At 35.1% G+C, this 288358-nt stretch overlaps 2 protein-coding genes across 3 annotated transcripts; one reads left to right on the forward strand and one right to left on the reverse strand.

The window, feature by feature from the left end:
* Nucleotides 1-93468: 93468 nt before the first annotated feature.
* On the reverse strand, nt 93469-219869 carry ZIP4 (Clathrin adaptor complexes medium subunit family protein). Of its 2 annotated transcripts, XM_089829630.1 has the most exons (8): nt 219460-219869; nt 185481-185580; nt 163728-163838; nt 160722-160811; nt 124408-124655; nt 95616-95825; nt 95195-95402; nt 93469-93996 (listed from the first exon to the last, which is right to left on the reverse strand). In XM_089829630.1, exons 1-8 carry the CDS (start codon nt 219492-219494, stop codon nt 93751-93753), a joined length of 1248 nt encoding a protein of 415 aa, XP_089685756.1. In that variant the 5' UTR covers nt 219495-219869; the 3' UTR covers nt 93469-93750. The 2 variants fall into 2 exon arrangements, with proteins under 2 accessions (XP_089685756.1, XP_089685759.1); XM_089829633.1 differs by lacking the exon at nt 163728-163838 and having other exon boundaries at nt 219460-219800.
* Nucleotides 207362-208815, forward strand: LOC149578525 (uncharacterized). Its single transcript, XM_089829624.1, has 3 exons — nt 207362-207623; nt 207735-208230; nt 208338-208815. The coding sequence occupies exons 2-3, from the start codon at nt 207844-207846 to the stop codon at nt 208722-208724; spliced, it is 774 nt and encodes a 257-aa protein (XP_089685750.1). The 5' UTR covers nt 207362-207623; nt 207735-207843; the 3' UTR covers nt 208725-208815.
* Nucleotides 219870-288358: the final 68489 nt, after the last annotated feature.

The following is a 288358-nucleotide window of genomic DNA, read 5'->3' on the forward strand; positions in this document are numbered from 1 at the left end:
CATAGGATGGATTTATTTCTCTTTACTTTTGCTACCAAAGTGCCACAAGAAGTGGTTTTCACTAAGGCACATTTTCATTTTTTTCATTTTTTCTATTTTTTTTCTTTTTTTTTTTGAATTTTGAATTTTTTTGAATTTTTAGAAAGAGCTCAAGCTTTTTGAATTTAGATAGTGCTCCTATAGGAAAGATAAGCCATGATAATCCAAGACCATAGAAAGGTATGCTCAAAGATGTTGATAGGGTGATGAAAGAGAAATGGTAGTAGGAAGAGTATATGGAGGATAATAGTTCATGTATAGAAAGTAAGTGTAAGCTTTAGAGGATTTCATGAGAGTAGCTGAAATATTGGACAAGATCAACATTGACACACACCTTGAAGGGTATTGGAATGATGGAGGAATCATGGATGAAGTAGCTTGAGGTTTAGATGTATGAGGTGGTAGAAGAGATTTGGAAAAAAGTGGGGTGGAAGGCTTTGGAATATTTTTAGAAAGATTTTTGGAAGAAGATGGAATGGAAGCCTTTGGAAGCTTGAATGTCAACTTTGAAGTATTTTCAATATTCAAGTCTTTTAAAAGAGACTTGGGAATCCACATAGCTTTAGATTTTCCTTGTTCTTTGGGTGCTTGAGAGTGAATTTCTTCAATGATGGATTTAGGAACCCACATTTTCTTTGATTTAGCTCTCTTAATAGTGGACCTTTGTAGTCTCTTCTGTGCATTTTCCTTCTTAGCATTCACATGCTGATTAGATGGGACATAGTGATCTTCATTTTTCAATGGATTCTTATGTTTATTCTCACTTCCAAAGGAATTGGGATTTGTGGATGAATAAGGATGATATGATAGGTTTAGATGTATCGATGGGTGAAAATTCATCAAGGATGAGTGTCTTTGTTGATCTTGAGGTAATATAGGAGAGCTAGGGAATGAGCTATGAGTGAATGTAGGAGATGGAGGAACATAAGGCCCCAATATGGATGGAAGGTTTGAATGTTTTAGCTTAGATGGATAAGGACCAATGATAGATTTAGAAGATGCAAAGGGATAGTGGGAAGGGATATCAACATCTTTAGAATGAGCAACATGGTAAAAGCCATCAACAGACTCATGAGTAGCTTTGATAGGAACAACATTTTTAATAGAAGCACTTGAAGCTTGAGCACATTTTTGAAGTGGATGTGGAGAAGTAGAACATGATGGGATGCTTTGATCTTGACAAGTAGCTTTGGATAGCATATGAAGAGAACTTTTCTCATAATTTTCAGTAAGCTCAAGGGAGATAATGGAAGTTGTGTCTTCATCATACTTAGGAGGTGGATAAGATATAGAATATGGAGGGGAAAATTCTTGAAAGAGATGAAAGGGTGCTTGATCTTGATCTTACTTGACATTTATAGATTTTTCTTTTTGAGAGTCCTCTTGACATGGAGCCACTTCTAAGGACGAGGGAGAATGAAGAGTGAATGGAGTAGTGCTTGGATTAGGCATAGTAGTGCATGAAGGTTGAGGATGTTTAGGATTAGTAGCATGGAAAAGGTTTGCAGCCAAGTGAAGGTTAGCTTGAGTTTCTTTTAAAGGTAGCCCTTGAGGGTACACGTAGTCTATGTGGAAAGCATTAGGTTCTTTATTTGATGGAGGCATGTTGGAAAACTTTGAAGTGTTGGGAGATGCACGAGTGTTGGAAGAAGTGGAGGGATCAAGGAAACCATCACTAGACATAGGTTCATTAATATGATCTTTCTCAAGAAAAGTATCCTCATCACATGAATCATTAGAGGTATCAATAATTCAATTATTAATAAGATCTTGGATTTTATGTTTTAGCTCAATGCAATCTGAAGTACTATTCTCATTATGTTGATGATAAGCACAATAGATATCCAAGAATGGGTTTCCATATGAGCTAGACTTAGGTAACATGATGATCTTATTGCCAAGAAGTTTTTGCAAAGTGTCATCATAAGAATCCTCCAAGGGAGCAAAAGTTCTATTAGAAGTATGTCTAGAGTCATTTTTTTGTTTCTCAAGTGAATGGTATGCATCCATGCCTTCATCATTATCTTGGTCAAAGATAGGTCCATCATGAAATTTTAGCATAGGCTCAAAGGAGGTATCACTTGCTTGTTCTCTAAAGAGGTATTTAGATCTAGAAGATGAAGACATTTGATGTCTTGAAGTAGAGAATGTAGACCTAGAAGAAGAGGATGACCTCAAAGAAGGTGACTCACATTCATGTAAAGATCTTAAAGAAGATTCATGTAATGATGCAATCTTCTCCTCTAACTTTTTCTCAAGTTTAGACTTCATTTCTATCATGCGCTTAGAGAGATGAAGGTAAGAAAGATCATTTGTCTCTTCTAGTTCTTTGTATTGTGCATATAGATCTTGAAACTCTTTAGTGACATGGAGGATCTCATGATCATCTAGATTCAGTTGAAGTTTGGTAGCACAAGGTTTAGATCCCATAGTTTTAGATGCAAAGCCAAGCATAAAAGAGCCTAGAAGATAACTTGATGTTGAAACTATAGGTGGTAGAGTGTTCACTTGCCAAGATGGTAGAGAGAGATTAAAGTGACTTGTCAAACAATATGTCCAAGAAACTTATGACATGAATGTCTCAAGTCAATAGCTAGGCAAGATGCCCAAATAGCCAAATAGGCAAGTAGGGTGACAAGTGAACAACTTTCCCAACCCAAGAGTGTAGTCAAGAAATCAAGGTAACCATTTTAGCAAAAGGATAACTAGCAAGCATGCATAGACCATGAAGATAGAAAGACCAAGAGCACCAAGACCGAAAATTCACTTTAAGCATGTTCAAGAACTAGAGACATAGAAAATCAAAGTCAAATGATGAGACTCCCTTAGGAAGCAACACAAGAAAAATGTTAAGACTTGATCCTTTGACTTGGTTGACAAAGTTTGACAATAGTTGATAGCATAGCAAGTTTGATGTTCAAAAACAATTTCTTTCCAAGCAAGATAGTGACACATGGAGTATTCTTCAAACAATCAAGCAAAGGACAAAGAAACCTTGCATGATACAAGAATATGTGATGTCTTAAAATAATTCCTTAGAATTATCATCATGTGTATGTTCAAAAGATTTTCACTGGTATACCACATTTGAGAACACATCAAGCAATATCTACCTAAAGGACATGGTTCATTACTCAACAACTTGGCCCATGCTTGATGCTCCTTTTCCTCACACCAAGTGGTTTCCCATAAGAGATATTGGCTTTGTCATGGAAATGCCATAAGCATAACCAAGGGAACACAGATGGTGAGTGTAAAATCTTGGGGTGATCCGGGTAGTCCACTAGGATCAATCCTTGCACCAAGAATTTGAGCAGCTAAAAAAGGTAGTTACTAACTTAGGGTGTTTAGATAGGGCTTTCGTTCATAGTGTTCCTCTTGCTTCCAATTATGGGACACCTCATCTTGTGATGAGTAACTGATCTCGCAACCACAAGAGTACCTTAAGCATTCTTGCCTAGTGATCTCCCTATGGTCAAAATCCCATAAGCAATCACACTAGGTGAAGACAAACACTATGTCTACCAAGGTTTTGTGTCCTTGATAGCCTTGATTTTATAGTGGGTTGGAAGAGCTGGGTAATTTGCTTGTCCCCACTTGGGTCGGTTCTCTCAGGTTATCCGAGAGCAGGCCCTCTAAAGGATTCTAAACTACACAAAGAGTGGATCAACTTTTGAAAGTCAAGATTTTTGATTCACCACAAGGGTGAAGAGCATACTCTCCTATTCCAATAATTTTCTCCCAAACACACCAAAGGGATTCATTTGTCTCTTACTCTTGAAATCAAATGGTAAGTCAAGATTTCTAATTCACCACAAAGGTGAAGAGCATACTCTCCTATCACCAAAAGATCCCAATTGTAAGTTTTAATGTGCCTACAAATAAACAACTAGTATATGCCACACATGTAAAAGTAAAGAACAAGAAAAATTGGATTTTTATGAGTTGGGCAGCCCTGCAAACAATCCTTAGTAGCCCTTGTGCATTTGAAGCTTTGACATGCGTTCTTTTTATGCAATGTTTCAATTTTTTTCACAAGGATGGCAACCTACAATCACAACTTGTTAGCACCACAAGTTAGTGTGAAATAACATAAAATAATGCAATAAAAAGTGGTTAGTTGCCTCAAATATCCAAGTTATCTTCCAATCAAGTGTATGCAAAGAAAGTGCAAACTAATCACAAATGCTCTCATTTTTACTCTTTGCTTTTGACCTAGTCAACAAGATTGGACTTGTTTGCTATGATTTCGGATCCAAAAATAGAAATGAAAAGAAGAGACCCCTATTAAAAATTAGAGAGATTTCCAAAAATGCAAGAAATTCAAAAAAATCTCTTCATTTGCGCCCTAGAGACCATTTTTTTCAAAATAGGCTAGATTTATCAAATTGGGTTTTTGATCCCTAATATGACCTCAAAAGTCAAAACACAAAGATAATACCCCTCTTAAAATTCAAAAATATTTCAAAAAATATAATTTTTTTTGAAAAATGCGCTGATTTGCGATAAAAAATGGCTTTTTATGAAAAACAAAAAAAAAATCATAACTCTCACAAATCACATCAAAATGCTCTAAAAATTGGACTGAGACATTATGAACACATGCTTAACCTAAAAAAACAATTTTAGAACTAAAATCCAAGCGGTTTAAAAGATATGATCAAATCTTTAAACCAACTAGATTTTTGGCCTTCAAACCAATCTACTTATGGGTTGGCCTTAAAATCAAAGTGATAATTCTACAAAAGCACTTAATTAGATCCAATATGCTGCTGTAAAAAATCAGAGATGAAAAATAAAAGCAAATGGAGCTAAAAACTTGATTCAAGCCCCACAGTGGGCGCCAAAAATGTACACTCGAAAGTGTCCCACTCTAAAACCTTCTATCCAAACGATTCCATGAGTTTGGAATGCTTGGATGCCGGCTTAGAGCTCCCTATCCACGGAGTGCAAAAGAGTGTATTTCAAGTTCAAGGGCTCTCAAATGAGCCTTAGAGATACTCTTCTTGCTAGTAAACCATGCAATGGGAGGTTCCAAAGACAAGATGCAAGAATGCAAATGTCCCAAGGAGTTCCTCAAGAATGCAATGCAAATGAAGATTAAGCTAGAATGAGAATGCAAAATGCAGCTATGCTAGAATATGAATGAGAGTGTTACAATCCAAATATTAAGCTATGTGAGATATATTATTGCAAAATAGAAGCTAAACTAACATGCAACATGAATCTAAGCTAAAATGCTATGGTATGAGAGAATGTAGACAAGAAATAGAAGTTCTCCACAAAGCTCCAAAGAAACCTGTTAGAAAACTTGCAACATAACAATATTCAAAATGAGGATTGGATTGAGGGGGAAAGCTCTCTCCCTTTTAAAGATGTATGGATGGTAGAGATCAAGATGAAGATGGTGGATGATCAACGGTGGAATTTGAAAAGAGGAGTGATCCATGTGCACACACAAGTCAACCAATAGAATATAAGTTGACTTGTCATATAAGACAAAAGTCACAAAGCCTTTTCTTTTAATTGAAAAATAGAAAAAGGACTTTATGTGTGCACTTTAAGTGGGTTAGACGAATGGGGTCTTTTATTTAATTAAAAGGGGACATGTTCTTTTAATCAAATAATGAACTTAGGATAGCATAGTCAAACTATAGGTTATAATAAAATAAATTGATTATTAGCAATTTGGTCTAGGTAAATGATTAAATTAATTTAGCCAAAATGTTGAAAAGGGGGCTAATAGTCTAGATGACCATTTTTAGGTGATTACAGTATGCAAGTCAGATAAAATGAGAGTAAGCTATAATGAGTGGAAGAATGTTCCAACAAGATGCAAAATTGCAATGAGTGTTCCAATAGATCTAGAATGAAACCTGTAGCACAACAATAGCATGAACTCCAAAGATGAAAAGAGTGAGAAAAGAGACTCCTTTAAAGAGAAAATGATGGTGTGAGATTAAAAAGAAAAATCTAAGATGGAGAATAATCATCATGTTGACTTTGGTACATAGGATTATCAAAAGGAAAAATCAAGGTATGTGGTTAAGAGGCAAATGATGTGTGGAGGAGAATAAGAGGAAAAAAGACATTCAATTACCTTGGAAAGTGTGCATTCAAAGTGTAGAAAAAAGTATTTTTCTGTTTCTTTTTAAATTAGGAAATTCCTTTTTCATGTGACCACAAAGGATAAAGGGGATTTATTTAATTAAGAGGAAGCAAGTTATTTTAATTAAATAAAGACTTAAGATAAGGTTGGCCAACCATAGGATAAAATCAAATAAATGATAAATTATTATTTGATTAAGAATAAGTGACTAAATAATTAGGAAAAATTGATTAAGCATAAGAATATAGAACCAAACAATAATAAGCTTAATTAGAATATTCTAAGTGTAAACCTATCCAATTCTTACCTCCAAACCTTAAGGACATCTCCAAATAGAGATTCCCAACTCCCCATAGAGGTTCTAAATGATGCAATATTGATTCTAGAACCATCCTTAGTAATTCCACCATATTATTTGGAGTACACCACCTAAGGTTATTGTTGGAAGGATATCCCCTATCCAAGGCCCTATCAGATATTCATATGTCAAATCATTAGAGTATTTTGGCTATTATCTCAATCTTAGTCATGTAATTTAGATGGAGACAATTCTCATATATCAACATTGTAGAGATTATATCAATCTAGGTTGTGTTAGACAAATGGGGTTTATACCCATCTTTGATACCAACACTAAAGATTCATATTCGCTATGTTAGAAAAATGGGAGTCATAGTCATCTCTAATGCTCACAATAAAGAGATTAAGATTCATCTATAACGCGTTAGCCAAATGGGAATTACTCACATCTTTGATACTAAAGATCACTCTATTTCCCTCATAAGGGACTCTATTAATCTCATTAGGGACTATAGGCATGCCTTATATCTATGTTTTGTATTCCCACACTATATTCACCTTACACATTGAAAGGAGGGAAATTTATTTAATTTTTATCTTCCTTATTTGCTAAGGAATATACTTTTTGATACCTTCCGGTCCATGTAGGTATTTTTCTCTCCCTTTTCCCTCTTGTGCATGCTTCATTTTGATGATGAAACTATATATACTATTTTTTGTTTGATATATATATATATATATATCATTTTCTATTTGATGTAGATTGATGTTGCATTTTCTTTATATTAAATCCGCTACATTAAGAGTTTGAACATAATTATATCACACCACTAATTCCTGTAAAGGTATATTGATATGGTGATTGTTCTAACTTAATAGTTCATCCTTTCTCTATTGGAGTATTATACACACTTCAAATATTAATCGTTGTCTTATTGCAATTAATTTCTTACCCAAGTGATATCATTGATAATCATATTTTATTAATGTATGCTTGGTTTGACTTTTTATATTATGTGACACTTGTGTATATAATTTATTTGAATGTCCATCATCAATTATATCCTCCTTAATGTCATTGATGATGCAACCAATTTCTTGACTTTCTCTTATTAATATTCTAATTTACACTCATAAAATGAGTCATTATAATACTATTTGGAATTTTATTAAGAATAATATTGGATATTGTAGTTTACTCATGCCAATTTATGGGACAAGTATAACATGTTGTAAATGCACATAGATATTCATTATTAGGTATTTTTTGACTTATAGGTGAAATATCCCCTTCAATACTTTGTAAATTTTTATTTTTTTAAATTATATAAAAAATATGATTAACAAATGACTCATTCATTTTAAAAAATTAAAATAATAATATCATCATTTATCCATCTTATACCTCTTCTATATCTTCAAAATTGAAAATCATATATGAAAATCAATATTCAAAAGGTAAAAGCACCAGTAAATTGACCCAACATTTAATCTTGTTGGTTTATATATGGAGAAAGCACGAGTTGAAAAATAAGATCCATAACTATAGTAAAGGGGAAATAAATAGAACAAACATACTTAGAAATAATGAATTCCTATTTGAAATTAGCCATCAAAGTGGAAAATCATTGAAAGATAATTTATGATTGGTGCTTCCATGTGGACTTTTTCAAGAGGAGGATCAGGCTGATCGTGTAGGTTAACACATAATCTAAGGGTCAGAATCTCTTAGGTTGGGGTCCCATGGGCACTCGCTTCCTTAAAAATAGAATGGGTGTCATTGAGAATTTTTAGGAATATCCAAGAGGAAGTGGTCACAAGAATCTAAGATAATGAATAGTAGGTTTTGATAAGTGGCAAATTTCTTCCCTAAGTTGGTAGGGATATTTCCAGCCCCACCCCATTTTTAGCCACTTAAATCAAGAGGGCTAAAAAGTTAGGGCTCCTATTTTACAGGAGTATATTCCAAATAAACCTATAGCCCCCCATAAAAAATTATCATGGGGCCACCCACTCAACAAAAATAGAGCCCAAACCCCTCCCATGGGACCCCTTCCTTACAATTTATATGCTTTCAAACTATGAAGAAACTTCTGACTGGCCTGACTAATGTTAATCACACGAGAATATGTGGTAGGAATACTGCCAAGTGGAAGGTTGATTATCAAGTGCACCCCAAACATATCTAAGGTGGCCATTAAACCTATAAACCATGCATGACACATATGAAACATAGTAAAAAAAAGTTGGCACCACCTTGGTGACCCATCCCACTAGCATTATACTTACAAAGGTCTTCGCTCTTTGACTTAGGAAATGATAATAATAAATAGATCAATGTTATGATCCAATCTCTAAATGTGTATGTCTTATGAATACCAAGTATATACTTACACTAATCCAATGTTACTACATACCCTCAATACTAAATTACTAGTGTATACACTTATAATCAAATTATCATTCAAACCTGATTAACTCATTATTATTAATAAATGTTGAACCCTTAGGTATTTGGTCTTTGATTATTGTCCTTGATGTCAATAATTTTTCCATGCAATTATAATGAGCATATGGTATGGTTAACATCATATAAATATCTTATTTGATGTCCTTAAATATTGTTCAAAATATATTCAAGACAAATACTTAAGTGTTACACAATTAATACTTAATGTTCACATTGGTTAAGAAAATAGTTATCAAAAACTAGTTTTGGTATATTGGAAAGTCGATAGGCTTAATTATTAGTTAGACCCCAATTATAGTACCTTTTTGGAAAGATCATTGAATTAGATAAAATGGATTTCTATTAGTTTTTGCATAACACATGTATGGAAAGAGAAAAACTTTGTTTAGTAGAAGCATTTACCAAATTGTTATGACAATTTTAGGAGTATTGGTCTAATTAAAGTTTTGGGTACGTACCTACCTCCAAATTGTCAATTTTTTTGGTCTATAAGTAGAGGATACATTCCTCTAAAATTTCCAATAGGTGTTTTTAACAAAATTTGCAGGATTTGTGTGGAATTCTTTCTAGATTGAACAGTTTGCAGGCATATTTTAAACAACAAAGAAGAGGGTAATGCTTTATGTTTCTATTTTCCTATTTGTGATTTTATTTTCACTAAAAAAAATTATTTGAAGTAGAAGAAGGGATATATATTTCTTCTTTATTCATTCATATTAGTATTTGATAAGATCTTTTAATGGAAAAAGAAAACATATTTGGATACTTGATGTTTTGAGGAGAAACAAGGGTTTGTCACTAAAAGCTAATAGTTTGAAAGAATTTAATTCAAGTCATCTTATTGTATTCATATATTTTGTTTTAGATCTAATTATTTATGTAATCATCTGATAAATTCATTGAAAGAGGCTTGTATACTATGGTGCAATTTTTGATGTAAAAGAATCAACTAGAGAAAAGAGTAGAAGTATATCTTGCATTATGTTTTCAACAAGAAGTTGAAACTAGCGCTTCATGATTTGCATTATAATAGAGATGATCCTCTAATTTTGTATCTCATTTTTTTTCATTTTGGAAGTTGGTGGTTCAAGTGTAAGGGATTGGTGTTTCTAAAGAAAGGTGTTGGTGCTTCATAGAGTTGTAGGTCAAAAAGATTTGCCCAAGACGCCAATAGAGTTTCAAATTCAAAGTGGTTTTTTACCCTAAAGGGTTTTTTGCTATAAACATCGTGTACTTTATTCTTTTGCTTCTCTTGTTCATGTTCATAATCATATGTTATAATTGTAAAAGTTTGAAAAGAACAAGTTTCAAGTAACCATTGATTCACCACCCCTCCCCCACCCCCCCCCCACCTCTTAGTGGTGTTTGTATTCCAACAATAAGAAAAATTCTATTTTTATTATTATCATGAATAAAAAATTATTCTGATTTGATTTATGATTAGAAAGTTACAATGTTACCAAGAAGGTTCTTTTCTAAGTCCAAGTAATTGGATCTTTGTCCCAAGATAGAGTAGGGGTCAGCGATCCATAATCTTTTGTGATGCCGACTTGGATCTGTAAACTTTGAGGGAATTCATTGCACATTTGACATCTACACAACCTAGTTAACATTTATACTCTTCGACTCTACTTTCAAATAATATTATCATTTGAAGCCAATTCAATATCATCTATAATAATGGACTTAGAATGGGGACATTTCATTAGGGATCATTTAGATAGGTTGCTAATTTCTATATACATTTTATTTTTACACAAGAAGTCTAGGTTTCTTGTTTGTTCTTGTATTAATATTCATGCTTCTAGGTAAGATTGTGCATAAATTTATTAGAATCAATATTTCAAATCATACTCAATGATCCATCATCAGGATGAAGAAGCTAAGAATGTAAAGAGAAAAACCAATGTTTTATTAATATATCATATATTAGAGACTTTCCACTTTCACCAAAATAAATAAATTTGGATATTTTAAATTTGATTAATAAGAATAATCATATCATAAATTATTATTATTATGTGTAGAATCATTATTATGAATTATAATAATATTAATAATAACTATTATATTGATTTGTACTACAGGTTATAGAATAGATCAACATGAATGGTTTATATAATTTATCACATTGATTAGTATGATATAATCAAAAAAAGTAATTTATGCATTGATTGTTAGATAAATATGTATACATAGTATATGCATATTGAATATATATTTGTATTATTCATACCTCAATTTGGGCTTGTAACAACTCACCCCTCCCACATTTTCTTTGTTCTCCTACATTTTGTCATCATAAAATATAGGTAATAGTACAAAAAAATTCCAATAGAGTTTCACATTTCTCTGAAATAATTCATTATTTAGTTGGCCAAGATTGATTAACCAATCATTTCTATTGATATAATAAATCCTTTTACTAAAGGATATCATTAAATCTTTTTCATTTTTTAGTTTGTTAGCCTATATTTGATTTTTGAGTCATCAAAGTCCCCTTTTGCATTTTGAGTGTTTGTTAAGATTGTTTTAATCTTTTGGTTTACTCTGATCTCTTTCTTTCTATTTTCTCTTCATTTCAAATATCTCTTGGGACTTAATCAGAGTTATCAGTCAAAAGATATCAATGTTCAATTGCCTAAAATGTGGATTCTCCAAGTCCAATTGCATATTTAAAATATTGGCTTTATATTATAATGTTGAGTAATGAAATCTATGTGAATGCATCTATGTATTATAAAGTTTTTTTATGTTATATGGTATTGGGTATGTTTTTTTTCTTTGTTTTTTTTTTCTATTTTGATTTTTGCAAGCATGATGTTCATGGGTGTGGAAGGACATCACTCACCCTAGGAAAGGAAGAAGTGGCCTTTAGGTAAAGGGGCTAGTTGGGCCTTTCCCTGAGTGCAAAGTCTCCTCCCTAGAAGGAAGAGGGACACACATGAAAGTATGGGCTTCATGCGACAATACATTGTTTTGCACCTTGGGGGAGATAAGGTGAGAATTTTAGTAAGATATGATATTTTTTTTGTATGCATTGTAAAGGAAAATTTCATTTCATTGTTTGGCTTCTCCTCACAGTTTAGGCACACCCTCACCTATCTTATTGGTTTCTATGGTAACCTATTGGGTAAGCTCAAAATGGGAGTTAAATGTTATATCCTATAATTGTTATATTATGTATTTGTGCTTATTTGTTACTCAATTTATCTTTGGTTCTCCAAGCTCGGTGGGTGGTCTCATAGAGACCTAGGTTGGAAGGTGAGTTCTCCATGGTGCCATTGTTGTTTCCATAGGTTTCAAGGTGGATTTGTGTTGAAGAAAGAAAGCTTGGATGATTGCATACTATTTTATAGTTTTCAAGATGAAATATGATGAGTCCTTGTAAAGCTATTCTATTGTAAAAGATCATATGTTGATCCTCTTTGTTGTAATTATGAGTTGATGAGATGTCTCCAAAAGAAATTGTAATATTAGGATTAAAATTCAATATTGTATATGTATTTTCCCTCTGAATGATTTCTTGAATAATGACTTTAAAGTTTTTATAAGATTCTATTCTTGTATTCAAATGATAATTGTAAATTCTTCTAAAATAGATTTGAGAATTATAGAAAAATCTAAAATTGAATTTCTATGAATTATTTTAATGTTTAAAAAAATTTAGTTAGTACATCTTGTGTGTCTTGTTCAAATTATGGGCATGAAATTTTGGTATTAGAACCAGGTTTTCAAAAATATTGGGGCAAAATGGGTTCATGTGGAATGTAGAAATATAGTAATTTTCTTATTTCAGTATTTTTATTTCCAAGTAGGGAAAAAAATGGATTTTACATTCAAATATTTAATGCCATAATAATTTTTGGATTAGATTTAAAGAGTGCAAAAGAAATATTCTTCACCAAGTTGTGAAACCCATAAATCAAAAATTAAAAAAAGTTAGTATATGGTTAGAAAAATCAACCAGAAAAAGACAAAAAAAAATCATTTGAAAACCTCAAATATCTACCTTTAGGGTTCTTTCTTTTGTATGGGCTTGTCAAAAATAGTCCACTGTCAAATTTTTTTTTACAGAAGCATTAAGTAAATTGCCTAAACAATCTCCTAGATTACGCCCATAAAAACGGCTAGTTAGCTCAAGTCAAGAAACCAAGTATTTAAACATTAGGAGTAGTTTGATAATTTGGGACTCTAGTAATTCTTGTGCATATAAAAGGTCCATTTTTAGAAATTTACAATTTTATTTTATTTATTCTCTATCTTTTTGCCTATGATTGTGACAAAACAAGACTTTATAATTAATAAAAGAAAATCTATCTTTAGTAAAAAGTTATTAGACTTGAAAAGAAAATAACCTATTTACCCTATAATCTAGGCAAAAGAGTTAGTCACATGTTAAAAATACCCTAGTCTATAGGAGGCTTAATAAAACTTCCTATAATATCTCCTATGTTTAACCTATAAATAAGCAAAGACTAAAGAGTAAATCAACCATTAGCACAAAAAATTCAAGTCATAATTAGTTAGAAGACTCAAATGTTCTTGTACACAACCTCTATGATTAGCAAATATAATTAGACAATTAGAAATAAAGAGTTCAAATACCCTAAATTCTAGGCTAAGAAGTTGGATAATCAAACCTTATTTTTTAAAACTTTCCTTGACTCCTACTTCTAAACTCTTGTTGATATAAATTTAAAATTTATATTTTACTTTTTGTGACTAGGCTAATTGCATGTTTTTGAATTAAAAAGAAACCAAAACAAAGGGGTTGGCCCATACAATAGTCAAACTATTCAACAACGAGCATAAATCCACCAGAAAAATTACCCCTAATGCTTTTAATCACAAAAACATCACCCGAAAAGATGAAAATAAGATTTTTACCAAGCATCATACTACTATTGCATGTACCATAATAATATAAATTGTAGAAGTTTATAAACCAAGCCACATCCACCTTAAAAGTAACAAAGTTCATGAACTAGCAAACAAATAACATAGAAAACAAAGGAAAATGCCCTAATTGGGCTTCTTCTCATCCTTCCCTTTAAGAAGGATGTTGGCCCAGTCCTTAGCTAGGAAGTGAAACAAAATTTTGGCATCTTCATTGGTCAAATATCCCTCCTAGTTATCCTTCAAAAGGTGCAATGTAGTAGTTGTAGCATGTGTCACCTTGATTGTGAATTTAGCCAAAAGTCCCATTCTTTCCTCCAAGGCATACACTCTATCCTACAACTCTTTGTCAATTAGTTTCTGAGCCTCCTCAATGACCTCCTACTTTCCACATTGATTACCATCCACCACATCCTTAGTGACTTCTTTCAAAACTAGGGGGTTAGAGATAACATTATCTTTGGTTATAACCCTAGCACGTTAGGATACCATCATAGGGGAGGGCACTTTTTTCCTCCATGTCATGGAATTGGTTCCATGTGAGGTCTACACACCCCAACACAATGGAAGTCAAAACATGAGTCATCTCTTTCCCACCTTTAGTCACACCTCTCAAGATAGACATTGAGGAGTTTGAGACCTCCACCACCTCCTCCTCCATATTCCCCCCACCATAACTTGAATTCTTCTATTTTAGTCTTTGTTTAGGGTGGGTTGACTGCATGTTAGTGTTGGAAATGATTGAAAAGATTAGGAATGAAGAGAAATGGAACTGGTAAAGAATGTTTCAATCATTGTTTTGTCATTGATGTCAAACTTGCTACCTGCAAGAATGACAATTGCTTTAGTGATCCAAATACTATCAATTGGTTGATTGAAAAGGAGGTGGCAATCAATAAGATGTAGCTAGAGTACCTAAAGAAAGGTTGAAGTTATAATGATCTAATGAAGTATAAGGATCAGTTAAGCCATTGATGAAATAGTGCATTGATGACATACTCTAAGACACAGAGGATGGACACACTAAGACACATCAAAGATGTAAGGATTAACTAAGTTCATTAAAGAGAGCTGAGCTAGCTAGTTAGAGCCAAACAGATTCTCAGTTGAAGCTGAGCAAGTTCAACTTTTAATGTAAGCCAAGTAATTACTCGTATGTCGAGTAACACAAAATCCTTCGGGTGCCAAGTAGAAAAAAAAGATAATGGATGTCGAGTAAGTCTTCAAGTGTCAAGATAAGCAAAAAATGCTATAGGTGTCGAGTACCAGTAAATAATAATAGAAGCTAAGTAACACAGAAGGAGCCGAGCATTAGTAAACCAATAATGCTGAGTTGTTACATTATTTGTTAAAGTCAAAGATTTGCCAGATCAGTAGCAATAAGGTTGTTACATCAAATTTTGTGAATTAGTTGGATGATATGGATGATGAGTAGATGTCATAGAATTCTATGTAATCCATGCAAACCAATCCAAGGTGAATGCTAATGGATTTATCATGAAGTTTCTAGAAGGAACAATTTGAAGGGAAAATAATACCATTTTCTCAAGAGAAAATTAAGATTTGAGGGAGAAATGAAGAACATAACTTCTTTATAAGGAATTATAGGTCAGAGATCAAGTGTGCATGCAAGAGAGGGAATTGGTCATAAGTGTGATCATGCGAAGAAGCCTAGAGGAGTAAGAATAGAGCATCAAGACTCTGAGTTGATTAAGTGACAAGAGATTGCATTGGCATAATGAGTGGAAGAACTCAAGGAGACAGATCTTGAAGGGTGAACAAGTTGTCAGCACTGCAAGGGAGAGAAGCCAAGCAAAGAAAGGGACTAAAGAGTGATTTAAAATCTGCATAGTTAGGGTTGCAATTTGTATCAGGTCAAAACCCCTCTAATACTTTCTTACCATTATATTATATATTGAAATCCTACATTGCTAGGTTAGCTTAATAGCTAGGTGGATAAGCCTCAGGGAAAGGATAGAAGATCCCCAGGAGAAGGATAAAGAGATCCTTAGGAGAAGGATAAGAGATCCTTAGGAGGAGGATAGGAGATCCTTAGAGAGGGATGAAAGATTCTTTTGAGAAGGTGACTATAAATCCCATAGACTTGGGTGAGCCTAATAGCTCTATGTAAATCCTTTAACAAGGTGACATTCTAAGTTGAATGTTCTTAAATCCTTTAACAAGGTCACATTTAACAATGTTTTGTAGCCTTTAATAGGGTAGACCATCAGAAGTGGTTGAAATTAATTGCGCAATTATTTTGTGGGTATCATCCCCACTCCAATTTTACCTTCTTATTCTTGGAGGGTTTTTGGGTTATCAAATCGTTAGTGTTATGGTGTTATGCATGTTTACTTTTCATGATTGTTTAATGTTTAATTGCATGCATGATAATTGCAGTTATGTGCCATTAAGGATTTGTAGAAAAAGTTTTATTCGACATCATTGGACCTTGGATAACTGATTCACCCACCCCCCCACCCCCCCCCCCCCCTTTCAGTTATTGTAAAGAATTCTAATAGTTATGAAGTGTTGTTTAAAATAAAAAAATATCTTTGTTGGGACTAAAGTCCCCTATCACAAGGGGGTGCACACGTGGACTACCACTATCCTGCCTTATTTAAAGGTGAGTGACAATAACATTTAGGTAAGTAGGTTTTATTTTATTTTAAAGTTTATAGTTTTGATTTAATTTTTTTTTTTTAAAAATTAATAGTAATTGATTTTTATTAATATATTAAATGTTATATAATATATAATATTTCCTAGTTCAAAACAGATAAATTATGAGGTGTATAAAATATATCGTTTAAGTATAAGCCTTATACTTAAGATATATTATATATATGTGACGATTCATTTGAAATAGGTTCCAATCTTCTAGGAGTTATGATAAAGATTCTAGGAAATTTGAGGGCTTCAGGATTTTAGACTTGGTCAAATTTTAGGGTTCAGAATTTGTCTTCTAGCACGATGTCTAGTAGATAAATGGTTGCAACATCAAGATGGTAAACTTTGTTATTAAGTGTAACAAATTAGAAACAAGATTTGTATGATTATTCAACATAGTGTTTATCTAGTACATAGCAAACTTTTATTTTCTTTGTCAACCTAGTAGTTCCCTAGACAAATATGTATGTGAACATTTAACAAAAATGGCAAAAACTTCATTAGTAAAATTTCAATCAAATTTATCATAAACTTAAATGCAACCCCTTAAACCTACAACTCCTACTTCCATCTAATACATTAAAAAATTTACAACATGAATATCAATAGAATACATTTAATTTAACAAGAGTAGCTACTCTTAACATAGTAAATGATCAATTAACCCTATATGTTTCAACTTATGAAAAATATTAACCTTTGTGTAGGATGATAGTTGTTACTTGAGTTGGTCGAGTTGGACAGGGTGGTCAAAGTGGTCGATGAGGTAGGGCTCCTAGATCTTCCCATTCAACCAATGTTTGGATAGAGCAGGAGGTTGAGGTTTGTGGAGGGGATTATGTACCCCCACCTAACCCACCTCCAAACCCCAATCAAGATATTTTGCATGCACTTCATAACTTGGCTGGAGTTATTTAACAACATTTAACACCAATACCTCCACAGTTAGAGTAGAGGTTTTCAAGAAGCCATAGGACAATTATTAGGAAGAGGGCTAGAAGTCCTCCACCTAGTTGTATCAAGGGTCATGATGATCAAAAGGTGGCATGCATAGTAGAGAGATATCCTAGAGATATAGGAGATGAGATTAGAGAGTTGATTTGACTCCAACATCCCATATTCAAGGGATATACCAATGGTGTTGGTGCAAAGGCTTGGTTATAGAAATTATGCCCTTATGGAAGCAATCTGAAGGCACAACTTAAAATACATCTCCTTTAAGATTCAACCTACATATGGTGGCAATAGGAGGAGGCTTTGGGTGAGGTTCATGTGGACATCCTCGCATGGGATACTTTTCTAAGTAAGTTCAAAGATAGGTACCTTTCAGAGCACTTTAGATAGAGGCAGCTAGAGGGTTTCCATGATCTTTGATAGAGAGGTCTTACGGTAGCACAATATGATAGGTTTCTCAAGCTCCTTACTTATGTTGAGTACATGAAGGATGAGAAACTATGTATTGATCATTTTGCTAAGGGTCTTAATGCACCACTTCAAGATTCAATCCAATTATCTTTCTCTACTACTTTTAGAGAGGTAGTTGAGATAACCCTAGTTATAGAGGATATCTATAAGAGAGGAAAAAATTAGTTCCAAAACTATAGCATCTCAGGTCAATCTTCAGGATAACATAGGCCCCCTTAGAAAGGGAATAGGAATTAGTTAGGAGGATCCTTTAAGGTTCCACAACCACAACAAGATTATAGATAGGGATCATCACATGGATATAAGGGCTCTAAGCCTAATTAGTAGTGGAAGTATCAAGGCCCTAGATAGGATCAAAAGACATAAACCCCTTACAAAATATAAGGTAGGAATCAATAGTTCAATAGGGGTGATTTCGATGGATCTAGTAGGACTAGAGGTGCTTGGTAGACTAGGTCATATGGTGTTTCGATTTAGGCCAGAGGACCATGCTATACTTGTGGGGGTATGGATCACATTTTTAGAGATATCCACATGATTCAACATTAGGTTATCAAAGAGGGGATATGTCTGAGCCCACAATAGGTGACATGGGAAGATCTCACAAAGTATTTGAGCCAGTTGATAACTATCAAAAAAACATCAGGCCATGGTCATTGAGGCTGCATGAATGATTCAAGGTAGTATATTTTCTATTCTATTTGATTTAGGAGCTACTAACTCTTTTATATCTCCATTTGTGGTGGAGCATTATGGGCTAGTGACAATTGGGAGGTAGAGTTAGCCTTAGGAGCTAGAATGTCAATTAATTCCTTGGTTTGTGGTTATGAGATTTAGATGGGAGAGATGACTATCATGGTTGATCTTTGCATTACCTCTTTCGGTATGTATGATGTAGTTCTTGGAATGGATTGGTTATATTCCCATAGTGCTAAGATGGATTTTTTACAAAAGAGGATATAATGTTTAGATAGTTGTGGCACTTCCATAGTGATTTCTAGAAAAAAGAGATATGTATCACTTCATATGATATATGTTATGCAACTAAAGATGTTCATGCAAAAAGTATGTCATATTTTTTCCATCACTATTACTGATAGAGATGAGGAGTCTAAGAAAGAGACTTCCCTTGATGATTATCCTATCTTGCAGGAGTTCATGGATGTGTTTCCTTTAGAGCTCCCTAATATGCCTCCACCTAGAGAAGTTGATTTTCACATTGATCTTGTGTAAGGAGAAAAGCCTAAATCTAGAGAACCATACATGATGACTATACAGGAGATCAACAAGAGCTCCTGGAAAAGGCAAATTTTTTTCCTGGTGTGTCACCTTGGGGCGCACCAGTCTTTTTTGTGAAGAATAATGATGGATCACTTAGGTTGTGCATTGATTATTGATAGTTGAACAAAGTAACCATTAAGAACTAATATCCAATTCCTATAATTTATGATCTATTTGATCAGCTTAAGGGTGATTGTATTTTATCAAAGATAAATATTAATTCATGTTATCATCAATTGAGGATTATGAGAGCAATATCCACAAGACTACTTTTCACACAAGGTACGATCACTACGATTTTACTGTAGTACCATTTGGCCTCACTGATGCTCCAAGAATATTAACAAGTCTCATAAATGGGGTATTATATGTATTCCTAGATAAGTTTATGGTGGTTTTCCTTGATGATATTTAGTTTTATTCTCATAATGAGAAGGAACATGAGGGGCACCTGAGACAATTATCATAGTTGTTGAGGGAGAATCAATTATATGGCAATTTGAAGAAGTGTGATTTCTATAGATCTGAGATTCATTATTTAGGTCACATTATCATAGGTGATGGGATCTCAATGGACCCATCAAAGATTAGAGCCATTATGGGTTATCCTACACTTGCTATTGTTACTAAGGTGAAGAGTTTTATGGGATTAGCAAGTTACAACAAACACTTTGTTGTAGGGTTTTCTAGATTGGCTCATCTTGTCACATCTCTTCAAAGGAAGGAAAAGAAGTTTGAGTGGAAAAAGAAGTATGAGAGAGCCTTTTAGGATCTAAAGAGAGAACTTATTAGTACACCCATTCTTGTAGTGCCTGATCCATTAGGAGATTTTGTAGTTTGCATTGATGCTTCTTTGGATGGCACAAGAACAGTTCTTCTATAGAATGGTTGAGTTATAGCATGCAAGTCTAGGAAGCTAAAGACTGAAGAGCTTAATTATCCTACTGATGACCTAGAGCTCACAACAATGGTTCATGCCTTGGTGAGATGGCAACATTTCCTCTTAGGTCACCATTTTGAGCTTCATTCAAACCATCAAAATTTACAGTATATCTTTTCATAGCTGAACCTTAATGCTAGGAAAAGGTGATGGATGGAGTTCTTATACAAGTATTATTTTGATTTTCATTACATCAAGGGGAAAGAGAATGTGGTTACATATGATCTGAGTAGGAGACCATGTGATTTCATCCATAACTACTAGAATATATTTGAGAGAGTGTATCTTGTACCATTTTCCTGAAGATAAGTTGTACACAAAATTTTGTCAAATTTCTCATTATCAGAGATCCCTAGTATGAAGGTATGCAAATTATTCCTTGGAGTTCAATGGACTTTTACGTCATAGAGGTGTAGACACTTAAAATTATCCTAAACACTATATTAATTGATTTAATATTTCCCTTGACACTATAATTGATTATTTATTAATTAATTATATTTGTCATGTTCCTCTACTTATTTAATTAAATGAATAGGTTCAGATGGTTCTGATGTTGATCAAGATCTATACATAAGATGCCTAGCTATCTCCTAAAAAACTTATCTAGATGGAGGAGTGGGTAAATTATTGCATGTAGAAAAGAAGTTGGTGGATATTGATGATGCCATAATAGGTTCACTTCCCTAATGTATTTAAATTTAATTTGAATACTTCCCATCTAATGTGTTAAATCTATTTAATGCATAGTGCTCCATAAATCCCCTTTAAATAAATTTTTATTTATTTAATTCCCTCCACTTTATTAAATTATTTAATCATGTCATGAAGTTAAATCTTATTTAATTTAATCATAATCCCATCTTAAAACCTAGTCTACATCCATCATTCTCATCCTTCTAAGCCTACCCATTAATTAATCCCACTTGATTATCCTAAACACCTTTTAGCTGCTAAGTATTTGCTCACACATGTGTGAGAAAATCAAGATCCAATAAAGCTTCCATTTCATTATTTTATTCACACCTCTTACACATTTGCCCCCCTATCCTTTCTCCAAGGTTTCTCACACATGTGAGCAAACCTTGAGCCATCACTTCCATCCAAAAGGCTTATGTTGATTGTAACACCCCACCAAGGGATTCAAAAGAATTAACCTAAAGTTTTACTAAGTTTGCTAAACATTTTTTTTTTAAACAAGAAAGATAGATCATACACATCAAACACATAGTAGTGGAAGCAATAACATGTAATCATCAACAAACATACATAACAGGTTACATCCCTTAAGAATTTTAGGACATTGAGTCACATTTAAATTTAATTAATTCTAAGTCTAACAACTACCACATCCTCATGAAAGAATATTAAGAAGGTCCAATGTCCATAATATACATTTGTTCTGAATGCCTCTTAAAAAATTAATTCGGAATGCTCAATCATCCACTGTACATGTCATAGGGTATGAAAGGCTTAAAAGAATATACATATGTAAAAATAAAGATACATCATCCTCAAATCCATGATACAAGGTACAGTAAAATAAATGAAACCATTCACCATACATGATACTTCCATACATCCATAATGATAAAACATCCATCATAAAATCTAACCATCCATCATAATAATCCATGAACAGGATGAAGGTAAATGCTAACCAAGAAAGCTCCAGCCATGGTGCCAAGGACGGATCTCGATGGTAAGAGTGAAAAAGCACCACCATCTAACGACATGGAACCTAAATGGTCCACTCCCACTGCACTAAGGAGATAGTCTCAAGTCCCAAACAGGATATCAAACCACATAATACAAGTACTCTCTAAGTCCAAGAAATCCTAAAAGTAAACTAACTCAAAGGTTCCAACATAGATAAACATCTAGACCCAGAGGCACACAAAGACACATAGGAAACCTACTATGTAAGCGGGAAAGTGTCATCACATGAATCACATTGGAAGTTACTCGAGAAATCCCTCATAAATCTTGGGTCCCCAATAATCTTACGGCCACTAGTATCCTCTCGTATTGATGAGGCATACTATGGAATGCAAGGTCGTAACCAAGCGTTCTCTAGACTCCCATCCTAGTATGTACTAGCACTCGAGGCATGGGTGAGAACATACAATTAATATTATTAGGTTCATTTAAGTCATTATTTAGTGTAATGTTATCACTTATTAAAAAAAACAACATACAATGAGTCATCCCCAGAGCCACTTCAGGTCTCCCATCCTCCATTGCAAGCCACTTTCCGACACTACATATAGATAACCTACCCTAGGCTCATGAAATCACAAATCACAAAAATCACCTTTGCCCTATATAAGCGACTAGAAAGCATTAAAAGATAAGTCACAATATTCATATCAGTTCTCCACGAGAAACTAGAAAGCATCAAATGATAATCATAAAGATCACAACAATTCTCTATTAGCAACTAAAGGCATCAATAATAAGACACAATATCCAATAGTTCTCCAACGAGAAACCAGAAAGTATCCCAATAATAAATCACAATATTGATCGAAGACTCCAAAATGGTCAAGTCAAACATGTCACAACAAGACATCATCAAGAACAAATCACTTAAAACACCTCAGCTTCTCAAAGCGACTGGAAAACAAATCAAATATAATTGATCAATGCCTCAAAAATGGTTAAGTCAGGTAACTCAAATATTTACACCTCAGCTTCACACAAGGAAACTGGAAAGCAATAAAAAACAATACATACAAACATGTCATAGAGCATACTTAATCACATTACCATGGTTGGGATGAAAAGATTGAGATCAAACCAGCATGACAACACAATCACATAACCCCCGAGCCTTTGGTAACAACCTAAGACTAGTCAACATCAAATCAACCCCAAAACCCCAAAGCATAGACATCACATAGAAAACAGGATAATCTCATAGTTTACGTTTGATTTAAAAAAAACCTACAGTTGAGTTAAACATAAGGTTACAGTTTTCATTTTAGCATATGTTTTAAGTAAAAAGATTCTTTATTTACCCTATAGTTTAACTCATTCATTTAATCAATTAAAATATAGAATTACCCCATTTATTTTTAAGTCAATTACCTAAAATATTCTAAGGATAATCATATATATTTTTTGTTATATTCTTTTCAAAGAATCATTTAAAATATTCCTTATTGAATTTCAATAATTGCAATTCAGTAAAGTCAAAATTAAATAATTTCCACCTAATTATCTAATTTTCATTATTAAATAAATTATATCATATTTAATCAAACTAATAAATATGTAATTAACATTGAATTAATTATTAAAAATTGTTAATAAATATTATTGATAAAATAATATTAATAATTAATAATTAACTATTAATTAAAACATTATATAAAATAATATTAAAATTTAATAATTTAAATATTATTAAAAACATAATATAAAAATAATATTAAAAATTTAAAAAAAACATCAAACAGCATTTTTAAGCCCACCGTCTTATAACAAAGGCTTGCGACCTGCCATAATCCTACGATCGCAGGGGCTGTGGCGGCAGGTACTTGGTACTTGACGTCGCAGTACCTACGATGTAGCTACTATCGTGCAAAGCCGCGATAGGGGTTGGGGCACGGGGTAATTCCCTCCCCCCCAATATATATATATATTTTTAAAAGAAACATTTTTTTAAAAAATAACGTTTATAAATTATAATATTTTTTTTTAACATAAATATTGTATATATATTATTAAAAACATTTTTTTTTCAATAACATTTTATATATATATATATACATTTAATTTGAATTTCTAGCACTATCAATAAATACAATATGGATTTTTTAATTTTTTTTAAAACAAAATTTCTTCATTTGAATTCAACCATCCAAATTTAGAGTTTCAGTCTTAGATTCAACCCTTCCCATTTAAATACTATGTATATAGAAGTTAATTGACAAGCATCTGATAAATTTCAATATTGAAATGTTTAAACATTCATCATAGAGAATTCAGATCTACAATCCATAGACATAAAGAAGCTAGGAAATAGGGAAATTGCATAAATAATCAGCGATCAAAACACAAGACCCTACCTGATCTTGATGCTAATACGAAATCCTTGAAAACCTATGAGAGAATTTGCTCCCCTTCAATAACTTTTCTCTGTAAATCTTTTCTAGAATTCTTCTTCAGAAATTCCCTTCCAAAATTCGTCTCCCAAAATTCATGTTTCCAAAATTCACGGTCCCTCAAAAATGAACCCCAAAGTTGTGATAAAGAGTTTTCTTCTCAAATTAGTGCACTAATTGTGTGTTCACCTGAGAGGACTCCTTGTTCACAAGTCTCAACTCGAAATTAACTTTTATTAATCTTCGCTTTATCTTGCATTCATCTTTTTATGCACATTAAATTGAATTATTAAATAACTTTATTTAATTTACCACTTGACTTCTATTTTTAATTAATTTATTACTTTTAATCCCATGTGCACTTTATGAAATTAACATAACATTATTATTTTCACTTATTTTATCTTTTTAATTAATTTCTTTTATTTAATCTCATGCACGCATCATGTGATCTTACAACTTTTTAATAATTAATATCTTTTCACTTTTTAATTTATTTTAGAAACTTAATTGATAGAATATTTAATTAACTTAAATAACAATAATATTTATCATTTATTTAAAAATAAACTCTAAATATATTATTATTAAATTAAATAAATATTATCATGCTCTAAATTTATCCTTAAACTTTTATCTCCAAATTTAATTCTTTTTATTTAATTAATTTCTCAATTAATTAAATATAATTAAATATTAAAGATATCATATTAATTTTCTATTAGATTAAATCATTAATTTAATCTTTTTAATTAGACTTAATTAATAGAAAATACACCAAGGACTCATAAAGCAACATATGAAAACCCATCATAGAAGAACACATACAAAATCAACTAAAGGGTTATAATCACGAATTAATATCATTCAACGCATTCAAAGGGTACTCAACTTGAATACTTGTCCTAATTATCAATTAGGACAAATGGCTAAAGGGTTTAGGGTTTGGACTTAAGATTTATCTCCCCTCTCTTACCATTGAGATAATGTGATAGGGTACGCTCATCTTAGAAATTCAGGAAAGTCAATACTCGATACCTACAACTTACATAAAATCCACACATGTACAAACACAATATTCTAAGCTAAACAAGCAATGGCAGGAAGTGGTGCATTGTGTAGATCTTGACTAGCAGGTGACTATGACTCCCTTCCTTAACCACATCAAAAACACCATACATAAAGAAAACAAACACGCACACCATACACATGTAGTATGGGGTAAGTCTTCAAAAGAAAACACATGTGATAATAGACCATCTAACTAATCATCATTAATAACTGAAAATACTGAATAATCATCATACATACATAAAATATAGAGTACCAAGTAATCTCTTCATATAATAAACTTGTAACACAGCATCTAATAATCTCCAAAATAATAGTACTAATCATCAAACATAAAGCTGGCCTAAAAGAGTTTGGCAATGATAACTAAAATGCGACTTAGGGGCAAGCACTACATTGACCTTTGTATGGCTTGTCCCCTTAGCCCATGTGTCTCCCTTGTGGCACTTATGTGGATGCCACATAGATGACACCTCCCCAAGGCCTCTCTCAAGCCTATAAATAGAGCCTCTGTCTTAAGTATTTGACATCTCCCTCATTTGCATTGTTATCATGCTAGTATAGTTTTAGAACTTTTAGAGATTTTTATGCATTGTTACTAACCTTTTGGTAGATGTTAGGTTTTATTCTTGCATTGATAGTTTAGTTTGATATCTTACATTCACCTCCACTTCTTAGGATGTTTTCAGAATGGCTTCTTCCATAGCCTCCTCTTGAAGCATTCATCACTCATCTAGCTTAGATTCATCTCATTTTCATACATTAATCATTGAAGGGATTCATTCAATAGTTGTGTTTAGGAGAGCACATCTACATCCCTCCAACTAAAGCATACCAAAAAAGCCTCTTATGGGTGCCCTTATTGAGTTTCTTTGAGGTTGTGTTGGTACTCTTTCTTTTTAGTTGCATAGTTTTAAAACTCAAGTCTAACATTTAGTTGTATTTTTGTTTTTTTGTATAACTAGTGTTCGCTTGTTTATGCATGCTCTCAACAAGTTAAGTTTTTATGTATACATTTTGGCACACCCGATGGGACCCACATCGATTTTCTATTATCAAATTCACTCAAAAACTTGGCTTTTCTCTGTCAAAACTATGCATTGTCATCTTTTTTAGGATGCAGTGTCATCTATGAAGATGCATTGTTGTCTCTGTATATCATCGTCTCTATAGTTTAGCATCTCTATCTGAGACAAACTTCATAACCAATTCAAATTTGTAAATATCTTTGTTTGTCATATGTGCTTCTTTGATGTCTTTGCTGGCTTGACCGTCATCTCCACATTTTTCATTCTGTCATTTGCACTATGAGCGGCCAAAAACCTATGATATTTGTAAACTGTCATCTTTACAGTTTACCCAATCTATCATCTTTGTTGCAAGCATAAAAGAATCTGTAATATTTGTTAATTGTCATCTTCGAAGTTTAGCAGTAGACTATCATCTTCATTGTGGGCAGACTTTAGTCTATCATTTCATTAAACTGTCATCTCAGATTTTAGTGTTTTGTCATCCTTGCTATAGGTAGTGAAAAAGTTAGTGTTGTTAGTATTTTGTCATTTGCGATAATCTTTCATCATTGAATGCTTTTCGTCTATGATATTTTGTCATCTCTAAGATTTTGTTGCCTGTGCCTGCATTTTGAGGTCAAAGTATAAGACAAAATTTGACTTTTAGGGGTTCCATAGGATATGGGATATTTTAAGTTCATTTACGTATACAATTTTTATTTTTTTTAAGTTAAAATAAATTTTACCATAGTAAAGTATTTATTTTATATATTTTTTGTGAGGTTAATCAAGTTATTCATTGCAACTTTTGTAGATTGGAGCATCCTAGAAACAACTAATCATGTTTCTTGTAGGTTTTCCTTAATGTTTTATTGCTCTTGGGAATAAACTTATATGAATTAATCACTTGTCCTTGGTATGCATGTTGCAACTAATACCAAAAAATCAAACAAACTCTTCAATGCATTAAGGTAACATTGCACATACACTCTTGAATGTTTTAAGGTAATTTATACACATTTCATTGGAATGAATCATGTTCAAACATACTCTTGAGTGCCTTAATAAATGAACAAGATTTTTATTGGAATGCATGTGTAGAGTAACCAAATACACTCTTGAATGCCTAAGGTCAAATAAGAATGCGATCAAACATTTCAATTTTGGGTTTAAAACAATTGTCTTATGTTGAAGATGATCAATTTACATTTTCTTGACAAATCCTCAATTTTTATTATGCTGACGATGTTGTCAAGTTGGAAGAACAATGCATGCTTAAACATGAGTGTCTTCAAAAGTAGATAGAAAACTTGAAGCTTCATTGGAAAAAAACAAGTATCTTTTAAACCCAAGACCACTTACGTATTCACTCCTCTTATGCATTTAGGTGATCTTGAGTGCACAAGAAATAAGTGGCCTTGTTTTACACTCTTTAGGATACCTAGTTGGAGATTTCATCCCCCCTTGGGATGACCTTAACTCTAGCATTTTGGCATAGCATAAATATTAGGAGGTGAATCAAAAGACACCTCTCTTGGAAGCAAACTCTTGTCACTCTTGGTTAGGCTCCAAAGAATTTTATACCTTTGGAAAGTGAACATGGAGATTTGGGTTACCATCTCCTCCCAGTTGTGTGGCATTATTTTCTTTCATCTATAGATTTGGGCCTCACATACCTTGCATATATTGAGGACACCCCTTGTTAGAGTAAATAATTAATTTACTAATTATTTATTCTATTTACTTAAGCTTACTTAGGTAAATGTATTTATTTATTAGTTGTAGTCTAGGAGTTTGTTATAAGTTGTTGACAATACAGGAGGTTGTTCTCTCTAAGTCATACTTATCCTCTCACATTGTTCGAGGACTTTCCACCTTATGTGGATGTATGCTTAGTTATCACACTTATCTCCTAACATCTTCTAGCTTGTTCTAAAAGATTCCTGGAGCTCTTTATATTCAGGCTCCCTCATTGTATTTTCACAACACATCATCACTTCTTGCATATTGTAAATACATTGTTTTTTGTGTTTACATATCTTGTTCTCTCTCATGTTCATTTAGAGTTTTTTCCTTGCTCCACGCTCTTCCTTCCTTGGCTTCTCTTTGATAGGTTTTCACATGCAGGTGATCTTGGGCATCTTCAAAATTAGATTTCATCAACTCCAACATGGTATCAGAGCCTCCCTACTACTACTTTGTTGAAGGATTTTTGAAACCATGATTTGGAGTCACAAACTCTAGTTTGTTTGTGCATTTTTCTTCAAATCAGGGGGACAGCAAATTTTTGGAGCACTTTCAGCCCAAATGGATGCTGCCATTGGATCCAAAAGGCACTTTTTAGCTAGGATCCATATAAAATTTATCAATTTTGGAGATAGAGCTCCAGGAGACAAAAAAAATTTGGTTGTAGGAGGTTCCATACGACTATATGGACGATTTCGGGCTTAAATTTTTTTTTAAAAATTAAAATAGATAGTCGCCACCACACCACTCACGCGCAGCCCACAGCGGCCACAGTAGGTAGCACTACCCCAGGCACCACCTCCTCCTTTCTACAGCTCTACCACCTCTGACAGCAGAACAGTCAGTAGCCGTGGTGGATTTTCTGCACAACCAAGCACCAGTTGGCATCACATGGGGGTGACAATGGCACGTGCGCCATGTGGCACTTTTTTTGCACTGACGATCTCCTGGTTGTCAAATTTAGGACAGTGAAATGCTGACATTAGCATGACATCAACACTACATCATCAAGCCTTCCTCTTGCTCATCTCCTAGGTCCTTTTTGACCTACCTTCAATTTTTTGGCCATAACTTGAGCATACGGAGGTATTTTTCCAATCTGAAAGAAGAGCCAGAAAGCTAGTTCTAACACAGAGATATTGGTGTAGGTAATTTTAGGTTTTGATGTTTTTTTTTGCCCATTTTTTTAGTTGAAATCTAAAATTCTATTTTTGACTCTGACAAGCATATCTTTTGCGTCCCATGTCAGTTTTTTCAAAACTTTATATTTCTAGAAAGTTGGTTTTGTCAATTTTTCATAAATGTTGTCTTTTTTCTTAGTTTTTGGTCCATTCTCTTTCTATCATATTTTTGGCATTTTTGCTATATGGTGGATATCTTGAGTGTTTTATAGGCCCAAGGATCATTTTCCTGGCATGGTTTCTTTTGTTTTGAGCTGTACTTTATTTTATTGCAACTTGTTTTTAGTTTTGATCATTGTAGCTATCATTTTGAAGCATTTTTATGTATCGCACTGAGATAAAGTGCCACTCTTGCATTCTGGGGGTCATGAACGTTATTTTGAGTCAGTTGTACATGCACTATTTTTATAAAGCACCATGGGGGGGATAGTTGTTTGTTGTTTTAAGAATTCTCCCTTTGTCAAGTGAGTGTCCTTTCCATGAAATTAGCCCCATTTAGAGTCAATTTGACCATGTCTTTATAGGTGTTAGTGCCTCTTCCTCTCTCGTCGTTCTTGGTTCGTCTGTAGGAGATTTTGGCCCACCTTCTCAGTTGCTTGTCATCTCACCCTGTCTGCATTAAGGGGGGGTTATGTTGTTGTTCTAATGCATCCTTGGTTCAATGGTTCATTAGTGTGAACTATGTATTCAGTGGTTGATCCTATATACAAGGAAATTGTAGTGGATGGCTACCTATGCATTTTGGTGAGATGGATCATCTACCATATAGACACACTTGGTTTGTGCCTTCTTGTTCCATGGAGGTTCTTTAGATCAGCAATTTTCTTCTTGATGGAAGATTTGCGACTTATTCATGCTTTAGTGATGCTCTTCATGATCACTCTTTGTTCTTGTTTTAGGAGACATTCCCCTAGTTGGAGGCTTCTTTAGTTCTTCACTAGGTTCTTACCTCTTTTTGGGGAAGGGTTTTTCCCGTGTGGTTTTCTCTCTTTCCCTATTTACAGAGGTTGCATCTCTTTGCTTTGTACATGGGTACCTAACATGGCCTCATTGCTAGGACCCATTTTACATTTCATCTTAGTTTTTTGAGCTTAAGACATTTCCCTAAGTTTCACTTAAGTGGGGGTGTTAGAGTAAATAATTAATTTACTAATTATTTATTCTATTTACTTAAGCTTACTTAGGTAAATGCATTTATTTATTAGTTTTAGTCTAAGAGTTTGTTATAAGTTGTTGACAATATGAGAGTTTGTTCTCTCTAAGTCATACTTATCATCTCACATTGTTTGAGGACTTTCCACCTTATGTGGATGTATGCTTAGTTGTCACACTTATCTCCTAGCATCTTCTAACTTGTTCTGGAAGATTCCTAGAGCTCTTTATATTCGGGCTCCCTCATTGTATTTTCACAACACATCATCACTTCTTGCATATTGTAAATACTTATTTTCTTGTGTTTACATATCTTGTTCTCTCTCATGTTCATTTAGAGTTTTTCCCTTGCTCCACGCTCTTCCTTCCTTTGCTTCTCTTTGATAAGTTTTCGCATGCAGGTGATCTTGGGCATCTTCAGAGTTGGATTTTGTCAACTCCAACACCCCTAATTGAACTTGTATATCCTAGTCAAAACCTTATAGGATTGTTGGTGTTTTTGATGTGCTAAGTTTTCAAGAACCTCCCCATTTGAAGGGGACACACCATCTAAGATTTTTCTTGCATGTTATGTTTCAAAAAAATCCAAAAATAAAAAAACTCTCAAAATCCAAAAAAGCATAAAATTTCAAAACTTGAAAACATTGAAAATGTTTGAAAACTCAAAAACATCATAAAAGTTCAAAAAATTCAAAAAAAAAAACATTTCAAAAATCACAAAAATGAGTTTTTGTTTTCTACATCTTTCCCAGATCACTTCTTCTATCCATTTGTTTCATCATCATCATGCATCTCTTGTCTTAATCACCTTCTTAATCATTAAAATTATTCCTCAAAATCTTAGTCATCTCTAATCATTACCTTATTTTCTTAATCATTCAATCAAATCCATAATCTTCACCCTAGTCATGGCTCATAATCCACATCAAGAGCCAATTTCCTTATCCAATCTCATAATTCATCCTTAATAAAATCTTTCAAAACATCATCATTCTAATATAGTCCCTTTCAAATTCATTCTTTTCAAATTGATTCTTAAGTCAATCCATTTACATCTTCAATCCAAAATCAATCAATCTTTCTTCATCTATTCAACTATTCTTCTAATTCAATTTTCATAAAATCTTCTACTTTGGACATAGGAGCACCATCATAAACCTTGGACTTTAATTCAAATCCAACATCCAATTGTTTTCAATATCATAAGGTCTTTATCTACACCAAGGTTATCTCAAACCTTCAAATCAAATCAAATCCAATCCAATTCAAATCAAAACAAGTTCAAAATCACTCCTAGTCCTAAGTTCATATTTCATCCATCATCAAATCTTTCATCACCCCTCATCTAAATTTAATGGATAAGAATTGGCTTAACCAAATGGTTGGGGACCTTCAAAGGCAATATGGAGTCACACCTCTAGCACAAACCCTGTATCAAATCAATCCTCAAAACTTCATATCTAATTCTAATCCATCTCATGCTCATTATTCTTCTACCTTTGACAAGGGAAATCCACCTCATTATCCTTCAACCACATATGATTATGTTCATAGCCCACACAATTCCTCAAATATAAATGTGATTGCCAAAGAAATTGAGGAACTCAATAATTCTATATTGAGCCTAGCAAATCAAAAGAAAAAATCTACCTTCCATGACATATGTCCTCTTCCCCCATGTTTCAAAGACCATAATCCTCATATCCCATCCAACCCAAATCCACCATGTAATTCCCCATACTTTGAGGTTAATGTCCAAAAACATCATCAAGATTCCCTACTCATGCCTTCATGTAATCTTAATCCTCCAAAATCAACATCATCTCCCACGTGCCACCCCCCCCCCCCTCCAACCTATAGTAGGTTTATCTCACTAGAGACCTTATCTAAGTAAAAAATAAAAAATAAAGTGATCCAATCACCCAAAGTCATACACTCAATTCTATCTCCAGACCTTCCTCCAAAGCATGCCATTATGGATTCCTTTTCTCCTCTAGATCTAAACATTTCTCCATCCCATTATTCCCTTATCCCTCAAGATACATTTATCCCTCTTATTCCATCTCATGATCCCCTTCCTAATCATGATAAAGAAATTTTATGTACCTCACACATTACTGATTCCATTCTATCTTAAGAGTTAGCATTCATAGATTTTCCACCTCATGAAGATGTTCCTTCTACAAAATCCACTAGCTCTCTCCCCTGTCAAGATCAAAATGTCCCATCTCATACTTCTATTCCATCCACTCCATTATATGATCAAATAATTCCTTCAATTCCACTACATGACCCTCTTTTAAATCAAAATTAAAGTACCCCTTCATGTGCATTTCATGACCCCAATCCATATCAAGATCCTGTTATCCCTCATAATCCCCCTGGTAATCCTAATCCTCCACATGATCCTATCACACCTATCTAATCCACTCATGAACCCCATATACATGGACTCACATCTTTTATTGAAAATGATAAGTATCCATTTGAAGAAATAATATCTCAAGATGTTGGTACACCTTCCACTCCTTCCAAATCCAAAATTCCTCCATCCAAACCTAAATGTTCCCATCATCCATATTCCAAATCCATTTTAGGCCCTTATATCCAAATTTCCATTCCTTCCTCTTTTCCATCCATTTTGAGTCCTTATGTTCCAAAGCCAAACCCTCCACCCCTTCCATCCATTTTGGGTCCTTACATACATCCATCTACCATATCCAACTCTCCCACTTTATCCCCTCATGCTCCTAGTAAAGATCAACAAAGGTACACATCCTCAAATTCATTCCAATGTTCACCCTCCATAATTTCATCCATAAGCTCTCCATACCATTTATCCTCATACACCCATACCATGGCCAATGGAAGAAAATTGGATGCTAAAGATAAAGTGAATCAAGCTAAAAATCTGCAAAAATTGAAGGATCAACATCAACCCTCTAACAAACATGTTCAAGAAAAGAAAAATACAATCCAGAAGAAAGAAAAAATCAAAAGGCCACAAAGGCTCAAAATAAAAAGTGCAAAAATTATGTGGATTACAAAGCTACTTAATGAAGCAATGATTCTCAAAGAAAGATTCAAAATGGAATCCAATTTCGCTAATCCAAAGGCTTGCCTCTTTCATAAATCCTCAAAGTTTCCATTTTCCAAATCTTTTTGGGTCCTTATATAGCCAAATCCACCATCCTGCATCCATTATCTCCTTCATCCATTTTGGGTCCCTATATCCCAAAATTCAAACTTTCTCCTACATATCCTCTAAAATTTCCTCCTTTCCATTACCCTTCAAGGTGTGTGTTAATGATAATATTTACACCTCCTTCATCCACTCATTCACAAGTCTTCCAATCAACTATTCCTTCCTCCCAACCACTCCACCCCCTTAATCCAAACTTTTTTCATAAGTCATTTTCCTCCAATCCCCAACCCATTTCATCCTTCTTTTCACTATCCTGCCAACATCTATGAGAAAATAGTAATAATTCCTTTCAAATAAAAAAGAAAGAGAAATAAATATCAAGGGATATCATCCATGTATCTAGATGCTTGAGTCCTCCCTTTGTATCTAGTGTCTTCCAATTCAACTTATCCATCCATTCACTTTTCTTCTTCCACTTGTATGCTACACTAGGGGCAAGCTCAATCCATACCACATTTCCTTATATGTCTTCCATACTTCCATCTATCTTTCATAATCCTTTTCCATCTTTGATCTTTACTATCCTATTCCTTTCATCCATTCATGCTCATTTTTCATATCCATCCATTATGCTACGTATTTCCATCCTTTCACATATTTGATCTTGACATCCTATCTATATCTTGTATCCCTCATCCTTCTTAGATTCATTTCCTCCATCCTCCATCAATAGTCCTACATACTTCCATCCTTCTTTCATATGTCCTTAGTCTTAGTTATCCCATCCATTTCAAGTCCCACATTTCATCCATACTCTTCATATCATTATCCCTATTTCATACCCTCCCTCCCATATCCCTTATTCATTCCACTTTTAGGCCTATGATTGTGATCAATACTAGAGGCACAATAAAAAATTGCTCATACATTCTTTGGACATCCACATTCCTTCACTTCCTCCATACAATAACTTTTGCACCATCTTTCCATGTTCATGCATCCTTTCCCACCATATTTCCTTCCATTTTCCTCTCCTTGGTATGGGGAATTTTTGGTCACTCCTTTGAAACATGGTCCTTGGCTCCCCATTGTCCTATATTGGATCCTATGGTCCCCCATATTGTTCCACCATTAGATATCTATACCCTTCTCATCTTTTTACCATTCCTTGGATCTCCCTTGTCAGTGGTCCCAATCTAGTCATTTTCATCAATTCAATCAATTCATTTATCCTCTACTCTAATCAAATTCCCTTCCTCTAATCCTTTCATACAAGTCATTTTCCATAATCAATTGCTTCATTTTTCCATCTATTTTCATATACCTTGAGCAAATTTCTAGTCTTCCATTAAACAAACTTTCCTCTAGAGAACATTTATCACTTACTCTCTTACATTCCTCTTCCATTCCAATTTAATTTCTCCATCATCTTATCATATCTTATCCAAATTCTTCTATTCATCATCTCTTCTCATGAAACTGAGCTTCACCTCATCAAACTAAGCTTATCAAAATAGTGATTGCAAACAAACTTACACAAATTCACAGTGAGACTAAATGGTTTGAGAACCTTGTTCCTTTCACACAATTTCCAGCGAACAATCACAAACATTTCAATACAATTCCAATCAAACAATCAATTTCCACCTTATAGGATGCATCCTTCCTATACAGGCTTAGCAAATTCACCATCAGAATAAAGTTCATGGCAAGAAATGTGGACTGAATGACTACTTGTTCATAAGGACTTTTGTTAATTTTATCTTTGTGTGTCAGTGATAGCCTTCCCAAGTGTGCCTCAATCTTCAATATCTTGGTATCATTTGAATAGCTTAACCTGATTACATGGTTTATTTTCTAATATGATCTATTTTCATGATTCTTTAGCACATCTATGTCATTTTTGTGTTATGGTTATGGATTACTTAATGGAGGAAATAGGTTAGCACACTTTCCACCAAGAACCCTAACAAGATTTTGGGTGTGCCCAAACCTCTCCGGTGTGTATATGTCATTTGTTCCATCATGACTATGAAACTTACATCTATGTTCCTAAAGTCTCTATTGTGTTTGAGTCTAGTTCACACAAAGGAATCGTGTCATCTATGCTACTATAGCATTTGGTGCATAATTCCTTTTGCAAAATCAAACTAAGGTGTCATCTTCCATAAGAACACAACTGAATCCCATGCATTCATGTAGTTAGGATGCATTTAGATTAATCATTATCCAATTCACCCTGCTTCATTCTAATATTACCAACAAGTCATGCAAGGCCTTCTTTTAAGCCTTTTTTTGTCCTTCCCTTTTCCTTCTAGTGTCTATTTTTGAGAAAATGGGGCAAAATATATTCCTCTTTCACCTCATTTCCTCGAGGGGGCACCCTCCTCCCTTGTAGTCACTATGACATGACTTCTAGGATTCATATTCTCTCTAGGATAACCTATATTTTCTTTTCTTTGATATGATGTCATCCTGAGACTTCATCAAAGAGGGGCAAAATGTAGACACTTAAAATTTTTCTAAACACTGTATTAATTGATTTAATATTTCCCTTGACACTATAATTGATTATTTATTAATTAATTATATTTGTCATGTTCCTCTACTTATTTAATTAAATAGGTTCACATCCCTAATGTATTTAAATTTAATTTGAATACTTCCCCCCTAATGTGTTAAATCTATTTAATGTTTATTTAATTCCTTCCACTTTATTAAATTCTTTAATCCTATGATTAAGTTAAAATCCTATTTGATTTAATCCTAATCCCACCTAAAATCAAGTCTACACCCATCACTCTCATTCTTCTAAGCTTACCCATTAATTAACCCCACTTAATTATCCTAAAAACCTTTCTAAACACCTTTTAGCTCCTAAGTATTTTCTCACACATGTATGAGAAACTCAAGATCCAAGAAAACCCCCTTTTATTATTTTATTCAAAAATCCTTACACCTCTTACACATTTGTGCCGCTTTCCTTTCTCAAAGGTTTCTCACACATGTGTGAGCAAACCTTGAGCCATTGCTTCCACTAAAAATGCTTATGTTGACCTTTGCATAGCTTGTCGCCTTAGTCCATGTGTCTCCCTTGTGGCACTTATTTGAATGCCACATAGATGCCAACTCCCCAAGGCTTCTCTCAAACATATAAAAAGAGCCCTTGTCTCAAGAATTTTTCATCTCACTCATTTGCATTGTTATCATGCTAGTATAGTTTTAGAGCTTTTAGAGATTTTTATACATTGTTACTAACCTTTTGGTAGATGTTAGATTTCATTCTTACATTGATATTTTAGTTTTATTTCTTTCATTCACCTCCACTTCTTAGGATTTTTTGAGAATGGCTTCTTTCATAGCCTCCTCTTGAAGCATTCATCACTCATCTAGCTTAGATTTGTCTCATTTTCATACATTAATCATTGAAGGGATTCATTCAATAGTTCCTTTTGGGAGAGCACATCTACATCCCTCCAACTAAAGCACACCATCAAGGCCTCTTATGGGTACCCTTTTTGAGCTACTTTGAGGTTACATGGGGACTCTTTCTTTTTGGTTGCATAATTTCAAAACTCAATTCTAACATTTATTTGTATTTTTGTTTTGTTGTACAACTAACATTTTCTTGTTTACGAGTTCTCTTGACAGGATAGGTTTTAACAAATACATTTTTAATATGTGGGACCAAAGGATCTAGTATAGGACAATGGGGATCCAAGGACCATGTTTCAAAGGAGTGACCAACAATGCCCCATACCAAGGATATGAAAATGGAAGGAAATATGGTGGGAAATAATGCATGAAAATGGAAAGATGGTGTGAAGGATATTGTATGGAGGAAGTGAATGCATGTGTTCTTCCAAAGAATGTATGATAAATTTTTTTTTGGGCTTCTAGTACTAATCGTGAGCATAGGCTTGAAAGTGGAATGAATAAGGAATATGGGAGGGATGGTATGAAATAGGGATAATGATATGAAGAGTATGGATGAAATGTGGGACCTAAAATGGATGGAATAACCAAGACCAAGGACATATGAAATAAAGATGGAGGTATGTTGAAGTATGGATGGAAGATAGAGGAAATTAATCTAATAGGCATGAGGGATACAAGATATGGATAGGATGTCAAGATCAAAGATGTGAAAGCAAATGGAAGTACGTAGGATAATGGATGGATAATGAGAAAGGGATATGGAAAGTGAGCATGTGGATGGAAGGAAATGGCTGGTCAAGATCAAAGATGGACAAGGATGATGAATGGTAGATAGGAATATGGAAGATATATAAGATAATGTGATATGAATGGAGCTTTACCCCAGTGTAGAGTGCAATTGGAAGAGGAAAAGCGAATGGATGGATAAGTGGAATTAGAAGACACTGGATACAAAGGGAGGACTCAAGCATCTAGATACATAGACGGTATCCCTTGTTACTTATTTCTCTTTCTTTTTTATTTTTAAGGAAGTTTTACTATTTTCTCATAGATGCTGGTAGGATAGGGAAACAAAGGATGAAATGGGTTGGGAAATGGAGGATGGTGACCTATGAAAAATTTTGGATTAAGGGGGTGGAATGATTTGGAGGAAGACATGGTTGATGGATGCTAGGTTGGAAGACTTGTGAATGAGTGGATGAAGGAGGTGGAAATACCATCATTGACACACACCTTTAAGGGTGATGGATAGGAGGAGATTTCCAAAATATATGCGTGAAAACGTAACCTATCAGGAGCATATGTAAACAAGAAAATGTTAGTTGTAAAACAAAACAAAAATACAACTAAATGTCATACCTGAGTTTTAAAACTATGCAAACAAAAAAAAAGAGTCCCCATGCAACCTAAAAGTAGCCAAACAAGGGCATCCATAAGAGGCCTTGTTGGTGTGCTTTTGTTGGAGGGATGTAGATGTGCTCTCCCAAAGACAACTATTGAATGAATCCCTTCAATGATTAACGTATGAAAATGAGATGAATCTAAGCTAGATGAGTGATGAATGCTTCAAGAGGAGACTACAGAAGAAGCCATTCTCAAAACATCCTAAGAAGTGGAGGTGAATTTAAGAAATCAAACTAAACTATCAATGCAAGAGTGAAATATAACATCTACCAAAGGCTTACTAACAATGCATAAAAATCTCTAAAAGCTCTAAAACTATACTAGTATGATAACAATGAAAATGAGGGAGATGGAAAATGTTTGAGACAAGGGCTATATTTATAGGTTTGAGAGAGGCCTTGGTTAGGTGGCATCTATGTGGCATCTACATAGGAGCCACAAGGGAGACACATGGGCTAAGGAGACAAGCCATGGAGAGGTCAACATAAGCCTTTTTAGTGAAAGTGATGGCTCAAAGTTTGCTCACACATGTGTGAGAAACCTTTGAGAAAGGAAATGGGAACAAATGTGTAAGAAGTGTAAGGCTTTTTGAATAAAATAATAAAAAGGGGCTTTATTGGATCTTGAGTTTTGCACACATGTGTGAGTAAATATTTAGGACCTAAAAGATGTTTAGAAAGGTGTTTAGGATAATCAAGTGGGGTTAATTAATGGGTAGGCTTAGAAGGATGAGAGTGATGGGTGTAGACTAGGTTTTAGGTGGGATTAGGATTAAATTAAAAATGATTTTAACTTAATCATAGGATTAAATAATTTAATAAAGTGGAGGGAATTAAATAAATAGAAATTTATTTAAAAGGGATTTATGGAGCACTATGCATTAAATAGATTTAACACATTAGAGGGGAGTGTTCAAATTAAATTTAAATACATTAGGGAAGTGAACCTATTTAATTAAATAAGTAAAGTAACATGAAAAATATGATAAATTAATAAATAATCAGTTATAGTGTCAATGGAAATATTAAATCAATTAATATAGTGTTTAGAACAATTTTAAGTGTCTACAAGAGGACACATTTATGAACCTTCTACAAGTGGTCTATGTGAGTTTATTATAGTAGAGACTCATTGATAGCCATATGCAATACATCCTAGTATTTCTGGTTAGGCATGAGAGTACAAATTCCCAATGTTATAGCTAGATGTCTTGAGTGCCAAAGAGTGAAAGTAGAGCATAGTCACTCGAGGTGGAATTTTGTAGTCACATCATATACCTGAGTGGAAGTGGGATATGATTTATATGGACTTTATTGTTGGTCTTCCTATGTATTTTTGTTGTCATGATTCTATTTTGGTAATAGTTGATATGATAACCAAAGTGACCAACTTTTCACATGTTTGCACTACCTCTACAACACTAGCAGTTGCACATGTGTTCTTGTGGGATTTTTTCAAGCTCCATGGAATTCCTTGTAAGATTAATTTTGATAGAGACACCTTTTTCACAACATCTTTTTTTATTGAGCTTCAAACAACTTTGGACACTAGTCTTAATTTTGGTACAACATACACCCTCAAAAAGATGGGCAGACTGAGAGAGGTTTTGGATGATATGTTGCAAATGTATGTTATGGATCACCGGGTTCAATGGGAAGAGCACCTTCATCTTGTATATTTTTCCTATAATAATGGGCATCATTTTTTTATAGGTATGCCACCTTATCAAGCCCTTTATGGTAGACCTTTTAGGACTCCATTGAGTTGGGATAAAATGGAGGACAAAGTGTCTAGTGGACCACAATTGGCCAAGGATATGGAGCAATAGGTAGACTTAATTACATAGCATCTTAGAAAGGCTCAAGAAGAGGGTTGACGAAGATTACATGGTTGGAAACAAACTTTTATTGAGAGTTCATCTGCACAAGAGTTTGATCCATTTTGGAAAGGGTTCTAAGTTGGCACCTCAATTTGCTGGACCATTTGAGATATTGGAGAGGATAGGACCAATTGCATACCATTTATCTTTGCCACCTAGCTTGTCACACATCCACAATGTCTTTCATGTTTCGATATTGAGAAAGTATGTTTATGACAAGTCTCACATTATAGATTGGGATGCCTTGAAGGTGGAGTAGGTAAGGAAACTAGCACTAGAGCCTATTCACATTTTGGGTGGACAAAACCTAGAACTTTCAGATAGAGAGTTGTACCAGGTTAGAGTCCAATAATATTGTTATGATGAAGTCATAAATTCATGGGAGGACACAAAATAGATGATATCATAGTACCCATACCTCTTTGATGAACTCCAAGAGGATGCTCATGCTTGGGGGAGGATGTGAGGCCTCACCCTAGCCCATCATATCATAATATAACAATTTATATGTATATCAGATACTTTATATTTTGAGACCTTTTTATACTTTAGACTTAGTTGGGAAATTTATTCAAACTATTGGATACCATATGATGATCACTATATGATGCTTATTTATGATGATTAGTACTTATTATGATTTTTAACTCCAAAATTTGCACCCTAATGCTAAATTATTGATATTGTAGTGATTTTGGAGTAACATGGGATCAATCAAAAGTCATGGTTATCCTATGTCCTAATTGAACCTCCGAGTTCTAGGATGACTCCTATATGATTAACTTGATCATTTCACCCATCCTAATGAAAAATATAAACTTTGGATGGAAAATGGATGAAGAAAGAACTTATAATGAAAAGCTTTTAAGTGAAGAATCATAAGGTGATACACCAATTAATATGATTGTAACAAATATCTTTCCAAGCATGATATGATAGAATTTTATTTAGATACAATTCTTGATAACGTACTTTGCACATAAATATTTTAGAGGAAAATTTAGAAAACCTAAATATTAAAAGGAATGAATCAAAATTAATATCTCCAAAAGCACTTGATATAACCCTTGACCTCTACAAAGAACTTCAACACATAAAAGATACAAAATGAGACATAATTTTAAGTTTTCTAACAAGAAACACAAGAAAACTACATCAATCACTATCAAGGAATACAAGTTTAACCCCTGAAATAGATCCAAAATAAGTTGTATAAATTGTCAATCTTTGAAAATACATGCTACAAATATGATTTAGTAGGATGATAAACACAATGCCTTAAATGAAAAAGGCCCTTCTTCAAAAAACTAAAAAAATCCCCTCTCTAAATGAAAGATAAGTATAGTAACCTCAAGACTCAAATGTCTCCCCTCAAAAATAGGGATGGAGGATCAGATATCAAAAAATATGTCTCCAAATAGGACTCTAGGAACTAGAGAAACATGCACAATGGCCTCCAAACTATGCCTTTACCAAGTCTCCATGATGATCACTCAATGACAACACAAAAATCTCTAGAAATCTCTCCAAAAATAACTCAAAATTTATCCCTAAGGCTAAAAATCTCAAAATGATAACTACAACACTTGGCAATCACAAAGAGCGAACACTGCCCCATTTCACAAGAAGACTTCAACTCCAAAATTCCAATTGAAATTCAAAATACACAAACTTAGGCAATAATCACTAATCAAACTTCTATAATGACTTGAGTTACCTTCTATTCACTATTTTCTTGATTAAAGAACTTTATTATTAGATCATTAGTTTATGAAAACACCAATGAATATAATAATAATCACATAATCATATACTTTCAACAAAATAATAATATCTTTGTTCACAAAATATATAACTTTAAACAAACATAGTCATACATTATGTAAAATAAATAAAATAAACCCCTTCAAAAGTCTCTGAGTAGACTCGAAACCATATGAAAAGTAATTGAGGAAACAATAAAAACTCAAAAACAAAAGTCATTTAGGTCATTCAAATAGTGTGGACTTAGAGAGAAATTTTTTTAGAAAGGGATGAAAGCCTAGTCACCATGATAAATAATTCTAGAGTTTTTCTAAAGCACGACTTGGTTTTCCATTGCAATTGTAAGCTATTTTTTGGTGTGAAAGTTTTATTGAGGCAATTCAGCCTTTCTTGGAGGGTAGAGCCTAATCTTGTGGCATTTTGATGCCAATATTGAGTTTTTCTTCGCATTTTCTGATGATGAACATTGCCTAGAGATTTCAATGCCATGTTTTGAGTTTGTTTTCTCTCTCCGCATTTGTAATATAGATATTGAGATTACTTATGTAATGGATGATTTATTTTTCTCCATCAACCATTAATACAATTTGAATCTATAGCCATGACTAGAGTTTGTGCTTTTCCAAGGTGAATTTGAAGTTTGTTTTACCTATAGCAGTAACTTGATGCTTTGAATCTAATACAATGATAGTTCTCCTATTTTAGATGCCATTTTGGAGTTGTGACTATATTTTCTTTAAAAGTTAAACATGTTGGCTATATTGCATCTTCTTCTCCATTGGATGGAAACAATAAATCTCTGATGTTATCCATTTAAGGTGTGTGCATACTTTAAACACATGAGTTTTTAAACTTGCCAAATTGATCTTGTGGAGAAATCATTCAGTTTCTTATGAGTCCTACTACTAACAATTCCTTTGTAAAATGTGATCTATGAAGAGTTAGTATTCTAGTTGTACACTAAAAAGAGTGCACTTCCCTAAACCCTTCTATCCAAGGTTTTCCATGGATTGGAAAGCTTCAATGTTGGCTTAGGGCTCCCTAGTCATGGAGTGAAAAAGCATACAAATAAGAATAAAATGGCTCTCAGCTGAGCCTTAGAAATGTAATCCTTGCTAGTAAACCATGAAATGGGAGATTCTTTGAGCAAGAGCAAGAATGCTAGTGTCAAAGAACTCTTGATGCATGCAATGCAAGAATGAAACTATGCTAAAATGAGATGCACAATGCAACTAAACTACACAAATGAAAGTATTACAGCCATCCTAATTAGACTATGTGATCTAAGATACTTGAAAAAAGAACTACACTATATGAAAACTAAGCTAAGATGCCATGAAAACAAAATCCTATGAATGCAAGGAATGTAGACAAGAAGATGGTATTCTCCAAAAAAATTTCTCAAGCATTCCAATGAAAATCTTGCAGCATAAGAATACTCAAGAGTGTAGATCCTTTGAGGAGAGGAGCTCTTTTCCTTTTAAGGTTTTACGAACGGTAGGGATCAAGATTGAGAGGGTGGATGATCAACAGTTGAATTTGAAAATGGGAAGGATCCATGTGCACACACAAGTCAGCCAATAGAAAATGAGTTGACTTGTCATATAAGAAAAAAAGTCTCTCAAACCTTTTCTTTTAATTATAAAATAGAAAAATAACTTTATATGTGCACTTTAAGTAAGTTAGAAGAATGGGGTATTTTTATTTAATTAAAATGGGACATGTTCTTTTAATCAAATAATGAACTTAGGATAGCATAGTCAAACTATAGGTTATAATCAAATTAATTGATTATTAGAAATTTGGTCTAGGTAAGTGATTAATTAAATTAACCAAAATGCTAAGAAGGGGGCTGATAGTCTAGATGACCATTTTTAGGTGATTTCATTTTTCCCTTTTTGACTAATGTGTGATTGATCTGAGAACACATTACATCAAAGAAAATAAAAGCCAAGTAGGTAGTAATAGATATCTAATTTTGAAGAACGAAATGCAAAAAGAGATAGAAAATCCTAAATTTATAGCTTGATAGAAATAGTATTAAACACTAGGAAAAGAAATATGATGTCAGAATCCAAGAAGGATGCAAACACCTAGCAAAGTGGATAGATCAAGAGGAAGTGAAAAGATCAATCATATTCTCCTAAGAAATAAACAGTTGTAGCAAGTGATGGTAGAGTATGTCTACCCCCTTGGGATAAAAATCAAAATGAGGTAAGGGAGATGCAAAAAAAAGCTAGATGTGAATAAATCAAGATATAGCAATGTCCAAGATGACTGATGAAGGATTAGAACCAAAGAGTGACTATGAAGAAGTGATAGAATGCCCCAATTTAAATAGAGTTGACTACAAAGGATAAAGCATAAAAATTAGGTCGAATCGAGTAGAAAAGTGATTTTAAGCATGAAAAGGTGAATAGAAGGAGAGATGAAGCATAAAAATGGTGAAGACATGAAAAAATGAAGATGCCCCAATGATGATTCGAAGATCAGACCTCAGAAGGTCAGCCAACTACTCAAAAGAAGGTAGAATTTTAAAATGTGATTTTGACCATTGAGATGAACTCAAATTTTGATTTTGATCTTGAAAATGGATCCAGGACATCAAAATTAGCCAGGCACGCAATTTTTGCACAGTTCTGAGGGGTTTGAAAATTAGGTCAAAATGAGGTTAGAAGCTATAAAAGGGGCCCAAGTGTCATTTTCAAATTCATTTTTTCTTTTGTGAGTTGTTGAGAGATTGTGAGTGGTTGAGAGGCTATGATGGCTTTGGCAAAAATTCTGCTTCACCGACACCATTTCAAGTGTAGCCGGTTGCACAACCAACCAAAGTAGTATGGGGCTCTTGTAAGTAACAACTTTTTATCACTTTTTTGAGCTTTTTGTGGTGTTTTTTTGCATGTTTTTAGGGTTTTACGCAAAATATTACATGATACTTTAAAAGTATCGCACATGTACTTTGGTAAGTATTGCATGATATTTTTTTGCCCAAAGTGTATCGCATGAATTCTATGTAGTGTATCATATGGGACATACCCATATGTCGCATGGACTAGTGCAAAATGTTGCATGATAGAATTGTGTCACACAATTTTAGAAAAAGTATCACACAATACTATGTCAGCAAATTATGTCACCTGCAGTATGAAAAGTATCACCTGGCTATTTTTTTGCATTTTTTATGGATTTTTTGCATTATGATCATGTTTGTGACACATTACTGATGTGTACATGTTGTGTTTTGATAGGAGGTATTTCTAGCACTACTGATCAGAGCCCCGAAAGTGGTGGGGTTGTGTGTTGTGCAATATCTAAGTGATGATGAGCATGCAGCCATATCTATTATGGGTTTGCAATGGGTTATACAGATGCTCCATATATGAGAGAACCATGGATTACTGACTATGTTGGCTAAGCGGTGGCACAGTGACCATAAAACCTTTCATCTACCGACTAGAGAAACCTCGATCACACTGGAGGATGTGTATCACATTCTTTGAGTACCATGCCATGGTGAGCCAATAAGTTGTTTGATTGATTTTCTTGTCATGTTTTGCAAATATCGATGCAAGGGATACTGATGTTAACCTTGGTTATGTCATAGGTGTACTATGATAAGACCCCAACAAAGGGGTGAGCGGTGATGGAGTAGTTGTTTCATGATGTCACCATCTTAGACCAGCATCTAGGTTGTGAGTGGTTGATTGTTGAGTATGGAGCAGATTTCCCTCTTCCTAGCTTATTATGTTCATTGGTGGCTCAGGCTTTAGTGACAGATAGGGGCCATAAGGGCTTCCCACTAAGATGGGGTTGACTGGTATTTGACCTAATTGCATGACCACACAGGATGGCATGGGGACCTGGGATACTGGTAGAGATGTACCATGAGCTACATGAGATAGTGTATCACGAGGGCCACTCATGGGCATGCAGTGCGGTGGTGGCACAGATCTAGGCTTGGGAGCACATTGCGATGATCTGACCATGAGTGCAACCATGAGAGTGGAGCCAGCCATACATTTTTTGGTTATAGAGGATTTATCTGCCAAACACATAGTGGGGATGTAACCTATTAACAGCACATTTTTTTTGAGCTGGTAGTATTCAAATGGTGGCCTTACTGAGAGTTTCATAGATGGTTGGATGCATGGGAGTTAGACTACATGAGGTATAGTAGACCACTAGTGGGGAGGATGGCAGATGTAGTGGAGAGATTTGTGATTACCTGAGTATGGTGGTAGTTTGTAGAGCACCAGGTGATATTGGTGGAGACTACCACCTATGCTCAGATGTGGTTAGATGAGGCATGAGGATGGTTATTGATGCTAGATTAGCATACAACAATACATGATATAGTGTCTCTAGTGGCAACTCCCTGGGATTATCACCCACATGTAACATATGCAAGGGTAGATCTGGCTTACTTATATGAGAGGCAAAGGCACCCATTCCCATGATTCATAGAGCCTGATGTGCTACCCATAGGGGGTGGACATGGAGGTGGTGGAGGCAGAGGTGGAGGTGGAGGTAGAGGTAGGGGTGTGAGGCAAATGGAGGTTGGAGAGGGATCTTGATTATGGCAGAGGAGGATGCAAGCACAATCCGTAAGGGAGATGGAGGAGGAGGAGTAGGTGCCACTAAGGAAATGGAGAGTGAGGAGAGTGGAGTTAGAGCCAAAGTAGCTAGCTAGGGGGGTGATGACGAGTGTGATGCTAGGATCCACACTTTAGAGGAAGAGTTACAGGTAGCTCAGGTTACTATTGCAGTGTGGGATTAGTAGCTTAGGGATGAGCGAGCACAAGGAGACAAGCTCTACAGGGAGTGAGATGCTACATGGAAAGAGGCAGCTCATCATGGTGTTTGTGTCACATATTACTATGTCACCTATAGGGGTGTGGTGCCACTAGGGTAGGGACTACCTGATTACTTAGAGCAGGCAGGTAGATTAGAGGGTGTGGTACAGTTGCCAAATAGGAGACAGGCTCCACCACCAGGCCATCACCTCCTCCTGTTATAGAGGGTGGGAGTCATTCATAGGCTGACATCGATTTTTTGACATTTTGATTGTACATCATGTATTTTTGAGATAGATATTTATATTTTGGATCTCATAATTGTATATGTATTGTGACATATTGAGATATATATGAGATATTGGATTTGAGTGGTAGTCTTGTGTACTTGTCTCAAATAGATGTTTCAACATTTTAATTTCCATGTGATGTTTTTGTTTCTATTTCATGCTCATGTATGAGTTTGGTTGGATAGTTGTGCTCATGTATCTCTCTCGTGTGTGATTTTTTTTATCTCTCATGTGTATGATATAGACTTTATGTATCTGAAAATATGTGTCACTTGGATAGATTGAATTTGGATAGATTGAATGTGATGTTTAGATTAACCCCTTGTGATGATAGGATAGCAAGATAGATATGAAATGAAAGATCGAGAAGGTGAAAAACATGATAAAGAAATCAAAGAAGGATGTGAAAGTAGCTAGGTGATAGGTCCATAAAAGGATAAAGAGAGGGCTCTCCCCATATGTAGGAATGCAACACTAGACTAGAAAAAAAGATCCTAAAATGCAAGCTAGTGTGTAAAGTTGTTTACCGGCAAGGGACACATAACATTTGAACTCTTATTTCATCATTGAGAATTTATTAAGGACATCATGAGATTATACAACCATCACTAGTATAACTATGAGGATATGAATATGATCAATATCAAATAGGTATCTAGAAATCCAATCTAAGCATCAAAGACATAGAAGTCAAGATAACTACTCGATTAGATTCCCTAAGTTTAATATATCAAGATTACACCTGTACCAAGGTATAAGTGCCTAGATAACCCCCAAGTGTGATCTTGTGGAAAAATAGTCAAGGATGATATGTTTATAAGTCCAAGTGTCAAATAAGACAAGCATCAAATGCTTAAAACACTATAGACAAATAAAGTATAACCACAAGCAGAAATCAAAGAAAATGTGTCCCATGCCCCCAGTATTCTAGTCCATAACATCCTCAAGAGACTATTAGGGAGGGAACACATAGTATAGAAATCATCATAGATAGCACACAAAGTAAATAAAGATCAGCATAGCTCAATTTTTTAAGTGTTTTAAGTGTGTGTGTGTAAGTCACTTGGTTGTTTCTTCAAGACTTGATCCTAATAGTGAGAAATATTGCGACATCAAAGACTATAGGTAAACTATCTAAAAAAGTGTTGATAAACACTTGATGTCAAGTTGGGGGTAGTGTTGAGAAACACTATTTTGTGAGTTGCCTAAGAAACCCTAGTGCACAAGGAAACCTCAAGTAGGGTAAATAGCAATGCCCCCGAGATGAGGACACGAAACAATCCCAAGCTAGTAAATGTGTAGTGAACTAAGTGATTGAGACTAATAGACATAGGTGCAAGGGTCTCAAGCAACACCTATTTCTAGGTTTTCACCACTTGGCAGGTTTTTTCAGGACTTTTTCAAATTTTTTGTATTTTTGTATTTTATTTTTTTTTGGGTGATACGTCAAAGCACCTATTGCTAGGTTTTCATTAAGATGATCATTTTTTTAGGACTTTTTTCTAATTTTTAAGATTTTTTAGCATCATAAATATGTACAAGAGAGTTGATCAATAGGCCTTTAAGCATAGAACTTTTTTAAGTGTAGGACATTAATAGGCTCTACAAGCTCTTCACCTTCAGGAGTAGACAACTAATAAGCACCAGACCCAAATGCTACCATGATAATGTATTGGCCTAACCAATTAGATTCAAACTTTCCCTTCTACTCTCTATGTTGTTGATTTTTTGGATTTTCCCTAAGAACGAGGTCACCAATTTGAAATTCACATGGATGAACCTTTTTGTTATACTAAGTAGTTATGTGCTTTTGATAAGCCCTCATGTGATCAAAAGTTTCTTTACAGTGCTCATCAAGGTTCTCTAATTCTTGTATTCGCATAGCTCTATGGTCTTCATTAGTTATCAACCCATGCAAAGAGACTCGCAAGGAGGGGATCTCTACTTCTAATGGGAGAATAGCCTCAAAACCATAGACTCAAGAAAAGGGTGTGACCCTTGTAGGAGTACAAATAGTAGTTATGTATGCCCAAAGTGCTAGATTTATCTATAGGTTCCAATCTCTCCCAAACTTGTGAACTGTGCGATGCAAGATTTTTAGCAATGTTTTGTTGGAGGCCTCTGCTTGACCATTCCCTTGGGGGTAATAAATAGAAGACCAATGTTGTTTGATCCAAAACTTCTTGCATAGCTATCTTAGGTCCTTTTTTTTGAATTTTCCTCCCTTATTAGTGACAATAGAGGAAGGAATACCATATCGACAAATGATGTGATTTAGTATGAATAGGGCAACATGTTTGCCTGTAGTAGCAGATAATGGCATAGCTTCGACCCATTTAGTGAAATACTCAGTTCCTATCATGATGAACTTGGGTTAATTTTTTCATCCAAGTTAAAGGCCCATTGTTGAAATGGCCAATATGTCACAGAAGGAATCAACTCATGTCCAGAAGCATGAATTAAATTACCATGGAGTTGACATTTTTTACAAGACTTGGCATAATGAACGACATCATCTTGCATAGTTGGCCAGTAATAACCTACTCTAAGCAGCTTTAGAGAAAGTGCAAGGTCATTAGAATGTGCCCCCCAAATCTCATCGTTAACTTCAACAAGTGTCTTTTCAGACTCTTTTAGCTCTAAACACCTAAGAAATGTTTCGTCTAGACCCCTTCTATACAAGTCACCAGAGACCAAAATGTAATGTGAGGTGTTATGAAGCAATTGGCATTTTTTGGTTGCATCTGAGGTTCTCAGGAATAATTTGATCACATAGGTAAGAGAAGATGTTAGCATAGTAGGAGGGATCATGACTTACAATGGTGCAGATCACTTGGTTATTGAGAGAATCATAGGCAGGATGATGTAGTTCTTCCACCAGGAACTCAAATCAAGATTCATGTTCTTGTAGTTGGAGAATAGATGCTAGAGTGGCCATAGCATCAATAGCTTTGTTTTCTGCTCTAGGAATTTGCTGAAATGTCACAAAAGTATCAACTTGTCATCTTTCATTTGATAGTTATTGTTCACCTGGTTAATAACAAGTTGGGAATCCCCATAGATATGCAATTTAGTTATTCTCCATTCAAGAGCCATCTTGATCCCATTTGTTAAAGCCTCATATTCCACCATCTTGTTTGTACAAGGCAACAAGAGTTTGTAAGTTTTGGGGATTGTATACCCATGAGGGGAAACAAACAATAGCATCTCCAGCTCCATTTTGTGTGTGAGAACCATCAAAGACCATTTTCCAAGTTCTCTCAGTGATGTACATAATTGAGGCATTTGGAAATTTAGTTTGTATAGGTGTTGTATCCTCAAGAGGAAAATTAACTAGTTGATCAACTATAGCTTGTCCTTTGATGGCTTTACATTCGACATACTGAATGTCACATTTTGAAAGAATCATCATCCATTTAGCTAGATGACTAGTAAGTAAAACTTTTCTCAAAAAATATTTCAAAGGATTAATTTTAGCAACTAGGTGGATTGTATGTGCCAACATGTAATGTCAAAGCTTTTGAGAAGTAAAGACCACTACAAGACAAGCTTTTCCAATGTTGATATAATTCATCTCATAAGAAACCAAAGTTTGACTAATATAATATATGGCCCATTCTTTACCAGTCACATCACTTTGGGCTAATAGCACTCCTAGAGAAGAAGTTGTAGCTATGATATACAACATCAAAGGTTTTCCTAGAATGGGTGGTGTCAAAACTGAAGGTTTTTCCAAGTACCCTTTGATTTGATCTAGACTTTGTTGACATTCATCATTCTAGATATGAGTAGAACCTTTGTGAAATTTCTTGTTGAAAGGTTGAGCTTTATCAACAAATTGAGAAATAAACCTTCTTATGGATTGGAGACATCCTCATAGACTTCTAAGTTGACTGATATTTTTTGGAGGAGGCATATCCATGAAAGCCTAGACTTTTTCAGGATCAACCTCCATACCTTTTGTTAAGATAATGTAGCCTAGTATTTTTTCCAAAGTGACACCAAAGGCACACTTTTTTGGATTTAGCCTAAGCTGGAATTGTTCCATACAGTCTAATATCAAACTAAGGTCTTGAAGGTGTGTATCTCTTGTTCTAGATTTTGCCAATGTGTCATCAACATAGTCTTCCATATTTTTATGTATCATATCATGGAATATGGTGGTCATTGCTCTTTGGTAGGTAGTACCAGAATTCTTGAGCCCAAAAGGCATGATGTTCCAATAGAAGGTACCCCATGCACATGTGAAGGTTGTCTTCTCTTGATCAGCTGGAGCTATCTTAATTTGATTATACCCAGAAAACCCATCCATAAGGGAGTGCATTGCATATCCTACATTCATGTCTACGATCATATCAATGTTTGGTAGTAGGAAATCATCCTTGGGGCATCCTTTGTTAAGATCTTTGAAATCAAAAAAAAACTCAGATGGTTTTATCACGTTTGGATATAGATACAATGGTGGGGATCCATTCTGCATGGTCAATTGCTCTAATAAAGTTTGCACTCAAAAGTTTTTCCAACTCTTCTTTCACCAACAAAGCTACATGTGGATGCATCTTCCTCATTTTTTGTTTAACAGGCTTGATATCAAGAGAAATAGAAAAATGATGCATGATAAGATCTGTGCCAAGCCCAGGCATGTCTAAGTATGTCCATGTGAAATTGATCTTCTTATCTTGATAAAATTGGGAAAATTGCTCCTTTTCTTCAGCTGATAATGATTAAGCTACATGAATAATTTTAGGAGATTCCTATGTCCCCAAGTTGATTGGTTGCATGGGTTGAATGAGAACCGATGATCTATCTTGAAAATAGCTTCGCAGACTACCAAGTACCTCATCTGCAGGTGCCTCAAAGAGGTTTTCACTGTTAGATATGTCTTTATTTTTACTATTTTTAGGTTTAGACACCACCACAATGTGGTTTTTGCCATCTGACCATTTGCTTTTTCTTTTCATTTTATGACTAAGGTACTTGATATCTAATTATGTCATGTGAATCATGGGTTCACTAGTGGAAGAAGTGATGGGTTCAATGACATTTAAGTAATAGGTGATCTCATAGTCATTTCAGAAAGACTATATCTCTAGTGTTTGATGTTGAATGGACCAATCTATGAGATCAAGATGAATTAGTGAGAGTGAGGTAGAAGCTTCAAGGTGATTGATGATAAAAGAGTCACCTCTAGTGACATGCAAAGTTGAGCCTATTTGAATGTTGCAAAGGTATCCAGATCAAGAATAGTCCTAAAGGGACCATTGTGATCCATTAAAGCATATTGTGAGCCAAACTCATCTAACCCTACATTATACTCATCGACTACATTTGGTTGGGTTACATAGGTGTGAATAACATCCACTCCTATTTCACAAGACACGTCTGATAAACTTTCCCATTCATACTCTTGAGAGTCTATACTCTAATCTCTAGCAATTAAATGAGCAACATTTTTTCTAATCCAACCTCTATTTATGTCCTCATGGTCAGATTCATGTTGTTCTAGTTGTTGAGAAGTGGAAGCTTCAGCACCATTAGTAGTATTTGGAGTATCTTCCCCATAAAGAAGAGAAGTTGTAGGCACAAAGTCTTCATCTTGTGAAGTGGTAGAAATAAAGGGAGAATCATCGTTCTCTAATTCACTAGATATGGGTGCATTTGGAGTAGACTCTAGCATGTTATTCTCTAGCCCAAATCCTAAGCCAACAGTGTCTCGAGCATCACGACCTTCAGTATGACTTAAAGGTTTAGCTAGAGATTTTTTGTTACCATTTAAAGACCCATGACCTTGATAGCCCATGTTTGTAAGAATCTTATATCCTTTTCCATATCATTTGGGAGAAATGGGACTGGTGACTGTAATTCCCTCTTCATCATCTTGTCCCCTATATATCTAGTCTTTAATAGCTTTTTCTTCTTTTTCTACTTCCAAGGGAACTGAGGACTGGACAAAAGTGCCAAAAAGAGTCATGATAGATGTAGAAGGTTTCTTTTTGGTGGATGGTTTCCCATAAGACTGAGGGGAAATAGGTAGAGCAATAATAGAGTCTAAAGTGTATTCGCCCATAACAAGACTCATCATTTTCATTTTTTGTTCACACTCTATAAGAGATGGTGTTGGCTCATGAGAAGAATGATTGTTGGGAACTAGTGTTTCAGCAATAGACAATGTGTTGATGGACATTGAGTTTTCACCAAGGACAACTACTTTAGTGCCATTGAAAGGGAACTTGATGTACTGATGATATGTAGAAGGCACCGCTTGCATATCATGCATCCATGGTTGTCCCAACAGAAAATTATATGCAAGGGGTATATCTAGGACTTGGAAAACAACATCCTTTTCCACTAGACCAACTATAATTGGTAGCACAATTAGACCCTTATAAGGTCTTTCAACCTCATCATAAGCTTTTATGGTGATCTTGCACTTAGGATCAATAGAAAATTCTAACATGCCCAACTGTTGGATGACATTAAAGGAAATAATGTTTAACCCTACACCATTGTCTACCAAGGCTCGGTGAATGTGAGTATGAAAGATTTGGACTTTGACATGGAGAGAAATTTTGTGGGGATGACTAGGAGCTCAATCATTTTCTTCAGAAAAGGTGAGGTGATAAGGTGAAGAGATATGATTCACCATAGCTTGGAACTGTTCCACATCGATATCTATGGGAACATTGGCAAAGCGTAAAGCTTTTTCAAGGATATCTTTGTGCAAGGGAGATAACTCTAACAACTCAATAATGGAAATTTGAGCTAGGATATGTTGTAATTGATTGACAAGGTCATAGTTTGAGATCTTGGAAGTGGTTGGTTGTTTAGAAGATGAAGCATTCTTGGAATCTTGGGCAACTTTTAGAACAACCTTAGATTTCCCCCTAGTAGCAACATTAAGTGGTTCACTTTGTGATGAAAAAGAATCGATCACTCGGAGCACCACCTTAGGTCTAGGGTCATTATAGTATTGAGGAACATCACACATTTTTAAGACAACTTTAGGTCATTCATCTACATACTCAATGGGATCAAGCATACCTATAACATTGTTAGTGTCAGCATAAGCATAACTGATCTTGGCATCATGATTCTTTTTAAAAGCTTTAGAGGTTTCACCTTCTCATATTCTGGTAAGGGTTGCTTAAAAGCTTTGTGATCAACTTTTTTGGTGAGACCATTTGTGACAACTTTTCCTTCCTCAATAAGATCTTGAATCACATCTTTGAGCTTGAAACCATTTTCAGTGTTGTGACCCTTGCTTCGATGATAACTATAGATATGATCCTCTCTCCACCATAGGGGTTTGATGGGTGGGTCATAGGGTCAAGAATTATCTAGAAAAGTAATCAAGTTGTTTTCAATTAGAGTTTTTAAGACCATTTCATAGGACTCAACCATTGGTGTGTAAACATGTCGTTTCTTGGTAAACCTAGAGCTTTTGTCAAGTGTTTGTGGTTTCACATTTTCTTGTTGCTTTGTGGCGTAGATGGCAGTGGAAAGATTGAACATGGGTTCCTTGGTCTTAGGAGTATCCACCACTCCATCATTGACAACATACTTGTTTTTATTCCAAGGTTTACCTTTGTCTTTACCATTTCCATTGTTGTTCTTGTCTTTGTTTATGACAATATCGCCCCTTTTGATAGCAACATCTTCAATACGATATGCACTCTCAACCATGGCATTGAAAGATGTCAACAGTTGTTTCCTTAGATCAAAGTATAATTCTGGTATGAGAGTATTGACAAAGATATCAATTTTTTCAGCCTCAGGAACTTGCCATGGATATCGAGAGTATAATGACCTCCATCATTGAAGATATGTTGCAAAAGGCTCTCCTGATTTTTTTTTGATGTTGCATAAGTCCAACATTGTTATATGATGTTGAATATTATAGGAGTATTTTTGGATAAAATATTGTGCAAGCTCGTCAAATTTATTAATGGGAGGACTCAATTTGGTGAACCATTCCATAGCTTGGCCTCTTAGACTCCTAGGGAATAACCTCATAAGAAAGGTGTCTTCATGCATAAAATCCATGTTAAGAGCATAAAAATGCCTCACATGATCGTGATGATCACCATTTCCATTGTATTTTTCACACTTAGGAACCTCTATATCCTTAGGAAATGGTAGCATGTAGAGACTCCTATCAAATGGAAGTGCATATATTGATTCAACAAATGAAGTTTTAGGTGGTTCTTTTGAAACTTGCAGTTGTGTAACTTGCTTCCTCAGTTCTTGTATTTCTTCCCTTAATATCTCAACATCAGTGGGTTCCTATTTTGGAATGATGTGCTCTATATCAAAATCTTGGGGAAGTTTCCATCCTCTTGCTGCCACGTATCGGAAGTATTGGTCTCTATTTTTCTCTAAAGCTCTAAGCATCAGTTTTTGAGCGAAGCTGTCTTGTTGGAACTTTATGACATCTTCACTAGTTACTTCTTCATCACTCTAATGATGAGAAGGGCATGCGCCCATGGTGACTCTAGGAGTTTTTGGAGGTGTGTATTTTCCATCATTTCCATCAAAAGGATCTCAAGAGCAAGTCCCCTTGTTCCCTTCATGGTGAGCATAGTTATTATTTTTAGCTTGTTGACATTCTTTTTCTCTAGCATACATGGCTTCAAAGATCCTTTGATTTTCATTTGCTTGTTCCTCTAAGTGATGTTGGACTTCATTGGGGTGTACTGTGGTGACCAAACTATTCTCACCCATAGGTGTCTCACAAGGTGTGCCAAATGGGTTTTCAAAATTGTAAAGTAGATTATGCCTAACATTAGTTGTTTGTGTTTCAATTAGCTTAGGGTCTTCCACACAAGGTTGTCCACAAAAATGTCTAGGTGGGGTTTTTTATTGTTTGAAAACAAAAGGGGTATGGTTACCACTCCCAACTTGAAATCTAGTTGTAACCAGCATTTAAAGACTTGTTTTTTTTTAATAGGACAAGATAAGTAAGTCAAACTTGAAGCTTTTACAATCAAGATTAGTCACTTGTAAAATTGTGATAGATGGCTTGTCAAACAATGCTCAAGAACTTATAGCACTGGTGACTCAAGCCGAGCAAGTGAGCAAGAAGCTCAATAGCAAGTAGCTAAAAAGAATGGTAACCAGAGTTTAAAAAGTGATTTATTAGTGATGTTTCAAGACTTACATCTGATGAACTAAACCCATCTTTTCAACCTTAGATAGTTTCCAAACATACAAATATGTAACCAGAATCCAGGAAATAGGAATGACACACCCTAGACCAGAAAGACTAGAGTGTAGACACTATTTTGGCAAGAAATAACCCCAAGCGATACTTTCTCAGTTACCAAGTGATAGTAAGATAGCATAAAATTTCATACGATACTCTTCAGAATAGGAGGGTGATACTTTTCTGGTAGATGACAACTCACACAAAACGATGCGATAGAACTCAATATCTAGGGCAATATAACTCACAACAAGTAGGCGATACAATTTTGAGAAATTACAGTCACGCGATATTTCTTCAGAGACTAGGCGATAAAGTGCCAGTTTATGTGTACAAAAGACCATTTTTTACTTCAAAATTTGTGTTTCAATCTTGACAATCAGGTGATTTTTTGAATCATACAGTGTATGTTTCTAGTTCGTGTCTGTTACCAACAAGATTTGTGAATAGTACGTGTTTTAACATGTCTTCAAATAGTTGAACAAGGGTAAAAACAACCTTTCCAACACACACCTGGGATGTGATAACATCCTTTCTACTATTATTACTGTGATTGTTTGATGTGCAAGAACATTAACACTAGTCAACACATTCAAAAATAGTAGCCAAGCAATCTACCTTAAGGTCATGGTTCATTACTCAACAACTTGGCCCACGCTTGATGCCCCTTCACCTCACACCAAGTGGTTACCCACAAGAGATATTGGCTTTTTCATAGAAGTTCCATAAGAAAAACTAAGGGAACACATATGGTGACTATAAATCTTGGGGTGATCCAGGTAGTCCACTAGGATCGATCCTAGCACTAAGAAGTTTAGCGAAAAAATAATGTGGATACTAACCTAGGGTGTCTAGAAAGGTCTTCCATTCATATTGTTCCTCTTGCTCCAAATTATGGGACACCCCACCTTGCAGTGGGTAACTAACCTCACGAGCACAAGAGCACCTTAATCATTCTTGCTTAGTGATTTCCCTATGGTCAAAATCCCATAAGAAATCACAATAAGTGAAGAAAAACACTATGTCTACCAAGGTTTTGTGTCCTTGGTAGCCTTTAGTTTATAGTGGGTTGGAAGAGCTGGGTAATTTGCTTGTCCCCACTAAGGTTGTTCCTCTCAAGTTTTCTGAGAGCAGGCCTGCTAAAGGATCCTAACTAACCATTGAATGGATCAACTCTTGGAGGTCAAAATTTCTAGTTCACCTCAAAGGTAAAGAGCATACTCTCATATTCCAATCGTTTCACCCAAACACACCAAGAAGATTAAATTATCCGCTTACTTTCAAAATCCAAAGGTGGGTCAAGATTTCTGATTCACTACAAGGGTGGAAATCATACTCTCATATCACCAAGGAATCCCAATTAAAATTTTAATGTTCCCATAAAAAAAAAATGAACAACTAGTATATGTCGCACATGAAAAAAAAGAACAAGCAAGTGTTTGGTTTTTATGCATTGGGCAGCCCTGCAAACAACTATTAGTAGCCCTTTTGCATTTGGAGCTTTGACATGCATTCTTTTAGAAAATGTTTCAAATTTTCAAAATGGCAACCTGCAACCACAACCGTTAGCACCATGGTTAGCTTCCAAAAACAAAAATAAATCTATAAATGGACTTCAGTAAAACCATATAAAGACCTATAAAAAACTAGCAACCAGCCAACAACAATTGAAAACTGACCAAAAAACCTCAAACAACAAGCCAATCTCTATTAGGTGATAGTTTTCATTGGAAGACTATCGTACAATACTTCACAGTATATCCGTGTGACAGAACTTCTTTGTGCGATATATTTTCTTTAGCCAGGCGATAGAAGTTTGCATACAGAGGTGATATAATTTTGAATGGTCATGCGACACTATTTCCAAAAAAAATATCGCACATAGTAATGTGAATTATCGTACGAAACTGAAAAAATGTCACCTAGAACTACGACTATTAAAAAAATAAAATGCAGGATAGTAAATGAAAATGATGATGAAAACAACAAAACTAAGGACAAAACCATTGTTTTTCCCTATGGTGGGCGCCAAAAATGTACAATAAAAAGAGTGCACTTCCCTAAACCCTTCTATCCAAGGTTTTCCATGGATTGGAAAGCTTGAATTTTGGCTTAGGGCTCCCTAGTCATGGAGTGCAAAAGCATAAAATGGCTCTCAATTGAGCCTTGGAACTGCAACCCTTGCTAGTAAACCATGAAATGGGAGATTCTTTGAACAAGAGCAAGAATGCTAGTGTCAAAGAACTCTTGATGCATGCAATGCAAGAATGCAACTATGCTAAAATGAGATGCACAATGCAACTAAGCTACACAAATGAAAGTATTACAGCCATCCTAATTAGACTATGTGATCTAAGCTACTTGCAAAAAGAACTACACTATATGAAAACTAAGCTAAGATGCCATGACAACAAAATGATATGAATGCAAGGAATGTAGACAAGAAGATGGTATTCTCCACAAAAGCTCTCAAACATTCCAATGGAAATCGTGCAGCATAAGAATACTCAAGAGTGTAGATCCTTTGAGGAGAGGAGCTCTTTTCCTTTTAAAGTCGTATGGACGATAGAGATCAAGATTGAGAAGGTGGATGATCAATTGTTGAATTTGAAAATGGGAGGGATCCGTGTGCACACACAAGTCAGCCAATAGAAAATGAGTTGACTTATCATATAAGACAAAAGTCTCTCAAGCTTTTTCTTTTAATTATAAAATAGAAATATAATTTTATGTATGCACTTTAAGTGGGTTAGAAGAATGGGTTTTTTTATTTAATTAAAAAGGGACATGTTCTTTTAATCAAATAATGAACTTAGGATAGCATAGTCAAACTATAGGTTATAATCAAATTAATTGATTATTAGCAATTTGGTCTAGGTAAGTGATTAATTAAATTAACCAAAATGCTGAGAAGGGGTCTAATAGTCTAGATGACCATTTTTAGGTGATTACCCTAGTGTCCTATAGAACTTAAACTTGAAGCACGAGTTTCAAGTTCAAGTTCAAGTTTATTTGATTTGGGAGTTTAGGTTCAAGGTTTAGAATCAAAGGCTCAATTTATGACTCAATGTTCAAAGTTCAATTTAGTAGAGTCAAAGTTCAAGCTTCATTTCAAAGGTCCACCATTATCAAGCTTGAAATAAGGGTTTGAGACATAGGTTCGTTGATTCAAAAGTATGCAAATCTAGATTTTTAGATAACAACAAAGTTAGAAGACACCATTCAAGTTCAAGTTCCATCAATTTCCTAAGTTTGCAAATTCAATAATAGGTTCAAAGGGTTGATTTTAATAATTCAACAATGCACATTCTTTAGAACCAAGTGCATATTAGACATGCTACTTAATTCACAGTCATCATCCAAATTCAACAAAAATGTGCCAATTATTATGGTCCTATTCCAAAAATTTATGAAGATATTTCAATTGAAATCTTGAAGATCTTAGCAATACTCTTCTATGAGAGAATGTATAAATTTATGAAGAAACAAACTACATCCCATGAAATCTAAGAATACTTTATGTTCTCCTCACTCTAACCCAATATGGTTCTAAAGAAGTAGAAACAAATATGCACCATGACACGAAGCCCACGTGTAGAAACCAAACTCATAACCATTGTGCCACAAAATTTATTCCCTACTCGATGCCCAATAGAGATAAATGATGACATCCTTTGGATAGTAAGAGTATGCACAGATGCTTGAGGTTCTATTGAAGAATGAATAATTCAAACCAACATTTGACTTTGGGAAAGCACAAGTTCTTGTCATGCATATGCAAAATAGAACTCAGTCGATGTATTTGATATGTTTAACATAATGTCAACCTAGAATTAACTAGTCATTGAAAGGGAGAAAAAATTGAGTTTTGCACTTATATCATGCAACTCCATTAAGAAGCAAGGCAAGACCGAGTTCACTAGACCTATTTTATAAAAACACAAAGCTTCACGATCTCAAATACCAAAGAGATGTGTCATGGAAAGATGAGGGAAATGAATGGAATCACATTTGTGTTCCTATTTTCAAAACTCGAGCACTCTAAACCTATAGATAAGAAGTGAGCCTTGGTGTGTAGAGAGTACTGGTCAAAATGTTCAACAAAATTACCCAGGTGGCCTCTCATCATTGAAAAGTATAAATATGGATAATTATGCAAATGGTTTGATGAATTGTTAATAAAATTTAGACATTGCAATAGAGAGAACGCTTCAATCATTGACAAGGATGTCGATTGTCATAACCAATACCCCTTGACAAATGATACATCATAAGGCATATATATATATATTGTAACTAGTCTTCATGATGGATGAGAAAGGCATTGGAAACCTAAAAAGGGGTTCATGATCTACATGACATTATATGCCATGCACGTGATCAATACAATAAAATGTTGTGCCACTCAAATACAGTGATATGATTGACTCACATAGGGAGAAATGACTTTAAGGAAGGTAATAAACCTAATTGGCAAGGAAGATGTGCTCACAATTGGATCTCGAATTACATATGTGTGATTTCTTGGATCAAATCTTTCTAGGTGTTCGATAATGTCACTTGAGTGAGGTGAAATGCATGGAGGACCTGAGATGACATAATCTAGTCATAGCATCAAGCGTCTAATCAAAACATGAGGGCACAAATAGTGCATATGAACTATTTGATAGAAATACCAATTCAGAATAACATCATCCCTCATGGTGTCTCGCCACAAATGAAGCGTTCACAGATGCATGCAAAAAAATGCCTTTTTCATATTTCAGAGGTCATAGAGACATAACCCGTAGATTATTTGATAGAATGCCAATTCAATTCAACAATAACCAAATGGAATTTGGATGTATTTATCAAACATTATGGTCATGCACTTTGCAATATCCACCAACCATTAAGCTAGAACACCAAGTATTATAAAGGGAAAAATGTGAATGGGAAGTTGTGGATTTTAGAATAAATTGATTCACTACCCCTAGAGCCACGAAGCTAGATATGGAGGTCATCTTTCATATAGATAATTGGTGAATATGAGAAAACTATTCACACTCATTCCTATCAATTACATGGTATAATGATGGGAGTGGGGTCATTATGCAAAATATCCCATGGGAACCATTGAAGGCAATGTCTTAATGATTATCGTACCTTTGTGTATACAATAGAAGATGTGTAGATTATAGTAGTCCCCTTAAAATGACACTAAGAGTATTATCAGGCCACTTGTCATGAGATGAATAAAAAAGAAACAAGATAAAAAAAATAGAAAGACTTGATAGGATTATCAATCCAAAACCATTTTCCTTTCAAGAATCAGTTATGTAACCAAAAGGTTATGGGAATAATAAAATATTAAATAGGTTATAGAATAATAGGAATGGGTTTTTGTTTTCCTCTCTGGATAGTCCTGAGACTGCGAAAGGAGGAGAATACTTTTCTGATTGTAACAAGGTAATTAAGTTTATTTTATGTAGTTCATTTGTAATCACAAGGACATAGAAACCTTTTGGTTTTTCTTGTTATGTGTTTAGAATGAATAGAAATTTATATTTATCAAATCCTATGGTCTGAATTTCCATTTCTTGGACTGAAGTCAATCATATAGTTACTTCTTTCATGTTTTGAATGCAATCCTATGGTCATTCATAATTGCAGAATAAAATAATATTTTTCTCTATTTTCTCTATGACATAAGGGGGATTGAATAAATGTTCATATGGATATTAGTTGTTCCTTCTCTCTTTATTCTATTTTTAATCTTCATAATCACATTTGTCCCATAGTTATGAGTGAATGTTAGAAAATAGTTGTGTCTTCAGGTCAAAGACATATCCAACTAAGAGGGAGTTGTACCTCTCAATTCAAAGGAGAGTTATCAATCAATGATAACTCATCCAACTATTAGTAGCTTTTGTTCTTCCACTTGGGCTTTTGAGTCATTATTTTCATTTCTCTTCGAAGGAAAAATTTGTTTACTAATATATTCTTGGCGACTCCGCTAGGGACTTGAAAGCAAAGATCAATGTCTGACGTTTGGCTCCCTAGTTTTTAATTTATCTCTATGTGCAAGAGATTGACAACTTTTTGAAAAATTACCATGTTGGAAAAATGGTCTCAAGGAAGGAAAGACCCAACCCCACCATCTTAGAGACTGTACAGACAAAAGATAAAGTATTGCAAGACTTCTAGGAGCACTATAAAGAAAGTATTTTGTGGGTTGTGAAAAAAAACCTCAGCCTCAAAGATGATCATACTTGTACCCTATTATGGAGGAGTATGTGTTACTATTACAGGTTTCACAAGTTGAAATATTTGGAAGAATGCAAGAAAAGAGTGCAACAACCTAAGAAGGAGCTCGAGATGGATGATGTTGATGCTCTAGTTATTTCATCTTCATCCCTTTCCTATGGCTACCTTGTTATGAATAAGAAAGAGATGCAACAACAAGCATCTTAGCCTTGTGAAGGGAAAATAACCTCTGATGGAAATGAGTTAGAATTATCCCCTAGGAGGTATCCCTATGGTTTTGAAACTTTTCTCAGAATAGAGATTCCTGAAGCAAATGGAGATTGTGATGATGGTGTTGAGAAGACTCAACCTCAAGGATCACCCAATAGCCCATTAGGTATCCCTTGGGAATATGAAGCCAGAGGAGGCCACCCTTGTCTATTGAAAAAGAAACAATACATCCTTATGGAAGTCAAAAATCAACAAGAAAGTAATACAGGCATGGTTCTCTAAGTCAGCCTATCAAAGAGTCTTTTCCCTCATGCGAATCTTCTTGTATTGAGAATAAAATTAATTCAAGCTTGGATGCAAGCTTTCTAAATTCCCACAACTTAGCAGAGGAAGAGAAATCTAAAAGGGGTATAGTGCTTAGAAATAATGAGGGTGTTGAAAGGATACAACATAGACCGACACCTACTCTTTTGGGTGGTGTTTTATTGAATGAAGAAGAATTTATCAAAAGGTTCTTGTCAATAATCAAGCAAGAAGATCCTGAAGGTAAATGCTCTAATATTAATGGTGCAGTCAACTTTGATAGGAAGTTTCCAAATCCAGATGCAGCAAGCAAGACAAAGGAAGAATTCATAGTACTAGAAGGTAAAGTTAATTGGAGAATTCCTAACTCCTTATACCTACCAACAAGGATTTATGAACATGTAGACAACCCTCTTTTCCAGATGTCACCTTCGAGTGAGAAAGAATGTTTCTTTCCTCTTGGGATAGAAAGTGTGAAAAAGGAGTAATACAACCCAAATGCCATTGAATATCTTAGCAAACATGTTGCCTCATAATGAAGAAGGTTTTCTCCAATCCTTCCCAACTAACAAAGAAGGGAGTACCTCTATGAAAGATTCAGATATAAGTCCCCAGTTCTCTTCTTTTTATCAATGATTTTCAGACATAGTAACTGCAAATGATGATAAATTTATCACTGTCAAGGATAATCCCATGTTTGAAGAAGCTAACTTTTAGTTTAAGGAGGTTTTCAATCATGAAGACCCTCTTACTTCTACTGATCCCAAGTGTGTATTTATTGAAAATGATGTAATCTCTTCCATAGAAGTGTTTGAGAATGATTTGTTACAATTGGATATTGGAAAAGGTCTTGAAATATCTATGCAAAAGGCCCAAGAAACTCATAATTTTATGATGAGATGTGGTTTTTTGGGCATGGTGATTGTTTGATAAGATTCCCAAAAAATTATCAGTTTGAATTACCAAGATGGAGAGTCTGCCAAATGGAGGTGGTCTTGGGTTGCACCATATCAATGTGATTCATTGTTCCAAAAAGGATCTTTCTTCTCACAACTGGTGAATGACTTCATGTAAATCATCCTCAATCCTACTTCTATTGTGATTTTTTCTCACTTGTATATACTTGTATATAACTTGTCACTCTCTAAGATTTTGGTGGTGTTTAGTTTAGATGGTTAGTTTCTTTTGGCTTGTCAGTAGCTTAGGTATTTTTGAGTGTTCCCTTGCTCTTCCCCTCTCTACAAGTAGTCCCTAAAATCTTGGTTATATGCTAGCTCTATTTCCCAATAGCTAATCGCTGTCCTTCTACTAGAAGCTTTTAGATTTTTCATGTCCCTTCCGGCCCACATCCCTAGTTAGAGCCAATTGTAAGCATGCTTTCAACACTAGAGTTTTTAAACTTTACAAATTGATCTTGTGGAGAAATCATTCCGTTTCTTGTGAGTCCTACTACTAACAATTCCTTTGTAAAATGTGATCTATGAAGAGTTCACATTCTAGGGTCATGTTGAACTTGAACTTAAACTACGAGTTTCAAGTTTAGGTACATTTTCATTTGGTTCAGGAGTTAAGGTTCAAGGTTCAGAATCAAAGGTTTAATTTATGACTGAATGTTCAAAGTTCAAGTTCACAAAGTCAAATTTTAGGCTTCATTTCAAAGGTCCACCATTGTTAGGCTTGAAATACGGGTTCAAGATGTAGGTTTGTTGATTCAAAAGTATGCAGATTTAGAGTTTTAGATAATAGAAAAGTTCGAAGGTGCCATTCAAGTTCATGTTCAATCAAATTCCTAAGATTACAAATTGAATAATAGGTTCAAAGGGTTGATTTTAATAAATTGGCAATTCATATTCTTTAGAACCAAGGGCAGATTATCCATGCTACTTAATTCATAGCCATCATCCAAATTCAGTGAAAATGTGCCAATTATTATGATCCTATTCCAAAAATTTATGAAGATATTTCATTTGAAATCTTGAAGATTTGATCAATTCTCTTCTATGAGAGAATGTATAAACTTGTGAAGAAACAATCTACATCCCATGAAATCTAAGAAGACTCTATGTGCTCCTCACTCTAACCTAATATGGTTCCAAAGAAGTAGCAACAAATCCGCACCATGACATGAAGCCCAAGTGGAACTCATAACCATTGTGGCACAAAATTTATTCTCTAATCAATGCCTAAAAGAGATCAATATTGACATCCTTTGGCTAGAAAGAGCACGCACAAGTGCTTGAGGTGCTATTGAAGAATGAAGAATTCAAACCAATAGTTGACTTTGGGAAAGCATAGGTTCTTGTGGTGCATATGCAGAAATAGAACTAATTTGATGCATGTGATCTATTTGGCATAATGTCAACCTAGAATTAACTAGTTATTAAAAGGGAGAACCAATTTAGTTTGGCACTTATATCATGAAACTTCATTAAGAAGACAAGAAAGCCTAAGTTTTTTGGACCTATTTTATAAAAGCACAAAGCTTCACGATCTCAAATACCAAAGAGATGTGTCATGGAAAGATGAGGGAAATGGATGGAATCGAATTTGTGTCCCTATTCTCAAAACTTGAGCACTCCAAACATATAGACAAGAAGTGGGTCTTGGTGTGTGGAGAGCACCGGTCAAAATGTTCAACAAAATACCTAGGTGACCTCTTATAATTGAAAATTTTAAATATGAATAATTCTACAAATGGTTTGACAAATTGTCAATACAATTCAGACATTGCATTAGAGAGAACACTTCAATCATCGACAGGGATGTCGATTGCCATAACCAATACCCCTTGACAAATGATATGTCATAAGGCTTATATATTGTAACTAGTGTCCATGATGGATGAGCAAGGTATTGGAAACCTAAAAGGGGTTCGTGATCTACATGAAAGTATACACCATGCATGTGATCAGTTCAACAAAATGACATGTTGCTTAAATGCAGTGATATGACTAACTCACATAGAGGAGAACAACTTTGCGGAAGGTATTGAACCTAATTGGTGAGGAAGACATGCTCGAAATTGGATCCCAAATTGCATATGTGTGATTGCTTGGACATAATGTCTCTAGGTGTTTGACAATGTCACTTGCATGAGGTGATCTGCGTGGAGGGACCGAAATGACAATCTAGTCATAGCACCAAGTGTCTAATCAAAACGTAGGGGAACATATAGTGCATGCGAACTATTTGACAGAATGACCAATTCAGAAGAACACCATCCCTCATGGACTCCTACCCAATGGTGTCAAGGATTGTTGTTTTGAAGAAATAAATGGAACATTCATAGATGCATTCAAACAAGTGTCTTTTGCATATTTCGGAGTTCACAGAGACATAACCCACGGACTGTTTGACATCTAATGCCAATCCAGTTCAACAGTAACCAAATGGAATTTGGATGTATTGCTTAAGCATTATGGTCATGCACTTTGAAGTATCCACCAACCATTAAGTTGGAACACTAGGTATTGTAGAGGGACAAATGTGAATGGAAGTTGTGGGTTTTAGAATAAATTGATTCGTCATCCCTGGAGCCACGAGGTTAGATATGGAGGTCATCTTTCTTAGATTATGGGTGACTATGAGAGAACTATTCACAGTCCTTCCTATCGATTACATGGTGTAATGATGGGAGTGGGTTCATCATGAAAAACATCCCATGGGAACCATCGAAGACAATGTCTTAATTACGCCGAGAGGCGTTCTATACAATCACAGCACGAGAATATGCCAAGATTCTTTGTCAATAAAAAAGAATTGGGAGCGGTTACAAACTTCCAAATTAAATATTTTAAAAAAAAAATTGAAATAATAGCTGGCCGAAATAATAGGAAGCCAAATGGAGGCCGAAATAATAGGCCCGAAATAATAGGGCCCGAAAAAGTAGGGCCCGAAAAAGTAGGACCCGAAAAAATAGGGCCCGAAAAAATAGGGGCGAAATAATTTCAATATGATTTTTTTTTTGTTAAATATAATTTTGCATGCACATTCATGCTTATTTTTTGTGGGGAGTGGGGGAATTTGAAACAAATTCGTGGAATGTGAAGAGACGGGGGGATATGAGAAGCCTCTTAGAAGTTATAAAACCAAGGCTTCTCATTTCATTTTCATTTTATGTTTTCACAAGAAGGAAGAGGTGGAGGTTATTGGAGGATTAGATTGGAGTTTTTGAATAGGAGTAGATTGAAGTTTTGGAGTAACATTTTTGCAGGTGAGATTTCTATTTTTTATTTACATTTTCATTTAGATTTAGATGTAGATGTAAATTGAAATTCAAAAGTAGTTATAATATTCTACTTTGATTTAGATTTCAATTTTAATTAATTTCATTTAGATTTAGAATTATGTTCATAACTATTTAGGCTTGCATTTAATAGTTTAGTCTTGCATGTTTAATTTAGATTTAGATTTGTATTCAAAATCTATTTGATTTATATATTTTATAATACTTTTTATTGTTAATGGTGCTTGATCGGAGTGTTTTAGGGGTGTCTTCTTTTCTATTTCTAAAATATTTTGGTCCAATATGTACTTTCCTAACCAGATCTATCCATCTTCTTTTGATTCATGCATGGAGCTTCCTGATGCTATTAGCACGTTGCTAGGACTGAATGGGAATGGATTAAAGGTAAACGACTGACTCTGGATCTAGATATGCATTTGGAACTGGCTCTGTTGCGGCTCCAATTTATAGGTTCCTTCCTGCTACCTATTTTTTCGGTGGTTTAATCTGGTTAAGTGTTGATTGAGAGGTTCTGGCTCATTCCCACCGGTTTGTAATTTTGTCACAATGTCTAGCGTGTGGCATTCTGATGGGATTATTCATTGGAAAATGGTGTGGATAATTATGTCAATGCTAAACGACTTGTCCAATGTGATAATTGCTCTGGATATAGAGTGCGGTCATGGTGATTTTCTTAGCAATACAATTGAAAAAAAAAAAGGGAAATCTGGTATTAACACAATGTTATAGGAAATCTCTGAGCAGAAATGCTTATAAATACATTCAAATTTCTTTTGTAACTCATAATATCAATCTCACTTTTTCTTGTGCTCCTTTAGTCTAAGAAAGATAACAGATTGGAGGAACAAAATTGCTTCTGTAACGGTAGTTGCAGGTGCAATTATTTTAGCAATTTTGGGCATTCTAACTGTTCCTGTGATGGGTACTTATGTTTTAGTTCTTAGATTATGTGATTTGGTTGTATTTAGAGTATTTTTAATAATTTTTGAAAGTACTATTAAATATAATAATAAAGATTAATTTAATGTTAAATATAACATGCTACAGCACTTATCAAAAATATCAAAAACACAATTGCTACAACAAAACGAGAATGGAGAAAAAAATTTAATTTTTGTATTAATTCGTCTGCTTAAAATAGATTACAATTGCCATATTTTATATTGAGAAATGCCTCATATGGACTTTCACATGCTTATTTAACTACACTACAATCAAGACTAACTTTGTACTTAATCTAATTTTATCGAATGAGACTGGCCCAAGATTCCTATGTAACTGCTATTATAACAAACATAGACAGCTGTAGAACTTGTGATTAATAATTAATAACTACTTGATTCTTCCTATTTCATGCGTAAATTCATGATTCTAAAAACTCAAAGTTCAAACTGCATGTTACATTCTCTTCCTTATTCGGTGAATTGGTGCATGACTATTAGATTAAACGGTGCATGGAAGAGACAAAACACTGAAAGAAATTACTCTTTTCTTATTATTATTTTTTCTGCTATTTTTAATTTTTTTATAATTATTGTTAGTCTTGATGTTGTTTTTAATTTTATTATTACAAATGTTGATTATTAATATCTCTGAGTTCATCCAGAGAATAGTACTAAATCTAGAAAAACTTAGTAATAACAGTTTGAGATAATTGCAGAAAGTTTTTATTTTCACAAATATTCTCTTTCTTTTGAAAATCTGCTATTATTTTGGTAAGGAATTGTAAAGTAGAAAGGAAAAAATTTATGTAAATCTTTTTTGGTTACTGTTTCGCTTGCAATTTTCATTTTATATGAAAGTTTATTATTTTTTCAAATCTTAAAAATAAATATTTTTATATATGTAATTTTATTTTATTATTAGAATAATAAGATTTTGGAGGTTGTAAAATATTGAATTTTAGAAATTATTTTAGATTTTACAAATGAATTTTAACATAATATTTATAGATTAAAGAAAGAAAAGATAATAAAATTGTTACTTAAATCAAATATAAAAATTATAAAATTTTACCTAAATTTATTAATTGTATAAAAAACTATTAAACATAATTAAGTTCTATTAAATGTACTTGATTTTATATTATAGAAATACAAACAAAAATTATAAATTGGGACAAACTTTAGAAATGAAGTCAAATTTAAAGAGAGACAAATAACATGAGGTGATGTGTGTGTGTGTGTGTGTGTGTGTGTGTGTGTGTGTGTGTGTGTGTGTGTGTGTGTGTGTGTGTGTGTGAGAGAGAGAGAGAGAGAGAGAGAGAGAATTAACATGAGGCAACATGATACAGAGAAAGAGTGAGATAAATAACATGATGCAATGTGTGTGTGTGTGTGTGTGTGTGAGAGAGAGAGAGAGAGAGAGGATAACCTTAGAGGGGGTAGAAGGAAAAGCGAAGAGGGGGAGAGATGAGCCATGGAGAGAAAAAGCATAAGAAGGGTCCAAAATAGATGGAGATGGATATGGTGGAGAGAGAGAGGCCATGAGAGAGAGAGAGAAGGGGAAGAGGGTGAGAGAAATGAGGTAGACATACATAGAGCATTTTAGAGATATATAAACATGAAGATGGTGTGTGTGTGTGTGTGTGTGTGTGTGTGTGTGTGTGTGTGTGTGTGTGTGAGAGAGAGAGAGAGAGAGAGAGAGAGAGAGAGAGAGAGATCACATGAGGTGATTTGGTAGAGAGAAAGAGTGAGACAAGGGGGAGAGAGTGAGAGACATGAGGTAGACATAGATAGATGTAGTGAAAAATAAGGAGGGAGAAAGAGTGGGGCGGGGGTGGGGGGGAGAGAGAGAGATGATTAGAGGGGTCAGGAGATGTAGATATATAGAAGGGGAATAGGGAGAGATGAGATAAATAAGAAAAAGAATATATAAGGCCCAAAAGAGATGTAGACAATGATGGGGAGAGGAAGAGTATGACAGATAGTGGTAGACAATGACAATAATTATGGAGGGAGAGATGTATATATGTAGAGAAAGAGATGGACAAAGAGAACAATGTAGGGGGAGTGGGGAGGGTATACATTATTGGGGGGGGAGGGGGGGGGGGGGGGGGGGGTGGGGGGGGGGGGGTAATTATAGAATGGGACATGTGAGAGAGTGTGTGATTACAATTAACCCTAACTCTAAATTATAATTATAATTTAGAGTAATAATATTTATTAATTATAATTTTATCAGCTATAATATGATTAGTAACCCAAAAATTATCTTAACAGCAATAATAACACAAACCCTAACTCTAACTCTAACTCTAACTAGATAATTCTAATTTTAACCCTAACCCTAACCCTAACTCTAACTCTAACTCTATCTCTAACTTTAATTCTCCCCCTAACCCTAACCTTAACCCTTTATAATCCTAAATCTAATGCTAATTCTAACCCTAACCCTAATTCTAATCCTAATCCTAGCCCTAACTCTTAACCTAACCCTAAATCTAATCAAGTAACTTTAATCTTAACCCTAATCTAACCCTGATCACAACTCTATCTCTAACTTTAACTCTAACTTTAACTCTAACTCTAACTTGAACCCTAACTCTAACTCTAATTCTAACTCTAACTCTTATATGAACACTAACACTAACACTACCTCTAATTTTAACTCTAACTCTAATTGTAATCCTAACCCTAATGCTAATCCTAACCATAACCCTAACACTAACCCTAACCCTAACCCTAATGCTAACCCTAACCATAACCCTAACACTAACTGTAACCCTAACTCTAACACTAATTCTAATCCTAACCTTAATTCTAACCCTAAATATAACCCTAACTCTAACTCTAACTCTAACTCGAACCCTTATTCGAACTCTAATTCTAACTCTATCTCTAACCCTAACCCTAACTCTTATTCTAACCCTAACACTAACCCTAACTATATTTGTAACCTTAATTCTAACCCTCACCTTAATTCTTACCCTTACCTTAACCCTAATTCTATCTCTAATCCTAACTATATTTCTAACCTTAATTCTAACCCTAACCCTAATCCCAACTCTAACTCTAATTTTAAACCTAACCCTAACCCTAACTCTAACTCTAACCCTAACAAGAACCCTAATTCTAATCCAAACCCTATCCCTTACCCTAATTTTCATCCTAATGCTAACCCTAACTTTAACTCTAACCCTAAACCTAACCTTAACACTAACCCTAACCTTAATTCTAACCTTAATCCTAACCTTAACTCTAACACTAACCCTAACCCTAACTGTAACACTAACCTTAACCATAAACATTAATTTGTTTCTAACTCTAACCCTAAATCTAACTCTACCATAATTGGACTCTAACCATAACCCTAACCCTAACTTTAATCTTGGCTCAAAACTTTTCCCTAACCATAACTCTAGAACCTTAACCCTTACTCAAGCCCTAACCCTAACCCTAACCCTAACCTTGGACCTACTATAACCCTAACCATAACCATAAGTCTAACCCTAACCTTAACCATGAGCATAACTCTAACCCTAAACTTAACCATAAACATAACTCTATCCCTAACTCTAACCCTAAATCTAACTCTACCATAACTAGACTCTAACCCTAACCCTAACCCTAACCCTAACTTTAATCCTAACTAAAACCCTAACCCTAATCCTAAACCTAACCTTAACCCTAACTCAAACCCTAACCCTATCCCTACAATAACTCTAACTCGAGTCCTATAATAACCCTAACCCTAACCCTAACCTTAACCATGAGCATAACTATAACCCTAAATCTAACACGACCATAATCGAACTCTAACCCTAACCCTAACCCTTACTTTAATCTTGACTCAAACCCTAACCTTCACTCTAACCTTAACCTTGACTCAAACCTTAACCCTACCCTTACTATAACACTAACCCTAACCATAACCATAACTCTAACCTTAACCTTAACTATGACCATAACTCTAACCCTAACCTTAACCATAAACATAACTCTAATCTAAACCTTAACCATAACCATAACTCTAACCCTAACCTTAACCATAAACATAACTCTAACCCAAACCTTAACCATAACTCTAACAATAACCATAACCGTAACTCTAATCCTAACCTTAACCATAACTCAAACCCTAACCCTAACTCTAGCCCTAACCCTAATGCTAACCCTAACCCTTATTCTATCCCTAAGGTTAACATTAATTGTAATTGTAACTTTGTCCCTAACCATATATCTATGTTTGACTATAACATTTTACATTACAATATGCCAAAAAGAAAATTACTTTTTTTAAACCATAATCCTACCTCTAACTCTAACCCTAAATATAACCCTAACTGTAAATCTAACTCTACCATAATTAGACTCTAATCCTAACCCTAATCCTTAGTTTAACCTTCACTAAAATCGTATCCTAACCCTAACTCTAACCTTAACCCTGACTCAAAACTCTAACTCTTACCTTAACCCTTACTTTAATCTACATGAAAACCATAGCCCTAACCCTAACCTAAACCCCAACTTAAACCCTTACCCTAACCTTAACCCTGATGTAACTCTATATACAACCCTAACTCTAAATATAAACCTAACCTTAACCATCACCCTAAAACTAACCCTTTCTCTACCCCTTTCTCTAACTCTAACCGTGAATCTAATTTTAACCCTAACCCTAAGCCTAATTTTAACCCTAATTATAACCCTAATTTAAACTCTAACTCTAGCCCTTATTCGAGCTCCAATTCTAACTCTACCTCTAACTCAAACCCTAACTCTAATTCTAATCCTAACCCTAAGTATATGTTTAACCTAAACCCTTATTCTTACCCTCGCCCTTTCCTTAACCCTAACCCTAACTCTAATTCTAACCCTAACTATATTTGTAACCCAAATTCTAACCCTAATCCTAACATTAACTCTAACTCTAATTCTAAACCTAACCTTAACTATAACCCTAACAAGATTCATAATCCTAAAAATAACCCTAGCCCTAACCCTAATGCTAATCCTGACTCTAATTGTAACTCTATTCCTAACCATAACTCTAACCCTATCCATAACTCAAACCCTAACAATAGCCCCAACCCTAACACTAACCCTAACCCTAACTATAACTCTACTCTTCAATATAACATTTTATGTAACAATATGCTTAAAATAAAACTGAATTAAAGTGATGCAAATAAACACCATATATAGAATTAAAAAATAAAATATTCAAGAATAATTTTATAGTAAGTTTACACTATTACATTTTTATAGTAAGTTTATACAATTGTATTTAAAAAGAAAGAAATAATTCAGCACTTACCTTAAAAAAAAAAGAAAAAAATTTAAAAATGCATTTCCTATTGCGTCGCGATTGCCACTAGCTTATAAATACCTCTATATATTATACGCCGAGAGTAATCGTTCTCGAGGCACCTATTTTCATTTTCATAAATCCCAACTATGATTAAAATGACATTGGGATTAAATGAAAATAGGCGCCTCGAGAACGATTACTCTCGGCGTAATATATATAGAGGTATATATATAAGCTAGTGAGTATCGTGCCCTTTTATATACAATAGAAGTTGTGTGGATTAGAGTAGTCCCGTTAAAATGACATGGAGAGTATTATTAGGCCACTTGTCATGAGATGAATGCGAAAGAAACGAGATCGAAAAATAGAAAGACTTGATAGGATTATCAGTCCAAAACCATTTTCCATTCAAAATAGGTTATAGAACAATAGGAAATGTTCTTTTTTTCTAGACAGACCTGAGGCTGCAAAAGGAGGAGAATACTTTTTTGATTGTAACAAGGGAATTAAGTTTATTTTCTATAGTTCATTGTAATTGTAGGGAAAAGAAATCTTTTGGTTTTTCTTTTTATGTGTTCAGAATGAATAGAGATTTATATTTATCAGATCTTATGGTCTAAATATACATTTCTTGGATTGAAGTCAATCATATAGTTACTTCCTTGATGTTTTGAATGCAGTCCTATAGTCATTCATAATTGCATGATAAAAAATTAAAAAAATCTCTATTTTCTTTGTGACATAAGGGGGATTGAATAAATGGTCTTATGGTTATTAGTTGTTCCTTCTCTTTTTATTCTAGTTTTAATCTTCATAATCGCATTTGTCCAATACTAATGAGTGAATGTTAGAAAACCTTTACATCTTCAGGTCAAAGTCATATCCAATTATTTGATTCATTGAATATCTTCTAAGAGGGAGTTGTACCTCTCAATTCAGAGGAGAGTTATCAATCAATGATAACTCATCCAATTGTTAGTAGCTTTTGTTCTTCCACTTGGGTGTTTTGAGTCATTATTTGGATTTCTCTTCAAAGGACAATTTTTTTTAGAAGGTAAGCTTTCTTTTGATAAAACATTCATCCTATTGTATTCTTTGTTGAAGATTTCAAATGGATGACATCTTCTATCTTTTCATTTACTGGGTTTCTATTTTTCATAGTTGTTATTATGGCATTTTTAGCATGTGTTCCTCTGCTAGCCATGACTCTTGAGCCATCTTTTTCTAATCTAAGATTTACTCTTGCATTTTTTTCATAGTTCTTCCTTCATTCTTCTATGAGGCTTTAGATTCCAATGGATTTACATAAATGATAGCAAAAAACTCTTTGGTTTCTTACCATGATTGAGGTTTTTTATGGAATTTTTTTGGAAGTTTCTTTTAAACACCTTTATCATCTTCTTTAGATATTGTATTATTCTTTTGAAAATGATTAGTTTCTTTAGGAGGTTTTTGTAAATTTAATATTTGAGGTAAGCTCCTCTATTATGCATATTTATGAATTATTTCTGGAATACACCAGATGGATTATTTCCATAAGAGAAACACCACCTCCCTTTGATACTTCCTTCTTTATTTTTGAGCTGACATTATGCTTGTCAATCTTATCTATGATGGGTGTTATATCATTTCTTTTATAGATTTATTTTATAGTCTTCTTCCATTAATCTTAATTTTCTTGTTGTTCCTCCCTTGGATATTCTATATATATATTGCAACTTTATAGAATATAAAAAATTATCCTTGAATAAGATGTCACTTCTTTCCCCTAACCATTTTGAAGATGTTTTGTACTTTATCACTTGCTCAATATCTTTATAATTCTGTAACTCCTAATGATTGTGACTTTCTTGCAGTATTCAGCTACAAGTTATATATTATCATACATGCTGATATTGGGAACCTCTTAAGACTTAACTCTTTTTCATGACCACTCGTAAAGAAATTTGGGCCTTGCATTCATAAGTTTATTAACTTCACTTTTTACTCTTTTTGGCTGCAACATACCTTCTTTAGCAACTTATGTCCATTATTCTTTTCATTCTTGAGAGTCTAAGATCATATAGACCCAGTAAATATTTAACTCTTATTTCTTGATGAAAACTACAAAAACCTTTTGTCCACCCTTTGTTGAATGTCATAAGTAGATACCTTGAATGTGATCACTCATTTATTATATATTGCAATTGATTCTCTTATTCATATTCAAAGATATTGTGCAATTTGTGACATTCTAATTGTAACATCTTTTCCTATAGCATTACTGGAAATTTTGTAACTGTCTTGCTATCCATTGTCAACAATAGTATTCATGTTACCTTTTCATTTGAAAGATCTGAAAGCAAAAGATTTCAAGCTAAATAACTTGTCCCCTTTTCATTCTTGGTACTAAGCTTACTGTAGAATATCTGATATGAAAGAAAAAGGTTTCATATATTAATAGGTCCCTTGATACTTTGTTACTTTCTCCAATCAACTTGATAGGTCTTGTCTCTAATGGGTACGTCGAGACTAATAACTCTTGTGGGAGCCTATGGTTATATCCATGTACCTATTAGAGATAGGACACTACACAAGAAACAAACATGTTAGTAATAAAACATTTTGTTGTGATTGCTTGCCTCTCTTTCTGTTGGTAGATGTTCTTATTTTAGGAAGATGCATAGCATGAAAGTAGCATAGATGGTTACATGTGAGGTGAGACAATTTGTTATTTCTTAGCTCTATTGGATCTAGCATTTTTTTATGAATGCGAGATTTGGAGGCTTCAAGGGAACATGGTTCAAGGCAGTGAACAAGTGGGAGTGGAAGAATGCAACACAACGTCATTACAGGTAATGACGGGTGCTCTACGACCCTCTCTTACTCTGTTTACTTCTTTTATGTGATGCATTTTCATAGAATAGAGACATGTATCAGTAGAGTAGGGCTACTCTTATAGTCAATTGTGTGAGAGGATTTACTTTCAACATTAATTTCATTTCAATTTTTTTAAATATCAATTGTATTTATCATGATGAATAATACAAGGACTTTTTTTCTATATTCTTTCACTCTGAACGAAACATGATTTAGCAATTATAACATGAGCTAAAAGCAATAAAAATGTGTATTTTTACTTTCACTTGATCTTTTTTTTAGAATTAAAATTTAACATGTGTTAAAATTAAGTAACAATGATGATTGATGATTGTTTATATTGATGCACATGGTTGCTTATTTTATTTATAGACACAAAATCATGTTTATAATACTAATGTTAGATAAAAATTATATCTTGTTTAGTTGATAATGCACATTGGATTAGAAATGGAAAATGTTATTGGAATTTGATTTAGAATAGGTTTATGTGATTATTCAAGTTATGAATATAGAATTGTTTTAGGATGTATTCATGTATGTGATTTATTTATCTTGGACTACTGATATGTGGTTTAAGTGTGTAGGGAATAACCATGGTAAAATCAGAGAACCAAGGCTATACCTTTGTATTAACTAAGAATTCCAAGGTTATATCTAATGAACAGATCTTAAGCTCGTTGTTAAGTGTTTTACTTTGTGAATGAGTGTTTTAGATTAGATTTATTTTGTGAAAATTGATTTTCCACTCATAATGTAAAGTGTATATTTCATACTGTCACTTGACACTTGTGATGTTATGTGTATAAGTAGCAAGTCAAATTTTAACCAATTAGAAATGTTTAAGTTATATCTTGTTCCATAATATTGTAATGATAAGACTTCAATTAGGTGAAATTAGATTTTTAAGTTATGGGTGAGTTTAGAGGGCCTTATTAGAGTCCTATGGTGATCTTCTAGTGAAATTGAGTTACCTACATGTTAGTACTATGAGTTAGGGCTCTAATTTTGACCTTATTAATGTAAAATTCACTTTTATGACCCTTTTAAAATTTTATTTAGCAAGTGTTGCAAAAATTAGAATTATCTCAACCAACTTCCCACCTCTTCCACACTTAGTTGGAGTCTCATTCAAAGGATTCATGAGTGGAGTAAATGTTAGAGTTTAAATGCCTATTAGAGTGGAATTTGAAATCAAAGTGGTTGTTCACTAACTCTCTAGTTTTAGAGGTCTTGTGGAATTGGGAGTTTTTCATGCAAGGAAAAGCGATAGCTCTTCTCAAGTTATTCATTTGCCATATCTTTGGATCAAGGTTGGTGGATTTTTCCATGGAATAAATCTCATGTATATGATTTTTTTCATTCTGTGATTGTAGTAATAAAATCTATGTGAATGCATCTATGTATTGTAAAGTTTGTTCATGTTCTGTAATATTGCTTATGCTTTTTTTTCTTTGTTTATTTTCTATTTTGATTTTTGCAAGCATGATGTTCATGACTGTGGAAGGACATCACTCACCCTAGGAAGGGAAGAAGTGACCTTTGGGTGAAGGGGTTAGCTGGGCCTTTCCCTAAGTGTAGAGTCTCTTCCCTAGAAGGAAGAGGGACAAGCATGAAAGTATGAGCTTAATGTGCTAATACATTGTTTTGCACTTTGGGGGAGATAAGGGGAGAATTTCAGTGAGATATGGATTTTTTTTTGTATGCCTTGTGAATGAAATTTTAATTTTTGTATTTGGATTCTCCTCATAGTTTAGGCACACCTTCACCCATCTTATTGGTTGTTATGGTAACCTATTGCGTAAGATCAAAATTGGAGTTAAATGTTGTATCCTGTAATTATTGTATTGTGTATTTGTGCTTGTTTTTTACTCGGTTGGTGATGGTTTATCCAAGCTTGGTGGGTAGTGTCATAGAGACCTATGTTGGGAGGTGAGTTCTCCATAGTGCCATTTTTGTTTCTACATGGTTCAAGGTGGATTTGTGGTGAAGAAAGAAATCTTGGATGATTGCATACTATTTTAGAGTTTTCAAGATGAAATATGATGAGTCCTTGTAGAGCTATTGTATTGTAAAAGATCATATGTTGATCCTCTTTGTTGTAATTCTGATTTGATGAAATGTCTCCAAAAGAAATTGTAATTTTAGAATTAAAATTCAATCTTGTATAGGCATTTTCCCTTTGAATGATTTTTTGGATAGCTACTTGAAATTTTTTATAAGATTCTTTTCTTGTATTCAATTGATAGTTGTAAATGCCTCTAAAATGGATTTGAGAATTATAGAAAAAATCTAAATTTGAATTTATATGAATTCTTTTAATATTTAAAAAAATATAGTTAGTATGAATTGTCTATGTCTTGTTCAAATTTTGGGCATGAAAAATTTAGGGGCCATCCATGATTGCATCATCAAGTACAAAGCCTTTGCTGATAATCTATAAGATTGATTCAACTTTTTCTTTAAGAGCATTTTCAGATTTTTAGATTGTAGAAGATAGATTACCTGTAATCCAATTGCATGTAATTTGATTACACAAACTTTGAGTGCATGTAATCCAATAAATCAACTTTGCTAGTTTGATTGAGTCAATGAGGTTGAATTCCCACACCCCTCCCCACCCCCCCCCCCCCACCTTTTTCTTCTTATTTTTCTCACTCCTTTTTCCTATATACAGGAGTGCCCCTTATTGTAAAAGTCATCTTTTATTTTGTGCAAGAGAGCTCTACCAAACTTGTGCAATCATAAGTTTGATTGTGTGGTACAAATTTGGAAGAAAAGTGAATACAAAGAAGAAATTAGATTTAAAGCTTTGATTGGAAGCAATTGTGATAGAGAAAATTGGAAACTTTGACTGTGATTTGTGTCTATCGTCTTTGATTCATGTTACTATTGTATGTTTATTAGAGAAAGTGAGTAAAATAAATAATTGGAGTGGAAGCTTTGAATAGGACCAATTGTTGTAATATAAGTCTAGAAACATTAACTATAGATTATATTACTTTCTAATATTCACACACTTTTTAGAGTTTTAATCACTTTCATTCCTTTGAATTGAAATAAGTTATAGGATTATAGCATGGAAATCATTTACTTATGGAAGTCTTTGTAGCCCAATAGTAGTTATTACTTTTATAGTGTAGAACTATTGGTTATTTTTGGCCCTATTCAGCCCATCACAGATAACTGATATGAGAGATCTTCAATGGGCTAGATTCTTCATAGGTGGTTTAACACAAAATAATTTGTAGTTAATATTACTTGTTGTCTGCACCTTGCTATTGTGTAGGGGACCCTTTCCATCCTCTTTCATTGGTGATTCGATTTTCTATCTTGGTGTTCATTCACTAAATGATTCGGTAATGACAGAAGATTAACTTTCGTGTAAACTCATTTCACTATTTCATAGGAGTCATTTTTGGCAACCTACAAAATAATGAATTTTTTTTGTTTCTTCCACTATTCATTGGGAAATGTGCCAACTATTAGACTTTAAATTTTCTTCATCAAAGGTTGTGTTTTAATCATTCATTGGGAGATTATCTTAAGGATCTAAGTCGTCCATTTTTAATGGAAGGATCTAAATTGACGATTCACCTCTTTTTTGGGCAAATATGATAATTTTCCATGTGAGTCAACTCTATAGGTGTACACATGTGGGTTAACACTTCATGTTATCCCTTCCCACATTTTTTGATAGCGATGCAATTTGATTGCTTACATCCACAACATACTTCCAAGGCCAATTCTTTATTCTTGAAGTAATTTTGGGGCCTTGTTCAATGATGCCAATGTATCTCCATGCCTATTTATTGCTTGCAAGGATCAAATATGTCATATTTATTCTTTCATTTGTTGGATGCACTCGTTTTTCCTTTTCATGTCACTTCAATTGGCAAGTTGCATTTCAAGATCATATTTATCTTTTATATTCATTTATTGCTTCTTTGTAACTCAACTCCACTATGGTTGGAGTTTGAAGTTCAAGTTTCATTTGAGTCATGCTTGAACTCTTTAAAAAGAAAAGTTGTAAATATTTTATGGTTTCTTCTCTATTTTCATTTTGCAGTAGTAGTTTTCTTTGCAACTATATTCATTTGCCTACCATTAATGCAATATCTTATTTCTTACATCTTCTTTCCATTCATTAGTATAGGCATTTATCTTGCCTCGATTTGAATGTTTCTTTTCTATTTTTCTTGATTTGTATGTTGTGTTTAATTTGCTAGAAATTGATGTATAGTGAAAATTCATTTCCTTTTAGCATCTGATAAGTTTTGACCTGCATGCAAGATATTGGAAGGTAGATTAGAGTTAAGATTAGTGTATTTGGGTGTTTCATTGATGTTAAGTGCAACTATAGGTAGAGGTAGTAACCAATGTTTCAATATGGTGCATCACCCCCTTTCCTTTTTATCATTTAATTTTTTGTAATCCTTCCCCCTTTTCCCTCAAAGCTTTAGTTTAGGTGCATTCTGATTGTAAGAAAGTTGGCCTTCTCCAAAGATTCAACCTTAGAGCACAAGTCTCATACTTGGAGGTTGTTTCCACATTACACGAGGTCGCCCGGGGATAACACATTGAGTCATGGGTGCATAATTTTGTGTCAATAACTTTTGGCATGCGTGGTAGGACACATAGATTCAGCTACATAAGTTTGTTGGTAGCTAGTTCAATCTCTATCCATTGAGAATTCACATGTTTTCTCAATGAAATCATTCTTTGAAGGTATTCAATCAAACACCACGATGACTCTAAGTGCAAATATTTTGGTTTCAAGAAGACCAAGTGCTGGTATGTAAAGGTCATTCTTGAACTTTTGTGATTTTCAATAATATCTATGAATCTATAGCTTTTATGAAGTTCTAATCATGAACCCATTTCATATAAATGAATACTATTCTCCTACATATCATAAAAATTTTATTCCTCATCCCTCCTACTATCAATATCAAGCTCAACCACAACCTAGTTATGGCTAGCATATCCAATATGCTCAATATTTTGGTCCTCCTCTTTCCCTGATTCATTAGTTCCAACATCCACATACAATCAAATTAAAGAAATAATTGTAGAAATGCAACCCATGATGGATGTGTGAGGACAATTTAGAGGCAATAAGAGTTTGATATGTAGCAAAAAAATGAGGTCCAATAGGGGCAATATGAACAAGAGTACTCTTGTTAGGCTTCTCCTCAAAAATAAGAGCCAAATTATTAGGCTCTCATTCACTCCCCAAAATGGGAGGTGAGAAAGGCATACCAAAATGCACCCTCATTTACCAAAGGCATAAGATGGAAGTACAAATTTCTATCTTTTTAGACAAAAAATTGCACATCTCATGCATTAAATGCATGTATTTGCAAAAATGTGGCTCTAAAAATGGTCAAATGTGGTTCTAAAATACAATTTTCTAGGCAATTTTAACAAAAATGTGGCCCTAAAAAGCATATATTGGTCATTTTTTACTTAAGAGTGCAAAAATGTCTTCCCCATATGCTAAAACATGGATCCAAATGGAAAAATGTGGCTCTCTAATGCAAAAGCGTAGATGCAAATCTAATTTTTTGGGCAGTTTTTACCAAAAATGTGGTAAATAAAAATGGAGGTGTTTGAATTGTGTTTGACTTACAAAAGCAAAAATGAGTTTCTCAAATGCATTTACATGAGTTGGAATGATGAAATCAGACCCAATAGATGATTTTACATGTAAATAATGCATTCATATGATGGTTGGAAGTGCAAATCACACTCTAGAGGAGGCATTGCATATGTTGTTTTATTTAAAATACATGTAATGATGCAAATCATACTTTAGAAGAGGCATTATAGATCACATATTTGGATTTTTTGGCTTGGGAGTGCAAAAATGGGGTCTTGGAGGGTTATTGCATGAGTTTTGAATGCAAAATTGGATACTCCAAGACACTTTACATTAAAAAAATCACTAGTTGGAAGTGCATTTACATGTATTAAAGTAAAAAATCACACTCTCCATAGAGCATTACACGTAACATGTTTTTCTGGAAGTGCATTTACATGCAAATCATGGAGACTCATTATATATTTAAAAATACACTTTTTTATTTGTCCAAGTCCACAACATGGCTTTCTAGAGAAAATCACACTCCCCAAGTGTTATTACATGTGACATATTTTGCATGTAGAGGGAAGTTTTCATGTAAATCAAACTCTTGGAAATCCATTACATATTTATAATTTCTCGCCTTAGCATTCTTTTCCATTCAAGTGCAAAATCACACTCTATAGATGCAACTGTATGAAAAGTGACTTACATGTAACTGGGAGTTTTCATGTAAAGTGGACTCTAGGAAGTCCATTGCATGCATTTCTAAACCAAAATCGGGCTCTAGGAATGCATTTGCATATAAACATGTAAAAGACATGTAGGTTAAGTTTGCACAACATAAATGACCAATTAAGCACATGTTTAATTGATTTGTTTAGCTAATATGTAAGACCCCTCCTCATATGTACCTATTTAAATATGAATTTCTCTATTAAATCCTTTATGGGAGATTTGAATGGATATATGAGCACAACAAGGCAATGGTAAGGGAAAATGTTATTATTCTTGCTAGAAACCATGTAGGGAACATTATGATAAATTATGGCTATCTAATGTATAATAAATATGATGATGGATATGAAGTAGCATTTTATGATTTAGGTGTCCTAATGGAAATTGAGATCAGTTGATACGTTCATGTTTTAATACTCTATGATTCGAGATTCACTACATTGTTCAATTGTTTAAACATTGATTTGTACTAATAATAATATGAGGTGTTTCACCTTATAATGATGATGTTGATTATGGTACCTTGATGATTAGGATGTATGCATTCAGATAGTTAAGTATGCTTTATTGATGATGTTTATGATGTTTTGGGTATACGACGATTATTTCAGTATTTTAATTCAAACTTATGAATATGTTATGATGATTCAATTATGAGATTCGTGATGATTAAATATGTGTGTAGAAATGAGAAAGGTTATTTAAATGAAAGTTTAAATGTTTTGATCAATGTGATTATGAAAATTTGGTTTAAATATATAAATTTGATATTATCAAACAACCAATCTTTAAATTGAGTTTGTAGGATAATTAACTATGGAATTAATCAGAGAATTGGTAATTGACCCTATGTGCATACTGTAAGACTAAGATTGAATCCAATAAAGTGATTTGAACCTCATTGTCAAGTGTTTAATTTGTATTGTAATCTAGTGAATGTGTGTGTACCATTCTGTATTTTGTGACATGTTGAGTGTTATGTAAAAGTAAATCTTATGGTGTCACTTGACACTCGCTATATGCATATGTGTGCGTACATGTCAATTTAGGGTTAGCAAAGTAACCTATTAATCTAAGACTGATTAGTCAGTAACCTAACATAGTTCCCCTTAATTAGGGTTTAGTGGAAAGGTTACATCCTAGGAATTTTTAGATATCAAATATTTCAAACCATTTGTATAGGTCCTAAATTGATCCTAGATGCCAAATTTAATGTAAGCCAAGTGCCCAAGTGGTATGTGTATGGGTTAGGAACCTTTTCCACCCTTCTAGAACTTCCTAGCAACATTTATGACCCTTAAAATATCTCATTTTTCCCTTTTGTGTGAAAATGGATCATCTCCATGAGGTTACCCAAGTTTCCACTCCTCTAAAAGGTTGTCTTTATGATAGGGGCAAGTGGGAATACCATAGGAGGCTTAGAGTCAAGATTTGGAGTTATTGTTATTTTGGGTGGGTGAGTTTAGAGGCTATTTAGAGTCCCTTTGAAGAGTTGAAGGTTGTTCAACCATTCTCTACATTGAGAGAAGTCAAGTTTGGAGTTGCAAGGAGAGGATTTTTCTCATCTCAAATTGCATTGTCATAACCTTTGTGAAGGTAGGTTCTCCATTTCCATGGTTATGTTCCTTGTTTCATTTCTGTATGTGTTAAATTATTGCATATTATAGTATGTGTGTGTGTTTATATCATGTGAGGGATGTGTATTGTGGATTTTATTTTTGTTCTTTTCATGTTTTTTTCCTTGTTTTATTGGGAAAACTATTTAGGGGGTGTTAGCATTACTCACCCTTGGATAGGATAGAAGTGGCCATGTATAGGAGAAGGGATTTAGTTGGACTCCATGTCAGTGCAGAGTCTCGTCTCTTATTGATAAGAGGGAGAAAGGTGTTATGGGCCCTTGCTTGTCAATGTGAAACTAAGATTGTTTTGGGAAAATAAGGAAAGAATGAAATGAAATTTTATGTGATTTGGTAGCCTTGGAAGAGGCATATGATTTGTGTTCTTGATTGGCATTCTCCTACTTGGAAAAATCCACCTTCTCCCTAGTCATAAGTTCATTATGAAACCCGTTGTGCATACCTTGGATGGGAGGTGAGCTCTCCATGGTTGCTCTTGTGTTTTGCAGCTTGCTTGGATAGGTTCTTGATGGAGCAGCCTAGTTTTGGATTTTTGATGATGTGCCTTGAGTCACCTTGTGTGGATATTTATCCATTATTTCAATCTCTTGCATATTTTTACACTCATGTATCCAGGAAGGAATTGTATCTGGATTTTGATTATGAAATTGATCCAATATGGTAAATTGCATGTCTATTAATAAGAGAACCTATTTCCATAAAGAAATGTGCATGGTTCCATTGTATAATATATCTCTTGTAGTTTCCTAACTAATTCTTTCTTTTAAAAAGGGATGGAAAAATATATTGGCTTAAATGTTGAAGCTTGCTTCCTAATTTATTTGTTGTAAAATATTTCCAATCATGGGAGAAAGAAAGAAATGTTAATTTCATGTTCTTAGTTTTTCATTTAGTTACTAAATCAAATTATAGATAGGGCCCTATGGTTCTTGATTGATCCAATGCTCATTCTAATACATGTATTTAATTGTTCGTTTTAAATTTGGTGGAATAGACCCACTTAATAAACCCATGAGTGCAAGAAGACCTAGAAGAACTAATATATTTATTCCATGGATCTCCTAGTTGTTGAATTGATTATCTAATTCCTTGAAAATTAAATGGTGCATAGAAAACTTTTATTATCTGTATGCCCTTCTCAATACTTACAAATCCAAAATTTTATGTCAATGCTATCTAGGAAAGAAAATAAAGAAAGCAAGAGAAAGCTCCTCAAAATGCATATTTCCCATACATTTTTTGGGAAATCACATTTGCTCTCTAGAAAATGCATGGGAAATGTTAATGCCATCAAAAGTGAAATCATAGGGAATATCCTCTAAATTATTCTCTTTCAAATTAAAAAAGAAGAAGAAAACATATAAATAAATGAGATATAAATGCATATTGTAGTAAAGATCTATCCCTTCAAAAAACCATCTTCAAAGTGGATTAAACATTAGTAAAAAGGGGGTAAGTGGAGTGTGAGGCATGTGACCCACATGGGACCCACACCCCACCATATAATCACCATCTTGAAAACTTGTGAATGGCCTCGTGAAAATTAATGATCGCACCTTGAATGGGGATCAATGAGCCCTCACCCTCCTTAACACCACCACTCCCCCCCCCCCCCCAATTGTACTTACCTTGCGTGGATCATTGACCTCCTCCTTTGTATGTTGTTCACACACCCACATTGATCTGCAGTCGTAAATGGAGTAAGGGACAAAATGATGGAACAATTATGGGAGGGGACTTTGGTAGGCAGGTTCCCTTCCCCAAAACCCATGTGCATCTTCCTAGAGGGCAATGACTACCCAGGCAGTAGGATTGACTGCCTGGGTATGCCCCATCCTCATGCCCTCTGATGCATGGCATCCTGCCTCCTATGGGCGTCTTGCGGTCGTACTATGACGGAGCGTGACAGAGGGAACTACGTGGAACAAGTAACTAATGTACGAGATAGTGTATATGTACTCCAAGTTAGCAAAAATTATTGTTTAACATAAAGTTGTAACACAAATATATAATATTTACTATGGTTTAATTAGTTGTTTTTGGTTTTATTTGATATGTTTTTACTATGTATAAACTTAGCAAAATTTAAAATATAATTTTTATAGATTTTATATCTTGTCAATTTATTTATTGTACTTATTTAGTAATAAGATTTCTTCACCTTTCATGTTTATTTTTCTTTTTGTTGGATGTCTAATAACTCGTTTACTAATTTTTTTGGGTCGATTTGAAAAGATAAAATAGATTATTAATCTATTTTTTAGCTGCATTATATTCAACCAAAAGGTAAAGTTGGACATGTTCCTTTTAGTCTTGGACCCTAACAAATAAGAGATTGGTTTAATCCTAAGTTGATAGTTAAGATTTGTTTCTAAAGAAGAGACATGTAAAAAATTTGGTTCATCACTCAAATTTTCTCACTATTGCTAAAGGAAAATGATGAGTTATTTGATTAAATTAAATGTATTAAATGTAAATATATACTGAAATTAAATGTAAATGTAAATGTATTAAATAAATAATTGAATTCAATGAGTTTTACACAATTTTAATAATAATACTGCTTCCATGGAATTATGTAATACTATTATTATTTTAATAGTATTATTATTAAAATGTAATTGTATAAAACTCATTGAATTCAACTATTTATTATTATTTTAATAATAATACTACTTCCATGGAATTATGTAATACTATTATTATTTTAATAATAATACGGCTTCCATGGAATTATGTAATACTATTATTATTTTAATAGTATTATTATTAAAATTTAATTGTGTAAAACTCATTGAATTCAACTGTTTATTTAATACATTTACATTTACATTTAAATTCAGTATATATTTACATTTACTACATTTAATTTAATCAAATAACCCATCATTTTCCTTTAGCAGTAGTGAGAAAATTTGAGTGATGAACCTAAATTTCTCCATGTCTCTTCTCTAGAAACAACTCTTAACTATCAACTTAGGATTAAATCAATCTATTATCTATTAGGGTCCAAGACTAAAAGGAACATGTTCCAACTTTACCTTTTGGTTGAATATAATGCAGCTAAAAAATAGATTAATAATCTATTTTATCTTTACAAATCAACCCAAAAAAATTAGTAAACAAGTTATTAAACATCCAACAAAAAGAAAAATAAACATGAAAGGTGAGGAAATCTTATTACTAAATAAGTACAATAAACAAATTAAGAAGATATAAAATCTATAAAAACTATATTTTAAATTTTGCTAAGTTTATACATAGTAAAAACATATCAAATAAAACTAAAAACAACTAATTAAACCATAGTAAATATTATATATTTGTGTTACAACTTTATGTTAAACAATAATTTCTACCAACTCGGAGTACAGATACACTATTCCGTACATTAGTTACTTGTTCCATGCAGTTCCCTTTATCACACTCCATCAGAGTACGATTGCAAGATGCCATGCATCGGAGGGCATGAGGATGGGGCATACCCATGTAGTCGATCCTACTGACTGGGTAGCCGTTGCCCAACACCCTAAGCCAATCATTTTTTGTCCCACTTGGGGAAACATGGGAAGACTTGGATCTCGTACCACACTTCCTTGGGCAGCATCAGCTTTGGATGAAGGGGCCACTTGCCAAGTGGGAATGGTTAGTGGAGTAATTAGAATTAGTGGGTGGATAAGTTTGGAGATTAGTAGATGTTGGGGTACTTGGGATAGTTAGTAAAGGTTAGATAAGTTTTAGTTTTTTAGTTAGTAGTTATTATTAGGGGTGTTTGTGTTAAATAGATATGACATGATTGTTATTAATAAATTTATTGTTTTGTGATTAATGTAGTTTTGTCAATAATGGTTATTTTTATTTAAAGTTGAATAGTATAGGAACTTAGGAATAGGTTGTAGTTGTTTGATTAAATGATTGTTTGATATTTAAATTATGGTATGTCATTAGATGATTGTAATTTGAAGATGAGTAGATTTATGTGACTAGGTCATTATGGGATAGGATTAACATTTTATTAGTGAGTAAGTTATTGGATGACTAGTGGATAGATGGTTTGGAATATGAATAGTATATGAATTATCCTAGGTCAATGAATAGAAGTATAAATCAAATTTATCATAGAGTATTGACTTAATTATTATATTATTTCAGTTAAATTCTTAATTAAATATAATTCTTAATGTTATTAATGTTTTGATTAGTGGGTGTTACCCAATTAGTTAGTGTTATATAACGATCTAAGTGTTATGAGTCATAAATGACTAGAAAACTTGTTTAGGCAAATTGGGTTATGTTTTAAAACAGTGAGAATGTTGTAAATAGATTAAATGATGAATAATAATGATTTAATTAGTTAAATTAAAGTATATTTTTTAATGAGAACAACTGTTAAGGTATTACATAAACTATTGAAGATGCAACACTTATTCATCTAGGGAATTGAACCAACACACTAAATGAATAGAAGACGACATAATAACCTAATGAAACTTATGAGATTTCACATGATGACCTAAGCAATAATTAGGGTTTAAATCCGAATGTACCATGATAGGGGTGTTATTCGAGAATATGTTAGAAAAGGAACTATATGGACCTAACCTCACTCAACCCAAACAAATTTAATCCAAATTCAACCAAAGATCTAAAGAACCCTAGATAACTCTCAAAACATGATGTCATACTTTAACTAGTGTTTATTCAACCAACTTAGTTATCCCAATCTAGGTGTCCTTGTAGCACCTCGACTTTTGTCTTTTCGAACTTGTACAGTATGCTTAGAAGTCAACTCTACATCTTAATGAAATGAAATTTGACACTCACTTTTATCCTTTGTCAATTTCCCATAACATATTTGATATAGTGTATGATAAACATAGTGATTATTAACTTTTTTTAAAAATTCTTGTGTTTTCGCCCCAATTTTTGGGCATGACATCATATCACTTAAGTGGGTCAAAATTTATATTTACACTATATAGTTTATATATCATATGCAAATATTCAAAAAATAAATTTTTTTTTAAATATAAAACATAAAGTAATACTCATAAATAAAATAAACTATATAGTTAGTAAACTTACTTAAGTGAAAAATTTAAAAGCAACTCAACATGAAAATGTAACATAAAGTGTTTTATAGTCACTAAGTGATAAACTTAAGCGGTGAAGTAACTTAAAAACATAACATAAAGTTAATTTATGTTATATTTTTCAAAAAGTGAATGTCAACATCAAAATACAACATGATATTTTAAATATGCAACTGCATATGGAGAGTCCGCCTTTTGGGCACTTAGATGGTCATATCTTTTGATTACCAGATCTGATTAAGCCCTAAGATATACCAAATCAAAAGGAAAACTGAAAGCAAGAGATTGAACAAAACCAAAACACTAAAAGTAACTTAACACTCACACAAAAACACAAAAAAATTGATGTTGAAGGCATCAAAAATCAAACATAGACTTAATAAAATGAAATATGAAAAGGACTTGACAAAAACCTTCAATAAAAGGATTCATTATACGAATTGGGGTTGATTGCTTGATCAATTTTAGCCAATTAAATAATGAACTGTTTTAGAGAATAGCAAAACTAAGTTGAAAAAGTTTTGTATGGTTACCTACATTTTGTGGTGACAAAATGCAAGACAACAATACCATGATGGAACTCCAATGCCACTACCATACAATGGACAACATCTAAAACATTACTTCTAATGATTATCAGATAAGTACCCCTTGTACATAGTTTTTTTTTGTTGGTTGCCTGACTCTGAGGATCTATGAGCAGGACAAGTTTATCAATATTGAGTGCACTACACACTACTTGTTACAAGATTTCCTTCTAGGAAAATAAATTGTAATGAAAAAGTGTTATGCATTATAATAAATAAATGGAGTACATTATTATTCTTATGAAAGGTTGTAGACTTTCTTGACCAACCTTGGGGTATTATATAAATGCATAATTTAATATAAATGGACACATGGAGCTAGAAAAGAGCATACAACAAGAATACTAAGTAAGAAAGGTATGCAAGAGGATGAAGGGCACACAAGAGTGAATATTTTAGTTCTTTGGTTGGCCACTAGGCCTCGGAATAGGGACAACACAACATGTTTCCAACTCAAGGTATAGTGTAAACCCTAGAGTAACTTGGCTAGGGCTATGTGTTTTCATTTTGTGTAAGAACTATTCCTCTTCCAATGCTTCTTGTCCATAAAAAAAACTAGGACCTTTAACTAATCCTTTGTCTGCTGATTGTTGGTCTGACAATAACAGTTTCTTCACCTTTCATAGATATATATTGAATTTATTTGTATGTGTGTGTGCAACTGATATTTTACGATTGTTTTGATTAATTTATTATTGTACTTCGATGTTATTAAGGAAATATTCATGCATATTTTCATTGTTACATTTTAATTTTATTTAAAATGGACAAAGGAATTAATAAAAAGTTCTAATAAACACATTACTATAAATTTAGCATTTATGTTTAAATAAATAAACTAAATTTAAGGAAATATAAAATTATATTGGGCAAATGAGAAAAAATAATTTATTGGTAATACGGTGAATTATACAACTTGTGTATGAAACATATTGACATGATAAGAAAATGGAGGGTTGTAATGAAGCAAAGTGATAAGTGGTGATTCCAAGGATAGAGAGGTGAAGATCTGGGCCAATTTTTGGGTGAGGCCCATCATTAATGGGAAGCATGATAGAGGTAGGAGCATGATGGGATGAAGATGTAGGCAATATAGACATGGGGATTAATGACTCGCTCTCAAGTCAAAAAGTAGCCTTGCATTTTGGGGTCCTCGTTCACTGGCAATGTTTCTACTCACATGCAAAATAGTTCTACTTCTAACACAAGTGTGAACCAAGAAAATAAATATTAGAAGGCTTAGTATTATCCTGCACTATGGAAGAGTTTTTCAATGCTGAGATTGACACAAAGGGTCCCACTAATGAGGTAGGAAGTACTATCAAAATGACAATCATAGGCTTTTCTTTCTATTGCCATGAAAATAATCTCTTACCTATCAATAATGAAGCAACTCTCTTTGAATGAGCTACTTTCCTCCTTGGAATAGAAGCTTTGCCTATTCTTGTGAAAGCTCTTTGTTTCTCAAATTTTCCATATTTGTAGTCTTGTTAAATCTTGATAATGTTTTGCAACCTTTTTTCCTCATCGTCACTACTTTTACATTTATATGGAGATTTAGTATGAAAATTTTGCACTTTTCCACAATTAGAGCATTTTAAAAGACAACTTAGCTTATGCTTCTTAGATCTTTTTTTAAGTTTTCTTAAAAAATAAACTCATTCTTTGTGTGCTTCATCATTAGTGGAAGTCTCACTAAGCTCAAGATACTTATTCTTCATCTTCTCTGAGGTTTTGAAATTTGCTACTATCTTAGGCATCTTTTCCTTTTGGTCCTCATTTCATATGTTGTGGATCCCATGCAACTCATCCAATGTTAGGGTATCAAAATCTTATGACTCTTCAATACCAAAGAGATTGACATCAAATCTTGAAGGACAAAATCGTAGAGCTTTTTGTACAATTGTTGAGTTTTCAACCATTTCATCAAGGGCTCTTCTAATGCATTAACAATTTTAACCATGCAAAGGAATAGTTTGAATTGTTTTTATTGTCCTTTAGTTTTTCTAGTTTTTCTTAAATTTCTTTCATTGACACAATGAATTACTTTGACAAATTCTAATTCTGAAAGACACTTTACAAAAAGAGCAGCTTTTCATTTATATATACTCTATCGAGCTAGAGCACCCAAAAACTAAAGAATTGACACCTTTTAAGAATGCTTATTTACTTTTTAAGCAAATTTATTTATTCAATATAATTCAAAATTGTAATTTGGGTGTCAATTTAGTACCTTCATTTCTTCTAATATTTTGCCAATGTAGTTGGCAAGAATGAAATAATAGTTTAATCTTTAGGGTCAACCAGCAAAGGTACTGTTTTACTTTTGTCTTGGCACCAATATTTAAGGAAGTTGGTCAACATTCTTCAAAGATTGTAAACTACCTTGAAATGGTACGATTTGTTTTGGGGAGATTCAAATCTGATCTTGTTCTTTGGACAACAATCAATGGCCTTTGAATTTCATATAGTCTCCTTTGAAATCAATACCAATGATTCTAATAGAGAAATCATATATTATTCATACTCGAGATTTTTTTAATAAAATTGCTTTAAAGCACAAGCTGTCAAAGGAGCATCAAAATGAGCAGCAAAAGATCATAAAACTATTATAATGATTGGTCTTTGGTTATCTAATGCATATTTAGATTATATCGTTTTGACAAAAAAGCTCAAAACCAAATATGGAAAAGCATTAATTCTTTACAAGTTCACGAGTTTAAAGTGCTAAAATGGGAATGAAGAAAAATCTTTTTACTTCAAAAAAAGGTGATAGAGTTGTCCAATATATTAGTCCATTTGTTCTCTTCTTAATCAACTTGCTCAAATAAAATGTAAGTGATGGTGATGAATATTTTCTAAGAATTAAACAAGTAGAATTAGAGGTTGGAGGAAATGGAAGTAAGAAGACTTCTGTCATTTCAAATTAGCTTTTTGTTCAAGGGTGATTTATGCATAGAATTTGTTTTCCATCTCTAGTCCCTTTGAGAGCAAGAGGAGCATGTAGTGATTTGTTGGTCTATGGTTAGTTGAATCTAAAAAAGTTAGTGCATGCTTATTTGTGGATAGTTGGATCTACAAATGTAGTATAGATAGTTGTGTGTTTTGATTGGTGATTTGCTAGTGAATAATGAAGCGTGTTTCGATTTACAAGTATAAGTAGAATATTTTTCCAAACATGAAGAGTTTGGGATGATGTTGATGCGATTTTGGATATTCTGTAAATGTGCCTACATAGAGAAGTCCGGGTTGATGCTCATGCAGAATTGAATAATCAAGAGATTTGTCAAACATAGAAGTTTAGGTTTGATGTTGATACACTATTTTTTTTTTCAAAATTATAATGTAAAACTAAAGAAACAGGTGGAAGGCGCCTGAGGTGGTTAAGAGTTTACATTTAATAAATTAACTTTCTCTGCTGCAAAAGACTTTATTAAGCCAATGCATTGGATGTAATAACTTAATCTCTCAATATAATATCTCCTCTTTTTAGAAAGAAATTTTCTTATGCAACTCCAAACCATCTACCCACAAAGCCAGGAAAAGAGGGACTGTTGCTCTCACATTATCACCTGGACTAAAGAATGGTATTCAAAATTTAAATTGGTAACATTGTCAATTGAAGAAAGAAAAACCTTCGTACACTGCCAAATAAAATGAAAAGCAGTGCATCCTCTTTCAGGTCCTGATTTCATAGGATGCAGCTTGGGTTAGAGCACGGAACCCTTTATATGGGCGATACCCCAAATTCTGGAGATCTAATTTATCTATTTTCAGGCCAGACATAGCAACTCCCATTATCTTAAAGCCAACAAGGATAGTGGGAAATTCACGCAAACAGTCTTGACCACTTTCCAATGTAAGAGTCCCTGTTAAGCAAGGGGCTTTGTCTTTAGGAATTCGACCTATTGACCACGTGCAAGCCTGTGCAACAAACAGCATTTAATTAAATTCAATGTTTTCGATTCAGCTACTAAACAATTTTCAACAAGAATTATCTAAATAAATTTTTGGACAAACAATTCAGTTTTAAAAAACAACTAAATGTTCGATCAATTCTTTGTAAACTGCAAGAGGTTAAACATCGGTCACAATTAGAATGCAAATTGAACTAAGCGAAATACCACAGTAGCATGTTCAATAAAGAATATGAAATGCAATAAGTGCAAAAAAAAAAGGAAAATTTGTGATAGTTTCAATAGTTTCTTCAAATTTTTGTGTCTCAAAAATAAAAACTTGTTTTAGTTGAGCAGCTCGGAAAACTTGAGAGGTACTTGTTTAGTTTTTCACTTCACCTTTTTCTGCTACCTAGAAAAAGGATAGTCATCTAAGCACATTCAAATTGTGAAAGCATTCTATTATCAATTTATCGCTTCAAGAAGCCAAACTCAATCCATAAATAGAGTGGATAGTTCATTTAAATTGGCAGTATATGCTTATGTGATTAATGAAATCAAATATAAAAATGTGAGCATTCAAGAGTTTTTCGAGTTAAATGGAAGACAGTACAATTTTATTGAAGCTGATAAATTGAATTTATATTTCAGAGCCCAGAATTCTATGATGTCACCTCAATCTGTTGTCACTGGCTGGATATCAACGAAGATGCTATCCGAACTCAATAAATGGAAGATATCAAGTCAAAAACATAAAAAACTTTATATTGGTAACATTTCAAAAAGGTCAGGAAATAACTAGCAACTAGGAATACTTCTAGTACTTATATGATGGGCAATATTCAAGCTAGCCGTTCTACTGGGGCAAATTACAACAATATATGCTGGGATGTTCTTCACAAGGGAAACCTTGAAAAGAACATTCATAAGTTTCAACTCCTCTATAGTTGCACTAGTATAAGAATCCATAAAAAAACAAGAATTTATTATCCTGCATAAAAAGCATCTAATCAAAAAAAAGTCCAAAGGGAAGTAGAAAAAAAAGTCTTAATATATTTAGAGGAGATTAATGTGGGAATAATTGAAACACATATGTCCCCATATATGCACCAAAGCAATGACCGAGTTCGTGACAGTAAAAGAAAACAAATTACACTATATAAAAAAGGTGATAACACAGGACTTGTATATATTTGAAACTAGAATCAATGAACTCAAAGACAAACCTTGTGTGTGAGGACATCCACGGTCCCATGGTTTGCTGTCAAATCTGATGAGACAACAGATTTTGGAAAGGTAAATTTTAAAGCTATTGAATCAATTGGCTTTCCAGGATCATTGCGCATGCCAACTAGTATGTTAACTCGGCAAACTCCAGCATCTGAACTTAGTTGTGGCCTTACATATATTGGTGTGTTCTTCAATTTCTTTACCCTAAATAGATCAAAAGAGAAATGAGTTAGTACCAATTGTTTTCTTCAACATAACAAAAAGAACATAACTTGCACAGTACATTCAACAAAAACTATATAAGAATTTTTCTGATAAAAGATTTATAAATAGATGATTACTACAATTTAGATTACTAAATACAGATGTACAATAATGGTCAAAACTTCATCTAAACTTGTCAGGTTCCAAATGGACCTGTAACTCATAAGTTTGAACGCTCCATCAGGTGGCACAAAGGACAGCACTTGGTGAGCTTCCCATGGGCGAAAACGCACACATGGGTGAAATCTTATGTCATTAAGAATAGAAGGGTTGGAAAATGAAAGAGTCAATTCTGGTACACCTGAGAGTCTAGAGTTCACGTGCACTTCACCATAAACTTCACATTTGACAAGAATTCCATCCCTGAATCAGACAAAACAAACATAAATATGAAGCAAAGAAAACTATGTGAGCAGAGTAAATCTGATGATGAATATATTATGTCTACAAGCTTAATTTATTACCTTGTTGTAACTTTATCACAACCTTGTCCTTAAAATTCAAGGAATTTTTTTATCAAAATATCAAGCGAGATAGCTAAGTTGTTCATCAAGGAAAATAAGGACTAAACAATACATGTTATAGAAAGATTTAAAAAGAATAGTATATTGTAGCATTGACTCAAAGTCCACTACTATGTGTATTATCCTATTCTAGATATATGGATTACAATTAGGCTCAGATGACGTTTGTATTAGATGAATTAAGTTTGAAGACAGTTTTAAGAGTAGTCTCCAAACATTGTCAACAACTTGCATGGTATTCCTATTATAAGCTATGTCATCTTCTCTATTTAAAAAAATTTCTACGTATGTTGAATCCAATGACTCTTTTCATCGTCCATCGCCTATAATTGAGGAAAAGCTTCCACCAAGACACGAATCAATTGTACATATAATTTGTTTGCCCCATTTGTGATGTCTTCAAATGAGGACTTGGTAGGTTTAAAAAGGAGCTATTGTCTAAATTGAAGCCCAACTAAAATAGACAAAATCAAGGGATAGGCCAGCCTTTTCAAGGTCCAAAATTAAACACCCTAAAGATATCCTTAACTTCAATAATATGGATGTAACTTCATGGATAAGTCTCATTGAACTATATTATAAGCTTCATATTATGCCAAACAATAAAATGGTTGATATAGCCTCACTACATTTAGAATTTGAATTGTATCAATCAATGGTAACCAGTGGATGATGAGTGACAAGCAAAAGCAAGTACTTAACTGGAAAGAATTAATTAATGACATAACAGCCCACTATGAGCAACCATGGAAGAGAAGCTATTTTAGTCCACAAATTTATTATGGTATACTCCTGATCATAAAAGATTAGTGATCTAGACTTATGATGTGATACCTTATCAGAGTCTATGACCCTACATCTATACACTTAATGATCAAATAGAGCATGTTGTTTGTTTGTCGAAACCATGTACAATTATCAAAGTTATGCAACAAGCATTGCATACTGAGCAATGGAACCCAACAACTATAAGTTCTACACAAGGTCGAAGTAGAGGATGCAAAGATAATAAAGACTAATCTTATCGATAGATAAATGGCCAACTTTTTTAATCTAAAAGAAATCACCGAGTTCTCTACTTAATAGAATGCAAAGAAGAGAGAAAAATGTCTACGTTGGTATTGTGATAGCAAATAGTTTTATAGGTCATGAGTTAGTTAAAACTGAGAAAAGGCTAATGACTATTGTGAATGAGATTGAAGAAGGAGAAACAACTATAGAAGAACCAAAAGTAAAATGTGAGCATGGGGATTCAAAGAAGGAAGAAAGCACTACTATTTCTTCCCATGGATTCAGTGTCACAAACACACCACAAACGATTGAAGTGACCGGTTATATCAAAGGTGAAAATGATGAAGGGTACTCCCCTTGCTAACCCAAACACACAACACAATAGAGAAATAAACCAAACAATTGCAAAAACATAAACTTTTGCTTTCTATTATCTTCAACCATATGATTCTATAATATTCAGAAAATAACATGCTACAGCCACATGAGCATTTTCACTACAATAATCTGCAAGCCAAATCCCTTATATGCACCTTTAGAACTATCCCTAATAACCCTATTTGTCTTCTTTATATTGTGAAGTTTAAATTTCCCTAGAAGCCTCCAGAGGCCAACCACCATTGTATTATATTTCATTACATTGAATATGCCGAGAATATACCCCACATGGGTTCAGCACTCATCGGAGTATATGAAGAGACTTTACTTTTTCTCCTGAAGTAGTGCAACTTCCAAAGGCCACATCTTGTGAATCGTGTACCTGATAGGCTATTATAACTACTTTTCCAAACCTCTCGAAGTGGTCTACAACTCCATAACTGAAATGTCTTTCGGGCAAAGTTTTTCCCCCATTTCGGAGCCTCTAAAGCCTTCAAGGCCGAGTTCAAAGTTTTTGTACCACCCCGCCCAAACCAAAAATCAATATCTTTATAATAGGACTTGATCTCACCATGAAACTATAACAGCATGCTTATATATCCAAAAAGAGACTCCAAGAAAGTAATTAAAACAATTTGTGTTCAAATGAAAATTTGCTAAAAATAGTAACACTGCACAAGATAGCCCTTAATGAAAAACTAGGCAATATTTTTGGGCGATGCTAGATGGCCCTTTGGTGTAGGGGCACCTTTTGAGATGAGGCCTCCATGAAGCACATTTGAGTTTTTTGAGTTTGGTTTCATGTTCTGGTTTTAAATATCGTCCTATGGACCATTTTTGTGATGTTGTAAACTTCAGTTAGAAGGCATGCTATGTAATTGCCTAAAATGGCAATGGGGTCCTTGTGAAGGCACAATGTGTAAAAGTTATCAAATGATGTATTCTTAAGGTTAAATATTGTTTCAAGGTTCATCTGGACCTAGTTAACTTATGTTTAGTTTGTCACAGGTCATTTTGGATGTTGGTACAAAAGTTGTAGTCTTTAAGCAAAAATTGTCAGATTTGGAAAGAAACCCAATTTGGGGAAAGTTGCAACATTCCAAAAATTGGAAAAAGGAAGTGAACCAATGGTCATATGGTTTAGTTGAGTTCAGCTGTAACTGAGAGAAAAAGGTGTAAAAGGCGTTGAATGGTTGAGCCACAAGGTTGTTAAAATTTATATTGAGGAAAATAAGAAGAAACTCCTTAGAATTCTGTGTTTTTCCAGAAAATTTGCTGCTCCCCTGACTTGATAATGACTCAAAACCATGTGCACTGGATAGATTTTTGAATCTTTTTTCTTTTGCATCAAGATTGAGTGAAATTCATGGAGTTTGGGTCAAGTTAACACTCATTTTTCTGAAAACAGACCATTTATGGAGGATTTGAAGATAAATTCAAAGATTCTCATCAATGCCACCGGTCAAATCCCTTGTGAATTGGTTGATTGAAGGTTTAGGGAGTGTATTTCAAGATTTTGAAGGTTTCAGATGTTAACAGTGAGCTTTGTCAATGTTTTTAAGATGCCCTAGGTAGGTAATAGTGTGCTTTTGTACAAGAAGAGGATGTAACTGCAGAAATACAGTCATTAATTGAGAGGTTTGGTCCAAAACAAATGCCCTGATTTTCATATATGTTGTACAAAGCCCAAATCGGTACCAAAAAATGGGCTTGCATCCTCTGGATCAATTCCATAAAAAATTATGCTCAAAATACCTTTTTTCTGCACTAATCAGGCTTTCAGGGCAGTGTTACCAGTCCATTTGTGACCGATTTGTTCCAAAACACCACATGGTTCAGTTGAGATTGCTTTGAAACATCCAAATGGGTATTTGAAAACCCAATTTTCTTAGGAGATTTGACTTGGATTAAAAGTTATAGTCAATTTTGTCAGTATGTAGGGCTACTAAAATATATGACTCTGTGTGTGAAGGGCATGGTGCTTGGAGTGACTAGTGACTTTGAGCGTGTTAAGGGTTGGAAGTGGAACATGTCATTCTTATCTATTCTAAGATGTTTCCATAGTTAGTGGAGTCCTATAAAGCATTAAACCGTGAGTTGGTATTTGTAAGCAAGAAGCATGGTGACCTTGTGAGGGAGACTAGATGTTTGCGAGCATGATATGAAAGTGTTGATTGGATACGCATAAGTAACTGTATCCTTGTTCATTTAAAATTTTGAAGGTATGAAATGCTAAGGAAGTACCCTTTAAAGATTAATCCCTATGGTAGTTGGCTTGTAGACTGTGACAATAAGACAAGGCCCTTTGTTGTGAATATGTTAGTATTGTGTTAGGCGTTCCCTTGCGTCTACATCAAATTGGTGTCAGAGCTCGGGAGGTCTGTGAAAAGGAGAGTTTTTGTGGTTGTGTGGTTGTGAATTTGTGTTTGTGCAAGTTAAGTGGAGAAACTAGTTGCCAAAAGACTAGGTAGAGAAGAGAAGAGACCTAGGTGAGACGGACACAATGCAAGCAAGGTTAAAGGGGCTTGCCTGAGGAAAAGACAGATTTGTTGAGGAGTTATTTGCAAGGTGACGGATCACAAAGAAAGAAGCAAGAAGAGAAAAGAGAAGAAGAAAATAAGAGGAAAGGCGAAAAAGAGAGAGCAAGGCCAATGAAGATTAGAGAATTGAAGCAAGCCTTAGAGGAGTTGGAAAAAATGGCACCTACCAATCAAGGAGAGGATCACATGGTCTATCAGGTGGATCATTCAAAAGAGGAAAATACAAACAAGGACAACAGCAATAAATGAGATAAAAATTGAAGAGGTGAGCACACGTATGATTATCACATCATCAAGCATGGAAGAAATTCAAAAGGACAAAGTAGATATGGTTGTGTATGAGTTTCTTTATCATTATCAGTTGATCGAATCCAGTGATCAAGTTGAACAAGTTGAAGGATGTATTAATGTTGACATTGTTGACAGAGTTCATATTTTGGACAGTGAGATTGATAAAGTCAAAGTTGCTAATGAATTGATAGAGGGGAATGATAGTGATCAGATTGATGACAAGGTTACTGATGAATGGATGTAAATGATTTCAATAGGTGTCATCATGTGGCAGGAATCACCAAGGAGACAGGACCAAGTTTTATGAAGTGTGCTGATACTAACCAGATTGTTGTTGTCAATGAAGTTATTATTGTATTTGTTCTAGTGCAGGTATCAAGAAAAGAAGGTTGGAGAAGTCACCAAAATTTCCTTGACAGGTCCAAAAACTCAAGCAAGAGAATGGGAAGACTGAAGGTGAAGATGAAATGTAAAGTTGGTGCAAGTTGCAGAGATAATGCATGTACATTGGAAAGGCATACCAGATGAAAGAGCTATTCAGAGATCAGAGCAAGAAGAGATCACACATAATCTTGTTGCAGGTCCAGGGACTTGAGTTTCTTTTCCATGGGGTGTAGTGGTGCAGGGGGGCTTATTGAGATCAGGCCTACATTAAGCACTTTTGAGTTTTTTGAGTTTGGTTTCATGTTTTGGTCTTAAAAGGTCCAGTGGACTGTTTTTGTGATGCCGTGAACTACAATTAGGAGGCACGCTATATAATGGCCTAAAATGGCAATAGGGTCTTTGTAATGGCACAATGTGTCAAAGTTGTCAAATTATGTATCCTTAAGGTTTAATATCATTTCAAGGTTCATTTGGGGACCAAATTAGGCATGTTTAGGTCGTCACAAGTCATTTTGGATGTTGGTACTAATTTTTGTAGTCATTAACAAAAATGTAAAATCCCTGACTGGCTATAACCTTGACCAACACTATTTTTTCTTTATGTATTAGTTGTTTGACATTCAGTAAAACACTTTGCAAGCAATCCCAGTGAACTCAGCTGCTCACCACTAACTATTTGAGGTACTTATTAATTGCAGCCTCTTCATGTAATATGAACCCTCAAGTATACAGATGTGCATAAGCAATTATCTTAAGAAGCAAATATCTTAAAGATTTGACAGGACTGATATAAACGATCCAGTTGAAAATTAAAATATGCAAATTTAATTACTGAATATTACAAGAGGTCTATAGAAAACCTGGAATTATGCCACTTGTAGAATTTGCATTGATTCATACATTATGATGACAAATCACAGGAGCCTCGAAATCAATTTGATCTCTGTAATCAAAACATTGGCCACATCTAATGTAATTTCTGAACTTTCTTGGTATTGCAGGGCCACTATCCACCATCCACGACCCTCAGATAATTCAAACACAACCCAAACAAGCTGGCTGTAGGCTCAGAAATTAATCGCGAGTCTAAATGAAATAAACGCTGGCCTTACACAAGTGTTGTTGGTGCCTAAAAGCAGATCGCAGGTCTGATGAAAATGGGCGTAGTCTGTGTATGAGTTGTTTGCAGACCACGAGCTAGCCAATTCGTTGCTTTAGGAAGGATGACAACCAATAATCAACAAGATAATCGCCCAGGAATGATCAGAGGTGTGCAATTAACAGAGAATTCTCTTCAAACCAGTCAATAACCTTAGCATGAATTCTCTCCTTAGGCACGGTGAGAAACGACAAGGAGAGATAGCAAATTGCAATACAGAAGCAACAATTTGCAAAGCAATCTTCAGCCAAATTTCCAAAATGGCAAACCCTTAGCCAAATAATCAAGAAGAAAATATAATATTCAAGGATTTAATATCCTCAGTATTCATTATATTCTCCAAGCCACAACATGAACAGAAAAGGAGATTCCAAACAATCAACCAAATCACTATACCTCAGCAGTGATTTCAAACAATCTTCAGGAACGGAATTCACAACACCTCAACTGTGAATTACCCAGTACTTCTTAGCTCCAAACCCTTATAAGCAAGGGCACACTATTCAGACTCAGGAAAAAAAACCACAAAATGGCAACAAAAGCAATTATATTTTCAAGCGTGATTTTCCCAATGAAATGGGCTCTCATTTATAAGGTATCATTGGCCAAAGTTTCCTTAAAACTCCACTTCAGAAATTGTGGAAGTGTCCCAAAAAGAACTCAACACTAGAAACTTTCCAATGCACTTTTTATAAATATCTCTTAAAGTCATTATTATAATAATATAAACATTATTATAATAACACAACTTAATGATTAATAAAAAAAAGCTCATGCAATTATTAACCTGATTAACTGCAGGTGACAACCAACTGCCAAGCCACCCATGCACTGCCAAAAATAGCAACTGCTAAAAATAGACTTACTAAAAATAGTAAATCCACAACTGAGACCCCCAAAATGCCTTGTCAGCTCACGAGGGTCGCTATGGTGAACTGACTTGGCCAACTGTAGGAATTTGCTAAAAATTGAGACATTACAAAAAACTAGTCAAAATTGAAAAATGTTGTTATTTTGGAAATGTTGCAAGTTGCAACATTACAAAAAAATGTAAAAAGGAAGTAAACCAATGGTCATACATTTAAAATTTAGTTGAATTCGGTTGTAACTGAGAGGAAATGATGTAAAAGGCCTTAAAAGGTCAAGCCACAAGGATGTTAAAGTTTGGATTGAAGAAAATAAGAAGAAACTCCTTAAAATTATGTGGTTTTCCAGAAAATTTGCTCCTCTCTTGACTTGTACAGGTAAGTATGGTCTGACAATGAAACAAAACCATGTGCACTTGATAGGTTTTTTAATCTTCTTTATTTTGCATCAAGTTTAAGTGAATTACATGGAGTTTTGGTCAAGCTACACTCATTTTTTCTGAAAACTGTCTATTTGTGGAGGATTTGTAAGGTTTGAAGATAAATTCAAAGATTCCCACCGATGCCACCAGTCCATTGTAAATTGGTTGATAGAAGGTTTTGGGAGTGCATTTTATGATTTTGAAGATTTGCACGTAATTGCATAAGTACACTCATTATTTGAGAGGTTTGGTCCAAAACAACCTACCCTGATTTTCATATATGTTGTATAAAGCCTAAATAAGTACTCAAAAATGGTCTTGGATTCTTTGGTTCAATTCTAAATCAAAAATTATGCTCAAAACACCTTGTTTTCTGCACTAATTAGGCCTTCAAGACAGCGTTACTAGTCCATTTTGACTGATGTTTCAAAATACCACATGATTTTCTTGAGATATGTTTTGAATTATCCAATCTTACACCTTGGATGCTCCTGCATTAGAAAGATGACAATATTCGTTGATACATGTATTACACAACTTTATTGATAGAAGATTGGCTAATGATCTCAATTGTTTTTTGTGTCCAAGCTTTAATTTTCAAGTTCTACAAACCAATTGGAAATAACTTTGTGAAGGCGAATTCTATCATATAAAACTCTTTAAGGGAGATAATCAGCTAGATTTAGAAATGCTTGTGGGAACAATGTCTTTCAGTTTTCAAGACTTATTCATTAATGTTCAGACAAATGGAGAAAAATGTGAACCTATAGGGTTACAATCACCACTAAGTCAAATTATTAGCTCCCATAGAATGGAGAATTACTAAAGCAAGGTTCTTATGACATGCTGACATGCCGCACAACTACATTTTGTACAGGGACAAGATGCAAAATCTCAAGAACCACTAGAGCGTCAAGAGATCATTCAATGCCATCTGAAGGTTTTTCAAGAACTCGAGGGTCTATTGTAATGTTCCCTTTTTAAATAGGAATTAACAAAATATAAGAATAATAAAATTAAAAATTAAAGAATAAACAAAAAATTAAATATAAAATATAAAAAGAATAAAATTAAAATAGAACTAAAATTTAGTTGTGTTTAATGAATGGTCAAAAGGCATGAAATGAAAAATCACGACTCCCTCAAACATAAGATATAAAAGGGAGAAGAGATCATTTGAAAGGGGAGAGGGAGGAAGGAAGAAAGGAGAAGCATGTGAATCAAGAAACAATACATAGAAGAGAAGGAATGGGAAGAAGATAAGGAAGTGACTCCTTCAAAAGGCAATAATTATTAAGGTCATACTCTTTCAAAGGGGTGGCAATTATGAAAGGTTGTGTCTTTCAAAGGGAAAAAATCATGAAGACTTGTACTCTTTCAAAGGGGTGACAATTGTCAAAGAAAATGAGTCTTGTAAAGAACAAATATGGTGAAGAGGTGTGACTTCTCCCTCAAACGGGAAGATATAAGGGGGTGAGTGTTTGATTTGAGGACTTCCAAGAGAGATCAATTTGGGAGATGATTTATTACTCTCAAAGGGAAACGATGGAGGGTGGTAACTCAAGCCTAATATAAGGTGGCGACCCATTCATCAGTGAAGTATATAAGAGATCAATTGAATCATTCAAGGATCACTTACCAATCACCACTCATGCATCCATCAAAAAGAATCATTCATTCATCCATCAATCATTAATCCCTCAAGAAATCAAGCAAACAATTAATCAACAAGATCAAGAAAACAATCAACAAATCCACATCAATCGTCACTTCGTCTTGGGATCAAGAAAACAAACAATTCTGCAACCAAAACAGCATACATTCAATCATCACTCACTGATACATCAAATCAGCATGCACTCAATCATCACACATCACTCTAAATTCCACTTTTATTCAATCATCATTCATTGATATACCAAATCATCAACCAAGGAATCAAACAATAGAAACAAATCATTACTCATAAAAAGGAGATCAGTTTATAAATCAGTAACAAACAAGAATATATAAAACCATAGCTATCTTATTTATTTGGGAGTCGGCTATGCTCCAAATAGAATGCACCAAAAGTCAAAAAAAAAAAATCTTCGGATCTCTGAAAACATAGTAATCTTTTCTCAATTTTTTTGCTGTTTTCGATTACAGAACATATAGGTCATGAAGAACAAATGCTGAAATTTTCAACAAAATCCGTTGTGTTTTCAATTTTTTCAATTTTGGTCAAAGGTGCATTTTGTCTGGAGGATAGCCGCGTCCATTTATCTGTAGTATGCAAGATAATGATAAATAGATAATCTATCAATATCTTGTAATTGCATATATACTTCAATATCTTTTGGCGAGAGAGATTCTGCAATCTGGTATGCTCCTTGGGAGGTGAACCACCTCATCTGCCTGGGAGATCGTACTACAGCATTGGCCTTCTCTCTATGTCCTGGCGTGGCTTTGTGTTTTATCGTTGTTTCTTTCTTTTTTCATTGGTATTGTTTAGATTTTATTCTGTCTTTACTTGCGTTCCTTTGTTTCCTGCTTGGTAACCCTCCCATGTGCAACCCCTGTTGTCTTGTTAAGTGTCACAATGGTTCAGCTCTTCAAGACTCTATCCTGCATTTATTGATTTTAAGTTTTAATGGATGGTAGTAATGAATGTCATGTCCCCTATTTTCCTTGAATACAGTTTAATAATATATGATACTAAAATATAATTTATTATTCAATTAACTATATTACTTAATATAGTAGATTATTATTAATAAATATATAATTGATTTGATAAAATCAATTTAAGCTTTATTTATACATAATATAGTAAAATAAATAATTAAATAAAGAATAAATTAATATGAGTAAAAATAATAATATATTATTACTACTGTATTAATTACCACTAAAATATTATATTGCCAACTATTACAAGAAACATATGCCCAGTCGGAATAAGTTGGGGCCATTTGATCGATATCTTAAGGCTTTAATGAAGACTATTAATTGAAGAGACACAGTAACACATATACGTGGCTATTAAAGCTGACATGGAGGAATTCAGAGTATAATTGTGAATGGACATGAGTCGCGTCCCATGAAGGGCAGGAATATAAGAGGACATTAGAAACATTATAAAGCGGTTATCATGGACAAATTATCTACGCTGAGGATTAAATCAACAAATAAAGAGAAGACAAAGTGCCCCATCAGGATTAGAATCTGTAGTTATAGAAACTATAATACACAGAGGATGAAGCTTGGAATTATCACTTACGAGCAAATGGACAAGAATAAAAAACACAAGAACGATAAAAATAGTTTTTAGATCAATATAATTCATAGTGCATATATATTATCAGAGTAGGTATATCTTCCGGAGATTCTATTCAGCCAAGAGATGAAACCAGCGAAGATATGTAGAGAGCATGAGGATAACATTCGATCCTTATCACATCTACACAACCAGATAGCGCCGACTCATCACAAGAAAATAGAGATCAGACTGAAGCGACTTTGAACATTAAGGAGGAAAAGGAGAAGTCGGTTGCTGGCAGCCATCGAGGGGAGGGCATCAAAGAATGAGGAAATAAAACAAACAACAATAAGATATACTTCAGATTAAGGAGAATATTATGGGGAGGATACAATCGCTGTGAACATCAGATACACCTAATATAACAAAACAACATCAACGATACACATAGTTGATGTTGAGAAAATGAAATTTGGTTAAATGTAAAGGAAAGCGGCATTCATAGGAGTAGAATACAATCATCGGATGGGAACAGATCAATGACCCACTGGACATAATAAATAACCAGTAATAACACTCCACCGTATATAGTTTGTGAACATCGAATGGAAGAACATAATTAGTTATCCACCACTATATCCTAGCGTTGAACATTCCTTTCTATATCTGGATCGGTTGGTGGAACTACAAATACAGTAATGGCAATAAATATCATATTAACATCATCAATAGAGATTTCACACTGGCTATTCTATAAAGTCAACACCTACATCAGTAAAACCATTACAAAAATTAAAAGAAGTACAGCAGAATAGGGATATTCATGTTGCACATTGCTACTTTAGTTATATTTCTTCGGATTCACGTAAGACAATTAAGCATAGTCTGATATATTTCAGATCAATACTCTTGAGTATTTAAGCCACTATTAACCAGCGACTGATAAAGAAAACAAGTGGTTAATTATCTATCTGTGTCAAGAAACAGACAATCGAAATACATCCATCATATAGAAGATTGGAAGCCATTCTATATTCGCAAAAACATTATCTAAATTGTGTGGGTGTGAATCCTTATCGTATAGCAGGATTATCATCATCAATCTGAGAATGATATCAGAATTATTGTGTAGCAATATTGTCCTTATCGAGGTAAGGAAACTTTGTTACATTCTCTAATTCATGGAATAAGGACATCAATAATATCTACATTCACAAATCATATTCAATACTCCTTGACATAGAAGAATAAGAGAATCATGAACAAACTATAATTAGAAAGAAGTCTCTTAAAAAATGAAATTATAAGAATTCAGCTCAATTTTAAGTGCTTCTACCTGTTGGTTCCCGAAACCTCAGATTGGAAATCCAAGAGCCTGCCACTTCTCCATTAGGACTTCTCAATCAGTTCTAGCCAACGAATGGGAATACTTCTTGATTCCCTTGCACTTCAGGCTCCGCCACACCCAAGCAAGTAAACCTTCACCTTAACACAGACTGTCTGTTTCTAGGCTTTTCTAGAGCAAATTTAAGCTTTGGAGTTCTCTGGCTGGCAAAGTCTTTGAACTCGATCAAAATGAAATTGGATGCTGAGTAATAGTTGAATGTTTTGTATAAAGTTTGTTAATAATGAATTTGATGCCTGCAGAAGGAATATATAGATTTTCTGACTTTAATAACAAAAGGCCAATGCTTTGTTAATCTGGATGATAGTCAACTTCGGTGAACTTTCAGGTACAACTTCATAATGTTCAATGCACTTATACTGCCAACAATTTTAATAATCCAGATGCAACAGACCAATTATAATGCAATCTTAAATTAGTCCAGATTGAATTTTAACTCCACTAAGGAGACAAACTGGATAGAGGTACGGAAACAATTTAATATTTCACAACACCTATGATGATCAAATCTAAAATGCTAATTGACCATGTCCACTTATCTGATATCAAAATCATATACAGAATTCTAAAATATAATTACAAAGGACGATTTGCCTGCAGTTTAAATCTCCACGCCATTTAGAAATAAACAAAAGGCATTTTATTTTATTTTAAAAATAAAATAATGAACTTTATATTAAAAATTCATAATAGACCCCTTATTCCTCCATACAATAATAAAATAAAAATATTTTTCTCCTAAGAGAATAAATGTGTTCGGATGATGAATATTACAATGTTCCTCACTACAAAATACTTGTCCCTTATTTATATCTTAGATATATAAAGAGACGTGCCTTTTAAATATGAAAGGGTGTTCCCCTTTTAATAATCAACAATACTTTCTATTCAATTATAATCCCACCTCTTCATTTTCTTTTAAAATAATCATTGCGTAATCTTTAATCAAAGACCCTAATAAGTTAAATTGCATATATCATTGATAGATTTTTAAGCCTTATATTTTCAGGAGCATATGGAACGGAAGGCTATAGTTCAAATTTTGATATTTCAACAACGCTACTATACACAGTCAATTCCGTCTGCCCAACATCTCTGGAAATCATTCCTTGAACCTTTTATACTTCGATTTTGGCATCTCCAGACCAATTTATAAAATTGCTTGTTCACTGTTGAGATGTTATGGCACCATGCAAAGTCTTCTAACATTGTATTTTAATATTTTCAAATGCCAAATTGACTATTCTTGGTTTCCATTCAGGTTGGAGTTTGTGGACGGCAACATGTCATTCGTTTTATACAACATGGAGACCCCAAATCATCAATGGATTCAATGTTTTGCCCTTATCAGGCCTTCTTAATTCATCACATTTGATTTTTTTTATTGGGCACATAATGCCATTTTTATATTTGATGCTCTTTTTATTGCAGGACTAATGTCTCCAATCGTTTGAGTTGCGTATTTATGCTAACCGCCTTTTGATATGCGCTCATCTGAATACTTCAACGCACGCTAATACTTTTATCTGTCTGATACATTCACATCTCAATACCTCCATTCGATGCCAGTTCAGCGTATGACTTATTCATCTTGTCATGTTCTCATTTGCCATCTATGTGATGGATTCCCTTGGGTTTAATAATGAACTTCTCAGCAAATGAATTACTTGTTTGACTACCTTTAATTTGTCAGGGTCCATAGTCATCCTTTCTGGAATCAGTGTTCAGTCTTCATCTTTAGTAATTGTGTCCTCCTACGGTGATAAACATGAATACGATATGTTTTACTTTTGTTTGAAAGAACTCCCTAAATGACGTCTCTGTTATCCTTCCTAGTTCTTATTGCCGAGTGGGAATTCATTTTTCCTTTTTGGTGTGCAACATCTATAACAGGAGCAACAGCTTTTGGATAAACATTGTCTTCATCCAAAACACTGACAGTATTTTTCACGCCGGTGGTCTCAGGATTAGTTTGGACCATCTGCTTGTTGCCAGTAGTGAAATCCACACCTCCCTCGGGATGTGCCTCTGCATCATGCACTTTATTTGTAACCAAGTCACTATCTGATGAGCTTTCAGAATCAGGATCATTAGAGGAAGATCCAGAATCACTGCTTGAGCTGCTGGTGGAACTACTGGATTTGATGCTGGCAATTGTCACGTCCTTACTGTCTCAGTAGGAAAGTTAATAGTCTGGATTTCATCCTCGCCAACATGAACATGTTCATTGCAAGCAACAATGTCTTGTTGAGCTATTTGTGGAGACTTGCGGCCAATTTTTGCCACACCCCTACAATCTGCAAGCAACTTAACAAGCTCTGAAAATTGCAAACGTTTTGCTCCTAGTCCTCTGTCTCTCAAATAATTGCTCACAAGAATCTGAAGCTCCCATAAGTTATTGTCATTGAAACACTCAATATCAACCTCGACTTCATCGTCACACTGGGTAAATCCTGTATGCTTCTTTAGGAAAGTATACACTTGTTCTGGCATGTTAACAGATAACTCTTCAAGATTCTTCCTAAGCATTTCTTTCTCAGTAAATGACATTGGGGGCCTGCATATTTCAGCCTCCGGTTTCTGCTTAAATGGAACAATTGAAGCAGAGACAGATTTTGCATCAAAACCTACTTTTGGCTTATAGTTACTTTCTATTTCTGATATCTTGTTTTTACTATAGGTTGTTTCTTGGTTGGAATGAGCTGCACACCCTGGGTTATTTTTCTATAAACTTCTTCCCTAGATAACCTGGTCTCAACAATGCTCCATTTTCTCTCAAATAGTTTTTTTAGAGTAACTACCATCTTATGAACATCATTAGTAGGAGGATTGTATTTCATTATATTAGCAAAAGTCAGCTTCACATCAGCAGCAAAGTTGACTGGACTCTAATAGCACCTTTGTTCTAGCCTAGTCTTAATTGTTCCCAAATCCATAGGTTCAGTGATAATCTTAAAATAGCCTAGGATTTTCAACTTCACTGGATCAACAGGCACATTAAAAACCCAACCAAACTTATGTGACATGAGCTCGTCTAGAATATCAGCACACTTCTTCAGATTCTCGGTGTAAATGTTATTTTGAATTGGATCCACTCTTTGTCTTTTTCTATTTCTCGATTCACATCCTTCCAAAAGGCCTCGCTTAACACTTCCTTTAGATTGCTTGCTCTCTTTGTACATTTGATGTTAACATTGTTGTTCATTTTTTGTCAAATGGAGGCAAAAGAATTTTGAGCTCCATCACTACCAAGGACATTACAGTGGTATCAGAGCATGATCCTACCATTTTTGAAGGGTGAAGCTTAAATAATAATTGCTATCAGAAATGAAGTATATGAAAAGTATAACAATCTAAAATTCAAGTGTATGATTAAGAATATAGTGAAGAAATAAATTTTGTGAACATCTCCTTGACCTTGGCTTATTTCAAATTACAAGAAGAAATCTACCAAAGCTTTTAACATGTGTATGCTCCGTGTCTACATCGTGTCTTCATGCATTAATGTCTATACTTTGTATCTACATCGTGTCATCATACACTAATGAATATATAGTTTGTGCATGCTTGTTTTTTTGTATATCTTAGCATATGTTTCTTAGTGAGGGCCAAGAATCAAGGACAATTCTCAATGAATGTCAAAGGTAAGGACATTCTTAAGGAGTATCAAGCGTCATTAACATTCTTAGTGAATGTTGGGATTGAGGAATTTTTGTGGAAGTGTCAAGACTGGACCAAAGGCATTATTAATGAGTATTAAAATTATGAGAATATTCTTAATGAATGGTGTATGCTGTCCTAGATTTTGTCACAACAAAATGTAGGTAATAGTACAAAACTTTTTCAAACTAGTTTCACATTTATCTAAGCTTATTTCATTATTTAATTGGTTTGTATTGGTCAATCAAACAACACAAATTGATATAATGAATCTTTTTACTGAAGGCTTTCATCAAGCCTTTTTCGTTTTTCTTTCTGTCAAGCCTTTGCTTGATTTTTGAGGCCTTCATCATCCTTTCTTTTCTTTTGAGTTTGCATTTGTAGGTTTTTTAGTCCTTTGGTTTTTCTCATGTCATGTCTTTCAGTCTTCCCTTCGATTTGGTCTAACCTAGAGGTCAATCGGAGTTGTCAGTCAAGAGTTATACCCATTTTAGTGCTTCAAAAGTGGACCTTTTGGGTGCAACAGCACGAATTAAAAATATGATGATATATTTTCAATTTGACTTTCACTTTTTGATAAATATAACTTATATTCACTTTTTGTTATGTTTTTAAGTTACTTTAACTTTACATTTTTAACTTAAAGTGACTATAGTGCACTTTATGTTATAATTTTAAGTTGAGCTACTTTTTAATTTTTCACTTAAAGTAACTATATAACTATATAGTTTCAGTTTAATTTTTGATTTTAAAAATCAAATATTTATTTAAATGTTACTTTTTAAATGATGTTTATATGTTATATTTCTAAATATGATAAATAAATATTGTTTATGGCTCATTTTGTAACATTTTTATAATTTTAAGTAAATTAAATAACTTAAGTCTTCAAAAGTGGACATTTTACATGTCATTGCATATAAAGTTCACTTTGGTGGACTTTTTTGATGTCATTACATCAAAAGTCTATCATAAGTGGACCTTTTTGATGCTATTGCATCAAAAATGAAGTTTTTATGCTTTAACATCTAAAAGGTGAGATGCATTTTAAAACATGCTTCCTCCCCCAAAAGGTCTGATTTTGCCTATGAGCATATTTTAAAACATGTAATGGCACCCAAAAAGTGTGATTTTGATGAGATGCACATTTTAAAATATGTGACCCAAAAAGGTTCAGTTTTTATCAAAAAACATGTTTTAATATACACAATGACACTTAACAAGTATGTTTTTGAAGAACATGTTTTTGCCTCCAAGAACCCAATTTTGATCATAAGTAGAGATTTTCTCAATGGATTTGCATGAGATTTCTTCTATTGGAGGCGTTTTTTATTGACAATAAGTTTTCTTGCCTTCAAAATGGATTCAACAAGCTAAAAAATATTTTTGGAAGCTCCCATCTAGGGCATATTTTTGGAGAAATCAGCAAATAAATCCATTTTTGCTCCATGTTTTGACTCCAAAGCAAATCAATTTGGCTTTTTAAGTGTTTTACATTGCATTGTGACTCATGTTTTGACGTTTAAAAGCCAAAACGTTTTTGTTTCATGCCTTCTATGAATCACGTTTTTGCTTAAAATGCCCGAAAAATTGGGGTTTAAATCTATTTATAAGCGTTTTGAAGCCACTTTTTTGCATTTTGATCCATGTATATGCATTTGGGAAAGTCGTTTTTGCATTCACAAGTCAAAAGTGACTCAAAAACATGCATTTTTGGCCATGTTTTTGCAAAAACGGCCCAGATTTTTGCATTAAAAAGTGATGTTTTAATTCAAAAAACTCAAAAAAATGCATTTCCAGCCCATACCTTTGATCAAGAGAGACTGTTTTTGAGTTTTAAATGCATGATATTGTCTTTGGAGACCATGTATTTGGCACTTTCATGTCAAATTCAACCCTTCATTGCTCATTAATTTTTGTTAAATGCAAGTACAGAAAAAGTAAAAAAGTTGTTTGAAAATCCGGATTTGAGGAAGAATTGGTCTTCAAGTGTATAAAACTTGTTATTTTGGCTCTTTAAACTCCAAGTAAGTGGACATTTTCAAACTTGCTCATCAATTTGTGCTTATCTTGCTATTTCCATGCACATTATTGCTTGATGATTGCCACTTGTTGAAATCAATGCCATCAAAAGTGCATTTTTTCTTTAAAAATGAAGAAATTGTTCATTTTCTTATTTTTGGTTTTTTCCCAATTTCCAGATTTGAATGTGTGTTGAAGTGCATTGCATCTTGACATGTTTGACTCTTTTGCCAAAGGCATGTGTTTGTTTTGTGCTTGTTTTTGTGTTTTGTTTGTTTGCATTTCGGGTTTTGCTCGATTTTGAAACAAATTGCAAGTTCTCTCCCAAGAACTTGAGCAGGTTTCACTTCACTCCACTTTCCACTTCATGCGTAAGCATCATCACATTCTACTTCCATCTTCCTTGTCACAACACTTAATATCTCATTCGACAAATGCGATTACATGTTTTCCATCTCATTCACCATCCGTACATGCATGTAATCTCATTTTCCACTTCCATTTTCACTCATCTCACTTTCTGTATCCATTTGCACAACACAATTACACAAAATGCCTTACGTGTAATTGCATCTCAAAGGTCCGATTTTGATTAAAAGTCACTTTTTGAAAAGTCAAAAATATGTCATTTTCATCTCTTATTTACTTTGACTTCCCCTTTTTATCAAATGTGACTATAAAGCTCATTATCCTTTTTCCATTTTCCATTTCCATTCCTCATGCTTTCGCGCCTCCATGAGCAAATACATGTTTCCGCATCTTTCCATGCTTTTCAATTCCCGTTTCATGTTGCATGTACATGTAATCCATTTTCCATGCAATGACATCTTGAAAGCCCAGGTCACTTTTTTAAAGTCAAAAGTTCTCATTTGCACACATTCTCATGCACCAAGCACTTTACTTCAATAAAAAAAAGGAAAAAAAAGTTTAAAATGTTGATGGAAAGTTGTCCTGAATTTACATCCGAACACCATTGAGAAGGTTTTCAAAGTGTCAGAGAATCCAAAATGTGTTAATCTACAAAAGGAGAATTCATGACAACTTGAGCGAGAAAAACTAGATCACATGAAGTTTACAAATGACAATGGACAATTCATCAAAGTCAGAGGTTATCAAAAGACGCAACACCATCGTTATCAAGGTGAATGTAGTGGTACAAGGTACAGGAACTTCTGATCCTGTGATCATACGGGATTGCATCGTCAAGTACAAGGTCCTTCAGGACAATCCCTAGGATTGTTTCCTTCTCTTCTGTCTTCTTTCTTCTTCTTTCATGTTTGTAGTTGGAGAAGTTATATTACATAAAAAGATGTAATTACATGTAATGCAAGTTACATGTATGTAAAAGGATGTAAAGCGAGTTGCATGTGCAGTTGCATGTAACCCTATATTTTCTCTTTTAGTTAGACTAGGTCAGAGTTGGTTGAGTTGCTCTCACTTTTTCCTCCACCTTTTTCTCAACTCCTGTGCCTATATAAAGGAGTGCCCCCTCATTGTAAAAATCATCTTTTGTTGTATGCAAGAAAGTTCTGCCACATTTGTGCAAGCATTACTTTGATTGTGTAGTATGAATTTGGAAGAAAAGTGAATAAAAGAAGCAATTGAATTCGAAGCTTTGATTGGAAGCAATTGTGATAGAGCAAATTAGAAGCTTTGACTGTAATTTGTGCCTATTATCTTTGATTCATGTTATTATCATGTGTTTGATAATAGAGCATAGTGTTTTAAGAAGCAATCAGAGTCGAAGCTTTGACTGGGAGCAGTTGTGGAAATATAAAGCTAGAAGCTTTGTCTGTAGCTTATACTTCTTTCTTAATTCGCAAAATAGTTAAATTATTCTTACTTTTAGGAGTCTTTGTGCCCTAATTGTAAAATTTTTCCATATAGAAGTATAATTGGACTTAGAACCAAACCGGTATATTTTCAGCTAGCCTGAGTTAGTGAAGGTTTATGATGTCATTGTTTCCAACTCTTGATAGAAGTGTAGTTGGAGATTCACCCTGCCCATTACTCGCTCCACAAGTAAGTGGATTCTTTCTTGAAAGATAAGAAGAAAGGATATTAGTAACACCCATTTTACAAAATCTCTCGACTTCTTGCTTACCTTGAGTTGATCCAAGGAACAGTGAGAAGGGGGAGCCTTCCCTTTAAGGTAGGAGAGACTCTGTCTCACACACTATGGCTGGTCATCCTATGTTGTGACTAGATTTTTACCCAAAACTGTCGGTTGCAAAATATCCACCCAACATTGTACTTCCTAGAAAGGTGGTAAGGAAGAGATTCTATATCTCAAATAGCTTATTCATACAAGAACAAAGCAACATTTAGCAGTGGACAAATACTACAATTCATCAAGATAAGTTTCCATCTTTTGAATTTTTTTTAGTGTTTTAATTTAAATGTTATGCCTCTCATTCTCAATACGCTTATTTTTGTAAAAATATTACAATTCTAATCTCAAAATAAAATTTTCATTTCAGGATCAGAGTTGCACAAGAAAATAGAGATCAGGTTGGAAGCAACTTAGAACATTGAGGAGGAAAAAGAGAAGTTGGTTGCCGGCAGCCATCGAGAGGATGGCATCAAAGAATGAGGAAAGAAAATGAACAACATAAGATATACTTCAAATTAAGGAGAATATTATGGGGAGGATCCAATCACTATGAACATTAGATACACCCAATATAACAAAACAACATCAACAATGAGAAAATGAAATTTGGTTAAATGTAAAGAAAAGCAGTGTAATAACCCCAACTGGCTCTTGCTACTGGAAATAAGATCCTTCTAAAAATTTTTTTTTTTTTGCAACTAAGTCAACCATCAAAATATGTTCAAGCTTGCAACCAAAAACTCATATTATTGTTTCACCACTAATGACTTTGTTTCAATGCTATAATTAGTACATCACAATTGCCTATGATCTAGCAAACTTTTATTCAATATGCAAGAAAAACCAGAAACAATGCAACTTGCAGCAGTTCATAGTTTTGATCAGTTGCAAACTATACAAATATTCTCAAGACATTTGATTTGCCGTCACTATTAAAATTTACACAAGGAACCCAATCTAAATTAGCAGCTCCAAATTGCTGCAGACTGTGAGTGCACACATGAATTGCAGCAGACTGAAAAATGCATACATTTACTTGTAATTCCCCCCTACACAGCCACTGTTGTTTGCAAGGAGGAAATCTGCCCAACTTGTATACTCACACCAGATTTGTTGAAATGATAGCAGGCAGTTCAGAACAGATTGAAAGGAAGAGAAATTAACGCCCAGGCCCAGGCACACCGATCACTGATACTTGCTGCCCAAAATTTCAGTATTCAGGATGCCCCAAATAGAGATAGTAATGTCTGAAAATGCAAATGAAACTGCTCCCAAAAACACAGATATAACACCCAATTTGCAAGTTAAATAAATGCCCAGTAATATGTAATTATGACATTTGAAACTCAGAGAACCACACACCACAGACCAGGAAATTCTGAGAGTCCAAATACTCAGCCAATACACCCAGAATGCAAATTATATACTTGCCCAATAGCAACAGAATTGGCATCCAGAATTGCAAGACACACTAACACCTCCAAATGCAGATTTACAGGCCTTCCAAGTTACAGTATTACAGAAAGGAAAATGCCCTTATCTAGTTGGTAAAATAAACAAACAAATCTTGTATACCTCAGCACAGAATTGGATGTACCAAACCTCTTCAGCAAAGACTTGTCTTCTCAGCTACAGGAAGCACATTATGAAAAGACATTAATAATTCACCAATGGACAATCAACTCCTCAGCCACAGTAGAAACAGTAGAGGAAGCTCTAGAATCAAACACTCAAATCAAACCCTTATACTTCAGCAAGGACACAGAAAATCAAAACTCAGAAAGCCACAAAGGCAACAAAAGAAAATAAATATCCAAGCATGCTTTTCTCAACAAATGGGCTTGTATTTATAACCTCCGAATTCTCTTTTGTTGCCAAAATGTACTTCACTCAAGAAGCTTCACCACACAACATTAATTAGAAGCTTCTGAATTCTCACTTGACTTGGCTTAACTAATTAATAAATGGCGCTTTCCAATGATAACTCAACTCTCAACTTAAGTGAAATTATAAAGTTAAATTATAACTTTATAATAAGTCATTTAATAATTAATAATAATTTGGCCACTAAAAATATAATAACTCCCAAAATACTCAATCATTTAAATATGCCATCTCAAATAGGAGTCATACCTATTATTTCTCCATGTGACCAAATGCACTTTCCAAAAATAGAAAGGGTCTATCTCGATCAACATCAACTTACCACAAATAGTAAGTACATAAAACTAAGCCCAAATGAAGTCCGATCAAAGACCAACCTGTAGCTTACTGAAATGTGGAGAAGATAAGACTAGAGTAACGAGACTCGCCACGAGTCGGGCGAGTCTCCTGAGTCGGCGAGTCAGGGAGGGCTTGCCGGGTCAAAATGACCCGTGACTCGGGCTTGGCGGGTCAAGGAGGGTGACTCGCAGGTCATGACTAGCTTGACCCGGCCATGGCAGTCAAAATTCGGGTAAGTCAAAACAACAAAAAATGCTTGTTTTTTTTATATTTTATTTGGTTCATTTTTATCCTTAAGACCCTAAAAGGGCTTTCATAACACTCTATTGAGAGAGAGACTGAGAGAGAGAGAGAGAGAGAGAGAGAGAGAGAGTGTCATTGTTTTGCAACCAGCTAAAGGAAGAGGAAAAAAGCTTGCATTTGTGACATTAGAGAAACTACAAGCTTGCATTTAGATCATCAAGGAGTTTATAAGAGCTCTTCTCAACACTTCTCAACTCATTTCAAATCACATTCAGCTTATAGACAATCCCATGTTTGAAGTGGACGCTGATTGGACTTCCGATAATCCCCTTTTTGAGATAAACGAGGACACTCCTTTTGATTGTCATGAAGAAGATGATTATGATTTCAGGATATGGAACTTGGTACGGTTCCTAGCAATGAATATGTGTCACCGGATGGGGGTAGTGATTTTACTACTGTCATTGGTCATTGGATCAGTCCAAATATGGTTTCCTATCTTACCCCATATAGGAGTTGGATAGATTTCCTATATCAGCCATTGGATAGATCTTGTTTCAATCACAAGGAACGGTTTTACAACTTCACTCTTATTCATAGTACCTATTCTTGTGGATTGAATTAATACCTCTCTTCACATTTTAGGGCTTCTTCGATAAATTGCTCCAAAATCACTTCAATTGCTTCAAGCTCACTTTCAAATTGCTCTGCTAGGTTTCTCCACTCTTTTTTCGTTCAAAATGGTGATCGAACTTTACGATTTTAACCCTTAAATAATCACATAATTGGATATGCATTAAATGCACAAGTGCATACACACAAATGTTGTTCTTTATGCCAGTAACCTTTATTTCTTTAGCAACCTCACATATGACCATACAAACTTTTGTGGCATTAGATATGGGCTTCATAATATAATGCCATGCTACTGTCAACCTCTGAAACTGATTCCAATATTCAGAGGTCTGATATATTTTTAAGTGCCATATCTCCTATTTATGCCAAAAAAGAGCTAATTCATGCTGATGTGGAGGGTTCAACTTGATACTATTCTCATCTTATCTTTAGAAGATTTGTTTGTCCTTTCCACCCACACTTTAGAGTTTGCTGGTGTTCCTTCTCTAACAAATGTCTTATAATTGTTTTCTACTTGCTTTTTGTTTAGATTCTCATTCCTTCTTAAATTATTGTTCATGTTTCTTCTAGGATTAGGTGTCCTCATGTTAGGTGTTTTCAGTTTGTAAAAACCATTTATTTTGTAAAATCTTGTTGTATATCCCAAGTTGTTGCAAATCTGACATGCTATAAATCTGTTTCCATATCTTGGTCCAAATTGATTTGTCTATAGTCTGCAATCTCTAGCAGTATGTCCAAGGTTGTTGCACTTGTAACACATAACTCCATTGGTAATGATGTTGTTTGCTCCCAAAGGTCTACTTGTTGCATTGTTACTCCTTTCATGCATACTATTATCAAATCTAGGTTTCCTAGATTCATTAAATCCATGATTATAAATAAAGCAATAATAACAATAACTAGAAAAAGGTTTAGAATACTTACCTGTGCAGTCCTTCTTCATGTGTCCAACTTGGAAGCATGCAAAACATCTTTCATTAAATTGTCTCCTTGGAACTTTAGGTTGATTTAGTACTTCTTTGTTCAGATTTGCTTGATTAGGTTGTTGCTTCACAAGTTCTTGTTCTTTATTAACTTCAAATCCTTTAGATGATTCTCCTTCAACATATCCAATTCCTGTCTTGTCTCCAACAGGTTTTTGTGCTAGAATTTGTTCATCAAGATTCTTTGTGCTAGTGTACAACTTCTCAAGATGTTGCTTAGTTTATGTAAGCCCTTCTTTCACAAAAACATTGTATTTCTCAAGTTCTGCAAACAGTAATTTTGTAGTTTCAAGTTCAGATGTCACCTTAGTAAGTTGAGATTTCAGATCTGCATTCTCAGATCTAAAATCTGATTGACTCTTCTTCTCATCTTCCATCACACTCATCTTTAGTGTTGTAATTTCAAGTTCATCCCTCAAAATTTAATTTTCCTTTTTAAGTTTCGTAGCTGACTCATGATCCTTAATTTGTTCAGGTTCTTTCTTAGATCTTGTGCTCTCAATTTGATCCTTTAACTTTTGGATAATGTCGTGTGCATCTTCAAGCTTGATTTTCAACTTGTGCCTTTCATCAGTATTTGTATCAAGTTCCTCAAGAGTTGCTTCAAGATTCTTCTAAAAGTGTATTGAATCCATAGTGACTCCCTCAAGTTATTAAACTCCTTATGAGTAACTGTGCTCTAATACTAATTGTTGGAAAGTAAAGACTTCCAACATAAATAGGGGGGGATTAGGGGCGGTGAATCAATTATATGTTTCAAACAACTTTCTGCCCAACTATGGATATCAATTACAAATCTTAAACTTGCCTATATCGGTAAACTAAAGAGTTAGATCATGCACAACATAAACAAACTCATATCACCATATTTCATTAACTAGGGAAACCCCAGCCAAGGGAAAACCCCAATGGGGATAGTACACACAAAATGATCCACTAATCAAAAGTATCTAGTGAAGGATATTGACCCAATTAGGAGTCTATTATATCTGTATAGTGTATTTGTCCTTGTTAGAGGACTAGGCCTTGTTAGAAGCCTCAACCCTGTTAGAAGTTGTTATTACAATGCAAAATACAAGTTGAGCCGACTGGCCAAACACACATACGTAACTTTAAAAGTTATGGAATAAACACAACCTTTGACAATGCTAATATCTTCAATATTTGATTTGTTGTAGTTCCACTTCATACATCAAATATATAAAATCTTCGCTCTTCTCTGTACATGAATTTTGCATCTATACCAATCATACAAAGTGCGCAGATAGCAATCATATCATAACAATACAATTGTCATCTTCGCTAAACGTTTGCACACTACCCAAAACTTAAAACTAACTTCTGCAACATGTGGGTTAAGATCTAGAGTGTCGTCCCAACCTTGTCAAGTAATTAGTTTGGCAAGCCAAAACAATTCCTTAACCAAAAACCCAATATACTGTTAGTTACCCTATTTTGCATTGTTACACCAGTCTTTGAAAATCTTTCAAAAACTTAACTGGAACTCAATAAAATCTTTAGTGGCCTTAACCACATGTTCTATATTGTTTGTACTATCTTCCTCTAAGTCCGAATAAGTTGATGTACTTCTAGTGAAGCTCGCTAAACAAAACTGTTTGTGTGTTCCCTATTTATCAACATTATACTTAGACAACTTTCCAAGTATACTAGCTTCAAACTTACCCTTAAGTTCTGCCATCTGAAACTTAGTAATATGTTGTCATAAATGACAACCCTAACAATTACTCTTAGCCAAATTGCGAACAGGCATGTCTTACTCTTTTAAATAGCCCATCTCGTGTTGGAAGGACAAGGGTTACTACCACTTCGGGGAAAGAGGTTGAGCTTGGATACTCTATGCTTTTGGGCTTTAGTCGTGGTGAAGTTAGGGCACCTTGATATGCTTCCTCTCCAACCTCTACTATGGTGGATTAAGGGAATTGAACTATTGGCTCTTGACTTCTTTAATGATTTATTTATATAAATTGAAATGATTCGTAATATATAATGTGTATATGTTACTCTGACCCTTATTGAAATATTTGGTAGATTATGTTACATATGTTGATGAAGGGTACTCCCCTTATTCAGCCACACACACATAAAACAACAAGGAAATAAACATGAAATTGAAAGAACAAAACAGTGGCAAGAACGGAAGCACTTGCTTTCTATTAGCTTCAATGAAATAACATTACAATGTTCAAGAAAATAACATGCTATAGCCACATGGACATTTTCATTACAACAATATGCAAGGCACCCTGAAAATCCCCCTTCATCTCTATATAAGTAGCACAATTAACCACCTTAGATATAATTGAAATTCTCACAATATTACACCTTTTTTTTTCATTGAACTTGTGATTCTAGGTCAAAATTTAGGTTAATCCCAAAAGGGTATATTACATCTTCCTCTAGCCAAAGACCATGAGCATACCATTGAATTGACATCAAGGAGTATTCAGACCTTATCGCTATTCATATGAATATAAGTTATAAACCAAGGTCATGGAAATTTTGGATTCAATCATTGTTAATCTCAACAGGAGTGCCTATTCATCTCCAATGGTTATGGTTAGAAAGGACAATGTATGGAGAATGTGCTCAAATTACATAGAGCTCAATAAGCTCACCCATAAAACATAAACATGGAAAACAAACAATTCATACAAACGCATCCAAAGTTGTTACCTGTACTTTGTTTAAGGGAATGAGCATGTTATGTCCTTAAAAGTTAAGCACTTGTGGCATGCTCCACCATACTATTTTTATTCGTTAATTTTAGTTATGTTGTCAACTAAATTGGGAAGAAAAGATGACTCCCTATATATATATATAGATAGATAGATAGATAGATAGATAGATAGATATTCAAACTTTTTAAATATTTTAAATACACAATTAGTAATAAACAAATCAATGATTTTAAATATAAATTTAAATAGTACATTTATAATATAAATAACAATATAAGGCCAAGAGCTTGAACTAATTTTAAATTTTATTTAAAAATAGAAATCATTTAGATTTTATATTGCAGCGAAAAAACACTAATTTTGAGTATTCAAGTAGAATTGCAACCGAGAAGAGTTATGGATGATAAAAATGACCTTCATTATGTTGATCTCCATGTTAGGGGAGAGAACTTAGCACTTTAACTGACGCTTATCAAAATCTTTATTGGAAATTTTAAAGTCCTCTACTTATAACTAATAATAAAGTGAGGGTTTGAAACTTCCACATTATAATTTTAACAATTTACTTGTGACTAAATATTTTTAACTAAGACATGAGCATGACACATTTTGTGAAATCAGAAACATTAAAGATTATATCAATAGTTTTTACTAAAGTATGAGATATGTACATGTACATTTCAAACATTGCATAAATTCTATAAAATTGTATTATTATGTTCATATCAAAATATTTAATATGAGGCAAGTTAATAGATTAAAAAAAAATTATATATATAGGGGGAGAGGGAGGGAGGGAGGGAGAGAGAGAGAGAGAATTGGCCCTCCAAAACCATCATTGTTTATATATTAAATTTGTATCCTCGAATTCTGATTTTTGGAGGTCACCCCTTGAAGTGGTCTGATATTTTATTGATTCTTATCTTTACTCCAAAGAAATACTACGAAGGTGTGGCACAATAGTTGCTTGTGGTTCATTGAACCAAGTGATGACTACTATTAATGAAAAGTAATATGAATTCTATTACTTGTGTTTGTTTTGATTTGACATTTGGTATTGAAATATCAGTTATCTTTATCACTGCCAATCATGTTACCATTTATTTTTTACAAATTATGGGCCTTTTATATATTTTAAATATTATGTACTGTACAATCATGTGCCCAAAGGTAATGAACATGAAGAAAAAATTGTCTGATCAGCGAACTAGAACCCTCAATGCATAGTTATATTTGGGACTTAAGTTCAAACCTTGCTTTCCTTATTTGGTAGGTCCTAGGTTCAAGTCCTAGCTAGTTCTAGAGAAGCAACATGGAACTAGAGCTGGAGTAAGATCCCAAGCCCAAAAATGTCACTTGAGGGGAAAGTGTTGGAATAAAACAAATCACACTCAAACCACAAAGGACTATTAGCTCAGATGGATAACCATCCCACCATCCCAAATATGGTCACATGATCAATTCCTAGACATATGAACTACAATAAGATATTGCTTTTTTCTAATTATATTTTATTGATGACCACTATAAAAACAAGTTGATAGGAATGAGGGAGAGAAAATGTTTTGAACCTACACCTTGGGAATATGAACAATTTCCCATTTCCCCGACATTCTACTACAAACTGGCACCACATCGTAAACAAGGGAAGTCCTAAGTTTGAATCTTAGGTGATCTATGAAAATCATGGAGTTAGAGCCAAACTAAAAAGCCACAAGCACCAAAGTGTGGCTCAAGAAGGTGTATTGAATAAAATGAGACATTGCTGGACCTTATGATGGAGTTTAAGCTCATTCACAAAGGGGCCAAAAATTGAGGGATTGACCACCCAACTTGAAAATGGAAGATCCTCTGTTTTCCTCCAAGAAACTCCATGCAAAACAGCAGTTATAAAGAAAAGTAAGTTGCAGAAATTTCCAAGCTTACCTTAAAAACATAAATAATGGCTAATGATTAATTGTTGCTATTTAATATACCCCTATTTGAGTTTACAACCATCATCATTTTCATTCTAAAATCATCATTCATGACCACTCTACTCTTCAATCGTAACATGACAAATTCAAGCAGCACTACACTCTAAAATATTAGATCTATCATAATAATTTCAGGAGCAAACTGAGATTTCCAATAGCTACTAAATACCTGTTTACAGTAGCATCAATTTCCTCTACAAGGTCCACATAAACATCATTGTTTACGTGTTTTAAGTCAATTGCTCGCCATGGTACGTTAGATGCTGTAGCACCTGGAAGAGTATTATTGACAGTGGAAGAACCTCCGGTTACAACGCTCAACATTCTACTAACTATATTTGGTGGAGTAATCATCTCCTTCAAGATACTAGGTTCTGTAGTTAAAGGAAATCCACTATCCATCATCTCATCCAAAAGCTGGAAGACAACAATTACATAAGCATTATTATAAAATAATTTTTGAAATTATCTACCATGTAAAAATAATATCCCAACATACAAACACCCAAAAATAATCTTGTTCGGAAGGATGAAACTTAAGTATGGAGAATATTTCGACAAATTTATAAAGCTAATTCAAATCAACCAGAATAAGAATACATGTGCTTAAAGCTCATAAATCCTTGAAGGTGTATGAGTGGATAGCATTGCCTTGCACTTATTGCTAACATATATGAAGAAAAAATGTAATTAGTCTAATGGCTAATTGGGGTCATTTTAAGAAGAATCAAAGATGCACAGATCAAAATCCAATAAAAAATACGTGTGTAAGCCTTCAACTTCAAAACATATATGCATTAGTACGTAATTAGGTGGATCCCAAGTCAGTTATATTGTGAGATAACAGTAGCTTATTAGGCATTATATGCTGCAAAATCTTTCCCAATGGTGAAAGGACATATAGGGTGAAAATCCTAAAGTAGCGAATGTAGTTATAGTTCAGTACCCCTACTAAGAACACTTAAAGGTGCTTGTGTGCTATATAAATGGCCTATCCTTGTAACTACTCTCAGTGTACATAAGGTAGAATCTCACCAATGTATTGACTGAGCATCGTGATCATCTAAAGATGACAAAAAACCTATGCTCCCCCAAGTTTCTAGGATGGAGGGTAGCAGGAGACAGCTATTTAAAAACTTAAAAAATTATTCAATTTATATGAAAATTTCAAGTATTCATATGATAAAATATATATATATATATAAAAACAAACAAGAATAGTTAAGTAAAAAGATAATTTCTTATGTTCTAACAGATCATATATATAACAGAAACAAGATTGTCTTCTCAGCTATATCTTTTGCGTCTACAAATGCGAGGTCCATTGGTTAAGTTTGCTAAAAAACTTCCACACTCCCTTGCCCATTCCTAGTTACTCTTAAAATTATGCCACAAGCTGAGAGTAAATGCGATTGGCAAATGGCATTATTACAGATCTGCACCAGCTCCTTACAAAAGGATTTGAACCCCCCCAAACTCCAAGTGTTCTGCTATGAGTTCCCTCTTATCTTGCATTCACCTAGTGGGTGAAACCAGCCAAAATACGAACTCCATACACTACCTTATAGCTTTAGTATGCCAAAAACACCTTCGACCTGTCCTTGCAGCCACACGTCCAGTCTATTCAAGTGAAGATGGCAAGAAATGGAACTGAAAGGAATTCAAAAGTAACATATAAACCAATGCGCAGTTCCCCATATGCCCATTCATACTTTAGTAACCATCGTCAAAACCCTTTAATCACCCAATTCTAAAGATTATCTTTATCGCCAACCAATGTAACAACTGGGTATGGCATGCAAATCCTCCTGCAAATGCAAATATAGCAATATTCCTTAGTATTTTGTCATACCTGCAAGACTTCCAAATTATAAGATCTTCAACCGTTGAATCCAAATGTGAAACTTCTGTAGTTCCAACTGCAATTGGCTAGGGGATATATTTCACAATTGAAGCTGATTTTCCCTTAGGGCTTTTGTCCTGGGTTTTTTCTCCAACAAGAAGCTCCAAATCCACAATAAAAAAATAAACAAGCATACCAAACGAGCTCCCAATATATTTTCCTTTGAAAATTCTCGAAGGGTTTTTCAACTTCCTACTTAAATTAAATTATTAAAGCGCATCAATAAAGTGACATTTAATATTTCTTTTTAATTCTCACTTAGTCACTCAAATAAATTAATTTATGTTTTAAAAGTTTAAAACATAAGAATGTTGTTCTTATTTTTACTTTCAAATAGGTTGCTATGAATTGCTTCACCTCCAACGCAATCGTCTTGAGACAAATTGTGAAGGGGCAAGAGGCACTCTCAACCATAGTCACCAACCAAATTTTGCAATTATAGAAGGAATCAAACCGTTTATGGAAAGACTGAGGTTTTTGTTGCTCTGTGGCTGCCGTGTTATCAGGCCTCTGCTGTATGTTTGGCCTGGTTGTAGGCTTGGGCTTTATGCGTGTGTGGTTATGGTGTTTTTCGATTGGTGTCGTTTGTGTTATGTTGTTTGTTGATGCCCATGGCTTCCAGTGCATTGGGTTCCTCATGCTTACATTGCATTCCCTTGCTTGGTATTAGTTGCGTTGCTTTCCATCAATTTTTCTCTATTGTTAGTCCCGCCTATCTATAGGCGGAGACTATTGTTTTCGCATCACTTTTTACCATTTGTTCACACATTGAAAATTGTGCCATCAAAAAAATTAAAACAGATATCCAATGTTTGTAAAGACTTCAGCTAACTACTTTATTATTTCTAATTTTGTTCAAATATTTCCTTTTTCTGATTGGCGACGGATATTTTTGACAGTGGTTTTTTTGTTTTTTCCAATTTAGAAATTCTTAAAAAAAAGGAACAGCTAATCAAGTACGAGCATGTTATTTATCAATGTGACCGCCGGCGAGGGGTAGTCCTTCAGCTCTTCCATCAAATCCTCTACCGTAAGTCTATTCTCATACTACTGCCAAACGTGATGCATAGTCCAGCTTGTAAAAGCGGCACCCCATCTAGAGAAAATGATAGAAGTTGCGCCAAATTTGGCGGCAGCTCTCCCCGCCCACCACTAGAAAAAGTCGAATATCACGCAGTCCGGACAAATCTCCGCGCAAAGCTTCTCAAACGGGGCTTCCAATCCATCCACTGCTATGTTAAACAAAGGGGTCAAATGCATTGGGAGATCGGTGTTGCTCTCTATTTCTGGCGGAAGTCCCGCTACTTTTGGCAACGGCAACTCCAAAAGCTGAACTAGTGTGATGTGGTCGCCTGTAAAGTGGGGCTTTATCTTGGCTATATTTAGCGGAGTTGAAAAGAACACCTCTGAATCTTTTCCAACTCAACTGCTCAACACAAGTGCCAGGTTCAGATCTTACCCACAAATCAAATACTTCTCACAATCATCTCCAAATTCACCAACTCACACAAGCACAAATCAAAGCACCTCAAATTTGTCTGCAACAGAGCACCTCGCAATTCTTCGCAATTATTGATTACCCAATTATGCAGGTGAAAAAAAGTATTTCGAAATTAATGGCAATTTCAAAATATAATGTATTTTTGGAAGAAATCAATTTATGTTCAGTATTTTTATCACTATACATTGGTAATTTACATTTTTTTAATTGGGAGAAAAATTTCGTAGTTGGGTTGAAAAATAGGCGAAAGATTTCGTAGTTGGGTTGAAAAATGTGAAAAATAAAATCAAGTACAATATGGTTGAAAAATAAAATACGCTTGAAAATGATAAGGAAAGATTTCCTATGCCTTAATTGACTAATCCAAATATTAAATAAAATTTAGTTTATGATTTATTATTTTTTAAGAATATTATTTCTTAGTAGATTTATTATAGGTATTAAATATAATTTGATTGATAAATTTTGCTAGTAATAAAGAGTATTTATGTTGATAATATTACAAATTAGAATTTAATATTTATATTGTATAGTAGTTAAAAGTATAGTCATATATATTTATAGATAGATTTATTAATTAAGTATTATGAATACATTTATAATATTAAAACTAATTTGATTGGTATCATAAATCTCATTCATGAAAGAATATCTCTATATTGTCAAATATATACTAGACCTATTATCACAAATGTTTGGAATATTCTTGAAACCAATCAGATCCTCATATTTGTACCGCATTATTAAAATCAAACATAGTTCATGTAAATAGCATTAAGAACTTAAGAAGTCAAGATATGATCTATGCCATTCAAGATTGACTCTACCAACCACAATAGCCTAGAAATTTGTCTCAATGTAAATCATATATGATGGAAGAAACATGTAAATCATTTATCAAAATCTTACAAATTGGTTTATTAGTGAACTAATCAAAACTACATACACATAACAATAACGTGTCACATCTACCTTTTAACCCTTGCAAAAGGCAGGGACTAATGCCAACAACGCTTCTTCCGGTAATGATGAAGGTACGCTCTGATACCACTTGATGAAGGGCCACACCACCCTTACCCACTCACAATCAAGAATGCAACAATATGGAGACCAAGAGAAATAAAATAAAAAAATGCTTCACAAGCAATTTTATTATACTTGAAAATCCTTACAACACCCACAAGATGATATCATAGATATGACTTCTTCAAAAAGAAGTTTACAAATTCTTCAACATAAGATAAATCCCAAATAAAAGTCTTCACACCAAGAGCTTCACCAAAAATTTCTACTTCTCAAACTTGATTAGAAATGTTCATATGCCTTGCTTAAATAGGCACTTACCACCCAATGCATGACTTACCCACAACCTTCTAGAATTCCACCTATACAATATCCACAACCTTCTACAACTTCCATAACCTTCTACAATATCCACAACTTTCTACAATATTCATAACTTTCTAGAATTCTACCCACACACCTCGATAAATGGAATGACAACCATTTTTTATTTTATTTTTCTATTACGCCACCCATGCACCTCAAAAATAGAAATCTCCTTTTCCTTTCTTTTCTCCTTTTTATTTTTTTTATTATTTCTCCTCTAATTTTCGTCACTTTCCCTCTCCTCCGCTTTTTTCTTTTTTTTAAATTTTACATTCAACATGTCTCCCCTTTATTTTGGATGCAAGATGCTCCTGCATCAGACTCCCCAAGTCCGAAAAGATGTTCTAATAACTGGAAGAACATCTTTCGGGATTCAACAAATAAATCCCAAACTGGTTCTTCACATATATGTCCTCCAAATCTTCAATTTGCACACTCTTTCCCTTGTTTTTCTTCTTCTCCTTCACATCCACTACAGGTGTTCCATAGGTCTGCTTCCCATGCTGATTTTCAATCTTCTCAAAATTTGCCAACTCAACTCGACTGCCAATACTCAGGTTTCTCCGACCGAGCACTTCATTCTGCAAAGGAATCAAGGAAAACTTCCTACCACCTTTCTCAATAGTAAACACATTCCTAACACAATCATGCATAGGCCTGCAATCATACTGCCAAAGTCTACCAAGTAACACATGACAACTGTTCATATCCACAATATCACACAATACTTGATCCTTATACTGCCCAATCTGAAAATCAACAAGACATTGCTCTCTCACTTCCAAAGCATGCTCACCTTGCAACCAGCCAATCCTATAAGGACAAGGATGTCTCAATCTCTTCAAACCAAGTTTTTGAACCATCTCCTCAGCAACAAGGTTATCAGTACTACCACCATCTATAATCACCTTGCAAACTTTCCCACCAGACTTACAATTTTTGAACAAACTAGTCCTTTGACAAGAATCCAATGTCTTCTTACCCATTAGTACTCGTCGAGCCAACAAACTTTCTCCTTCCTCAGGCTGATTTTCCTGGACTTCAACCTCATTCACAATAGTAGCTGTCCTACCAATAGAACATTCAAAAGATCTATGCCCTTCTTGACCACACTTGAAACAATTACCTCTGAATACACCTCCACCTGTCCTTCTTCTTTGTTCAATAGGTTTTGGTTCATCTTGTACCGAACTACCCTGCTTCTCCTTCCCTCGGGAACTACCTTGATTCTTCCTCTTTAGCTTCTCCTCTGCTCTCAAAGCATACTGATAAGCATCCTCCACTGTGGAAATATTCAGCATACCAACCTCATCCTGAATATTGAATCTCAAACCATTAATGTACCGTGCTACCTTCTCCTTTGACAATTCTCTATGCCCAGACTGAATAGTCAACTTGTAGAACTCCTCGATGATCCTTCACAATCATATCCTTCTGTTTCAGATTCTGCAACCTCTTAAATAATTCAAGTTCATAATCAGCAGGAATGAACTTTGCCTTTAACTTAGTCACCATCAATTTCCATCTAGTGATCTTCATTTCACCTTCCTCTTCTCTGTCTCTTTGCAGTTCCTTCCACCAAAGAGCAGCATGTCCCTTCAACTTAGTTTGTGCCAACCTTACTCTCAGTGGATCTTCAATACCCTCAAGCTCAAAGTAGTCCTCTAATTCACCAATCCAATCAATTAGGTCTTCAGGATTCCAAGTACCTGAAAAATTAGAAACCTCCATCTTATGCTTCAGCTTCAACTAAGATCCAGGTCGAGCAAACTGACTAGCCCTAATTCCAATAGGTCTCTCCTCATGATCACTTCTATCCTCACTAGCAGTTTCAAAGTCTTCGGCAACTTCGTCATATCTGTCTTCAGTACCCACATGCCTAGGTACACCACCCAAAGCACTCACAATTTCAGCAATCATGTCACTCTTCATCAATGCAATCTCTGATTTGACCTCTGCTCTTATCTTCTCTAAGATTCTTTCTTCCATCGCTTCACTAAGGTCATCATTTTCCTTAGGTTCCAATCTTCTTGGAGGCATCTTCCAAAAATTTAGCAAACCCTAAACAAATCCACCAATCTAAAAGATCAATCAGACACAAGATCAACCTTCTTTGCAAATCCTGGTGTAAACTGCCTCACGTTCGGCGATCTGTCCACACACTCAGGAACTCCTGCTCTAATACCACTTGATGAAGGGCCACACCACCCTTACCCACTCACAATCAAGAATGCAACAATATGGAGACCAAGAGAAAAAAAAATTTAAAATGCTTCACAAGCAATTTTATTATACTTGAAAATCCTTACAACACCCACAAGATGATATCATAGATATGACTTCTTCAAAAAGAAGTTTACAAATTCTTTAACATAAGAGAAATCCCAAATAAGAGTCTTCACACCAAGAGCTTCACCAAAAATTTCTACTTCTCAAACTTGATTAGAAATGCTCATATGCCTTGCTTAAATAGGCACTTACCAACCAATGCATGACTTATCCACAACCTTCTAGAATTCCACCTACACAATATCCACAACCTTCTACAACTTCCATAACCTTCTACAATATCCACAACTTTCTACAATATTCATAACTTTCTAGAATTCTACCCACACACCCCGATAAATGGAATGACAACCATTTTTTATTTTATTTTTCTACTAAGCCACCTATGCACCTCAAAAATAGAAATCTCCTTTTCCTTTCTTTTCTCCTTTTTATTTTTTTTATTATTTCTCCTCTAATTTTCGTCAATTTCTCTCTCCTCCACTTCTTTTTCTTTTTCTTTTTTTTTCTTTTTTTTTTTTTGGTTTTTTTAAATTTTACATTCAACATGTCTCCCCTTTATTTTGGATGCAAGATGCTCCTGCATCAGATAAGTAATAGAGATGTTAGTGTTGCAAATTGTCTCGACTTTATTACCTATTTACATACACGCATGCTTAATTTCCTTTTCTATATTAAATCAAACAAATACAAATTATTTTATTATTTTTTCTCAATTTCATTTTTTTCCCCTTAGGCGGGACTCATGCTATAACACAGCTCTTGTTTGATTAGGCAATGTTGCAAATTGGGCATTTTGAGGATAGTATTATGGAAACTCCATCAGAGTCCCAACCTCTACCCATTACTTACCAAAGGATTATTGATCAAATGGCCCAGTTGGAAGCTGAAAACCAATGTTTGTGTCACACTGTACAGTCCCTTTCTAGACGCTTTCCTTTGTGTGTTGCTTCATTAGCTCTTTGATCTTTGAACATTTGTGCCTAGACTAAGGTTTTTGTTGCTTTGTGGTTATTGTGTCACCAGGCCACTATTGTGTGTTTGACTTGCCCGCAGGCTTGGGCTTTGTGTGCATGTGGTTGTGGTGTTTTTCTATTGGCATCATTTGGGTTCTACTTTTTGCTTATACTAGTGGCCTTCAGTGTGTTGGGTTGCTCCAGTTGCATTGCATTTTTTGGCTGCTGGCTGCATTGCTTTCCATCAGTTTTTCTTTGTTGTTTGATTAGGCACTGTTGCAGACAAGGCATTTTTTTGGTAGTATTATGGAAACTCCATTATAGTCCCAACCTCTGCCCATTACTTACCAGAGGATTATTGATCAAATGGCCAATTTGGAGGCCAAAAACCAATGTTCATGTGACATATACAGTCCCTTTCTAAGATGCTTCCTAATCGATACAACACATTGACTCCAATATATTGCAAATTAAAGGTTTTTCTATCATTCGGACCACCGAAACAACAGACATTAAAAGAAAGCTTACACCCCCAGATTGATATGATTAGACCAACCTGAAACTCATTCTAAATATTAAATCTTTCTCATTATTTGCCCCAATTTTGGCCTATCATTTTGGCATCGTTTCCTAGGAAAGGTGTCAAGGGCATGTTAGCATAATGATTTGAGTTAGGAACAGTGCGCCTTAGTGTCCAATCGAGTGTCGACCTTGCTCAGTCCAATACCTTAGGTTTGCATTGTAGTAAATTATTTAGGTGTATTGTTTTAATATTTGCAAGTAGGTCTTAGATTCACTTGTATGTTATCATTAGTTGTTGTGAGTAATTGGAAACAAAAAGAGAAATTTGAAGAAACGATGTTAAAAATGATGAATTCCTTGAGTTGGCCTCTAGGCTTTCCCAATTAATTATAATAGGACCTCATTAAGATTTTACACTTTTCGTAATTACAAGTCACTGTCGGCTCACAATCTTTACAATCTTTTCACACGTGTGACCTATGACCTTGCACACTCATTGACATTATCATCAAGTTGTCTACTATCATAGTCTAACAACACTCATCATGATTATATCCCAATTGAGAGATAAAAATCAATCATTAGAAACTACTTATCAAATACTTTGTCTTCTTGCTATCTTCTGTAAATCTTCCGCATGTCTTCGACTCTATGTATGCACACTTATCCACGTCATCAAGGTACAGTGTAGAACACATCCTCAACTATGCTTGACCTAATTATCAATACGCAGTCTGTACGACCTCATTCTTTGTATGTTACTCTATCAATCTTCAAAAAAACAATGCTATTTGGATGTAGCCTTCCATGTTTGATTGATCAACTCTTCAAACTTTGGTGTTTCATGTCATCTGCATCTTCGAGTTCAGTTGTTTTCCTTTGTTTGCCTTTTGATTTTAGTAGTGTCTTCTGAGAGCACTCATGCAAATTATAGTCTTCTCTACCTAGTCAGGCTCTATTTCAGTGGAGGTTCTTCAAATCAACAGTTACTTTTGACAAAGCTTTGCAACTTCTACATGCTTCGATGGTGTTCTACATGATCATCTCTTTTGTTCCTATCTTCTGAGACATTCTCTAGTTTGGAGGCTTCTTCAATCCTTCACTAGATCTTTCAACATTTTTCCCATCTCTTTTTGGTATAGGATTTTCTCCATGTGATCTTTTTTATTTCTCCTCTTTACAGAGATTTGGTTATGCTTGGGTACCTCATTAGACTTTTTTGTCAAAACCCGGATCTACTTTCAGTAGTATTTTCTAAGCTTTTAGCTACTCCCTAAGTTTATTTTAAGGAGGGTCTCAGATAATTAGACATTTTCTAATTAACTCTATCTAGTAATTAATTATTATAATCTAACCTAGGTTTTACCTTTTAGGAATTTGATCTCCTTTATAAGGATTGATCTCTTTGTAAAACATTTATTCAATTTTGATAACAAGTTCTTTTTCTTCTCATCAAGAATGTCTCCTTTGTGGATCTAGGAATTCCAACCTCCATAGTTTTTGATTCTCTTTAATCTGTGACATGTGTTTGCATGTTGGTGATTCTTGGGAGCTTTACGGTTGATCTTTCATCAACTTCAACAGAACTTATTATCTTTTCTTAACATTCTAAAAATTTTATATATTTAAAAATTTAAAATAATAATATTTTTCCATATTTGATTGGCTCTTACTATTTATAGTAAGGAGAAAAAACAAATCTTGAGCACTTCAATTACCAAATAGCTAAGTTGCTGATTCGGGTTCAGGGTTCGGGCAAATTTTTTTTTTCCCATTTGGGTTTGTGGGTGAGTTCGCGAGTATATATATATATGTAAAAAAAAACTCACATAATTGTAAAACTAACTTGCTAAGTCATTTCATAGTATGTATATATCAATGTTACTTGATTACTAATCAATGCCAAATGTCAAAGATAAACATTAAATACTTGCTCATTAATCTATGTTAATGTTGTAAATAAAAATCATACATTGAATTACTAAAATGCAAAATGGAATTTCAAAACATAGACTACTTCATCAAATTGATAGATAATAATGTAATTTAATAAAGTTTGAAACATGGTGATAAATGAGTCAATGACAAATGTTTAATAGTTTATCGATGACCATAGACTCGTAGTATCAAAGATGCAAATGCCCTTCAAGGGTCAAATGGGTCATCAAAATATGAGGGATCAATGGCTTCATCAAAATATGAGAGATCAAATGAAAGATTAGATGAATGAAAAGTATCTAATATGCCTTCCTTTAGTGTCAGAAGAAAAAAAATTATAAAAAAAAACTCTTTTTTTTTGTTCTTTTGACCACTTTATGGCCCCACAAGCCGCGGGTCCTCCCAAATTCGCTTGAGTCCGTGAAGGGTCTAGGCAGGGTCCCTGTTTGGGACTGTGGGTCTGCACAGCGGCTAGGACCCAGGCTCAAATCTGGACTCGGATGAATCCGGATCCGGACCCGAGCTCAAGGGTTCGAACCTGGTAACTAGCCAAATAGTAGAAGCCTCCAAATTTCAAGCACATGTTTGTAATTATCATTTCTTATTATTAAAGCTATTATATGTTTTCATTTTTCCATAATCCATGACTCCGCATGTGAAATACCAAAACACGTGTTCTCAAGGGTTTATTGCAAAATTCTAGCTGATTACAATTGACAAACACTATATACATTAAGTACCAACAAAACTTTGTTAAGAGGAAATATGCACCAAAAACACAATAATTTCATACCAAGACTGAAAGTAAAATTCCCAAGGAGAGAAAAATAACTCTAAAAGGTCAACATGGAGTTGAAACTTCACAATGAAAAATACTAATAATACCTTCCCTATGGATATTCAAACACCTTCACAAAAAGAAAATGCCTTGTTAAGGAAATGCTTTGTGTGCAGTCATGGATTATGGAAAAATGAAAATGTACAATAGCTTTAATAATAAGAAATGATAATTACAAACATGTGCTTGAAATTTGGAGGCTTCTTCTACTATTTGGTAATTAAAGTGCTCAAAATTTGATTTTTCTCCTTATTAAAAATAGTAACAGCCAATCAAATATGGAAAGTTACTATTGTTTTAAATTTTTGGGAAAATAATTCTTCAAAAATACAAAATGTGAAGAGGATGCAAGAAGGGACATTTCCCCTTGACCCAACTAGGGGTTTCTATCCCTAGACCCTCGCTTTCAAATTTAAAAATAAAAGAAGAAATTGGTGGAGAAATCGTGCCAACCAAAAGTGATGTTTTTATACACTCTTTTTTACCTAATGAATGCAACTTAGATGATCTTGATCTTCCATTATCACAGGTATGTACAAATGCTATCTTTTTGCTTAAACAAGAGCAAATAATTGATGACTTCTTAGAACAATGTGAATTTGAGAATGATAATTTAACCACATGTTCTATTTGTTACAGGCAACATAAGTGCATATGCACAAACAACCAAGAGAGCATACTGAATAAAGTACAAGATATTTTTGAACCTCACCATGATAAGGATGTAAATGAACAAGTCTTCCTTGCAACTTATGAACCATTTCAAATAGCAATTCAAGAAGATCAAGGTATGAAGAATGATGGTAATGCTATTGCATTACAAAGACAACATGTTTCTTCAAAACATGATTCTTCACATAATATGCACGATGAATGGAGTCACGAATACTCACAACCACCCCTATATCCATTCTTACTATCTCTATTCTTTCCATCCTACTTATTCCTGACCACTTTATATCCTCAAAAATTCTTTCCATTTTTATTATCCCATTCACATCGTATATTACCCACTCTACCATATCCACCAAGGGACACTATAATGCTTCCTAATACATTCAATAATAAGGTGGCTGAAAATGCATATTATCTTGAACTTTCAAGGATCCCTTTACCCTCTACTGATGTTCTTGAACTAGTAAATCAACATGGCAATGTATTGATGCACTTAAGTGATGTGATTTTGGTTTAATTGACTTAGAAGAACAATATAATTTATTGAATTATAATCAACTTTGTTCTTCTTTTCTACTTCATGGATAAAAAATGCACACAAATGAGGCCATAATTCAAATTGAGTCAATTCTAATTATTGGACTAAAAATGACCATATGCATTACTCATTCTACAAACATGTCTTCAGGTTCTCCAAGATCAATCTTTATTATATTTCTTCTTATCCCTAATGACCTTTGGAGGCCTAAGGTTAAATTGCGTATTCCTCACATACTTGTTGATTTGGGACCAATAACTGATTACGCACAATCATAAGGGCTAATATGCAATATTGACCTAATAAAATGTGTTGCAAATGGGTTATCATTATTCCTCATTGTTGATTCTTTGCATTGTCCTAAGTTGATCAAATATACTATGGATGAATCATTTATGCTAAACACCACATGGATATTCAAGATGGCAGTATTGTGCATCGTCGCACCTTGCTCGTTGCTGGGATCATATTGTAACATCCCAAACTTTGACCTATTTAAAATAAATCTTATAGCTGTTGCAATGGTTAGTAAAAACTTTTGAATGTCATGATCTTGTGAAATGGAAGTTATGGTAAACCGTTTATTTCATGTGGAAAGGACTTGTTAGTTTGATTCATGGAAATATGATTAATTGTTATTTCATGTGAAAATGATTTGTCAACTGATTCATTATGTATAATTATTTACTTGTTAATGGTAGTTAGTCGTTGTTATAGTTATCAGTTATTATGTTCTTGATATTTCAATTTAAACGGAGGAACATGTTATTATTGTGGAAATGTTGCAATAGTGGTTGCAAGAGCAGACAAAGGGGAGAAGCATTGCTAAACAGGATTCAAGGAATGGGGCACTACTTTAGTCCATCATCAGACCATCAGGTATGGACTCTAACTACCTTGATGTACGAATTAACCGCTAGGCAACAATGTACACCTTATTCAATCATGAGCTACTTGGTCAATCTTTTATAACGTTAAACATTTAATAATCACGATAAGAACAATTACCTCTCTCTTGTTTTGAGACCTCGGAAGTGATTAACATTATGAATTCTCACATACATATATATATATATATATATACTCAGGTATAGACTCTAACTACCTTGATGTACGAATTAACCACTAGGTATGGACTCTAACTATGGACTCTAATTCTCAGGTATGGACTCTAACTACCTTGATGTACGAATTAACCGCTAGGCAACAGAGTACACCTTATTCAATCATGAGCTACTTGGTCAATCTTTTATAACGTTAAACATTTAATAATCACGATAAAAACAATTATCTCTCTCTTGTTTTGAGACCTCGGAAGTGATTAACATTATGAATTCTCACATACATATATATATATATATATATATATGATGTCACCATGATACTTTGATGATATCTATGAATTACAGTCATACGTATATAGAGAGAATATGATGTTAGAGATAAATCATATGTACTCTCTAAATCGCACACGTATATAGATATATGTATACATATAGGTACAATTACAGATATAACAAAATAGCATGATGATATAATATATTTAATTATATATTTATATATATATAAATGTTTTAAACCATGGAAATATAATCTTTTTAACTCCAAATCGATGAGCGGTGGCCACCTCAATAACGGCACCATCTTTTAAAAACTCTTGAATTTGCAAAGCCATTTTGTAACCGCACGTGGGAGACCGTATAATCTCCCACGGCCGCAAAAGGAGGGAATTCAAATCAAAGCACAATCACTCTATTATGAGCATAATTCCTGAACCGCAAGCTTAGCAAATGTTCTTCCTCTTTCTATGGGCATCTTGGTTTGTCTACTTTGTCACACAGGTGGAGCCTTACTGCTGAATCGATTGCCACCAACCAACTGTTATCGTTACAGGTCATGAGTCTTCACGATCAAATCTTCTTTCAATTCTATGTTCTTCTCAATGCCATTAAGCATCTATTATATCGAGTATGAAGATAGTCATGTTGAAGTTGAAAAGATCAATGAAAACACAACCATATTACAGTATAGAAACAATTCATATATGTTTCAAGCTCTGTTATTTTATTTATATCTGAATCTCAGCTCTCTATATGCTGATCACATAAGCATAGGGACAACTTATAATTCCCTTAACACATATTCTTGGTTATATTTTGCATGAGTATTCTTATTTAGAATCTGAATCCAAAGTTATGCCATTTTGACTTACACACTCGTATTTGTTGTATACCAGCTGTGATAAGAATCAGAAATGTGTTCAAAGAAACCAAATAATAAAGATCTCATTATTAATAGTAGTCTCCTGGGATACACCCAAGGCTAGTGAAGCCGGTGTGAATGGGTGAAGAGGAGAGGAATCTTGCAAAGGAAAAACAACTATGATCAAAATTCAAATGCATGAACATCTTAAAAAGAAGTTGCTAAATCCAAGTCAGCTCATGATTGTCCAAATTATACTTTGTTGTCAAGTCGAGCGGTGGTGATCGGGTTGTTCATTTGCCCATCTAAATCCTTGGCCAAGGTAGATTAGAAGCATGCTTGCCTAAATTGATCACAAAGAGGTAGATGCTGCCAGCTGATAGAGAGAAGGTTGGTGGAGGTATATCCTCAACCTTGTCTACTGGTGAGCGGACACTCTAACACCGGTATGCTTGGATGGCTGGACTATAGTGCCACAAGCCTAACCCGAGGTAGGGAGGGCCTTTCTTGTAAGAAATTGTGTGGGGATATGATAAGGTCCGCTGTTGGGAGGTTAAGCCCATGCCAATGCTTCTCCTCTTCTCCAGATGTCGAGGCTTGTACAGCACATCAACAATTAGTCCAGAAACATGTATGAATTCTAAGTTCTTATTTACTTTTAGGATATATACGATGTATACTTGTCAATGTAGATTTCATTACTAGTTCTTATGTAAGTGTATGATAGAAGTTAGTTATGAATGTTAATCTATTATCTTTCATATGAATTAGAGATAGCCATTGTTTTAATTATGAATCCTTGCAAATCTCAGTTACTTGTTAATTTCAAAATGTTGTTTATGCAATTTTGTTATGAATATTCGGTTGTAACCCTAGGGCATGTTATTCTATTTTTAGATTAGTAAAAATGATATGTTACCTAACCCTACGGCATGTTATCTATATTTAGCTTAGTAACAATGGTATGTTACATATGGTATCATAGCACTGGGTTACACACTGAACCTCGGGCTCATCATTTAACAATTTAGGAAAACTAATAAATTTTAGATCTAAATGTGGCAAGATGTATGTCTGGAAGACTCCTCACAAGAAAACATGGCCGCCCATATTCTTTTACTTGATAAAGAACATGCCAAAATATGATTATTCCTATTGTTCCATGCCTCTGGATGATGAAACCCAAGCACAGGTTTTACAACGAATGAAGAAGGAAAGGGTCAGATGGACTCTTGCCAAGAAGGCAACTTTTAGGGACAAACTTATCCAAGCATGGAATGCCTGACAAACTGATTCCCTTATGATCTTTAATAAAACTTGGATAGTACGGGATAAGCACAAAATTGAAATTGAATAGAAGACCCCAGAATAGAGCATCAAAAGATTCTAATTAGTATTTCATTGTAGTACCCTCAAAAGAAGGGATTTTTGTAAATAAAATCTGTTGCAAATGTAGCTGAGAAATTGATGAAATCGATAAAATGAGCAATTAGCAGAATCTGTCTATTTTTGTATATTTTACAAAAAAATATGGACATGAAATTGATTGAAGAATTGTATTTACTTTACATGCCAATTAAAATAGGAAACATGAATAGTGAAAGATCCCAAAAGGATCCTTTCACTGAACTTCTGTAAATTCTAATTAAAATAATAGATTTTCCTGTGCTTTCCTTGAGGTCTTAGAGAATTAGAAAGAAGTTGCAGAAGGATTGTTTCTTTTTTTTGTATTTTCCAGATATAAGTAAAACAATAATTAACAACAACAAATATGAAATAGATTGGAAACAGCGTGCAATAATAATATTTAGTCAACCAAAATAGCTACAAATCGTACCAAGCAAGATATGCAATCAGTATGCCAGCAAAGGTGTTTACAAACAAGGAACAATGACGCCAAATGCAAGAATGGACCATCCATGCACCAAAAGGGTAGAGATGGCTGACGTAAGCCAATCAACAAACCACGTGCTAGCTAAAAGGCAGCCGTACGGCTGCTATAGTCACGTCAAGGCAGCAAGTAGATCCCAACGTGCCAAACAAGACCCCCAACATGCAATGCACAAGCACCCCCAGACTTTTGCCACTTAGACTCACAAAACTTGTCATTTCCCCCTTACGCCCATTCTTTCACTAATTTTTGACTTGTGATGCCTTAGCATGACCTTGCATCTCTTTTGGGTTGATGAGGAGATGGGGGAAATCCTTAGTGTTAAGGATTTCCATCAGGATAAATCCTCAGCGCTAAGATTTCCACCAAATTCACTGCGACAGTTATCCTTGAGAAAAATTATCATTTCCTTCTCTTCATTGTTTAGCATTGCATTGATTAGTTCGCCACTATAATAAGAATCCCTCACAACACTTGCACATCACCTTGTCCAAAGTGGAAATCTTGAGATTTTGGGGAGAAATTATAGTTGGTGGGAATCCTTAGCGTTAAGAGTTTCCACTAGGGGAAATCCTAAACTTTATGTATTTCCACCAAATCCAATTTTTCTTACAGTCCTTCTCCCAAGCATGTAAACCTTTACCATTTGGAGTAAAAGTATACCCCCCCCACTTGGACTTAGGCTAAGAAAACACCATGAAAGGACACCAAAACCCCACACAAATATTACTTCCCAGCAAGCCAAAATTCCCCAAACTCACCCTTGGACTTAGAGACTTGAAAATATTGGCAACTAAAACCACCTAATACAACGACTCCTACTCGCCAAAGCAAAAAGAGGGGTCCTAATTTGCAATGAAGCGATGGTGTGAAAACCACACAATAGGTAGCAGCACCCATTAGAATAGTGTAATCAACAATTGTGAAAAGGATGGGAGAGATGGGATCTCCCTAACTTAAGGCTTTGGAAGATTTCAAAAAATGAGAAGGTGATCCATTAACAATCACAAAAAAGGAGGTTGTAGACACTAGTTGCCAAATGAGTTGGAAAGTTCTCTCACTAAACCCAAAAGCCTTTAGAATTTTGAGTAAAAGAGACTAGTCCACAATGTCATAGGCTTTAGAGAGGCCCAACTCCATTAAGAATCCTTGCTTTGGAAAGCCCTAGCGAATGGAGTCTCATGAATAGTGATAAATGAGTCAAGGATTTGTCTCCCAAGAGCAAATCCATTTTGTTGAGGAGAAATGATAGAAGGTAAAAGAACCAACATTGTAGAAATCAAAACTTCAAATATAATCATATAAAAGTAGTTATAAAGGCTAATAGGCATAAACCCATACATAGAGTTAACACTAGAAGACGTAGGAATGATGACCAAAAAAGTAGAGTTGAGCTCCTTAAGCAAATTTTTGGCTCCAAAGAAGTCCTTGATAGAATTAACATCCTTCTCAACAATATGCTAGAAGGTTTGAAAGAAGAACATTGGAAAACCATCCAGCCCTAGGACTTTGTTCCCTTTGGGAGAAAAAAACAACATTGTAAACCTCTTCCACATAAGGAATAGTGAAACTAAATCTATTCTACTCATCACCTAGATCCAAGGGATAGCTTCAAAAAACAGATTTTGATGATCAATATTCAGATTAGCACCATGAGAAAGAAGAGTGGAAAAAAATGGGATATCTTCCCCCAAAATATAATCCTCCTTGCTCAGTCTCCTACCACTAGTTGAAATCTGAGATATCCTATTGGCTGCTTTATGTTTGACCATAGTCATATGGAAGAAGCGGGTGCTCTTATCTCTTTCAACAAGCTAGAGTGACCAAGATCTCTACTTCCAAAAGGCTTCCTCATTAGTAATAACATCATGGTATTTAACAAGAATCTCATTTTTCATAGCAAAAGAATTAGAGTCATATCCCTCCTTTTGGATTATATCCTAGAAGTCTTTGAGATCAAGTGGAATAACATACTTACAAGCAAAGATACCCCCAAACACCTCTTCATTCCAATGGTTAACCCTATCCTTGCCAAACCTTAATTTCCTAGCCACCCTAAACATAGCAAAACCCTCAACCAAAGCATTCCACCAAGTATTTATGCTTTCTTCCAACTTGGGATGAGACAACCACCTTTTCAACCTAAAAGGGAAGTTCAACTTACCCTAAATAGCGTCAGCAACAAAGGAGAGAGGTAAATTATCCAAGCCAATTCTGAAGACAACATTCAAAGAGAAAAAGAACTTGAATAGCTAGTGATTGGAGAAGGGAGCTCGATCTAAGTTGTTAGTGTAGTTTTTTAGTTTTCCTATATTGCTAGGTTTTTCCTACACTTTTAATAATCTCACTTAGGTTAATAAAGCATGTCTTATTAGGTGAAAGGTTGCAAGGTGTCACCTTCCTACATGTGAGCATCCATTAGCTATCTTGGGAAGATACTTTTTTATGTTTAGTCCGATAGATGGTTGCTCCTCATGGTCGGTGTTGCCACCGCCTCCCTCTTCCTAGCCTATATAAGCATGCTACCTAGCTTGTATTTGCATCTCTTGTTTTTGCATCCTCTTCATGCTATTTTGCTTCTAGCATTTGCATTACTCTCTTGGAGACTAACTCTGTGTTGCTATTTTGATTTTGTATCATTTTCATTCATAGTTTAGATATTAATTCTTTGCACTAGTTTTCTGGGTTATTAATCTTTTCAGATTCTAACATGGTATTAAAGCTTTTCTACGTGCAAGAGTAGATTTTAGTTTCCTTATTTGAGAGATTCCAGGGGGGCTAATAAATCTTATTGTAAGTTTTTGAAAAACCCAGTATGCTCTTCTCTCGCATCTTCGGATGATCTTGAGAATCAGAAAAGTTTGACAAAAACATGTTTAATCGTTGAGTGATTATAGCATTTCTGGTTATACTGGCAACATTTCTGGTTGTTCCAACGCGTCCAATAGGCTTGAGAAAGTCAAATTTGGCTTTCATTTCACCGAGATCAGAGATAGTCATACAAGTTGCAAAACTGAGGTTTCAATCTCAAATGTGACAACCAATTTGCATATTTGGTGTTTTCGATCAATATTGCAGGTTTCAACATGCCATTTATTGAGTTAGGTAGCTGATTCAATCTTTTCATGATGTCTTTTGGTTGCTAGGTTCGTTTTTTGGTTGTTGGGCCCATTTTTTGTTGTTAAAGGCATCTGATTTACACTACAACTACATCTTTTGTACATCAACAAGAAAAACGCTTTCTGGGTTTTGTTCGTAGCCCCAAAAAACTCTCTGGATATCTTTTGGTTTTTGCATGCAATCTATATATTTTGCAGAATCGAGCACAAAAAGCTACAGCCGTACCCCTCTCCGTTGGCAGTCGTAGATTTGAACGCAGTTTTCAAATGCCTCGTTCTTTCTCATACGGACTCCGATTTCGATGATTCTTGTTATGAACTTGGCTATTTTTTTGTGCTCTATCCACTAGTGGAGTTATTTTTTAATTTTCATGCATAAATTTTTCAGAAATTGCAGATTCTCGGCCATAACTGTGCACAATTCTCGTTTTGGAAACTTCGGAGGATCATAACTTTCTCATACGACCTCGTATCGAGGCAATTCTTTTTTTGAAAGTGCATGATTTTTCGAGTAGGTCACAGTGGTGCTATTTGTTTCCTTGATTATTGTGCCTAAGCTTCACTTTTAGCATATACTCTTCATGAGGGTTTGTAATGCATTGAAATCAAGACCACTAAGTCTTTCTTTCTAGTGGTAGTTGTAAACGCACTAAAATAAAGTGCCAAATCATATTTCTTTGGGGGGGGTTCTTTGATTAAGTAAAAAGGGGGAAGCATTGTCGTGGTTGGGTTCTCTTCTTTTTAGCATTTCTTCTCTACATTTCTTCATCATGGATCAAACAAATATGCCCATCCTAACTCTATACAATTACTTTGAGTGGAAATCACACATGACAATTCACTTAAGGAAAGCTGGATTAAATAGGATAACTATGGGACTTGAAACTGAACCTGATAAAGATAAAGATAAGCCTAAGTGGTTTAACAAATGTGATGAGGCATATGGAACATTGTGTTTGTCTGTTTCTCCTGACTTGCTATTTCACATTGAGTCTTTGGATACACCAAATGAAATATGGATAAAGCTAGAAACACTATTTGGCACACAAGATTCAATGAGGGGTCATATGTTGGAAAATGAATTAATTAGTTTAAGTCCAGGCAATTTCAACACAATCCAGGATTTCTTCACCAAATTGAAATCACTAAGGCAGAAGTTAAAACAATGTGGAATTGAAAAGAAAGATGAACAACTGATTCTTAATATTCTCTCTAAGCTAAGTTCAAAATATTCTGTGTTTGTCTCTACCTTCTATGCTACTAAGGGTGCACTTGGTACTCAATTCACCATGCCATCTTTAGATGATTTTGCTATCAATCTCACTCGAGAACAGGACAAGCTAATCCAGATGGGCACTCTTAAGTCCTCTAAGTCACATGCCTTGGCTGCCAACCAAGGCACAAAAGAACAAAAAGGACAAAGTAGTAACAACAATAGTAAGGATGAGAAACAAAATAATAGCGAGGAAAAGAAGGATCAGATACCAGTTGCTTCAAAAGCAGCTATTGATACCTCATCCTCTAAGGGCGATAAGCCTAAGAAAGAAAAGGTCAAATGTGCCTATTGTAAAAGACCTGGTCATAATGAACATAAATGTTTGAAGAAACAAATTGATCATTGACATACATTCTTGAGAAGAATAATATTAGTGTTCCTGAGTCTATCAAACAAACTTCTAATGAAGGGTCTAACAAGGCAAAAGAAAACAGCAAGGGGAAAGGAAAGGGCAAGGCTCTTGTTGCAGTTGCTTCCTCACCATCCACTTGGGTTCTTGATTCGGGTGCTTCACACCACATGGCTTCATCTAAGGAAGAACTTGCATCCTTGGAGCCGTGTACTATGCCTTCTATTTTGATGGGTGATGACACTCCTGTTGAGGTGTGTGGGAGAGGGTCTATTGATGTGAGGGATGGCACATTCCATGATGTTCTTTGTGTACCCTCATTATGAACTAATCTCCTATCAATATACCAAATCACTCACACAGGTTCAAGCAAGCGGGTTGAGTTCACTCTTGAACTCTTGATTGAGTGGAGATACGTGAGTTGCATAGTGATTCTATAGTTGCAGTTGGGAGAGCAGATCATCAGTCACGACTCTATTTGTTTTCTCACTTTGTTCCTAATCCTCCTTCATCTGTTTTGCTCACTCACTCTAATGATGTGAGTAAATTATGGCATGAGCGGTTTGGCCATCTTAACTTCCGCTATTTGCATCAACTCAACCAGCAGAGCATGGTCACAAGGTTGCCTTCGGTTCAGTTCTCAGGCGGTGTTTGCCAAAGTTGCATTCTTGGTAAGCATCCTAAGGAAAAATTTGACAAAAGTAAGGCATGGAGAGCTTCACAGATACTAGAGTTAGTTCACAGTGATTTGGCTGGTCCATTTCAACATCCTTCTTTCAGCAGGGCCCAATATGTCCTCATATTCATTGATGACCTTCCTCGATACACTTGGGTATACTTTCTCAAACAGAAGTCAAAGGTATTTGATCATTTTCAGGACTTCAAAAATTTTGTAGAAAAGCAATCTGGGAAAGCCATCAAAGTTTTGCGCACAAACAATGGTGGTGAGTATGTCAACCATCGGTTTGAAAGATTTTGCACTTCAGAGGGGATTGATTTACCCCATTTAGTTCCATACAATCCTCAGCAAAACAGTGTTGCAGAATGAAAGAATAGATCCTTGAAGGAAATGCAAACTGTATGATTCACTCTAGATCTCTTGCACCACAGTATTGGGCAGAAGCCATTAACTGTGCTTGTTATATCCAGAACCGTGTTCCTCACCGAGCCTTGAAGGGAGTTACTCCTTTTGAAGCTTGGAGCGGTAGGAAACCATCAGTTAAGCACTTTCGAGTTTTTGGCTCCCCTACATGGGCCCACATTCCTATAAAGAAACGTAAGGCCTTGGATCCGCAAAGCAGACCTTGCATATTTGTAGGTTATCCTGATGGTGTGAAGGGTTATTGGTTGCTCCACCCTACTACACATGAGTTATTCATTGAGAGAAGTGTTCAATTTGAGGAGGGATCTTCAAGCTCACTTTCTATCACTTCTCCAACTCCTTCCACTTTGACATTGGAGTCACTTGGAATACATGACAGATCTTCTGATGAGTCAGATTCACCTAAACATTCTTCTACCTCTACTTCTGATGCAGAGAGTGATTCAGAGAACTCACCTCCTTCCTCTCCTAGTCATCATTCAGAGGTTAATGATTCCCCTCCAGATTCTCCATCTTCCTGTCCACTTTGGGCTAGACAGACCTTGCAGTCCGCAGGTGATTGGGTTGGGGATCCATCAGACACCAGGCGAACTCGTTCACAATTCCAAGATGCTCCATGTCTTCATTGCTGCTGCCTCAGATCCACAATCCTTTCATGAGGCTTCTGGTATTCCTGAGTGGGATACAGCTATGCAGGAAGAGTATAGTTCCTTAATGAGGAACCACACTTGCGATCTTGTCCCTCTTCTTAAGGGAAGAAAACTTGTTCAATGTAAGTGGATCTATCGGACAAAATTTGCAGCAAATGGGTCAATTGACAAACACAAGGCTCACTTGGTTGCCAAAGGATTCTCCCAGGTTCTTAGGATTGACTACTCTGAGACTTTTGTGCCAATTTCCGGAATGAATTCCATTCGAATTGTTCTTGCCATTGTTGCAGCTAATCATTGGGAAGTACATCAAATGGATGTGAAGAGTGCTTTTCTTCACGGTGACCTTCATGAGGAGATCTACATGGAGCAGCCACAGGGCTTCCTTCAGGATTCTTCACTTGTGTGCCATCTTCGAAAGTCTCTCTATGGCCTCAAACAGGCTCCTCGGGCCTGGTATGCCAAGATGGACTCTTTCCTTCTATCAATTGGGTTCACTCGGTGCCATTCTGATCCTAATGTCTACATTTTGCAACAGGATGATTCACTTCTATTTTTGGTTTTGTATGTTGATGACTTGTTGATCACAAGAAGTTCCTCACCCACCATTAAGGCTGTCAAAGTGGCCCTTCAGGACAATTTTTTGATGACTGACTTGGGCTTGTTGCATTACTTTCTCGGGATTGAGATCTTTCAGTCTGATCACCATCACACAGTCCAAGTATTCTCTAGATTTACTCTCGAGGTTTCATATGGCTGACTGTAAGCCTGCTCCGACTCCCTTCCTTTCTGGAGTCAAACTTGAGGCTCAATGTTCTTCTCCACTTGTTGATGGCACTTTGTACTACCAACTTGTTGGGAGTCTCATTTATCTGACTCATACGAGACCTGACATCTCCTATGTTGTAGGCATGGTCTCTCGATTCATGCAGGAGCCCCATAAGCTGCACTGGAAAGCAGCCAAGCAGATCATTCACTACATTCAAGGTTCTCACAGTTGTGGGATTCAATACGCAGCAGGTATTGAGCTTGATTTGGTGGGCTACACAGATTTAGATTCGGCAGGTGATTCTTAGGATCGCAAGTCTACTTCAGGGTACAGCTTCTCACTTGGGTCAGGTCTTGTCTGTTGGTCGAGCAAAAAGCAGTCTGCTATTGCTCTATCTTCTACTAAGGCTGAGTATCGAGGGGCTGTAAATGTTGCCACTAAGGCCATTTGGCTTCAACATCTTCTCACTGAGTTTGGTATCCAAATTAGACAGCCATCAGTCATATTTTGTGACAACCAGAGTGCCATTCACATCTCACGGAATCATGTTCATCATCAGCAAACCAAACACATAGAGGTCCACATGCACTACATCCGGGAGCTCATCCATGGTCACGTCATTGACCTTCGCTATTGTCTGACTTCCGAGTAGGTTGCTGATATCTTCACCAAACTCTTCATTGAGAGCAAGTTCCTTCATTTGCGAGCTTTGCTGGGGGTGCGGGATGCTTCATCTTTTGGGGGGGCCTCTTCCTCTCACTCGGAGTCCTGACTTTTTTTGGGGGGTCTCTTTTCTCTCTCTTTTGGGGAATCTTATGTACATGGGTACCTTATTAGGCTTGACTTGCCAGGATCCATTTCTACATCCACCTAAGCTTCGCTTATGGGGGAGGTGTTAGTGTAGTTTTTTATTTTTCCTATATTGCTAGGTTTTTCCTACACTTTTGATAATCTCGCTTAGGTTAATAAAGCATGTCTTATTAGGTGAATGGTTGCAAGGTGTCACCTTCCTACATGTGAGCATCCATTAGCTATCTTGGGAAGATACTTTGCTATCTTTAGTCCGATAGATGGTTGCTCCTCATTGGTCGGTGTTGCCACCTCCTCCCTCTTCCTAGCCTATATAAGCATGCTACCTGGCTTGTATTTGCATCTCTTGTTTTTGCATCCTCTTAATGCTATTTTGCTTCTAGCATTTGCATTACTCTCTTGGAGACTAACTCTGTGTTGCTATTTTGATTTTTTATCATTTGCATTCATAGTTTAGATATTTATCTTTTCAGATTCTAACATAAGCGAACTTGGATTAGCTCATTACCACTCATCCTATTTGTCCAAGTGTAGTTAGCCCCCTTCAAATCAACATTAAGTAGACTCTGGCAATTAATAAAGTCCACTAGATCTATCCTGCTTTCCATTTGAATCTGAGACCCTCCAAACTTTTATGTTTCTAGAATTGAAGTCTCTCATGACCATCCAGTTGTCATCCAAAAATGTTTTCCTGCAAGAGGCCAACCTTTTCAAAAACTTACTTCTAGCCACTTTAGTGTTTGGTGCATAGATATTTGGAAAGACCCACATTAATCCATCCCCACATAAATTCATCCCTAATATGATGAAATCTAATGAACATAATGTTACCATCAGCTTTAAGAGGCTCACCAAAGATGTCATTTTGATTCCAAAAGCTAGTTGTCCCACCGAAAGTACCATCCAAACTGCTCCCAACAATGCCTCAATTTTAAAACACTTTTATGTTTTCAACTTTTTTCTTAGACATTTTGGTTTCTTGGATCAAAACCATATTAGGTTTATGATCCCTAACAATATTCCTAAGAATATCCTCTTTGTGAGAAGCATTAAAACCTCATATGTTCCAAGAGATTATCTTCAATTTTTAGATGGGTAACAAACCTTCATGATGGTCTTTTGACTAGCATCAACAATATTTTTCTACACACTTGCTCTCTGTACCATTTATTCTTTCTTCCTAGTGTGGCCTTAGGGTTTCCCACATCAGCTTTGAGTTTGTTTCTTGTAGAAACATTGTTTTGTTGGGCAGCAGTAATGGTTGCACTACCTTTCTTGTTTTTCTTTTCTCCAACTCTTGTAAAGAAGTCCTCACTCTTTGTTGCTTTCACCAAATTCCTATGAATATCCTTGTCCTCAATGGGGAAGACGTCTCTCCCGAGATTATTATTCCAAATCAGCTCCTGATTCTCCAAAGGGACAGCGTCAGGAAAGATAGATTTAACAAGGTCCACTATTTGGGTAGTAGACGGTAAAGAGGAACAATATCCCTACACATTACATGGTTGTGAACATCCACCCCAAATGGCATACTATTCTTGCTTTCATCATTGTTGGAAGAGACAAGCACCTCATTTCTAGCATTGCAATATGGGATTTCACCTTCTTCAAGAGACATCTCATGATTACCTTTGGCTTGAGGCATCTGAACTTCATCTATTTTTTCATCTGAGCATGGCTTGTCCATCTCAGGGACATCATTAGTAATTTTTTGGTATGCCCTTCATGGGAACATCGTCATTTCCTTTCACACCAGGTTTATCTACTTCAGGCTCCGCCTCCAATCTTTCTTGGGCCTACCCAAGATGTTAAGGGGCTAGCTCTGTAGGCTGACGGGTTTCAACATCTATCCCATCCTTTGGCATGTCTTTCCCTTCATGATTTGTAGAAACTTTCTTTTCTTTCCAAATCTTCTTCTCAACGAGTTTCTTCTTATCTTTCCCTTTATTAGCTTGTAAAGGGCACCGCTTTGCCCAATGCGTTGTCTGTTTACAAAGAAAACAAGCAAAAGGCGTAGATTTGAATTTTAACTGTTGAACCCCATTGCTGAGCTTGGACATAATCACCAAACAAGACAGAAGATTAATATCCTGGCCTATGCTCACACATATTCTAGCATTGACCAATCTAGATCTAGCTGCTGTCACAAGATCAATGGAAAAAGGATCTCCAAATGAACAAGCTAAACCCCTAAAAGCATCCTCGTACCAATATTCCAACAAAAGGCTTGGCAACCTCACCCACATTGGAGCCAAAACAAAATTGGCACCATTCAGATCAAGGTTTAGGGACCATCTAATCAGAGCCAAAGATGACTTTCCAATGACCCAAGGACCCCCACATAAAACATTGGATAGAGCTTCACAAGAGAATAAGAAAGAGAAATACCCCTTAGGCACAGCAGCTATACCTATCTAACCCTTGAGGACTCATTTCTTCTTAACAAAAAGTTCTCACAATATCAATATTGGACCTAGGACCCAAAAAATTTCCTACCAGCAATAGGGCCATTAGAGAGATGTTGTCATTAGTCATAGGATCAAGGACAAAATAAGCATACCTTCCTGAAGCAACATCTGATATATCATTCACAAGAGGAAAAGCATATTTGCCACTTGGTTTGACCCAAAAAAGGGAGGACCAAGGTCTTTGTCTAGTTGGTGCTTCCTCTAAGACACCATGGATGCGCTCTGCACAATTTCGTCACATGACCCACCATTCTTGCCAGGATCTTTGGCGAACCCGACACCTCGTGGGTCACCATATTTGGAATCCTTCCCACCTTCTTTACTCTTTGTAGGCCTATCACTTCCCTATGTTAAAGTAATAGCTTTGGTTGGATCTGATAACATTGATATTAGTATATGGAACAAGTTTACACATACATATACCTATGTATATGCATATGCATATGTTTTGATTCCTCCACATATTGATAACATGAGCTATTTTAATACTTGTGATCATGCCCAGATCGGGCCACATACATATAAATCAATTTATGAATTGATATACTAATCTGCCTAAGGCAGATTAATTCTCATATCTTACCAAATGATCGGGTCTGTGAGTTTCACAGCAATAACATTAATATGCAATACATTGCACTGGTATCAATATCAACAAACATGCTCGGGCACAATATCTATTATATGCCTATCACGTCGACAACAATTTATGAGATTGTATATGCTTGATGTCAACAGTATGTTACTTTGTTAAGTCGTAACAATTAGTCAAACCACGTAGGGTCATGACGCTACATGACAAAAGCCACGTAGGAGTCATGTCCCTACATGTGTGACCATTCGTATATATATATATATATATATATATATATACGATTGTTTGATGTGGGGAAAATATCAATTCAGTGACATACGATTACCCCAGCAAACAAACATTATCTTCTACGATTTCTTGTAGCAATCAGTCTTCTGTGTTTCAATATCTGCAGTTAAGAACAGACTTCATTATATTCAGTTCATAGCAAGTGCAGTCTCAAACTGTGTATGGTATACTCAGTATAGTCTGAGACTATTATTATTTATCAATAATAATAACAGTATGCTACAAGTATATATCTAATCTGTGACAAAGTAAGAAGTCCTCATCTGATTGAATTTGAAAATAAAATCTATTATTCTCTATCTCTGATCCTAGATACCTAACATTGTATCAGAGCCTAGTTGGTAGATAGAGTTTAAAATTTGTAAAATCATCTCTCAAAGATCTCTGAAATATTTAATCTACTCAAAGTACAAACATGGTGAATGGAATCAATCTAGAAGACAAACTTGATGGAGCTTCAAGCTTCGTATCCTGGAGAATTCAAATCATGATCATTCTTAGAGAACTCGAATTAGAACAATACATGATCATGCTTAGATAACTTGAATTAAAACAATACGTGGAAGGAAACAAAACCATGCCTGAGAATGAGTCAGATAAAACAGTATGGAAAAGGCACAACAATAATGCTATGAAAATTATAATTGATTCTGCAAAAGATCACATTCTTCCATTTATAGCAAAAGCATCATCTACATGTGAGATGTTCATGACTATTCAAAATTCATATGAAATCAATAATTCAAGCAGATTTATTACCCTAAAAACACAACTCCTTGACATTAAGATGAATTAAAGGAGAAACTACAACATCATATTTCATGAGAATATCAGAATTAAGAGATCAACTTTGTACTCTCGAAAATATTGTAGATGATCAAGAATAATCATTAATAGCTCTTAAAGGATTGCCACCTACATGGGAAACCTTCATTCAAGGGTTAGTGCTCATCCTACTCTAACAAAATTTGATCAACTCAAGAATGATTGCACTCAGGAAGAATCACAATTGATTGCAAGAGGAATCATTCCTAATAAAGAAGAGGAAACTCAAGCTTTAAATGCAAACTCAAACAATAAAAGGAAATGACACTTCAAGAAAAGAGGAAAGAAAAATCAAAATTATAAGAAAAGAGATTTGTCAAAAGTTCAATGCTACAAATGTGACAAATTTGGACATACTCACATGTATTGTCTAGAAAGAAAGAAAGCTCTTGCCAACATATCTGAAGTCAAGGAAGCTAAAAACTCACTTTTCTTTCTTGCCTTGTCAGGCAAGCTAAACTTAAATAAGAATGCCTGGATAATCGACACTGGGGCATCTAGACACATAACTGGATTTAGAGACCAGTTTGAAACCTTCGAAGGACACTCAACAGAAGAAGTCACAATAGGGGATAATTCCACTTGCCCTATGAAAGGAATTGGGACCTGTTCAGTTCAACTAAAAACTGGAGTTACTCTACAACTAAAAGATGTACTATTTGTACCAAGCATCAAAAGAAACCTAGTCTATATTTCAGGCCTAGCAAATCAAGGGTATTGCATCACCTTCCAAGAAGATAAAGTCCTAACTTGGCCTAAAAATTCAAATATCAAAAATGCAATCTCCATTGGATTCAGAGACAAAAGCTTATATAAAGTGTGTAACTCTCAAAACCTAGCCTTAAATCATGAAGTTATAAAGAACAATGAGATCTGACACAGAAGATTAGGTCACCTAAATTTTCCCGCTCTACCATCCATAGAGAAGATTGTGAAAGACATGCCTAACCTAAAATTTGAACATGATGGAACATGTAAAGGCTATGCATAGGAAAGAACTCCAAATCATCTTTCCCTCATAGTGAACACAAATCAAAGATTGTACTGGAACTCATTCATACTAACTTATGTGGACCAATGTTAGTACCTTCTCTAGGAGGATACTTGTATTATATCATCTTTGTTGATGATTATTCTAGGAAAACCTGGATCTATTTCCTGAAACTAAAAGAATCAAATGAAGTTCTATCTAAATTCCAAGAGTGCCTTAGTCGAAAATTAAACTAGGAAGAAAATTTAAATCCTTAGATCTGACCATGGAGGAGAATACGCTTATGAAAACTTTAAAGAGTTCTACATATCTGTTAGGATTAAGAGGGAGTATACAATACTATATACTTATGAAAACTTTAAAGAGTTCTACATATCTGTTGGGATTAAGAGGGAGTATACAATACTATATAATCCTCAATAGAATGGAGTAACCGAAAGGAAGAACATAACTATTATTGAAGCATCTAAGGTCATGATGCATGATCAAAATCTTCACATAACATTCTGGGATGAAGCCTCCAATTCTGCAATATACATTCAAAATAGATGCCCTCGTTCATTTCTAGAGAATATAACACCTAAAGAAGTCTTCTCAGGAATTAAACTTGATCTAAGTCACCTAAGAATCTCTGGGTGCCTTGTATTCATATACCTAAAGAGAAAAGGACTAAACTAGAGCCCCAGGAAAGAAAGGCATATTTGTTGGGTATAGTGAATCCTCCAAAGCTTATAGAGTATACATACCAAGGTCAAGGACAATTGAAAACAGTAGAGATGTTAAGTTTGAAAAAGATGTTGCATATTAGAAGTCTAAAAATATAAAATAATCAAATGATGACCCCATCCCAGAGTTAGATTAAAGTTCTACGATTAAGGAGAGTTGTACAGAAGATAATGGACCCACAACACCTAACCCTAAGTATGACTCAAATCCACTCAACAAGAAAAGACCATTATGGGCAAAGAAAATGATTGACAAAAATAATGTGGCTCTTGATGAAATCTTTAGAGAAAATAAGAAAACAAGAAGTCACTCTTGTTATGTCACTCATATAGATGAGCCCACTCAATCAAAACCCTCAAATGTTGAAGAAGCCTTGAAATCTCAAGCCTAGAAAGATGCCATGATTGAGGAATATCAATCCATATTAAAATATTATGCTAGGGGCATCGTACCAAGGCCCAAAGACAAATCTGTTGTTTCCTCAAAATGGTTATTTGAAATTGAACAGGCACATGATAGCAATATTGAAAAACATAAAGTCAGATTTGTGGTCAGAGGATCCTCCCAGAAGGCTAGAATTGATTACGAAGAAACATTGGCTCTTGTTGCTCGATACACATCTGTTTGAACCATCATTGCTATTGTTGCATCCAAAGGGTGGAAGAAACATCAGATGGATGCTAAGTTACCGATTCAGATGCGGATTCCCAAACCGGATGTGGGAGTTTTCTTTTTTTTTTGGGGGGGGGGGGGTGGGGGGGGATGTGGATGCATATATATATATATATATATGTGTGTGTGTGTGTGTGTGTGTGTATATATATATATATATACATATATATATATACATATTGTGTATATGCAAAGAAATGAGATAAGTAATTTCAATCTTGTATTCTTAAGATCAAAAGATGATCTACGTTGTTTCTTTCAAGTATTTTGTTTAGATGCAAAACCCCTAGAAAGTTATTTGTACAAGGTACATAATCTGCAATATGTTTACTTGTTTCAAATTTTAGGCATAGATTAATTTTAAAAAATCCTGCCCTATAATTTGAAGAGAATTTCCTCTCACTAGTTGTCACAGAAATGACAACTTAAAATGCTCGCAAACTTGAAAAGGTTTGCAAAATGCATTTCCATATAAGCTCAACTAGACAACAACCCAAAAGAAACCCTTGCAAAGAAAAATCTATTGCAATTCAAAAGGAGCTATGGAATCAGTTTTGTTATACATTTTTAAGCACTTAGCATATAGTATTATTTGGTTGAAGTTTTCACCCACAAAGAGTTTCTTTGAGGCATCAATGTCTCATTGTTGTTCAAATCTACCATATTGCTCTTATCTTTTATAACCTTTGTTTGATTATTTCACTCATTTTACTTATGATTTAAGCCTAATATAACCACTCCACCTGTTAAAAAAAGAATTAAAAATGTTTGTCTTTCTTTTCTAGGCGAGGAAGCCTGTAGATGCTCTTGGGTGCCCTGTGTGTGTCATCCAAATGCCACTCACAAGCACTCGGATGCGTCTAGATGCCTGTGAGTGGCATTTGGATGCGTTCGAAGTGCCTGAAATAGGCATTGCATCCAGGTGCCCGTGAGTGGCATCCGGGTAGCACCCACAACACACCCATCTACCTCCAGCACCCGTCTATATCCGCTTCTGCATCCAGTCTCCAGGAGGCCAAATTAGTAACTTAGGATGAATGTGAAGACAACATTTCTAAATGGTGTAATTGATGAAGTACACCTAGAACAACCAGAATGATTTGTTATCCATGATAGGAACACACATGTATGTAAACTAAAGAAAGCTCTTTATGGTCTTAAACAAATTCCCAAGTCATGGTATGAGAGAATAGACAGTTACCTTATCAAACTAGGGTACTCAAGAAATGAAGTTAATCCTAATATATACTTCAAAGAATCAGAAGGTGATATGCTAATACATGTTCTCTATGTTAATGACCTAATAACAAGGGAAGATCACCTTAATGCAAACTGTAAACAAGATCTTACATCTGAATTTCAAATGAAAGATTTAGGTCTCTTACACTATTTTTGGGGATTTGAAGTATGCCAAAAAGAAGTATGTATCTTCTTGAAACAAGGCTAGTATACTATTGACATATTAAACAAATTTGGTATGATGGATTGTAAACCATTGTCCACATCTATAGAGAAATGTCTTCATAAACTTAAAAGTGAAGCTTCTAAATCCAAAGCCACAGATCCAACATACACCAACAGATAATTGGATCTCTAATGTACTTGGTGAATACCCGCCCTAATATTTGTTATGGTACAAATGCATTAAGTCAATTTATATGTGAACCTAAAAAGATTCATCTCATGTCAGCCAAGCACATTTTCAAATACTTACGAGGCACTATCGGAGTAGGTCTAAAATATGACCATGTTGAGTTACAGCTTCAAGGATATTCAGATTTTGATTGGGCCGACAGTTCTACTGATCGGAAGAGTGCTACAAGATGTTGTTTTAGTCTCGAGTTTGCTATGGTATCTTGGTTTAGCAGGAAGCAATCTGTTGTTGCTCAGAGTTCTACAGAAGTAGAATACATAGCGGCATCTATCGGAGCTCGAGAAGAATGTGGTATCGGAAGTTATTGGTTGGATTATTTGGGAAGCCCCTGAATCCCACAATTACACATTGTGATAATCAAAGCTACATTAAACTCTTTGTAAATCCAGTCTTCCATAACAGCTCCAAGCACAAAGAAATTCCCTATCACTACGTCAAAGATATGGTGGATAGAAGTGTTATCAAGTTGATATATATCACCACTGAAGAGCAGACTGCCGACATATTTACCAAGACTCTTGAGAAATTAAAAGTGGAATATTTCAGAGGTGAACTTGGTATGGCTAAGATGTAAATGTAACTCCTAAGATTAAGTCTCAGTCTTGTTTAATGCACTACAAGCCATAAAAAAAGGTTTTTAAAAACCATTTGCATGTTTAAATGATATGCAAATGAGTCTAAAATCGACACTCTTAGTTAATCGCATTTTTAAAAGTGAAAAAACATGTTTAAAACTACATGGTATTGCATGAAAAATCGCCACTTATGATTTTTAAGTGAAAAAAGGGGTTTTTCAACGCATATACATATTCTTTTAGCATTTAAAACACATGTAATGGGGTCAAAATTCGTCACTCCTAGTTTTGGCTTATAGAAATGGGTTATCTTTTACCAAAAACATATGCAATAGGGTCAAAAAAAAATCACTTTCGGTTTACTTAAGTGAAACCTCACTTAAAACATGTATTTACATGTTATTATAACATGTAAATTGATCTCAAAAGTCCACTTAAGTGGCAATTTTTAAAAAGCATATGTAATGGGTTTTAAAAACTCCACTTAAATGCATTAAAACATTAAAAAGAATTTATATGTCAGCAACATGTGTAAATGGATTCAAAATCTCCACTTATATTGATTTAATAAGTTTTAAATATGCAAAAGCATATTAAAAACCCATTATACACATTACAATGTGTTATTGCATTTAAAAAGTGCACTTTAATGATGTTGGGACTTATAATTTATTGGAAGTGGGTTTTCATATAGTGATTTGCATGTTGATATATGCAATGAATAATAAAAGCCCCACTTAAATGCATTTAAGATGTCTTATGTAATTAAATTTAATATTTAACTATAGTTTTCAATAAAGTAACATGAAATATAGACTTGAAATAAGCTAATTTCATAAAACATTGAAAACTATGATAAAATCAACTCAAAATGAGTTAAAATTGGAAAATGGACTAGAAAAAACCACTTAAATATTAAATTAAATTTTATATTATGCTTTTGTTTACCGTACTGGTAAAGAAATTAACGCATCCAGACAATGGAACAGAATAGCAAAATTATATTCGCATATGCCGGAACATACATTATGCTTCATAATATCAGTAATAGTAGATGATTGATGATTTACAATGATCCTAGACGGGATATAAATACTACCGCCGAACCTTCCCGAAGGGTTCCGTCGGCCACAACATTACATCCACTACAAACTATTTACCCATCGGCTACAAAATATAAAACACTGACGACAATCATTTCGTCGGCTACAGAAACACTGTCGGAACCATCCAGTCAGCTAACAGCTTTTACCAATAAAAAGCTCACTTTTATGAGGTTTTTAAATCAAGAAATGCAATTGTCTTTAGAAACCCCACTTTTTCCTTTAAAACTTGAACTAGACAACTCCGATTTTGACCTAAGTTAGCTCAAAACTAGTACAATTCCAAGGGCTATTCACCTAAGGAAAAAAGAAGACTAATAATTATTTACAACACAAAGATAATACATGAAAGTTTGACAAAAATTGAGTGTTTGCAGTCAAAGAAGAAAAACTCTTACTAGCAAACAATTAGGGATTCAAATTGATGAAAACCTTCAAAAGAACGCATCGATAGAGCAACACAGAGAACAATTCAAGGATAACGAATCGCCTTTATGATACTTTATCAATACATTAAAACTAAGAGGATGCACCTATGAATCCATAAGAAAAATCCGTAGGGTTGCCTCAATTTTGTGAGGTCAAAATTGAGGGCAACAATACTCCATTCACTCACTAAAGCATAACTAATTGGCGTCAAAAAAAGGTAATGGAATTAGTATATGTGCATTCCAACTTGCAACTTCATTGACACAAGTGAACTGATTCCGAGGAGCAACAAAGTTGTGAGATGTAGAATCAAAGCACCATGACTTGGTTACTACCACTTCCCAACAGTATTCATTTTGAGGAACCAAATAGCCAGCATAGTTTTAGTGACCAGAATGGCAACAAGCCTTGTGAATCTTCTAATGTACATCATCTTGTTTCAATGATGATGATACGCTGATGAATTAAAATTTCACTATTTTGATTTTGACCAATGAATATCTTTTATGACGTTCAAGTTTGGCAATTTCAAGTAGAATATTGAGTGACATTTTATAGTTTTCTTACCTATTTGTGCATCTTATTTGGTTATCTCATTCCTATTTTTAGGCATATATTTTGGTATATGGATTTTATATTATTTTGTATGTAGTATCCAAAATGTGTGCATTCTAAAAGACATTTTATCATGCTTGCATACTGGAATGATGGAACAACCATACATGTATCTGTACTGGTAAATTAGAGTGTAAACTACCCCATGTGACTGTCCCATATCCCATTTCACTGTTTCATCATTTCCTCCTGGCTTCAATGGCATTGCCCCCAATTCAAATCGTAGATATGGGAAATCCTGCTCAATTGCTACGTAAGATTGAAACAAGCCTTCCAAATAAACAAGCAGTAGTAAAATTTGCCCAGTAGTGAGCATGTGAACATCATAAGAGTATCTCAATTGAAAGTAAGTTGAAATTTTAAAAGGTGTCTTAAGGAATGAGAGACATACCTCTCACTCTTAATGTGGTTGCTCAAAGCGTTTAACTCATATTTCTAATATCATCTATAGCAAGCTGCCAGGAATCTAAATGAAAAAGCATTTCCCCCATTTAATTTAGATAACCTTTTTATTTGCCATTGTTTTGTAGAAAATAAAGAGCGTAATGCTCACTAGCAATCCAATGAGCCCAATATTCTGTTGCATCCAGGCAATGCAGCCAAAAACCAAATTGGAAGACTATTAAAACTTGAATCTGCTCAACCAGAAAACGGTGCATTCTATTGGGGTTTTTCAATGAAAATCCAGAAATCGGGTTACGGAAAAACCAAGACCAAAATCAAAAAAATTTGACATGACAAATTTGCCGTGGATTCCAAAGCCATTTATTGTGAGCAGATAGTTAAAATTTCGGAGCAATGTATTCAATGAATGACAGTAGATACCTGATACACAATAACAAAATTATCTTTGATTAGATCTTCATTCAAGCCTCCAAGGTAATCTGATAGCACATTTGCCACCCTGCAAAGAAACTTCATCATATACAAACAAATCAGAGTTATGATGGATGCACAAAACATTGTTTATACCAAAATAATTTTGTAATCCTATGAGGCTCATGCAGTCAGGTGAAACATCTATCCAGCATGCAAAGGAATATCATGAGATACAAGAGAGTTTAAATTTATATACCTATACCAAAAATCCCCATGCGAAATATGTTTGCATTACAAAATGTAACCAAGACCAAAACCTAGTTTCAAATATGCTTTGTGATAAGGCATCCTAAGAGCGTAAAATCAGTTATCCAACAATTATATAATGTGAATTTATTTTCATTATTAGTCATTTCATCATCTATAAATGGCCAGATTAATTTAATTATTCAAATTTCCTTTTGAAATTTGCAAGTGAAATCAATACTTGTGGTGTTCTCTTCAAGACTTCAAAACTTTTGCAGTCCATAATTGTTGAGAAGTAAAACAAAATAATTTCTTGAAAAGTAAGACAAGTACAGAGACCTTCAAATCAATTTTTCAAGTCACGCTTTGTAATCCACCACCAAAGGAACAAAGTGAACTTGAGTTGCACATTAGAGCTCCTATATAGATAGCTATTTTCAAGTGCAAAAGGTTGAGAAGGCCCCTAAATAACAAAAAAGAGAGAGAGGAAAAGTTCATTAAAACAAAATCCTGGGGCCCAAATAAAAAGAGCTCCATAAACTTTCTGACAAAAAGGATCATTTTCAGGATAATTGCATAGAAGACCATAAGATAACCTGAAATTGTAAAATTCCCAGGACCTAACAAAAACATTTTATAACTTACAATTCACAATATGCACAGAACATCTGATTGCCAATAAATAGAATGTTGAAGAATGTTTTCCTATTATTATGTGCTGCTGGGATTTACATACAGTGGAGTTAGAATTTTTTCAGACAAAATGTGTAAAAGTAAGTTTTCATAGAATTTTTTCAGACAAAATGTGTAAAAGTAAGTTTTCAAAAGACCAATTACTAGAGATCAAGATCCCTCTGCTGCCTATACTAACTTTACGACCTTTAGATATGATATTCATCATTAATGATGTGATTTATTAGAGAATTGTGTCCATGTGTGTATTCATGGGTCGTTGAGGAAGTTGTAAGTGTTTTTCTTTCCCTTAACATACATGGCATACACCATCATCTGATTCACTAGGTTACAACCATTATCCTACAAGAATTTCAAGATTTGGCTACAGCATACCCTCACTCTTTCTATGCATTTGGAGAACTAATTATCTAAATGGTTATAATTTTCTGCCATATATTTAGTTATAGCATATAGTTCTACTGATACATATGCATCATTTATCTATATTATATATTATACATAGTTACACCAACAATGGGGATGGGGTGCCGGTGGCGGGGGGATGGGGTGAATATGCTAGGTACTATACATATGGTACTTGAAATGCTAATGATGAAAAGATGTATAAGACTAATAAGAAGTGAACTAGAAAATTTGCAAATGCCAAATATTAAATAATAAATACTTGAACACTGAAAAATGAACATTTAAGTTTTCAATATTGAATTACTAGTAAGAAATTAGAATACTCAATACCCCTAAGAGTAGCAAATTTCTTAGTTCAGTGGGATAGTAGTCCCAGGTAGTCTTAGTTCAGTGGTAGTTTTCAAGTCTTCGAGTTTTAGAGATAAGTTTGAGCAACTTTGGCTTGCTAGGTAGTCATGTCAATCAAGGATATGAACGAGAGTTGGAGCAAGCTAGTCAAGGATGTGGAGTTGAAGTTGAGATTTCCGATGAAATGAATTAGAATTCTTGGGAAATCCTTGCTCCAATATCAAATTTATCTTGGAAAGTCAAGAAAGGTTGTAACGCCGATGGAGGTGTGTTGATTCCTAAAATTTGGTTGAGTTTGGAATTTTTTAGAATCTCTCAAAATCTAAAATCTCCATTATAACTCCTATGAATCTAAAACCACTCTTTAACATCCTAACAGTATTTATATAAAATATAACTTAAAGTATAAGAAAAGGAGAATCTTAAACTTAAAAGTTATATTTTATATAAAAATTCTACCCCCCGAACAACGAGTTTACACAGAGAAAAAATTTTACCCAACAGTGATAAGTTGTCATTGTAGGGGACACGTAAGTGTCTCCGGGACACTTAAGGAAACTTGAGCGTCACCCTCAGCATCCCAGGAACATTGGGATGTCCCCATGTTCCCAACAGCATGAAAAAATTTGGTGGCACCGCCAAGGACACCATCCAAGTTCCGAGAACACTTGGGATTTGGGGTTGGGGGGCAAGGGGGTCGCACCCCTGTTGTACACTTACATTTAGTATTATATAAACATATCTAGATCTCCTGGACATTTTTCCTCCAAAAAATTAAAATGAAAGCTTTGTTACTGACTCAAAACTTTCAAGGAATGGAGACAAAGCATACATGTTCTAGGTGTAGAACCATATGTTCTAAAGCACAAACCAACCTTTAGAAATACTCAAGAGACACAATAAATAATAAAAAAGTGAGTCACTAAGTTATAATTCTAGATGAGGTAATGAAAATTGATTCACCTAATGAAGTCTCATACATCCCCCCTTTAAACAGATTACTTTTTCAAATTAATATATGTCTAAAGTATAAATTTGAATCCATATAAGCAATGGAAATCTATGTAGAACATATCGGAATGCATGCGCCATCAACTAACATATGTAGCAAACTAATTGATGTATCGGGATGTCAAATCCAACAAGAATTTAGCAGGTTAGCTTAGAATAAGAGCTATCACATGTATTTACTATTTAAACAACAATGTACATATGTGCGTACATATATACACATAATCATACATACATTAAAACACGCACTAAGACATACATACATACACAAATATATATAGAGAGAGGGAAAGAGCGAGAGATCACCTCAATTCCAAGTAGAGGAGGCATTTCATTCTGTGTACAAGCCAAAAATGTTATTCCTTCACGCAAAATATGCAAAAGGTAATGTGTTGGTGAAGCGATCACAGAAGGCACCTACAAATATCACCATAAATTATTACTTTAAATAAGAAAAGAATAACACATGAAAATTATGATTGATGAACTAGACTTCTGCATTAACAAAGTCATACAGTCCAACAAAATCATCAATTAAATAGTTAATCTCCAAAGTCTCTAATAAGAAAGAATAGTATGGCGAAAATAAGAAATAGCTACCCAAGAACAAAAATGTTGTTTGTGTGATCACCTCTAACAATTATAATCATCTTCATCTGATTATCCTCTCAAATTTTCAAACATCAATATATTGGCATCCACTTTTTGTTTCTCTCATCTAAAATCAGAATTGATCGAAGAAGTATGAGAAAGTATTGTTATATCTTTCTAATTACATCTTTGTTTGCAAGCACCTAAAAGGGAGACATCTTTATATTTGCAAACAAAAAAGAGATTCTTGATACTTAACTAAAGATTTGGAGAATTGAAGTTTATTGCATTTCCATATCAGATTTGGGGAGAATTCATATGGTTCCAGATTGGGGATGATTATTCAAGATTGGACATTGTGAAGGGTTGTGCATTTTGACATTGCCATAGTGTAACACTAGCATTGGGGGAAGTTGGGATGATGGGTCAAGTTTTCGAGACAAGGAGACAATGGGTCTCAATTTCGGGATGGCAGGGGGATGGCTAGGGATGACAACGAGGGGATGGTGAGGCAGGGAGGGGTAATATATACTATACATAGAGAAGATAAAATGCTAGTTAAGAAATCACGTTTCAATATAATATACCAAATTGAAATACTTAAACATAGCAAAATTGCAACATGAACTAGAACTATTGAACATTCGACATAGTAACATATTACATACCCAATAGTAACATTCAAAAATCGAAATTCAAGTACCCATCATAGAGAGGGTGTGGTTGCGGAATGGCGGAGGTGGGGGTAATCGAGTAGTACAAGTACCCGGTACGGGGGCTTCTCGGGGATGGGTACTTCAAGGTTTGGAGGGGGGTGTGAGTCCCCGAGTTTCACTAATTGTCACAAACCCCAAAAGATTTCTTGGAGGTTCTTGTGAGATATCACCCATAATCGTCATTTCTTTGCAGGTTCCAGTCCGTACTAATACTTTTCCACTTGTAAGGAGGATATGTAAAACCTTATTGATGACTATAGGAAATTATGAAGGGGCATGGGAATTGTTTGAGGTCAGTCGTATCTAGGAGAAGTGGGTCAAAGAGGAGGCTATTAATTGTTGAAGAGGGTTGATCATCCTCTTAGGATAGATGGCAACATATGCAAGCAGCTTCAGACCAGCAACCCTCTGGGGGGTCTTAGATCAAGGATAGCCTTTTATGCGGAGCATTTCATGGACATCTAGGATGGGGTTATTGTGCATCCTTGGTATATCACTCAACGGTGGACATAGGCCCTTTGCATCTCTCTAGGCTCTTTGAGGGTGGGCTCTCATTAGTTACGGATCCAAACTAATCATCACATTGACAGGGAGGACAGAGTTTGCCGCCCATGCCAGCTTGGGGAGGTGGAAACTGAGACCCACTTTATTTTATGCTGCCCCACATTCTACGAGATCAGAGGGAGGTTATAGTAATTCAGAGAGTGCACATCCCTCTCGCCTTTTTTTAGATACACATATCAGCGGTGTCTCACACTCTATCTTCAGGAGACCTTGTGCCTTCGTGATCACATTCTGCAGCCTCAATCTTCATCTTCGGTGCAGCTTACCAAACAGTTTATCCCCCTCCTTTGTTCCTGGGACCTTGGCCCCGGGAAAGAAGCGCCCCTTGTACCACCCTATGGATAACACCAGGTCTGTAAGCTGCATTGATGCCACCATTAAGGAAGAATGTGAGATCAAAGTTCATCTTTAGGTGGTGATTGCTAACTCAGTTGTCCTTGTAGTTGTATGTCCTTATCTTCTCTGAGCGTGCACCAGTTCCAAGTTCACTTATTTGTCTGTCATGAAGCTCTTATGGTGTTGTGGAGTGTTTACCTATCCATTCTCATCAAAGGTGGTGTCTAGTACATGGCATATAGCTTCTTTAATATCACTTTGCAATAGGCATCTGTGAGTATCTTTTATACTCTCAGAAGTACCAGGAAAGTCAGTGTCTATTATCTGAAACTCTCCTGGCTGAACCTCTTTACTCTTGAATGAATATCGTGGCCTGAGCGTAATCCCTGTACTCTCCAGTGACTTCATCAAGCACTCGGTTAAAATCTCCCTACCAATTGGAGATGATACAACAGCTCCTCTAGTTGTGGCCAAATTATTTGGAAAAGATATATTTGCTCTTGTTGGAAAGTATGAGAACACTTCCCTCAATCTTTTTCTTGAAGTCCAAAGTTGCTTTCAACATCTATGAATGGCATTGCTTGCATTTGATTTTGTACTTTTAAATGTTTGCTGATTAGCTGATTCTCCTTTATTGTTAGTTCCAGGCTTCCAGCTGCTCCATTTCATTTAGACTATAATATTTGCAATATGTTTATACTCCAGCAAAACAAAACAAAACTCAAGCTTGTTCAAGAATACTTTTTTTTTTTTTGAATACTTCTTTTTCACTTTATTGTTCACTGCGATTGTTGTTTCTGTCCCTCTCCTTGCTGTATTTATATTGCATTATACTTTACCTATCTCATCCTGTCTGAAATTCTCCAATAGCTTGAATTGGATCCCTGTAGTTTGCATTTGTGCCTTTTACACCTGTTTCCATCATGTTGACTTTCTTGGATGAAGTTTTAATGTTCTGCTATCTCTTCATTTGTGGCTCAACCATAAGAAACAATCTTCCTTTAAAATTTATATTATTCTAGTACATTGCAGATTTCTCATGTTATTCCCTTCTTGAATGCTGATTACATCTGTTCTCATGGTGAACTTAATTCTTATGCTATGCAAGTATTGAACATGAGGACTGAATAGATGTTTTTTGCTTGAGATAAGGAGTCCATCATTGCTAGATCTGTTGATCTAACCCTCCCTTCTTTTGCGTATGCAAGATACATGAAGACACTCTAAAGATCCAGAAAACTCAATGCAGCTGACATATGACCAAGGCAGGGCACTCAACTAGTCACCACAGGCAATGACTGGTTCCCTTGAACCTCCTGTAAATTTCATTTATATCTTTCCTTTATATATCATTACTTGTATAGCATAGGCATTATCAGTACATTATAGGCTACTCTCACAGCTTGGAGGGAAATACATAATATGTTCAACATGCATGTTTTACATTTTACCAGCTGTATATCAGTTGCATGATCGATGTACTTTAGTGAAAGAATGATCAATACAATAGATACATGTGAATCGATATATGAATGAAATGTATGAATTACAACTTGTTTAGTATTGGCTGAATATATATCTTATACTAAATTTAGGCATGAGCAAAAATTTAGTAACAATACCATTATAGACAATAATGAGAAAAGTTTATATCGCATCTATACCAAGACTTAGATGGTATATATATTTGTTTCAAGAATTATATGTATCGCAGGTTCCAAAAGTATGATACTGTATCACCTTCACTTATACAGTATACATGTGAGCATATGTGGAGAGCCACATGACCTGCCTCGTCATAATCAAAGGAAGTGTTAAAAAAATATGCCCATGCATCCAAATTCAGATCTTTCTACCATTACAAGGTAACGACTCCAGCATCTGGTCCAAAACGATGGAAAAAGGCCATTGGGATTCAAACCATGTGTTTTCAAGAAATTTGATTAAGAGCAGATTATCCAAGAGTGCAAAAGAGTCTGTTTTTCACCCAGGAGAAGCCAAAAGGAGTTTGAATCATTGGTTTTCAACCACTGATTTAAGTCTTATATGATTATTAACATATAATATTTTCTTTGATTTTGTTTCAGGGATCACAGACTTTAGAAGAGGGGGATACACCACATACTTATTCATCAGTGGATGGGCCATCACCATTATCTCAGTGTTTGCAACAAGGAATAACGAAAGGATATATGTCGTTGTTCTTATAATTTCAGCTAAATTGAGGTATGCAATGAAGAGGAAGCGCCCATAATGTCACCTACAGAACTCTTCCAGTTTGGATTTCGCGTCTAATCCTCAGGAAGGAGCTATGCTGCGCGAAGAAAGCCCGTCCTCGAGCCACATGGGAGAAATAAAATATAACATCCTAGATGTTGCGTGGAGGATCATTTATCAAATGTTTCCTTATCTAAGATCAGTTATTCAATACACTGAATAAGTTCAGAGAAGCAATCATGTGCTCAAAACCACCTTTGTTTTGTATCATGATTCATTAAGTTTTTATTACCATTAGAGTATCGGGCAGTTGCGATTTGGTAGCATGAAGAGGTGTGTATATTCATCACACATCCTTTCATTTGTGTATAAATACGGAATGCAAAAGGCAAATAAAGGACAACATTAAACATATGATATTTGATGATATAAAATACAAGCACTTTGTCAGCAGATTTTTGATCTTATATGTAATATTCAGTATATCAAAATTACTTACCGGCAGGCAAGCATATAGATGTTTTTTCTTCATGAATCAATATGATCTTGTCCATTTGGAAGCATAGGGTTAAAACATGATAATCACAGTTCCGTCATTTATGGTCATCAAAGCTGATTTGCGGATTGCTCAAAGTTTGGTGTGCATAAGCATACTTTCTCATAGCATTTGGTGTGTGAAAATTCAAGGATTGTATGAAAGATGAGTAAGTCTTATAGTTCCTTGTTCTGATTGGTCTTCCCATCATAGAAGTCAAACCCCTTTCAGACTGACACTAAATTGCATATACGATTAAGTTCTTTTCATTCTGATTATTGTAGTAATCAATCATATTATAATGTCCCATAAAGTTGTATGTAAAAAAATGTGTTGTGAAATAACTCTATTGCCCAATAAGAGCAAAATTACCAAATTCTCTCCAATAAGTTAATAACGCTCAAAGTCTGGTTCCATTCTGTACAAAGTCTGGTCCTTGTCAAATTCTCCCCAAATTCTCTTGTATAACTATGAATTTGCTGCAAATTCTGTCAGAAGAACCAGGGCAGAATTTGCAGCGAATTTTGAAAAAAATTCTACCCAACGGCTGAACCTCAGCTGAATTTGGTCTCAAAACATTTTTATTAGACATTTTTCAAGTGTTTTTTTTCGCCTAATTTGGCCTATTCGATCCTCCCAACCCTAAAGTGATCACTAGAAAGACCAAAAAAGATGGTTTATATGTCATTTATGCATTTGTGAACGAAAATGAACACTTTCTTATAGAGGAAATCCAAATTGACAATAGGTGATATCCAAATTGACAAATATAGAGAAATTCCTGTTAAAAAGCTATGGTATCTTTGAATCCAGGGCTTAAAATTTGAATCTCAACTTTTGATCTAGCCTGGTTAAAAATCCTCTAACCAACAGAATAAAAACTCAGATAACTACATTTATCTTTTCACAATTCCTTTCATTCTCAAATTGTCCCCTTGATATGGAAATATGTTCCACGCATGTGACCAAGCAAGTGCACCATGTTGTATTTATGGCTAATAGATGCAAGTAATATCCTATTAACAAAAACATAGATATGGTGGTGTATTTTGCTATGTTGTTTTACTATTAGCATAGTGATGTATGGACTTATTTGTTGTTGCATATATATACAAACACATACTTCTTTTTTTTAAATATATTTTTGTACAAATGAACCCAAAACAAATTCGAACCCAACCCCAAAAAAATTTTGAACCTGAATCTCGAACCTGCATCCATACCGGAATCCCAACCGACAACTTAGAAGATTGTGACACTGATTCATTGAAAGATAGCCTTTTGTGTTGTGGCTGGAAATAGTAATTCATATCTATCTCTATTTGTGTTAATTCATTTATCTTATAAATTTCATATCAACATTTTCATTTTAAACACTTAAACTTTCAAAGTACTTCTATTCGTAATCATTCTAATTTCATAATGTTCATATTCAAAACACATTTCATTTGAAGTATATGCATCCTGAAGCAATTGGTGAAGCTTTGAAGTCAATGTAATTTCAGCAACTTTCACATTTAAATAGTGCCCATCTAAAAGTCCTTTTTATTTCTTGCCATTTCGAAGATTTTTGTTGCACTTGTCATTGGGTTATCTACTATAAAGACTAAGGCAAAAAGAAATTGTCTTGAGAGCAGGCGCACCCACCTTGGCCCTGCAGAGCCAAAAGCACAGAGGACTCTGATCAGATAAACCAATCCTGTCAAGTTGGCCTTGAACCCACTGGAATCTCAGCATTGAGTTGGTAAGGCTCATAAGATTCCAATCTATGGTTTTGGGAACCAACACATCATTCATGTTCCAATGTTCTTAAATAGTGCTCAGTTGGTTAGGGAGACAAACCGACACATTCTATCACTACCTAACTACCCAAACCCATTACTAACTATCTTGAATTACATTATTGTTTTATTATGCCCTACAATGGAAGGAAGGCGCTCTGATACCACTATAAAAACCCTCTCCGGGATGATTTTGTAAATACAATTTTTTCTGCCTTGTTTTTGTTTGTTTTAGTGAATGAATGCAGTAGATTCGCAATGTTTGAAATGACAATATAATGCAGCAAATAATAGATATTCAAATGATAATTTTTCCAACTTAAACTGAAATTGCATTGAAATACACAGCTGAAAATTCAAGATTTTTATATAAGCATAGATACTCGGTATTTTCACAAAAAATCGACAACCTACTTCATAAAATTATCGAGGCAACAATACCCAGAAAAACTCAAAGGTTACAATTAATGAACATGAAGGTAAACATGCCTTGAAACCATCTAAAAAGATGAATAACAACAGCAAATGTATAGCTCAAAATTTGATCAACAATGGCTGCAATAATGAAGCTACAGGTCTGCATTCGATGAAACTTAAAAAATGCTTCAAACCCTTGCACAAATCTGCTCTTTATTCTCAGATTGGACTCCTAGATGAAGACCACAGTATGGCAATGATTCAGCAGACCTCTCACAGCCTCAAGATTGAAATTACAATGATGAATTTTCACTCTTCAAAGCATAAAAAATGTCTGGAAGCCTTTGTTTCTCTTCCACAGTCAAAAATTCCCAAAAGCATAGTCAAAATGATAATAAATAATGAGGTTGATTTGCTTCCTCATGTGCTTTTATAACTCCAATCTCCTTAGTAGCATTTAAATCCACTTTTATAGGTTTTTTATAAGCCTTCAAACTTAGGTGCTCATATTCATGGATTATGAATGCACTTTAATATCATTTAAAATAATATATCTTGTGTGCACATTGACTTTATAAAGTACTTCAATATTTTGACCTCCAAAATATAATCCATTGATTGCACTTTAAGTCACTTAAAGGAAGGGCCGTGGCCTCATTGAACATAAAGTAACTTTTTAATTTAATGAATAATTACTAATAAAGTAATCACTTTAATAATAGTTAAAATTACATAACTCCACAAATGATCATTATTTCTCAATTCCATCTGAACCTATGAGTTAACCATTATGTCCATTGTGCACCCAACCGCCTTGCTATAAATAGTAAGGGTCCCTCTCTGTAATGTTCCAGATCCCGTTCTTCTATATGTGCACTTTGGATGCTAGTTCCTTGGATGTCAAATGAATCGGCAAGGCTAGGGAGTAACCGTACATTGAGGGTGAAGAAGAGGCCGTACAGCAGGAAATAACTAGGAGGACGTATGGTGGAAAAGAAGTGATGTACTGTGACCAAGTGCAAGCCATACAGAGTCTGGTACTGATGTAATGACAGGATGTCCATACGGTGACAAAATAATGTGAAACAAAGGGCTGTACGGTTGGATTTGAGGGCCGTATGGCAGGAATTCTACTTGGCCGTATGGTGCAGATGGAAAGATGGTCGTACGGAAGGGAAGGCAGGGATGACCGTACGGGAGGAAGAATACTGGGGTCGTACAGTGGATGCCGCTAGGAATGACAGATAGGTAGTGAGCCGTACAGTAGATGGAATGGATTTATGCTTAGTGTCAGACTGATGGAGCGTAAAAATTCAAAGTTTTAGGTATCCATTTGAGCATATTTTGTGACTAGAAGTATGAAGACACACAGATGTTTCTAAGATGTTTCCAAGCTTTGTATTAATACAAGCCTCATGTAGCAACAGGTCTATTACTAATTTTACATGATCATATAATGAATTGTCATGGCATTATTGTACCTATAAGAAGGTTCCACAGGTCATCCTTGACTGATAATGAAGGAGGAGTGAATAGAACACACGAACTCAACCGGCATGGAGTATAGCAGTTGGGCAGTATTAAGCTCTTCATGATTTTAATCTTTGTTACCTCCAATCTAGTCCACCTAATAGCTATGTAGATTATACTGATCTCTGCTTCAGAAATTTGTACACTAACAACATATCAACAATCCACAAATCTGATATATTTGACATAGATATACATGAAAATGAAATGTTCTCAGAGCAAATATAAGCAGTAATTAAAATATACAATGGAATTGCTGAGACAACTGACATTGAAAGTTCGGAAAAGATCTATATTAAAGAATATCCTTGACCTGTGTATATATTACTGTGGCTACAACATGAGGCATCAGTTTTGGTTTTAACAATGATTCTGAGGACTGCTATTATCTTCGACTGGATATGGATATGTATATGTGTAAGATTGAGCTCGTCAGCACATAGAAGGAAGCAATGACTTCTGCAAGTACTATCTCAAATCTATTTAATGTATCGTCTCACTTGGAAGTAGAGCATATAACGCAAATGATGGAATGTTTACAGACAATAAATGACAACAAATAGAACACAGATGCTGATGAGAGTTCTCGTCTTATTGAGGTTTGAGAGATTTTTTTTTTACAATGACAATGTTAGAAGATTAATTTTATTGCAGTCAAATATGGCGCAGTGGGGTCTTTCAAAATAAACATGCTGTCGGAAGAGCCTGTCCAGTCAGAGATAGTGCAAATGAGTGGAGTAACAAATGGGCTTTGATTAGATATCTTCCTGCAAGTAATTGTTGAAGTTTCTAAAGTTTGTCATTCAGATATGGTGACCAGTTGCTAATACCAGAACAGTACTTATTTGCTAAACTATCTAAGCAGCAAATTCAAAACCCTTCTTAAAAGGATGGCAGTCAGAATATTGGGGTAGTTAAGAATTTGTTTTGGTTATCAGATTGGCATAGTATAAAGGATTGCTGATTGATTCAGTCTCCTATTATCGCCATTTGAGAAAAGATGTTGGAGACTTAACATAAATTGTCCTTGATGGATTATATAGGATTGTCATTTCATCTAATCAGCATGCCATAGTGGAGCAATCATCATCAAGAGGGATAATGAACAGAGTTGAGTAAGTTGTCACAATGATAACATATTACAATAGGTTCTTCTGTATACAGAGATTACCATATGTGCAAGTTCGAATACAAAAGCATTGGTCAACAATGTGTGAAGAAGATAACAGAGGCAAATCAAATGAGTACATGGTGGATTTTACATAACACCTGTGATGAAGTGTTTCGTGCCAAGTGTTTGGGAGAAACTGTCAGGGCCTTTAGTGCATGTGATCCATGTTAAACCATGATCACAGCATGAGCATAGAGTCTACATTTTTCATACTAATCGCTATTTCAGTATCTAATGATATTGTATGTTTTCTTTTTTGCAGGTTTATTAAGATGCAGTATAAAGGAAATATGCACATACGGTATGCCAGAATCCATGTAAGATGATGCCCAGCGGAGGAAGTACCCATGGAAGGCAGATGATGTATGTGTATTCTTCTTTGTTTGGAGATGTTACGGAGGCAGTGTGTATATGCATGGATCTTGGTTGTCGAACCTGTGAGTATCAGCAAGAGAGGCATAATATATAGAGCTAGAGACGGATGCTTTCACCGGGTCGGGTAGACTGCCTGCAGAGGTAGGCTCTCCGCTGGCATCACCATGCACCCTTGCGAGACGGCACCCGGTCTTCAAAATCTCGTGATTGTCTCCATTCGTGGATAATAAACATGATTTCGAGAGGGAAAATGGTGCCCTGTGTTTTTGTGTCCTGAAATATTGAACTTCCAGTGAGCCCACGCATCACAGTTAGCAAGTGAATGACCACGCCTTGATCGCTCTCAGCCCGAGCATAGAGGAAGAAGTGATACAAAGTCAGACACCGATGATGAAATAAAGCGAGTCGTGTGTTGTTAAAACGTGAACGCCATTCTGCACAAAATGCCTACCTTGGAGATATACATTGCCATGGATGATTTTTGATTTATTATTGAGTTCATCGAAAATCTCATAAAATTTATATTACTAGTCGCCTTAATTTCATAGGGTATTTTATTAAGTTGTCATTATCGTCTAGGTTAGAAGGCAGTTGTGATTAGGATGTGCAGAGAGATGTGCCGGTTCATATTAGCACCCTTTCACATTTATAAATATATGAGATGTAAAACACAATATTCATTCTTATATTTTAAATTTTACATATCTCATGCTTTATGATATATTTTATTCTTCCAATGGTAAATAAATGAATTTTTGAACTAAACCTGTGGATGGTGAATTCTCGATTGAATTCTTCTGCAAGTCTGGAGTCGAATTGTATTGGATGGATCATCCGTAGGGAATGTCTCCAGTACAATTTTATTTCTAGATCAATAAGAAATATTTATTTTATTTATTTGCATTAGAATTTTTAAATTATTATTAAGTTGTGTCCTTTATTAAAAAAAAAATTATTAATTTCTATAAATATTTTAATATTTGGATAAGTGGACTAGGTCATTATTGCATTTTAAATTTGATAAACATAAATATTGTGAAATATTTAATTATTTTTGTATTTATGTCTAATTTGTCTCCGCAGGAGTTAAAGTGCATTTTAGACTAGTTTAAATTGCGTTTATATAATTGATCCATTGCATCAGAATTATTAAAATTGTTTATAGTTTAAATATATTAAACTTTATAAAGTTGTACGTTTCAACTAATAATATTGACTCTGATTGCCCATTTAATTAAGCACTGGTCTTTTACTCCTGATTCATAATCCATATGTTAGCAACTGTTTCATTTCTTTCCATTGAAGAATTAATATATTCATTTGTTGCAATCACCTATAACAATCACTTTTATTTAAAAACTCTCATATATTCATTTATCATTCTCAGTTCGTAATTTGCAATCTTTAAGCTTTCTATAATTCTTGCCGTTTTGAAAGTTTTCATCGCATTCGCGTTCTAATTAATCTTCTTTAAGTGTCTTGGATCTAAGTGTTTCGTCTAGGATCAGGTACACCTGGCTTGGTTTTGCAGAGCCGGAAGCGCAGGGGATTTGGATCACATCGATCAATCCCGTCAAGTTGGCTTTAACCAGTTGGACATCCCAGCATCGAGCAGGCAAGGCTCGTAGGATTCCAATCTACGGTTTTGGGAACCAACACAGACAATGCATTCATTAATAAATATCAAAACCATTGATTCAATTTGTTACCAGAGATATAAGTTTACGCATTTGCAATAAGAGAGGGTACCGATTTGCTAGATCCGAGCTAAGTGATACATGCAACAACGGAATAGGGTGAGGGTTGAATCCCATCGAAACCACACGAGCCAAATAGGGAAGATCTTTCACTTCCGAAATGGCGAACAATCCAGAACTCCAATAGGAATTCGCAGTACAGAGAAATTAATCCCAAAAAGCATACCAACTACAACTTGCAAGCCGTGCGTAAATATCCTTCCGGAAACCTTCTGAGGGTGTACATAAATAGCCGACGGCGACACAAACGACGGAAACAAAAATAAAAATGGGTCCGAGATACACTAAATCAATCGGCCCGTTACAAAAGTTTAATTTATTATTTATTTTATAACGGGAACATTACAGTCTTCCCGTCCCAAAGTTTGCTTGTCCTCAAGCAAATGCAATGCTGGGTGCTGGAGAATGTGCTCGCCCTCCCACATTACGTCGTCCAACGGTAGATGTCACCAGCATACCAAGTATTCCTTCACGGTGCAGTTTTGTAGGGTCTTTTCACGTACTTCGAGAATAAAGGCAAGTTCCAAAATGAGCTTTCCTTCTTCATTAAGTGGCAGAAGGTCGGTAGCAACTGTGACATTTTGCCCTATGGCTTTCTTCAGACAAGAAACATGGAAGACATTATGAATGCGGCTCCCCTCCAGAAGTTCTAGTTCGTACACTACTTCACCAATGCGACGGACCACGTGATAGGAGCCAGAAAATCGTGGCTTCAATTTTTCCTTTCCTGTTCCCTTTAATGATGATTGTCAGTATGGCTAGAGTCGGAGATAGACCAGATCTCCCACTTCGAAACTCCTCTCTATCCTGTGTCTATCGGCGTACATCTTCTATTGATTTTGTGCCCGCTATAGGTTTTCTTTCAAGCACCTCAGTATGTCCTGTCCCTCTTGAAGCCAGTCCTTCGCCCTTGGAGCACGACTGTCACCCAGAACTGTGTCGATGAAGAAGAGGGGTTCATACCCGTACAAAGCTTTGAATGGTGCCATCCCAATAGACATGTGATGCGTGGTATTGTAGCAATATTCTCCCAGATGGATCCATTTTACCCACACTTGTGCCGAAACATAGTTCCGAAGGTAGCCTTCGAGCCATTTGTTCACAATCTCGGTTTGTTCGTCCGTCTGCGGGTGGTAACTCGTACTTGGCGATAATTCTATCCCTGCCATCCGAAACAGTTTTGTCCAGAAGATACTGACGAATCATCCATCACGATCACTGATGATGTTTCGGGGTAACCCATGCAAACAAAAGACTTCTCTAAAAAACAAATTGGCAACTTGTGCAACCTGAAGGTCCAAGGGGATGGCGAAGAAATGTGCATATTTTGTCAATCTGTCAACCACCACAAAGATACAATCCTTTCCGTTTACCTTGGGAAGACCTGTTATGAAATCCATTGATATACTTTCCCACTTATGTTTGAGAATTGGCAAAGGTTGTAGCAACTCTGCAAGAGTATGTTCAAACCAGAGTAACGAGAATCGTGCTGAAATCGCGTGAATCGCCGATTCAGCGATCAGATTCATGCACGCCGATTTTTTTGGTGTCGGAAATCGTGATCGGCGATTTCATCGGGTGAATCGCCTGAATCGCATGTATCGGCGATTCACTCAAAAAATTGCCTGAATCGCCATTAGAAATCTCCAAAAATCGGCTGGCAGCAGCAAGCATGTTTAGTTGGAAATAATAAAAAAATCACTTATGTTTTTTGCTTTCTTTTTTACCTTTCCTCTTTGTTATAACCCTAAAGGGCCTTCTAATTGTTAAGCATGACTAGAAGAGAGGAGAAGAGAAAAGAAGAACCATAGGTTATTAAAAAAAAAAAAAACGACGACAAATAAAAAATGTTTAGAATGCATAACGGATGATGCCCAAGGGAAGGGAAAGATATAATTAGGTAGTAAAACATCAGCAGTTCCCAGAAAGAGTGTGGGATCAGAAGAAAATCACAAAAACACTGTGTTCCATGTAGTTTTGTGTGGGTTTCAGAGTGCTAATTTGGTCTTGGTGGCGGGGGCGTTGCCCCTCGACCCCGCCCTGTATCGCGACAGGGAGCGCGCCTGGGGCGCTGCCCCAGGACCCCACGAGGGCGCTGCCCCTCAACCCCGCTGGGGGCGTTGCCCCCTAGACCCCCAGTCGCTGCGGTTATCAGTCGTGGGAAGTCTGACCAGTTGATGAGACCCTAAGCTATTTCAAGCATGGAGTGTCTGTGGTGGAGAGAACAACAGAGCAAGCCTTTCGAGAGGGGTGATATGCTTTGAAGCACTTGGAGTAGGTGTTGGATGTGAAGCTGTCTTATAAAAACCCTTTACCCCATGTAGTAAACACAAACTTCCATGTTTATATATGTTAAGTTTCAACTTCTATTTGATGATGTTATAGTGTGTTTAAGTTATATTCAGTAAAGGGTGCATAAATAAGTCTTAAATTGTTAAAATCTCTACATTTAAAGGGTTTTTTCAAATTTGCCGATTCATCGCCGATTCATCGCCGATTCACCCCCGATTCACGATTCGATTCGGCCATGCCGATTCCGATTCTCGTTACTTTGGTTCAAACTTGTTTTGTTGACAGACCGTACACTCTCTTACATACTACAACACGTCCCCTTTATGTCCTTCCCATGTAAACCTCTCCCCAAGACTTCTGTAAGTTTTGAGGAAACCCGGGTGTCCAACCAGAGGTGAGTCGTGTACTTCCTTCAAGATTTTTTACTTCAATTTGGATTTTGGCACCAAGTATAACCGATCTTTATAGTCGATGATGTCATCCACTACTCTGTACCGATCATTGAGTGTAGCCATCCATTATTTCACAGGAAAATGTATTCTTGGAATATTCCACTAACAGATTTGCCTTCCAGACAGCTGAAATCTGGTCTAGTGAGCAAATGGTGGTTTCCTGGACAAGGCATCTGCAACTACATTGCTCTTCCCTTTCACATACTCAATGTCAAAATCAAAAGCTTGGACTTTGCTTACCCATTTTTGTTGTCGTTCGTTCAAGTCTCGTTGCTCCATAAAATATCTCAAACTGTTGTGATCCATACGGACGATAAATTTAGCACCTACCAAATACTGCCGGAACTTGGTTAGTGCATGTACGATGTGGCCAACATTTCCTTGTCGTAGATGGAATATAGGTGTTCTGCTGGTGTAAACTTCCTGCTCTCATAAGCGATGGGGTGTCTATCTTGCATCAGTACTGCTCCAATGCCTTCCCTGGACGCGTCGCACTCCAAAATGAACGGTCGAGTGAAATCAGGTAGTGCAAGTACGAGACAAGTGCTCATGGCCTCTTTCAGCTTATCAAAGGTGAGTTGTGCCTTTTCGTTCCACTGGAATGACCCCTTCTTTGTCAGATTCGTTAAAGGTGCGCTGAGCTAAGAGAATCTTTTAACGAACCTCCTGTAGTAACTACATAGTCTGAAGAATCTTCGCAAATCCGTGAGTGATTTTGGGGGAGGCCAGTCGAGGATAGCCTGAATCTTCTCCTGATGCACTTGAACTCCGTATTTACTAACAACATGCCCCAAGTACAATATTTCTGTCATACCAAATTCACATTTGGACTATTTGGTGAACAAGGATTGTTCCTCCTTGATACTTAGAACTTCATTCAAATGCTTCAAGTGCTCCTCCCATGTCCTGCTATAAATAAGAAGATCATCAAAGAATACCATTAAATACTTACGCAATTGCTTGTTGAAGATGCGATTCATGCATGATTGAAATGTAGCAAGTGCATTGGTCAATCCGAACGGCATGACCAGAAACTCATAATGTCCGTAGTGACAACGAAAAGCCGTTTTCTCCACATCTTCCCTAATGCGGATCTGATGGTATCCGGAACGGAGATCTATTTTTGAAAAATAGACCGCGCCATATAATTCATCCAGCAACTCATCTATCCTTGGAATGGGATATTTGTTCTTTATTGTTTTTTTGTTCAACGTGTGATAGTCCACACACATGCGCATCGTCCCGTCCTTTTTGACCAAGACCACAAATGACACGAATGGGCTAGAACTGGAATGGATCCATCCTTTCTCTAGCAATTCCAGAACCATCCTTTCGATCTCATCTTTGAATTTCTTGGGATGGCAGTACGGTGTGGTTATGACCGGCTTTGCCCCTGATTCCAACTCGATAGTGTGTTTGAACCCTCGATGAGGTGGTATGCCTGGAGGAATATCCATGAAAACTTTATCATGTCTACTTAAAATAGCCTGAAGTTCATCATCTTGTGGAGGTGTTCAACGCCCCTTTATAGGCTCCGTCGAGATAAGACAATGCGCACCCCATGCAACGTCATCGTGCCGAAAGATTGCCTCCATCCGATGCGTAGAAACTTCCTTCGGACCTTCATTTGCCATTCCTCGAAGGACAATCTTCTTTCCGTCAACCACAAAAGTGAAGTCCATCCATTTGAAACTCTGAGTGTATTCATCAAGGGTCTCCATCCACTGTATGCCAAGAATAACTTCCATGCCAGCCAGGTCCACTATGAAGAAGTCCTCAATCACCGTGTGATTCGCCATTGTGATACTCAGTTGAGGAACAAGGTGCGTGCAATGCAGAAAAGTCCCTTCGATGACCTTGACCTGAAAGCCTGCATGCGCCTCCGTAGGTAAACTTCTTCATTTTACCAAGGATGAATTTATGAAATTTAGAGGCTCCGCTATCCAACATCACTATAACCCTTTGTCCTTAAAGCGTACCCCGTACACGAAAAACTATGCACCTTGGGCTGCTAGCCAATGCATGGTTCCTCTGCATTGTACCAAAGTGGCAATTCTCTCCGTATAGTACAAACTAATGTTGGTGTCATTGTGAGGTTGGTTATCTTCGGCCAGCATTTCTTCCTATTCGTCCTCATCATCGAACACGACCTCAATGTAATGGATCTTCCCCTTTCTGAGGCATTGGTGGCCAGGCTCCCAAGGTCCCTTGCAATTGAAACACAATTTCTTCCTTCGGAGTTCCTGTCTAGTAGCTTCATCCAACGACGGCTTCTTGGGTGGAGGTTTGTCCCTCGAAAACGTCGGTGGTTTAGGATGTAACTTCGAGAGGATGATGCCGATGACGATGCCATACTCCATGCTTTATTGATTACTTCCGACAGGGTGGTAGGATTAAACCCCTTTACCCAACCCTTCAGAGGTTCTATCAGTCCGTCCATGAAGAGCACTACCGTCTTCTTTCGGAAATGTCTGTGACCAGAACAGAGTCTCTAAAATTCTACAATGAACTGATCGACCGATCGAATTTGTCTTAGTTGCACCAAATCTTTGAAATTGAGCTCTAGATCTTTACCATCAAATCGTTCTATCAACCTCTCCGTGAATTCCGCATAAGTATTTTTTGATCATGCCCTAATGTGATGGTCCCGTGGTGCCACCATTCATGTCCAACTCCCTCCAAGGGCAGCGCAGCAAATTTGATTGCTTCTTCTTCTAGCATGGGATTCAGCTGGAAGTAGGTATCGGCTTTCATTACCCACACTTGTACAGATATGGAACCAGATCCGTCAAATGGTGACAGATTTACCTTACTCAACTTTCTTCTAAGATCATCGTTAAAGTATCCTCTGTTTCCGCCTCCCGAATATCTCATTCTCAGATCTGCGTAATCTTTGTAAGAGATACCTTCTTCAAAGTTTGCATTCTTCCAGTCTTCTCTCATCTCTTCGAAGGTTGGTTGTCTCTCTCCATGTTGTGCCTCCGTTCATGGTGGAAAAGTCGGCATGGAAGGTCGAGAGCGTGCTGGCTGAGGGTTTGATTTACCCGACACCGAGTTCGCACTGTGACCATTTTGTTCTCCAAATATTTTGTCCTCCGCCAACTTCTTGAAAGTTTCTTTCATGATCCGTCAAATGGTGACAGATTTACCTTACTCAACTTTCTTCTAAGATCATCGTTAAAGTATCCTCTGTTTCCGCCTCCCGAATATCTCATTCTCAGATCTGCGTAATCTTTGTAAGAGATACCTTCTTCAAAGTTTGCATTCTTCCAGTCTTCTCTCATCTCTTCGAAGGTTGGTTGTCTCTCTCCATGTTGTGCCTCCGTTCATGGTGGAAAAGTCGGCATGGAAGGTCGAGAGCGTGCTGGCTGAGGGTTTGATTTACCCGACACCGAGTTCGCACTGTGACCATTTTGTTCTCCAAATATTTTGTCCTCCGCCAACTTCTTGAAAGTTTCTTTCATGAGTCGCTACGTATCAGCGATCTGTGCTTGATTCCTAGCAAGTTCCCTTAGTAGAGCCACAAGTTCGGCAGCAGTCAGTTCCCGTTCATCAGCCATTCCATCAACGGAATGTGTCCTTCTCTTCCGGCTATAAACTCTCATTCACTGTCCACAGGCTGGCAAGATCGAAGGGCTCTGATACCACTATAATGTTCCAAATCTTGTTCTTCTATATGTGTGCTTCGGATGCTAGTTCCTTGGATGTCAAATGAATCGGCAAGGCTATGGAGTAACTGTACGTTGAGGGTAAATAAGAGGACGTACGGCAGGAAATAACTAGAAGGCCGTACGGTGGAAAAGAATTGATGTACAGTGACCAAGTGCAAGCCGTACAGAGTCTAGTGCTGATGTAATGACAAGATGTTTGTACAATGACAAAATAATGTGAAATAGAGAGTTGTACAGTTGGATTTGAGGGTTGTACGGCATGAATTCTACTTGGCCGTACGGTGAAGATGGAAAGATGGCCATACGGAAGGGAATGCAGGGATGACCGTACGGGAGGAAGAATATTGGGGTCGTACAGTGGATGCCACTAGGAATGACAGATAGTGAGCCGTACGGTAGATGAAATGGATTTATGCTTAGTGTCAGACAATGCATTCATTAATAAATATCAAAACCATTGATTCAATTTGTTACCAGAGATATAAGTTTACACATTTGCAATAAGAGAGGGCACCAATTTCCCAGATCCAAGCTAAGTGATACATGCAACAGCGGAATAGGGTGAGGGTTGAATCCCACCGAAACCGCAAGAGCCAAATAGGTAAGATCTTTCACTTCCAAAATGGCGAACAATCCAGAACTCTAACAAGAATTCGCAGTACAGAGAAATTAATCCCAAAAAACATACCAACTACAACCTACAAGCCATGCTTAAATACCCATCGGGAAACCTTCCGAGGGTGTACAAAGATAGCCGACGGCAACACAAACAACGGAAACAAAAATTAAAATGGGTCCGAAATATACTAAATCAATCAGCCCGTTACAAAAGTTTTATTTATTATTTATTTTATAACGGGAACATTACACTCTCTATCAACCTGACCTACTATAATTAGTAAATCCCTAAATAATTGATCAACAAAGATGCCAAGGGTCAATACTACAACTAAGATCGGTCTAGGTGCCCTTCCAAATATAGGAACTGCACGAAACTGACATACTATAAATACTAAGTCCTTGAATAACTGCTAAAGCACTTCACTAAAGATAGAAATCTGACTTTCTTGAAATAGACTTACTATAAATAGTAAGTGTACCAAACTGAACCAAACAAAGAGCAATCTTGAACTCTCCAATCCTTCGAAGTGGAATTGACCTATGGTTCTGCCAACTAAGACCCCCTAAACATCTGACTTAACCTATGAGGGCCACTGATAGGCTAATCCAAACCACCAACCATGGTGACCTAAATAGGGGACATTACATACTCAGTCTAAAACTACATGTGGAGCTGAAATCTGAAGACAAAGGTAATCGCATGGTAGCTGACAGTGGAATTTGAGGGAATACAGCCATTCACAAACATTTTTGTGGGGGACTTGGAATGGAGCAATGGAATTGTAGACTTTGTTCTGCCAACGTGAGTCACAAGGAGAACATCCCACTCTTGAGAAGTGTTGCTGGTATTCTGGAACTTAATTTAGCACTGTGTCCCACCATTTCTGCTCTCCCCATAATTTAATGAGTTCATAACCAGTCATTGTGTGCCTAGGTCAGAATATATTCTATTTTTCTGACAACAGTTTTGAACTTTTAGTGAACAGTAATTATATGAATCCAGTAAGTACAATTGTGATCTTCTCTGTTCTGTGCATTAATATATTGCAATAGCTGTTTGTTCTCTTCTGTTAAATGAAATGAATATGTATAAAATCATGTCCACCTAAACTATGCAAATGTGGAAACTAAAAAATTCAATACATTTCTGTTATCTATCCCATCTCTTGCAACTTACGTGATCAAATGCAAATGGTGGAAGAGATAGTGTTTGATAGAAAATTTCTGAGGCAAACTCAGAAAATTCAAAAAACAGACAAGGGTTATTACAGCTTCAAGGCCACATCTTTTTAAGAGTTTGGAGCTTGGTTAAAGATAATTAATTATGAAAAATGGAATGGGCCAGGAAGAACTGTGGTCTTAAAGACCTTAATTTGGCTTGGTTGTGGAGGCACCTAGACCCCACATGAACCTGCTAGGGGCTGCCATTCCGAACCCCAGCTTCGCTATGCTAGGTAGAAAATGTAATGTTCCCTTCTAATGCTACCTTGAAATATTAATATTTAATAAAGTCATGAAAGTCAATAGTTCATTTAGTTAAATATTATCTGTCAAAAGTAAATCATAAGGATAAATATTGTAAGTGACTTCCACGTGAGTTAAATGTAAAGTTAATTAAGTCACTTTATTATTATTTCCCTGCATCTAAATCAAATAAAAGAGGAGAAATTAAAAGACACAAGAAAGGAAATTGAAGAGACCACCAGAGGGAAGACCAAGAGTCTCTGCAGTTGGTTATAAAAGAAGAATGAGAGACTTGTTCTGATTGCTTAGTTTGGTAATTTTTTTCTCTTGGAAAAGTTTGAGAGCATCTTGCTTTCAATTCTGAAACCTGAGGATAGAAACCCTTCAGGATTTCTCTGAGGATTGGATGGAGACCCATTTTATCATCAGAGTGGATTCATTCAAAATTCACCAGCATGCTTCACTGTCTACTTCAGAATATAATTGCAATAATATACACCCATGTTGGGCAAGTGATTTCCGATACCTTCTGAAGGGAAATATTTTATAGTTGCCATGGTAAATGTCATTGGATTTAATGGTTGTAGTGGAAAGTAATTATTTTTGCAAAGTGTGAACAGAAAAATATATTATCGGATGATTGCAATATATTATTCTCTCTGTTGTTGGAATGGCATGTATTTCCAACTGAGACTTATATCGGGTTTCCTGTTTGTACTTGAAATGCATCCCATATTCACAATTACCGTGTGGGAAAAGCAATGGCATCGTGAATGATTTATAGAGTTCAGATGACTTATGTTGAGACGAGAGTTTTCTTATGTGTAATCACCTGGTAAAGAGTAATAATACCTTTCTGTGATATATTATAAGTTGTTGGAGACTTCCAACATTTTGTGAAGATATCAGATGCAGGTTCTCGAGTTGTTCATGGCTGAGAAATCTGTTTTCATTCATATTAGAAGTGTTAATTACTTTAAGTAGCCAAACGCTATGTGTTTAAATTTGTGGAATTACTATTGTGAGCTGGGTGCAGCTCCTTTCAATAGTGGGTGTCTTGATTCAGCCCTGATCTTTTCTTTCTAAGAGAATCCTGTTCACGAGTTTTTCCTTTGGCATGGAAGATCAATGTTGAAACTCAGAAGCTGGGCACACCATTGATGTTGCTAATCAAAAGTTTCTAAGTGAGAAGACAAATATTTGGGGCAGAAAAGGCAAAAAAAATCATGGAAATATCATTTGCAGAAGTGTGCATAGATAATTCGGTGAAGCCATCACATTAAGCTTAATCAGCAAGCATTATTTCGAATTGTGTGAGACTTTGCAGGTGCAATATACTTTCTTGGAGCAGTTACAACATGAGAATGAAGTGAACCTGAGTGGCAGGAAATCATTAGAGAATGATTGTTTAAAAATAATAGCAGACCTGCGTCTGGAGCCCTATTACTGTTCAAAAGATCAATTTCTGCTACTTGCTGTGTGAGGGCTTTCTAAAATTCATGTATATGATCAAAAACACAGAGAACCATTTAACTTTTCATGATTAATATTATGATAGAAGACACATACCTTGAAAGAATCTCTCACGGGAAAAACTTGTTCCCAAAACCAAACACATATAGATCTGTCCACCTGTTGCCCCATCCATTGCTTTTCAAGCATTACTTCCCTGAAAAGGTGTATCATTTAAGAATAGCTATACCATTTTATCAACATAAGGACAAAGGTAGGGTAAAAAGAGTTCATAAATGCTTGATTGAAATTCTCTAGATAAAAGAGAAAAAAACATATTTTCCTACAAGGTAACAGTATTTAGAAACAAAAAATGTAATGTTGTCAAGATAATTGGTTAATGAAAAACATATTGCAGTTTCTACTCTTATACAACAAACCTGCATTGGAGGAAAACTTCACAGAAAAATGTGACTTTGACACAGGACAAAGCTACCAACTCAAAGATTGTTCGTTTACTAAGTTACCGGGTTCGGACCCTGGAGCTCGGGTCCGGATCTGGATTCATCCAAGTCCGGATTCGAGCCCGGGTATGGATTCGAGCCCAGGTCCATGGCGGGTCCGAGCAGGGTCCAGGAGGACCCATGGCTTGTGGGGCCATAAAGTGATCAAAAATTATTAAAAAACTGTGTTTTTTTATAATTTTTTTCTTCTAACCCTAAAGGAAGGCATATTAGATACCTTTCATTCATCTAATCTCTCATTTGATCCCTCATATTTTGATGAAGCCATTGATCCCCCATATTTTGATGACCCATTTGACCCTTGAAGGGCATTTGCATGTTTGAGACGATTAGTCTATGATCATCGATAAACTATTAAACATTTGTCATTGACAAATTTATCACCATGTTTCAAACTTTATTAAATTAAATTATTATCTATCAATCTAATGAAGTAGTCTATGTTTTGAAATTCCATTTTGCATTTTAGTAATTCAATGTATGATTTTATTTACAACATTAACATAGATTAATGAGTGAGTATTTAATGTTTATCTTTGACATTTGGCATTGATCAACAATCAAGTAACATTGATATTCATACTATGAAATGACTTAGTAAGTTAGTTTTACAACTATACGAGTTTCTTTCTTCTTTTTTTGCATATATATACTCAGGAACCCACCCATGAACCCAAATGGGGAAAAAAAAATTTGCCTGAACCCACGAACCTGAACCCCGAACTCGAATCTGTCCCTAAACCCGAATCGGCAACTTAGTTCGTTTATGAAACATTTGGCATAGCTTACTACAAGATTAGTATTTTACTGTCTAAAACTATTAAAACCTATGCACTCATGGCAAAAACAGCTTTAGCGAGTACACAAATAACAAATAACAAAGGTTTTATGTCATGTCCTCTGTCAGCAGCACAGCCCTTGTAAACTCAAATGACAGTCTTCAAGTCTCAGATCATTTCCTTTATAGCCATTATGCTAGGGCTGACTACAATTAAATAGCAACCATTAAGAGTCAGCCCATGGGAGTTACTAGCAAATAGTTGAAGATATTTAAAATTTACTAGATGAATAAGTATTGTCTTATAAAGGCTGACTGAGTTATCTAATAGGGCCAACCAATATGCTATCCATCTCCGTGCTCAACTAAGTTTAATGAATAAGATGATCTGAGAACAGGAAGCACCACATAAAAATAGAACACTTAATTATTGCAAAGCAGTGATAATTATCCCTGAAGAGATCTTGCATTAAAGCTTGTAATTCGTTGAAGGTAAAGTCTTATTAGTGCAAAGTGTTGGATAACAGTTTTGTAAATCATTGTAACAACTTACAAAACTAAGACCTTAGATGTCTCATGAAATTTCTCTCTCCTCTCAGCAATATGGGAGACTCCCTTCTCACTGTAGGTGGCTCAATAGAAACTTAACTGAAATTACAAACAAGGATGGTTCTTATTATCTATCCCTCTTTTTTCAGGAATGATTACACAAACAATTTATGAACTGGTCCAAAACTTAACAAAAAGTGCCTATTGCTACAATAATGTCAATGGCATGGGAGTTGACGTAAGAACAACACCAAAGACACCAATATACTTTTATATTGGTAGAAGTTAGAACAGTTCCAAAAAAGTCTCCTGCACTTATCCCAAATGAAGATTCAATCATCTGAACATTCAGTTAGGCACAAAGTCACTTACTGAATATTCAGTAACTTTTAATAAAAGTACTTATAAATAACTGAAGCACCAAGTCTTTCAGCTCTAAGTATTTGTAGCCACTATCAACTTAACAATCCGTCCCTCTACAGCACAAAGTCTTAAAAAAGATCAAATTAAATACTCAAGATATCATGAAAGGGAAACCACTAGGTGAAACAAAGATAGATTGATTCATATAAGAACATGTGAAACAATCTCAAGACCCACAAGAAAACTTGTCCATTTTATTAACTTTAGAGATTTTGTATCATGAAACACAAAGTTTTCAGTTTACAAGAAATTTCAGCATAGCTTCTTTTGCATAAACAAAAGATGATTATTTACAATGAAATCACTCCTTTATATAGGCAATGAGTGAGAGAAAAAGATGGAGACAGAAAGGGAAACCCTTAGCCATCTTTGACTTATTCAAAAACCTACTCTGACTTGTTCAAGATCACAAGACCTAACACACTTGCAATCTGATTACCTGAGTCACTGTACAAGTGAAAGTTCCTTTAATTACATCTTGCCTTCATCTTACATGAAACCTATCAATAAAACTACAACTATCTAGAAGCATGTAGAAATGACTAAGTGTATGTGACACTTATAGGTTGTCTTCAGAGAGCATCAATAAAAGTCTTGAAATTGCGAAGAGACTTGTGTGCAGCTGCGAGATCTGGTGCACCCGTGTGTTGTGAAATGATAGTTGTTTTGAGAACTGTAGTTGCACCATTAGAAATAGCCTTTCCATACCCTCCAACACTGCCTTGAAGACAATTCAGTAGAACCTTATAGCTCATCAATTCATCAACAGATCTGAAATCAAAGCCATCTGCTCCAAGCTCTAGGAAAACTACTTTTGAGAACTTCATCATAACAATATCCTCTCAATCCACTAGCCATCCTCAAGTACTACCTATCATGCACTCTTTCTTCTTACAAGGTAGTAGCTGATCATGCACTCTTGCTCCTTGCATGAGTCCACAACTACCTGTTTGTGAACTTTGTCATAACAATATCCTCTGCAATCGGCTAGCCATCCTCAACTACTGCCTACCATGCACTCTTTCTTCTTACAAGGTAGTAGCTGATCATGTACTCTTACTCCTTGCATGAGTCCACAACTACCTATATCTCTATCACTAGTTCCTTAATTTGTTGCTTGTTAATCAGTGATTCCAAATACTCAAAATACATCCCCTAAGAGGAAATGACTTAGTACTCACATAATGCATCTAGATCAACATCAGCCATCTTTGTCCAAATGCTCAAATCTTCATCCAAAATCTTCAATTGTTGCTTGAACAATGTGATGAGCTCATGCAACTTGGTGATAGTTTCTCTAGCGTGCTTTAACACTCTGAATGCATCCCTGACCACCTGGAAACCTTGTGACTCCATCTAGCTGACCTAGTCATCTATAGCCTTGGCCTTGCACCCATTTTGTTCCACATATCTGATTGATTCCTCTAGAAGGGAAGAATCGATCAACTTGTTCTGAAGAGTTGGTCATCTTTTGAACTGTCTCAAGTAGGGCAGTATTTTCCTCAAGCTGATCTTTCTATTCCCACAATTGGCCATTCTTCCTTGAAAGCAATGTCACTGCATCAAGTTCTTCTCGTGGTTTTTCAACCAAATGCTCGACAACTTCAACATACTTGACTTCATCTTGATCAATTGTGATCTTTGAAATTGTTCTTGCCTTTTTGCTCTTCGGAGGATTCACCTTGTTAAGTTGCCTAAAATCAAACTCCTCTACAGGAGCTTTCTTCCTCTTTCTCTTTTGAGTATTGGAGCTAAGTGACAGAGGTGGTGTGAAAGAAGCAACTAAGAAGTGGAAGTAATAGCCACAGTGTTGCAAGGAAGTAGGAATGTGTGCAGATAATTGGGTTGTTTGTTGTAATGCCCAAATTGGGCAAACTTCCTCCTACACATTGAAACGCCATTCCTGGCATTATAGCTAGGGGGCTGCAAGTATTGAGTGTGGAATCTGCATTTGTGAGAAGGATCGACCAAATTTATGAATAGCTTTGTTGCAACCTTAATACCAGGTTCATTGGTTATTTAATTGTTAAGTTGTTGTCAGCATAGCAAGGGAAAAATAATTAAAGAAAATCGTAATTGCTTCTCTTGTTATTCTGCAATATTTTGGCATTGCATATGCAAAGGCAATAGATGAGAGTCTATTATTGTCTATTATTATTTAACGGTTATCTATTTGTAATCGATTGTAAATATTAGAATGTTTCTAATATTTAGTTAGTTGTTAGTTAGTTGTTAGCTAGAATAGAAAGTTTTTATTCTTTACAATTGTTTCCTAAGGAAACATTGTTTATTCATTTGCATATATTTGATCTATTGATCACTATCAATACAAAGCAAGTATTTTACCAATTACTTTGTAATATGGTATCAAAGTAAATACTCAAAAAATCTTTCATTTTTTTTAAATCAAATGAAATCTTTCCTATTTTTTTGAAAAATGGTTTTTTCTCCATGCAACACTTTTTGGGGCTATGATTAGAAAAACCCAAATAAGGATTTTTTCTAGTTGTCATTCTCTTCATTGTTGGGCCGCGATCTGTAATTTTTTGGGCGCCTATCTACTAAACCTGTTTTTTCAAAACATGGATTTTTTTTTCTAATTTTCGACCCTCTTCATGGTTGTTTTTTTCTCTATTACAAGCATCTAGGGATTTTTTTACCAACCTCTATTGTTAATCCACGCCAGCATCTGCAATATTTTCCTACAAAACCTACCATTTTTTAAGCTTTTTTCAGCCCTAGTCATTTTTTTGAATCCCTAATTTTTTGTACCGGATCAAAAATAAATTAATAAAATCTTGGTGGGTTTTTCGAGAGCTCAACTGGGTTGTCGTCCTTTTTTTCTAGGTGCCTCGAGTCATGCCTCAATTTCGAGCCAGCAGATCCAAAATCAAACAATGTATTCATTTTGAATTTTTGAGCTCTCTTATAAGTAACTCTTCATCTTTGGGGGGTCTTCTAAAATTTTGCCTCCAAGTACACGCCTTCACAAATTTCACACTTTTTCACTAAAAAAAATGCTATGGTATCTTTGACTACTATTCTACCCGAGGGAAATCAGAAATTCAATGGTCGGAAGTATGGTCACATTAAGGTTGAATGTCAGAAACACTTAGCTGCCCAAGCTAAGCAATCTGGTTTGCAACCCAAAGCGAACAACGCAGAGCACACTGAGCAGACAAAATCTACCTTTTACGCCTTCATGGCTAAAAGACTAGCAGATCATGCGAAGTCATCTACGTGGTACATTGATTCAGGTGCCTCTCGTCATTTCACCCACTACTGGGATTGGTTTACTGAGTACCAGCCTTTCTCAGATTTAGTTATTTTTTGAGGGGAAGAGTACACTATTGTCAGTAAAGGCAACATTCAAATTCAATCTGCTAGGAGGAATCTCATTTTCCTCGATGTGTACTATGTTCCAAGGATGGAACTCAATCTACTCCCAGTCAGTCAGATGTTGCAACACTCTCCACGGTTGGATGTCACCTTCAATTCACATCAATGCACCAGTACTGATAGGGATACTCAGTTTGTTGTTGCAGTTGGCCTTGAGAATCATGGCCTTTTCAGACTTGTTGATTTTGGTGATTCTCAGGACCTAGCTATGGCTGCTCAGCAGTCTTCTATCAGCTCACTTTGGCATCAGCAACATGGGCACTTATATGTGCATTATCTCTCTCAGCTTGCTCAAGAAGAGCTTGTCCTCAATTTGCCAGGGATCCAGACTCGGCTTGGAGTTTGTGATGCATGTCAGGCTAGGAAGCAACATCACACACCTTTTCCTATTGGCAATTCATGGCGTGCTTCTCAGGTACTTCAGCTTGTTCATGCCAATATTTGTGGCCCTATGGCTACTCCTATTCTTGGGTCCAAGTATTTTCTATTGTTTGTTGATGATTTCAGTAGAAAGATGTGGGTATATTTTCTTAAGAAGAAATCAGATGTGTTTACAATATTTCAAAAGTTTAAACCTCTAGTTGAAAAAGAGTCTAGGAAATCTATTATTGCTCTTAAGACAAATAATGGGGGTGGGGGGGAATTTTGTTCTACTGAATTCTCTAGCTTATGTGATATTCATGGAATCAAGCACCAGTACACCCAAAACACCATAGCAGAATAGTGCAGTTGAATGTCAAGACAAAAGAATCACTGAGATAGCCAGATCTGTGCTCGAACACCGACATGTTCTAAAGAAGTTTTGGGCAAAAGCAATTAACATTGCAGTCTATCTTTTGAACTGGTCACCCACTATGGAAGTCAAAGGTAAGACTCTGGAAGAGGCCTGGTCAGGTTGCAAACCCAAAATCAATCACTTGAAGGTTTTTGGCTCTCTTGCCTATGTTTGGATCCCTGATGTGTCACGCACCAAGTTGAATGCCAACAGTCAAAAACTCATGCTTCCTGGATATTGTAGTCTTCACAAAGCCTACCACTTGATTGACACTAAGACATCTCGTCTCCTGTACAGTCGTGATGTAGTCTTCAATGAACAAGGACCATTCATGCTCGTTTCTCTTGTTTCTAATCCAGTAGATCAGCCTATGAAGGCTTATGATTTCGGAGTTCGGCTTCCATTAGGCCCACCTGATGGGAGGGCTCCAGCAACTCCTACAGATCCAGTTCTACCAATGATTCCTGTATAGACACCTCTGGCTTCTCCTGCAAGATCACCCAAATTTGTAGATGCTTCACTTGAGTTTGATCCAGATTCTTCTGATGAGGAACCTAATCATAGAGCACCTCCTAATGCTAATGTTGGTCCTTCCCCTCTCTAACCTAAGTGATGGGCTAAGACACTTGTTGATCTTCGAGATGATGAGATCATTGATGGGAGAACTGCTAGAAAAAAGAGCAAACCTACAATGTCAGTTAATTTTGCTCTTATGGCCAACATTCATAAGTGTGTTTGAACCTCAGATATACTCTGAGGATAAAGGAAGTCCAAAGTGGGAACAAATCATACAATCAAAACACCAAAGCCTGCTAAAGAATCACACTTGGGTCCTTTCTAATCTTCCAGTAGGGAAGAAACCCATTGGCTGCAAATGGGTTTACCAAATAAAATACAAGTCTGATAGTACTTTGAATAAGTACAAAGCTCATTTAGTTGCAAAGGGTTTTTCTTTGCATCAAGGCATTGATTATGAGGAGACCTTTGCTCATACAACAAAGAAGAGCACTATTAGATTAGTCCTAGTTATAGTAGCTCAGTTTAGTTGGAAGGTCCATCAAATGGATATCAAAAGTGCTTTCCTAAATCTTGACCTACAAGAAGAGGTCTACATGACGCAGCCTCTTGATTTCAAGGTTGCTAGTAAAGAACATTAGGTTCTCAGGTTAGTGAAAGCTCTCTATGGTTTGAAGCAAGCCCCTAGGGCATGGTACATGAAAACTAATACGTACCTTAATGATCAAGGTTTCTAGAGTTCTTCGGACTCAAATTTGTAAATCAAGACTACTAATAGTGACATCATCCTTCTGGTCATTTATGTGGATGACTTGATCATCACTAGCAATTCAACATCTTTGATTCAGGGAATCGAACAGAGTTAATATCAGTCTTGTGAGATGACTAATCTCGGGCTCATGCATTACTTCTAGGTGTTGAAGTTTGGCAATAGTCTTATGGTATATTCATTTCTTAGTCCAAATATGCCAGAGCTCTGTTAGACAAATTTCGTATGCAGGATTGCAAGCCTGCATCCACACCCATGGAGAAAGGTTTGAAGTTATCAGCTAAGTCTGATTCTCCTCCAATTGATACTAAATACAGGCAACTAGTAGGCAACTTCATCTACCTCTCTGCTACTAGACCTGTTATCAGCTTCGCAGTCAACTACATCTCATATTTTATGACAACTCCTAAGGTCGATCACTGGATGGAAACAAAGCGTGTGCTTCGTTATGTGAAGGGCAATACAAAGTATGGACTTCTTTACTCTCAGAGTTCTAATCCCAGACTCAATGGGTTCACAGATTCAGATTGGGCAGATTTTGTTGACGATAAAAAGTCAACTTTTGGATATGAGTTCAGTTTGGGATCCAATGTCATCACATGGACCAGTATGAAGCAGCAAGCAGTTTATCTCTCCTCTACAAAGGTTAATAACAAAGGGACAGTTGAGGCAGGTTGTGAAAGTGTTTTCCTTCGCCAGATACTTGGGGATATGCAGAAGTCACCAGCAGGACCGACCACTTGGATTGTTGATAATGAAGGCGTTATCAAATTAGCACAGAATCTAGTCTCCATGAATGAACCAAGCATGTAATGTTCACTATCACTACATACGACAGCTAGTTGAAGATGGGACAATAGCCTTGCAGTATGTTCCTACAACGAATCAGACTACAGACATTCTCACCAAGCCTCTTGGTCCTAATAAGTTTCTCAAATTCAAAGTACAGCTTGGTGACGTGGATAGATTAGCCATTTAGGGAAGGTATTACGATTATAGATAGTTTCTATTATCGTCTACTATTATTTAACGGTTATCTATTTGTAATCTATTGTAAATAATAGAATGTTTCTAATATTTAGTTAGTTGTTAGCTAGAATAGAAAGTTTCTATTTTTTACGATTGTTTCTTCCTAAGGAAACATCGTTTATTCATTTGTATATATTGATCTATTGATCACTGTTAATAAGAAGCAAGTATTTTACCAATTACTTTGTAATAATATCCTTATTCTATCATTGCATTTCATATATATATATATATATATATATATATATATATATATATATATATATATATATATCCAATTAAAAACCATATATTATGTAAACTCTACAAGATTACAAGATAAATCAAAACATTAACAACTTCATCTCGCATTACAGTGGTGTGAGCTAGTTGGGTTCATTACAGTAGTATCGAAGTGGTTTCCTTCCAAGCTGCAGGGAATTGGGTTCAGTACACTATAGCTCAAAGATTTATTCTGGGCAGGCATTATACCTACAACGGTTGCACTTCTCCACCTAGAGATGGAGAACCTGCGATAATATTTGGTACTATAGGCAACAGGGGTGCTAGTGATTCAGGAGGTTCAAGTGGTACTGGTTATAGAGATGTTAGCACTGGTTCCAACATTAATAGAGAGGGTTGAGAGACACTAAGGGATCTCGCACATGGTCAGCACCATATTACAAAGGTGTTGCAACAACCTTCAGACACGTTGCAATGGATTGCACTTCCTAGAGGATAGAGTAGAGAGAGGTGCTCGGTTGATTTTGTCAGTTTACACAGGTCCTGAGTTGATGACAAGTCTAGATCTGGTGATAGGAGGAGAGTAGAGGACCGAGTCTAGATTAATGAAAATACCAATTGGACTGGTTATACTGGTAGATATGCCTACTTTTTAGAGCCCCGAGGCAGATGCAGTCAATACTGAGACTGAGTCTGCACCTTCCGTGGATTATTGGTAGCACTTTGCTAAGTGGGATGCTCTACCATAAGTAATCAAAAAAAACCTTAATTTCGATAGATTTATGACACAAAAGTGGGAGCATACTAGAGGTAAGCCTGTACTGGATAGACAAAGGCCTAGGTAGTCGAATTTATGAGAGGTAGCCAATAAGATGGCACATTTTGATACAGTGATAGCTACAGATGTGCAAGAAATTCCTTTTGAGTCACCACATGTCAGTGCTCAAGTGTTGGACACATTAGATGTGGAGCATGATAGGAACTCATGTCAAGTTGAGTCGGATGATGCAATTGTTGGCATGAGTTCCCAGGATAATGCATTTGATGGTGATGCGGTGATAGTGGGAATGAGAGCATGCGAAAATACTATCAGGACAGCAGCTACTTGCATGCCAATTGAGCCATCAGTTGAGGTGTTTAGTAGTATGCATGCGATTGTTGATGTGTGCATTGGTGATAGCCCATGTGTTGTTAATTATTAGGAAAGTGACATAGAGAAAGCATCGTGTCATATTGTAGATCAGCAAAGTGTTGAGGTTCACTTAGTAGACAATCCTATGTTCGACACGGATGCAACATTGTTTTATGACAACCCAGTTTTTGAGGTTGATGTTGACCACTCACTTGTTGAAAAACATGGATCGGTTTTTGCAAATGTAATTACACTGACATTGTTAAAGGTGTGTTCCAAATGCAGATTTGGATCCCATATAAATATGAGAGGAGGAGACATGTCTCTAAGATTTAATCATCACTTAATATATTTAATAATAATAATTTGTATAATATATATATATATATATATATAAAATGTATCTATGTATTTGTTGGTACACATATGGACCCAGATTTTAAACTTCCAGCTTCAAGTTTTGAACCTCTTTGAACTACTTCGAACATGGTTCGAAGTGGTTCAGTAGTTTGAAAGTGGTTCGACATGCAGATTCAAAATCAAGGTTCAGACTCTAGAGGAAGTTTCATCAAATTTATCAAGTTCTTTCTGGGTATATCAATTCAATTTGCAGTATTCAAAGATGTAGTCACCTGGCTCAGGATCTCAATCATAGATCGTTCGAAATGGTTCAATTCGCATTAATAGATTCACAATTTCAAAGTCTTCAGAGATTTAGAATACAGATTCAAGGCAGGTGGATAGGATTTTTTAAAAATGCATGTGTTGGAAGCATGTGAAGTGGTTGACACTTGTCTTTGTTCACAAAAAGAAGATCCTCCACACGAAGACAAGTGTTCGTGGCGGATTGTCCTAGAGGAAATTTACAGAGTGTAACTCTATTGGAGCCAACTGGAAGCTATATAAAAGAGGCAATGAAATCTGTTAATGAAATTAATGGGGTTCCCAAGGGAGATCTCTCTAACATTCCAGCTTCAGCTCATCCCACTGCCATAGGTCCTGCAGAGGTGGCAGCTTACATAAAACATCATGCCCAGTACACCCCTCATTTTTCACCTTTGAAATTTGAGCCTAAACAAGCATTTTATGCCACTGCTGATAGTGTTCGAGACTCTTTGATTCGGATGGAATGAAACCTATGTCCATTCTCACAAGAGAAAGCCCAAAGCAAACATATTATCTTTCTATGGGATATCTGCAAGGACGATTGCTTACACCAACCACACAGTTCTTCCTAATGCCTTGGAAAAATGGTCAGTAACTCTTCCAACTAAGCCGCTTCTACGTCATATGGAGAGCAAAATCAATAATATGTGCATTCTAGACAATCCAAATCCTCAAAAAACTTGTAGCGCGCATGGCAAACTTGTGTGTTGTTTCTTCACATACGGTAAATGGAGTGGTTGTGCTACATAGCAATATTCTTGAGGATGAACTGTTTTAAGATCATGTCAAATTGTGGCCAGGAAAGTTGTAGAACAAAACTAATGGTATTACACCCCGTCAATGGTTGCATTTTTGTAATCCACTCAAGACTCAATACATGCAAAATGAAATGCTCTCACTCCTTTTTGAGACTCGTCTACGAATGGAGATCTCACCAAGAATGTATAAATAATCATGCTCATTCTCACAAACAAAAGCTTAGGACCCGAGTTTGATAAACTGATTCAAGGTGCAGCTTTAACTAACAAGGCAACCTCTGTCATTTCTCCAAAGCCAACAGGACTTAATGCATTTCTAAGACAGTAGGATTAAAATGTAGATCACTGCTTGGGAGAACCATCAATAGAGAATCCATGCAATATAATAGAGAGCTAATGTATGATTGTTAGATGTACGGCACGAGCCCAGCTAATGAAGATCATCGTGGACAAAGATGGCATAAGCTCGGGTGCATGAAGAGCAAAAGGCCACGGGTTTTTCGAGAAGATTGTGCGAGGATAAAACAGGCCGCGGGCATGATTTATAAATTGTCATATTAAGCTGAATGCATCATATGTATCCAATTTAAAGTCCATGGCGGTCTCTTAACAGAATACCTATCAAAGCATGGGCGACGGTTTTTGATTGGATAAAAAAAAAAGAGCCAAGTTAGTATCCGAGATGCCTGCAAATTTAAAAGCAGTAAGAGACTTCAGTATTAAAGGACGGTGTGCCCAAATCAGATATGGACAGAAAATGACGAAAAAAACACATGCTGATAGAGAGATGCAAATGCCAAGTCATACGCATATGGATTATGGTGCTCGAATAAATACTCATATGCTAGGAAAGTCGAATGTTTCTTTTGAGAACTGCTATGTAGGCCAAGGGTTTAATATAACTTGGTACCATGCGTGTGATGATAGGCATCATGAGGTAACTTATGGTATAGAATTCTATTGTGCGCCCACAACAGATTCAAGGGAATTATAGCAAGCTTCGATGGCTCATATAGCTGCTGAAGGCAGATGCTTTGTGCTCTCATCTAATCAATTACGCAGAAGAAAGGACTATCCAGAGGAGGAACCCAGTCCAGAGAGTGTTGTATATGCAGGTGGCAGTGTTATTATACCTCCATCGGGTACTGTCTTGGCAGGGCCCAATTTTGAAGGGGAGGCTCTAATTTCTGCAAATCTTGATTTTGGTGAAATGGTGCGAGCAAGTTTTGATTTTGATATTGTTGGTCACTATGCACAGGTTACGCTCGTTTATTCTATGACTGATCAAGTTCAGTTTAAGCACAAGAAGGCACGTGGAAATTCAAAATTTGGAAATGGTTCTACTTAATCATATTATCTTTATAAAGATAATTTTAAATAAACATCAAGTCACATAATTCATAAAAGGGAATGACTTTCACGAGTAATAAAGATTCAGTTATTATAACTAAAAAGTCAGGGGAATATCAAGAATCAATTGTTTAAACTGCTGGGAAGCCGGAAAGATAAACAAGGGGGCTTATTTATTGAAGATTTTCACATCACCTAGGGGTTCCATTCTTTAGCAGCTTCTGAACTGTAGACTATGTGCTCCAGGAAGGGAGGAGTTTTTTCCAAAATCATTCCATTTTCTTGAGAGGTCATGAGAGGCAGAGCATGGGCAGATTTTCTTTTTCTGAACTGTGTCTAAGATAGAGATAAGATTTTGGTGATTGATGTAACATTGTGAAAGGAATTTCTATTTTTCTTTAAATAATGATTTGGTTGTAACGTGTAAAAGAGTCTTTATGTTCTTTTACAGTCAAGGAAGTGAGGCTGGAGGTTAAGCACATTAAAATTTGATTATAATGTATTTTTCCTTCCACTAATTATGATCTTCACGTCATTTTCAGTTTTCTCTGAAATTACATTCCAATATCATTGTTTCCTTGTAACACTATCATTTCAAAACATTTTTCAAAGCTCTGATTTTAATTCTCTCAAGAGGACGGAAGACATGTTTTCGTTTTTCAGTATGTAATGCAGCGTTCAGCAAATGAACCTTGTGTCATCTGTTGTTCCTTACTTTCTTTTCCTTTCAATCATTAAGGTCTACGCATCTAGACTGTATTTACGGATAGATGCTTGATATCCTTTTGTGCATTCTAGTTAAAAGCATCCATAATTACTTCTTTGTACATCTAATACGAGGAGCTGTACCCGATAAAATTCAAAGGAAGGTTATCAATCCAATGATAACCTGTCCAACTATTGGTGCCGATTTGTTCTTTCACTTGGGCATTCAGGGTTAGATTTGCACACATTTTCTTGAAGGACAATCTATTCACTAACAGATTTTTGGCAACTCTGTTGGGGAACGAAGCGAAGATTAAGTGCCTAACATTTACTTTCCTCAGTTTTGTGATTATCTCCATGTGCAGGAGATTAGCGACTCTATGTTTTGAACCTGTTGAATCTTTGTTTTTGGAGTTCCAGTGTGTGTTATGGCGGTAGTTGCAACGCAGCCATGGGGGGCTCGGATCAGACCATTTTCCCTAGCCGTTACTCAACCTTACCTAAAAGGTCATGGGAATACCTTCCCAAGTTTCATGGAGACAAAACACAAGATCCAGCTGATCACATCAAAGCGGTTACTGTTGCATGTGGGATTCTTGCTGTGCAGGAAGAAGATGTGTTCATCAGGTTGTTTGTTCAAAGCCTTGTGGGAAAGGCCACGGAATGGTTTCAGCATTTACAAGATGAATGTATTACAACTTGGGATGATCTTGAGGAGAGATTCCTTGAGAGATTTCAGCCCACAATTAATTCCCATCAATTATTGGTAAATCTTTTCCAAATTCAGATGAAAGAAGATGAATCTGCAACGGAGTTCATTGATAGATTTAATCGGACTGTTGGTAAAATTCCTCTAGCCCACCAACCAAATGAAAGCAATCAGGTATGCTTCTTTATTGCTGCTATGAATGTTGAAGTCAAGTTTTGGTTACAACGACTTGGAGTGCAAAATTTGGTAGACATGCAAAAGGAAGCAATCAAGTTAGATGACAGCAAAAAAATTTGGGTAGGAAACTTGGGGACGACCAGCAGTACCAGGGATGGCTTTGCCGTACCCTAGCCGTCCCCGAAACTTCTAGCTGTCCCCATTTTTCCAGCTAGTCGAGTAAAGGAAAAACAGTAAATTTTACTTTTTGTGCGGGTCCGTAGTTGTCTTAAAGACATAATAAAAATGTGCAAACCATATTTGTCAATTAAAACACTAAAACACTAACTCTTCTACTCATTTTAAGATATGATGTACTTGCTAAGAAACATAGAGCAACTGTAATAGCAGCAGTGAGGAAAGATTGCATTTAGTATTTCTATTTACTACTTACTATTTTAGTTGCACTTCTCTTTATTCTATTCTAATTTCATGCATAATACTTGGAGACTTTAGGCATTTTGATTTTACTAAGTATGTATATGATATGTTATAATGGAGGTACTTAATATTTGTCATTTGATAATTTTCCATGTATTGATCTTTGAAAATGTCTATGGTGAATGGTTTATCAATGTTATGATATGCATACTTGAATTTTGTCTCTTTATATAAAAAAATGCCCTATGTTTTTACTCGTCGTCCCCTAAGGTCCCGTCCCCTAAATTTTGGCTTTGACTCGTCCCCGTCCCCTAAAACGTCCCCGTCCCAAAAACTCCGTGGAGAATAGGAAATTCCCACTCTTATGCTATCAAACAATTTTGCATGATATTCAAGATATGCACAAAAGTCTTGGCTTTCTAGAATACCCAATGTATGAACGTGATGATCTCAAAGATCAACGTATTATTGTGAATGATATTGTTGATGCAATATCTTGAGTATATTCATGCTTAAAAAGCTTGTGTTTATGAATGACTCTCTTATGCAAATGTACTTGTTTGATTTCATAGTAAAATGAGTGAAAATAATAAAAGATAATATGTTTCCCTTCTAAAGCTTCAAGTATAGTTAGTATCAACAACTTGTCCTCTTTGTCCAAAGTTGCCTTTAATGGACTATCAAACTCCCTCTAATTCTCAATCTCCCTCTTTCTGCAATAAGATTCTCGAAGGAAAGATCAAGGCACATAGCTCATATAGAAATAACAATGTTAACATTTAATTAGAATGTTAGTAATTTAACTCATGCTTATTACTAACAATAGCATAAATGATAGTAACATAACTCTTTATTTTGTATTTTCAATAATGAAAGTAAGATAACAAAATACTTAATCTATTACTTATCATACTCTGATAATAGATCTCACAAACATCAAATTATTCAATATCATTTTGAATTAAATGTCATTATTTCCTAGTACATCATGATTATTCATTTACTTTGCATATAAATAGAAATCATTCACAAAAATAAATATTCATGCCTTCCTTATAAATAATCTTCCTTAATAATGTTGATGTTTTTTAGATCGCTGCAAATGTACTTGCATTGGCTGTTGAGGTATATGTTTTCCATATGCAACATTCTCTTATTTATATTGAGCATAGGTTATTGAATAGACATGTCTATTCAATAATAAATAATTAATTTATATAAACTTAATTATTGTTATATATATATATATATATATATATATATATATATATATATATATATATATATATATATATATATATATATATATATATATATATATATATATATTTCTCACATAGAATTATATCTCATATATAATTACATGTACATCCATAGAGTTATCCGACAGAAGCTACCAAACATTAACACTCCCTCTTAGCAAGGGGGGATAAACACAAGACAAGTATTACACCATTGGTGATATTAAGGATATCTCATAAGTTTTCCACCATTTAATATAGCATACGATATCAATAGTATTGATCAACGAACATTGTTACTTAAGTCTGCTTGAGTTGTCTTGCTGTCCCATAGGCTATTTTTAGCCTCGTGGACGTTAAAATTTTATCTATCTATCTATCAAGAGTCTTGATCTCCCAGAATATTGACATCCGATATTCATCAAGTACTCAAAAAAAAAGGTTTGGTATCACATTTGATATCAAGAGTATTAGCCTCCCAGAATATTAATGATATTCACCACTTACTCAAAATGTTTAGATATCACATTTGATATCAAGAGTATTGGCCTCCCAGAATATCAATGATATTCACCACTTACTCAAAATGTTTAGATATCACATTTGATATCAAGCGTATTGGCCTCCCAGAATATCAATTATATTCGCCAAGTACTTTAAGAGTAATGGCCTCCCAGAATGTTGAGATATAAGACATTCACCATTTACTCAATTTATTTTATCTCATAATACAAGTTTATTGTAAGATCGTCACTTTACAACTTCTCCAAATACAAGTGATGATCATTTGGAAGTCGTCACTTCCTCATGATGTACACAGGGGATAGGCGCATATAAAAGTCACATGATCACAGTCCTCTTGACCGTGACAACTTATAGATCATTATAGAAACCATCTCAGCATGGTTTACTCCCTCTTAATCAATAAAATCGGGTTCACTGAAGGTTAACCAAATAGCATCCTCAATCTTCTCCCTCTTAATCTTAATCTCCCTCTTTTTCCTACAAGAACATTCTCGGAGGAAAAGATCAAGGCAAATAGCTCATATAGAGATATAAAATAAGAATGATAACATTAGTTTGATGTTTAGTAATTTAACTCATGCATATTATAACATAACTCTTTATATTTTCAAAAATTAAGATAACATAATACTTAATTTTATTCATAATATAATACTCATAATATGACTCTTAAAAAAATGAGCATTCATATTATATGCTTGGTTCTAAAAATTTTAATTAAAACCAACACCATTCCCTACTTAGGAAATGATCCTTATTTAATTCAACTTTTATTCTATTATAAGTATTCATTATATTCCTTTTAAAGATTATATTATAACATATCTAAATATGTTCTAACTGCATGCTATTCTTACTTACCTTGCCCGATTATGACATGGACTCTTACCAACAAGAAAACCATTCAAATGATATTCACAAGCTTGCAATGATGGACCAGAGACAGATGGTATTTCAAACATCCGAGAGAGGGCTTCTTAAATAGTTATAGCCTTTCCTTGATCAATTGTTTGATCGACACACATATTTGATTTCCTTGATCGACATAAATTTCACAAACCCACAATTGATGGAAAACTATCAACACAAGAAGAGTACAGAACCGTAACATCCAATGATTAAGATTCCCCTCTTTTGAGCCAACCACATGCAGATTTCTTCAGTTTTAGATTATGCAATGTTCTTAGCCGAGTGGCTTCAAAAGCAGTTATCAGACTCTAGACGTATTGTGCAGATGGCTACAAATGTAATGGCATTTTCTCCAAAGAAGACTATCTCTTCGAGGAAAAATAGTTCATTGTATAAAAGTAATGCTCTGATTACCCTTCTGATGAACCTTTATTTAGAACCTCTTTTGCCCGGAGAAACTCTCAAATTGCTAAACACACGTTTGCCCCTTCAGTGGCCCTACATTTGGCTTTTCTTCGTTAGAGGCAGGATATCGACACCGCTTCGGCCATTGTTGCAACTTAATTCCCTTCTCTCTACATTATCATTTTCTCTCTATCTATTTACATTTGCAGTCTCAACCTAGCTCTGATACCATGTTGATGTTTTTCAGATCGCTGCAAATGTACTTGCATTGCCTGTCGAGGTATATGTTTTCCATGTGCAACATCCTTATTTATATAATCAAATAATTAATTTATATAAACTTAATTATTGTTATATATATATATATATATATATATATATATATATATATATATATATATATATATATATACATACATATATATATATATACATACATATATATATATATACATACGTACATATATATATATATACATACATATATATATATATATATGTATGTATATATATATATATGTACGTATGTATATATATATATATGTATGTATATATATATATATGTATGTATATATATATATATTTCTCACATAGAATTATATCTCATATATAATTACATGTACATCCATAGAGTTATCAGACAAAAGCTACCAAACATTAACAAATAAAATATTCATAAAGCAATAAATTATAATGTTCCCCTCCGTTCTCACCTTCCTTAGTAATAGTGGAACATTCATACCTTAATAGGTGCTCGAACTTGTGCTTGGTGAGACACGGTCTTCTATTAATGTGATGCTCTTCCAATTCGTTTCACCATATTTATCAATGTTTAAATCCAAGGATATACGATCTGTGGTCTGGATAATGCTCTGATCTTCTAATTATATATAGTTGAACTTGTGTCTCGTTTTCTTTGAAATTGTATCCCTTCTTAGTAAAGTTATCTATTAACCAAGCGTCACCAATTTTCCTTGTGAGTTAGTTTTAACTTATTTATGTGGTACCCACGTGGACATGTGATAGTAGGGTGCAATGGCATTTGAGATGGCATGAACCCGAGTGGAGCCTTATATTACATGTCATTTTAGATAGGATTTTAGTCATATATTTTGGTTCTTTATCTCTGCGCTTTTATCCCATGTCATTTCTATTATATTCTGACACTGAGATAAGGTTTTGTGATCTTGAAAGAAGTCACTTGATGTGAAATGCCACATGTAAGTGTAGCTACCCCATAGGCACAAGTAAATTCTACCAAGACGCTACTTCCATCGCCAAATTTTATTGTAATGAGATCGGTGTGTTTGAGGTATTTATTACCTTAGAACTGCTTTGAACTCAGTCTTGCCAAATTAATAATGGACATGCACCCGTGCATACATTGGAATTCTTTTAACGATATCCTTTATTTTGGATGATTATTCTTCCACGTTAGTTCCTTCTTTCTCTATGAAAAAAATGTGTGGTGGGAACTTTTGTTTGTGTGGCAAGTAAAGTCGGACTTTTGGTAGTATCCACATTGGTGCCAATGCAAGTCAAACTAGATTACGCATCAGCCTTTTAGCCACATACATCACCTTTTTATAATATATTATTGTCTTGCTTTCTTCGATCACACTACTTGCCTTGGCATCTATAACGAAATATGCAATAATATCAACTCAAGCTGCGGATGTGATTGCTGCTTTGAGCATGTGTTTCATTTTTATCCTCCTTGTGGCTACAAAGCAACCTATATAATTCTTGTTTCCACTCTTTTATTTCGTGGAAATTTCCTATGACTGAATGGTTGTAGCGGATATGATAGCCATTGACATGTGCTTTGACCTCCGAGTCTAACCAAAACTATGTATGTGATGATGGTATTTGCTCCTCTTTAAGGCTGACTGTGCATCGATCTGTACAATGAGCGTCTGGCCTGTGTGAAAGCTCCCTTGCTATATTCTATTAAGAAGGTTGTAGAAAGAGACAACCTGTCAACACTATGAATTAAAATCCATGTAGGAATGGTTCCTGATTTCCGACTCTGTGATATACCCGACTCTCTTTCTTCTCTACGTATAAATGTTGGGGTTCAAATTATCTTCTACTCCTTCACAAAAAAAAATACATTGCATATTTATATGGAGTCCCTTAATATGGTGTTCGATAATACCTTAGTTACCGGATTCGCCTGGAAAAGGCCGGATCCGGGCTCGGGTCCGATTCGGATCCAGATCCACGTATGGATCCGTGAGGATCCGGGCAGGATTCGTAATCCTGCCTATGGATCCGTAAGGATCCGCGGCCCGCGGATCCACAGGCAGGATTACGAATCCTGCCCGGATCCTCGAGGATCCACGCGCGGATCCGCGTGAATCCGCGGCAATGACAGGAGGAGTATGCAAAAACGTGGGCCCATTATCATTTTTTAATATTTTTTTTTTGCCCTAAACGCCCTAAACCCTAAAAATGACCCTCTAAATCACAATGCAAGTTCATTTGCTCTCTATTTTGCTCTCTATTTTGCTCTCTCATACTTGCTAGTTTGAAGTGAAGTGCTTAGATTCGAAGGAGATCGGTTGTGGAGCTTCAAATACCTTGCAAGAAGTGTTTAAGGTATGCATTTCAACCATATTTTTGAATTCTTTCATAGATTATTGATTTATTTTTAGTTTTCCAAATTTTCAAGTTTTTGTGCAAGTGTGAAGCATGGTTTTCTTTCACTTTTTCTAGATTGCAAGAATAGAACAATGAGTAGTCAAGGCTCAGTGGGTGGGGGTGGGGCTGCATCACCAAGCTTCAAAATTGATAAGGGGTCTCCTTTATGGAGACACACAACAAGAGTTGCACAATGTCCTAGGGGTGGGGCATACATATGGAAATGTAATTTTTGCAACATACAACAGAGAAGCTCCTATTCCCGAGTGAAACTACATTTTTTGGGCCCTGCGGGTGAAGGAATTCACATGTGTCAAGGTAGTGATAAGAAGGGATTACCAGCTGCACAAATAGCAGCATTAGCAAAAGAGCAAGATGATGCTGATAGAGCAGTTGCAAAAGCAAAACGTGGTGCTTCCCAAAAAACAAATATACCAACACCATCATTTGATCAAACAAACACAAGAACACATCCTTTTTTGCCTATGCCAACTACAAATGATGAAGATGAAGACCCATCTCCACTCACCCGCAAGAGAGGCCCACTAGATAGGGCATTCCAAATTGAAAAGAGAGACATTGCTGATCACAAAATTGGACGTTGTTTAATTGCAAATGGTGTTTCATTTAATTTTGCTAGATCACCTTATTTTAGGGAGATGGTGGAAGCAATAAATGATGCACCCCATGGTTACAAACCGCCTGGTTATGAGAAGTTGCGCACTGCCATATTACATGATGAGAGGAAAAATGTAGAGGCTCAACTTCAACCAATAAGAGATTTTTGGGTTCAATCGGGTGTGTCTATTATTTCGGATGGTTGGAAAGATTGTAGAAACCGTCCATTGATCAATGTTATTGCTGTATGCCCTAAGGGGGCAATGTTCTTGAAGGCAGTTGATTGTGAAGGGCAAGTGAAAGATGCAGAATTTATTTCACGCATTCTCATTGATGCCATAGAGTCAGTGGGTCCTGATAATGTTGTTCAAGTGGTCACGGACAATGCAAAAGTTTGCAGGGCTGCAGGGATAATTGTAGAGTCTAGATATGATCATATCTTTTGGACACCATGCACCGTCCACTCTCTCAATTTAGTGATGAAAGCAATTGGCACTCAAATAGATTGGGTGAAAAGGATATATGAGGAAGTTGAAGAGATTCAAATGTTTGTGACAAATCACCACATGTCACAAGCAATTTTTAGGAGTTTCTCGGACTTGGAGTTATTGAAGGTAAATTTTTATATTTAATATATAATTGAATATTATTGGATTCCACAATTATTAATTTTTGTTGTTGTTTACATTAACATGTTTTAATTTTTAAATGTTTTACTAACTTGAGTTTAACATGTTCTTAGGTTGCTGAAATCGTCTTGAGACGACTTGTGAAGGTAAAAGAAGCATTGAAGCATATGGTCATTAGCCCCCAATGGGGCATTTGGAAGAATTCCAATACAGCAAGGGCTTTAAATGTGAGAAGAATGATACTAGATGAGGATTGGTGGGGTCTTGTGAGTTATGTGTTGGAAATCACCGATCCAATAATGGCAATGCTTCGCTTCGCAGATAGTGATGAGCCATGCCTTGGGGATATTTATGATTCCATGGATAGTATGCTGGAAAAAATTAAAATGGTAAGTTTTACGCTCTTTTACAACAATTTTTTATTTGAGAGATATCTAGATTCTAAAGTTTAAATTGACATATTCACTAATTATAATTATTATTCATATTTCATATCTTAGGTCATACAAAGGAGGGAGAATGATCCTGAGGACACCCTTTACAAGAAGGTGGAAAAAATTGTTCATCATCGATGGAACAAGATGACCACACCTTTGCACCTCCTTGCATATGCTCTATCCCCGAGGTACTGTAGTTCTTATCAAATGTTTGTGCTTATTTTATCCAATGTTTGTGCTATTGATATTTGATAGTGTTCAATTGTCTTTTGTTATCCCCACGTACTATAGTGCAGATGTACTTCGCCTTCCAGGTAGAGTGCCACCATTTAGAGATGCAGAGGTTGCAGATGGGTATAAGAGGGCACTAGCTAAGATATTCCAAGATCCAGAGATTGGGGCAATTGTGAGGAGTGAATTTGCTGCTTTCAACTCAGGTGAGGATTTCGACCCTATTGCCATAGCAGACCAAAGCAGGATGGGTGCCATCAAATGGTGGTACCTTCATGGGCAAGCCTTCACGTACCTCCAACCTCTTGCCATAAAGGTCCTATCCCAAGTAAGTTTGTAAAATTAAGCTTAAGGTTAACATTCTCAATTCCTTGAATTTATTATTTAATTTATTTATCTTGATTGTTGTATTGATAATTTTTAATTTCTCTTTAGGTTGCCAGCTCTTCTGCCGCTGAGCGGAATTGGAGTACTTACTCCTTTATCCACTCAATCAAACGCAACCGGTTGGCTCCAAAAAAATCAGAAGACCTTGTGTTCATTCACAACAATTTGCGCTTGTTGTCACGGAAGGATCCTAAGTACAAGAAGGGGCCCGAAAAGCTTTGGGATGTAGCACCCGAGACTCCTGATTTAGATATGACCATCCGAGATCTTGCTAGATCCACTTTGATTGATGTGGATGATGAGGAGGAGGATTATGAGTTAACAATCCCCTCTACTACTAGTGGTTTGGGTTCCTCTACTAATACAGATGCAGCACTTGCAGCTCACCAGTACCCCTCTGATGCGGATTTTCTTGAAAATCCATTTGATGATTAAATAAAAAACTTTAGTGTTGACTCTTGACTCTTTTATGAGTAAATCATGTTATAAACTTTAAGTTTAATGATCTATATTTTGAATGTTACAAGCTTTCACTTTCAGTAATTCAATGTGAATGTGTTGATTTTCTTTATAATCGTGAAAATAGATTAATTATCAATGTCATTGATCAAGTATACTAGATTCATACTATGAAATGATTTAGTTTTAGAATTATGTATATTTCTCTTATTTTTTAGTATATATATATATATATATGCACGAATCCTCCACGAATCATAATTGGGAAAAAAAAAAATCCCGAATCCACGGATCCGATTCACGTGCCCGAATCGGATTCGTGTCACGAATCGGCAACTAAGAATTATCTTTATTACTGATGGCATTTTTTTTTGTTTTACTTCCTTCAAGGCTTAGACAATATTGTGATTCCTTTTGAACATTATCATCCCAATCGATTACTGATTACTCAATGGCTGTTGATGAATTGCTTCTACCGAATCTAGACGACAACCATCATAGCAAATCAATATATTATTCAGTGTCTATTGGGATTTCTGACTGTTTATTCCTTAAATCATGTTTGCAGCTTCCTATATATTATATCCAGTTATGTCACTCCTTATCTAATCCCACTGATGAATACTTAAAGACGTATATGAATATCTTTCCGTAACCACTGTTTGGATAGTATAAAGTGCATCTGAGATGTAATGGTTTTAATAGTATAATCTGAATACATTATAGTTATTGCTTGAAATGTGAGAACATGGGATGTATTAGAAAGTGTCCTTTGCAGTTCTGTAATGGCTCTATTGAATTGGTCCTCTTATTTTGTCTGCAACTCCTGTATATTCTGATTATATGGTTTTCCCTTCCTCCTGCACTATACATTGAGGTGATGCGGCTTGAGAATCTTCTTTTAATGCGGTTAGTTCCTGTCTCTGTCAAGATCTCTTTATTCTCTCTTATCACTGCTAATTTCTGTTCTTCTATTAGGAAAGAATTGCAAGCACATGGACCAAATTGAAGTTCAAGTGTCATCCAACCTTCTCTGTATGGAAATAATTTTGTTTTTTTTGCATTTGCAGTTAGGCTCTGATACCATGTTGAGAAACATGGATCGGTTTCTGCAAATGTAATTACGCTGCCATTGTTATAGGTGTGTTCCAAATGCAGATTTGGATCTCATATAAATATGAAAGGAGGAGACATGTCTCTAAGGTTTAATCATCATTTAATAAATATATTTAATAATAATAATTTGTATTATATGTGTGTGTGTGTATATGTATTATATATAATATAATATAAATATATAAATAAATAAATATATATATATATATATATATATTATTATTATTATTATTATTACACGAGTATGTATATATAGAAAATGATGATTTATCAATAACAATAATGTATTTCGAATCAACCCGACTGAAGCTACAACTTTAACATCACTTGAGTAGAGTTGGGCACAGTTTACACCATCTACAGACATAGTTCATTTTCCTATAGCAGCAGTTAGTGATGTTCCTGTATCCACAGATTATGACATAGCTACATCCATTACAGTTAAAGGTGTTGATATAGTTGGGATGAGTGCATTTTTTAAGAGTAGCAAAGAACCACATCTTGCACCAGGTTCTCTTGTAGCTAAGTCCTTTGCACGGGTTGTTGGTAATGATCAAGATTTTAGTAAGGCATATATGGTGGGGAGCACATACAACTTCATATTTGATCCCCATGTGCAGGATATCTACCAGGTGCAAAGTTTATTTGTACCTAAGTCTGATGTTTGGTAGGATGGTTGGGTTGGTGCAGTGAAGGAGGGTTTATCGAAACTGTCTATGGAGTTTCCTTCCTGTGATACTTTGGTTTCTACATCATCAACACAGGCATTGAGTGGTGTCTTACAGATTATGTTGTTTGTCATGATGGTGTTGTTGGTATGGAGATGGTTCAATGATGACAGAGGTGTAACGTACTTTTTCCTGTGGGACCCGGGTGGAGGTTAGAGTTTGATGTGTTCCCAGATTGCTTGAGGACAAGCAATCTTGAGGAGGGAGGATTGTAATGTCCCCAATTTTAGCAAGCTCTTGCAGTTGTCTAGATCAGTTCATCATAGCGACCCTTGTGAACTAACAATGAGTTTTGGGGGTCTCTAAGGTGGACTTACTATTCTAAGTCTATTTTGGGATGGTTCCTATATTTGGCGGTGCAGTGGTGGCATTGGCAATTGGTTGTCATCTGCATATGATTGAACTTATTATTAATGGAGTTCATGTTTATTATATAATTAACGAGGCTTCGTTATTATTAATGCACTTTATGTTATTTCATTATAAATTGGTGTTGTGAACTTGAAGCCTCTTAAGTGAGAAGTGTGAAGAGGAAACTAAGATGCACAATTGTATTATAAATATGACTCCATTTGTTAGGAATCGGCATCCAATTGTCTATTGCTTTTTATTATTTCTTGTTGAGGGTTTTAACTGAGTTTGGTGAATTCAATCCATTGCCAAAGTATAATGGATTTGAACTGAGTATTGGCATCTGAATTTAGAGACTTCTCGTACTGTGTCTTTAGTGGCTGAGAAGCGATTTGCTTGCTGGAGAATTCGGTGTTTGGATGTACTGGTTTGTGTGCCCTTTAATCTGTTGTTGGGCATTGCATTTGGGTCTGCAATAGGCTATCATATTCTGAAGGAAAATTTGGAATCCATATTTTTGTTATTGTGAGTTATTTCCTGAAGAGGTTGGTGTTGTGAATTCTGTATTTTGAGCACCCAGTATATCTGCCGCTAGGCATGATCTACTTCTGCATTTAATGGTCATACGATCTGCAATCAAGATGCCAATAATTCTCTGCTCTAGGCATTGATTGACTGTGGCATTTGGAGAATGTTTTATAGCTGGTCGAACTGGGCATTCTAACACCCAGACTGGGTGATTTTGGTCTGCAATTTGGTCGCTGTTAGCAATTGATATTGAGTGACAAATTTCCCTGCATAGCGACAGCATCATATGGTGACTGCGGGCATTGTTTCTTGGGTGATTGTGGAAATTAGTGGCCCTATCGGGCTATCTGTTTAAACACTCAGATTGAACAAACTTACTCCTGCACATTGAAATGCCATTATTGGCATTATAGCTAGGTGGCTGCAAGTGTTGAGTGTGGAGTTTGTATTTGTAAGAAGGATTGACCAAGTTTATGAACAGCTCTACTGCAACCTTAATACCAGGTTCGTTGGTTATTTAATTATTAAGTTGTTTTCAGTATATGGTTTGTGAGCAAGGGAAAAAAAATTAAATAAATTGGTAATTATCGTTATTCTGTCATTGCATTTCAGTTTTATATATATATATATATATATATATATATATATATATATATATATATATATATATATATATATATATATATATATATATATATATATATATATTCTGTCAACTCTACAAGATTACAAGATAAATCAAAATGGAAACAACTTCATCTAGCATTACAGTGGTGTGAGCCAGATGGGCTCATTACAATTTGGGAGGCGACCAACATGATGGCCTTTCAAATTGACATCTCAGACTGTGAAGTCAAACTCACCCACAGTTGCTCATTCACTTACCACCCAAACTCCTCCATTAATTCGCAAGATTTAGCTGCACCTATCAATGACGTGTTCTAACCAAAATTTGTTGGAACTTCCTCTCAACTCGTTGGCTCCGGATTGTTGAAGTTTGTAGCTGCGATAGAGATCTTTATCTCTCAAAATCTAGACGCTATTACCATTATTGTCATCTTCAGCTGAAAAGGACACTTAAGTTTAATTTGTAATATTAAATGCAAATGACATGTGTCATTCACATGCATTGAGGCATGAATATTCGAACAGTTATAATTAATTATAGGAGTTCTGAGAATCTCAAGAGACCTTCGATTATAATGTGAAGAGTCTCTCCTATTGTTATATATTTGTATCAAGCAAAGAATATTGTACACTTGAAGATTTCATTATCAATAAAGATATATTTTTGTTGTGTGGTTGGGTTTCTCCTTTCATTCTTGAAGGGTTTTCCTAGGATATTTCTAGCATTCTTTGTTTCAGTTCTGTCTCTTTCTTATTGTTGGTTATCTCCATGGATTTCTGGGCTCTAGTTTTAACATGGTATCAGAGCCAGGTTAACAACAACAATAAAGCTATATCTTCAATGTGCGTTGGTTTTGGTTGCTTCCATCTCAATTTTATTTGGCTATTTTGTGATTTTTATAGAGAAGTTGTCCCTATCTCGGTTTTGGTTATATATTTTCTTTGTATTTATAAAGCTTAGAGGAGAATCGAAATTATCATGTCTTGATTTTATGCATATGATAATGCTTTCAATCTTTCAGTTTATTCTTCAGAGGTTTCTTTGATTGTTCATGTGATTTATTCTACTTCTTTTGAGTCATGCCATGTCAAGGAAATTATTATTATTCCTCTTAATATTCAATCGTCGTTTCTTCCTGTGCTATATATATCTCTGCTTCTTATACGTTCCCATCAATTTGTATTGAGGTTTCACATGTCATGTATATATGTTCTTTGCATACGGTAATGTGGTAGCAGTGATTAATTATGACTTGGCATTCATTGTTCACCATTTCTTTTCTTCTCGGGCTTCCTTTATTATTCATGTTCGTATATTTATTATATTTGTCAGTTTCGCTCCATAATGTTTGCATCGATTCATCTTCCATCACCATCAAGCACTTTGTTTTTCCTTTGGCTTGGCAACTGATATAGTCAATATTTTTTTTTAGTTATGCTCTTTTGCATCATTCTTATCATGCATACTTGGACTCCACTCGGATTCTGATGTGTATGATCGAAGTCGCATCGATTGGTTGTTCAAGAATTATCAACCCAAGAGTCACCTCTCTATTCACAACAATGCTCATGTTCAAGAATTATCGACCCAAGTTTTGGTCATCATCATCGTGTCTGAATGACTCGTCTCTTGCTAAGGTCTTTTTATTCTTTAGTGGCAGTTGGAATCATGCGGCTTGTGTGATGTGAATCGCTCATATCTGCCTTATATTTCTCATGATTAAAGGCATCGTGTCACATCCGTGACTCTTCTTGCAATATCTATATCTTGCATTCCACACTACCAGATAAATTTCTTGCAATATTTATAAGTTTGGAGTACTTACTTTTTTTTTCTTTTATCATTATTGGTTTCCATTCAAGTGTTAAGCGTTACTTATTCTTTTAAGAGTTTGATGTTTGTATCACTCTTCTATGTTATTGTCATGACTATTCAAAATCGCTCTCCTTTTTTTGCACAACTTGGTTATTGGGAGTATTGAAATTTTGTCTTCAGTGATCTTTCTTTCTTGACACGTCTTCTTCAATGCTCATGAGGCAACATGTTCTCTTGAGCATTATTTTCTTCCTCTTCTTGCATCCACCATTTTTTATATCGATGTGTGCTGGCTTGGAAACATCTTTGTGATTATATCCTTGTCATCGAACTAATTTGGCTTGATTCTAGTCATGTTACTTTTCTTATGTGGCATCATGCTGCTGTCGAGGCAAGAGTAGGTCCACGAACAAGTGGCGATGGCAGGAATATTAGATACCCAAGGCACAATGTTGTGTAGAGGAAATCTCTAAATTTGATCAAAAAACTCGTCTTATTCCATTCGGGACTCAAGTCATTAGCATGGACTGGTTTTGTTGGATATGGGTCATGCACGATGAGACCAACTCTGCTTCAGATATAACACTCAAAGGGAGCTTATGATTTTTTGAGGGAGGTTTCTTTAGCTATCTTCTTATAATACTCAAAATTATATTTGTTTTTTGTTGAGAGGATGTTTCAATCATTGAATGCATGTTATTAAAATGATTCTTTATTTGTGATAAGTTATTGGTATTGTAGAATTTGAGATTCTTGCTGGAAAAGATTTTCAGATGTGATTGCATTCTTCAACTACAAAGTGGGACTTTGTTGTGAAATAGTATTGCATGAGGTTGCAGAGATAAGTATTGCATGGAATTGAAGAGATAAGTATTATATTATATTCTTATAATTTTATTGATGCTATGAGATTTATATTAACTTTAGAGGCATTATTCTAAATCTCCTTGTGTATGTGTCTTTATTGAGATTAGACTACAAAAGATGAGTATTTATGGTTATATTTTTGAAAGAGATTATTTTTAGCATTGATAGTTGATTTTAATCTCTCTTGCTTCAGGATAAGGATTATAGGTCCAATGGGAGATGTTGAGCTTTAGAGGGAGATTTTAGCTTCAAAGGGAGGTTTGATTATTAAGAGGGAGTGCTTATGGAATCCCCTTCATTCTCATATATGCTTGTGATGCTTGTGGTATTTATAAAATTTGAGACTTAAATGGAATCAAGTCTTAGTTTTTTATTGCCTATTTTATTCTTGTGTGAATAAATGAGATTGTAAGATCAGCTATGATAACTCTTTCACTATGCGATAGTGAACATCATGCTAAGAGAGTTCATGATGTCATCACGTTGAGAAACTCCGTAATGGGAGTTGGATATCATGTTGAGAGATTCCATGACAGTTCACGTTGAGAGAGTCCGTGATTAAAGGCTTAGTTATGAGTGGTTAAAATCTTTCATGTTGAGTGATTCCATGATTATGGTTGGTTGGTTCAAATCTTTCATATTGAGTGATTCCATGATTATGGTTGGTTGGTTTAAATCTTTCATGTTGAGTGATTCCATAATTATGAGTAATTGTTTCATGTTGAGTAATTGCATGATTATGAGTAAATGTTTCAAGGTTATCATGTTAAGTAATTCCATGAGTAAATTATTCTCTTAGTGTTATAAGAGAATCTAGTTATGCGTCTTGCAAGATTTTCATCTTGAGTGACTTCATGAAATTTTATAGGATCTATATTGTGTGATTGATCAGCTAAAGATCTCTCTCTAGCTAAGAGGGAGTGTTGAAGTTTGTAGCTGTGATAGAGATCTTTATCTTTCGAAATATGGACATTATTCACGTTACTATCATCTTCAACTGAAACTTCAACTGAAAAGGACACTTAAGTTTAATTTGCAATATTAAATGTAAATGACATGTGTCATTCACCTGCATTGAGGCATGAATATTTGAAGAGTTATAATTAATTTTAGGAGTTACGAGAATCTCAAGAGACCTTCGGTTATAATGTGAAGAGTCTCTCCTATTGTTATATATTCATATCAAGGAAAGGATATTGTACACTTGAACATTTCATTATCAATAAAGATATATTTTTGTTGTGTGGCTGAGTTTTTCCTTTCATCCTTGAAGGGTTTTCCCAGGATATTTCTGGTGTTCTTTGTTTCAGTTCTGTCTCTTTCTTATTGTTGGTTATCTCCATGGATTTCTGGGCTCTAGTTTTAACAGGGATTTCATCCAAAACAACTTTGTCTAAGGATTTCATCTCAGACAACTTCTCATATGATAATTTTGAGTCTCTCCAAAAACGATTTCTTCTTTATCATGCCCATTATTTGCTTGTCCCTCGACATAAAACTTGCTTGCGGGAGATTCTCGAGCATTACCAAGGGCTTAACATGCACCAACTGGGATGGGTGTTACTGCTTGAAGAAGGCAAGAGTAATAGTTAAGCTATTGACACGCATCCTACAAGGGGGAAGGTGCCATATAGGCCATTGGTCAGCCCAAAGAGCCACATCAATGCTAGCAGTGCCACCAGCAATAAAGAACGAGACATACAAGCCTTGTTCCAAACAAGGAAGCCCGCTAGGAGAAAAAAATGGAACAAGACTTTTTCTAACCGGACCCCCACGACATTCCTATTTGTCCACCATTAGCCTATCGGAATGTGGGAATAGGCTAAGGACCTCACTTGCGACTAAGCTAGGGAGGAAGACATGACTTTTTTTCCTACTAAACCCTAAAACAGCCCAATATGAGGCCTTACAACACAAAATCATTTCATTTTACCTCTTATTTTGCTCTCACCGTATTTTCTCTCCACTTTGGAGGTGATTGTATTCAAAGGAGATCAATTGTGGAATGCCAAATGGCTTCCGCAAAGGAGATTTAAGTGCATAAGATATGCATTTCAACCCTAGGATCCCTAATACAAAGCAATGGGCAGCAAAGCTTTGGGATGTAGCACTAGAGTTTGCCGACTAGGATGAAACCATTCAGGATCTTGCCAAAACCACTATGGATGATGTGGATGATGATGGTGACATGCCACATGGTGCATCTAGTGTGAGTGGAACCGCTTTGGGTTCAAATGATTGAGATGATCTTGAACTTGCAGCTGCAGGAAAACCAATACACGATGATTTTTTTGATAATCCCTTTGATGATTGGTGAACATTAATCATGTTTCATGAACTACATTTTGTAATTCAGTAATTGTAATGATCTTCATTAGAATTGTGAACATAGACATATATGACATCATTTGTATGGCTTATTTGAATATTTGTCAACTATCAACTGGCATTTAATATCTATCTTTGGCATTCGGCATTCATCAATAATCAAGTATCATATTATGACATGATTTAGTTTTACAATTCTCTAAGTTTCTCTTATTTACACACGCACATATGCAAACACAAACACACACACACACACCTAAAAATTTCACACCTACATACCGGCTTCGCATACCCACATCAGTCCCCATACCCGAACTGGTAACTTAGCATACAATGATACCATATTTCCTTCCCATTTCTCAGCAAGCATGTATTTTAGGCATTCATAACCACATCTTTCAATACAACATGACTGTTATATCATAAGGTGCACAGCACTCACAAATTCATCGGTATACAATATTTTCTTAAAGTATGATAGTCTTTAATGCAAGTGAAGCACTGTTGGTCTCATGCACAGCAGGATTACTAAGATAACAGTAAGGATGATGTGAAGAACAATTAGATAACCATTAAAGACAAAAATGATAATTCTAAACCAGTGCAGGTTGAGAAGCAATGTTGGTAATGTGATAGTGCTACAAGAAAGTGGCATTGTGAACGGTGATTGAAAATGTCAATAAAAAGCCTGAAAGATTTGAAGACAGCATGAAGTGTACGAGACACAGCTATCAGGAATTCATGGCACACCCATGAGAGAGACAAAGCTAACAATAAAGACATGAATGTCATGAAATAAACAAACCTTGAAGCTTGTATGCATGTTCTATGATGATGCAATGAATGATCATTGATTTTAGATAGATTAATGTTATTAAGTTGCTATGATAATTGTTTTTGATTAATGGTATAAACGGGTTTTGAAGGGACCCCGAAACCCTTTACAATCTTTCCAAAGTTAGATATTCAAGCATATCACAAGTTACAACAGTTACCCCAAAAGCAGGTAACATAAAAACATGTTTCCCGTTCCCCCCGCCCCAGAAACCCAGGGTAACATAGGAATAGTGAGAATTTGGACACCTGTAATAACATCAAATGCTCCTGGGAATGATTGCGTTTATGTTAGCAATGCTTATTGTAATTGATACTCTATCAAATTTGTTATATGACGTAATAGGGTTATGACTCTGATAGATTTCAGATTGTCTCCCTGTCTCTTTTTAGGTCTGTGGGTACTGGTTTTTTCCTCATTTCTAGTTACTTGTTATTCCATTACACATGCAGTCTGAATTGACCTGTTAGGCCCCAGTAACCTTTTAGTAAACTATTCCCTATATAAAAAAGGTATAGTTGTTGTTGGTCCTAGGCTCAAAATGTTTCTTGATAAAGATTCATAACTGAAGAGTTCACATGGAGCAAACGAAGATGGCTAACAATGTGATTATTGGTTCCTTAGACTGTTGATCTTGTGGATGTCATTAAAACTCCTTCAATTCAATTCAATGCAATCACAAGCTTCAAATCTGCATGATTTCCATATCTGAATATATTGCAAAGGTCTTTGAAAATATCGTAAGCACTTTTCTAATGGGAAGTTCTTGTATCCATCTTCATAAAAACAGTTTGTGCATTACATGTTATATCAGGTCGGCACTTTGTCTCATGTCCTACTATAATATAACCATTATGCTTATATCAGGTCGGCACTTTGTCTCATGTCCGACTATAATATAACCATTATGCTTAAACTTAGAGCTGGTTTTTAAAAATGTAATAATCCTTCACAAGCAGCAAGCTTGGGTTTGGAGGAATGGTGCGTATATTGTTATTTCTTGGAGCGGAGCACAAGGCCCTATGAAATTAACAGAGTGTTGACCTGTAGAGTTCTCATCGTTTTAATTGTTTTTGCCTTCTAGATTTAATATAGAATAAGAATGACCCACTTCAAAACACTCCAGCAGGTGCAGCCCAATCTGGGAACGTCTAGGTAGACTTTGAAGAATTGCCTTCCAACTCAAGTCGAAAGAACATTTCAGTTAAATTGAACGAACGAATCAGGGCAAACCACACGAACATTTCTTAAAAACAGAAGGGGAAAAATCCAAGAACAAAGATATGTTCTAGGCTGTCGATTGCCAATCAACCATTCTTGGTCATATCTAAATCAAAGCGGGGTCTAGAAACAGGGCATTTCACCACGAATATGTAAATAAAATGTGTAATTTGAAAGCAGATGTGGTTGTGTCCAGCTACAAATTTCGACTCTGAAGCTAATGATGTTAGACACTTAAAAGACAGAAAAAGTAGCTGAAAACAATCGTAAATTAATTTTAAGAAAGAATAGTACCCAGTATCTGAGAGAAGAAATATGCATTGCATCATTTTTCTGTACTGTAGCAATCGATCCAACCCACCAGCTCTTTTCCACCACCCACTACTGTTGCCTACAATTCACCAGCGCAGACATTTATATTCTAAATTTCCAAGCTTTGGACTGACAGGATCAGTGTACCAACAATCGTAAAGATGGATCGCTTGGTTATGGAGAAGATCCACCACCACTCTAAAATTAATAATATGCGTAGCCAAAGCAGCGTTTTCACAGTGCTTTGAGGAGGAATTTGCTTTTGATAATTCGGAAAATCGGAGATCGGGGGGTGTGAAAGAGCTATGGGTCATCTTCAGTTTAGTTGGGGCCTTCGGGTAAAACTAGTTATTATTCTTAGGGAAGGGAATGTGCACATGTGCACGTAGTCTATTGAAAATTATAAAGTAGTGAACTCCAAATCATGGAGGTAATCTACGACCTTAAGGGTCCATTTGGTTGCTGGAATATAAATTAAGCATTGGCATTTGGAATGCTGGCTTTGGGATTCTAGAACTTAGAATCCAGATTATGATTAGAGAATCCAATTTGGGACTGTTTGGTTGACCAAGAATTCATTGTGAGAATACAGATTTCCTCCATTTGGTTGCACATTGTGGAATTGGAATACTAGCCAAAATAACATGCAAAATATTATCATCCAGCTGTAGCATTATCATCATGCAAAAAAATTAAATACTTATTTGGTTTGTTGAAGTCCAAACATTTTTAACAAGTATAAAAAAATTAAGTCATGTTGAAAATAAACATTATCATAACGGATGAGGACGAGATTGTACTAATGGATACTAAAACTTTTATTACTCTTGCTCTATAAAAAAAATACCATTGATTATAATTCACATAATTACTGATATGAAATATGTATATTGTTCAAGTCTCGCTGAATGAATCCGAATCACAAGAATTGATGAAATAAAAGTCAAGAAAATCTCATTAAAAATATATATATTTGTAGAGATCCAATAAAAAATGTGATCATCACAACATTCAAACTCACAGGTGCAAAGTCTAAATTTTTATATTAAATTTTTACGAAATCTTACTTGGAAACACTTTTACGCCAGAAAAAAAATCAATAGAGTAGATTGTTTTTGTCCTGCATAAAATTCATTTAACTGAGAAACAATGTATGTGAAAAAGTTATTTCACCAAACTTTTTTGTAGTAACTACTGAGGCGGATCAAGCAGAAAAAGCTTGATAAATTACTCAACGGTGGCAAATATATGAGCAAGTAATAGCGAAAAAATTTTCCCCCCATTTAAAAAAATTAAATTTCAAAAATTAGTGCAAAAAAAAGTGCCCCCAAATGGGCATCCGGAAGTCAAACCCAATCAAATTTTACTTTAGTTGAAATCCTCATTTTCAAAAAATGAGATTTAAAATGGGAATTAAAACGGGAATTCCAAATAACAAGTATTTGAAGGAATTTGGAATCCTTGTTTTGGGGGTCAAATGGGGATACTGGATTCCACTTTTTTCCAATTCCAATTCCGATTGTGCGGACCCAAACAATGGATTAGAATTTTTTTTAAATTCTAAATGCCAATTCCATTCTAATTCCAGCTACCAAACGGGCCCTAAGCTTGACATCAACACCTACAAGAACTATAGATTGGGCTACGAAAGCTATGAGAGAAATAAGGAGAAGGTTTTTTTTTCTCTTGATTTTAATAAAGCATTCAACATTGTATGTATAAAAGAATTAGAGAGAGAAAAGTTAGGTATTTCATAAAAATATAGGGCATAATTTTATAGGCTTTATGATTAGGTCTAACTTGAAACTTAAAAAAGAGAGTCAATAGAATGTTTGGGGAGTAACATAGGTATATTTTTTTAATTGTGTTTGGACTATACATAATATTTTAGGGTTAGTAGAAATACAAATATAGAGGTGTGGGGTTGTTCACATAATAAGTTGTTCTTATATGTATGTGACCTTATTTTAGTGGAGAAACTAATGCATAGTTTAAGAAAGCACTAGAGAACTTAAGAATTTTTTTGTCAAAAGTTGGCAATACAAGTCAAGGCTGACAAAACTAAGTTCATGATCCTTATCTTACATTTAAAACAATGTATTTTTGACTTTGTATTGAAGGGAGCCTTTTGAAGGCGGTGGATGGATATAAGTACATTAAATTAGATTTTAATAATAAATTCGATTGGGAGACTTGTAGGACAACAAGAATACGATGAGTGTGAGAAGCTTTGTTCTTGTTATGAAACAAATGTAAATATGTAGAATTTTGAGATGTGAAGACTAAGAAGGCCCTATTTGTATCACTTATTATACTAGTAATGCACTATAAGTGTGAAATTTCATATAAGAACAAATCAAAATTAAAATGGAGACAAAGAAATTTTACAAATGTATTTACCCACACACGATTTTGAAGCTAAAATTTTGGTTTCATATAGGAATGCACTAGCTAAGGTGAGTGTTTTCTCATTAGTCGTTAGCTTTAATTTAAATGTTATCTCAAAAGAATAGAGCACAAAGTCAAGTAGTTGACCCAAAATAGAAGTGGAGGAAAATTCATGTAGAAAGAACACATGGATGGAACAAAATAATAAGTGGTTGTGTAAATGGAACATTGGTATGCAAGAATGTCCAAAAAAGGAAATTAAAAGATATATGAGAGAAAAGTCAACTATATGGATGAAGCAACTTAGGTAAAAGAAAGACTATCATGTTAGAGAACCCAATCTCATGTATGACCATGAGCAAAAAACATATATGGGAACAGAAATTAAATGAGAAGAAAAATATGGATAGCTCAACTAAGGAGTAGTGTCACCTTGGCTCTAACATTGTTACCTTATTTCTATCATTGCTGCCCACTCCCCCCCCCCCCCCCCTGGGAGTGGCTATAGGGCAACTTATATGCACCTGTAGCTAGTGCTAAATAGTGGAAGTCATTTATATTTTCCTTGAATAATGGTGCATATATGTTGCACCGTAGATGCCCCCCACTCTCAACCACCACCAATTAAAAAATTGTATATTGAAAAAACTAATTTGTCAAGACATTTGAATGACATAGCAAACTTGTTTACTGTTAGGTCTTCTCAAAAAGTCTTCATACTATATAATTTTTACTTTTGCTTGTACTTTTGCAAAGTTTTGGTAATCCAAAAGGTTTGGATAGCTACCATATTTATGAAAACTTCGATATTTTTCATTGTCTCAACCAAAGTGTTGACTTTCAATTTTTTATAAATCTAAAAGTTAAGTTGTTTTAAGTCCATGTTTCGTTTGTTGGCTTTTCTTCATATGTAGGTAATTTTGGAAGTTTTGACTCTCAAACCTATAGAAATCTTCATTGCCAAGTATTTTTTCAATTGTACTAGTAATTTATGAGGAATTACAATTCTTTCAAACTTTTGACAAAGTCAACATTATGAATTTCTCCATCAATAAACTTTCAAAGCATAGTTCGAATGGGAGTATACAATGTCAACAACAATACAAGTTTCCAAAACTCATTAAAGTACCAATAAAGTTTGCATTGAAGGTAAATATGTTGATAAAAAGAGAGGAAGATTGAAATCTTTAGAGAGAAATGTACTTTATCAATAGATGGTGAAGTTTGCAAAACTAGTCTAAACTCCAACAAGGTTAGTAAAAAGGGGCACTTTACTATAAATGGCTTGAGTTGAAATGCAAACAAACTAAACATTATCTATAATTGGATGAGTTCTTAAATCTCATTCAAGCACCACCAAAGTTTGAAGATGTTAAAGAACATATAAAGAAAAGCTTTGAAAAAAAAGGTGAAGTGGTAAGGGAATGGGTTAGTGAAATTCCCCATACTACTAACAAGATTCTTAAAAGGTGACAAATTGTTAACAAAAGAGAAAAGGCTTAAAGTTTACAATAGAAGAAAATATGGTAAAAGAACTTACCATAACAAAACACCAACAATGCTTGCAAAAGTACTCAAAACCTTGACAAACAAGAAATTTGCTTCCAAAAATAAATGAAAAAGATGAAACTCAAAGATTAAAAAATAAAAGATGTAAACAAATTAAGAAATTATAAACAATAGGTAAATTTTAAATAAAATGGATGAAGATAAAAGAAGGGAGACATGGGGATAGAAAATAAAGTTTTGAAAGAAAATGAAAAGCATAAAATTGGAAGTTTTATCAAACTTATGATAAGGCCAACCCCATCAAATTATGACAAACTTCATATAGGCGACCAAAATTCCAATAACAAGAAAAGAAGTTGAAAATCTTCAATGAAAAGGATAAAGGTGAGAAAGAAGAGTAAAAAGTGGAGATAAGAAAGAAAGGTGAGAAAGAGAAAGAAAGGTTCAAATGTCAATGCAAGGAGCTAAAAGGAAGATTGAAGAGCGGTGAAATCATAAGTTTCAAAAACCTATCAAACTTTTAACCAAGTTAGTAAGAAGGTTGAAACTACCTGTTCCATTAAAATGGTTGGTAGAGAAAGAACAGAAACAATAGTGAAGGTTCTTGTTAGAAAGTAAAGTCCACCAATATAACTGAGAGGATGGGGTCGTGAATCAGTTATGCAATTATTATAACAATTATCAACCTTATTAATGCTTAACCATATGAGTAATATAATCAGCAACCAAAACAAGATATTCATACACAGTAACACCAGATATGTTAACTAGGGAAACCCTTGATCAGAGGGAAAACCCTAGTGGGGATGGTACCCACAAAATGATGTATTAATATTAATATTCTAAGGATGGACCCTATTAAGATTCAATGAAATACATTCAATACATATTAATCCCTATTAGGAGACTTTGAATTCCTGTTAGGATATTCCAAGCTTGTTAGGAGTTGTAGAAAGCAGATGGACCCGATGTCTCAACAACTTTAGGGGCAAGAGCATTGAACTCATTGTCCAACTAATCTTTGTATTATTCCTTGCAAAATAATAGAAATAAACTATACTTCCTCTTCCTCTTCCAATGTCTTGTTAGCCAGACTGCTGCTCCTTCTGATCTTGATACTAGATTACCAACTTTGCATCCAATAATCCCTTGGATCGCTTACTTGCATTTACCAAATACTCTCCTCTTTTTCCCTCTATTGCAATCACAATGCATACTTACATCAAGGAAAATAATTTCCTTTATATCGTGTCCTTAAAAAATTCCTTGAGTTGGCCTTGAGGCTTTCTCATATAATTATAACAGGACCACATTAGGATAATTAATTAATTTCTAATTATACAACACTATCAACTCACAATCTTTACAACTTCTCACACGTGTAACTCCAGAACTTGTGCACCCACTGACATCATCATTAGACTATCAATTGTCACTATATAACTTTGCATATCATGATTTTATCTTTGTTAGGAGATACAATCCATTCATCAGAAACTACTTCTCAAGTACTTTGTCTATATAATGTTGTTTGTAAATCAAGCATATCTTCTTCATATCTTTGACTCTTTGTATGTGCATTTAACCACGTCATCATGACACAATGTAGAACATGTCCTTAACCATGCTTGATCTAATCATCAATTCTTTATTTGTACAATCTCATTCTTTGTCTGCTACTCTGCCAGTCTTTACAAAAATACTACTATATTGACATCATTGACAAACACAGTCATGAATACAACATACTAATCATGCTAACAATCTCCACATGCTCTAGCAATGCTTGGGGTACTCCCCCAAAGGAATACCATCAGCATTCATGCTAACAATCTCCCCCTTTGGCATTGATGGCAACATACATGAAAAACATCTAAGTTCCAAGAATACCAAAACAACACTCTGATGTTGTTATTGTTCTCATATTTTCAAATCCTCTTCATCAATCAAATCTAAACCTTACTAGAACACTATTTTGTTCTATGCATCTTTCTTTAGGATCAACACTGGTTGTTCACACACTAAACAAATCTCAACTTATCCCTCATTCAATGTATCACCCCATTGAAACCTTATACATAGGAGATCTCATTCTCCCCCTCATTAATCAATCTCTCCCTTATTCATGCAAACTCTCCCTCATTCATACATAAGAGATGTTTTTCATGCATACTCTCCCCCATTGACATCAATGGTAAAGGCTTCATTATGTCAATCATCTGCTCCAAATCTTCAATCAGCTCAAGTGTCCAAAGACATTATTTTAAACCAACTACCAAAAGTCTTAGATGACTCTAGTCATCTCAGATACTCCCCCATATAGGAAGCATCATCATTCAGTCCAGTCAAAGAATAATGCTATGTACCACTGGACTGATGCAATCTCTGCATCATCTACTCAGAAGTAGGTAGGGGCATAACCCCAAGCATACCTCGCAAGTACTCAAATGTATCTTTAGGGAAAAGGCTTCGTAAAGATATCTGTAATCTAATATTTTGTACTTACATATTCCAATCTGATCTCTTTCTCTGCAACTTTATCTCTCAAAACATGATACTTAATAGATATATGCTTAGTCTTAGAATGCAGTAAAAGATTCTTAGACATAATCACTATACTTGTGTTATCACAATGTATAATAACATATTCTGAAAATTCTATCCTAGTATCCTTCAACATCTACTTCATTCACATGATCTGATTACAATTGTTTGTTGCTACCACATACTCTGCTTCAGTTGTACTCTATGAAATACAATATTGTTTCTTGCTCAGCCAAGAAGCCAATCTTCCTCCAAGAAAAAATGCTCCACCACTAGTGTTTTTTCTATCACCCATATTGCATGCCAAATCCGCATTAGTCTAAGCACACAAAGTGAAATTACTTGATCTATCATATCATAATCCATAATCAAGTGTTCCCTTCAAATATCTAAATATCCTCTTTACTACTACATTATGAGATTCCTTAGGATCAACTTGAAATCTTCCTACTATCCCAACTGCATTTTCTATATCTAGTCTGCTGTGAGTTAGATATTGCAAACCTCTAATCATTGATCTGTACTTCTTATGCTTAGTTGTAGTTGTCTCATCTTTGCTATATAACTTGTGACCAGTTACCATTGGTGTACCAAAAAGCTTTCAACTTTCCAAGCCAAATCTTTTCAACAAGTCTTTTAAATACTTAGGTTGTGAAATGAAAATACCTTCACTATTTTACACAATTTGTAAACCTAGGAAAAGCTTCATCTCACCAATCATACTCATCTCAAATTCATTCTTCATCTCTTGAGAAAACTTATCACTTGCTTCATCATTACATCCAAAGATTATGTCATCAATAAATCACAATGATTAACAAACCATTTTCAATTTAAAAAAAATAAAGGTTACTATTTGGTGTACCTTTAGCAAATCCAACTTTTTCCAAATACTTATCCAATTTTGCATACCAGGTTCTAGGTGCTTGCTTTAAACCATATAGTGCTTTCTTCAATTTGCATACCATATCCTTTTCTTCTGTCAAAGAAAATCCTTCAGGATGCTCAATGTAGAGTCCTTCAAGTTCTCCATTCATAAAGGTTGACTTGACATCCATGTGATACACTTTAAAATTCTTATTTGTTGCATAAGCCAAGAACATTTTTATTGCTTCCATTCTGGCTACAGGGGCAAATGTTTCTTCGTAATCTATTCTGTCTTGCTGTGAGCATCCTTTGCATACCAATCTAGCTTTGTTCCTCACAACTTTTCCTTATTTATTCATCTTATTTCTGAATACCCATTTAGTTCCTATAACATTCTTTTCATTAGGTATAGGAACCAATTCCAATGTTTCATTCTTCACACTTTGATCGTTCTTCCTTCATTGCTTGAATCCAATGATCATCCTTGCATGCCTCATCTATCCTCTTAGGTTCAACTTGAGAAATCAAACATAGTTCCCCATGTACTTTGTTTCTTGTCATTGCCTTTAGAATAGTAGGGAGACCCATAAAATTGTAGAGTAGGGGCCCCCTTCTATATTATTAGGCCTCCTACCATTCAGGGTGGTTGGCTCAGGGGAAGTCCTCAATCTATTGATCGAGCCCACCCCCCTACTGTAGATAGGGTGGATAGGTCCAACCCAATACCAATCGACCAATAATACCAATGTCTTTAAGTGTTCATAGGGAATAGTTGCGATGGGTGGCGAATGCATTCGGCTGGATTGCTTCATACATATCGTATGTACACCTGATATGAGGACTTGTATGTGAGCTTCATGTCTAAATAGTCTAGATATTCACTTGTAAGAAGTCTAAGCTTTCTAAGCTCTATGTTGTTGGGGGACTCGACAAGGGTCTTACTACTTCCAATAATCTTCTCTGCAGGGTGATTCTTTGACTAATTCTTGTTAGGTGTAAGAGTTGCTATCTCAACTCTAATCTCTTCTCTAGGTTCAATTCTTTGTTCTTCTCTTTAACTCCAAACTTCTCATCTACTTTCACATTTTCACACTCAACAATTGTCTTAGTTCTATGATTAAAACATCTATAAGCTTTTCTTTTCAATGAATAACAAAGAAACATACCTTCATCGCTTCTTGGATCAAATTTACCAATATCATCATCTGTCTATATGTAACACTTACTTCCAAAAAATTTGAAATACTTCACTGAAGGTGTATGACCAAATCATAGTTCATAAGAAGCCTTATTTTTACCTTTGTCTAATCTGCACTCTGTTCATGGTGTATACTATTGTATCAACTGCTTCCCTCCAGAATGTCTTGGACACATCATTCTCAAACATCATTGCTCTTGTTGCGTCTGATATAGTCCTGTTCCTTCTTTCTGCTATCTCAATTTTCTCAGGGATCTTGGGTGATGATAAATGTCTCTTAATTCCATTTTCTTCACTAAACATGTTAAACTCTCTACAAGTAAACTCTCTACCTCTATTTGATCTTAAACACTTAATCTTTACACTAGATTCATTCTCAACTTTACTCTTAAATATTTTGAACTTCTCAAATGCCTCAGATTTTTCTTTAAGAAATGATATCCTTATCATTCTAGTGAAATCATCAATAGAAATCATAAAGTACCTTTCTCCATAAAATCCTCTTGTTCTGGTAGGACCACTCGAGTCTATTTGAACAATCTCCAAATTCTCTATAGTAGTAAACTTCTTGTTAAGAAATGAAACCTTCTTCTGCTTAGCCATTATACATTCCTTGCAAACAACATTAGTAGGCTTTATGATCTTAGGTAAATCTCTGACTACAAATGTACTACTGGCCTTCACAATATTATCAAATTTTATATGATAGAACCTTCTCTTCCATAACCAACTGTTATCCACTTTTACAACCAAACAAATCATCTCAGTAGGATTCAATTGAAACAAGTTACCTCTGGATCTTGTACTTGTTCCAATTGTAGGAGTTGATGAAATTCAACTCCACAGTGTGCCAAGATCACCTGCATGCAAATAGCTTGCTGAAGAGAAACCAAAGGAGCAAGAGCTTGAAGCGAACAATGCAAGAGAAAATATTTCACAATAAGAAAATGAAATTGCTATGTGAATGGATGGATTTTACAATGAGAGAGAGACCGGATATAAAGGCCTCAAGGAAGCTTACAAGCTGGAAAGTGCAAGAAGATAAAGTTGACAACTAATTATACTTCCACAAAAAGGTGGAATACACTAGAAGGGAACAAACTCTCGTGTTGTCAACAACTCATCAACTACAACTATTAACTAATGCATTAACCTAATTAAACTTAAGTAATAGAATAAATAATTAATAATTAATTAATTAATTACTCTAACACCCCCTCTTAAGTGCAACTTAGGGGAATGCCTTAAGCTCACAAAACTAAGACAAAATGCAGAATGGGTCCCGGCAACAAGGCCATGTTAGGTACCCATGAACAATGCAAAGAAATGCAACCTCTGAAAATGGAGAAAGAGGAAAAACCTCATGGGAAAAACCCTCCCCCAAAAAGAGGTTAAAAACATGTTGAAAAAAATATGAAGTGAAGGAAGGAAGGCCTCAACCAGTCCCCCCAAGGACAACTTTTGTAACCCAAATCATAGACTACAACTGAAGATAGTGTAGTGATGCAAAAGGTTTAGTGAAGATGTCAGCAACCTATGCATTGGTGGGAATGTACTCTAATGCAATAACACCATCCTAGATCAACTAACAAATGAAGTGCATATGAAGCTCAATGTGCTTGGTACATTGATGCTCCACCAAGTTGTGAGAAATGTGGATGGCACTCTCATTATCGCACCACAAAATTGTGGGACGATCAAGCGAAAAACCAAACTCAGTCATCAACTACCAAAGCCATAAAGCCTCCTGACTAGCAAGTACTGCGGCCCAATACTCAACCTCTATGGATGAAAGTGCTCAAGCATGCTGATTTTTGCATGACCATGTGATAGGACCAAAGCCAAGACAAAACACAAAGCCAAAAGTAGACTTCCAATCATTGACATCATCGACCCAATCTGAGTCAGTGTAGCCAACAATGTGTGGGGTCCCTGTGGTGTAATGAATGCCATACATGAGTGTGCCTTGAATGTATCTCAAAATATGTTTGGCAACTTGAAAGTGACTCTCATGAGGGTCCTGAGAAAACCAAGAGAGAAGGCCAACTGCAAAGGAGAGATCAAGACGAGTGTGTGTCAGGTACAATAAGCTGCCAACCAACTATCGATTCAAAGTAGCATCCATGAAAGGTGAAGAGCAGGAGGTAGAAAAAGTGACACCCAGTTGAAAAGGTGTGGGAGCAAGCTTGCAATCAAGCATGTCAAAGTGACAAAACATGTCAAGAGCATACTTCTATTGATACACAAAAATCCTAGTAGAGGACTGAACAATCTGAAGACCAAAAAAATAATGTAGCAAATCAAGATCAGTCATCTCAAACTAGTCCATCAATGCACACTTAACATCCTAAAGCATAGATGATGAGCTACCCATAAGGATAATATCATCAACATATAGAACAAGAATCAAAATCTCATCTCCAAGATGTTAAATGTACACTGTGGGATAAGAATGGCAGTGAGTGAAGCCTGTAGAAAGCATAAAAGAGTCCATCTTCTCATAATAAGCCCTAGGGGCTTGTTTGTGACCATACAATGAGCGTCAAAGTCTGCAAACCAAGGAGGAATCTTGCATAAATCCCATAGGCTGTTCCATATAAATATCCTCAGTGATATCACAGTGCAAGAAGGCACTCTTCACATCCATCTGATAAATAGGCCATCCCTGTGAAGCTACGAGGGATAAGACAAGGTAGACATAATTCATCTTGGTGATAGAGGCAAATGTCTTAGTGTAGTCAATACCTTCAACCTGTGAAAAAACCTTCGCAATAAGATGAGCCTTATGCTTATCAATCGAACCATCAACAACATACTTAGTACGATAAATCCATTTGCATTGCACTGGCTTTCTCCCTTTAGGAAGAGGACAAAGATCCCATGTGTGATTCTTCATCAAAGAAGAATATTACTCCTCAATTGCACTATCCCATTCAAAATGTCCTGTCGCTTCTACAAATGTCTAAGGATCATCACCGATAGCATGATTGAGAAGATTGGAACCCACAATATGAGAACGGGTGTGACAGGAAGCGGAAGGGTCACCAGCTAGAGATCCTACAGCCTCAATTGTAGCTCGAGCCCATTTAGGCATTTGGGGAGGATCCTATGGTAGAGGTAAATAGGGATCACCATGATCATCATTCTCATCATCCGTGGAACAAATTGGAAAAGAGGATGGAGTAGTGGGAGGTGAAATAGGCATTGGAGGTGAGGTATGAACTACAGGAGGGCTCTCATCAAACTGGACATCCCGTCAAAATAGGACCTCTCTAGAATCAGGATCAAATAACCTATAAGCCCTAACATCCTCATAGTAGCCAACAAAAATGAGTGGTCAGCTCTTCCATTCCATTGTTTTCCTCTAAGCATCAGGTACAAATGCCCATGTTGCACTCCCAAAAACTCGGAATGATGATACATCGGGCTTGACATGAGACCAAGCCTCCTCAAGAGTCATATGTCAAACTACCTTGTGAGGCATCTGATTTTGAATATAGTTCACACAATTGACTGCCTCTGCCCAAAAACACGAATCTATGGACCTAGACTGAATCATACAATTAGCCATCTCTCGAAGTGTTATGTTCTTTCTCTCGGCCACACCATTCGGCTGAGGAGTGTAGGACACTGAAAACTAATGCTGAAGACCATGTTCAGAACAAAAATCTCTGAAATCTTGGTTCATGTACTCCCCCCATTGTCCATGTGTATCCGACGAATAGAAAGACCAAACTGCTTCTCTACATATGCCTGAAAGATTCAAAATGAATCAAAGACATCAAACTTGTAATTGAGAAAGTACACCCATGTACATCTGGAGAAGTCATCAATGAATGTAAGCACATATCTGGCACCCAAAAAAGGAGTAGGAAATTACATGAGGTCACTATGAATCAACTCCAAAGGTGCCAAAGCACGAGTGGCTCGTCCATGTGGAAAAGAATCCCTATGTTGATTGCCAAGTGCACAACCCTGACAAACACCATCTAGACAAGAAATTTGGCGAAGCCCAAGAACAAGTGCTTGTGTGCTCATTTGTTGAAGATATTTGTAATTGACATGCCCAAAATGTTCATGCCAAAGTCTACTTACTAAATCTGCATGTGCAACTAAACATGAACCTGTGTCATCAAAAGACTCAAATCCATCAAATCTATAGAGGCGAGATGTAGAGTCAACACTCCCAACAGCCACAATCATCTCAGAATCATGTAAGTCCCAGATAACCACATCATGTGGTGAGAACTCAACTATCTTACCAGAGCCAGAGTGGCAAATTTGATAGATAGACAATAGATTCATTAAAATGTCAGGGACACAAAGAACATCCTGAAGAAAGCCCCCAACTAGTGCAATAAAATTAGAACCCAAAACTGAAAGTTGTGATGAGTTCCCAATAGAAATCTATGTGGTAGCACAAGGAGCAAGTGAAGTGAGCAACATAGGAGTGTTTGTCATGTGGTGAGCGCCGCTGAAATCAAGAATCCATGTAGGCTCTAAATTCATAGCTTGAGCAAAAAGAGCATGACTTTTCCCTATAGGGGGGATGAAGACTAAGGGGCCAAAATATGATGCTCCTTCATGGGTTCCTCTAAAGCCTCCAAATGTTTCCAACACCTAGAAACGGGATGTCCATCCTTGCCACAAAAATTGCAGGTCTCACTAGATTTCTTCTTGGTCTTGGAGGTAGACTCAACATACATCTTTGATAATGCAAATCTTCTCTCTAAACTGCAACTAATAACCTTTATCAACCAACTATCCAACACTCAACAAGTTATGCTTCAAACCATCAACAAAGTAAACATCATCAACATTAGTCTTTCCATCAAGAGTAATAGATCCTATCCATGTGATGTGACAAGATACATTGTTACCAACTCTAACAATTCCTCCATCATGATTTCTAAATTTAACAAACTTGTTCATATCACTAGTCATATGATGTAAACATCCACTATCTATAATCCAATTAGATTTCATTTTAACTTGAGAAACTAGAGCTTTTTCTTCTCTAATTTCAATTTCAGAACTTTCTTCCTTTATAGCCACAAATCCTAACTCATCATCACTTCCACTTTGAACTCTTTCCTTATATTCATCATCTTCATTTGCTTATAACCAATCTCTAGGTCTTCTAGGCTTGAAATTTCTCTTACTTTTTCTCTCTTTTAGGAAACTTATACCTTCTTCAATCTATCTATTTTCTTCAGATTTGGATCTGATTTTGCTAGCATAATCTCCATGGGTGCTTGCACTTTTGGATAAACAAGGATGAACATTTAATGCACTAAAAGTTGTCTCCACTCTTGTTAATTCTCTAGACTGCCTCAAACTTAATTTTGTTGCTTCCAATCTTCCAAGCAATGTTTCCCTGGTGAACTTCTCAGTACAAGGTATCAAAAGTTCAATAATTTGTGAAACTTGCTTGAATGGTGGTGTCAAAGTTTTCAAAATATTCCATATAATATCATCTTCTTCTTTAGATCCTTCACAAGACTTAATTACTAGCTGTATTCATTTTTTGGAATGGTTGTCAACAATGCTTCTATGGCTTGCATATTACACATAAACATATCTCTTTCTGCTTCATTGCATTCCTCAATCTTGATTTCTTTCATAATTGCTTTGTCACCCTTTGTCAAAATCCAATATCCTAGGCCCATACATAGCAAATGAGTCTTCGTCGTTTCCTTCCAATTTTCATAGTTAACTCCATCAAACTTAGGACTTTCTCTTCTCTAGTTACTTGCCATTGATCTCCCAAAGTTGTTAAGCTTTCTCTTCAAGGATATGATGCTCTGATACCAATTATTAGAAATTAAAGTCCACCAATATAACTAAGAGGGGCGGAGGGTGAATTGGTTATGCAACTATTATAACAATTATCAACCTTATTAATGCTTAACTATATGAGAAATATAATCAGCAACCATAACAAGATACGCATACACAATAGCACCAGATATGTTAACTAGGGAAAACCTCGATGGGGATGGTACCCACAAAATGATGTACTAATATAAATATTCCTTGTTAGAGGATGGACCTTGTTAGGAGTCAATGAAATACATTCAATACATATATGTCTCTATTAGGAGACTTTGAATCCCTATTAGGAGATTCTAACTCTATTAAGAGTTGTGCCAACCTTGTTGGGAGTTGTAGAAGGAATATGGACCCATTATCCAAATAGCTTTAGGGGCAAGATCATTGAATTCATTGTCCAACTGATCTCTATATTATTCCTTATAGAATAATAGAAATGAATTATACTTTTACTTCTTCTTCCTCTATCCTTTCAACTAGACTGGTTCTCCTTTTGATTTCGATACCAACTCACCAACTTTGCATCCAATAATCCCTTGGATTGCTTACTTGCATATACCAAATACTCTGCTTTTTTTCACTCTGTCATGATCACAATTCATATTTACAATCAAGGAAAATACCTTCCTTTATACCATATCCTTAGAATAATTCCTTGAGTTGACCTTGAGGCTTTCCAAATTAATTATAATAGGAACACATTAAGATAATTAATTAATTTATAATTATACAACATTGTTGGCTTATAGTCTTTACAACTTCTCACACATGTGACTCCAGAACTTGTGCACTTGTTGACATCATCATTAGGCTACCTGTTATCACTATATAACTTCACATATTATTATTTTATCTCTATTTGAAGATACAATCCATTCATCAGAAATTGTTTCTCATGTACTATGTCTATATACTACTCTCTGTAAATCAAGCATATCTTCTGCATATCTTTGACTCTCTATATGAGCACTTAACCATGCCATCAAGACATAGTGTAGAACATGTCCTTAACCATGCTTGACCTAACCATCAGCTCTATGTTTGTATGAGCTTGTTCTCTATGTGCTACTCTACCAATCTTCATAGAAATACTGCTATGTTGACATCAATGACAAACACAATCATGAATGCAACATGACAATCACACTAACAATCTCCACATACTTTGGCAATGCTTGGGATATTCCCTCAAAGGAATACCATCAACATTCATGCTAACAATTCTTTAGCAGAAGAGGTCAAGGAGGAGTTTCAAAATATCACCAAATCCTTATCCAATAGACACCTAAAGAAGAGAAAACTTGTAGAAGATAGTGAATGTTAGTGCTTAGAAATACCAATCAACTTGGAAGTCTTTAGGCCAAATAGATAAAATTTATGTAAGAAATATGATGTGAGACATTAGATTAAAGTCTATAGTCATCCCTATAAATGCAAAGTCATCTCCATTATTGAATAGCTCAAGGGGTTTCAAGGATTGAATTACAACATCTTAGCCACCTATAATAACTCAAACTAATATTGCCCCACCACCTTAATATTCATAGTTTCTAATTTATAATGTTGTAATTATTGGATGGTTCTATGTGTTAAAAGTCTCTATATTTGAAAATAGATGTTTCATGTTATTAAAATATTCCTTCAAAGAATCATATACTTTAGTTTAGCAATTGTATCTTGGGATATTATCATTATGTATTAGATGGACTTTTGAGGCACACAAATTTTTGAGAGAGATGGTGTTGTGATGCAAACTCAAGATCTTCCCCTTTAATTTTCATGGATCTCCATTATTTTTTCTCCTCCACTTACTTTTCACACCTCAGGTGGGGGGCATGGTTTTGATTCACGGGGACAATTATCATTGGAATATCTAGATGAAAAAATTGACTAAATAGCATTATATTCAAGATGTAAAGACGATGTGCTTTTTCCTCCTCCTCTTACTTTCCATCTATCTTGAGGATTTTTCGATAATGAAATTGAAGAAATCATATTTATTTATGTTTTTTTATATCTTCCTTTGTTTGTGTGCAAAAGTTAAAACTTTGTTTCATGGATATTGAGTCTATGTACTAATATGTGTAAGCAATATGATTTATTAAAATTATTAAAATTTATCGTTAATATCAATTATCAACATATGTTTTATAAATCAATTATGGTGATTTTAGTAGATAATTTTTGAAGTCAACAATATTTTTGTTGAGAGAAATTAAATCTTTGTTCTACTATATATCCAAAAAAATCTAGTTTTTTAGTATGTTTAGATCATGTGTACTTATTATATAGTGATGAAACAATATTAGTTTTGTTGATGTAAATAAGTATTCACTATTTACACTTTACTTGATTTTACTTAGGTTAATGCATTATTTTATTATTTATTTGGTGAGACACTTAGGAGTTTGCATACTCTCATGAGTTGTCATGTTGACAACACTGGAGTAAGCAACTCTAATTCGGCACATGGTGTCTACAACACTAGAGTTTGCATCATTAACTAAGTTTTCATGTAGACAACATAGTTATTTGCACTCCTATTTTAACACATGGTGTCTACAACATAAATTTGCATGCTACACCTTTGTAGGCTTATCCTCACATCATTGCACTTACTCCTGTGCTTAATGGAGGATAACCCATATCTGGTGGACATGTGTCTGGTTGTATGACATCATGTTACTGACTTCTATGCATTCTAGAAGCATTCCAAAGGCCTTTACATACAGGCACTCCTAGTGTATTTTTATATCAATTCATTTCAATCCATATATTAAATGAATATATCATCATTTTGATGATACTATCTTTGGTCTATTGTTGTGCTTGTTTTTGAGTTCCTTGATCTTGGGTGAAATTTTCCCTAAGGAAAATTCTTACATGGTATCAAAGCTTAGGGAATTTCTCTTCACATAGCCATTTGAGACCGTTGTTGCTTCAGCACCTCGACTTAGATCCAGAGAATCCACAGATATTGGGAGCGTCTAGAGCCAAAGAAAACCTCACCATTGCATCCCAAGTGTCAATTCGGTGAAATTTGACTATAAATTTGCCTATACTAGGCCATAGTCAAAATTGAGGCAACATTTTTTTGCAAGCCAACAACCTGAAGTCTCGATTTGTGAAATTGGTATGATCATTTCAAATCTGTACATTTAATTTTTAGATCTGCATTTTTTTTCATTTGCATCTCTACAAATTTTTTTAGATTTGCATTATTTTCTAGAAAAATTTTGGCCATCAAGCCAGTAGGAGAGATTTTTTGCAAGTGAAGATTGGAGCTTGTTGGTGCCAATCAAATATTGGCATCATATTCAAAAGGTCAACAAACCACCAAATCAGATTTTGTTTCATCCAAATCAAACATCTGAGGCAAAATCTAGATCCATTTAATTTTTGGGGGCACAACAATGGCGATTCAAGAAAAATAATTACAACAACAATTTTTAAACAACGATATCTCCCTCATACAGACTCCTTTTTTGTGAGCAATTTTTTTTGTTTTGGGGTAGAATTTCATGATTTGCACATTGGTGCAGGTGGTTTGAGATCTATGTTCCTGAATTTTTCTGCAACTCACAAATCTCAATTTTTGCCACTTCAGATGCTTGGTACAAGCTCATCTAAACAAATAATCAGGTTCTATTTTTTTTGAAACTACATATTTTTTTGTCTACTTTCTAGATTTGCATTCAGATTATAGGTTCTATGGACAGAAATACCACTTTCATAAATAGGCCCTAAATTGGCTATTGTAATTGCACTAAGTATAGAGTGCCCAAATCATACACTAGGGGGGATTCTTTGATTTTTTTTGCATCTTTGGAGGTTACATTGATTAGTCCATCATGGAAGAGGAAGATTTGATTATCTTGACACCAGAAAACTATAAGGAATAGAGTCAATTGGTTATCACATATCTCAGTCAGCACAATGCACTGCCATATGCTAGAGGACTTACCTACAATGTGAACACAAGTGCCCTCATTTGGCATACTGTCTTTCTATTTATGGATATGGAGGTTATGGATTCACTTGAGGAGATTAAGTCATTTGATCCACATGTTTATTGGATTCATCTTTGGGAGATACATGGATCTTTTAGCTCCAGTTGCAGCTGCATCCTTTCCAGATGAGATCACACCTCTAGATGCTCTTGTTGCTCCTACTGATCCAATTTCAGCCACAAATGCTTCATATTCAGTGCAGTAGGAACCTTCATGTCTTCCTACTTTACCTTCATGCGATGACTTGCTTCCCATCATTGCAGGTTTGTTCATGGAGCCTCACATTGAAGATGTGGGAGACATCATTGATGATATTTGTCTTCTCTTTGAGGTGAATTCTTCATCCATTGCCATAGTGAATTATTCATGTACTTCACCATAGCAGGGTACACTTTGTCTTCTAGTTCTAGCCTCAGGTGATGACTTCTTGACTGACATTTTAGGTTCTTTTGTGGAGTCACACATAGAAAACTTGGGAGACTTCTTTGATTATATACCGCTTCTCTTTGATGAGGACGATCCTTCTTCAGTTGTTGCGAGGGCTCACTCTGACCCTCATGTCCATTCTCTACATGATCGATCTTCATAGGTTGATGTGATTGTGGATCCTTATGTAAAATAGTTGTTGGAGGTCTCTTTATCATTTTTGGAGACAGTTGGTTCTTGAGACAGGTTCTACATGCATCGTTGCTCAATCTACACATGTTCTTTTCAAAGGTCTTAGAGGGAGCAACCATCGACATTGACACAAGGACACTTGAACAAGTTTCAGAGACACCTTTCATCATTGAGATTGTCTCTACACATAAGGGAAGCATCTCACCTGTACCTCTACCATTGTTTCTTCCAAACGGAAGGAGCATTATGCAACGGTCATGGATCAGCTTCTACATTGAAGCATTCCTCACTGATCGACACACTACCTTTGGGGGGGGGGGGGAGGATTACCTTATCTCCTTCTTCTTCTCTTTTATGGGGGGGGGGGAGGGGGGGGGAATTTTTCCTCTTAAGGGGTTTTGTCCTTCCACTTCTCTTTTTTACATACTTGGTGTATGTCATAATGGGGGAGTCTTGATTACTCCATCCATCCATGCATCTTGTCTTTTCATCTCTCTTTCTGGGGGAGGGTTTTTCCCATGAGGTTTTCCCTCTTTCTTCACTTTATGAGAGATTTCATTTCATTATGTACATGAGTACCTAACATGGCCTAGTAGCCGGGACCCATCATGCATTTCATCCTAGTTTTTGTAAGCTTAAGGGCATTCCCCCAAGTTGCACTCAAGGGGGTTGTTGGTGTAAATAAGTATTTACTATTTACACTTTACTTAAGTTTACTTAGGTTAATGCATTATTTTATTATTGATTTGGTAAGACACTTAGGAGTTTGCATACTCTCACAAGTTGTCATGTTGACAACACTGGAGTAAGCAACTCTAATTCAACACATGGTGTCTACAACACTAGAGTTTGCATCATTAATTGAGTTGTCATGTAGACAACATAGTTATTCACACTCCTATTTTAGCACATGGTGTCTACAACATAAATGTGCATGTTACACCTTTGTAGGCTTATCCTCGCATCATCACACTTACTCCTATGCTTAATGGAGGATAACCCATATCTGGTGTACATGTGCCTAGTTGTATGACTTATCATGTTGCTAACTTCTATGAATTCTAGAAGCATTCTAGAGGCCTTTATATACATGCACTCCTAGTGTATTTTTATATCAATTCATTTCAATCCATAAATTGAATGAATATATCATCATTCTAATCATACTCTCTTTGGTCTACTATTGTGTTTGTGTTTGAGTTCCTTGGTCTTGGGTGAATTTTGCTCTAAGGCAAATTCTTACAAGTCTCCCTTCTACTTTCAAGCTAAAAGTGATGGGACTATTTTATAGAATATGTTTTGATATATTTCATAGTCTTTTTTATGGTTTTTTATGTTCATACTTGAAGACTTTTAAATTGTGATGATTGTATAAACATGTGGATTTTATGGTTTATGGACATCGTATTATAATTTAGAATTTTTGGATGATTAATGGAATTAGGCATGTGTATGTTGAATCAATATGATGTTTGCTTCCTATAGCTTGATGGGGTATGTTCCTGTAGATGTGTGTTGCGAGCAAAGATTAGTTAGTTAGTGTATTAAATGTTTTTCTATGGATTAATGTTTGGAATGTATGTTTCAAAATTGGAAATTGTGCTAAATCTTCGTAGGAATAAGTCAATTTTACCTAGAGAGCAACATCAAGCACTTGGTGGCACATCCATGTAGTATATATAGCAAACAATTGAAAAGGATTGAGTCAACTTAATCCTCAATGCCCCTACCTAAATCTAGGAGCACGATGAGCTATATTCCAATAAGGCTTGTTTCATGATTAATGATTCCCTATGTTTGTAGTAACTCTTTGAAATATTTGGTTGAAACCACATCATGGAGAATATTAGATGTAAAAAAGCTTATTTTCAATCAGATACGATAAATAAGCAATTGCTCTGAATTTTCAGAGTTAGTCAAAAATTCTTTTGTAATGCAACAACAAGTAGTCAATTTTATGATTTTGTAATTCTTAATTATATTTTGATGAGTTGAATATAAATAACATGATGCTCTTTTTATCTAGTATTTGAGTTTTGAATAGTTTCTTCATTCACTCATCCAAGGGGTCCCACTTGGTGAGTGAATGCTCTCTTTTGGTAGAAATTAGTTTCTAGCTTTGTTTAGAAGTAAGTTACTATTATGTTGTTCCTATAGCCATGAGTAACAGAACTAGTGGTTGTTCCTGCAGCATGAGAAATAGAGTAGATTCATTTATGTATTGTAGTGCTTTCAATAGAATATCTGCTTACATTCCAAGTTCAACATGGTAGCTTAAATATTTCGTTCTTGTAGCTTAGTGATGAAACTTAAAAAGGGGTTGAAATCATATACTTTGCAGACATCATTTCAAGTGTATGTCCCTAGTCGATATAGTAAATGAGTCCAATAAGTCATTGGTTTTTGCTTGAGGATGCCCAAATCCACAAATTATAAGATTAGTTTCCAAGCTGACATATTGGCCAATCAATTTTGGCATCATTATCGGGGATGGTGTCAATTTAAACCTTTCCTAAGGGTCATTTTTTGAATTTCTTAGCATAATCAGTTATTATTAGTTTCAGATGAGGCAAGCTTAGTATTTCTTTGTCTGTATGCACAAAAGAAGAGATCATTTTGGGCGATTCCTTCTAAATGGTCCCCTTGAGATAGAAGAAGATATTGAGCCTAAGCTAGAAGATCCCGCATTTGAAGAAGAACCATCATTTGAAGACTCATTTGAAGGAGACTTACAACCTAAATTTCCACTTGAAGGGGACCTACACCTTAAGAATTTTTTTGCTGATGCTGAAGAAGATTTGCCTTCACCTCCATCCTTCAAAGGATCCCTACATTTTAATGACCTCTTAGCTAAACCTGAATATCAAGATAACCCTTAATTTATTGTCATCTACCAACTAAGACAAATAATACCACCTCCACCACCAAGGATGGCTCAACCAACTTTTCCCTTTCCTATACCTGACTTGCATGATAATAGTAACTTGAAGAACATTCCTTTGTATGCATTACCAAAGTTCTATGGTTTGATCACTGAAGACCCTAAGACATTTTTCTTTGAGTTTTACATCCTCTATAGGAGTTATGATTACTCAACTGATGCTCACAAGCTTAAGTTATTTCCATCTACTCTAAAGGAGACAACCTTAAGATGGTTTATGGGGTTGGGTGCAAATGTTGTAGCTGATTGGGATCCTATGAAGAATTTTTTTCTTACAAAGTACAAGGAGTACTACATAGGTCATGATATGAAGGGTGATAACATTTTTAAGATGTCACAAAAATAGGATGAGACATTAGAATACTATGTCTCTAGGTTCATGTTCAATCTACAAAGGAACACACAACATCAGTTTAATAAAGAATCACAATTTATTTTTCCCTTAAAGGTGTTAATGATGAAAGCATTGAAGCATTAGAACTCATGACGAGGGGTAACATCAATCAAAGAAGTTGGCAAGATATCAAGGTAGTATGCTTGAATTACTCAAGGGCAACCGTGAAGAAATGGAAAGGAATTTGTTATAACCCTTTGAGGACTAATAGAGTGAGAAAGTCTAAGTTAGAGCTTTCCAATATTTTTCTGACTTCAAGAAAGATATTATCAATAATGTTGCTACCCAATTGGATACCATACAAGCTAGAAGAAAACATGAAGAACCTGAAGCTACATTGACTGAGTTTTTCTCTCACTATCGAGAAAAGAAGAGAAATTACAAATGTAAGATGGTTGCCAATGTGGAGACTCAACCTCAACATATATGTATACTAGTTCAAAGAAATTGATGAAAATGGAGAAGTGTTGTACGGTGCTCAATGCAGACCATGGGCCCCTATGCCTTAAGACCCTCTCCAAAATTCTGGTAATATTAATAATCATTGGAAAAATCCCAATTTCTAGAATGTTGGCCCACTAAATCCAAATTATTGGAATAATTCTTGGCCTAACCAACCTAATCCCCCATGGAATAACTAATGACAACATCGACCTCCACTTAACCAATGGAAAAAATAGAACTGGCAAGCCCCTCCTAATCATTGCCAACAAGACCAAAAAAATTGGTGGTAGTAGCCCAACCAATGGCAAGCCCCACAAGGTAATTGGAAATAGTCACCACAATGGTAGCCTAACCGATGATATGGTGCCCTGCAACAACCTCAACAATAAGCTTTAATACCTCTTGCTATAGCCAATTCAAATCCATCTAAGAAAATTTAGTTGCATGCTCAACATGTGCCAAATCCTAATAACATGCAAGCTCAAAAGCAAGTGTATTCCTCTAATGGTGATCAACAATAAACTTATTCCATAAATGATATACACTTAAGGTCTGGAACCACCCTTCCTTCTCCTAAAGGGCATGTAGTAATTGAAGTTACCACTAAAGATACACCTATTGAGGAGGAAACTATTCCCAATTCAAAACCAACACCTATAGCCAAGACTCCATCATTTTTGCAGAGACTTCCTCAACCTCCTATTCTTATTGAAAACCCTATTATTGGAGAATTTCTTAATTAATTGAAGTAAATGACTGTGAAGGTACCTTTTTTAGATACCCTCAAGTAAATTCCAGCATATACAAAAGCCATTAAGGAAGCCTACATAAAGCAACTTAGTAGAAAAAGAAAAGTCCCACAGATTGTTCATGTCATGGGGCAATTGTCTAATCTCATCTTGAATAAGTCTACAATTCCTAAATATTTTGACCCTAGAAGTCCAATTCTCAATTTCTATATCAATGGAGCTCAAGTGTAGAATGCCTTGATAGATCTAGGAGCACCCATCGTTGTAATGACCAAAGATGTGCTAATGCACTTAAACATCATTGGAATAAGAGAGGTGCCTACCATACTTTAGTTTTTTGATATCTCTAGTATCAAACCTAATGGTATGATTGAGGATGTTACTATCACTTTGGATTCCTAGGAATATCCAATAGATTATGTCATCTTATCACACAAAGTCACCTTGGGAGGTTACCCTATTGTTAGTTTTTGGTGACTGATCAGGGAAGTACTATACACCCTCCACAATTCCTTGATGGAGTTTTATCATCAATTTTTGGGCCAACATGTTGTAACTAATTATAACCCTAAAGCAAAAAATATATTCTATAAAATGGCTTAGGCTTAGGGATTTCATAATGTGTGATGAAATAATAGCTTCTTGCAATAGTATTGAGCTGTAAGGGATTACAATTTGTAATCAGGTGGTAATCATTGAATACTAAGAATATTGGACTTACTATTGGTGGATGTAGCCCAGAGATTGGGTGAAACATGTTAAATCTTTGTGTCTTGTGTTCTCTTCTAAGTGCATTATTATTTTCTAATATTGTTTATATTTGCATGTAATTATTATTTGTCTCTTTAAATCCTAACACCTATCATTCTAGGAAGGCCTTGGTTAGCCACTATAAACACATGAAAATGCTTGTCATTCTATAAATATGACCATTTCTAATGGTTCAAACATTAAAAAATTGGCCTTATACTCTTCTGCTAAACCACTTTTGCAAGATGATCAAACTGTATGGCCTGATTTAGGAGATAAAAAACCTGAAGACAAATTCATTGACTCAGTTAATGGTGATTGATGTAAAATCGAAAGTGTCCCACTCTAAACCCTTCTATCCAAACAATTCCATGAGTTTGGAATGCTTGGATGCCGACTTAGAGCTCCCTATCCATGGAGTGCAAGAGAGTGTATTTCAAGTTCAAGGGCTCTCAGCTGAGCCTTAGGAATACTCTTCTTGCTAGTAAACCATGCAATGGGAGGTTCCAAAGACAAGATGCAAGAATGCAAATGTCTCAAGGATTTTCTCAAGAATGCAATGCAAGTATGGAAACTAAGCTAAGATGAGAATACAAAATGCAGCTATGCTAAAACATGTATGAGAGTGTTACAATCCAAATATTAAGCTATGTGAGATAGATTATTGCAAAATAGAAGCTAAACTAACATGCAACATAAATCTAAGCTAAAATGCTATGGTATGAGAGAATGTAGACAAGAAATAGAAGTTCTCCACAAAGCTCCAAAGAAACCTGTTAGAAAACCTGCAGCATAACAATACTCAAAAGATGGATGCTTTGAGGGGGAAAGCTCTCTCCCTTTTAAAGTCATACGGACGGTAGAGATCAAGATGAAGATGGTGGATGATCAACGGTGGAATTTGAAAAGAGGAGTGATCCATGTGCACACAAGTCAACCAATAGAATATAAGTTGACTTGTCATATAAGACAAAAGTCACAAAGCCTTTTCTTTTAATTGCAAAATAGAAAAAGGACTTTATGTGTGCACTTTAAGTGGATTAGAAGAATGGGGTCTTTTATTTAATTAAAAGGGGACATGTTATTTTAATCAAATAATGAACTTAGGATAGCATAGTCAAACTATAGGTTATAATCAAATAAATTGATTATTAGCAATTTGGTCTAGGTAAGTGATTAAATTAAATTAGCCAAAATGGTGAGAAGGGGGCCAATAGTCTAGATGACCATTTTTAGGTGATTACATTTTCCCCTCTTTGACTAATGTGTGATCGATCTAGGAACACATTATGTCAAAGAAAATCGAAGCCAAGTAGGCAGTGGTAGATATAGATATCTAATTTTGAAGAACAAAATGTAGAAAAAGATAGCAAGTCCTAAATGTACAGCCTGATAGTGGTAGTACTGAACACTAGGAAAAGATGATGTCAGAATTCAAGAAGAATGCTAACACTTAGCAAAGTAGATAGATCAAGAACAAGTGAGAAGATCAAACAAATGCTCTTAAGAAATAGATAGCTGTAGCAATCAGTGATAGAGTATTTCTGCCCCCTCGGGATCGAAATTGAAATGAGGTAAGGGGATGCAAAAATTAGCTAGACATGAGAAAATTAGAATATAGCAATGTCCAAGATGACAGATAGATGATTAGAACCCAAGAATGACTATAAGAAACTGATAAAATGCCCCAGTTTGACTAGAGTTGACCTTGAAGGATATATCATAAAAATTAGGTTGAAACGAGTAGAAAGTTGATTTTAAAAATGAAATAGTGAATTGAAGTAGATATGAAGTATGGAAATGATGAAGACATGAAGAAATGAAGATGCCCCAGTGATGATTCGGAGATTAGACCTCAAAAGGTCAGCTAACTGCTCAAAAGAAAGTGGAATTTTAAAAGACAATTTTGACCATCAAGATGAACTCAAATTTGGATTTCGATCTTGAAAATGAATCCAGGACGTCAAAATTATTTAAGAGGTCAAAAATTTATATAATGTGATGATAAGATAGAAAAGAGATGAAGCGAAAGATTAAGAAGGTGAAAAGACATGAACAAGAAGAAAGTAAAGAAATATATGAAAGGAGTTAGCTGATATGTTTGCGAAAAGATGAAGAGAGAGCTCTCCTCATATGCAAGAATGCAAGACTAAGCTAGAAAATGAACCTAAAATGCAAGCTAATATGCAAAGTGGTTTACCAGCAAGAAGCACATAACATTTAGACTCTTAATTTCATCATTGAGAGTTTATTAGGGACATCATGAGATCATAAAACCATCACTAGTATAACTATGAGGATATGAATATGATCGATATCAGATAGGTATGTGGAAATCCAATCTAAGCATCAGAGACATGTAAGTCAAGATAACTACGCGATTAGATTCCCTAAGTTTAATTTAGCAAGATTAAACTTGTATAAGTGCCAGGATGACCCCCGAGTGCGGTCTTGCAAAAATAGTCAAGGATGATACGTTTATAAGTCAAAGTGTCAAATAGGACAAGCATGAATGCTTAAAACACTATAGACAAATAAAGTATACCCACAAGAAAAAATCAAGAAAACATGCCCCATGCCCCCAGTCTTCTAGTCAATAACATCCTTGAAAGACTATTAGGGATGGAACATATAGTAAAGAAATCATCATAGACATCACACACAGTAGATAAAGATCAACATAGCTCAGTTGTTTAAGTGTTAAAGTGTGTGTGTGTGTAAGTCACTTGGCCATTTCTTCAAGACTTGATTCTGATAGTGAGAAATATCGCGACATTGGAGACCATAGGTAAACTATCTGAAAAGTGTTGAAAAACACTTGATGTCAAGGTGGGGGAAGTGTTGAGAAACACTATTTTGTGTGTTGTCAAAGAAACCCTAATGCACAAGAATACCTCAATAGGCTAAGTAGCTATGCCCCCAAGATGAGGACAAGAAATAATTCCAAGCCAGGAAATGTGTAGGGAAATGGATGATCGAGACAGATAGACATAGTTGCAAGGGTCTCAAGTAGTGCCTGTTTCCAGGTTTTCACCACTTGGCAGATTTTTTTTTTCAGGACTTTTTTCAATTTTTTTTGTATTTTTGAATTTTTTTGGTGATACATCAAAGTGCCTATTGCTAGGTTTTCACTAAGATGATCATTTTTTTCAGGACATTTTCTGATTTTTAGGATTTTTCAGCATCATATATGATTTTTTGGATTTTTTAGAATAATTTAGAGATTACTAGTTCTCAAGCAAGATCACATAATTTTCTCCCACTATCTAGCAAGGTGATGGAGCAGAAAGTTGGTGGATAGACAAAGATGGATAAGAAAGGAGTATGAAGCAAGTGAAAGTGATCCTCAAGGACTGACTCCTCAAGAGTACCCAAGCTAGGGAAAGAGGTGAAATAGTCAAATGAAGTATGTTTTGGATAAGCAATGGAAGTAATGAGAAAGATAGCATGTAGGATAAGAAATGAAGCCAACAAGTGAGATAGCATGAAGCATGTAGTCCAAAAGAGGAGCCATGTCAAGAGACCTATGAGAACCATGTTTCATTTATTGTGATCAAGACCAAGGGGGCAATTAGATAGGATAGGGATGGGATAGAGCAATGAGAATAAAGCTCAAGATGGAGGCTATGAATGAATAAGAAAGTACAAATAGAGAATCTCATGGATAAGATTGCCAATATGCAAAGATAGCTCAACATTGTCAAGATCAAAGATAGAAGAGGGGATAGATGGATGATGGAAGAATTACACATGATGCCTGTTTGCCAGGTTTTCATCATGGTACTTATCCAAGTACCACAAGATGTAGTTTTCACCATAGGACGCATTTATTTCTCTTTACTTTTGCTACCAAGGTGCCACAAGAAGTAGTTTTCACCAAGGCACATTTATATTTTTATTTTTTTTTGCTTTTTTATTTTTTTAAATTTTTTTTGAATTTTTAGAAAGAGCTCAAGCTTTGTCAATTTAGATAGTGCTCCTATAGGAAAGATAAGTCATGATAAGCCAAGACCATAGAAAGGTATGATCAAAGATGTTGATAGGGTGATGAAAGAGAAATGGCAGTAGGAAGAATATATTGAGGATAAGAGTTCATGTATAGAAAGTAAGTGTAAGCTTTAGAAGATTTCATGAGGCTAGCTAAAATATTGGACAAGATCAACATTGACACACACCTTGAAGGGTATTGGAACAATGGAGAATCATGGATGAAATAACTTGAGATTTAGATGTATGAGGTGGTAGAAGAGATTTGGAAAAAAATGGAGTGGAAGGCTTTGGAATATTTTTAGAAGAAGATGGAATGGAAGCCTTTGGAAGCTTGACTGTCAAATTTGAAGTATTTTCAATATTCAAGTCTTTTAAAAGAGACTTAGGAATCCATATAGCTTTAGATTTTCCTTTGGATACTTCAAAACACATTTATTCAATAATGGGTTTAGGAACCCATATTTTCTTTGATTTATCTTTTTTAATAGTGAACCTTTGCAGTCTCTTTTGCACATTCTCCTTCTTAGCATTCACATGTCGATTAGATGGGACATAGTGATCTTTCTTTTTCAATGGATTCTTGTGTTTATTCTCACTTCCAAAGGACTTCGGATTTGTGGATGAATAAGGCTGATAATATTGGTTTAGATGGATAGATGGGTGAAAAGTCATCAAGGATGAGTGTCTTTGTTGATATTGAGGTATGATGGGAGAGCTAGGAGTGGAAAGTGTAGGAGAAGGAACATAAGGTCCCAATATAGATGGAAGGTTTGAAGGCTTTAGCTCTAATGGATGAGGACCAAGGATAGAATTAGGATATGCAAATGGATAGTGAAAAGGGATATTAACATCTTTAGAGTGAGCAACATGGTCAAACCTATCAATATACTCATGAGTATCTTTGATAGGAACAACACTTTTAATAGGATCAGTTGAAGCTTGAGCACAATTTTGAAGTGGATGTGGAGAAGTAGAACATGAGGGGATGCTTTCATCTTGACAAGTAGCTTTGGATAGCATAGGAAGAGAACTTTTCTCATAATTTTCAGTAAGCTCAAGGAAAATAGTGGAAGTGGTGTCTTCATCATACTTAGGAGGTGGATAAGATATAGGATATGGAGGGGAAAAATCTTGAAAGAGATGAAAAGGTGCTTGATCTTGATCTTTCTTGACATTTATAGTTTTTTTTTTTGAGAGTCCTCTTGACATGGAGCCACTTCTAAGGACAAGGGGGAATGAAGAGTGAATGGAGTAGTGCTTGGATTAGGCATAGTAGTGCATGAAGGTTGAGGATGTTTAGAATTAGTAGCATGGAAAAGGTTTGCAGCCAAGTGAAGGTTAGCTTGAGTTTCTTTTAGAGGTAGCCCTTGAGGATACACATAGTCAATGTGGAAAGAATTAGGTTCTTTACTTGATGGAGGAATATTGGAAAGCTTTGAAGTGTTGGGAGATGCATAAGTGTTGGAAGAAGTGGAGGTATCAAGGAAACCATCACTAGACATAGGTTCATCAACATAATCTTGCTAAAGAGAAGTATCCTCAGCACATGAATCACTAGAGGTTCCAAGATCAACGATCTCATCATCAATGAGATCTTGGATTTTATGTTTAAGCTCTATACAATCTGAAGTACTATGCTCATTATGTCGATGATAAGTACAATAGATATCCAAGAATGGGTTTCCATATGAGCTAGACTTAGGTAACCTGATGAGCTTGGTGCTAAGAAGTGTTTGCAAAGTGTCATCATAAGAATCTTCCAAGGGAGCAAAAGTTATATCAAAATTATGTCTAGAGTTCTTTTTTTGTTTCTCAAGTGAATGGTATGCATCCATGTCTTCATCATTATCTTGGTCAAAGATAGGTCCATCATGAAATTTTGGCATAGGCTCAAAGGAGGTATCACTTGCTTGTTCTCTAAAGAGGTCTTTAGATCTAGAAGATGAAGACATTTGATGTCTTGAAGTAGAGCATGTAGACCTAGAAGAAGAGGATGACCTCAAAGAAGGCGACTCACATTCATGTAAAGACCTTAAGGAAGATTCATGTAATGATACAATCTTCTCCTCTAACCTTTTCTCAAGTTTAGACTTCATTTCTATCATGCCCTTAGAGAGATGAAGGTAAGAAAGATCATTTGTCTCTTCTAGTTCTTTGTATTGCACATATAGATCTTGAAACTCTTTAGTGACATGGAGGATATCATGGTCATCTAGATTTGGTTGAGGTTTGGTAGCACAAGCTTTGAATTCCATAGTGGTAGATGGATAATCAAGCATGAAGGAGACTAGAGGAAGCTAATAAGGTGACACAAGATAACTTGATGTCCAAACTAGAGAGGTAGATTATTCACTTGCCAATATAGTAAAGATAGAGTAAAGTGACTTGTCAAGAAAGTGTCCAAGTTACTTATGACACTAGTGACTCAAGTCAAGAGCTAGGCAAGAAGCCAATAGCCAAGTAGATAGAGCAAGTGAGGTGACAAGTGAACAACTTTCCCAACCTAAGAGTGCAGTCAAGAAATCAAGGTAACCATTTCAACAAAAGGATAACTAGCAAGCGAACATAGACCATGAAGACAAAAAGACCAAGAGCACTAAGACCAAAGAGCCATTTTAATCATGTTCAATAACTAGAGACATAGAAGATAAAAATCAAATGATGAGACTCCCCTTAGCAAGCAACACAAGAAAAATGTTAAGACTTGATGCTTTGACTTGGTTGACAAAGTTTGACAATAATTGATAGCATAGAAAATTTGATGTTCAAAAGTAATTGCTTTCCAATAATCAAGCAAGAGACAAAGAAACCTTGCATGATACAAGCATATGTGAGGTCTTCAAAGAAAGCCCTAGAACTATCGTCATGTGTATGTTCCAAAGATTTCCACAGGTCTAGCACATTCGAGAACACATCAAACAATATCTACCTAGAAGTCATGGTTCATTACTCAACAACTTGACCCACACTTGATGCTCCTTTGCCTCACACCAAGTGGTTACCCACAAGAGATATTGGCTTTGTCATAGAAGTGCCATAAGCACAACTAAGGGAACACATATGGTGAGTGTAAATCTTGGGGTGGTCTGGGTAGTCCACTAGGATCAATCCTTGCACCAAGAATTTTAGCGGAAAAATAAGGTGGATACTAACTTAGGGTTCTAGATAGGGCTTTTGTTCATAGTGTTCCTCTTGCTCCTGATACAGAACACCTTACCTTGCGATGAGTAACCAATCTCGTGACCACAAGAGTACCTTAAGCATTCTCGCCTAGTGATCTCCCTATGGTCAAAATCTCATAAGAGATCACACTAGGTGAAGACAAACACTACGTCTACCAAGGTTTTGTGTCCTTAATAGCCTTGAGTTTATAGTGGGTTGGAAGAGCTAGGTAATATGCTTGTCCCCACTTGGGTCGTTCCTCTCAGGTTGTCCGAGAGTAGACCCTCTAAAGGATCCTAACTGCCACAAAATGGATCCACTCTCAAGGGTCAAGATTTTTTATTCACCTCAAGGGTGAAGAGCATACTCTCCTACCTTGATTGCTTCCCCCAAACACACCAAGAAGATTTAGTTGCCTCTTACTCTTGAAACCAAATGGTAAGTCAAGATTTTTGATTCACCACAAGGGTGAAGAGCATACTCCCCTATCACCAAAAGATCCCAATCGTAAGTTTTAATGTGTCTAAAAATAAAAAACTAGTATATGCCACACATGTAAAAGTAAAGAACAAGAAAATTTGGGTCTTTATGCATTCGGAAGCCCTGCAAACAATCGTTAGTAGCCCTTGTGCATTTGAAGCTTTCACATGCCTTCTTTTTATGTAATGTTTCAATTTTTTTCACAAGGATGGCAACCTGTAATCACAACTTATTAGCACCACAAGTTAGTGTGAAATAACATAAAAAAATGCAATAAAAAGTGGTTAGTCCCCTCAAATATCCAAGTTATCTTCCAACCAAGTGTATGCAAAGAAAGTGCAAACTAATCACAAATGCTCTCATTTTTACTCTTTGCTTTTAACCTAGTCAACATGATTAGATTTTTTTTCTATGATTTTGGATCCAAAAATAGAAATGAAAAGAAGAGACCCCTACTAAAAATCTGAGAGCTTTCCAAAAATGCAAAAAATTCAAAAAAAAAAATTCATTTGTGCCCTAGAGACCCATTTTGTCAAAATAGGCCAGATTTATCAAAGCGAGTTTTTGATCCCTAATACGACCACAAAATTCAAAACACAAAGAAAGTACCCCCCCTTAGAATTCAATTTTTTTTTGAAAAATACAATGATTTACGATCAAAAATGACTTTTTATGAAAAATAAAGAAAAAATCATAACTTTTGCAAATCATGTCAAAATGTTTTGAAAATCAAACCGAGACATGTTGGACACATACCCAACCTACAAAACAAAATTTAGAACCAAACTTCAAGAGGTTTAAAAGATATGATCAAATCTTTAAACCAACTAGATTTTTGGCCTTCAAACCAATCTACTTATGGGTTGGCCTTAAAACCAAAGTGATAATTCTACAAAAGCACTTGATTAGATCCAATATGCTGCTGTAAAAAAAATCAAAGATAAAAAATGAAAGAAAATGGAGCTAAAAACTTGATTCATGCCCCACGGTGGGTGCCAAAAATGTACACTCAAAAGTGTCCCACTCTAAACCCTTCTATCCAAATGATTCCATGAGTTTGGAATGCTTGGATGTCAGCTTAGAGCTCCCTATCCATGGAGTGCAATAGAGTGTATTTCAAGTTCAAGGGCTCTCATCTGAGCCTTAGGAATACTCTTCTTTCTAGTAAACCATGCAATGGGAGGTTCCAAAGACAAGATACAAGAATGAAAATGTCTCAAGGAGTTTCTCAAGAATTCAATGCAAGTGTGGAAACTAAGCTAAGATGAGAATGCAAAATGCAGCTATGCTAAAACATGTATGAGAGTGTTACAATCCAAATATTAAGTTATGTAAGATAGATTATTGCAAAATAGAAGCTAAGCTAAAATGCAACATAAATCTAAGCTAAAATGGTATGAGAGAATGTAGACAAGAAATAGAAGTTATCCACAAAACTCCAAAGAAACCTGTTAGAAAACTTGCAGCATAACAATACTCAAAAGATGGATGCTTTGAGGGGGAAAGCTCTCTCCCTTTTAAAGTCATATGGACGGTAGAAATCAAGATGAAGATGGTGGATGATCAATGGTGGAATTTGAAAAGAGGAGTGATCCATGTGCACACACAAGTCAACCAATAGAATATAAGTTGACTTGTCATATAAGACAAAAGTCACAAAGCCTTTTCTTTTAATTGCAAAATAGAAAAAGGACTTTATGTGTGGACTTTAAGTGGGTTAGAAGAATGGGGTCTTTTATTTAATTAAAAGGGGACATGTTCTTTTAATCAAATAATGAACTTAGGATAGCATAGTCAAACTATAGGTTATAATCAAATAAATTGATTATTAGCAATTTGGTCTAGGTAAGTGATTAAATTAAATTAGCCAAAATGCTGAGAAGGGGGCTAATAGTCTAAATGACCATTTTTAGGTGATTAAAATTGATAGAAACTTAATGGACTTGAATACATGAAGTTTTCTTTGCATGACATTGAAATTATTCAAAGAGGCACAAAGGGAAAGGGTCATGCAACTTAATGGACTTGAATACATGAAGTTTTCTTTGCATGACATTGAAATTATTCAAAGAAATCATAAGAAATTGCATGAAAAGTTTATAAAATACAAGCAATTTGTTGTTGGCAATTGGGTGCTATTATATGATTCACACTATCACCACAATCCTAGAAGATTCAAAACCAAATCTTTAGGATCTATGAAATAGTTGCAGTATATGTGTATGATTTTATTTTATTTTCCATATAAGTTTGCACTTAAATGAATGATGACATGTCATGTTTAGAAAAGGGACGTTCATGTTGATGTGACAATTTAAGCATGTACATCAACTTTTAAAAAGTAATTACAGAATGACATGCGGTGAACTAAATATGCTTAATCATGATGTGACATGAAGAAAATATTGTGTGAATTACCATCTTTATTTCCATTTTCCTTGTGATTGCATTCACTTGTATTTTCCTATTTGTTTTAGTTTGAGCTTTTGAAAATTTGCAAACTTGCACCGTAAATTTGGTGTTTTGGGTTTTCTAGTAGCTTGAGAATTCTTGATACAACAATGATGGGAGACAATATAATTTTTCATGACCTTGTCCTTCAATATCAACCTTCTTGAGAATATTTTGAAGCTACGGGTTGGTTGAATTACGTCCTTCTCAAATTGACAACATACAATGTTGTGGCGGCATTGACGGTATAGTTATAGCTGAGGGACTATATGGTGAATTTAATTAGGATATCATTGCAAAAGTTTTAGGGTTTCCTTAAGAGGGAAAGTTGTATGAAGAAATTTTTTATGTCGAGTCTATTAAAGCCTAGTTTGCCTCTCATATGACAAACATTTGGACATTGACAAAAAGTAGGTCACAAGGAGAGCTTCATTGCCACAACCATACAACTGGTGTGTTGAGTACACTATGCACTACATAACTTGTAAGGGTCAGTATAAATGGATACATGGGCTCCATTTTAAACTCCTCAATTTCCTTCTTCATGACAACAGGTGAGTGAACCTACCCCAATTTCATTGTCAATCTCTTGAAGAAGAGGGTTGTCGCAGTCCAAGTGGGTAAGCCCAATTCTATTGGTCATCACTATTTAATTAAGTTATTGGTTGAAAAATATTTGCAAAGGGATGTAGTTGTAATATGGGAAGATTTCATATTAAGTGATATATACTCTCCTAGAATCATAAGGCCTAGAGGAGAAGGGTTAGGTAGGGTAATTAGAACTTGTACTAGTAAAATGAAGATCATGGAACACTTGGAACCCTCTCCCTCTAAAAACCCTAGGCCTAGCAAGAAGAAGAAGGTCGTAGTCTCTTAAGAACCCCATGTTTCTAAGAAAAAGAAGGAAAAAGCTAAGTCCTATGAGAAATCTATCATCCCTTAGGCTGGAGTAAAAACTAGGTTTTCCACCTAGAGGGATGAAGGGAAAGAAGTAGAAGAACCTACACAATAAGATGAACCTCATATTGAAGTAACAAAGAAAGAAAAGAACTTTAGTGCCTCTACAAAATAGCCATTAAAAAAGAAATAGGTTCAATTTGAGGGGATACATACAACTTTGGTTGAAGGAGATCCTTCTAATAAGAAAAAGAAAAGGGTCCCCAAGACCTCACCCAAAGAACCTACTAGAAGGAGTGGTAGGAGACTTTCCAGAATTTCTAACATGGGTAGAACCCACAATAAAAGTGTTGTTTCTTCTGAAAATGTAGAACAGGAAACAACTGACCTCGAATTGGAGAAAGAAAGAGAAAAAATTGTGCCACATATGAATGATGAGGAAACACAATTGAAATCAATGTGCTATTGGAAAAAATTGATAATGTTCTTGATGAAATAGAGCAAGCAATAAATGAAGACATCTACAAGGAGAATGACTCGGTTACTAAGGAAGAACCATATATTCCTGAGGATAATGTGTTGAACACAAATGGAACTTAGGAAGAACTCCTAAAACAATTGGTGAAGACACCAATGCTGAAGTTTCTAATGAAAATATAGAATCTAGTGATCAACCAACCATGCACATTCCCAGTGCATGGTTAGAAACTCTTGTTCAAGTTACAAAAAAATTAGAGGTTGAATAAACTAAACAACATAAAGTTGGTACCCCACAACAAGAACAATGTGAGCAACCACAACAGGTGGAAATTGAAAATTAGGAAAGGATAATTATCTTGAGGATTGGAACACCAACTCATGAAATGGGATCAAATCATCCAAGAGTTTCTATTCATAATCAACAACTAATTGGAGAGAGGAGAAATTAATATTGGAAGGAACTATTCATAATAAACAACATAAATTAAGGAATAAGGATGATGAAATTATGATGTTGGAAGATAAGATCACTCAAATTACAACCATGATAACTGATTTGCTTTAGTGTCGACCACCAGCTCAGGTATATGCCCTTTTCCTTAAGGAACAAATGTTGAATTTCCAACTAACTAGAATAGTTCAAGGACTTAGTCACTCCCTAAACACACCTCATGAATATTATCATGACTTAATACACTCCCCACTTTTGATTAAGTATCTCCTTTGTGAGATCTATCTACACAACCTAGAAGTCCTAGATGATAGAGAGTGGAATACCTTAATGTATGTAGGAGATATTTAGCTTAGGGCCCTTATTTCTTGGATACAAAATGAACTAAGTAGGGAAGAACAAGAAAGATCCTATAGGGGAGATGAAATGGCCATTCCCCTACTCTTAAGGCCTAAGGCTAAGGATCCTAGGACCTACTATATGGATTGGTTAAAGGTAGCTAATACTAAATCAGGAAGTCAAAAAATCAATCCTTTGAGGGAAGCTACCTATACAAATTTTGAATAGCTAACTACTAGGGAACTAGGGGAATCGAAGAGGTCTATCATGTAAAGGTGGATAAGAATTCCTAATGATTTAAAGGTAAAATAACCTCACTCACAAAAAAACTTCATCATGGTGATGAGGAAGGATCCCAAGTATATCAGTTTGGGCCAAGAAAGAAAAAGTTTTTGGTTTCCTCTAAAATTTCAGCAACCTTTGATCATTCATCCATTGCTTGGTGTGAATGAGGATACCAATGAATATGATAGAGCTACAGAGAAAAGAATTTGGTAGAAGCACAAGAAAAAATAAGGATATTACTTGAATTCTGATGAAGGAGGAGTTGGTGAGAGTACCTTTGCTAACTTCCACATTAGAGCCTAGGTAAAGAATTATATACTTGTTGGAGGACCAACAAGGTCCTAAGTTTTGGGGAGTTGATGGGACTATTTTTTATCATCTATGTGATAATTTTCATAGTTTTTTTATAGTTTTCTATGTTCATATTTGAAGACTTTTAAGTTGTGATGACTATATAAACATATGGAATTGTGAACTTCTATATTTTTCACATACTTTATGGTTTATGGACATGGTATTATAAGTTATAACTTTTGGATGATTAGTGGAATTAGACATATGCATGATGAATGAATATATTGTTATCTTCCTATAGCTTGATGGGTTATGTTCTTGTAGCCATGTGTTGTGAGAAAAGATTAGTTAGTTAGTGCATTAAATATTTTTCTATGGATTAATGTTTTGAATGTATGTTTTGAAAATGGACATTGTGCTAACCCTTCATAGGAGCGAGTCATATGTACCTGGAGAGAAACATCAAGCACTTGGCAACACATCCCTTAATTACAACAAATAGTTGAAAAAGAACGAGTCGGCTTAACCGTTAATGCTCTTAACTAAATCTAGGAGCATGATGAGTTATATTCTAGGAAGACTTGTTTGATGGTTAATGATTCCCTACATTTGTTGTAACTCATTGAAAGATTCGATTGAACCCACATCATGGATAATCTTAGATGTAGGAAAGTTTGCTTTTAGTCAGATATGATAAATAAGTAGTTGCTTTGATTTTCCAAAGTAGAAAACCTTTTGTAATGCAACATCAAGTAGTAAAGTTAATGATTTTGTAATTTTTAGTTATATTTTGATGAGTTGAATATGAATAACATGATGCTCTTTTTATCTAGTATTTGAGTTCTGAAAAGTTTCTTCATTCACTCATCCAAGGGGGCCACTTGGTGAGTGAATGATTTCTTTTGGTAGAAATTAGCTTCCATATTTTCTTATAAGTAAGTTAGTATTCTATTCTTCCTATAGCTACAAGTAATAGAATTGGTGGTTGTTCCTGCAACGTAGGCAATAAAGTAGATTCATTTTTGTATTTGGGTGCTTTCAAAAGAATAATTGCTTTCAGTCCAAGTTCAACATGGTAGCTTAAATATTTCATTCTTGTAGCTTAGTGATGAAGCTTAAAAAGGGGTTGAAAGAATATACTTTGTAGACATCATTTCAAGTTTATGTACCTAATTGATATAGTAAACGAGTCTAATAGGTCATTGGTTGCCACTTGAGAATACCAAAATCCACAAGTTATAAAGCTTAATTTCCAAAACGATATATTGGTCAATCAATTTTGGAATCATTGTCAGGAATGGTGTCACTTTAAACCTTTCCTAAGGGTCATTTTTAGAAGTTCTTAGCATAATCAGTTGTTAGTAGTTTCATATGAGGCAAGCTTAGTATTCCTTTGTTTGCATGCACAGAAGAAGAGATTGTTTTGTGAGATTCCTTCCAAATGACCCCTTTGAGATAGAAGAAGATATTGAGCCTAAGCTAGAATATCCCGCATTTGAAGAAGAACCATCATTTGAAGACCCATTTGAAGGAGGCTTACAACCTAAATTTCTACTTGAAGAGGAGTTACACCTTGAGATTTTGTTTTCTAATGCCCAAGATGATTTTCCTTCACCTCCATCCTCAGAAGGATCCTTATAATTGAATAAACTCTTTGTTGAACCTAAATATCAAGATAACTCTTTAGCCATTGTCATCTACCAACTAGGAAAAGCATGAAGGATGACTCGGCCAACTTTTCCCTTTCCTATACCTAACCTACATGATAACTATTGTTAATCAAGATTACACCTTTAACAAGATGAAATATCTAGCTATCTTGTTGAAACATGGAAAGTCTCTCGGGTGGTGGGTTGTCCTAAAATGAGAGATGAATCTTTGGATCCAAGTGGTTCCTAAATAGTGATCACCTAAAAACTTAATTGTATGTGGGAAAAGGGATGAGAAGTGAATGAAAATAATGAATACTAAACTTAAATGAGGTGATACACCAATGATTTATATGTAACTTTAATTAAATCAACACAAATTATCCACAATATGAATGATTCACAATACCCAGACAAGCTTGCAATTAAAAAATTGTTTATATGCAAGGACACATAATCTTTTGTTTTGAAAGGAAAACCTAAGCTTTACCAATTTTTTGCAAAAGAATAAGGACACAAACAAAGACCTACAATTACAAGCATCAAGATTCTAACATGCAATAAGGAATATAGCTTGAATGAAGGATGAACACAACACAAAACCAAAGAATCCACAATATTGCACAAGAATCAATGAGAAGGAACCACTAAATATGTATAATCAATGCTAAAAAACTCTCTATTACAAAGTGCTTCTATAATCAACTCAAAAATTTGAAATGTGCAAAAAATATAAGTGAGAAAGAATAGACCTCATAATGAGTTGAATGTACAATAAATAGAGCCTGAAACCCTCAGATATCAAAAATATGCATGGAAAAAATGCCTCAAAATTGCTCCAATCTATCAAGAAACCCATCAAATTTTCCCTCAAGAACCTATCCAACTGATAGCCAACTAAAATCTGCCTCTATCTCCTTAGAAATCATGCAAAAACCCTAGGTTAGATTTGATAATTGTTGAGCTGTCATTTTGCATGATGCTTAACAACAAGAACCCTTTCAAACTCCTCTCTTGAAAATCTAATCTGGGATCAAGTCCAAGGTTCCAGGCAATCTTGTGACCTACTCGAATCTGCTCAATAGAAGATAAATGTGAGTGTTCACAAGGGGGCATTTTTTGGTTCGAACCAATTCGGGTAAGATGTCCAATCTTGTTGTTTTCAAAGTAAACACAAAAGGGATATATTTTTTGGTATTTTCTATTTTTAAATGAATGCAATCTAACAATGCAGCTATATGAATTGCTAATTTAACCAAGGGTTAGAAAAAGAAAATAACAAAGATAGGGTAACAAGAAGTTTAAGCAAATGACTTGAAAAATAAATTCCTAATGGACACAAGTCTTTGAAAAGATTAGTAGATAACCAATGAAAATAGGAGCAACGCTTCCTTAATTTCACTAATGCAATTGTCAATGGGAATTTAGTAACTATAAGATGTTTCACTTTTCATCAGATTGCAAGGCCAAATAAAGAACGTTCATGCAAGACAAAAAGCTATGCAGAAATAATAAGGGTGATCTCTTCTCGAACTAAGTATGTCAGCAAAATTTGTAAACCCACAAAAAACACCAGAATTAAAAGATCGTACAATCAAAATAATGCAATAAAACTGTTGGCTCAATTACAGTCCATGAACATACATTCACAAAATATAACACACTTAGGCAAGAATCACTACACTCCAAATGCGATCACCAATAGCATATATTATTGCATCAAAATAACAACCATCTAGAATAAATATTACATTCCTCAATTCATAGGAAATCTTCGCCTCAATTTGTGTTAAGAGTGAGAGATCTCTTTATGCAAACATGTGCTTCTAAAATAATAGAACAAATCTATTTATGTACATAGGACTCCATCCTTATTTATATTATTAAATGGATGCATGAGCCTTTACATGTCCTAAAACAAAGAAAGCATGAGAAAATAAGAAGAAGAAAGCCATTAGATGATGTAGGAGTCTCTGGAGGTGCCAAAAATAGAAGCTCAACCTCCTCTAGATGTTTTGTAGGAGTTAAACTACCGTCATAATGCATTTTCAGTGCATGGAAAGCTCTAAATTTAGAACTGGTATTTAACTGTCAGTGCACCTCTAAATTCTTCAAAAACTTCTAGCACACCTCAGAAGAAGCGCACCTCAGATGTATCACACCTGGTGTACCTGCACACTTGACAAAACTCTGAAGCTTGGAAGCTCAATTTGCCAAAAAATCAAAGTTCTCAGTTTTGAAAATGGTTTCTGGGTTATTCTCAGATGAGGTATGGGAGCACTCTAGTGTACTTATTTTGCCCCTTTTTAATGATTTATTCAAAAGAAGTGCATCTTAGAAGCTTGGAAGCAGGTCCACAAAATGCAAAATTTCACCAAGTGTCAATTTTCCAGAGTTAGAATTTTTTTTCAACTTCACAATTTTTTGTAGTTAGATTTTTTTCAACTTCAGAATTTTCTAGAGTTAGATTTTTTTCAACTTCAGAATTTTCTAGAGTTTGAATTTTTTTCAACTTCATAATTTTCCAGAGCTAGAATTTTTTCCAACTTCAGAATTTTCTAGAGTTAGAATTTTTTTCAACTTCAAAATTTTCCAGAGTTAGAATTTTTTCCAACTTCAAAATTTTTCGAAGTTACATTTTTTTTAACTTCAAAATTTTCCAAAGTTAGAATTTTTTCAACTTTAGAATTTTCTAAAGTTAGATTTTTTTTTTCAACTTCTAGGTCTTATTGACCTTCAACCAAAATGATGTGTGGATGTTTCTCATTGAACCTTTGGATAGGAGAGGTGATTTATTGAGGAGATAATAATTCTAAAGCTTCATACTTTACCGTCACTTCCCTATGGAAATCGTGAAATGTGACTTCTTGGTCATTCCCTAGAATTTGAAATTCATGAGTTTGAGTGTGGTCTTAGCTGCTAGAGAAGAAGAGAAAGCCATGGTAATGTTCAGGACCTCAAGGAGCCTCTAGATGTTTTAGATATGTGCACTTGCACACCTTAAGAGATAATTCATTCACCAAACCTTCAAATTGCACACTTGCACACCTTCAAGGAATTGTGCAAGCTGCTCAATTCACCAAAAAAATCAAAGTTCTCTATATTGAAAATGGTTTCTAGGTTTTTCTTAGACAAGTTTTGGGATCACTTTTGTTTACTTACTTTGATCCTTTTGATGATTTACCCTCTTTAAATTGAAACACTTTCATAAACTTGAACTCCTACTTCTTCTACATGTAATTCCAAGGCCACCTGTGTTGAATCTTGTCATTAATAGTTGCATAAGATGAAGAACTTGTTCTAGTTCATATGTTTAGCCTCTGAATATTTGATCTTTTCTTCTCTCCAACTGGCCAATCCTTCCAGGTTAGAGACCAGGTGATCTAGATTATCCAGAATGATCAAATGTTTAAAAATTTTCAATATCTTTTTTAACAAGATTTTCTAGGTTTTTTTAACTAGCTTTTTCTGCTCAAAATTTTAAGTTGAAACTTTCATCGATCCCTAAAATTCGGTAGCCAAAGGTTTTTTGTTTTAGGGATTAAAATTATATTTTTAGTTCTTCTTTCCAAAGGTGTAAATGGTTTTGAATTCTGAGCTCTAGGTCAAATGTTATGATTCTAACAAGTTAAGGATGCATTTTTATCTGCACAAAGAAGCAAACATTAATTAGCTCATATTAGAAGACCCAAACGAGGACTCCCTAGGACTCAAACTGACAAAATTGGGTCAACACTAGTCAAAATAGATAATTTTCTCCCAATAAGCTAGTTTTTTGCACACTAAAAGTCACCCTTTAACACTCATATTCTCCAATTCTAACCTCTAGGTTTCTTAGTTAGAGGACTGGGGCTTGACCTAGACTCTAGGTGGAGTTCCCAAAATGACCCAGGCCCTAGACTAGGAGTTTGGGAAACAAAATATTTACTAGGGAGTCCCCATTTCAAGGAGAAATGGGGCGTGCATTATGTAACCACAACAATAATCAAGCCAAAAATCTCATATGTCAATCTGCTAAAAAACATGTAAAACATGCCTAAAAAGGCCTTCCAAAGTGAATTGCATTTAAAATTCACCTAAATTGCCTCATATCTGGCTAAAAATAGCACTTAGGCGTTCCATAAATATATGAGAAAAGCACATTCTCCCTTCTATGAAAAATAAACTCGTTGTGATGACTAGTTGACTAAAATAGTCTTCCTTTACTGAAAATATAACTCGAGTCAAACTAGAAGATACTCCAAGTCTCAAAATAGACTACCAACTAAACTGACCATAACTACACTTGGCATTTAAAATAATTAATTAATATCAAATGCTTTATAAATCTAGCACTTTGATAAAAAGTAATTTTACATTTAATTCTTTTTGCAAGTGGATTTGATAATTTTGATTTTCTTCCATGACCATTTCTTCCATGACCTCTACTTCTTGAACCTCTATTAGAGCCATTTCTTTTTCTCCCTGTGCCTCTTGAATTTTCTTGAGCTTTGAAAGCTTTCTCTTGGGAAGATGTAGTTGACCTGTTAATCCAATGCTCATGGGTTTTAAGAGTTCCCATCAACTCATCCATTGTCAATGTGGTGAGGTCCTTTCCTTCCTCAATGGTCATCACAAGATTTTCATACTTTTGAGGTAAACTCCTTAATAGCTTCTCCACTATCCTTTTCTCTTCATACTCTTCTCCATTTGATTTGAGCTAGTTTATCAAAGTAGAGATCTTGAGCTTAAATTTGCAATAGGTTCATTATCCTTCATTTAAAGGTTCTCAAACTCCCTTCTAATCATCTACAGCTTTGCTACTTGGATTTTATCAGTTCCTTTGAAGTTTGTCTCAAGAATATCCCATGCTTCCTTTGAATAGTTAGCGGTAGCTATCTTAGGAAAAATAATCTCTATCATTTCTACCTTAATCAAACTTAGGGCTTTTGCATTCCTTCTTCTTGACTCCTTCAGTTGAGTCTTCTGATGGTTTTTTAGAGTAGCATACTGTGCTGGGTCAGTTACATCAATAAAACCATTCACCACAAACTCCCACAAATCATTTGAAACCATAATGGTTCTCATTCTCTTTTCCCAAGTGTCATAATTCTATCCATTAAAGGACAGTGGTTGCTTCCATGTCTTTCTTGCATCTCCTACCATGTCAAATACCCAAAAAACAAATGCCCAAACTCACAAGGATGTGGAGACTTACAACTTTGATACCATGTAAAAAATTCTCAAAAATTTTGCTTAGCAGTCAAGTGACATAGTGAGTGTCGACTTGCTCAACACCTTAGGGAGTCGAGTGATAGGCAATGCCAAGTTTCTCAGTGTCCAAAGGAAAGAGCTCAACAATAGTGGGCTCAATCAAGACTGGACTGACTAAACTTAGTTAACTAAGGAACTAAGTGAGCTCAGTTAATATAGTGACTGAGTGAGCTTGGTCAACACTAAGACCAAATGGTTTGGTAAAAATAGGAAGAACTTGGTCAACACTAGAATCGAGGTAGAGAAGAGAGCTCAGTAGGATACCAAGTTACTTGGTGACCGACCTATAGTTTGGTTTCTTCCACCATTAAAATACAGAGATAAGAACAAAAAATTGCAACGTTGTTTTTCACAAATACTAAACAGAATGCAAAATAGGTACAAATAGAGACAACAATAAGCCAAATAACTAGAGATTGACTAATATGCCTATATTCTTACTTTCTATTCAAAAAATGATTTAACTATTACAAATCTGGGAGTATATGGCTTCAACTAGAATCAAAATACTTTAACCTATTACTTCTATTGATAATATGAACTTGTAGCACTAGATGACTGCATATAATAAAGCCTGGAGCAATCACTATTTCAATAGGACAAACAAAATGAACTTATAGAGAACAAAGAGATCAAAACCCATGTTGTTGTACACTCTAATCTTCTTCTTGGTTTCCTAAACCTTCCTTTTGCTCTCTGAGTTCTCTTCTCTCTTCAATTGGTCTTTGTACCCGTATAGAATGAATGAAAATTCTTCCCTTTTGTCTTGTCTTAAAAACTTTCCCTCTCATTTTGAATTTGAACTCACCTACCATGATTAATGCTTCTATCAGAAGTGAGCATTTGGCTTAAGGGCAACCAACAGTTTTCAAAGACTCCCCCTTTATTCAAGCCAACAATCAAGGATCACGCCTAATCCAAATCAACTATGCCAAGACTTCTTCTTAGGTACACATAAGTTGCTATACCCAATGGATTAGTGAATATGTTTGCTAGTTGTTGCTTAGACTTACAAAATTCCATCTTGATTTCTCCATTCTCCACTAGCTCTCTAATGAAGTGATATCTAATCTCGATGTGCTTGCTTCTCCCATGGAAAATTGGATTCTTTGATAATGTAATTGAGGAAATGTTGTCACAAAAGATTATGGTTCCATCCTCTTTCTTTTCATTCAAATCTGCCAAGATTCTCCTTACCCAAATAGCTTGACATACTGCTACATTCATTGTTATGTATTAAGCTGTTGCTGTAGATTGAACAATAATTAGTTGCTTCTTCATTGCCCATGAAATTGCACCCAAGCTCATATGAAACATATAACCGAAAGTTCTCTTCCTATCATCTAGGCTTCCAACCTAATCATTATCATGTAACCAATCAACTTACAATCATTATCAACAGTGTACGAAATACCAAATCCCCTGGTACCATTCACATACCTTAGGTTCCTTTTTCCCATTTTCCAATATGAATCCTTTGGTGTTTCCATAAATCTAGAAATCAAACTTACTACATGCATCATGTACAACTAAGTTGTTGTCAAATACATCAAGCTTCCAACCATACTTTTGTATAATGTTGGATTTACATTGTTGAGACTTTAGACCTACTACTGTTGGTGTTGGGGATGCCTTACTATTTTACATTTTGAATCTCTCCAAGATTTGATTTACATATTTTTCTTGAGAGATGAAAATGCAATCAGGCATTTGTTTTACTTCTATGCCTAGAAAGTATTTCAAGAGACCCAAGTCTATCATTTCAAATTCATTCTTCATGGTCTCTTTGAACTCACCAATTAGGAAATTGTCATTTCCAGTGAAGATTAAGTCATCTACATACAAGACAACAATCAAAGTCTTACCATTTTTTGCCTTGATGTAGAGAGTGGGCCCACCATTTCTTTTTCTAAAGCCATTGCTCATCAAGTATGAGTCAATCTTGCTATACCAAGCCCATGGAGCTTGCTTGAGCCCATAAAGAGCTCTCTTCAATCTATATACCTTGTGTTCCTCACCTGTAACTTCATAACTAGATGGCTGCTCCACATATACCTCTTCTTTAATACACCATTCAAGAAGACAAACTTCACATCCATTTGGTATACCTTCCATTTGTGTTGGGTTGCAATTGCTATTACAACATGCACAGTTTCCATTCTTGCAACTAGGGCATATGTCTCATCATAATCTCTACCATGTTGCTGCTTGTACCCCTTGATCACTCATCATGCCTTATGCCTATCTATTTTTCCTTCAACATTGAACTTGGTCTTGTAAACCCGTTAACTCCAATTACTTATTTCTTTGGAGGCAGATTAGTTAACTCCCATGTTTCATTTCTCTCTATAGCATCTATTTCCTCATCCATGACATTAAACCATTTCTCCTCTTTCATAGCTTCTTCAAAATAGATTGGATCACTATGAAAAAATAATGCAAAATTGACACTCTCATCATAGTCTTCATCGTACCTTTCATCTTGGTATATCTCCCTTAGACTCTTAGTCTTTTGTGGCAATAGGGAGGCGATAATGGGATCTAAATTTTTAGTATTTCTATTGCTATTGTTATGCATACCAACTCAAAGTTGTCTTGAGCTACTAGGAGTTGAAGCTGTACATGTTTGAGGCTACTTGTCTTTTTGCCTTTGTCCAGAGTCATGTATATCTATTGCTCCTTCAGTTTGTTGATCACCAATTTCATCTTCTTCATTAATAGTTGACACTTTACGTGAAGTGCTTGAAGATTCATCTATTGAGCCATCCCATGGCTGATTTTCAACATCTCCTAAAATGATGATCTTCTTGGTGATTGGATCATACAACCTATAAGCCTTTGATTCCAAGCTATAACTTGTGAAGATGCACTTCACACCTTTGTCATCCAACTTTTTTTTTGTTCCTTTGGCACATGTGCATATGCTACACATCCAAACACTCTCAAGTGCTCAACTGTCCATCTATGTCTTGACCATGCTTCAAGAGGAATCTTGTCATAGACTGCCATTGTAAGACACTTGTTTATCAAGTATATTATTGTTGCTACAACCTCTCCCCAATATCCAGTTGGGAGTCCCTTTGCTTTCATCACACTCCTTGCCATTTCAAAAATGGTCTTATTCTTTCTCTCAACCACTTCATTTTTTTGTAGAGTATAATTGGTTGTAAGCTCCTTCTTGATGCCATTTTTTCTGCAAAAGATTACAAACAAATTGGAGGTATACTACCTTCTAATCATATGTAGCTTCACTACTCAAACTTTATCAGTTCCTTTCCAGTTTGTCTCAAGAACATCCCATGCTTCCTTTGAATAGTTAGCTACCACTATCTTAGGAAAATAGTCTCTATCATTGCTGCATTAATTAGACTTAGGGCTTTTGCATCCCTTCATCTTGACTCCTTCAACTAAGTCTTCTGATGGTTGTATAGAGCAATATACTATGCTAGGTCGGTTACATCATTAAAACCATTCACCACAAATGATTTTCAACCATAATGGTTCTCATTTTATTTTCCCAAGTGTCATAATTCTATCCATTAAAGGATGGTGGTTGTTGCCATGTCTTTCTTGCATGTCCTGCCATGTCAAATATCCATAAAAAAAGCCCAAACTCACAAGGACAACTATGATACCATGTAAAAACTTCTCAAAAAAATTCTCAATAGTCAAGTGATAGGCAATGCCAAGTTGCTTGGCAAAAATGGGTCCTAAGTTGCTTGGTATCCAAAGGAAAGAGCTTGACAATAGTGGGCTTAATCAACACTGGACCAAGTGAACTTAGTTAACTAAGGAACCAAGTGAGCTCAGTCAATATAGCGACCGAATGGGCTTGGTCAACACTAAGACCAAATGGTTTGATAAACACGGGAAGAACTCAATCAAAACTAGAATCGAGTTGGAGCAAAGAGCTCAGTTAATAAGGATACCAAGTTACTTAGTGGCCGACCTATAGCTTGGTTTCTTCCATCACTAAAACACAAAGATAAGAACAAAAACTTGTAGCTATATTTTTCAAAAATACTAAACACAATGCAAAATATGTATGAATAGAGACAACAATAATCCAAATAACTTGAGATTGACCAATATGCATGCTTTCTTACTTTCTATTCAAAAATTGATTCAATTATTACAAATCTGGGAGCATATGGCTTCAACCAGAATCAAAATACGTTAACCTATTACTTCTATTGATAATATGAACTTGCAACACTAGATGACTACATACAATAAATCTTGGAGCAATCATTGCTTCAACAGGACAAGAAAAATGAACTTACAGAGAACAAAGAGATCAAAACCTATGTTGCTACACACTCTGATCTTCTTCCTAGTTTCTTGAACCTTTCTTCTGCTCTCTAAATGCTCTGCTCTCTTCAACTAATCTCTGTACCCATATGGAATGAATGAACATTCTTCCCTTTTGTCTTGTCTCAAAAATTTTCCCTCTCATTTCAAATTTGAACTCACCTACCGTGATTAATGATTTTGTTGGGTAGGCGAGCATTTGGCTCAAGGGGCAATTGACATTTTTCAAAAATTCTATTTGCTAGGACTTTGCTATTTAATTGTAGATATTTTTGCATCATGTTTTTGGAGCATGAAGTTACTGTATTTAATGAAACATATTTGTGCATCATTTTGTATAGTTGAGACTTGAATTTGATATTTTCTTATATCTTTCTTGAAACCATAATGTGATGATTAAGTTGCTCTCTTAGCCTCACACAAACTTTATTAGCTTTCCTTCATTTAAATGTCATTATCCATTCTTATTGTTGTCCATCTACCTTTAATTGAAAATACTGAAATATTTTGTCCTGTGATGTATTAATCTCCTTCATGGTTGGTGCTTCAAAATGATTGATTTTTTTCATGATGAGGTTTTAGAATGAAGGTTTCTGACTTATATTCATTATTATATTTTTATCATATTTCTGTATTGTGTCTTCATTCGCTGAAATGTGGTTGAGCAGAGAACATCACACTGGCTATTAGGTGCACTTTTAAACCAAATGCGGGCTCTTTGAGAAGAAAGTTTTACCATGTTTACCCTTGTTGTATATGCCCATTTCCTCTTTGATGAAATTATGAATTTTTTTTCTCTTGCTTTAAATCAACATTGAGCTATCCTAAAAACCCTAAGTTTTTCAACTTGTTTTATTCTTCACTATCATTGATGTATGTGATGCTCTGAACAAAAAATAAATTAAGCTTTCAACTTCCATTTTGAAATTATGTTGCCGATGTGTTAACTCTAATACTAGATGTGTTAACTCCTTCTGCTACTAATTGCACAAGGGTTTCTTGTCTTGTAGTAGCCATATCTTAATAATTGTGGGTCTTTATCTAAATTTGTGTATATTTCAAAGGCAAGAGCCATAACTTCATGCTACAAAATGGGTTTTATTAGAAAATTAAGAGAAGAGACTTATTTTAAATTTCATCTTTCATCTTTTCTAATTATAACTATATGTAGCTATTGCATTTATCTCATAGAGAAGGCTGAATTCTTCCTTACTCATGATTCTTCTTGTACATATGACCATGAATTTATTACCATAGTTTCTTTGTATTGTTATCATAATAGAAATGTTATCCCTTTGATCTTGACATGAATGCACTTGGCTACATTTGATAAATAAGAAAATTTTGGTTTATACAATTGCAATTATCTTTTTCTTCTTTGCTTTTCTATGGATTTTGCTTACGAGAGACCAAAATAAAACTACTTCGAAAAAAACCCAGAAAGCATTTTATGAGATACATTTTCAAATAGCTAGCAAACTTACCACAACATGACTATTCCCAAATTAGTTATTTTCAATTGGCTACTTGATTGATATTGGCTCCAATAAAACTTTATTATCTAAAAAAATCACTAATTTTTTCTGATCTCTTCAAACTACCTTTAAATTGTTGCTCAATCATTCACTTGTATGCCCATTTTTTTGGTTTGTACTTAAATAATCAGTTTCTCTATTCATGATTAATCATGCATGCTAATATACATTGCTAAAACCTTCTCAAATTTAACTTTGAAGATAATATCTTATATAATGTTTCAATTCTGACCTTGATTACATATCAAACTCTTGGAAACATGTAGCAATTTATAATACCATCTTGAAGAGTTATGTATGATGTACCTTTTCCTTTTAGACCTAAGATTATTTTTTTTTTAATCCTAATCATGAATGTATAACTATAGCCCTTGGAAATGTTATTGAATTTTTTGAAATGTTCCATATGCTAGAAATCTATAATTTGTATGGCTGAAAGGTTTCACAACAAAAGTGGCATCCCTTTAACAACCTCTAGTCTAGTACGTCTTCATCCACTCCCTGATTCAACTAAAAGGTTTCATACCTAAAATTTATGTATGTTCCTTTGATAGTCTCCTCAATATCTCAGTCTTTTCCTCTCCTTGATTTGACTGGAAATATTCACACTTGTAATTTATGCATGTTCCTTCTATGATCTCCTTAGTATCTTTAGTTAACTACTTTGATTCAACTGGAAGGTCCCATACTTTTAATGAATGTATGCCCCCTCAACTATCTCTCCAAATTTTTTAGTCTTTGCATCTACATGATTTAGTCAAAAGGCTTCATGCATGATCCTTCAACAACCTCAAGTCTTCATACCTGTATCTGCACATGAAACAAACTTATTACTTTTTAAAAAATGAGCAATTTCCTTCCATACGACATTCTTTATAAATCAAATTTGTATGCGTATGATTAATGGTAATTAGATACAATGATGTTACATAAGTTATGCGATTTGATTATGAACATGGGTTAGAGAAAATTCAATTTATATGGTTTGTATTTCATTTTGTATTTTAGTAATTATTGAAAAAAAAAAATTCCTATTCGAATTCATAAATATAACATCAAAGTCTATGCTATAATTCATCTCAAAGAAAAAAAATCCCCCTTTGCCATGTAAACAAAATTGTTTATGAAAACTCAATACTTGGTGAGAAAAATGATCCATGAGAAATTTCTCATTTTTAGAGCAAAATGCTCTCTGCCATTTGTATGTAAAAGTTTTTTTTTAATCCTCTTTAATAATAGAGGATATCCTTAGAAAACATTCTCTTTCAAAATTTTGGACACCATTTAAAAATGAATTAAAATAGATAAATAAACCAAAAATTTTACCTTATCCCTCCCGACCTATAAAAATTTAAAATTTTACTTTTTATTCTAACTCCTATGTCACCCACTAAACTTTATTGATAACTCCTAGCTTATATGTTCCTCCAAATGGGCGCTAAAATGACCTCTAAACCAATGAGAAACCTCCTCACATGGCCCCATGTCAAATAGGGTAAGTGGAGGACTTGCAGGTCAAGGATAAAGGCCAATAAAATTTATTGTTGCAACCTCCTATAAAAGATTAGATTGATCTTATTAGCCTTAAACATCCACCCACGACCATTTAATGGAGACAAGATTTGTGCATGTTAGAGTTAGGAGCACGTGCCCACGTGAAGACTCCCTTGGAAGCCACCATGCATTGAGGTGGGGAGGAGCCACGTGGAAAAAGGTAGTTGGAGGGGCAAAGTTTGAAGGATACCCCATTATTCCATGCGTGCCCAGACTTGGAGCGCCTATCCTTTTGGGACAGCATGCAAAGAAGAACTTGTGAGCCTAGGAAAGGGGATAGCCACTTGCCAATTGGCTAAGGGAGTTTGTGTAGGGGTAAGGTAAAAGGGGGTTGAGGTTAGGTGTAGTGGTTAGTTAGTTGTTTATTAGTGTTAGTAAGTAATTTAGGATTTAGTTAGTTAGCAATTATATTAATTAGAAAGGTGTTAGGAAAAGTATTAAATGGAGTTATATGGTTAGGATTAGTTAGATAGTTAGTTAGTTAGGAATTGCAATTAAGATTGATTAGTAGTTATTTAAGTTTTTACTTTTGGTATTTCGGATTATAAATTAGATAGTATTAATTGTTACTAGATGATAATTATTATTAATTTAAAAATAATAATTAGTATTTAAATGGTGTTAGGATTTTAGTAAATTAAGTGCTAGATAATGTTGATGTCATTAGATAGATAATAGACATGATTGATTTTAGTTTGGTTAATATCAATGTAATGTGTTATGATAGGGCCAAGTATGGGCATTAGGAGTATATGGTAAGTAATTAAGTATGTTGGGTAGATTTAAGTTAACATTGGGTTATCGTGTTTACTTAGGAAAGCATTTTAAATAATGTCTTATTCTAAATTTATTATTTAATTGTGGATTTATTTCATTCAAATTGTTAATGATTAGGTTGAGGGGGTTATAAAAAAAGAGGTCTTATATAGACAACTCGATAGTGGTACATGATTATTTTTAAAAGAGCAATGGCACAATGTAAATGAATTAAGAAAACCTAAATGCTTCTTGAACATGATGTGGTACTTTAATTAGGATTTTAGCGATAAACTTAAGCAAATTGAATTGAGTGTTCCTATAGCACTTAATCTCTTGGATTTGAACCAATGTAGTTGTTGGATACCAACTCTACATCCATTTGTAATGTTGTCGAAACTCAATGATGTTAGATACTATTATCAATATTCAAATGCTGCCTAAACCTTGTGTCTCAAACTCACTTTGGTAGGAATTCAATGCAAGTATGTTTTGTTTTACATGGTTTTTACCACTTTTTAAAAAAAAATTGTTGGTGTGTTTTTGCCCCATATTTTGGGCATGACATTTTAGTATCAAAGTCGTGTTTCAACACTACGAACCAAAAACCATTACATTAAAACTTATCTGAACTATAGTCTTTGTAGGATGCCTCCCATCACATGAAATAACTGACAAGGAAAAGGTCATAGAGTGGCTGGTGCACCACCACCACCACCGAACCCTGATCAATATATTTTGGATGCCCTTTAGACCCTGATTGGAGTAGTCCAGAAGAGGCTACCACCCATAGTACAACTAGGGTAGTAGATTCGCAAAGGGGGAACGTAGGATCCTAGAGGAGGAGGGCTGGTGACAGAGAGAGGAGTAGGAGTCCCCCACTAAGGCAGGTTGAGGGACATCACGATCATGAGGGTGAGTCGATACATTAGTTAGGACCACCACCTGATAAACCTCCTATACATGTAGGAGATGAGATCAAGGAGTTGATATGACTCCAACCACCATTGTTTATCAGTTCCATTAATAAAGTAGTAGAAGAGGCTTGGTTATAGAGTCTACATCAGTGTTTTTGATTACATCCTTATGGGAGTAATCCAAAGGCATGACTAGCAGTCCATCAGCTGAGGGAGAATGTCTCCATTTGGTGGCAACAGGAGGAATCTATAGGAGGAGTGAAGATGGATACCCTCACATGGGATACATTTTTGGCTAGATTTTGAGAGAGGTACCTTTTTGAGCACTTCAAATAGAAGTTGATCGAGGAGTTTCATTCTCTACATCAGAGGGACCTCATAGTAGCTCAATATAAGATTAGGTTTCTTAAGTTCCTTCCTTATGTTAAATACATGAAGGATGAGAAACTACGGATCCATTGCTTTATCATGGGCCCAAATTTCATACTCCAGGGTGCAATCTGTTTGGCCTTCCCTACCACTTTCAGACAGGCAATTGAGATAACACTAGTTGCTAAGGATACTCAGGGTAGATAGGAGTCTTAGGATTGGTCTCAAAACTAAAACTCTACCCAATAATCAGGACAATAGAAACCCCCTTGGAAGGGAATCAAAACTATGCTGTAGGGTCCTCTAAGGGCCAACAATCCTAGCAACAAAAACCATAGCAACAATAGCAAAAACCATTACAGGGCTATTAGGGCTCTAAGCCCAAGCAGTGACAATCACAGGGTCCTAAACAAGATTAGAAGGCACAGGCCTCACAGTCTTAGTCAGTGAAGACTCAATAGTCTTCTAGGGGTGGATACAGTGGATCTAGTAGATCAAGGGGCCCACAACAGTCCATATCATAGGGTGTACAACCTTATACCCAAGGACCGTGCTATATTTGTGGTGGCATGGGTCATCTAGCTAGAGAGTATCCATAGGGATAGTCATCTAGTGGTCAGAGAGGGGCTATCTTAGAGCCTACAGTTGGTGACATGGGTAGATCCCATAAATTATTTGCAGTGGTTGACAACTGCCAGACTAAGCATCAGGCCTCGGTTATCAAGGCCAAATGTATAATATACAACAATATGGTTGTTTTTTTATTTTATTCCAAAGCTACTTACTCTTTTATATCTCTATATGTAGTGGAGTGTTGTAGGATAATGGCTATTTAATAGGTTGTTAGTTGGGAAGTAGAGTTAGCCTTAGGAGCCAGATTGTTAGTTATTTCCATGGTGCATAATTTTTAGATTTAGATTGGAGACATGGCCACAATTTCTGATCTACACATTACCCCTCTAGGTTCTTATGATGTTGTCCTTGGCATGGACTAGCTTTACGCCCACAACGCCAAGATAGATTGTTGACAAAAGAGGGTAGAATGTGTGGATGAATATGGGATCTCTAGAGTGATCTTCAGATTGAAGAGACCAATATCTCTTCATATGATTTTTGCTATGTAGCTTAGATGGTGCATGTGAAAGGGATGTCAATTATTCTCTATCATGATTAGCGAGAGAGAGGAAGATTTAGAGGGAGAGCCATCCCTCAATGATTTTCCAATTTTGCTAGAGTTTGCAAATGTATTTTGTTCAGAGCTCCCTAGTATGCTCCCATAGATCTTGTGCCAAGAGTTGAGACAGTATCGAGAGCACCTTATAGGATGACTACTCATGAGCTTGGTGAGCTAAAGACACAATTGGAGGAACTCTTAGAGCAAGGGCATATTCAACCTAGTATGCCACCTTGGGGTGCACCAATGATCTTCGTAAAGAAAAAGGATAGATCACTTAAGTTGTGCATTGATTATTGATAGTTGAATAAAGTAACCATTAAGAACTGATACCCACTTTCTTGGATTGATGATCTCTTTGATCAATTATTGGGTGCCCTAGTATTTTTGAAGATAGATTTGAAGTTGGGTTATCATCAGTTGAGGATTATGGATAGTGATATCCACAAGACTACATTTTGTATAAGATATGGTCACTGCGAGTTTATCGTTGTACCATTTGGCCTCACGAATGCTCTAGTTGTATGGAAACTTGTCAAAGTGTGTGTTCTATAGACCTAAGATACATTATTTGGGTCATGTTATATTAGGTGATCGAATCTTAATAAATCCATCGAAGATTAGGGCTATCATGGATTGGCCAACACCCACTAGTGTCACTGAAGTAAGAAGTTTTACAGGACTGGCAGGATATTATTGACACTTTATTGTAGGATTCTTTAGATTGGCACACCCAATCACATCTCTTTAGAGAAAGAGGAAGAAGTATGAGAGGACAAAGAAGTGTGATAAAGCTTTCCAAGAGCTCAAGAGAGCCCTCATGAGTGCACTAATTCTTGCAGTGCCAGATCCTTTTGTGGATTTTGTGGTGTGCACAAATGCATCTTTGGATGGTATAAGGGCAGTCCTTATGTAGGATGGACAACCAATTTCCTACAAATCTAGGAAGTTGAAGACTCATGAACTCAATTACCCTAATCATTACCTAGAGCTTGCATCATTTGTTCATGCTTTAGTGAGGTGGTGACACTTCCTTCTAGGTCATAGATTTGAACTTCATTCCGACCACTAGAGCTTGTAGTACATATTTACGTAGCAAAATTTTATGCTAAGAAAAGAAGGTGGATGGAGTTCCTTTTCGTGTATAATTTTGATGTTCATTACATCAAAAGAAAGGAGAATGTGGTTGCAGATGCCTTAAGTAGAAGGAGCCATGAGCTTTCATCTATGACTACTTGCACTAATTTGAAAGAGAAAATCCTACATAATTTTCTAGTAGATGAGCTTTATGCTGAAGTTAGTTAGTTGGTGCATTTTTAGAGACCCTTGGAAGGGAAGTACTTAGAGTATTCATTGGAGTTCAATGGACTTTTGCATCATAGAGGATGTATTTATGTACCTTCCATTGGGGATTTGTGCAAGCTCATTGTACTTGAGGTTCACATAGCACCTTATGTAGTGTACCCTAGTGTTAAGAAGCTAAATGGAGATCTGAGGTAGTTATATCACTAGCTAGGAATGAGAGTGCAAATTGCTAGCATTGTTGCAAGATTCCTTAAGTGTCAATGGGTGAAGGTAGAGCACCATCATCTTGGTGGGTTTCTTTAGCCTCATGAGATTCTAGAGTGGAAGTAGGATGCTATATCTATGTACTTTATTGTTGGTCTTCCCATGTCTTCTCACTACCATGATGCAATTTTGGTGATGATTGACATATTGACCAAGGTTTCCCACTCCTCACCCATGCATACTACATAAACAACATGAGACATAGATTAGGTTTTTTTGTGGGACATTATCAGAATTCATGGCATTCCCTATAAGATCATCTTAGATAGAGACTCATTGTTCACTTCATCCTTTTGGAGAGAGTTGTAGGCAACATTAAGGACTAGGCTCAATTTCAGTACAATATACCATCCTTAGACTGACGATCAGATAGAGCGAGTGATCATGTATTGGAGGACATGTTGCATACGTACATAATGGAGCATCAAGTTGAATGAGAGGAATACTTACATCTTATCGAGTTTGCCTATAAAAATTAGCATCATTCCTCTATAAGTATGTCACCTTATGAGGCCTTGTATGGAAGACCTTTTAGAACACCCTTGAGTTGGGATATGATAGGATAGAGTATCTATTGGTCCTCAGATAGTCAAAGAGATGGATCAGTAGGTGACCCTGATTAGATAGTGCCTTAGAAAGACACAGGATAGATAGAAGAAATATGCTGATGCAAAGAAGATAGATCGAGAGTATAAGATTGGAGATAGAGTCTTCTTAAGAGTGCGACTACACAAGAGTCTAATTCAATTCAAAAAGGGCTATAAGTTGGCACCTTGGTTCATTGGATGATTTGAGATCCTAGACAGGATAGGACTAGTTGCATACCATCTAGCCTTGCCACCTAGCTTGTCATGGATCCATGATGTGTTCCATGTTTCTGTGCTTAGAGGATATATATATGATGAGTCTCACATTATAGATTAGGATGCCTTGTAGGTGGATTCAGACATGCAGTTAGCGCTGGAGCCTATCCATATTATTTCCTGACATACCCTAGCTCTTCGAGGCTGAGAACTGGACCACGTTAGGGTCCAGTGGGATTCTTATGATGAGGTCACCACTTCATGGGAGGATGCAACATAGATGATATTTTAGTACCCATACCTTTTTAATGAACTTGAGGAGGAAGTCCATACCTAGTGGAGGAGGATGTGAGGCCTTGCCATGATTCATCATAGCACATCTGATACATTTTTATTTTGATACATTATGACTTGATATATCGAGACATTTTTTGATGGATTGGACATTATTATATTATTTTATATCATGTGATTCTTTACTTTAAAATGCTTAATCATGTTATTTGATGTTTTATAAGAATGCATAATAATGATGTAGTACAGTAACTAAATTTAGGATTAAGAATATGATTAATACTTTCATTATGCAATTTTTAATGATCAAATGTGTGTGCAGACATGAGGAAAAAGTCATTTAAATGAAATATTGATGTTTTTATTTATGTCATTATCCTGATGAGTTTGAAATACATACATGCTATTTTTCTTGAACTACTAATGTGTAAAATGAGTGTACAAGATTATTAGCCAGAAAATCTAACGGAGAACTAGTAATCGACCCTATGTATAGCTTGTGAAACTCAAGGTTGAGTCTAATGAAAGATATAGACCCCATTGTTTCATATTTTATTTGTATCGTAATATGAATGTGTGTATCATTCTATAATTGTAAATTGTTTACTGTTATCTAACAATGATCTTATGGTGTCACTTGACACTCATAATTTGTATATGTGTATTAGCATGATAATTAGGGTTAGTCGAGTAACCTGATAATCTAAGATGGATTAAGTTAGTAACCTAAGACTGATTAGTTGGTAACCTAGATTAATTACCCTAATTGGGGTTTAGTGTTAAGTTTGCATTCCTAGGGTTTTTAGAAAGTTCAAATATTTTAAGCCAAATTAATAGGTCCTAAAATTATCCTAGAGGCTTAAATTAATGCAAACCAAGTGCCTAGGGGGTATGTGTATGGGTTGGTGACATTTTTCACCCCTCTAGACCCTTTGTTGACTTTTATGACCTTCTAAATATCCCATTTTTCCTTTAGTGCGAAAATTGAACTTCACCATGAGTTTTCCAAGTTTAAAATACACTATAAATGTTGCCTTAATGATAGGATCAAGTTGGAAGACTCTAGAAGGCCTTAGTCAAGTTTGGAGTTATTGCAATTTTAGTTGAGTGAGTTAGAAGCCTATTTAGTTACAAATTTCAGGATTGAAGAGTGTTCACCCAATCTCTGCATTTAGAGAGAGTAAAACCAAGATTAAAGGAGGAAGAAGGATTATCTCTTCTCAAAATTTTTGTTGCCATAACCATTTGTGAAGGTAGAAATTATTCATGGTTTTTTTCTTCATACTGTGTTTTCATTTGCTTAAGTAGGCCTTTTGCATGTGTGTGTGTTCATATGTATGATGAAACATGTAAGGGATGGGTTGTTATGGGTTTCTTAATTATTTTCCTTTCATGTTTTACTTTTTGTTTTACGAGGGAAACTGTAAGGGTTGTGTTGGCTTTACTCACCCTCAGATAGGGTAGAAGTGGCCATGTACGAGAGGAGGCCTTAGTTGGACTCTGAGTCAGTGTAGTGTCTCTCCTTATGATAAGGAGAGGGAGAGAGTAGGGTGATATGGACCCCTAATCATCAATGCAAACCATTTTGTGTCTGGGGAATTAAGAAGTAAACAAACATAAGTTCTTGTGATTATTGTCCCTGAAAGAGGCATATGTTTTGGTGTTATGATTGACTTCTCCTACCCTGGAAAAATCCACCTTCTCCCTAGTTTGGTTTGATAATGAACTTGTTGTCCAAAATTGGGATGGGAGTAATTGGTTGAATGTGTCTTTGTGTTGAATCGGATTGTCTCCTGATCAGTTTCAGTTCTTCATGGTTACCTTGATGTAATTTGTAGATTTCATAGTGGCTAACTTGATATGGAGCTAAATTGGATTCAAAGTTTTGGTGTTTCAATTCAAATGTTTGGGAGACTTCTCCTTGGGATAATGATCTTGATGTAAAATTTATTGTTAACCTTATTCTTTGTAATGACTATGAGATCAGGTTTTCTTCCCTGGTTCTTTCCTGATGGAGTCCTTGAATTAGGTGTTAGAAAAATAAATGAATAAGAAGTGGCTAGCCCATGTGTGTTGAAAAAAAATGAGAAATTTCCTTCCATATGGAATTCTTTGTAAATCAAATTTGTATGCATATGATTAATAGTAATTAGATACAATGATGTTACATAAGTTATGCAATTTGATTACAAACATGGGTTAGAAGAAATTTGATTTACATGGTTGGCATTTCATTTTTTATTTTAATAATTATTGAAAGTAAAATATTCCTATTCAAATGCATAAATATAACATCAAAGTCTATGCTATAATTCATCTTAGAGAAAAAAAAAATCCCACTTTGCCATGTAAACAAAATTGTTTTATGAAAACTCAATACTTCGTGAGAAAAATGATCCATGAGAAACTTATCATTTTTAGAGCAAAATGCTCTCTACCCTTTGTATGTAAAAGTTTTTTTTAAATTCTCTTTGATAATAGAAAATATCCTTAGAAAAGATTCTCTTTCAAAATTTTGGACACCATTTAAAGAAGAATTATGTAATTTAAAAATAATTAAAATAAATAAATAAACCAAAACTTTTACCTTATCCCTCCCCACCTATAAAACTTTAAAACTTTACTTTTTATTCTAACTCCTATGTCACCCACTAAACTTTACCAATAACTCCTATGTTATATATTCCTCCAAATAGGTGCTAAAATGACCTCTAAACCAATGAAAAACTTCCTTACATGGCCCCATGTCAGATAGAGTAAGTGGAGGACTTGCAGGTCAAGGATAAAGGCTAATAAAAATTTTGTTGTTGCAACCTCCTATAAAAGATCAGACTGATCTTATTAGCCTTAAACCTCCATTGATGACCATTTAATGGAGACAAGATTCGTACATGGTAGACTTAGGAGCACGTACCCACATGAAGACTCCTTTGGAAGCCACCATGCCTTGAGGTGGGGAGGAGCCATGTGGATGGAGGTAGTTGGAGGGGCAAATTTTGAAGGATGTCCCATCATCCCATGCGTGCCTAGACTTGGAGCACCTATCCTTTTTGGGGCAGCATGCAAGGAAGAATTTGTGAGCCTAGGAAAGGGGGTAGCCACTTGCAAAGTGGCTTAGGGAGTTTGGGTTAGGGTAAGGTAAAGGGGGTTGGGGTTAGGTGTAGTGGTTAACTAGTTATTTATTAGTGTTAGTAAGTAATTTAGGATTTAGTTAGTTAGTAATTATATTCATTAGAAAGATCTTAGGAAAAAGTATTAAATGGAGTTAAATGGTTAGGATTAGTTAGATAATTAGTTAGTTAGGAATTCTAATTAAGATTGATTAGTAGCTATTTAAGTTTTTAGTTTTGGTATTTAGGATTATAAATTAGATAGTATTAATTGTTAGTAGATGATAATAATTATTAATTTAAAAAATAATAATTAGTATTTAAACAGTATCAGGATTTTAGTAAATTAAGTGCTAGATAATGTTAGTGTCATTAGAATGATAGTAGACATGATTGATTTTAGTTTGGTTAATATCAATGTAATGTGTTATGGTAGGGCTGAGTATAGGCATTAGGAGTATATGGTAAGTAATTAAGTATGTTGGGTAGATTTAAGTTAATGTTGGGTTATCATGTTTACTTAGGAAAGCATTTTAAATAATGTCTTATTCTAAATTTATGTATTTAATTATGGATTTATTTCATTCAAATTGGTAATGATTAGGTTGAGGGGGTTATAAAAAAAAAGAGTTCTTACATAGACAACTCGATAGTGGTACATGATTATTTTTAAATGAGCAATGACACGATGTAAATGAATTAATGAAACCTAAATGCTTCTCAAACATGATGTGGTACTTTAATTAGGATTTAAACAATCAAATTAAAAAAAATCAAATAGAGTGTTCTTGTAGCACTTAATCCCTTGGATTTGAACTAATGCAGTTGTTGGATACCAAATCTACATATATTTGTAATGCTGTCAAAACTCAATGATGTTAGACACTATTATCAATATTCAAATGCTACCTAAACCTTGTGTCTCGAACTCACTTCGATAGGAATTCAATGTTAGTATATTTTTTTTACATAGTTGTTACGGCATTTAAAAAAAAATTGTTGGTGTGTTTTTGCCCCATTTTTTGGGTATGACACTCTAGATGATTTAGTCAAAAGGCTTCATGCATGTAACTTATATATGATCCTTCAACAACCTCAAGTCTTCATACTTGTATCTGCACATGAAACAAACTTATTAGTATAAAACCTACTTTCTTTCTCCTTCCCACATATGACAAATGTTTATTGATTGCTCATGTATGATTGATAGTTGTAAATGTAAATCTTTTCCTTTCTTGAGGTGAGTCATTTCTTGTGATTGACATTCTTTCTCTCTTTCTGCAGGTTTCAACATGGATGCAAAGATCTCATGAGCTCCATCAAATTACAACAACCACTGCTCCATTCTAGGTAATGACAGAAACCAATTCCCTCATTTATTGCTTTCATTCCTATATGTTCAATCAATTTATATTGATTATGAGCAAAATCATAAGTGCTCCTGTAACATTATTTTATGATAATGTGTATAAATTGATTTTGATTTTGCATATATCGGTTGTTCTTTTAAAATTGATTATCATATGCATTGTTTTGTTCAACGACATGTGTGGCTTCTAAAAATAACTGAAATGCTTTTATGTGAAGATTTCATGTAATAAAAGAGTAACAATTGGATTTAGAATTTATGAACTATTATACATTGTATTCTTTTGAATAAAAAATGATGAATTTGGAAATATTTTATATTTTTAGTATTTGAACTTATCTTTACCCTTTTGTACTTTGATGCAATGCTTTAATTCATTTCTGCTATTCTGTTATCAACATATTGTAATTACATGATAGAACATAGAATCACAGGAAATCACTAAAACTTGCATAGATAGACAAATTTGTAAAAATAACAATAACCTGAAGAATATTCCTTCTTCTACGTTGCAAAAGTTCTATGGTTTGATCACTAAAGAACATGAGTCCTTTTTCTTTGAGTTTGACATCCTCTATAGGAGTTATGACTACACAACTGATGTTGACAAGATGAAGTTGTTTCCATCTACTCTAACGGAGGCAACCTTAAGATGGTTAATGGGGTTGGTTGCAAATGTTGTAGTTGATTGGGATGCTATGAAGAAGTCGTTTCTTACAAAGTACATATAAATTGTTTCAAAGTTGGGAAAAATAGATACAATTTATCTAATTCGAGACCCTTTTCTTTTCTTTCCTTATCTACAAAAACATGGTCATTAGGAAAAAAATTGGCCCCAAAGGGTGAATAAGGAGAAGAGTTCCAAGAAGGAAAAGGGTCCTAAACCCTCTAACTAGAAAAAGATATAGAAATAGAAGAAAGTCTTAGAAGTTAAAGAATATAATGTTGAGAAGAAAAATAATAAATAAGTAGTTATGGACCCTCCCCAAAAAAATTGAGATCAAGATAAGAAAAAGATAGATGATCCACACGAGTCATTGATCCCTAAAATCTCTTCATCTATATAATCTCAATTTGACAAGCATACTAGAAACCATTGTCCCAAGAGCTATTCACTTATAGAAACTGGGTTCATGGGGCTATTGGAAATAAGGGGGATGATAATTCCCTTTTACCCCAGAAGTAGGGGTTATTCTTGAAAGTGTGGGATCTCAAAATAGGGATAATCTTGAATAAATCACGTGCTCAAGGGTGGAGGGCTCTCTAAATGAGGAGTAGTAGAGTTAGAGTTTGAAGGAGATAAATAATGAGTAGTGCCAGTGTATAGTTGGAATTGAGGACACACAACCATGCCTAGGGTGTGAGTGCTCTCTAAACTCTTTAGATTCTAAAATATAGAAATGTGTGAAATCAACTTTTCTTGGTGGTGTAAGATAGTACTAGGGGAATAACATAATTGAGGACAAGGAAAATAAATAAACTACAGAAAATGGTATTGATAATGAGGTTCCTTGGGCAAAACTGGAGAATGAGAAAGGGAATAAAAGTAGGGATACTAGGTTCTCTACATCATCCTTAGGAAAATCTAGTAGGGAGAGCCAAAATTTAACTTCTTCTATCCAAAGTGGAGTAATTATATGAGGAACAAAGTTAAGGTAGATGTTAGAAATCTAAAAATTACTTTGGGAAGACCATCTAAGAGACAAATAAAAGAATAGGAGAATAAATATAAAATAGAAGATGGTAAACAATTAACCATCTATGAAGTAGTTCCTTGCCTAAAAAATAAAAATAATCTCATGGAATACGTGTGGTCTTAATGGCTCTCACAAGAAAAATGTTATGAGGAATATTTCTAGGGATCATAAACTGGAAATTATTCTAATTTAGGAAATCAAGATGTTAAGTGAAATTTTTATAAATATTAAAGTATTAAATTTTTTTGAAGTTTTTGGTTGTAGTTCAGAGGAGTCTCTAGAGGGATAGGGATATTTTTCAACCTTAATAATATGAAGGGAGAATCATTAAATGTCAAAGATAATATTGTCAATATTAGGTTTCACCATATTAGATACACTATCACCTAGATCCTATCTAACATTTATGCACCTAAAACAAGGAGTATAAGAGCCATATTTTAGAATAAGTTGGCTATTTATAGGTTAAACTTAATGGCAAATTATTGGCTCATCGTGGGAGACTTGAACTCTCCCATACAAGATAGAGAAAAATTTAGAGGATTCCAGACCTAAATGGATAGTAACATAGACCTTATAGAATTCATCAATTATTATGCATTAATAGATTTTGACCTTCAAGGATATTCTTACACCTAAAGAAATAAATGAATTGGGAATGAGTTGATTCATGCATGTTTGCATAGGGCTCTATTCTTGAAGGATTGGCTAATCAAATACCATTTCTCTCTATGATATTTCTAGGATTGGCTTAGATCACTATCCTATTTCATTTTTTATAGAGATGATAAGTGATAAAAAAAATTTCATTTAATCTTGACAAAATGTGCATGCCACATCCTAATCTAGAGGATTGCATAAAGGAGTGGTGAAATATAAAAATTAATGGCACTGAGATGTTCAAGATGACTAAAAATTTGAAATAGATTATGGAAAAAATGAGGTCTTAGAAGATATAATTCCTTCAAAGGTAGCAAAACAAGTTAAAAGACATTCAGGCCAAATTTCAACATGAAGGTTATAGCAAGGACATTATGGCTAAAAGAGGATGAAATCCTAGTTAAATACCATGACATCATTACCAAGGAGGAGGTGTTCTAGAAATAGAGATCTTAGGTCCTTTAGATCTCTTTTGGTGATAGAAATATAATATTTTTCCATATGACTACCCTTAAACATAAAGTGGCTAATAGGAATTCTTACATAAATGTTAATAAGAGAAGACTGGAAAAAAAGGATGAAATCAGACAAAAGAATGCTTGTTATTTATCTTCCTTGTTTTCTTCTAATATCAATCTAAGCATGGAGGATCATAATTTTTCTCTCTTAGAAATAATAGCTATTCTAAATGAATATCACAAAAATTCCTATATTCTATTCCTTTATTTAAGGATATAAATATTGTTGTCTTTTCTTTTGAAGATGAGAAGTCCCCTAGCCCTGATGGATTCCCTATTTTTTTCTTCCAACAATTTTGGTACATTGCCAAAAAGGATATTTCTAAGGCAATTTTGGATTATTATTTTTGGACCTAGATGCTTATTGAAGGAGATAAACTCTAATTTTATTGTTTTTATTCCTAAAAATTCAAGTGTTGATTCTATGGACATTTTGGACTGATAAGTCTTTGCAATTCTTTCTATAAATTATTTTCTAAAATCTAAACATCTAGGATCATATCTCTACTTCCAAAAATTATCTCCCTATAAAATAGTGGATTTATTCCTAGGAGATAGATTATGTGTTGGAATTAAAGATAGAGTAACTGAGAGGGGGGGTGAATCAGTTACTAACAAAAATTAATCCACAAATCCCTTAGATGTTTTAAAGATCTAGTTACTGCTTGTACTTGGTAAACAAATGTTGTAACCTGGTAAATTAAACTATTACTTTCTTTCCAAGCATTCATGCATGTAACTGAAAATAAAGTGAACACAAGAGACACTAGATTTAACGTGGAAACCCAATATGGGAAAAACCACCAAGTAACTAGTCACCAAATTTTCACACTTCTGAAGTGAGCCCTGTTAGGAGCCAAATCTGTTAAAGGTTACAATACATACTATTAGGTGTGACCCTGTTAGAGGATTTAATCACCCTATTAGGAGTGGCCTTGCTAGAGGTCTTTAGAACAATTCAACTGAACTGTCACCTTGTTAGAGGATTTACAAAATCGCTGTTAAACCAACTCTGTTAAGAGATTTTAAATCACTACTACAATGGTTAGAAAGCAACAATGAATTGACCTGAACAAGATGCAACTAAATTTGCTGGATACAGGTCTCTGTTCAGCATCATTAGATCCTCCTTGTTCAAATATGACTCTGTTTCTCCTCAATGATCTCTGATTATCCTTCAAATTCGCTTCCACAATAATCAGTCTTTATATCACATTAACTTCTCATACCTCCACATTACACACACTTTGAATTCGCAACTTGACCTCTTACTTATACCATTCAGATTATCAAGTCTGCCCATTTACAAGTTACATTTACCAATAAACCATTCATCAGTTGGCTACAGATATTACTCTTAAACAAATAGACATTATTTCATAAGACAATGAAATCCTTTACTGGCCGACCCTGCTTGGTAAATATTGTTTCCAAGAATTTCCAGAGTTAACCTTCTTGACTCGGTTAACATTACAATATCCTTAAAATCCTTTGGCGGCAGAGTTTACTGCTTCTTCCAAATTACCTTTGATGACTGAGTGAACTCGGTAAGAACTGCTTCTTCCAAATTACCTTTGGTGACCAAGTGAACTCGGTAAGAACTGCTTCTTCCAAATTACCTTTGGTGACCGAGTGAACTCGGTAAGAACTACTTCTTCCAAATTACCTTTGGTGACTGAGTGAACTTGGTAAGAACTACTTCTGGCACATTTTCTTCGATTACCAAAAGCTCGATAAACATTGTCCTTTGCCTTACTGACCTTCTAAGCTTGGTAGACACTATCCTTTGCCTTGCTGACCTTTTGAGCTCGGTAGACACTATCTGATGACTGATATGACATTTGTGTGACATCAAAGACAACACACAATTGAACAATCATATCCAACATTATGTACTCTATTATCATACTCCATGGTAATATCCACTCTTTTGGCTTGCTCAAATAAATAATGGTTTCTTGTGAAGTTGGATCTTTCCAAAACTTATGACTAAGTTGATTGGTCCTTTTATTAAAGGTTCTCCAAGTTCTTGGGTTTGGATCAAGAGTAATACAAGATATTAAAAAACTCATCTGCACTCATTCCTCAACTATTCTATTCAATGGTACCCCTTCCAAGTTTTTAGGATTTCTTGAGGATTAAGGTAGGGAGACCCAAATTATTCAATTTTATTTGTTATTATGGTTGAAAGCCTTGGTAGTTTTATGTAGTTGTTCCTTCAAGGTGATATTTATGATCTCAAACCCTTCTCCTCCTCCTTGATTTTCTCTCATGAATAATTTTTGGATGACATCATTTTGATGGGATCCTCTATAAAGAAAAAAGTAAGAAAGATAAAAGAACCCTAAAAACACTTATAGTAGGGCCACTGGACAAATCATTAATTGGAACAAAAATTTCCTATATTTTATTAACACCCCTATAAATAGACCAAAGAGTATATATAATATTCTATGCTAGATGGTAGATGACCTTTCATCTTCCTAAATGGGGCTTCTACTTGGCCTGAAACTACCAGATTCATTCTGGCCCAGATCTTTGTTTGACAAGTTCAATAAGAAATGTTTTGGATGGAAGGGCTCATGAATGAATCAAGATAGTAAATTTCAACTGATGAATCAAGATAGTAAAATCCCTTCAAAGTTTGTGAATATTATTGAGTGAATATAGAAACATTTCCTCTGGTTTGTGATGGAGGAGAAGAATAACCTCCCACTTATTTCTTGGGAAAATGTATACAAACCTAAATATATAGGTGGTCTAGGAATTAGAAGCATTATATTTTTTCATAAAGCCACGTTGGAAAAACAAAATTGGAGAAATTTTGGTGATTCTAGGAAGTGGAACCAAATTTGGAGAAGTAAATACTTATCTTATTGTTTCTCTTTAGATGATTTTTTGATTCTCTTATAGTTGTGAATGGATCCCATATGTGTGACAATATTCAAAAGGTTATGGAGTAGAAGACTTTAGTTCATGGACGGCAATTAGATCTTGGACCAATATGTTTGTAACAATCTTATTTATTCTCATTTTATGGATTCTTGCAAGGCTTCCTTTGAGCCCTCGGTTAGTGATTATTGGAAAAATCAAAAGTTGGTTTCTATAAAGACTATTCACTTTTCGTTTTCCTCACTATAATCTTTTCTTAATGCCCATGTATTCAAGAATGAGATCTTTGCTTAGTGCCTGTGTAGTCAAGAATGAGATTTAGAATTCAATTATTTGATTGGGAAACCCTTGTGATAGATTTTATGTTTTTTTTCTATTTTTTTCTCTTTTATTTGGTTATTTTTTTGCCTCACCTTTCTAGGATAAATCCTAGGTGCATTTCCTTATTCCCAAGATTTACATTTTTTCTAGATCTTTCTCCAAAATAAAACCTTAACTATTGATGTAGGAGCATCTTGCATCACCAAAAAGGGGGTGTGATCAAAATTATAATTTATAAAAATAAAAAAGGAAAAAATAGTGGAGGAGAGAGAAAGTGACAAAAATTAGAGGAAAATAAATAAAAGAATAAAAAAAAGGAAAAAAGAGGGAAAGAGGAATTTCTATTATCAAGGTGCATAGATGGCGTAAATAGAAAAAAAGAAAAATAGTTGTCATTCCATTTATCGAGGTGTGTAGGTGGCATCTTAAAAGTTTGTGGAAAGTTCCTTAAATCATGCATTTAATTTTTGTCGTGATCCACAAAAGAAATGTAATTTTCTAATTGGTCACATGGTGGTGCTTAATTGTACTTGGGTGGGAATTTAATATTTATTTTAAGGTAGTTGTATTTACCTTTTATCCCACACTAGTTGTGTTTGTAATATCTTGGGTGGTAACTGCCTATATAAGAAAGGCTTGTGATCATTTGTAATCAAGCTCTTCAAGTGTAAGCTCTTCTAGTGAAGCTTTCATGATGTAATCTCTTGTAAGAAATCTTGGAGGTGAAAGATCTTAATGTGTAAGATCTCGAGAGGTAGTTTCTTCTTACTGAAGCTTTTCTTTGTGGAAATTCTCTTGGTGGAAGCTCTTGGTGTGAAGCCTCTTCTTGTGGAAGCTCTTATTTGGAAGTTCTCTTATGTTGAAGAATTTGTAAACTTCTTTTAGAAGAAGTCATATTTATGATATCATCTTGTTGATGTTATAAGGATTTTCAAGTATAACAAAAGCATACTTTGCGAAGAATTTTCTCATCTCTTTGTTTCCATATTGTTACATTCTTGGTTATGAGTTGGTAAGGGTGGTGTTGGCCTTCGTTACTGGTATTAGAGCGAGATTT

The sequence above is a fragment of the Cupressus sempervirens genome, chromosome 1, assembly GCF_028749045.1.
Source record: "Cupressus sempervirens isolate cs-2001-9-10 chromosome 1, ASM2874904v1, whole genome shotgun sequence".
Taxonomy (NCBI): Eukaryota; Viridiplantae; Streptophyta; class Pinopsida; order Cupressales; family Cupressaceae; genus Cupressus; species Cupressus sempervirens.

Coding starts and splice junctions, on each gene's coding strand:
- LOC149578525 (XM_089829624.1), top strand. CDS start 207,844: ATGCTCTATCCCCGAGGTACTGTAGTTCTTATCAAATGTTTGTGCTTA. Junction 208,231..208,337: donor CCATAAAGGTCCTATCCCAA/GTAAGTTTGTAA, acceptor ATTTCTCTTTAG/GTTGCCAGCTCTTCTGCCGC.
- ZIP4 (XM_089829630.1), bottom strand. CDS start 219,494: ATGATGCAATGCATATTTCTTCTCTCAGATACTGG. Junction 163,839..185,480: donor CCGTGAGAGATTCTTTCAAG/GTATGTGTCTTC, acceptor TGATATTTGTAG/GTGCCTTCTGTGATCGCTTC. Junction 95,826..124,407: donor ATTGATGCTACTGTAAACAG/GTATTTAGTAGC, acceptor TGTCTGATTCAG/GGATGGAATTCTTGTCAAAT.